At 40.0% G+C, this 288,358-nt stretch overlaps 4 protein-coding genes and 1 non-coding gene across 13 annotated transcripts; 4 read left to right on the forward strand and 1 right to left on the reverse strand.

The window, feature by feature from the left end:
• Nucleotides 1-11,969: 11,969 nt before the first annotated feature.
• Nucleotides 11,970-28,601, forward strand: POPDC3 (popeye domain cAMP effector 3). 3 transcript variants are annotated; one of them, XM_085056261.1, is made up of 4 exons: nt 11,970-12,105; nt 19,247-19,984; nt 21,732-21,840; nt 22,664-28,601. In XM_085056261.1, exons 2-4 carry the CDS (start codon nt 19,494-19,496, stop codon nt 22,991-22,993), a joined length of 930 nt encoding a protein of 309 aa, XP_084912387.1. In that variant the 5' UTR covers nt 11,970-12,105; nt 19,247-19,493; the 3' UTR covers nt 22,994-28,601. The 3 variants fall into 3 exon arrangements, with proteins under 3 accessions (XP_084912387.1, XP_084912389.1, XP_084912388.1); XM_085056263.1 differs by having other exon boundaries at nt 11,987-12,105; nt 19,252-19,984; XM_085056262.1 differs by lacking the exon at nt 11,970-12,105 and adding an exon at nt 12,240-12,776.
• A 4,911-nt stretch (nt 28,602-33,512) lies between these two features.
• On the forward strand, nt 33,513-58,957 carry POPDC1 (popeye domain cAMP effector 1). Of its 3 annotated transcripts, XM_085056258.1 has the most exons (9): nt 33,513-33,747; nt 38,346-38,579; nt 40,770-40,894; nt 45,895-46,082; nt 47,027-47,135; nt 49,081-49,248; nt 51,317-51,458; nt 56,528-56,630; nt 58,647-58,957. In XM_085056258.1, the coding sequence occupies exons 2-8, from the start codon at nt 38,357-38,359 to the stop codon at nt 56,593-56,595; spliced, it is 1,023 nt and encodes a 340-aa protein (XP_084912384.1). In that variant the 5' UTR covers nt 33,513-33,747; nt 38,346-38,356; the 3' UTR covers nt 56,596-56,630; nt 58,647-58,957. The 3 variants fall into 3 exon arrangements, with proteins under 3 accessions (XP_084912384.1, XP_084912385.1, XP_084912383.1); XM_085056259.1 differs by lacking the exons at nt 56,528-56,630; nt 58,647-58,957 and adding an exon at nt 54,844-55,007 and having other exon boundaries at nt 33,514-33,747; XM_085056257.1 differs by lacking the exon at nt 56,528-56,630 and having other exon boundaries at nt 33,518-33,747.
• On the forward strand, nt 56,705-56,768 carry LOC146439972 (small nucleolar RNA SNORD36). Its single transcript, XR_014851428.1, has one exon. It is a non-coding gene; the product is annotated as a small nucleolar RNA SNORD36 (small nucleolar RNA).
• A 15,812-nt stretch (nt 58,958-74,769) lies between the features above and the next one.
• On the reverse strand, nt 74,770-174,763 carry LIN28B (lin-28 RNA binding posttranscriptional regulator B). The gene is made up of 5 exons (XM_085056264.1): nt 174,641-174,763; nt 164,481-164,529; nt 157,474-157,658; nt 117,326-117,510; nt 74,770-79,853 (listed from the first exon to the last, which is right to left on the reverse strand). The coding sequence occupies exons 2-5, from the start codon at nt 164,512-164,514 to the stop codon at nt 79,484-79,486; spliced, it is 774 nt and encodes a 257-aa protein (XP_084912390.1). The 5' UTR covers nt 164,515-164,529; nt 174,641-174,763; the 3' UTR covers nt 74,770-79,483.
• Nucleotides 174,764-209,686: 34,923 nt separating this feature from the next.
• On the forward strand, nt 209,687-259,653 carry HACE1 (HECT domain and ankyrin repeat containing E3 ubiquitin protein ligase 1). Of its 5 annotated transcripts, none has more exons than XM_085056265.1 (24): nt 209,687-209,881; nt 214,003-214,057; nt 215,174-215,263; nt 217,069-217,173; nt 218,465-218,540; nt 218,841-218,972; nt 220,119-220,201; nt 222,456-222,552; nt 225,225-225,326; nt 226,956-227,062; nt 230,837-231,083; nt 236,062-236,399; nt 237,487-237,555; nt 238,227-238,314; nt 240,037-240,148; nt 240,231-240,328; nt 240,513-240,600; nt 241,677-241,826; nt 246,763-246,959; nt 251,542-251,673; nt 252,386-252,484; nt 252,777-252,847; nt 258,195-258,308; nt 258,751-259,653. In XM_085056265.1, the coding sequence occupies exons 1-24, from the start codon at nt 209,806-209,808 to the stop codon at nt 258,851-258,853; spliced, it is 2,829 nt and encodes a 942-aa protein (XP_084912391.1). In that variant the 5' UTR covers nt 209,687-209,805; the 3' UTR covers nt 258,854-259,653. The 5 variants fall into 5 exon arrangements, with proteins under 5 accessions (XP_084912391.1, XP_084912394.1, XP_084912392.1 ...); XM_085056266.1 differs by having other exon boundaries at nt 209,688-209,881; nt 230,837-230,987; XM_085056267.1 differs by lacking the exon at nt 209,687-209,881 and adding an exon at nt 212,648-212,792.
• Nucleotides 259,654-288,358: the final 28,705 nt, after the last annotated feature.

Below are 288,358 nucleotides of genomic sequence, written 5' to 3' on the forward strand. Positions count from 1 at the left end.
GGAGGAAGGCAAACAGCCCAGCAGTGCTCTCTGTACCCTGGGGATTCTTTCTAAAATCCCTCGCCCATCGTTAGCAGCAACAGAATTGATCTGACCGAAGCTCCTCCTCCACAAAGGAAATGTAGTGGGCTAACAAATGGCAGCTAAAACACGATGTTAAACACAGCCTCCCACTTAGTCTGACCAACTCCTGGTTAGCCTTAAGTTGCTTTTAGTTTTAAGTAAAAGCATGGCTTTACTCCAATTGATAGTATTATCTGTTTTCCTGCGCAGCTTGAAGTTATGTTCAGTTTTTAAACAACTGTGTTTTCTTTGATCATTTTTAAGGGATAGGTAGCACCGTGAGCTCAGCTGGGTAGGTGTGTTAAAAATGATCAGGACATTTTGATGGCTTCCCAAGCTGATTCAGTGCCATGTTTAATGTGGTTTTGGCCAAAGGAGACCTTCATTGAAAAACAGAATGCTTTTAATAACATTGCATTGTACTACAGTTGAGTGGTGGAAACAACTTCAGGGACCACAGTAGCCACAAACATGGCTTTTACTCAAACAAGGGGTTCCCCATGAGTGCTCTCAGCTGGTACAGACAAGGAAGGAAAGCAAGTTGGAAGGGTGCAACACCAGGCTCAAATGTAAAGGGTCAAACAGCATTTGTCTTTTCACTGTAGGTTTCTGTTTCCAAATTTCAGATCAGGAACCACTTTTCCTATGAAAAAAAAATCTGCTTTTTTTTAAACATTTAAAGCTGCTGATTACAATATAAGACCAGAACAGTTCTTAAGGTGGTGCCTTGTCTCCAGCAGTGACGGCAAGTGACTTGCAGCATCCTGTAATGCTCAGCTAAGCTCTTTTCCATGAGTTCGTCCTGTGCCCCTTGAGTGCATGCAAACTTTGGACATCCATGTCTGTGAGCAGGAGCTTGCAGCTCTGGGACAGCCTGAGGGTGGAACAAACTCAGGTGCTGTCAGCTGAACCTGTTTACTACTTCTTTCCTTTGCCAGTGCCTCATTCCTCTACCAAGAGTGTGCTGTTGATCCTCTCTTTCAATGCCTTTCATGACTTCATTGACTTCTGTGCTGACTCACTTCCCTGCCATTTCATTGACTCTTTTTCAGATTGTTTTGCTCCCTTCCTCTTGTTGTTCCTCATACAGAAGCAGTTGCATACTTTTGATCATCCTTGTTGCCCTTTTCTGAAACTTTTTCAGCATCTCTACGTCTTTTTGAGGAAGAAAGACCAGAATTTCATGCAGAATAGAAGGAATGAGAAATCATGGACATAGAAAATGGCATCACGGTGATGTCCAGTTTTCTCTTTCTTTCTTTACTGGCAATTGTTAATACTTGCCTTGCCTTAGACTGCATACTGATAACAAGCATGAATAGTTTTTACGGCACTATCTGTCATAGCCCAGAACTCTTGCTCTTGAAGGAAGCAATCAACCCGTCTTTTTATATATGAAAATAGGATTGGCTTTCCCCCACCTTCCTATTTGTCTACATCAAATCTCATCTGACATTTTATTGCCCACTCAATCTAGCAGGCTCCTTCTGCAAGTCTGCACAATCATCTTTGCTAGCCAGAATAAATTATTACCTTTGTATCATCAGCAAACCCTGCTCCTCACCTCGCTTCCATGTCCTATATGACAGTGTTGAAAAGCACAAGTTCCAGTTAGAATTTCTTTCAAGACTTCCCTTACAATCTCACTTCATCATGAAGAACGACCATTTTCTCCCACCCTTCGGTTTCTTTCTTTTAATAAATTATTTATCCACACATGAACTTTCCCTTTTGCCACACAGCTGCTTTGCTTCCTTAAAAGCTTCTGGTGAAGGACCTTGCTGAAAGCCTTTTGGAAGTTACAGTAGACAGCATAGCCAGCTTTTTCATACTCAGTTGTTGCTGACATTTTCAAAGAACTGAAGGTCTGAGAAGGTGATGTTCATCTATAAAAGCTATAACAATTATTCCCTAGCAAGAGGGATTGCTGTTATTCCAGCCAAGAAAATTTCCTTGGTGAAATGACAATGCAGGGAATCTATCACTGAGGAAATGGGTGATTTTCCACACTTCTTATTAGCCACTCATTTCCAGAGGAAATCAACCAGATCAAGAAGTCAGCAAGATTCAAAAGAAGGTTTGGCAACCACAACTAGAGTTTTTCTTATTGTTTTCCACTAGCATAGGAAGGGATACTGAAACTCATGAATCAGGCATCAAATTATTATCTCAGTATAAAAGATCAGGATGAAATGTAATGAAGTGTAGTAGATGATCTCGTTATTTCTGGATACTCCTTCATTTGAGCCTCATCTGACAAAAAGGAGCATAAAGCTTGCAGGGTGGGTTAGCAGGAAAATCAGCCCCTCTCCAGCATGGAGCTGCAGGCTATGGCGCTGGACAGAAGGACTGTTTCCTGCAAATCACCAGCCTGCAGCACTGCTGGCTTGGCATGCACATGAGGGTAAAGACTGAGACTGGATTATCTGCAAATGTTTTCAACCACTTATTGATCTGCATTTTAATGCTGATGCTTGGGTTATAATGTAAGCTAGCTGAGATCTCAAAATCTTAACTTAAATGACAAAATATCCCATTTAAAATGCTCGTAAAATAACTTGCAGCTCTCTAAATCCAGTTTAATGTTTTTGCTTTGCATGTTTTTCACATTAGCTTGCTCTTCTCTTCCTTTCTCTTCCCTTCCCAGCAATTTGCAGCAGGATGAGATTCTCACACTGTTCAAGTTGGATCTTGTGTTATTCAGTGTATTACAGCTAGTGCTACAGTATTGTTTAATGATAAACATGAGCTGAGCAGCACATTGGGAAATATTTTGGGGCTTTGCAGCCATATCACTCTCCTGAGGTTGTTTTTTTGTTTGTTGTTGCTTTACGCCAGAGACCATTTGGTAAAATGTAGTATGGTAGATTAGGTATTCACTTATTTTTTCCTGTGTAATGCTTTGTAAACAGTGCAAATAATAACAAAACCAAATAAAATATTAACCCCCTATATTCCATCCTGCTTTCTGAAAACTTCTGGACATGATTTCTAGTGCATCTATGTGCCTGCAGAACTAAGCAAGCACAGACAGCTCTGAGTTAGCTTTGCACTAAACCAGGTGTGCCTACTTTACAGCCGTTGCACAGAAATAACATAACACAGTAAATTAGCCTGTTCAGAGGGCTGTGATTTGAAAATTAACTTGGATAAATCTCTGATACGTATTTGTCCATGTGTTTACTTCAGAAAGTAAAGCACTGATGCAGGAAAAAAAGAATAGCACAGTATTTTTTACTTATTCCCCTTCGATTTCCATATGCAGACAATAATGTCATCCATGCTCAGATACTCTTACAGACATAATTTTCTGTGCATGTGATAAATGCAGAAACAGTGCAGTTTTTAGTAGCATTTATAAATTTTATGTGTGCAGTGATACACAGCCTGTTGGCATTATGGCAGGCAATCCGCATTAATAAGCAGATTGACCTTCCTAAATTTCCAGCCTTCAGGAACACAATTCAGTTGCCATTTTCTTAGATACTTCTGAACAGCTTCACTTTTGAGAGCAATCCCACTGAAGGTACATTTTAGCCTATACGTCTGCAATTAGATGTGTCTGTGTTGCTCTTTTGGCTGAAAGTGTTTAGCCAAAACATACACTGCAAATTGTAAAGATAATGCCAGAAAAGGCTAAAGAAAAAAATTTCAGCTACTATAAATAAGTGCAGGCAAACATGCCTGACAACAGATTATGAGAAGAGTAATTGACATCCTCTTTTAAAGTAATTAAGCAACAAGGAGAGCTAACTCAATTGAAAGACAATGTCCTTATTAAGGGAGAGCAAGATAAAGGAATATGTTGAAGTGGATGACACTTTCCAGGAAAAATAAGCCACTAAGTCCCTAAATTGAATTTCAGCTGTCATCCGTTTTCTTATCTAGGCTTGTGTGTGTGTGCCTGGTATGAGCACATGTTTTCTGAACTCCATCCTCCCTTAATATATTCATTTCCCCCCCACGGGGCTGTCTCAGTGATATATTTGTACAGCTGATACACAGACAGCAGAGGTGCTTCACTTACTTGCTGCTCAGTGAAAGCAGTAGCACGTTCTTGTTTGGGGAAAAGAAGTCCCCAAGCCCTACCAGTCCTCAATAATTTCCATATTGTGTTGCACTTGTACCTTCCTGCTGATTTCCACTGCACAGAAATCTGCTTCTGCAGTCAGAGCAGAATCATTAACCCAGTAATTGCTTCTTCTCTGTCTGTTTCCCGTGGTCAGTCTGGTCCTGCATATGGGCAGAGTCTGGGTGAGCATCTGGAAGTGAGGAGGAGGGAGGGATCTGTGGGAATGGTCCAGAAGCCAGATGCTCTCTGGTGCCATGGAAGCTCCATGTGAGTTTTTCTGAGGAAACAGCAGCTGTCCTGATGCCACCCCACACAGACAATGGACTGGCTTCCCAATGTTTGCATCTTTTTTCATCTGTACCTGACTGAAGGGGGAAGGCACAAGAGAATTTGTGTGTCAGGAAGCTGGTCACAGCTGCTCCTTCAGGCTAATGAGCCTGGCTAGCCAGGCGCTTCCTGGCAGTACCAGCAAAAAACAGATTTTGCCAAAAGTGGCTGAGTAGCTCTTGCAAGGGCTTCTCTGCCCAAACAAACTAGGGAGGTGGTGCCAAGCCAGGGGCTGGTACCAGGAGGAGACGGCTGCTCCCCCACATCCAGCACCTCTGCCTTCCCTCACACGGCTCAGGGAGGCACAGCTCTGCCCAGACAGGATGACCCCAGCAGACTGCAAGCAGGGAGCCTTTGGGTTTTCCCCCATCCTTCACTTCCTGCCCCACATCCTGAGGGATCTGCTCCCCAGCACTCACAGGCCTGGGAGGCACCCATCGTCCTGCCACCCATGGTGAGACCTGCCCTGTCCTGGCTGGCCAGGCTGCAGGACCTCACTGCTGAAAGGGACAAAGTCAGTGCAAACAGACAGCATGTGGGTTCTGCCCCAGGTGCTTTTCAACAGTAGGACTTAGCCCAAATCCTTCCTCATCCAGAGCTACCCCTAAACTCCCCTGAACTCAGGAAGAGTCTCCTTTTCTATAATGGTTTTGGAGAGGGGTCATCCAGAGGGCCACTGACTAAATTCAGTGAGATGCCTGTGCAAAAGCAAAGGCAGGATTGAACCAAGAAAGAGAAAAGTTAATAGGCATAGGAAATTGTGTTCTTCTTTGCTGTGTTTTTTGGTTTATTTTTTAACATCATTTTCCTTACATGTAATTGTTGCACTTTGAAGAAAAAGAGCACTATGAAATGCAGTCAGCTGTGGTTCAGGCACTCTCCTTTTCTTTGCCATCCAAAGCACTGACAAAATACATTTAAAAAACCTTTACTTTCTTCTTCTGTGAGTTACCGATTTTGTTTTGCTGCAGCCAACATACAATGTAACTCTGAGCATATTTTAACTAAAATTTCACTCATATTTTTAATACAGAGAGTACATAAAAGATGGATTCTTTTTTCTGGATATTCTTCATAATGGCTTAGTTGTATTTTGGTTTTTCCTTTAACTTTCATCGATTTTAGCTAAACCATATACCTTGAAAGTATTTCATCCCACAGCCACATGTGGTATATTCCTAGTTACTACCACCCTTCCTCATTTCCTGTCACTGTAAATTGGTCACTCTGCATTATGCAAGACAAATCATACTGAATTAATTCCCCAGTGCTCCTTTCTTTCCGTGTAAATGCAGACGTTGTCTTACTAGATTAAAGCAATCTGCTTACTGACATCTAAGCAATAGGGCATAAGAAACAACATTATTAATTATTACCTTCACTAACATGAAGCCCATCGATGCCAAGGACAGCTGGCAGTCAAGGTTTTGCATGTGTCTTGTGCTAGGAAGTCAAAAAGGAATACCTAAGCTCAGGACTGGCTTATTTCAATTCAGTACAAAAGCATTTTTCTCTGCCCGTGACCACTTTCATTAAATCAATCCTAATCTTTCAACAATGATGTGAATGTCATTATGCAAAAAAGCAACTGCTTTTCAGCCTTGCAGAACAATGTCACCTACACAGAGGTTTCTGAGGCTCTTTCATAGTGGCAGCCACTGAACTTCATAAATACCAATTTGTAAGGATTGCATTCGGTGATAATGACTTCTTCTGTGAGACTGGACACTTTTAAAGCTGAGAACTAATGAAATGTTTAATATTCCGGAATAATTCACCTCTCTGCATCAGAATGCTGTAAAAAGGCTCCCATCTGATGACGCCTGCAGCTGGCACAGTACGCTCTGTATTTATCACAGTGCTCCAGATAATATTAGTATTTAATGACTGTGCACTGATAAGCTGAAACAGGATGAATAGACTTTCTTTCATCTCATTCTGCTTAAGGTGACATGAACTTTCATTTATGACACAGCCACTTGCAGCTGTTCAGATGTACTCTAAAGATGCTGAAAGGAATACTCTATCAATCCACAACCAAATGAATGACCATAAGAATGAGTTTGTTGTCTTACTGTCATTGGATTGCTTTAATAAAAGCATTTGTATTCCAGGAAGGAGGCAAGAATATAATTAATCACTGACACAACTGAGTAGGCACATTGTGTAAGTGATTCATTAGGAAGCAATTTCAAGAATATTTATTTTGATGATATACATTTTATAATTCATTAGCAGCATAATAAAGTGAATGCTCACTTCCTATTTTTATACTTTTGAATTAAATATAACTGCATCCTTGCTATCCGTGGCTCTCTGCAAAGCTTTGTGTTTGAAGCAGAATGTAAGAACAGTGATCGTGATGGAGATAGTTAATAACACAGGGAACCTGTTTACAGGGTTGGAGTCCTTTTTGTATTGATGACCACAATTCATAGAATCACAGAAGCATTTAGGTCGGAAAAGATCCTTAAGATTTTCAAGTCCAACCATTCAGATCAGAAATATGGAATATCTGGTGGAGTTCAGCCCCATATCTCAGTATTACTGATAACCCCTTAGCAGATAAGTCTAGAACTAAACTAGTGCAACCACATGCAAAAACAGATATTTGCAATGATTTTTCCATACTTCAGCTGCACCTCAACAGATCCAGAATATGGAATCCAGAAATGGATCCAGACTTCTTCACGTGCCATGCCACTCTCCTCTACCTCCATGGAGCTAGGTATGCTACATGATATTTCTCTCTTTGAATACTTCAAGATCAAAGGTTTGATTTGAAGAGGAGACTCTTTTGATAAATACTGGAGTAGCATTTCTTAAACTTCATAAGCTTTCATGACAAGCCTGCCCACTAGGGCTCACCTTGATTCTGTTCACTGCTGGGGCTCAATGACTTATGTTACCCAGAGTTTCCACCTGCAATTAATCAAACACATTTTTGTAGATGCATCATCATAACACAGTGCTACAGTGGATGAAGCAAGAGGTAAAAGACATTGTATGTGTGTTCAACTGAAACTGGTGTGACTCTAAGCTAGTCCAAAGTTGGTTTTAACAAGAACACAGGATCCCCCAGGCAAACAGATCTCTTGCATTAGCACATTTGGTTATTTGGATCTTTCTAAGTAAAGATAATAATTTATTTAAAAGATCTTTATCTATTGTTAATGACAATGCTTGTGAAAGTAGCTTCACTGGTAAGGACTGAGGCAGAAAGCTTCTGGGAATAGATGAAGGGTGAGCTGGAAGAAGGTGAAAAAGCAAAATGAGCAGTGAGAGTGTAGAGTTAAAAACAGGAAGTGTAAATCTAAAAACTATTGAAAACTTTATGTAACTACTAAAATATTTGACATGAAAGCTTAGGCTGGGAATTAAAGGTTTCCTTCCTTTTTCCAGCAACATCTTGTAGGAGGTTGATGACAGCTCAGAACTTCAGCAAGAGAGACTATCAGATACTGCTAACAGAAATCATCTCCATTCCTGAAATCTTTAAACATTTGTGATGGAAAGTACCTGCTTTATTTGCCTGACTATAATATAACCTTTTAACTTTCACAGTTGAGATCTTCCACAGTTACATAATGTTTTGAACAGCTTTAGGTTTACACTCTGTATTTTTAACTTCACATTCTCACTCCTGAGCAAACACCTTACTCGAGGGATGAACCAAACCACAGCTCTGCAATGATGCCAACAAACATCAGCCCAGTGAAGCAGCTCGTCTCACAGAGCCATGATTCAGCCACATCCCCAACAGACTCGTGGTTAAAGCACCCATCCAAGCAGCTGGAAGTCTAGAACAATTCAAATTTAAATCCCTTTTTTGTCATACAAGCACTTACTGTGCTCTATTTGCCAGCTTCTGAACACCCTAACCCTAACCTGGACATACTCAGCATCTGTGGGATGTATCTGAATGAGGCAGAGATGCCACAGGGGAGTGTGTGCTAGCTTTAGTGCTAGCTTCCAGATTTATTTCCTGGCAATAAACCATACTAGCTGCAAAGCGGAGGCAATCTTGAGAAAATGCAGGTCTTTCCCTCACTGAGTGCCCTGAACACTGGACTTTCAACACATCTCTGGTTTTTGCAACACATCTTTTTGTCTCACAGAAATCTTAGAGCCTTCTCTGGAACCTACACTTGACGATAGATGAAATTTTTGCAGGGCTCCAATATTTGAGGGTGAGAGAAGCAGGCTCTGAGCCTGACCCTGGTTCTGCTGTGGTCCAGCCCAGCAAGGGCTGTGGAAAGTGCCCTGCACAGAGTGACTCTAGCCACATGCAAAAAACAGAGAGGGATCTTTACAAACCTAAACCCAGAAAAGCACTTACTAAGTGAATTTAAACATCTTCAGCAGCAGCCACTGACTGGGATTTGTGTATTTTTGTTACAGCTAAATCCCACACTGGGTACTACCTCCACCTCTTCTAGATGGTGGTGTTTGAAATGAGCTCAGGATGGGAAGAGCCAGTTTCCGGAAGGAGAAATCTTCTCCATGGTCAGGCTTCTTCAAGGTGTGAGGCCACTTGGTCAGGGAACTGTATCTCCCACACCCTTCCGTACGGAAACTTGGATGAAGAAGTAGCTAAGGCTCTCCAGCTTAACTGCAGCTGAGGGTATGGAGATGCTCAATTCCAAGTCTGTTACCTGAGAGCTTTTACATGTGGAAAGATAAAAACTTAAATGTACTATTTAGCATTTTATTTTCTGATGTGTAAAAAAAAAAAAAAAAGGAAAAAAGAAAAAAAAGGCCTTTTTCCTAAAATTAAACTATAAATTAAAACTATTTTATCTGTACCTGGCAGACAATGCTGTTAATTGAACGACATTTTAAAAAAGGTTTTCAATTGGAATTTTGCTCTGTTCTACAGGCCGGATATGATCTGAATTGCAGTATTATGTTGTGATATGACATTGCTTGGTTGATTTCTTGCTTGTAAGTGTTAGCAATAAAAACTAATTTACTACAGAAATGCAAACCTGATTCTTTTTACTTCACTACTCACAAATAAAGGGAGGAGGAGCTTCATTAGAACTCAACTATATATAAGTCTGCTAAAACCTTTTCAGAGTATATGAAGGGTTTAATTCTCTTTCCAAAATTACTAAGAGCTGCTACAGAAGAGCCCTCTTATGACTATCTGGGAAGAACATTACCTCCATAGTGGAAAAGAACATCGCTTCTTAAAGAGGTAATCCATCATGGCACCTGCTACCATGTCCCCCTGCTTCATAACTTATTTTTATTGACCAAGGACAATGCAGGAAAAGAAAAATGCAGTAGAGATGTATTAAGCTTTTTAAAAGTCTAAGAAAATATAAAAAAATCTTCCCATTAAACAGTTATTGATAACTTCTCCTCTTAGAGGACAGCATGATGTAGGGAACACCATCACTTTACTTCAGAGATAATGCAGAAGGCAGCCATCTGATGCTGTAAGTCAGTCCCTCCTTAAGCAGATGCTGAAGAAATAGACGGGGCTGCTTTCTGGACAGTGAAATCATACACTGAGCTTTCTTTTTCCTCTCTCTGTGGGAAATTGCTGGCACACCCAAGGGAAGTTCGGGCGCCAGCTCTAAGGGGGCACTTTTGGATGGCTGCTCCAGTAACCCTGCCTTGGCTGCAGCAACAGTACAAGAGGCATTTAGAGACAGGGCAGTGGAGGAGCCAACAGCAAGGCTATCTGCATGTTTTATAGAGCTGCCAGGCTTCTCACAGGATGAATCATGGCCAGGTGAAGGTGCGTCTAAGGTTCTCCCATAAATCCAATAGCATGTGTGAGCAGAGAGCTGCTTACACTCAGAAACTTCTTTTTTGATTATTAGGAGGAACATGTTTTAATTGATATGACAGTGGTTTAATGTAATAATGTATTTTCAGTAGATACATAGATCCAATAAAACACTTTGGATTCTTCTTTTCTGATGTATTTTCCCATCCCTTTGTTATTGTTCCAGGGAAGAGTAAATATAATGGGCAAATTTATGCCTAATGCAACTGGGGATAAATCTGAGTAAGTGCTTTCAACTCCATCCAAGTAAAAAGAACAAAAAGGAAAAAACATATGAATCAGTATTGCCTTAGTTTTGCCAGTACAGAAGTCTCTCAAGTTATACTGCTAAAATTAAACTATTTGTGAAATAGCATAAGCAAAGCATGCCTGAAAGGTAAGTGTTGGAGTTACACTGCAAACCCCTTTAAATGTTTCATTAACTACAAGAACCTTAATACATGCTTTAATAGATATATAAAAATACGTTCTCCCTGCAAAAATTATAAATATAAAAATAAGTACTGCAATCAGATAATGAATATTTGAATATATGTAACTCAGGATACCTTAAAGTGCTCTGGCACTTTGTTTTCTCAAGTTCTAACAGAATCAATTATTCCACAAAATGTATGCATCTTCTTCCCTGGCAAACATGGAGTTAAAAACTCTTAGGGAAAAAAAAAAAAACCCTCGGGAAAGCAAGTTCACAGAAGTGTTGATCCTTCTACCTAGAGCGGGACAGGTTGCTCGGTCCTTTAACTTCTGGAGCAGGTCCCGTCAGTGCCCTGCCCTGAATACCCTGCTGCACGACCAGCGAGCCAGCCTGCAGTGGGACCTGAGCTGGCCACCGGCACGCACACAAGCTTCTCCACACTTACTACTTAAAACATATCATTGCTTATGCTCCAGTTACTGCCAAATAGCTTCTGTAGTAACGGGAGTTGCACATTTAATACGCTGCGATTTTTTTTCTATCTTAACAACTTGTAAATCTGCCTCCTCCTCCTCCTCCGTCAATAAACCCTCTCTCCCCGAGACACAAAGTGATGCCCAGAACAAGTGCGTGGCTAGTACACCGAAAGGCTCATGCACTGACACCTCTGTGTTCTGGGGGAGGCATTTGCTTCTTCCGAAACGAAGCAACTGAAAGCCAGGTATGAATGGTGCGCCAGCCGTGTGAAGAAGGCAACCCTGAAGGCGTGCATCTCCCTGCGGAAGAAACACGTTGCTTGGGCGAGTAGGTGAAAGAGAAGAAAATTGTAACTTCATTTATTCCAAAGCAGCAGTTACAGCCAGTTTCACCCCAGACAGCCGTGCCAAAGGAGACTCCGCTCCCCGCCTGCCTCGGGAGCGTCAGGTTGTGCGCGCCCGTCCCAGCACGGCACCTGGGCTGCGCCCGCAGCGGGTTTTAGAGCACCCAAGTTCAGGGCTCTGCCGTCCCCGAGGGCTCCCCGCCGCCGGGGCAGGGCCTCCCCCGTGCCCCCTCGATGCCCACCGGCGGCGGGGAGCCCCGCGGGGCAGCGGAACGGGGGAGCGCGGCCGCCGGCGCAGGAGGGGCTCTGGGGCCGGACGGCAGCTCCCGCCGCCTCGGCTGCCCCGGCCCGGCCCTGCCCGGCCCTGCCCGCTCCCGGGGCTCCCCCGGGGCGATCCCGCGCCCTCAGCCCGGGGCTGCCGGAGGCGCCTGCGCGCTGCTGCCGCTCGGTGCTGGCGCCGCCCGCAGCTCCCGCCGCTCCTCTGCCTATTTTAGTCACAGCCGCGGCTCCGTGCCCGCCGCGGGACCTGGGGCTGGTGGCGGCGGCGAGCGGCAGCCCCGGGCCGTCCCGTCCGGGCGGCCGGGAAACTTTCCCGGGGCAGCGGGCAGGTAAGGGGCGCGGGCAGGGCGGGGGCCGAGCCGAACCGAGCCGGGGCGGGCTGAAGCCCCGGCGCTGCCTCCGCCCGCCCCCCGCCGGCGCTGTCCAGCCAGGCAGCGCTCGGAGCGCCGCCCGCTCTGCCCGGGCCGGGGGCAGCCGAGCCGGGGACGCCTCCGGCAGCGCCGCGCTCCGGGACAGCCGCGCCGGGGCAGGGCGGTGGTGAAAAGCGGCTATCCAGGAGGGCTGGCTGCCCGCCCCCAGGAGTCGGCGGCGTCCGGAGCGGGGTGACAGGGTCACTGCCCCGGGAGGGGAGCGCTCCTCCCCTGCGCGCCCGGCGGGGTAACCGGAGCTCCCGAGTCAGCCCTGCCGGGAAGTTGGAGAGCTCTGCCGTGTCCCTTTCAGAGAAGAGCGCGACACGCTGCCCAGCCCTTCCCGTCGCTAGGGCTCTGTCTGAAGTGCGACTCTTCGTTGTGTGTCTTGCGTTAGGGTTTGTCCCTTAGGACAGCGGGGTTTCTGGGTCTGCCCCGGTGCAGCTGCTGCCGCTCACTGACAGAAGAGCTGGCTCGCGGAGTATCGCTACTGTCACAAAATCACGGCGGGATCCGGGGATTTCTTCCTCCGGCTGGGGGTTTGCCTCGTAGGCTGGTGTTACTTGATTCTTCTCTCTCTCCATCAACAAATGGTAAGAGCAGATGAACCCAGAAATTGTAGTTGCAGTTGCTCCTTTCCAAAGATAGAACGAGCGACACAAAGCACATCTTTCCCCCAAACTGTATATTATTTCTGACAAACACATTTTTCCAAACTGTAATATTTTATCAGATTTTCTTCATCTGTTCTGTAAATCTTAATGTGCATTTAGGTTGTCAATCACTATACGGGCAAACAGTTTATATAGCAGTTCTCTTGTAATATTGAATCACGAACCACCCGATAGTGTTACACAGATGTCATTGATGATACCTGGGTTCCAGAACTAGGGCTTCTTGATACTTTGTTCCGTAATGGGAATATGACTGCCTACATACAAGTTTAAAGCTCTTCACTGACCACAGCAAAACAAGAGATGGTTTCCACTTCAGCAGAACTGGTCCTGGTCAGGCTTTCCACAAAGTTCTGTGTGGTGCCAAATAATAAAGTAGCTTAAAATGTCAAGTTTTAAAGAAATGCCTTACCTGCAAAATAGTAAGTGCACTGCAAGTCCTCTAGTGAAGAAAATAGATATTGAAACAGAAGAAAATGCTAATTGTGGTTCAGTTGTGGTTCCTGACACAAACTTTGACTTCATAGTGAAGGCAAGGTTTGTGTCAGGTGAAGCTTTTATGATGAAATCTGAGAACAGCAAGTTTATTAGAGATTTAAGAAAAGCATTGTTAGCTGAGGCTACATTTAATCTTTTTATTAAGTGTATGGGTTCTTCAGAGAGGAGATTTTATTTTGTCATTTTAGTGTGTTCCCCTACTCTGCGAAAAAAGACCTCTGGTCAGTGTCTCCAGATGATAGAGAACCTGTGTTTATGTGTTCAGACTCACAGCTCCTGGCACAACTCTGTAAGCCAGTTGTACGTGCAGGTATGGTGTGGTGAATCAAGCCTCTTTTTAGGGAAATTAAGTTCACGTCAGGTGGTTGGTTTCATGGGAATACATTCCCATTGAAAGGCACTGCTGCACCATACAAACTCATTTAAGCGGAATTCTGCAGAGTTCAGCTGTAGTTCATTAACCCAGTTTTAAAGCACTCGTGAAATGTGCATTGTGGCTGCTTTCTCCACTATTAATTTAAAAGATGAACTGGAGAGAAGCTTGAACTTGTGTTTCCTTTCAAGTTTTATTCTAAAACACAACAAAATAGATCCTCTGGATTGTTTTTTTGCCAATGCTGTTTAATATACAAGAGTCTTGCTAAAACTTACCCAAGTGTTTGTGATCTATAGTTAGTTTAAAAAAAGTCTGACTGCCATTCCATATTCATGTTTCTTTGGAGCAAAAGACCTTAAAAAATGAGAGAGGGGATTATATTTCTTAGTTTGGCAGAAATACCACATGTACTTATGGTTCATCAATTCTGATTCAAATTGAAAGATCTGTAATTTTTCTTTTCACTTCAGACACTGTCTAGATGATAAAATAGACAGCATCTTCACCATTGGCTTTGCAACCACAGAGGGTTGCATTGTATATTTTACAGTGATAAATGAGGAATTGTTGAAGTACTCTAAGTAGTGTTTAGTTAGCTGATCTCTAAATATTTCAAGGCTAAATAATACTAGATTCACTGTATGCTGTGCTTCTAATGAACCTTAAACTGTTCTTTCTGTGTTACTGTGTGTTTTCTCTTTCTCTCGAGGCCTCCCCCTGCCCAGATTTTTTCCACTTCTTAAAAGGCTAGTAGGGAATTCAAGCAAATTGTAGGCAGAATCAGGCTTTCCCAGCTGCACCTGAACAAGCTCAATGAGTGGAAAGTCCCATGAAATGTCTCTGGTTGAAGAGCTGTGCTTTGGAGACAGCTGCTCTGCATCTGCTGCAGCAGGGAGATGGGAGACAGGCCCAGTTTGGCGAGGAGGACAGCCAGTCACTGGCCCCGTGCCATTTGGTGGATCATTCCTGTGCACCATTGGGGTGTCTCCAGGGTTGGGCACCAGCTGAGTGAAGGGGCTGCTGGGTTGAACAATCTTGAGCATGGAAGACTAAATTCTGACTGACCAAGATGGGGCTTTGGCCCCAGAAAGTCCTGCTTGGCTGGTGGTTGTTTTTCAGAGGTGCCCTGAAGGCAGTGAAGCACCAGTGGTGGCTGGCCATGGCTCAGCTGCTCGTTTTGCAGCTCTGAGCATTCCCAGAAGGATTGCTCTCTGGGAAGGTATCACTTCACATAGATGATCTCACTGTGGGGTGAGCCCAGTTTGGGAATTGCAGCCCAAGAGTTACTGGAAGGACCAGGAAGAGTGTGGTTTGACTGCTTTTCCTAAGGGCTGAGACACTTTACTTTCCATGTGACAGCCTCTGCTCAGAGCTCTGATCCAGTGGGTGAGACAGCGATGAGACATGAGTGGGACATGGGATGTCTGCCCCAACCTGAGTGGGTGCAAATCCATCTTCCCTTCTCCCATGAGCGTGCCCCAAGGGACTCATTTTGGCTTGTGTTTGGGGGTCACTTGCTGCCCTTCTCATTGAATCTGTGATGTTGTGCAGAAGGGACACAGAACTGCTCTGCACATCCTCTTCATTCACCCACAGAGTGAATATTTTCCAGTATTATAATTTTCCAGTATTATATTTTGATATTTTCCAGTGTTATATTTATATTTACTGATATTTTCCAGTATTATAATTACAGCTTTCTCTAGGGTATAGTCTCAAGAAGTTTTAGGTAAGCTAGCTTGTGTTTTTAGTTACTGTCCTTATTGCTGCATGCATGTTTTCATCCAGCAGTGAGGATCCAGGGGCAGTTTATCACTGAAAATATCTCATTTACCTGCCCATACTTGCCTACAGGCACGTAGCCACAGCTCTCTGCAGGTGCACAGCTCCTCTGTGCCCTGAGTTAGACACTGCACTGCAACCCAGAGTTTGGTTGTCTCTGTGCCTTTGGGTATCTAACGCCATTGCTGAAGGAAAGTAACTTGGGGAAAGTTTGCAACACAAACAGGGAATGGGAGCAATAGGTGTCAATAGAGGCCACAGAGGGGATTCCAGGGATGTAGGGGCAATGGAAGGAAGAGCTATCTTAATTGACTGTGTTTACATTGCATGTGAAGCTACTTGATAAAATTAGGGAGCAGTTTCTTTTTATAATCTAAATGATTGCTAGACCAGATATAATTTGTGAGCCCAGAGGGGAAGCTTGGAGCTCATCCCACTGGAAGTGAGGGGTGTCAAGGCCAGGAGGACCCTCCTTGCCTTGCTCCTACTGGAGCTGCTGGGCTGTCGAGTGAGGCTATGACCCCTAGCTCCTGTATAAACACAGACACTGTAGTGGCTAAAACCAGTGAGACAAATACTGCTAAATCCAGCATAATCTCATTTTGTGCAAGAAAGTGTATATGCTGTAAAGGAAAATCTTTCCTTTTGCTTCCAAACCTGTAGCAAACAATCCACCCAGACTGGTTACATGATTAGCATGTACAGCTCTATAGCCTGTCAACATGTACAGTGTGAAAGTGCTGAGGGCTTTCTTTCTAAATACTTGGGATAAGGCAACTGAAGAATAGACTATTCAAACTCTGAATAGCTTTACTTCTGACTTAATTAAAAAGACCAAAGAGAGAACTGCTGGTGGCCTCAGGGCTTTCAGGGTTTCTTTTTTGCAGGAATTATTGTGATCCAGACACAGTAACTAACACTCAAAGCTTCTCAGAGTTGAATTTGAGTCATCAGTGACAAAAATGGGGTACACAGTGCTCGAGCAAATTAAAAATGTACGTAATTGGTAACACTGCCATGTGTGGGGGAAGTGCCCATTTGAGGAGGGGGAGGTTGTAATGTGCATTTATACAATTTAAATTCATTCTGTTTTGACTGGTTTAGTGTACTGCTTATATGAAGTTTTAAGTTGCCAGCAGGTATTTATTTGATAGAAGTGAAATGCTCCATTTTCTGCTTTGAAGCTCCAGCACTCATTGGTTTTATCACTTTCTGATGACAACTTAGTCCTTTCAGCAGTGCTGTTTGTTTTAAAGAAGTCCATGCCACTGTATATTGCTCACATCTCTAGCCTGGGATGATTTTTCACATCACTTCATCTACTCCTGCTGGAGAAGGTGGGATGTGTGGTGGGGCAAGACACTCTGAAGCATCTCAGTAATTCAGCCTGTGCTGGCAGGGCACATCTTCTTCCCAGGCTGGGAGGATGCATCTTGCATGAAGCTCTAGTTTTGGCAGTCTAGAGATGTCAGTGTGTGTCATTCTGAATATGTCAGTCCTATGGCAGGGACTATGCTGGGAATGGTGCTCCTTCTTCTCCACAGGCAGGGGTTGGAGTAGAAAGTACTCAACGTTTGCTAGGGAGGGTACAGTCTGAGTGGGCAGACTGAGAATGCAATAAGTGAATTAAAAATTGAACATACGTTTTGTGAAATTACTATAATGTTGTGTCAACTTATTGCAATGTATGGCCTTACATGATGAAAAGATATTGGTAAAGTAAATTACTGATCCAGAGTGGTTTTGTTTGTGGCATGCATAGAGTTTCCAGTGTAACTCTTCAGTTATGGTTCCCTTCAAAACAATGATTTTTATTTTTTTATTTTAGAAATTAGGGTCTTCAGTAGAACATAGAGCAAATTGTTGGCAGCAGAGTAGAAGTATTAACAATAATCCAAAATCACTGTTATCAGTGATTCTGTTTTAAACAAGCAATTAATCAGACAAAAAACTTCTGCTGCTGATTTTTGACCATGAGATGAAAATGTTGACTGGATTCAGAACACAAGGTCTGGGAACTGCATGTTCCACTTTTCTTTTGGTTCAAAAATCTTACCCCTTGACCACAGAAGTACCACCTAGAATTCCTTGTGCTTTTACCATGCCTAAATAACTTCTTCATAGCTGATGCAGTTTCCATCTCTGAGACTCCAGGGGATAAATCCTACATCTGAGGGAAATCCTGTACAAGAGGAGAGTATTTGGATTAAGAAACAAACTGAGTTATAAACTATCTTATTCTTGTAATGCAGGTTCTTCCAGTGCATGAGGAGATTGAGCACTGTAATTTGGGGAGGTTCTGTGCTCTTTAGCCGTGATATTTTTATGGGCCAATGACTTTCCTATCACCACTCCCAGAGAGGGAGAGTCTCCTCCTAACTTGTTCTTCTAAGCTCTGCTGCTCAGTTGTTTAGGATTTTATGTCTTTATTGAGCACTAGTGTTTTTCAGTCATGGAATTAATGTTGGGGTTTGAATGAACTTTAAAGAAGTAATGCTGTGGTGGCTAGGAAATGTGATACAAATTTTCTTTATTAATATCTTAGACCTGTCACTATAAAAGAAGAACCACTGAAAGCCCTGATGTATGATGTTGGATGCTTCACTGGAACAGCAGTGCTTTTCAAAATTGACTTCTGTGGCTCTTGTGAGGGGGGAAAAAAACCAAACTACTCTGATATTCTAGAGAATCTGATAATTTTGATAGCAAGATGGTTCTTAGTTTCCTTGCTGTTCTACCCGGAAATGAACCAGACAGTTGGGCTTTGAAAGGTTTCAATCCTGATTACACCACTAATAGATTCTGGCTTTGCAATTTCTACTGTGTGTAATCTCACACTGGAGTATGTATTTTTAGTTTAAAAGACAGATACAGGAAGCTGGTTTTGATTTTTTTTTTTTTTTTTTTTGGTGGGGGTTTTTCATGCTTGTTGGTTCTGTGTTTTCCTTTTGAAAGTCTTAGGAGTACATCACCATATGAAAATGAATAGCATGTTTCACATTTTAGTGTTGAACAATAAAACTATGTGATCCATGGCATGAAATTATACGAGATAGAACTTTGAATGCTATAAAATTGTTTTGTAAATGTCCCTTGAGTAGTATTTTGCAGGACTGCTTACTTCATGTTCTAATAACATAGTATGTATCAAGATGCCTTTAAGTTTTGTTGTCTTCCTTATACATGAGATGATTTTTCCTGTTACCCTTGGAGTAGAAAAGACCATCCCCTGTGACACTTGCATATCCCTTGTTGGGGTGTTTGGAGATGTAGTTTGTTGGCTCCAGGAACAGAGAAAGCCTTGCTCAACCTTTTATGAGAGTGATTTGATCAAAATCCAGAGTGAGATGGAGGAGGTGAACAAGGAAGAAGAGTTGACTCTCTTCTTGTTAAAGAGCTAGGTAGGATGTTAAAAAAGGCTCTCAGGGAGCAGGGTCAGAACCAACAAATCCAACTACCTGAGGCTGTGCAAAGGCTTATCACAGGATGCTGTGAATGCAACATACAGGTTTACATGGATTTAGTGGCAATTCAGTGGTGAAACAGGGATTGCAGGTACGTGAATCATGATTTTCATTTGAATGAATATTAAGGTTTGACCCTGGAATCACAGAGCTGCAAGGGGAATTGGAAGATTGTAATGCAGTCTGAGGTTTTAGGCAATAAAGCTTTGATAAAATTTATTTGTTGAAAATCATTTTACAAGTAATTCATCTTTTCTTCATTTGTCCAGATCAGATGAAGCTACAGATGACATGACCAAAATCAAAACAATGCATGAACTGATGAGAAATAGCACTGAGAACATTAGCTGCCTACTTGCTGGAAATCCTAAGTCCAACTTCACTACCAAAAGAGACCCTGAAGTTATGTGATCATTGAGCAGAATTTGCAAGAATGGAAAAGCAAAGGACCTCACTAGCTGCATTTCATCAATAAAAATTTCCAGGATTCAGCTAAACTGAAAAATTATTCCAGCCATGGGAGAAAATGCAAGTTTTTGGGAAAGTTTGATATATGCACATCCTACGTGTACCACGTGGAAGCAAGAGGCAGAGGGATCTATCTACCACCTTGCCAGTATTCTCTTTGTTGTGGGCTTCATGGGTGGAAGTGGATTCTTTGGGCTCCTCTATGTCTTCAGCTTGCTTGGACTGGGCTTCCTCTGCTCTTCTGTTTGGGCTTGGCTGGATGTCTGTGCTGCCGATATATTCTCCTGGAATTTTGTACTGTTTGCTATATGCTTCGTCCAGTTCATTTACGTTACCTACCAAGTTCGGAGTGTTGCCTTTGACAGAGAATTCCAGGAACTCTACAGTGCTCTCTTCCAGCCTCTGGGAATTTCCTTGACTGTGTACAGGAAGATCGTCTTGTGCTGCGATGCAGAAGTGATTACCCTGGAGAAGGAACATTGTTACGCCATGCAGGGCAAAACACCAATTGATAAACTGTCCTTGCTTGTGTCAGGCAGGTTAGTATTGCTTTGTTCAGGTTTAGTGCAATATCTTAACTTTTCCCTCCTTATTGAAAATCAAAGAAAGAAAAAAAAAAGCCTGATTTGTGTATTGTTTCTTTATTTTCCAGTACAATAGATTAAATATTAATGCAAGTAATATTAATAGGTTAAATACACTTGTCTAGGATAGCACTAGCATAAAAACACTAAGCACAGAATCTGTAATAGTGTAAAGAAAAGAATTTGAAGTCATTCTTTTCCAGGCTGCTGTATCATAGCCTTTAACAGGTTAGGCAGATAAAGGGAATAAATGTGGGTTTTCAGTCCTCAGATTATGGCTTGCTATCTTTCTACTGCTTAGCCGATGAGCACAGCATCTCTCCTATTTTTCTTTATTAGTGTAATCTGAAATGGGACTAAAAGTTATTTATAAAACTGAATGGACTGAGATAAACTCTTTTTAATAGAGATCTTGACTTTGACCCAGACTGTATTTGGTTGCTTTCAAGGGGGTGGGAGAAGGGTATCGGTAAGGAAGAGCAAAAGACTTAAAAGTGCCCTTTCATTACAAAGGGACACAGTTGAGCCTTATCAAGGTTTGCAGAACTGGGTCTACAGTTACTGTATACTGTGGCCCTGTGTTCGACCCTGAGGCAGTAAATCCACCTGCTTGTTCTTCCTGCTTACAGGAGAGCCTTCTGGCACCTTTGCTGATGCTTTTCTGGAGGGAAATACTAGCTTTTGTACTATATGCAGAGTAGGGTGCAGTACCAGGCCAGCATGAGAGTAGGTGGGACACCCAGAGGTGATGGACATGGACTGTCCTTGATGGGACACTTTGTGGGTGCTTCTTGATAGCTTGCTGCATGGATAGATGCAATTTGTAGGCAGCTTGACACTCATCTTATTTAGGACTACTTGCAATGAACAACATGGGTTGTAGGCAGTTTTCCTTAGTGACACCCTGGTTCAGAGCATTCTTGGGAACTGTCTAGGAAGTACCTCATGGAGGTTGCTTTTGTTCTTACCAAAGGAGAGGTATCCATCCTTCTACATGCCCAGCCAGTTAGTAATCAGGCAGGGAGTTCTTGCTGCCCTTTGTTGCGTAGTACAGGGCTGCTTGTGTGCCTTCACACTTAAATATTATTTTAGAAGTAGAAAGAAATTTTTCTTTGGCATCTTCAGAAGGCCAAAGCATTCACACACAGATCCCATACCTCCAGGCTGTTCTTCTGGCTGCAGATATAGTCCTGTGGCCATGCAATTCCTGTCAAACATGGAGGAAGCCCTACCTAACACATGCCATGGGGCACTCTTGCTTCCCATGACAAGCTTTTGCCACTTTTTTCCCTCTAAATTGCATATTAGCCAAAACTAGAAGTAAATCCCATGGTTTTCAGGGGAAGCAGGTAAATGCTGTTATGGGCATTGTTCTTCCAGCTCTCCAGTGCATGCTTGCCTTTTAATGGCAAAGCTTGTGCATCACTGCACAGACCTACCACAGAGAGAATAATGTGGTTTGAATAAGGCCTGCAAAGATTTCCATTTCAGTTGCATGATCTCTTTTGTATTCTCTTTCAACTGGCCTGAGCAAGCTGGGTTCAAAAATATAATTAGGATACTGTTGGCCATTGATTGCTTTTTCATGCAATTTTTCGAAGCTATATTTAAATTCCTCAGATAGTAGAAATAGCACATTCTTGTTGCAGTCATTGCTGGTGTACAGATAGTGCTAACAAATTACTACATCTTATCTCGGTAGGATCAGAGTGACAGTTGATGGGGAGTTTCTGCATTATATTTTTCCTCTTCAATTTCTGGACTCTCCTGAATGGGATTCACTGAGGCCCACAGAAGAGGGAATTTTCCAGGTAAAAGTTAAGGGATTTCTTGCTTGCTTTTTAGTACTACAGGAAACTGTTCAAGTACTGTTTGATTCAGAAATTAATTACTGTTGTGGGTTTTGTTTGTGCTACTCTACAAGCAAGTGGCATTCCATCAGTCTGGGGAGGGAAGTCCTCCTTGCTCGTTGGAATGGTCTTGTTGTTTGTATCTTGTTACAACAAACAGAGGTTTTCTTCAAGCTAATCTGGGAGGTAGGCTCTGTTTGCATTCTTTGGCTGTGCTGATATTCAGCCCTGAAAGCCAGGTTTCCTCGGGGTGGGTAGAAGCTGGTGCTGAAGAGGCTTCCCTATGGGAGATGAGCCAGGGGGAGACGTGCCTGTGACACAGCTTGGCACGGGTTAGGCATGGGACAGTGTCAGCCAGGGCTGCCGTGTGCTCTGCAAGCCCTCCCACTGCTGTCACTTGACCGACACACGCCGGCTGCTGTGCTGGATCTGATGTCTCCTGTCACAAGAACAAATGGCATCTGTCGAGAGCTTTCTTTAGATCTGTCGTTCCAGCTGAGGCTGCCAAGAGTGGAGCAGGGAGTGCAGGGCTGAGCCAGGGCATCCTGGCCATGTGGGCACAGGCTTATTGTCACGGAGGCTGGCCAGATGTGACCATTTAGTGCATATCCAGTCACTTTTCTCGCTTGTCTTTTGCACACAGTAAGCTCCCAGAGCTCTCTGGCTCGATTAAAAGGCTCTAATTGCAGCAGACAGGTTCTGCTGAGAGGGGAGTGCCTTCTGAGCAAGGGCAGCAGCAGCATCACCGCCTTGTCACCTGGCTCTTCCATTCTCTCTTCTCTAGGTGACACTTACAGCAGAGACAGATTGTCGCTACGTGGCCTGGAGGAGAAAGAAGCTCTACCTGCTGTTCGCTAAGCACCGCTTCATCTCCCGCCTGTTCTCCATTTTAATCGGGAGCGACATCGCAGAGAAACTGTACGCGCTGAACGACAGGGTGCACTTGGGGCAAGGCTTTCGGTACGACATTCGCCTGCCCAACTTCTACCACGTTGCCCTGCCGGAGACCCCGCCAGTGCAGCCCTCCCAGCGCTCCCACCACCTCCAGCGAGGCTCCCCACGGCGCAAGCCCGCCGGGGTTACAAACTGCGGCTCCTTCCTCACACCCTCCTAGGAGGCAAAATTCTGCTGCAGCCATCCTTCGGAGCGATGGAAGGGAACGCGAGGTGGCAAAGCACAAGAGCAGAGAGACAAAAGCAGATGAAGCCAAATTTGACTGACAAGTGCCATTGATGTTAATTGGAGTATGTTGAATTCTCTGTCTCAAGCCAGCAGGTTGGCTTCTGCATTTTGACTGTCTGTGCAATTATGTTTACTTTCTGTTCATTCTCCTGTTGATCTTCGTCTCTTTTCTTTTGGAGGAGAACAAATCATTACAGTCTGAGGTCTTATTGCAATTGTGGCAGCCTCTGTGATGGTGTGTTGTTGGTTTTTTTTAAAGCAAGCCCAAGATTTTTGTAATTATATTTTCCTCAAAAAAAATTGTCATAATGAAGTATAGTCAGAATAGTCAATGAAAACAAGTAAGTTGTCTTCAAAATATAGCAACTTGCTTATAACATTCATATTTATGCCATGTAAACATTCTCTTGAAATACATGAATAATGTTGGAGAAAAATACTAAGGACTGATTGTGTTGGGTTTGTTTCTTAAAGAAATGAAAGAATTTGAAATGCACAGCAAGATTGTTAAAAACCCAAACAAAACAAAACAACACAACAAATTCTATCCCATGAGTTATTGGTTTCTCTCTGACTGTCCTAAAGAGGTATTATATAAAAACAAACATAAGTGTTGTTGCTGGCATTAGAAAAATAAAACAGCTGTAACTGCTGCAAATACAGCTTAGGGAAGTGGTTGTGTAGAGTTTCTGATAGAATGTGATGCTATAAGACCTGGGCTTCTGCAGTGTGAGTGCCCTTTGTGACATGTACAATAAATAATCAGTCTACTGCCAAGCCATTGGAGTTTGTTGTATAATATTCTTTTTAGCTATGTTTGTCAGGAAGAGACTAAAACAGCTGCAGCAATAAATACAATGTTTAACTGACACATTTTCGTTTAGCTGCCAGCGTCACTTTTCTGTGCCTATGAAATTCTTGATTGAAAAGATATTCTCTTCCTAATTCTGCAGTGTTTTAATGACATAAGGGAGCCTCAGCTCGCACTTCAGTAGGAGAGAGCTGGTTTCAGCCCTTGGGGGTCACTGTGCCTTTGAAGAGAAATGTCTGAATGTCTTTGCTAACTCACCTTCTTGCTGCTATGCCTGATGCCTGCCAGTAATCAAAAAATAAGAAGCATTACTATTTTATGAGAATGGATTGCTGCTTGATACGTCTGGAAGTAGATAATATTTTTAATATTTTAAAATTGCTGGCCTGTTTGGTAGGACAACCCTTGTGTGCTTCTCTTTTTGTGGGTATACATATAAGTTTAGATCTTGTGAATTGTTTCTGGAGGATTTAAAAAGATGATACAATCTTATGCTTGAAAGATAATCATGCAGTATGTATAAAAAAGCAACTAGAAGTCATATGAAACACTACCTGTTTGAAGGACATTTAGCGTAGGGCAGATAACATTGTACAAGTTTTGCTTTGTGCCTCACGATCCCTCTCTGTGTCAGCCAGCTGAGCTGCTCCAAAAACCTTACACTGTTTTCTAACAAGCCATTTAAAAATAACTCCCCACCTCGTTCTGATAACAAGAATTTCTAAAATTTCTCATGCTATAATGTGTGTTGGACCAACATGAAGTTTATACTTAGTGTTTTATGTTTTAAAAAGTCTATAAACATAAAAATATTTTAATACATAACAGAGATCTTATTCTAGACTTAGGTATAATATAAATAATTGATTAATGCTCTCCTTGGTTTTCTTGAATATATGTGTTTGGCCCATTTATTCAAGAAAACTTGCCTTTACTAAATTCTGCCCCTACTAAAGTTAATTAATTTGATCATCTTCACCTTAAAATAAGACCAAGGATTCTTACTCACCCAGTTTTTATATCAAGCTTATATATTCTATTTAAACTGTAGCATACTGCTTAGAAAGATACCTGGGAATGATGGGTGCTTCATGGCATACTTTGATAATTATTTTTTTTTGTGACTGTTGCATGCCTTGGTTTCTGTCACACACTTTCCAAACACAGTCCTCTGTGATGCTTTTTTCTGCTGGAATTGGTTACTGCCAGAAGTCTCTATCAGAACATGTCTGAGTCAATATCTGAACATACTCTTAGCTAATCTTGTTTAGCTGTTGCTACTGTGCTTTTTGGGATTTGAGTCATTTTTAAAAAATTGTTTCTGGTTTTCCAGCATCTGTTTGAGACATGACTAGCAGAATATTTCAGCTGTAAAATATATATCTACAATAATATAAGTACACCCAAAAAAACCGGAAGCAATACAGAAGTTCTCTCTACCTCTGTTTTTATTTTAATCTGGACAGCACTTCCAAAACATACAGTGAAATACGCTCTAGTATGCATATTTCACTCATAAACCAGTGTTTTGGGAGGGCTGCATAATCTGCCTAAATTAAGACATACTCAGAATGATGTCCATGAAATTAGACTAGTTTTGTGAGATCATAAACACCCAGTCATTAGAGAATTGGGGTCGCTCAGCCTGGAGAAGAAAAGGCTCCAACCTTTCAGTTCTTAAAGGGGCCTGCAAGAAAGATGAGGACAGACTTTTTATAGAAGGGCCTCTTGTGCTAGGGATAATGGCTTTAAATTCAAGGATATATTTAGATATAAAGAGGAATTTTTATATTATGAGTGTTTGATGAAACATTGAAATAGGCTCTCCAGAGAGGTGGTGGATGCCTGGTCCCTAGAAACATTCAAATTCACATTGGATGGAGCTCTGAGCAACTTGGTGTGTTTGAAGATATCCCTGCTCATTCAAAGGTGTTGGGCTAGACCTTTAAAGGGCCCTTCCAACCCAGACAATTCCATCATTGTTTATAGGTTAATAAACATTTGGAGGTAGATGAAGTTCTGACTTGAGCATCATCCAATTTATGCCTATGTTGCTACTCAGAAATAACTATTTATGAGGTGATCAGACTCCTTCATAATTGTTTTAAACAAATGCATACTTGAGTCCATGCTGCTATCACCGAGTCCTTTCCTTGATCTGCAATGTGACAGTGGTCAAAGGAAACTCAGGGATGGAAAGAATTACAGCAAACCATGCATACAGAAATATGACTTCCACTAGGGTAAAACTGGGAAAGCTGAATACATGCTTGGATGATATGGCACAGATTTGCCATACCACAAAAAAGGCATACACTTGTAGTAAATAATATCTTGCTGCTACATTTTCAGAAAAAAAAAAGCTTTACAGATTTTGCTTAGATACATATAAGACATATTTGGTCTCAATGTACATGAAAAATTAAAACACGATATTGTGTTGCTCATATGAACAGATATTGCAAACCATGTATTAAAAGTGAAACAAATCCGCAGCTATTTCTATAGAAGAAAACTATTTGAAAAGGAAAGGAAAAGATTAATATTTGTTGATTTCAGACATGACCAAATTAATACTTTTCTTTCTAGTCCTGTAATAATTGAATGCATATTTTTCCTCCCTAGTGTGTCACTCTATAACAGATATTTTCCTATAAAACAAAATAAATACCATGTTAAGCTGATTTGTTAATCCCACTTGAAAATAATTACTTTTTTTACATTAATATGCATTAAAATGTAATAGGTTCAGGGTTTCCAAGGAAAAGCACCCTTTCTTTCTGTCTATTTCACATTAACTTTCCTTTCTTGTAGATTTTTTTTATCCATTCAGCTTCTACTTTCTGTAACTCTGCTTCTGTGGGAATCAAAAGATGTATTGAACTTGACATGTAAATCAAGCCACCTCATGCTGATGAATCAAACCATGTAGGTGGAGCTTCATCAGCAGGAGTGTGTAGGAGCAAGGCAGCTCAGCATGTCATCACTGAGCTCTGGATTTGGGGTCATGTCCCAAACCATGGCTAGCAATGCCCTCCTAGAGGGTCACTTTGCAGAGGGTTCTGCCAGCAGAGGGTTTGGACCCAAATCATCTCTCTGCAAGCTACAAATGTTGTTAAACCTTGCTCTGGAGTGAAAAAAAAGATGGGACATTCCCAAAAGCATTTGAGAGTAGAGGGCTTTTGTAGCAGTTATTCTTCTGCTGTGGATTCACAGGCAATATTTTTAAAGTTGTCAGTTGAACTGCTACTGAATCCTAAAATCCTAATTTGAGGGATTGGTGGTGTACTGTAGGGACAGGACTATTTCACTACCTGAGTGGGGTTTTGAAGACAAATGATGCTAAAAGATAGATGACCGAGAACTAAGATATCAAAATCAGATAGATAAACAATTGCAGTAAAGTAATTGTGGTAAATAACTATTTCAGCTGTGAATCCCATAGATTTCATTGTATCCACTAGTAACTCTCCACCTGCACTTGTCTAAATCTGGGGAATATAATAATTTCCTGAGAGTAAAGGAAAATAGTAAAGGCCAAGACAGACAATGAAGTCAAAATCCCATTAATGGATAAATGCTCCAACAATGTAATTGTATAGAAGTGGGCAGCACCATCCCCTCCTGCAGAAGCCTTAGGCAAGCATTAAAGGATCTCAGAGCTGTGCAATAAGGTGAGCAGGTTCCTGTCCCCAGGCAGGGATTCTGGTGGGATGATCCAAAGCAGTCTGCAGGAATCTGGGCTCGGTGGGGATGAAACACACTTATCTCTTTAATATTTCCCTTGTGTGGGTTTTAGGAACTCCTAAGAAGAGTACAGGAGAATCTAGATACCTGGGCTGGGCTTGGATTTCCAGTGCCCAGCTGCAGGACATGGCTACAAGGGTGGGATACTGACAAAAAATATTTGGTATGAGTTTAAAACACAGTAGTTATGACCCTGTATTATCCCATATGTGTTTTCTTACACTGGGTAAATAAAAAATAACTTATTCCATAACAAAAGTGAGGCAAACCAGTTCACATCTGCCAGGATACCCAAGGATGCATATCAGCAGTTCCTATAGAACAGATGTTGTGCTGGAATTCCTTGCTGTGCTTTGTTTGTCTAACTCTCACATTAAAATGTTTAAAGCTTTTATGGAATCCAGCTGTAGTAGCTATTCTATTTTACTAAGAGATAAAATATTTTGAATGCTTATTTTGAATATGAAGCAAAACTCTCCTGTTTTCATTTACAGAAAAGTTGAGTCCTCTCAAGTGATACTTTCAAACAGGTCTCGTTAGGGAGGGGAATGGAGTGCTTCTTAAAAACCAGTAAGATATACAGCATTATGCTCTGTTTATCACTGGGTTTCCATTTTCTTGTTCAGTTACAACTCTTCAAAAATACATTGTTCTCACAGAAAATATTGTTCATTATTTTAAGAATTAATGAGTAAGTATTAGTAGAAAAAATGCAAGAAATACTGATACATAAAACATTTTTACATTGTTTTTGATTTTACAAACTATTAGTATCTTTTTGTTTACTCTAGTGGTTGCCAGTTTAGCTCTGAAACTGCTTTATACAGTGGTATATGTACTTAAGCTACATGCAAAAGCAATAATCACATATATATGTATGTTTATTGTAGTCTGTACCCCTCTTTTTAACCCTATATAATAGGGTTTTGTTTGTTACTTTTTTCTTTACAGAACAAAGAAATATAATAAACATTACTCATAAGACTGGTCTTATTTATTCATTGAAATTAGAAGAAAATATAATTTTTAAAATTCTGTGTTTACCTTTACTCTTAAAGATCAGGGTAGCAAGAAGCAGTTGTGGCATGCTCTAAGTCAGTGTGCATATTGACAGTCCTTTACAATTTGCAGAGTTTATTAACTTAAAAAATGCTATCTTGTTCCATTTCAAGGTTCTTCTGAGCTAATCTATTTATCTTTTCTTTCCCCTCACTGTGCACTGTTTTCACTATCAAATCATGTGTGCTTTCAGTCACTTGTTTAAATAATTCCTTAGACTCATCTTCAGCCTTCCTCTACTTCTTTTTTGTCCTTGTTCCTCAAGTTTTTAAGTTAGGTTTTTTGATTTTATTTTCAGTTCTATCTGTCCTTCTGGAGATGATAAACACTTGTTATTTAGTTCCTTTTCATATCTTTAAATAAAATTCTATATCTTGATCAATAATTTTTAAAACTTCTAGAAAATGGTTGATAATGACACAAATATGCAACATCCTCAAGATTCAGTCCTAGCCTTTGCTTCTTGAAAATAGCCACTGGTAAATATTAAAATGCACAGCAGAACAGGACTAACACTGCAGCAAGATGTTAATTGCCACTGTACAAACACCCAAAAGCATGCATACATTTGTATCCTGACACTATCTGATTCCTTTGGTTTTTACAGTCAGTCACACAGACTCACACAAATTCGTAGGGATCTCTGCAGAGAGAACATTGCGAGCTGCAGCTGAAATGCATTTACTACAGGATTAGCACAGACATCTCTCCATGATCGTTTTGAACTTTATCTGTGCGTGGAAGTTGTCCAAAAAAGGAACAGAAAAATCACAGCCAGTTCAGCCAGAGCTGCCAAATCTGCTGTCATGGGGACCCCTAAAAATGGACTGTCACCAGTGAGGGGACAGATGAAATGCAAAAGCATGGCTCTGTTACTTGTCTTCCAATTTTGTGTGATGTAAGAGCTGCCTTATGTTAGCACAGAGCAATGTGTCAATAACTATTTGAGTTCCAGGCAAGCAATGTGGTCAGACTCCATCTCTGGTATTCCTCTATTTGCAGAAAGAAGCAAACCCCCTGGGACAGGTTCCCATTATTCCCCAATGCCATTAGCAAGCTGCCTGGCAGGGCACTGACAAGCGTGCCATGACTCTGCTTTAGGAAATCCAACCTGTTTTATATCAGCTCTCCTGTTTTTTGGGGGAATCATGTGATTTAGGTAGAGCTAGAGCAAGCATAGCAGGCCCTTCCATCAAGTCCCAGAAAAATCACTTGCAAGCAGTTCATAGAAATTGTTCACTGAGCAATTTCAAATAATGAACATACAAAATAAAGCGTCAGCAGGGAACTGCTCATGCATAATTTGGGAACAGTGATAATTGTTCAGTGTGATTGAATAAATTGTTTACTGCACACAGTTTAGATAACTTTAATAGCAAACAATTTTACTCTGTCCTTATACCTCAGGATCATGTACCCTTTGGATAAACATCTACATCAACCATCTGTTAAACTTTGAACACTTTGACTGATTATTTTAGAAGAAAGTTGTCTTCTGGCTCTAAGCTGGCAACCATCAGTTACTATTCTATCAGTCAGATACCTGAAAGCCCTGGGATGTGGTGTTTTATATCTTGGATTCACACAAAAAGATAGCCCTTCTTGTGTTAACAGGAGACACCCTCCCTGCAGGTGCTGCATGGGAAGAACTGCCTTGACTGTACATCAGAAAGTGTCTGTCAGAAGGCCTGAGGTAAAAATGCACTAGAATGCACATACTCCTGTTAAATAAGCCTCTAGAATACTAAAGAGTTGAGAGAGTATTTGTCGTTCATATCTGCCATACAAACTTCCTTTTAATAAAACATAATTCCGGAGGATGCTTTCAGGCAAAACCCATATAAATAAATTTTCTGCGGAAAATATGTGTAATTTTTCAGTTATACTGCATAAAATTTCAGCAAGTGGGATGGGATTTGCTAGTTATTCTGTCCCACTCCAGACAGTTGTCAAATACACACAGGATGAATTACTTTCTAAAGGAGCCCATTTACAGTGCCTATGGAGGGAATTTAAAAGATTAGTTTAGAGTAGATGCTGAGTACGCTTCCTGAAACTATAAATGGAAACATTTCATAGATCTTGCCATTGTCTGAAAATAGTCCTGTCAGCCTGGCACATCTGGGATCCTGAATACTAAGCATTTGTTCTCTTTAGTGAAAACTTTGCCTAAAAAAGGCTGTGGCATTGGGCTCTCATCTGGAAGAGGCAGAGCAATTGCAGTTTCACAAAAAGTTTCTTTCTCAACTGCTTAATAAAGTCTTCCAATGCCTGGCTAGCTAAACTGAGAGACAGAAGAGGGAGGTCCAGGTCTCAGCTGTGCTTCTGAACTCCTGCCTGACCTCTGCTGAGGTCCAACACCTCCCTGCATCATCAGCAGGATGATATTTTCCCTGGAATCCAGAAGAACAGGCTGGCACCAAGAGGTTAAGGTATGCTGTTGAGGATCACAAAGCTGGTTGCTGGAGATAAGGAACAAGACTGAGCAATTTGCAAGATCCATGTGACATTTTCTACTGTGGGCTATTACTGTGGAAAATAACTATATAATTGGAGAAAGTACTTAAGCTATCAAGAATTTAATAGCAGCAGAAAGAGACAGAGCAGAGAAGAAGCCTGCATCAATGAGCAGCTGTAATACCATTAAACCTGTCTCTGCTAACAAAACACATCAATTCAACACAAATCTCAAAAAATTGATCTGTCTGTCCAAAGCCAATTCCTCATTCTGTGTAAATGCAAACAGCTTTTATTTCTTGCTTCTCTCAAACTAATTTATATTAGCAGACTTCAAAGAACCTGTAGCTTATTGACAAAGATAGGAAGTTAAACCAGTCTTTATGGTGATTTAACAGTAGGACATTAAACTAATTTAATTAAACCAGCCCATTCTCCTATGGTACATGAGACCTTGTTTTAAGAGGATAAATTCTACTCAGTACTTTTTACTTAGAGAATGTTTGTTATCTGTATAAGTACAGATTATGTTATCTAACACTGTCTGTAAAACTAAAAGCTACTAATATCTGCCTTGGACTATGTGCTATTGTCATATATAAAATTAATGCCAGTGATTCTATTAGAGAAAGCTTTTCTTCTATGCACAGGTGCACAGCACAGCACAAGACTAGAGTCCATCAGAGCCATGACTGCATGCTCCACCTGCTTATGGTCCTCCTGGAGAGACAGGATATAGGCATATCTCTCAGGTCCTCTCATTTCCTTCTTTCTGCTGACAGCTGTACTGGTAGATACCACCATCTCCATTACCCATGTAGTCTTGGTTCTTACTGCCCTGCTGCAGAGAGGAAATGGCATTTAATCATGAATATACCAAAATATGAAGATCCCAAGAGATTAGCTGCAATCAGGACAAAGTTCTACACTGTCACATGGCTGCAAATATTATTAGTTCATTGCCGTGTTTTCCTAACTAACTTTTTTTTGCACTGACCTAAGCACATGCTGTTTAGCACCCAGGGCTTCCTCCAAACTCAGAAAAGACCTGGAGGGTAATGAGAGAGGTATAAAGACATTATAGAAGATACAACCAGTACAACAAACTGTGCTTCTCCAATGTGTAACATTCAGTAATGTGCTAGAAAATGCTTACACGTCAGTTTAGATTGGGATAGGAACTCTCTGACAGGCTGCTTTGTGCAGCTTTTGGAAGCTACTTGGCTTTGCTCCAGCAAGTATAGCTGAATACTATCAATCTCAAACACATGCTAGATGCTATCACTCATGGCCATTTCTGTAGCCTTGCTATCCTGACTCACTCTTCATACCCTTTTTCCAGCTCACTTACTCTTCATATATCAGGAAAGAGAAGGTTCATCCATAGAAATGGCTGGCCAGTCGGAGGAAACATAGTCCAAAGTTAAGTTCTTCATAATTATTTAATAATATATTTTTGAAAATCAGGTCGTATTTGAGGCAGCAGGATTCATAAAATCCCTGTTTACATGTCACACATTCCTGGAATGATCCTGATCTCTTCTCCAAGGTGCAAAGCCAAGAGCAACCACAACAAAGGTGAGGCCTCCAGGGCCATGTGTTGATGTGTATGTGTATAAAGAGTTAGTTCAAAAATTATTTGGGATCCTGTATGCTTTCCAGAAATACTTAAGAATAATGCTGACCATATGCTCTTGGCTGCTGCAAAAATAACCCTACTTTGTAGCTAGCTCATCAGAAGGTATTGAAAGGGTTTTTCTGCCTCTGCAGTCCTCATTTATCACTGGCACTCAGGTTTTGAGATGGGCTGGAATTCCTTTCATCACTGGATGCTACTTGCCAACCTCCTGGCGATGAGGGCGAGCTCGGTGACTACTTCGCCTGTCCCGCAAGGCTGGTGGTGCAGGCGGGGGCTGGCCAGGACATGGGCAGAGCCGATGCCGACACGCGGGGACACAAGCGTCCCGCTCTGGGAGCACGCCGTTCTTGGGAGCTGTCGAACTGCCACACGAGCAAACTTGGCGACATTTCTTAAACATCACGCTCGTGACCGAGCAACCACAGCAGGTGCCAAGTTGAGAAGAACAGTTTTAATAAAGGCTGTGGAGGCTCCTTGACACACCATGTAGGGGCAATGCAGCTTGCCACACGTTTAGGGGAGAATTCAGCTCTTCTAATTTTAACCACCCAAGAGCCGGGCGGGCTGCCCGAGCGCGGGGCTCTGGGGCGCGGCATGCCGCACCTCTGCGCGGTGCCTCTCCCCACCTGCTTCGGGCGCCTGGTTGGGCACCGCCCGGTACCCACAGCCCCCGGCTGGGCGGGGGTGCCCGGGGCGATGCTGCCGGGGGTCACAGGGGGCCGTGCGGAGCCGGGGCTGATTCCCGCCCCTCCCGCAGCCCCGGGGCTGGCGGAGGCGCCTGCGCGCTGCTGCCGCTCGGTGCTGGCCCCGCGCCGGCGCCGCCCGCAGCTCCCGCCGCTCCTCTGCCTATTTTAGTCACAGCCGCGGCTCTGTGCCCGCCGCGGGACGCGGGGCTGGTGGCGACGAGCGGCAGCCCCGGGCCCTCTCCGTCCTGTCCGGGCGGCCGGGAAACTTTTCCGCGGGTGCGGGGCAGGTGAGGGGCGCTGCTCCTGGCGGCACCGCGGGTGGGGGAAGGCGGCGGGCAGTGGCATCGGCGGGTCCCGCAGCCCCCGGGCCGGGGTCCCGCTCGGCCGGCGGCGGCAGGAGGGGTGGGCGCCAGGCTCCGCCGTGGCAGCGGGAAGAAGGCGCGGTCCCGTCCCTGCTCCCTCGTTCCCCTCGGGCGCTCCGTGCCTGGCTGCGGGCACAGCCGGGAGCGGGATCTCCGCCTGTGCCCTGCCCGCGGGAAGGAGGGACGGGCTGCAGCTTCGGAAGTGGCGCTTTGGGGGAAAAGGGACCAGTTGCTCGATTCTTTTCAGTTTTTTGAAATTATTTTCACGATTATTTGGTGTCAGCGGTGGGTTTGGTGTCCGCGCTGTGGGCTAAAATGAAGCTGCGGAGCGCAGAGAGGGGCTGCGGGGTGGCAGCTGCGGTCTCCCCCCTCGATTCGGGCGCTCGGAGCATCTGTGAGCGCTGGGAGCAGAGGGCAGAGCGAGCCCGGAGGTATTTACCCCTCGGGGCAGCTCTGCTTGGGAGCAGCGGGGCTGTGCTGCACAGGGGAAGCTTTTCTCGTGGTGTCGATACTTTGTTGACAATGCAGAATGAACGTGTTGTTAAATTTTATCTAGATTAAAGGGACTAAAATTTCTGTACTTACGGACACATTTAATTGAATTAGATTTGCTTCAAGGAGTATACTGAAATGTGTCTTTGCTTATAGCACTTTTCTGTTCATTTCTAGAGGAAATTGATAACTTAAACTGTAATTAACTCAGCTATGCTACCTCTAGTACTTTGTCTTCAGTTCACAAAAGAATTATTGACTGCCTAAGTTCTCTACGGAGCTTCTGTGCTACAAGACCGTACAAAAGTAGTTAAAGGTTCTGCAGATATAACTTTTAAAAAGCTGAGTTTGGTTTTTTTCTTAATTGCATTGACTGTAAAGCTATAGAAACATACTCAAGCATAAGAAGATCACTTGAATAATGTTGACCAGTAAATCTGTGGGATATGAATAATCTCAACAAAGTGGGGAATGATGTGACTGGGACACTCGGCACTGTCCCCTATCAGCTTGGCTGACTGGTTCTCATACTAGAGCTTTACAATTGCTTTACAATTTTCTGCTGTGTCTGTCTTCTGTGAATGTACTGTAGGTATCCATAACATTACTACTTTTTTCAAAGTCATCTTTGTGTCTGAATATTTGTGGGCCAAATCTTTTGGGAATGCCTTTCAGAAGTTTGGTCTTGTATAAAGCAGTTGTTGAGTATAGCAAAATCCTAGAGTAAGTTCACCTTGTTTATGTTCTGAGAATTTGTGTTTTCTGACCTAAAACCACCATGTATTACCTTTTCTATCAAGTTCATGCACAAAAAAAAATTAATAGGCTTTTTTGTTAACTATGCTAATTTGTCTTAGGTTCAGTATTAAAGAGTTAGTGGTTTTTTGTTGGTTTTTTTTTTTAATAGCCTCTTTTTTCCTTCCTGTTTGGCCAACAAATCAGCTTGAGTTCTCATCATCTGAATTTTCAAATTCCTGGTTTGGTAAATATAAATCCAAATGATGGATATATACTGGATATTAAAAATGCTCTTGTAACGATATGTCTTATACTTCATAAAGCTTTCATTTTGGTGTATACTACTTTACCCCAACTTTCCAAAATTATTTGATTATGTTGGTTGTTTTTTAAGTCCTGATATTAATACATGTCTTTGCATTGAAGACTTAAGCATATGACTAAATAGTGCTGTGCTAAATTAATCCTTAGTAGACATAAGCCTAAATCAAAGTTTTAAAGGCCTGAATCTGTACATACAAAACTAATTTTTGGCTTTCTGAGGTCACAAAAGGTAAAGAATGGTAAATGTTTGTTCATTTGTGGAACTGCAGCCTTTTTCATCATTCTTCAGTATTGCTTGGCAGCACTAATGCTAGGACTAAAGAATTGTTCTAAAAATTACAGTTGTGTTGTTTTTTGACATTTTGGATGCTTGTCTTTCTGGTGTTACCTGTAGACAAACACTTCAGGTTACAGCTTGTGGCTCTGACTGCCTTTTCTGTTGATTCTCAAGCAGGCTCCCTAGTTGAAATTCAGAGCCCATGTCAAAATCTGTCCTTGTGCCATTTCAGATAGCATCAAACATTTCCTGTCAGCTTTAAAATACCATCACAATGGAGAAGTTCTGCAGGTTTCTGCTGTTTTCCAGTGTGTTAGGGGAGCTGTAATCATTGTTTGTGAGCAGCAAGTTCAAATTCATATAAAGACTTTAAAGTATTAAAGACAAAGCTTATAAAAAACTGGAGATGGGTAGATTTAGATTCCTGGGTTCTAATTTAGGGCAACCAAGTAGGTAACCCTGACTTTCAAAAGCACTGAACATTCTCTTACGACTGCAGATGCTTTAAGTTGCTTGGCCAACACTTGTTGGAGAAGCTCCTTCCGTTATTTCAGTTTATGGCTGGTGGTTTGTTGCATCAGTGTATGTGAAGAGCAAGGGGAGCAGTGGTTTGGCTGGGCTATGAGGAGAATGAGATTGTCAGGTGCTGTATATTAAATTTGATTTACTAGATTTCCAGTCTTCTAATGTATGATGCTTTACAGCTGAGTCTTAAGAGTAAGGTATCCTCTATTCCCACAGTGGAGCAGTACAAAATTTTGCTATTAAAATTCAAGCATCTGGAAGGCTCCTTTGATTTGTGATCAGATGCATCTGAAACTACTTCTTGCAGCCTGTTTTGATGTTGAGTGGAAGGAGTCATGGCTGGTTCTGTATCTGTGTGGGAGTTTGGTTGTCTTTACTTGTTCTGCTGGCATTTCAAGTGGTGCCTTTACTGGCAGATGACTGGGCAATGGAAGGCTGAATATAGGTAGAAACTCAGCCAATGATTTTTTTTTTTTCAAAAAAGATCTAGAGATCTTGCTGTTCCTGTGTAGGGAGTTTATATTGTTTGAAAACAACAGGAGCACCATGATGAGATATGTGTAAGATGAGCACAGACATAGTTATCCAGTTAGCAATTGCCCTCTGTTTATGAGCACATTAAAATGCCAGTTCTGCAGCCTCACACGGGTTCAGGCTTTGGTTCCCTGTGTGAGTGGCTTTGTCAGGACAGTGGAACTGCTGTAATGACTCTCTTGATGAATTAATGTGAAAGAGCTGAAAGAAAGTAGGAGTGTATTTGGATAGGCCTGATGTTTGGTAAAAGTGTACAGTTTAGGACAAACCCCTACATTTTAACTAATCTTTGTGAATAACTAATGTAGGAATGAAAAGAGGAAAGTGATCTTTTAAGAAATAAGTGAATTGTGTAAAGGATTAGATAATATTTTTTTCTTGAAAATAATTTCAATCCCAATATGGCTATACAACGTCTGTGCTAGTGTTTGATCCTGCAAGATACCTCTGCTCATTCTGTAGCATACCTTAGCTATGACAGGCTCTGGGCATTGGAGATAAACTGTAAGAGAGGGCTGCAAATTTCTTCCTTCCCAGTGCTTTAAGAAGAGATCTAAAACACTGATTAGTTTTGAAAACAGTCCAGCTTGCTGACACCCTGTACACAGGTTTATCAGGAGAAAATAATAAAAGGAATGGATGAAGCAATTCAAAATTACTTCACAGCCCAAGAAGCACTCTCAATTAAGAGGTGCTTCAGAGTATACTCAAGTCTGCAGGAAATGAAGTGTATTAACTGTGATTCAAAATTGTCTGCTGAGCAGATGAATTACATGCCAGTTAGCAATGACACGCATCAGGGACATGCACTGTCTCTGCAGAATTTAATTGAATACAAATCCCACCATTTGTATGTTATGGGGCTTGTTTGTTCAGTGATGAAGTGCATATATTTAATTAATGAGACTCAAGCCCACTTCCATATAGTTTCTACTGCTGTGGCAGTGAGAAGCCATACATGCCTTGCTGGAAGCAAGGTTCTCCTGTGTCTGACAGCAGATGTGTCTAGGAGCAGTCGTGTTCCTTCAGATGGGACCTGCTCTGGGTTGAGAAGCCCTTCTGGAGAGCTCATAACACAGTCTGCAGTTACCTAGAGAGACTAGCTTTCAAGATTCAAAAGACAGTGTCTTGAAATCTTCCAGTTTCTCCCTGTAGTTTGTTTTTAGTAGTAATTTTTTATTTTGTATTCAGATTTGCCCACAGAATTTTTTTTCCATTTAATTAATGCAATAGGAATATATATTACATTGATTATTACAACAACAAAAAATACCAGCCTATGTATATTTAGATTAGAAGTAGTCTTTAGCTGTCTCATTTTCTCCAGGAGTTCCACACAGATAAGGGTCTTGCAAGTGTGTGTTTGAGCTAAGTAGACCAAGTAATTTCTCTAAGACTGGCAGCAGACTTAGCAACCTTTCTGGTTTGGTAGCTACAATTTAGGTGAAAGAGATAGCAAACCATTACTGAACTATAGATGTGCTTACCCTTTTAAAGCATTTTTAGATGTTTTTACATGAATGATAATGGAAAAATATATCTTGAGAAGAGACAAAATAACACTAAAATCCATGTGTGTGTCTACTATGTTTCAGTTTAATGTAGAGTGGATTTTTTTCCCCTCTTCTTGCAGGAGTCTCCAAGATGAATACTACAGCAGTGAACCCACTCACTGTTACTCCACTAGGTTTTGTTCCAGACTTAAAAAATGCCACCCTTGATCCTCTCAATGAGACTGCATGTGAGAACTGGAAGGAGATCCATCATCTTGTTTTCCACGTGGCAAATATTTGCTTTGCAGTTGGACTGGTTATTCCAACTACTTTGAATCTTCATATGATACTTCTGCGAGGCCTGCTTACCATAGGTGGGAGAATTATTCTGGAGTCAGAAATGTGACAGAAATAGATGGGTTTGACCATTATGGAGCTGGTCCCTGCAGCTTATGGTGAAATTACTGCCTCTATTAATGGCCGTTCTCTGATGAAGGTGGTTTTGGTCTAAGACAGGATCTGTTTTGACCCTGATATATCTTTTCTAGAAAGATTATATAACCCTTGGCTCTTAAAACTTCCCAGAACTGTGACTTGTAATTTCAAACCTATGAAGATGTCATCTTGAAAACAAGTGGACCCCATTTACATCAGATGTAACTGGATATTTAAAATTCACTGATTTCAAATCAGTTATGTCTGATCATTAAGACCTTTATTTTAGATTTCAATTAAGTACTGGGACTGTGTTCTTGGCAAGTGCACTGACTTAGTGTGTCCGAGGTAGGTGAGCTTTTCCTTGAGAAGCTTTCTGTGAGCCCATGTGTTCTTCTAATGGGGGTTCCAACATGTGGCACTTGGGGACCACCAGCATGTTTTTTCATTGCTGATTCAGAAGTGCAGCCTTTTGATGGGGAGTGTATTCTGTGTTCTGATATCAGTCATATTTCTTCTACCACTGTGGGAATCTTGTGACACCAGATTCTGACTTGAGAGGAAAACCTAAACTTGGCATGCTTGAGACTGAGAAAATGTGGTTTGATTTGTAACATTGCAGTCCCACAGCTATTTCAAAGCCACTATACCTTGTGTGGGACAAGATCCTTGTGATCAAAGAAGGAATAGTTTAGTCATTGCAGAGTAAGAAAGATAAATCCAGTCCAACAGAGCATGTTTAGGTATTTTTAAGTGAGTGATTATTGGTGTAACAGTGTGGGTCAATTTTATGATAGAACTGTTTTGAATTTACAATGAACTTGCATTTTCTATTTTCTGTTTGTTAAAGGGTAACAGCTTAAAACAGACTGCACGGGTGACCAGGGGTCTGAGCATTGCAACACCTTTTATCTTGGCTTTAAATGCAAAAGGAACTCAGCAGTTGCTGAGCCTGCTACTTTGATCTGTGGGTCTTGTAGTATTTCGAGCAGATACGGAATCCGAGTTTTGCAAGCTGAGGTGGCAGCAGGAGGCAGATTTACTCAGTGGGCAGAACAAGCAATGAGGCCTGGTTCCTAGGGACCTCTTCCCTTTGCTTTAACCCTGCCCTACGTCTGTACTGCTGTGCAATATTGCTGCTCTTCAATACTTCCAGACATCATATCCTCCTGTGCCTTGCAGTCTAATTAATAGGCAGATCAAGGGTCACTATATTTTGATTTTTCTGATCCCTATGTAAGTGCTGCCGCATCAGTTAACAACCCAGACAGACTAGATAGTACTGAGTTCATTAATTCAACATCATCTTCAGGGAGAAAGGGAATAAGAACACTCATTTACCACTGTCTCCTTTTTGTCTTTGCTTGAAACTTAAGGGAAAATATATCTGTGACCTCTCCACCCATCTCTGTTGGATGGTAGGCTCACAGTTATCTGGGAGAGACTCACTGATGCATAATCCATCATTTGATAAATATTGTCTTTGTAGGCTGAAAATGGAATCCCTAATCATTCAGGATGCCTTATCTTTTAAAGCTGTTGTCATTATTCAAAGTAAGGCAACTAAAAAAAAGAAGAGTAAGCATTTGGAAATTTTCTCTTTGGTGTTACACAGGAGAATTCAGGTTCCTGATGTGACCTTGTCACATCAAGAATGATAGTTTCTTTTAATTTTCAAAAATATCAGTATGACTTTAGGAAGTTTTATGCAGCTCTTGCTCACTAATTAGATGTGAAGGTTCATTTCTAGGCCTTTTTTTGTCTAATAAATGCAACACAAGAAATAAATTTTTGCGAGCTGCTTAATTGTCCCCCGTCCCTCTTCTACTAACAGATCATGATGGGCTGCACCCTTCTGCTTTCTCCATCCTGATCTGAATTACTGTCATTTCAGTATTGCAGTCCCATGTAACAGGGCTGCAGTCTGTCAACCTGCCCTCAGTGCCTAATTGCAGTGATTAGCTATTGTTGCAAAGTGTTCATCCAGAGAGCTTAACCGTAGTAAAGCTTGTAGCATATACTGCTTTTCAGTGTAATTATACTCAGTGGACATATTCTGGATTGTTTTCTAGGAATGTTTATTGTTTGGTGAAATTTAACTTCCTTTTTTTTCTTTTTGATTTTTACAGGATGTGCATTATTCATCATTTGGGCTACACTTTATCGTTGTGCCTTGGACATCATGATCTGGAATGCTGTGTTTTTGGTTGTCAACCTTTTACATTTCATATACCTAGTGTATAAAAGGAGACCGGTATGTATAACAGCTAAATTTCACAAACAGTCTAGTAAGATGCAATAAAAATAAGTTTTGCCCATGTTTGCTGGGCAAACCAGTGCATTGGTACCCGTTTTCAACAGAATACTTTTGCATTTGGCCCAAAATCAGACACACTCTGGAACAACTGATACCAAAAAAAAGAGAGAAAATCTGGGAGGATAGTGTACTGGATTGGGCTTGAGTAAAATATGAACCAAACAAAAAACCAAACAAACAAAAAAAAAATCATCTTGCAATGTGTAAATCAATACTGAATGAAGTAAGAAAAACATTCTTCTGTAATTGCAGTTGTCTACTAAAAGCTATGTTGGCATAGTTTGGGGTATTTTGTACATTATGGTATGGATTTCATTCTATTGAAGACACAGCTATTTTCCCTAAATCCCCTAGTAAACTTGTTAGCAGAATTATTTGTAGGAGTTGGGTTAAGTGGTAGAAGTGATTGAAGTACTCTGTAGGTGGATATAAAAAGAAGGAATTGTGTAAGAACATGAAACTTGACGGATAAAATCAGTCACCAAAGTCGGTAAAAAATTGCTTCTAAGAGAGGAAGGCCTGGAGGATGTGCCTTTAGCTTTGCTTTCTGTTTCTGTGGCCCTTGCCCCGTGGCAGTACAACCACGGCAGAGCCGAGGTGCTTGGCACTCCCATAAACCCTCACCATTCACACTCTGGCAGGCAACCACAGCGTATAAAAAGAGGCTAAAGGTTAAATTGCATCTGTCTACAACAAGTTGATAAATTGAGTACATGTGTTAAGAAAGGAAGAGGCTCTACCTACAGCAGTGTTCCTCCAGTGTGGAGCACAGATTCACCCAAAGGTTACCATCAACAGGGCTACGTGACCTGTGCAGCTTAAAAGCTTAGCTGAAAATTAGTTCTGATAGACTAGCCAGGTAGTGCTGGTTGCTTGTATGTTAAGACTTAATTTCAATAGCCTTCTTTCAGTTAAGAAATTAGAGTATTTATGAATATTGCATGAACAATATTATGCTATTTTAATTGCTGTAATACATAATACTTTCAGTAATTATTAAAAATATATGAATCTTTGTTACAAACTATGATTACCAGGCATCACTTCAAGTAAGCCTGTTAGTCACAAGTCTTTTTAGCTGTCTAACATATTTATTATGAACCCAAAGGCTTTTTTAATGTCTTTCCTATAGGAAGGTAAAGAATAGGGAGAAAAAAATTAAAATTCTTAGTAATTCATTTTTGAATGGGATTTTCTCTCTGCAGCTATTGTGTTGCCCATGTCAATAAGTTTTGGTCGTTCTCACAAAAGATCTTTCTAAGGAAAGAAAGGAATGGAAGAATAATTATAAGTTAGTCATATTACAAAATGAATAATTGATATGTTCAGTTGTTAAATATTTATTTTATTAAATGGAGCATGCAAAATCACAGTGAGTTTCTTTTCTTACCAAAAGATTATTTCTGTGGTTTTGACTCCTTGGAGCTTTACAAAGTTGGCTTTTTTAGTCAGAGTGAAAGCTGAGTCTAATCAGTGCCTGACTCGGAGTTCTGGCAGCATCCCAGAATATTTCAACCCCTGCTGAACAAAACATTACACCTACCCATATGGCTTGTTTGGAATATGACCCACCAGCATGACTGGAGGGGCAGTCAGCTGTGCTTGGGAAGGGTGAATAGTGTGTTACAAGAGAGCCCATCAAAAGCACAGCTACAGTCTGCAATCTGATCGCTCTTTAAGAAAGTGGCTACACCTGCTTTCTCCTCAAAGCATTACACACTAGAGGAAGATCATGAAACACGAACCATGTGCTACTTAAGGGACTGCATTAACACTCCAGGATCAAAACTTGCCCTCATGTCTCTGTGTGGTTTTGGATTCAGAAGTCTCGGGAGCTACTTAAATTCCTTTTTCAGATGAAAATATATTTCTTTAAGTTGCAGTGGTCATGTATGGAAAGATGTGCAAATTAAATTGGTACAGCTGTTAAAAATGAAAGAGTTCCTGGATAATATGTTGGCAAAAAAATAGTCATCTAGCTTTGTGGGTATATGGAACATATTTTGAAATCAAACAGCTCAAGTCAATCCTTAATGGAATACAATTTCTCTTGTGGATTTGCTTTTAATGCTTGTTTTGTCTGTGTAGATGTCCTCTGAGGTATTAAAGACTAGCATAAGGAACATACAGGAAATTCAAAACCTGGATTTCATATAAATGTAGTTGCTGGTGGAATATTTCACTAGTAATTGATTCAGTATGAAACCAGTGTAACTTTATGTCAGGTGATGCACTGGACATAGTGAGTCCATGAGCCCTGTTCTCACACACAGGAGCTGATGTCACTGTGAGGCCATTCTTGATAGTCTTGGAATTATGGTGGTGACCGAGAGAAGTGTGTGAGGAAGGGAGGAAAGCAAATGCCACTCCTTTGCTCAAAAAAGGCGAGAAGGAGAACCCAGCGACCTGCAGCCTGGTCAGCCCCAACTTAATCTCTGAAAAGAAGGAATAGATAGTCCTGGAAACCATTTCTATGCACATGAAGCACAAGAAGGTAATCAGGAGTGATCAGCAAAGATTTGCCAAGGGAAGGTTATGCTTAACCAACCTGATAATAGATGGATAAGAAACTGATTGAATGGTTGCATCCAGAGGGTAATGGTGAATGGTTCAGAGTCCTGAAAGATATCAGTGACAAGTGATGTCCATTTTGGATCTGTATTGGGACCAATGCTATTTACTATCTTCATTAATGGCATAGACAAAGGGTTCAAGTGCACCCTCAGCAAGTTTACAGATGTCACCAAGCTGAGTCATTTGACACACCTGAAGGATGGGATATCATCCAGAGGGACTTGGACAAGCTTGAAAAGCAGGCCAATAGAAATCTTGTTATGTGTAATGTGACCAAGTGGAAGGTGCTGCACCTGGGTCAGGGCAATCCCCAGTATCAACACAGGCTGGAAGATGGACAGATGGAGAGCAGCCCTGCCCAGAAGGACTTGAGGGTCCTGGTGGATGAAAGGCTGGAGATGAGCTGGCAATGTGAGCTTGCAGCCACAGAAATCCAATCGTATCCCAGGCTGCATCAAAAGCAGTGTGGCCAGCAGGGCAAGGGAGGGAATTCTGCTCCTTCATGCTGGGGAGACCCCACCTTGAGTGCTGTGTCCAGCTCTGGGATTCTCAGAACAGAGATAGAGCACCTCTCCTACAAGGAAAGGCTGGGAGAATTGGGATTGTTCAGCCTGGAAAAGAGGAGGCTTTGGGATGACCTGATTGCAGCCTTCCAGTGCCTGAAAGGAGCCTACAAGAGGGATGGAGAAAGACTTTTTATTAAGGGTGTGTTGTGACAGTGTAAGGGAGAATGGCTGCAAACTGAGAGTAGGTTTAAATTAGATATTAGGAAGAAATTTGTTACTGTGAAAGTGGTGAGGCACTGGAACAAGTAGCCTGGATATGTGGATGCACAATCCCTAGAAGTGTTTAAGGACAGGCTGGATGGGGCTCTGAGCTACCTGGTCTAGTGGAAGGTGTCCCTGCCCATGGGAGAGGGGTTGGAACTAGGTGATCTTTAAGGTCCCTTCCAACCCAAGCCATTCTGTGATAGTCATCAATGATTAAATGACTGACCAGGTAGATGAGAATGGTGAATATCCTCTGCCTTCATTTCAGTAGGGTTTTCAACACTATCTGCTGTAAAATCCAGATAGAGAATCTGTTGAAGTGTAGCCTGCATGTGGACACAGGGAGATGGGTTGATATTTGGCTGAATAGCTGGGCTGAGTGTGGTAATCAGAGGCAAGTCTAGTTGGAGGTGTGTACTATATATACACTAGTGTGTGGTGTGTAACCTCAGGGCCAGTGCTAGTCCCAGCACTGTTTGACGTCTTCATTTATGATCTGGGTGGTGGGGCAGATGTGTACCCTGATGGCATAAAACTGGGAGGGGTGGCTGATAGGCCAGAAGGCTGGGAAACCATCTGGAGGGGCCTCAGCAGGCTGGAGAAATGGGCCAGCAGGAGCCTCATGGCGTTGAACAAAACTTGGAGTCCTGCACCAGGAGAGGAATAACCACATGCATCAGCACTTGCCATGGACTGACCACCTCGAAAGCAGCTTTGTAGAAAAGGACCTGCAGGTCCTGGAGGAAGAGTTGAAGATGAGTCAGAAACTTGCCTCTTTCTCTTGTTTTCTGCCATTTTTTCTTGGTTGCCTTTCCTTATTCTCTGTTCTATGTATATTTTATTTTTTCCATTATCTGATGCTTATTGTTCTAATTTGTCTTCATCACAGAAAATATGCAGGCTTTATTCAGGCTGCTTCTGCTTTCAGGAAGGCTGTAATATTGTTTTGTCCCCTGCTGCTTTCATTCAGGGAAGACTTCCAGGCTTGGGATTTCAGCCAATATCCTTTCCCTCATTGCCGCTGCCTGAGTTTGGGTGGGCTCTTAGATGTGGAATGTTCAGCTGGCAATGTTTTTGGCTTTTTTTTCACTCCCTCATCACATGTGGTTTCAATGAAATTGGTTTGTTTTTCAGGACTTGCTTTTCTACTGCAAGTAAGCCAAGAAGCTCAGGGATGAGAGGAGCTCCCAGGAGAGCCTGAGAGATAGCCAGAGTGACGCGTGCATGCAGTGTGAAAGACAACCTCATTTTTTTCTCTGTATAATTCTTGCCCAAGTCCTATTCCCTATTACATCAACAGAAGACTCAGAAGGCTCCTTGTGTGTGATTTAATGCTTCACTTGCATGGAACAGCATTCTAAAGCACCAGTGTGCCAGCCCGGCTAATTTTAGAAAATTTAGACATTTCTATTTTTTTAGAAAAAAAACATCATAGGCAGTGTTTGTGTAAAGACATCACACATTTACCACCTCTTTCCTTGCTTAAGCATAATGAAGCCAAAGCTGTTCCTCAAGCTAAAGCATGTGTGCAGTCTTACCTGTTTTTAACTAATTCATTGGTGTTTATTGATGTCTCTTGTTTTTCCAATCTAGATCAAGATAGAGAAGGAGCTTAGCAGCCTCTACAAGAGAATGTTTGAACCTCTCCATGTGCCTCCAGAGCTCTTCCAAAGACTAACTGGGCAATTCTGCAACATTCAGACTTTAAAGACAGGTCAAGCCTATGCAGCAGAAGATAAAACATCAGTTGATGATAGGCTAAGCATCCTGCTGAAGGGGAAGTAGGTTCTGTAAAAGCTTGGAGACAGTCTTATGCTTTGTGTGATGGTTGAATAAATGAAAAAATTGAGGTTTTTTTTTAGCTTTTACAATGTTATTATTTGTAGCATGTTGTGGTCTGCAGCCAAATAGTCCATACTTTTAGACTATTTTATTATATGATTTTCAGGTGACGGTGACATCTCTTTTTGGGAGCATACTGTGTATCCACTTAGGGTGGAGCTGCATGGATTTTAGTGGGAATTATATTTGTGTAATACCAAAGGCAGTGTCTTGCAAAACAAGCAAGAGATTTCTTTGAGACTTAGATATTGAAGTCATCGTCTCAGTCCATTCTCAGGTTTTAAGTTAAAAAAAAATTGTACATGAGGGAAGGAAAAGTATCCTTCCAGTAGGCTTTAAAACAGCAGGCATTTGGAATGGATTCATTGCAGCTGTGCATGCAAGTAGAGAGGGGCAGGAGCACTGCCCAGAAGCAGACAGAACCCATGTGAGAAAGGGTGAAATATATGCCCATGGCCAAGCTGTAACCTTGAAACTCACACTAAATTCTGGCAACTATGTTAACCAGTTTCTGTTGACAGCAACAGTGATGTCAGGCTTCGTTGGTTTTTGTTTGTGTTTTTTTTTTTTTTTTTAACTTATCTAAGGGAAGCCTGATTCTGGTCTGGCTGTATAACATAACCTTCTCATATTGAATAACTATGTTTTGTGTGTACATGCCATGCTCTTCAATTTTCTATTGTCTGGCAGCCTGTTCTGCTTGGAATCAGTGGAGGTTTAGGCAGAAAACAGGGCAGCTCTGGGAGTGATATTTCAGATGTTGAACATATTTTTTTCCTGTTGCTTACTGCTTTACCGTTGTCAATAGCCCTACCCAAATTTAGATTAAATTAATCTTTCTCCATGATTTTTAAAATGTTGTTTCATACCTTTTTATTTCCAGAATGAAGGTGTCTTATCGAGGACATTTTCTGCATAATATTTACCCCTGTGCCTTTATAGATTCTCCTGAATTTCGATCAACGCAGATGAACCGGGGTGAGAAATTCCAGGTACACTTTCTTTTAAATGTCACTGGATATGAGCTGATAAGACCATTAAAAAATAGAGTGTAAATCTGATCAACAGTGAAATGTTTGACTCACATAATTTTGCTAACCTTCTAGTACAGGTGTTCGGAGACGGACCATATCAAGTGCTGCAAAACAGCATTACAATGGTTTTTACTGAACAGTCTGGATTTTGCTGTTCTGTTTTCTTTTACTATTCCTGAGATTATTTTCTGTTAAGAGATTGTTCAGGAGAAACAATTTAAGAGGCAGTTTTGATAGGAAAAAAGATTATATGAGCAGGCTCATCACTGGTTCAAAAAAAGAAAAGGGAAAATAATTATTTGTAATAATGAAAGTCTAGAAGTTCAGGCACTAGTGATTAGAAATTGGTATTTATAAAAGTGTATTCATACTTCTGTCATTTTGCAATTTGTTACAGCAATGTAAGCTTAAACTTATCTCAGTATTTTGAATAAAAATATTCATATGCGGAACAATTAGGGTATATGTCTCTACCAGTGTAATTATGCTAGTATATTAAATGTATTATAGTCTGGGGGGTGGAATGCTTTTAGAGAAGGGGGATTGTCACATAGAAATTACTATTTTGCTACCTCTTACTTGATGTTCTTTAGCAAGGTATGTGTAATAATGACTGGATTATGACTGACTGATACATCCACACTGGTGCCGTGGCAGAAGGGGAGGGAGGGAGAGCAGTGTAGACTCTAAAATCAGTGACTGATGTCGTATGTTCCAGTCAAACATTAGGCTTAGCGCCAGGGGGAGAGACTTGTCCAGATGCTTTCATTTCGCAGCAGTGAGGCATCCCACAGCCTGGCTGCCCTCTTGGCACAGCCTTTCTCTTGGAAGCAACTGGATACGAATCAGTCCCTCTCAAGGGAAAAGGTTCAGGCCTCAGCTTCTGCCCACCTTGAAAGTTACTGTAATCTGGAGCAGTGTCCATCCTTTACTCGTGAGTTCTGCTTGTTACTGCCACGTAAATACCGCACACATTCAGTCTTAAGGACCCCATCTGCTGGCAATGCTGACGAATTCTTCCTCAGCCTGTGGGCTTGCATTGCAGTCTGTGGGCTTAAAAATCCATGGATTTTTAAGTGGACAGTTTTCCATTACTTCTTGGACTTTATTTGTTTTTAATTTTCTTTTTTCGGGATGTAATGTTATCTTGTAAAAGCAGAGAGCTCCTGATTTATTCACAGATGCCTGTGAATAAGAATTCACAGATGCCTGCCCCTGGATATGACCAGTGCGGGTTTTGGTGTGTCATTGCCCTCTGCTGGCTTAGGAGGACAAACTTGGCTGGTTTGTCCTTCCATGAGAGGGAGCAAGCTCCCCTGTAACTACCCCTATCTGGATTATCAATAACTGGGCAAATGGAGCCTTGGCTCAGCTGCTACAGAGTGGTACTTGTGGGATCAGCAGGGCTGACAGTTATGAGAGGAAGATAGAAATTCTTATTTTTTTTAAATCACTAAAAACTTGTTGATGGAGACCTTTGGGTGATATTAGTTTTTTTTCTGTCTGGTGACAGTGATGTGAAATAAAACCAAGCTACATATAGGCCTTTTGCAAATACTGTCATCACTATAGGACTGACTTCATATATAAATTTCTTACATAAATGCTTTTACAGTTTGGGAACTCATGTGAGATTTTCCCCTGTTATTATCCCCCCAGGTTTTCAGAAAACAAATTGGCTACACATACGAGTTAAAAATATAACAATAATAAATACCTGAGAATTTTTTAGTTTGTAAATATCACATTATAGGGGAATCCAAAAGGTCTTATAGCAGCTTTAAGAGTTATTTTAACTGGAGACACAAATAAAATGGTATCATTTATTTTTAAACATGTTTAAATGTGCTCATCTTAAAACATTTTTATATGTGCTAATTCTTAGCATGTATTTTTTTTTCAGGTCACCATTATTGCAGATGATAACTGCAAGTTTCTGTGCTGGTCCAGGGAAAGGCTGACTTACTTTCTGGAGTCTGAGCCGTTTCTTTATGAGATCTTTAAGTACCTTATTGGCAAAGATATTACAAATAAACTTTATTCATTGAATGACCCAACCTTAAATGACAAGGTAAGCAACTTAAGTTTTGTTTGGGAATTTTCCTCCCACACACAAATGTGTTTTTACTTCAATTTTCAATGCGTATAAAGCACCTTAATTTAACCTGCTGCCATCAGCTGCTGAATGCACACTCGTGGCCTTTTAGTGGCAAGGTGTGACTCAGTGCAGCATTTCTCTCAGAAGCAACATTAGTTAAACTTAGCACAGTAATGTACAAGATGAGTAACTGAGATTCAGAACTAATTGGCTTGTGGAAATATTTCTAGCTAACTCTTAGACATGATGGCCAGTAGCTAAAAAGATGATTCTCCCTGGATATTGTTTCTCACTAACAAATGAGTGCCTTTGTACAAAGAAGTTTCAGAGGTTTTTTTCTTAAAAAGTTTTCTTACTGGGGGCAAATAATTAGGTAATACCGATTGCTCAGAAGAATAATTTCAACGTCTTTGAGAGTTGCAAATGAATAAAAAGAGCAAACATTATGTGGATATGATACAGTTAGTGGAAAGAATAATGAAATGCATATGAAATATAAATACATATGAAATATTAAGCTGTCTGAATATAACACATCCTTTGCCTGTAGAGGGGAGTGTGTTTTAGGTGTTCTGGTAAATGCTCTGGGTGTGGTCATGAATATATTAACTATCTGGGTTTAGTTTCATTTTGTCTCCTTACTTAGTTCTTATCTTACCTTCTAAATATTAAAAAATCCAACTAATTTTACCCCTCCTTTGACTCAACATTTGCACACTTAAACTTCAGTTATACTGAGTCTTTGTTTTTAGTTGCAATAGTGACATAAATTTAAGATTATTGTAGCTGGTTTATTATAGTAAGCTTTGAAAATGTATGTTGTAAAAATTCAGTGAGCATTTGGGAAATTTGTAGTATCTTTTTATTCTTCCTAAAATAAAAATCCTGTTGCACGAGCTCTTGCTACATAACTTAGGATGAGAACTGTGAATAAATTCTTCTTCATTTTCCCATTGCCAGCACTCTATGTACATGTCACCTCTCACAAGCTTCACTGTCAAATATAAATATTATTGGTGTCTTTAAGGCCTTTTACTGCTGTCAGTCTCACCAGAAAGAGTTGTGGTTGATTTCTGTACCTAGGGGACAACTGAAATAAATTGATTATTGATATATTCAGGATGGTAGTAAGAAGGTAATACTATCAAATAATTTTTTTTTGTTGGAAAACAGAAAAGTATTTATTTTGTACAGAAGCTTATGATTTTCTCCTACACAAGGCAACCTTCACTGGTGTTGGGAAAATAGTAATTCCTTTCTGCATGCAATAGGCTACTAGTTCCTGACTTTTAAAATTCAGTGATGTAGAGTTATCCATTATAGCCTTGTCATTGATTGCTACCTTTCACATATACCTAAAATAGCACTCTGACTTGCAGTAATACCTAGCGAGGTACAATGTATAGCTTCATATAAATGTTATAGTACAAAGGCTTCTCAGGAAGGCTACTCAAAGCAAAATGGAAGCTCCTCAGACCATTTGACAGGCAGAGGAAAATGTTCACATGATGCATTTAGTCTACCGTAGAATCAAGAGCCAAATGGCCATCTACTGGGAAGGAATGACATTCATCACCTTTCTGACATGATGAAATGAAAAGCCGGGAGACTGAACATGTTCCTGTTAAGTTATAAATTGCCTCTATGTATTGCATACTGTTTTGTTTAGCAAGGAGGACCAGGCCCATCATGAAGACTACATTTAATTGCAGAGCATCATACTTAAATAATGAATTACCAGATAATAAACCCCAAGCTTTCTGCAAGAAAATACAAGAAAATTCCAGTGCAAAAGCAATTTGAAATTGAATAATTAATGTGAAGTTTCATACCTGTCAATTTTCCAATTCCGGTATATTACTGGCATTTTCTATTGTCGTTTAAATTGATTTGCACTGCCTGGAATCTTCTCCTATAACAATTTCTTGCATAACTGTAGCTGAGACCAGAGCATCTATTACAAAGGAAATAGTAATTTTCTATTTTAATTTTATTTTGCTTGATATCTTTTTTTTAAAACAACAATTGCTTTCATTTTTAGGCTTCAAAGAAGATTGATCGTCAGCCTAGCCTTTGCTCTCAGCTCTCTGTGATGCAGATGAGGAACAGTATGGCCAGTACCAGTGACAGCGAGGATGGCTTGCAGATGTTTCTTCGTGGGACTTCCTCTGCATCCTCTCTTCGTGAGTGCTCAGAATAGTTTGTGCCAGTTTTGAGCACAGCTTGGGTTCACCATTAGAGACTGCTGCAGAGCTCCTGTTGCTCTTTGTGGGAGCAGGCTGTGGCTTTTTGGGTGCTGCTGTGCATCAGCTAAATGAAGGGACCTAACTACAGGGCAGTCATTAGATGCATGAGGTTTTGTGTGCTAAATATTGGGAAAAAAACCCCAGCATGTATGGTAATAATCTTTGGCATAATGTTTATGTTTAGACATAATAGGGAATGGTTATAGTAATGGGGCAAAACTGAATGTATAGTGCTGGTCACGGTAGTATGTCCTTTGATCTGTGACTGAGGCTTGTAGAAATTAAAAACCCAAACAAAACATTTCCCCTCAGCAACCTGGTGTTCTACTTTTCTCCCTGAGATAGTTTGTATTGGCAGGGTCTGGAGAAATGTGGTGTACAACAAATATTTTAATGTCACCTGGAAAATCTCCAAGTGTCCTGTCAGGCTCTCCTCTCTGGTGCTGTTTATGACAGGAGTAGTAGAGAACAGATGAAGTGAGAGAACAAACCATGTCCAACCTTTTTGCCTCTATTCTGGTAATTTATTCCTTTATGGAAATATTATAAATTTTTCTGTCTAAGCTTTTGCTATTGTTTATTTTTAGTTCATCTGAATCCAATCTTCAACATTACCCTGAATTCTGAAAGCAGCATTTGAACAAAAAAACTCCAGAGGATGGTCAATTTTCCGTTTGGCATAAGCTGTTAGTTTAACAGCATTTTAAAAGATCATATAAAATTATTTATTTTGGTTTGGGAATTTTTTTTTGTGATTAGAATTCAAGTATATGAGGGAAAAAACACTGCCAGTTATTTGTTATGGTTACAGTCTTTGCTAGGAAGAGGAAATGTCTTCAAATATTTGCATTTTTCTGTTTAATTATCTGTTTTCCATTGTGTTCCTCACAGTTGTCATCCAGGAACCTTCAGACTTGGAGGCCCTATCTGGTTTTACTCCTTAACTTTGGTGTAGTTTGCATGCCCAGACAGAGATGCAGGCAAAAGCCCTGCTAGTGCTTTACCCTACTAGAACATCAAGGGTGACACCTGGGGTAGAGTTTGATGAAAATTCCAGTTTTCTTTTTCTCCTCTGTTCCCTGCAAGGACATTTGGAATCACAGTACAGTTGAGGTAGTAAGGAACCTCTGGAGAGCATCAGGTCCAACCTCATGTCCGAAGCAAAACCAGCTAGAGCAGGGCCATGTCCAATCAAGCTTTGAATATTTCCAAGCCGGAAGATTTCACAGCCTCCCTGGGCAACCTGCTCCAGGCACTTACCACCCTCACAGTGAAAAGATTTCCCTTATTGCAACTCATGGTTGTTGTCCTTTGTTCTTCAGTGCATGCCTCTGAGAAGAGTCTGGCTCTCTCTTCTATGCTGCCTTCCATTATGTAGCCAAAGACAAGAGTCAGATTCCCTGGGAGCCTTCTGTTCCCAAGGCTGAACACACCAGCTCTTGCAGCCTCTCCATCACTGCTCCAGCCTCTGGCCATCTGCTCTCACTCCAGTATGTCCGTGTCTTTCTTGTACAGGGAGGCACAAAACTGTCCCAGCACTCCAGATCCTGTCTCACAAATGCCAAATAGAGGGGATTAATGTGTCCATTGACCTGCTGGCTATGCTCTTGCTTATATGGCTCAATATAGGCTGGTAATGTGGCTCAGTATGTGGATGGCACTCTTCACTGCAGGGGCACTCTGCTAACTCATTTTGTGTTCACCAGGACCCCCAGGTCTGTTCCTGCAAATCTGCTTTCCAACCAGCTGGAGCCTGGGCTGGAATACTGTGTAGGTGTGTCGTGTGCCAGGTGCAGGGATTTGCCTTTCTTGAACTTGCAGTTTCTGTCAGTTCTTTTCTCTTGTTTCTGATGGCCTGTCGAGACTCCCTGCCCTACCCTCTGACCTGTCAGCAGTTTCCCTCACTACTTGGCTCTTGTCTGTGAACTTGGCAGGAGTCCATTCCATCCCATCATCCAGGTCTTTCATTTCTTGGATATTATAGGCCTTGGCACTGGCCCTCAAGGGACACTGCTGGTGACTAACCACCTGACAGCTGGATTTTGTGCTGCTGTTCACCACTGTGAACTTGGCAGTACAAAAAAATTTTCACCCAAGCTGCAGTCCATGAATCCAGTCTGTTTCTTACCCAGTTGTCTGGATGGATTCTGTGGTAGACTGTGGAGAGCTGTGCAACCATCTGGGTAAACAACATCCGCTATGCTCCCTTCATCCACAGAGCTTGTCATCTCACCACCAAAGGTGGAAGGTGGTCAGAGTGTTTGGATGCAATCAGCATCTGTGATGGCTTTCCCAGTCACCTTCCCATCCCTCGTGTGCTTGGACACTGCTTCCAGGAAGACAAGCCCTATAATCTTCCTGGAAACTGAGTTGAGGCTGATAAGCTGGTAGTCCTCTGGGTGCTCCTCCTTGCCCTTCACTAACATGGCTGTGACGTTGGCCTTTTGTCTCCCCTGACTGCAGTCATCTTTCCAAGATGGTAGAGAGTGGCCTTGCAATTATGTCAGCCAACACTTGGCACCCTTGGAACCACCAGCCCACGTGGTTCCAGAGTCTTGCATGTGCCGTGTGGATTTACATGGTACCTAAGTCAGTCCAGCTTTCCTGTCAGTCAAGCATCACTCAGTCTCTACCACTGGATGCAGAGCCCTAGTAGGCCTCAGGGCAAACCTGTAAAGCAAAAAATCAACCAAACAAAAAACCAAAACTAAAAAAAAAAAAAAAACAACCCAAACACCTAAACCCCAAAAAAGGTATTGAATATCTCAGGATTTTTCATGTCCCTGGGTTTTGTGCATCACTGAGCTGTGGCCTTGCAGTTTCCCTGGTCTTTCTTTTGCTGCTAATTTATTTGTAGAGGCCTTTCTTGTTGCCCTTTGCTAGATCCAGGTCTAGCTGAGCTTTGGCTTCACTCGTTTCATCACTGCTTGCTTGGACCACGGTTCTGTATTCCCCCCAAGGAGCTCATCCCTGCTTCCACTTTGTGTGTGTGTGAGCTCTGACAAAACTTTCCTGTTCCTCTATGCCAGCCTTCTGCTGTGCTTGCTCAACTTCCTGTACACTGGAATGGACTGTCCTTGTGTTTTGAGGAAGGTGTCCTTGGAGATCAACCATCCATCCTTGGGTCCCTTAGCAGGCCACATCCTGTAGGTTCCTGCCAAGTAGAACCCTGAGCAGGCACAGTCCCCTGTCCTGTAGGGTTGTAATTCTACTATTTGTCTTGCACGCCTCTCAGTACCTTGATCTCCATCAATTCCTGGACACTGCAGCCAAGATTACCATCAGCCTTCAGCTCCCTGATGAGTTCTTCCTTGTTCATCAGTGACAGGTCCGGCAGAGCGCCTTCCCTAGTTGACTCATCGATCACTTGTGCGAAGAAATTGTCTGCTACACTCCAGAAATCTCCTGGACTGCCTGCTTCCAGCCCTGTTGGCTTTCCACCAGATCCTGGGGTGGTTAAAATTCCCCACAAGTACCAAGGCCTGTGATCCAGTTGTTGAAAGAACACTTCCTTCTACTTGCTCTTCTTGATCAGGCAGCCTGTAGCAGATTCCTGTCACAAAGTCTCCTATGTTGGTCTGTTCTCTGATCCTTACCTTTAAATCCTCAAGTGGCTTTTCACCTGTTCCATGCACAGCAAAGCTCTGTGAAATTGAAACCACTCCTTTGCATAGAGAGCCTTTGGGTGAATTTGTGCACTTAGAAAGGAATTGTAAAACTGTGTTTGTGCAATTTGTTAGAATTAAAATGTCTCTCTCAGGTTTAACAGCAGAAGTCTTACACCAGTATTTCAGCTTTGGGAGAAAGTAATTTAAATGCATGACAAGTTCAGTTGTAATTATGTAAATCCCCAAGATGCACTTATGCTTAGCACATACTTGATAAATACACTTTTCTCTGTTGTACTTTTCCTTGGTTTATGTACCCTTTTTTATACAGGATGTGCTTTCCCCAAGAGAGAGAGATTTGTGTGTCTTTTGTATTCTGAAATTCCTTAACCCAGCTGAGGCAGCAGCCTCCCAAGTCCAATACTTTCCCTTATTTTTGGGGAGGCAGAGGGATTGCCCCTACACAAATGCAACATACACCTTGGGAAATACTGTTATTTATTTGTCTTTGCATTTTGATTGTGCAATTTCTGGCTTCTATAAAAGGTTTATTTATATCCTCGAACTGTAGTGCTTCAATCTTTGTTTTTGCCAAGAGAGCTTGTTAGTTATTCCTGAATACTGTCATTGCCAATGATGGTGTTACTATCAAGGTGAGCTCTGCTTCAAGATTTGTATTCAATGTGGATTGTGGCCATGTATGCACTTTTTTTTCAGATCACAGGGAAAACTGAACAAAAAATCTGCTGTTTACTTTGCCACCACTATGTTTTCAAAAACCTTCTCCTGGTGCTCTCAGTGCAGCAGTCAGGGTGGTTTTTTTAAGATTTAGTATAAGACACATGCTGAGGCTTACAGTTCCAGTGCTGCTCCCTGGATCCTCCTTCTACAGGCATGCATTTATTTATTTGGAACAAACAAGCAAACACAATCCAAAATCCTCTGATTTTGTGAGAAACATATGGAAATAACAACCTTTTTTTTTTAAATTAGAATAAAAAATGGATGAAAGGAACTTACCTGTATGGGAACTCTACAGGAATACTGTTTTGTCATTGCTAGGCTATTGTTGTGTGGACAGAAGCCTCCCATTACAAATAAAATCTTTGACTACTACAATACAAATAACTTTTCTCCTAATTTCCATATTCTTGAAAAAATGAGCATTTATATTTTTGTATAATCACAGCTTTTGAAATTATGGTTTTATCAGTGCTAGAAATGATAAGCTTTGACTCATTTTCTCAAGAAATTAATATCAAGCCTTTTTTAAAGTGTTTAGTAATAAAAGGGTTAAAATTACTTATTAGTAGGTCCCAAACTACAATTACTAATAAAAATTATGTTTTGAGTTTAATTAACTAAGAAACCAAACTAACTGTTTGCTTTTATATTAAGGAAATAACCAACAAGAGTTCTATAATGCTTACGGAGTGAGTCGTTTGCAGCATGATGTTTTCTGTTGATAACATCACATTAACTCAGCAGGCATCTTCAAAAGGTATTAAAGTGGGGTTTGTTATGTGACACTTGTGCTTGGCATCCATGGTCCATCTGTGTGTAATTCATTAGTAAGTGAAATGATGTATCTCTTTTTCCAAAATTTCAGTGAAGCAAAAATAGTTTCAACCTGATCACAAGGGTAGTTTCACTTGACTTTCAGTCCTTTAAATAATAATTTGGTATAAGTTTCTATTCTGTAATTCTATTGTTTGACAGCCATTCACATATTTATTAGAGATACAGTCTATTTTTTTCTGTGGTACTTGGTTTAGATATCTCAGATCTGCTGGTCTATGCACCTGTATTTGTTACTTTCTAAGCTAAGCAGCAATGTCACAAGGTTTTGGTTTGGTAATGCTTTTTGTAGTATTACCGAATTATATGCTACCAGCTTGTGGTTTCCAAAGCAGGATTGGGTTTCACAGGAATTTTAACATGTATTTTGGTTTAGGCCCTCAAGAAAGGGCAACAAAATGTAGTGAAAGGAAGATCTGACTCAATCACTTGAACATCTGTCTAACACTGGATAATGGCATCAGTAGACAAAATTTTGTATTTGGAGCAAATAAGAGCATGTCTTTGAAACAAAGAGACTGAAAGAATTAGACCTTCTATTGGATCCTGTTGAACAAACTTAATGGCTGCTTATTTCTGATTTCTGGAGAGAATTAAGTACTTTTAAACAGAAGAAAAATAGCAATAAACTACACGAAAACAAAAATTAAAAAAAAAAAGCTGGTACTGTAACTCAGCATTTTCAGGCACTCTTTCACCTTTTAGTGCCTCCCAGCAAAGTCAACTTTATATCCAGATGTACCCACAGACTTTGGATGGGTTACATTAGCCAATTAATTGATCTAGGTATCCTTTGCTTAGGCCATAAAACACATCTGTGTGCAAAGAAATGTTTAACAACTCCAGTGTCTAAAAATGTGTTTGAGTAACCCTGTATCATGGCAGTTTAAGTAGTTTTTGAATGTTGAAAGAAAATACTAATACACTTTTAACATAAAAAGTTCTAAAATGTCAATTCCAAACAGTGTCATTGTGAAAGTAACTTAAAAATGCAGTAATACAACTTGCTGTCTTGCCTGAAACTGTGTTTTGTTCTCGGTGTGTAGTGCAAATGAGTGCTTCCTCATAAGCGGGCTTCCTTAACACAGCACTTTACTATATATCTGATAAACTTTTTAAAAAAATAAGAGTGTGTTATGGCTATCAGTATGTTTTTCAAGAATATTTGAATTTTTAGCTTGCATACAAACAGTCTGTTAGCAGGACCCGTATCTCTTGGTGTTTTCTTCTCAAATGGTATTTAAAAGATTTCCATAACCTTTTTGGCCAACACATACTAGCTGTTTACAACCTCATACTGTTGTGGTGGTCTAACTCTGAAAGAGGGTACTGAGAGAAAATCATGTTCACATGTAGATTCAATTTCAGAGTGACCGATGGAAAATACAACTGTTCAGCTGATGTCAAAGGAGCTCTCTGATTTGACCCTCATACCGAAAATTTAACTGCAATAGAGGTAGTTTGCAGTGGTAATTTGCACAAAAACTCCATTTAATGTTGTGCCAGTAATAGCTGTGCTGTGAGCTCTGCTCTGGCAGACAAGTTGCTGCTTTTCTAAAAGGTAGTTTTGTTGCAGTGAAGTTACTGTCAATCAAAAGTTATGTGGCCTTTGCCTGTTAATCTTGTTTTCTCTGTGGCTGTTTGTGGCGATATATGTCTTGTATAAGTTTTACATCATCATGCTGTGTAAAACTTATGAAGCTGTGTCAAGGGAGGTTTAGGTTTGCTGGTTCATAGCAGCATGGCTGTCTCATGTCTAGAATTTCCTGGTGCTCGTGGCAAGATAACAAAGAAACCTTCACTTAGAAAATCCTCTCACGAAGAAACTAGGGCAGGATTATCAGATTGTGTACACTTTGTCTCCACTTTGTCACAAACAAGAGTATGCATCAGGTGTATGTTGTTAAATTAATTGGTAATTTCTTTGTCACTGTGACAGGCCCAGGCCGGACATCTCCTTACCTGAGAACCTCAGCCAAGATGAAGCCGATAGAAGAAAGTGTTGAAGATGATGTCTTTGAAGCACCGTCTGCTGATAAGCTTGAACTCCAGAGGCTGCCTTAAACAGATGTGTCCTCAGGTGTACCAGAGCTTGCACAAAGCTCCAGTGCAAAATGAAGAAGTTACATTTGGGAGGAATCTGAAAGCTAAGCCCACCTCTCCGTGTTTGAATTTATGCAGCATATGCCAGTGGTTTCTAGATGGAAACATCATGTTTTATTTTACTTCTAAATAAAATAAATAAAAATTTGTGTGTGTTTTTTGTTTTCTGTACATGGGTGGTAGCTTTATTTCTACTTTGATTTTTGCCATTGTGAATTTAGTATAATGTTACTGACTAGCCTGAAATTTCTAGACTTATTTGGTAGAGAACATCTGCAGTTTTATTTACTTGAGTTTCTTTGAAGTCTGTATCTACGTGTTTTCTGTGGGAGATTTTGAAACTGTTTCCAAACCATGTTCTTGTTACCAATCATCATTGTTGTGACACCCTCATGTGAAAAGCCCACGGAGTCCTCCGCCTCTAATTAATTTTGGTAGGTATTTGCCTCTAGTGTTTCCCAACCTGACTGCTTGACTCTACAATTGTAACAATTACTTCAATTTTTGTTTTTCTTGGCCAAAGATTTAAATTCAATGCTGCCTTTTCAACCTTGACTTTCTCCTTTAGGCAACTGTACTACACTGAAGTCTGTGCTTTTCCTTAGCCTTACCTGTGGACTGATTGAGCTGTTCTGAATTAACCTTCCCCCACAGTGACACACAAATAATACTTGATGTAGGAAATTCTGTTCAAACCCCACAACTGGATAGCTGCAGGTACGGTAAAGCACAGTCTCATAAAAGGAGACATTGGGAAGCTTTTGTAAGAGGCACTTGTAGCAGTCCTGTCTGTGATAGGTGGAGACATGTAGATGGTAGCTGTACTACTTAGCTTTGGCAACTCTTGAAAATCATGGAACAAATTACGTTTTAACTAAATATAACAGAAAATAGCTACTATTCCATTTATTGAATTCCACAAAACTGATCTACAGAATAACAGACTTTTGGTGTCAACTCTCAATCAATCAGTAGTGTCATAGGCTGGGGTTTTTTGTTTGTGTCATTCCATATTTTATTTCTAAAATTTATCCTGACAGAACATCCTTGAATCAGCCTGCATCCAAGTTATATAAGCTGCTTCTTCCTTCCTTAAAAGCTCATACAATATCAAGACACACATTAAGCAATGGGAAGTTTGACCTGTGTTGTCAGCATTCCTGCTTCTGGGAATTTGAATCTAGTGTTTAATATTGCATCATTGTGTCTTCTGCTTCCGACAGTTTTGCATTATTAAAAATGGCACACAGAGCTGAGACATACTTGCTAAGTTGTGTAAATAGGTGCAAAATATCTTCAGACCACAGATGTGCAAAAGGCAGCACATTGACTTCTGGTGGAGGGGATGGAATAGTTTAAGATCATTGTTAGGTCGATGTCTCAGGGACAGTGGCCATATCTCTTAGGTTGCCCCTTGGCTACTGGGAGAGTAAGAGAGGAAATGGGAAATATTTTACTTTTGAGGAGCTACAGTGAGTCATGTCCTTGTCCTCATGTCATTTTCCCAAACTTCTGATAGTTTTCAAATTCCTTTAAAGAGGAAAACCAAAGTGGTGCAGTAGAGCTCATACAGTTTAGCAACAACTAGAAAGTGCAGAGTGCATGAAATAAAAATAGCAGTTCCTACATCTTCCTTCTCCACCAGAACAATTTCTCATGCATTGTTACCAATTCAAACAATATGCAATGCCTGGAGAGACTGCATCTCCTGAATTATTATAGAATTTGTCTTAATAATCAGGGAGGGCCTGCAGGAGCTGAGATCTGTGTACCCACTGTGCATCCCTGGCTCGGGACCGTGACCCCTTGTCTGGTGCCTGGGAGCATGAACCAAGTCATCACATAAGTTAAGGATGCTACAGCCGTAACACCACAGATAATAGTAAATAACTATGTTAGTTTACCAAAAGTGATATGTTTTATTACCTGAAAATGCCTAACTGAAAATTTTTAAATTCGTGATAAATGGTTAAAATTAATAGGAAATAAGACTACTTCATAAGCACAACTTCCAGAGTCTGTTTTCTTCTGTCCCTGTTGTTTCAAGCAGAGTTGTTCTCAGACAACAGAAGTTAAAACAGGCTGTAAACTGATTTTCTGCATTGAATGAGACACCCCTTTCCATTGCTGTTGCAGGAGGTTAAGGAAAAGCATCATGTAACCATTCAGATTTAAAGGAGAGTTTGTGTACAGCAGTAGAAGATGTGCTGTAAACACATGGTTTGCTAATTTCAAGGTAATATTAATTTAAATTAGTAAATCAAGCGTAAAACAACATATATTTTTAAAATCAGAACACCATGTTCTGTTGGTCATAACTGTAACCATGCAGCAGATGTGAACTACACTAGCAAATAATTGGTTTACTAACCAGAATGCCTGTGGGGGAAAAATGAGAGGTACTTCACTAAATTTTTTTTTTTTTGAGAATTCTGTGATTTCAATGATTTTGTATATATAAAAATGCATCTTGAGTACCATGTGTGTCAGGGAGACTGAACTAAAAGATATCAATTAGCTCTATCAAGAATTGTCTTAGAGATACACTTAAGGCTCTGTTCCATTCTCACAGCAAAGTACTGCTAGTCTCACTCTTAAATTGTGTGGAATTAACTTCATGTGGACCTGACTGAGCTATCAATCACACACACAGGAGCTTGTGTGCTCCTATCCCAGGAGGTAAATCTGCTTCAGTGAAACTGGCCAAAGCTGGGAAAAAAACTAATTTGGGCATTTAGAGAGGATTCAGAAAATCAGGTGTAGCCCAGCACTCAGGAAGTCAGGTGTGTTGTGGCAGAGCTGGTGAACCACTAGACCTCAATTAATGTAAAGAAACATGCTAGCCATGAGCCACATGTATTTCTACAGGCTGAAAAACACCTCTCTGGTTCTATTCCATGATGGACATTTCAGTAAATGGCAAGTGTAGAAAAGGTTAATTCAACAACCAAAACTCTTTCAATTTTATGAATGTATTTTAGATAACCCTTGTTTTGAAATAATGATTTTATGAATAAGCCCAATGTATTTAAATTCAAAAGATAAAATGTGTTGAGCTGATATGCAAATACTAAATGCCTTATTTTTCTTCCTGTACTGTTTCCCTTCAAGAAATGAGGACAACTGAATTATAATCTCCTTATGGAAAACAGGCTACTTCACTTGATATATGCATTAGTAAGCAAAAGAAAGATCTAACAAAAGAAGTGTTTAAGTAAAAAAAAAAAAAGAAAGAAATAATAGTGATACTGATACAATTAAAAGGCAAGGGCTTAATTCTTCAGTAAATTTTTGGCATCTAGGTAGAGCCTAATTGTAAAAATACAGACTTGGAAAGTATCTTTTGATGTGGAAGGCAGCAATTTCTAGAGCAACATCCTGCACAATAGGCAGTCACAAATGGCTTGGATGGAGTTTCGGGAAGTCAAAGTGTAATGACTCATTTTAACCTTATTACTGGAATTACAACAAGAGTTACTTTAATTATTCTCTCAGAAATGTTGTAGCAAGTGCTTCTGAATAAAATGCTGGCTTTGCATCTCTGATGCCATGTTGGTCACAGCTGCTCCTGCTTAAAGGGGAATGGGTTTTCAGTACTTAGGGGATTAATAAGGGAAGACAAACCATCCTAGTTAATTAGCCCTGACATGTAAACTTCCTGAGAGCATGCTGATGATAATATGAAAGTCATTAGAGAGTGCAGAGATGCAATACAGAGGCAAAAGTTGTGGGATCACTTGGGATTGATTGCAATATGATCTCTATACTCTTTTTTTAGTAAGGAGAGCATTTTGGAGTGGCTCAACAACACTGCAAAAGTTGATGGCTCTTTTTGGGCCATTTAACAAAGCAAAATACTTTTCCATTGCTAAAGTTATTATGACTACAGGCAGAACAAAGCATTTTCAGTGAGCTTAAATATTAGCTGGATTTTAATTCATGAAAATATTTACTTAGCATTTAATGCATATAAAATAAGTTACAAATCTAATACCTCTAGAAGCCTTGAGAGCTTTCCTTTCCAGAAAATTCTTTAAGACCCCTAAGTCAGAAGTAAAATAAATGTTAGGGCTTTGCACAGGGATGAGTGTTAGTATAACTACAACCTCCAGTATTACACCTACTGTAGTTGAATACTGCTCAGTCACTGCAATTTACCATGCTTGAATTGCTCCTTAGCTTTCTCCTGGGGCATTAATATCTGTTACAGCCACATCCTGATTTCCTGTGCAAAGTGCTTTTGGGATAACAACTCCCTGTCATCCTTCATAGCAAAGAACAGATCAAAGGCAGTGCCTCTTGACATGCATCCACTTGTATGCTATTCCATCAACACTCTTGTGTTCACTGTCACTCAGTGCTCTGTCCTGTTCCAGAAAACTAAGGAATTTAATAATAGTATAGACATTGTCTGGCGAAATACTGCTAAGAAATATGAATCTTCTAAGCTTTTAAATGCCTGTAGTCCTGCAGTTTTTTCAAAATAATTTCCCTGAACACACCACCCTCTGGAGTTTTACTTTGTACTTTTTTTTCTCATTCGGTGTACTTGGGTTTGTCTCCAAATCTTTATGAAAAGCTTTTTCTATAAAAACTTTTTTGTGGCCAAAAATTTCCAGGGTTTCATCACTCATGTCTGGAAGTACTTACTTAGGCTTTCAAAGGACACTTTATGAGGACTACGACTTAGAAAACCAAACAGCAACCTATGTTTTTTCTCTGCATTTTCTCCTTGTTTAATTTTTCAAAAGCTGTCATAGGTCCACAAAGAGACAAGGGAGGAGGGAATCCTTTTCAAAAGGCTGCAAATTTAATCTCCCAGTCTAGTGCACAACCTGGTGCCTTAGACTACTTCTCTGTGCAGGAGTACTCAGGAAATCTGGCCGTGGCACTGTTCTTTGGTTGGGCTGCTGGCTTAAGCCTTAGAAAGGGCAGGTAACATACACATTCCTGACTAAATTGGATTTGTCCTGATCTCTAAGGGCTTTGGAATGAGTGTGGAGGCATGAGGCATGCAGTCACTTTCAGGGGAGAGAGACAGAAACCTGCTCAGAGGCAGGACTTGAGAGGCATTTTTTTAAAATATTAGTAAAAGTTAGGATCACAGTATTATTTTTGGTGGGTATTTTCCCATCACACCTCCACCATTTCCCTTTCCTGGAGCACACTGGTTGATGCCAAAGCACAATCAAGACTGAGTTCTGAGCTGAGCTGGGGAAACAGGATTATATCTTGGCACTGGGATTGTACAAGGACCAGTGGCAATAGGGAAACCCAGGTGGAGACAGCTGGTTCATCTGGCTGGGTGTGAGGAAAGAGGAGGGTGAGTCAGCAGGATAAAATCAGCATACAGGTGTGTAAGAGATGATCTCTGTCTTCTTGGAGTTGAGTGAGATTGTCCTCTGTGCTTGGGAAAATCCACTGAAATGCATTTCTGGGATGCTCAGAAGCTGCTGCAGTGGTGCATGTTGTTGTGATCTATGGGCTGAGGTAAGTGGTCTTGAGTGCAGGGCAAAGAGTCTGCATGCTCCCTGAACCTTATACCTCCACAGGGGATTGTTCTTCTGTGAATTAAGGCAGGTTTAGTCATGTGTTCCAGCTGGTATTTCATTTTTGCAAGTGTACACTTTTGTCTAAAATCCAAAGGTGCTTGGTGGTGAGGATGCCAAAATGGAATTGCTCCTCTGGAAATCCCACAGAGAAATGAAGCTCATGCAAGCATTGTGGGGGTTATCTGGCTCCCTGTGTCTTTCCTGCTGCCTTCCCTGTTTCCTTCTTTGAACACATCTGGCAGTATGGACAGTTATCAAAGAAACTTTATTATGTTCATTTGTAGCCTTTTATGTGCTCACCACTAAACTGTATAATTAGCAACAGGAAAAAAAGACTTGTACTGACATAAACTATCATTATATTTGGAGGACTAAGTGCCTAGCAGATTACTGTTTCTTTGACTTAAAGTGGATTGAATAGAAGATGGTTTTTTATGTGCAGTGGCTATGTTATAAAACATCCTATGCAATGGGAAAGTTTAAATACAAATCCTTACTTAAATGTCAAAGAGGAAATTATATTACTTACATAGAAAAAATTAGTTTGTTAAAAAGTTGTGGGTTTGTTTTTGGCAAAAAAAAAAGGTGTGTTCTGGACATCCTTTAATTGCTTAAACCTAGTATTGTGAGCTCTATTTGAAGAGGGTGGGACAAGTAAAAGACCAAGAAAATACACTTTTAATGTGTGATTCCTGGAGAACTTGGGATTCTTAATACTGCAACAAATATCTGCTCCCTCTGGTGCCTTTTCCTAGTAAAGTGGACCTGAACGTTTGCAGGTGAAAAAGCAACAGATAAATAAAATCCCCTAAAATAACCTCTGAAAGCAAATCTGTAATAGGATGAGTGGGGTTTGTTTTTGTGTTTTGTTTTACTGAAACCCCTGGTTTTCTTTGCAGAACAAACAATGTTTTGGGTTCAGCATATTTAGCTTGTATCCTAACTGGTACATGAACACATAGGTGGTATATATCTGTGGGTTATTACCATGGAATTTTTCTGTGATATTAATTTAAATCAGGCAGTTGGATCTAATTAGAGTTTGTCCACAAGTTGTTTTCATTGCACTCAGCTCAAACCAGCTTCTTTCTACATTGACTGTCTTAATGAATGGAGACTGCTTTTAAATTGTATCTCCACTCATCACAAACCTCTCAGAAAAATAATTGCTTTCTGAATATTGCCTTAAAATGGGAAGCAGCAAAGAGAACTGAATTGGTACCTTTTCTTTGCTGCAGGTACCTTGTCAGGGTCAGGAAAGGTGAAGTTGGGAGGCTGTATTATGGCCAAGCCTGTCTCTAAACTGCTTCTAGAATGTATTCAGCCAGCACAAGTGTTTCTTCCAGAGCAGCCCGAGGGCATGAACCTAGACGAGCTCTGTTTGACTGTCTGTCACTGTAACAGCAATGAGCTGTGTGCAAGAGCACCCTGGAATTTGTGCTGTTTTGCTCATCAGAGCAGAAATCTTAAGAATTGCTCATGTTGGAAGACATGAATGCAGACAAACAGCAGCCTCTGCTGGGGAGAAGCTTTGTTTTTTGCAAATGCTGTCAATATCAGTGGGGAGGCCAAAAGAAAAAAAAAAAACCCACAAACAAAAAAACCCCAAATCCAGCCACACTTAATTGGAAAGACATGGATTTAGCAGAGACTGTGGAAGTGTGTGAAAGCTTCAGGCTTGGGGATGAGCCAGATGAGCTTAGAGTATGTCTTCTGGTGCCAAAGTAACCAATGGAGGCAACATTGCTCCAGGCTGAGGTGCTTAAGTATGGCTGTGATCACAGACTTTTGGGGAAAGATACTAAAGTGAACAGAATTGTGTTGATGTGTGGTTGATCTGTAAGCTGCATGACTTTCCCAGACAGATGTTCCCACTAAAGCAGCTCAGAGAGATACATCAGTGTACCACAGGCAACAATACAATTTAAACCTTACATCTCTCTTCCTGATTCTTGTCTTCCTCTTAGAGATGCTTTCTCTGCCTCTCTGAGAAACGTGCAGCAGAGCCTACTGAGGAAAGACAAGGAGAAAAAATCAATTGTGCAGTAACATAATCATGTCATGGAAAGAATGATCACTCAGCTATTTGTGTCTTGAAGCAGCTGATCTGAGTTCTGCTCTTGCCCAGCGCCATATTTGTCGTGCTATACAGTGCATTTAGAAGTACTAAAAAGTGCTGACTGCTGAAATTAATGGAAATCCCCAGCAGTCAATCTGAACAAAAGGGAGATGATGTATATAAATAGTAGGGGAAATATTTTAATAGCTCCTGCAGTGAGGAAAAAATTATTCTTCTTTTCCAAAGGGGAAAAGGTTTCTGGAGAATTTCCACTGTCATCTGGCACTTCCAAGCACTTCAGTTTGGAAAATCAAACCTTCTTATGCACAAACCCTCTTATGTGTTTTCTTACACTCCTTTTGTTCTGCTTACCAGCTCTGTTGACTGAATGCTATGTACATTAGCTGCAATGCACTAATATCCAAGCCCAGCTTTGGCTTGTACTGTGAAAAGCAAAAGATTACATCTACTGAGCTGTTATTAAAGAAATTTTGGCATCTGAAGTATGGCTCTTGCAGAGTGAGTGCTACCCTCATGGCCAGGTAAATGGGATATTTCTTATCAAAGCCTGCCTCATTCGGGTTTTGTACATTGTGCAGAATAGCAGGGAGGCAGCAGATTCTTTTTTGCAGCTGCTGCTGTGGCAGTCCTAAGGCATTCCAGATTCCAGCTAGCTCTTCTCTTCCCTGATGGCCCCTTCCCCTTCAGAATGAGACAGGGAAAGATAAAACCCCTTGTCCTGGGCTTGTCTAGCCCAACCCAGGGTTCCCCCGTTGTAAGGTCAGCAAAGTGGGTGTTCAGTACTTCAGTAGGTATGCTGCTGACCTGTTCAAAAGTGGTGTTAAAGTAAACTGGTTTTAGTATTTTGGGGTCTTTTCCCTCTCCATTGGGCTTGGAAAACAACTGTTTGTTAGTCCCTTTGAGCCAGCCTTCCCTGTAAAAGGAAACTGCTAAAAGAGAGACATGTTCTTCTTTCAGCCTACCCTCAGAGCTGTATTTTTTTGCATTCATTGCTTGTACCAGAAGTTGTCACCTTATGCTGTGGTACCTTCAACTAGAAAAGCTGCTCCAGCTGGATCCTTGGCACTGATGCCAGAACATAGCAAATTCTCTCAGGTTTCATTTTATGATGTTTTTATGTGTACCTTTTCAAACAAACTTCTTTCAGCAAAAATTCAAGTTGTAGATACACATGCAGTAGCTGACACATCACAATTTTCTTATTTCTTTCTATCCCAGTGCTGCCAAATAATCTGCAGGTATGCTGTGTCCTCTGGAAAGGCACTGCACCCTGACTGACATTGTTGAAATCTACCCTGCTAAATGTTCTCTGTCTAAAGTGCCTGCAGCCATCCCTATTAGCTTCATGCCATCTGAGGACACTTTCCATCCCCCCATCAGTACTGAGAGCAGGGAACAGGGCTGGACCCATGACAGGAACTTCAGACTCCCTTTCAGAGGAGGAAGGTCACTGATGTAGCTACCACAGATGAGACTCAGCCTCATTAGGGCATTTTCACTGCTGAATGTAGGTGCCACCCTGAGCTTCAATGGAAGTGGGGATCTATCTGGACATGGTTCAGGAGAGGAGCTATCTGGAAGAGTGATACAAAAATATATGGGTCTTTAATATTAGTAGTTACATGAAAACATGAGTGAAAATATCAGTTGTCCTCTTTCATCCATTGCCAATTTCCATCAGGGACAAAGCTGCTAGCATGGCACAAAGAAGTAAAAAATAGTACAGTGTTGGAACGTAAGTGAAGTGTGGGAATAAAAAGTAAGAGTTATCCTACAGGAACTTCTTTTCCTCCTGTGACTCTGTGATGCCTTGGGAAGCACAGGGCTGGAGAGCAGAAGAGCCCTGGCACTTGCTCTCGCCACAGAGTAACACAGTGCTCATGTCCCCCACCCCAAAGCCTTTCCATAGGGCTGTGCTTGTGTCACCTCTGTTATTTTTGGACCATTTGGTAGCCTGGTTTTGGTGTATCCAAACTTGTGGGCTACTGGCAATAGTTTGTTACAGATACTTGCTGTGGATAATCTGGTTTTCCTAGTTCTTCATAGTGAGTATCTAAACCCAGAGGTGGTGACTCAATGCAGGAACAATAAATCATGTTCCTGTTGGCCTTTTGAGTGTAATCTGGGGATTTGACTTCTGGTGCAGCTACTGCTATATGGGAACTCAAGAGCAAGTGTTATTATAATTGTTGAAGTTAGTTTTCTCAGGAAATTCTTTCTGTGTAAAAGACCTAGCATAGAAGAGCTTGTATCATAAGAAGTTAGAGGGGCTGTTAGAAATCTGGGTACATGTCAAGTACTGGCTCTAATATGAAATGTACAGCTATGGTCTTCTCCCAGGCCTTAGACAAAAAGTACAATTGCCCTGTGACTATTAATCACAAAAACAACAAAATAACACATTGAATTAAAAATAAAGATACAAACAAGGCAGCTGAATAGATCTGAAAATTCACAAGGCAAGTACATTGCTACATAATTTGGAGAAATAAAGCAATGCACTATGAAGAGACTTGGGGTGTATTAACTGAGCAAACCAAGTGGTTACCAGAGAATGAAGTGCAGGAGCAGTGATTTCCAGACCTGCAGTTTCCTTGCCATGTCACTGCAGGTGTGGCTCACCAAGCCCACTTTTTCAGAAGGAATTGGCACGTTCTGGAAGCTGCTGAAGCTGTGCTTAAGACATTTCAATCCTTTTCAGGGAAGCAGGGGCTTGTCCTCTGTGCTGACCTGTGACCTGGCTGCTGGGGCCTTGCTGAGAGCCTGTGAATAGCAGACAGGGATGAGACGGAGTAATTACGGTGGGTGAATGGGGAAAATAAAGATGGACCCCTTCCTTCTTTTATCTCAAATAGAGGAGCTAATTTAGGGAACCTTTCTAACAAAAGCTCACAGTGACCCAAATCCTTCCCCCTTTGACTCAGTGGGGACAAAGCCAGGCTCAGAAGCAATAGGTTAGATGGACACTTAAGAGGCGCCGGGCGATGAGTGTGGGTGGACCCTGGCAGTGCCGGCACGGGCCTGGGAAGCTCTACTGGGGGCTCCGGGTGACCCCAGGAGCCCCATGGCTCTTGGGACCTGCCAGAGTCTCTCTGTAGCGAGAGGAAACCAATTGAAAGAGACTCTTGACCTTCTTTATTCTTCTACCAGCCCTTTCTTCTTGTATCCTGTCACTTCACTTAGGCTTTGTGCTGGTAGTGTTCCAGGAAATGGATGATTTTGTTTTGATTTTGAGTGAGTATAGCATGTCCCTGTGTGACTCATGAGGGTGACGAGGTTTTTCTGGTAACTGCTTGTAGCTCTTAGCTGCAAGCTAATAAATGCCTTGTGCTACTTAAGGGCACAAGATCTGTGCTGATTGGTGTATTTTCTTCCATTACCTTCCTTGTTCCTGTTGTGCCTGTATCTCACTGTAGTGCTTCAAATCCATGTAAAAAGAGGCAAGTAGGCTGTTTTCTTTGAAAAGATTCACCTGGAAATTGGTCCTGATTCCTGCTGTGGAAAGCACTGTCAATGCTGTTGATTTGAAAAATTTCTTGTTTGTAAAGAAAAATAACTTTTAAACCTCCGAGATAGATCAGTGTATTGTCATTCCCAGTCCCAAAAACCTACCAGTTGCCAGGGTGCTCAGAAAATGTTCCTCTTGCAGAAAAATTGTGAAGAACCCTAGGCCTGCCTTTGCCACTTTGTCAAGCTGTACAGCAGGAAATCACGAGCAGATAAAATAAGGGAGGTTTTACACCACTACCTGTAGAGATTCTGCTGTCTGGTCAAACAGCTGGGACTTCAGGCCCTCCCTTGTTGTTTCCTGAAATCAATGTGAGGTTTTAAGCAACAAGTTTTTACCTTCCCTTTTGAAATTCATGGCCTTCATCCAGCACAACTGTGGCAACTCTTAGGCAGAGCATCCAGAGGAAGGATGCTTCTCAGCACTGGCTCAAGATGAAATATTCTCAGCTGCTCCTGACTTCGGGCACTGTGGTGTGTTGACCATGCTAGATACCAGGTGCCCTCCAAAGCTACTCTGTTACTCCCTGATCATCTGGACAGGGGAGAGAAAATGCTATGGAAGACTCATGGGTCGAGATAAGGACAGGGAGAGATCAATCTCCAGTCACCATCAAGGGCAAAACAGACTCAGCTGGGGGAAATCAGTGTAATTTATTACCAATCAAATCTGAGTAGTATAATGAGAAATAAAATCCAAAAATAACTTTCACACATCCCATCCCCTCTCCTTCTTTCTGGGCTTAATTTTATTCCCAAAATCTCTATCTCTTTCCTGCCAGCAGTGCAGGGGCATTGTGGACTGTGGAAGGTTCATCACAGGCTGTCTCTGCTCCTCCTTCCTCCTCAGAGAGAAGACTCCTCACACTGGTCCCCTGCTCCAGGGCAGTGTCCCTCCAAAGGAAGACAGTCCTCCATAAACTTCTCCAGTGAAGTGAGTCCTTCCCATGGGCTGCAGTTGTTCATGAACTGCTCCAGTGTGGATCCTTTCCACAGGGTGCAGACCTTCAGGAACAGAGTGCTCCAGTGTCACAGGTCCTCCATGGGGTCAAAAGTCCTGCCAGCAAATCTGCACCAGAGTGAGCTTCTCTCTTCATGGAGCCACAGGTCCTGCCAGAATCCTGCTCCAGTGTGGGCTTCTCACAGGGTCACAGCCTCCTCTGGGAATCCACCTGCTCCCCCATGGACTTTCATGGGCTGGAGGGGCACAGCTGCTTCACCAGGGTCTTCACTAAGGACTGCAGCAGAATCTCTGCTCCAGGCTGGCAGAACCTCCTCCTCCTTCTTCATTGACCCTGGTGTCTGCAGAGCTCTTTCTCTCACATGTTCTCACTCCTTTCTCCAACTGCAGTTGTGAAGAGTATTTTTCCCCTTCTTAAATGTTACCCCAGAGGTACCACCACCACTGCTGGGCTCAGCCCTGCCCAGTGGCAGGTCTGCCTTAGAGCTGGCTGGCATTGGCTCTGTCAGACATGGGGAAGCTTACAGCAGCTCCTCACAGAAGACACCCCTGTAACCCTCCCCCCCACACACTCCCCAAATCCTGCCAGCAAACCCAATCCAGGCAGGGGAGCAAGGCTGTAACTTTTAGTATTCAAGTCAATTCATGGCCATCACTTTCTCACAAGCCATCAGGAGAAACAACCCCAGTCCCTCATTTGAAAATGGAACATTACTGAAACAGATGGAATGGCACCTGAGCCTATTGCTGCTCTTTGAAACCCCCTGATAGGCTGTCCCCGAACTCCAGGAGCTTCCACTAATCCTATTTTTTCCAGATTCTTTGGTCAGAGGGGCTAGCAAACCTTGCCCTCTTTTTTTCCCTTTCTTTTCTTTACTTTTTTTTTTTTTTTTTAATCACCTGGTGCTGAAACCATATGTCTCTTCCTGGAGTTCTTTTGCTTTAATTCCCCTTGGCTTTTGCTGACAGAAAAATGGATCCTAGGGCTCAGGGACTGCTGGTGTGGTGCTTGTGCCTGTCCCCTTCACCCTCCCATGCTGCAGCAGCCGAGCAGAGGGTCTCTGTGGGGGCAGCCTCTGCTCCTCTCTGCGCAGCTTTGTGCAAGACAGCTGCTTTTCAGAAACTCTCAGGCTTGAAACTCCAGAGAAGTTACGGTTCAGCAGGCTTGACTGTGACTTTTTGTCACAGCTGTCAGTGTAGGTCAAAGAGAGATGAAAGAAACGGGGGCTGAATGGAAAGGAACTTGCTGCGCTTCAAGCCCCCACCCTTGCTGTGCTGCCTTGGGGGAGAAACGGCATTGCTGCTTTCTTTCATAGGCAGTTCCCAAAATACTTCCAAATTTAACTTAGTCTACATTATTCTAGTAACTTTCAGCCAGTATTTCCCAAAATGTCTGGTTAGCCTGATTGCCTCAAACATTTTGGGTGCTCCAACTGAAGTGGGTTTGGTAGTTTAGAGCTTTTTTATTATTATTATTTTGTTTGGTTTGGTTTTGATGGGGTATTTTTAACTAATTGCTTTAAATAGCCCCGTGCATGATAATCCAGCACATTTCTAAAAGGGAAAGAAGACAAAAAAACTACTTTTCTAGGACACTGAAGACCAACACTGGCAGTGCAACAAGGCTGATTTTAAAGCCAGAGCTGATACGCTATCCCAGCATAGAAATTAAAGGATTCTGAATGAGGCAAGTAGCAAGTTTCTCAAAATTATGATAAAGGAGGAGGGAACTCCACATTTAAAAAAAAAAAGATATTGGGTCTTGGGTCTTGTCTATCATTTTAAAAACAAACAAACAAAAGGTTTGAGTTTCCATATTGGTGCACATAAGACTTTTTATTATAGTGGACAAAGAGCTAGAAGTTGAAGCCAGTGAAACTAGAAACAAGGCACTACTTGTTAGCAGCAGCTGATTAAAGCTGTCACAGAGCAGAGCATCTCTTTTTTTTTTTCTCAAAAGCATTCAGGCCTGATTTGAAGCCCAATTAGAAAATATGCTTAAAGCACCCAAGCCAACATGGCTCCAGGTAAAGCCGAGTGCTAAAATTCAGTGCCGTAGTAACTGCCCTGAATTTAATAGCCTGTGCCATACAGTAGGTCAAACTTGATAAACAACTGGTACTTCCTGGCTTGGAATCCTGGATTATTTGGAAATAAACGGGTTGTAAGCATCTAAACCTGGATGGACACCTAAGGCTCATTATTCTTTCTGCCTAGTTCACCTTCTCCTGGCTGGCCCAACGTTACTAACACCACCAGTCCATCTTCGTTGGTTTATGAACTGTGTGGCAGCTCCAGCCCTGGATATCTAGGCTAAGAGCTGCGCAGCAAGTAACGCCCGGGGCTGAATATTGAACAGCCAGCAAACAAAAATTGACCAGCCGCATGTTAACTGAGCATCAGCAGCCTGAAAATGTGCCTGGGGCTTGGTGGCAACTACTCTGCAATCATGCAGTGGCCAATGATTGAAAAAATAGTAACCAGTGCAGAGTAACCTGCTCTTGAGGGGACTGGTCATTCTAGAGGTCAACAGCATTGCAGGCAGCAGATGACAGTGGAAACAGCGGAGCACTTTGCCAAAATGGTGTTTACATTAATTAATCCAGACATCACCTAAATTGTACTCGTATCAGTAAGAGTACATCCACAGAATTAATTCCCTCCTGTCCACCACAGCGTGTCTTCCTGTGCAAATATATGGGAAGTACAAGGGCTAATTGTACAAACTTGAAAAAATCTGAAATTATTTGTATCTGGGATATTTCTGTTATCAGGAAAAAGTCGAGTGGTATTCAGGGAATGAGATAGGTATGATGAGTCTTTCATACACTATAAGAAATTCTGAAATTAACTGTGTTCTTCACAGAGAACTCGTCAAATGTTTTTAAGAAAGCCTCACTCCTCATGACTGTCACAAGAAGTGGAACATATGGGGGGAACTTAGCCAAGAGAATTGAGAGTCACCTCTTCCACATTCCAGGAAAGTGATGAAACCATTTGGGTGCAGGTTAGGAGTGAGGTGGGGACATGACTGGGTGTGACCAGACATGTGATCTGGACACATCTTCGTAGCTCCCTGGTTTTTGAGGACATGTATTAGAGGGGTTAGGTGAGAGGGAAGTAATTGGAAGTTTTCTGTGACTAGAAGAGTAGTAGGTAGTTTTGTTTTTCATGTTTGTACAAATAGGAAAAAAAAAAATTTCCCCCCTTGTATCAGCAGAGATTGTTAAATTTTGCTATTAATCACCTGCATGTAGAGCCCTGTGTTGAAACAGAGGCACTGGAGCTGGCGTATACAAGTCCTCAAATATTTTAATACAGAATGATGAGCTAATGCTGTCCAAGTCACTAATAACACTTTATGTAATTTAGAGAAGGAATTTCCAGGTAATGAAAAATGACAGCACTTTCCTTTCTAAAAAGAAACCCCTCTTCAATTCAGTTTAAATTAGCATGAAATAGACATATACAAGCTTACTGATTATGGAAGAAGTAATAAAGATGGAATGATGCTTAAAATACCAAAAGCTTTTCATTCCAGAGAATAACCTAAATGTCTGATAGCTCTAGTGTCCAGTGTATTCTCACAGAGAGTAAGTACCAAAAGCTATAATCTTGCAGTTTAATTTCAACAGCTGAATAGGTTTTGGGGTACAATTTCTGCAGCACTGCAAGTATGATCCAGGTATGAATTAATCATATTCCTCCTTCCCTCCCCCCAACAACAGCTTATATTACTAAGATTATTTTTTCTGAAGGTAATATCCCAAAACTAAGTGAGCATAGGTGCAAATGGAAACTCGCCAGTGATGTGCAGTGCATTTTTACCAAGTAAATAAAGCAAATCTCAAAGGCTCACTGTAAATGCCAATGTTATATGTTTTATTTTTAATCAAGTAATTCCTTTAAACCTCACAATATCCATGACTGACAAGAAAAAAAAGACATTAGGCATGAAATGAGAATATAAAATACATGATATGTAGAAAGGCAATCAGTGCTTCAGTCCCTCAAGACAGTAAACAGGTGAAATGACCTTCAAAACTTCAACTCACGGCTTTTTTCTTACAACATAAAATTCAAGTGATTTTTCTTTTATTTCACCTTGTAAACAACATACAAGTCAAAATGGACAATGAGGTAATCTATACTACAGAAGATAATTTAAAAACACTAGATAAGACACAGTATTAAAGACATATAGAAATCAGTGTTCACTTTGGTCTCTAGTATGGTTATTGTTATTATTATCACAAGCAACACATACTAGTTTAAGCCAGTCTGGTGATGTCAGACAGCTGTTGCTTAACTTAGTAATCCAAGAGGTAGTCAAAAGCATTATCCTTTGTAAAGATGGTTGCTCATACATTTGGTTCAATGACAGTGGTAGCAAACACCTTGCTACTTTTAAACATTCTCAGAAAAATGCTGCCACAGCTGCTAATACACAGCTCTGGTTTATATAAAAAAAGAGAAGCATGTGTTCATAGATCAACCTCTTGTTATCAGTCAACAGTTTTAACAGGGGTAACACAACCACTGGATCTTAAAGAGGCTGTTGATAAACTAAGCAAAATAAGATCGACACATTTAACAAGGCTCTGCTTGTTTCTAAAACAGTACTCAAATCTCATTAAGACTTCTAGGAAATTAAAATCAGTGCATCTGCACATGTACATATCTTCCCAATCACTTTTATATCTAGCACAGGGGAATACATATATATTTTTTATGATAAACATTTCTTAACAGATAAATTAATTAAATTAAAGACTCGATGCGATTTCCCATGTTCTTTTATAATTCTTCTTACAAAGAATGGTACAAGATCTATAAGCACTTTTTTTATTAATGGGGTTCTATTAACAAAACTAAGTGTGACCAAGCAGGAACTCCAGGATAACACTGGTGCAGAGTAAAATGGCTGAAACAGGTGGCCTGCAACGGGAAGAGGTAGGATCCAAATGTGGTGTTTGGCACTCCCTGAAAGCTGGCTAAAGGCAAAATATTGCAAATTGTATTACAATGCCAGATTTACCATTAACTGCAGTAAAAAGTTATTTGGCTCTTCCTCCAAATACAAGCCTTCCTCATGGCCTAACTTTTGTAGCATGTAATTAAATATTGTGACCTCTCCTTGGGGAAGAGTAAAAAATACCTCACAATGTCCCTTACAATTAAATCACATTGAGTATTTTGAGGTGGGGGAAGGGGAAGCAGAGAGATTCTTGCTCCTGGTTTAACCTTATCTCCACTATTGTTAGGAGAAAAATACATCTGTCTGAGCAGATATTTGAACTATTTCTACTCAAATGAGTTTTATTGTTGAGCGTTCTGGCAAGGACAGGCTGATGAATAGAGGGAAATCTAGCCTGAGCAAACACCGCCGAATATTAATTTTGTCCTCAGACATGAAGGAAGAATCCCAAACTCAGTCTGTGCCTCCTCCTTTGAAAGGTTCTTTGCTTATTTGGAGCAGCCTATTGAAGGAATATAACTAGATTTTTTCCTACTGCAGCCCAGTGCTAAGTAGTTCCCTGCCACAGCTTATGCTGCTATATGTTTAACTTAGGCATGTACATTTTTGTCTCACTATTTATTTCCACGAACAGTGCCCATAATCCTTTAGACAGAAAAAGAAAAACTTTCAAAGAAATGTTTGAAAATATCTCAAAATTTCAAATGATGCTTCATCTTAAACAAGTATTCATCATGTCTGCAGTGGTGAACTAACAGTTATATATTCAGTACAGATAAAAAGAATGTACCATAGATCAACAGCCACCTTTAAGGCCAGAGCAGCACAAAGGTGTGTTCATGCAGTAGATATGAGGTAGCCTTTTGCTGTAAACAGAATAATAATTTTATTGTCATCTATGTAAACAAAGTGGGCTTGATGCTTTTGTGTTTTTTTTCTTCCCCCTCCACCCCCCATCCCCTATCCCTCCCCTTCTAGAAAACCTGAGCACCAGTAACTCCAACTGGAAACCAGTGGGAACTGTGGTTGCTCAGCATCTCAGAAAACTCAGACCCTGTGAATGTAAAGACACAAAGGCTCACATAAGCAACCAGTACAGAATACCACTTCATCATTTCACAGGAACTTACAATACAAAACGCTGAGATCTGATTATCAGAAACGTAGGTCTATGTCAACTCAGAGGTAGTTACTAATATCAGTACATAATACTTATACAGAGACAAAAAGGTCTAAGACTATTTGGTTTGTTCTGAGTAAGCAGGTCTGTAGACTATTCTGTAAAGAAAAAACATTACATGGTATATTCCCTGAGCAAAGTTCTTTGTCCTGAGTATGTTATGTAACAGTGATAACATTCTAATATATAAAAATAAAACCTTAAGCTTTCAACAATAAGATAGGGTTTGGTATGTGCTCTTAGCAGTTCAGTCTGACTTTGGTGCGCACAGTGATTTCAAACAGCACCAATAAAAATCTGCATGTTGTAAATATTTCCTCATCTCAGCTCTGAACTTCTTACATATAAACAGGGAATGACCAGTTTTCAAATCCACAATTGCCTATTTCTATAAGGAACTTTGGTTTAAATTTTCAAAGTGACCTAAGTTTTGCATCTTTGCCGTTTAACCTGGTTTTTACACCGACTAGAAGGTTAAGCAATGCCACTTTGATTTGTCTACATAATTTAAATAAGTTTAATATCCTTACATAAGGCAAGGAAGTTCTCTATAGATATATCACATTCAATATCGTCAAAGGTAAGCTTTGCATTAGCATACTGAGAACTTCAGTATAAACCTTGAGATTCTTGCAAACACTGGCAAGGAATTCACACATAAGAATTCTCTAGAAATTGTGCCCTTCACTGAGGAGTTTGATTATTACCTGTTTACTGAAGCAGCAGCAGCACCAGTAAAAGTCTCATCTGGCAGGACAATTGGGAAGGGGAAGGCCATGCAATGAGCCAGCTGCATACCTGTTGTAACTATTGGCTGCAGAGGAGTTACCACAGTAAGACTTTGGCTCGCTGTAGCCTTTCACGCAGGCTGTTTCTTTAGTTTGATTATCCGAGCTTAAACCTACCCGACACTTTCAAGCTTTAACAGCCTGTGTTTATTGCCAATGTTAAGGATTATACAGGTTTCTCTAATTAACTTACATCCACAATGGGATTTGTCAGAGTACGTTATCTTACGTATGACTTGGTAATACAAAAGTTACAAATGGAAAGCGACTTGAAGTTTTGATAGGCTCCAACTCTATTAACCCTGAGCAAGGCCTGCAGCCCAGGGAGTCTCACTCTGAGGCCACCAATCTTTCTCCTCTTTCACACAGAAGTGTGTGGTCCTAGTGCACTCTGGACCAAGGCTGGTCAGCAGCAGCTCCCAGTTCACAGGAAGGAGATGATGCCCAGGGCTTCTGGCAAATCTGCAGGTACCTTCACTCAGGCTGGTCTGCCCACATGCTGTATCATCAGCAAGGGAGGCTGGCTGAGCAACCCCAACTACCCATCAACTTTTATTCTTAAGAAACTATTTAGCCCAGGATCTCGTTAGCTTTGCATTTTGCTTTCTTTAAAACCCAAACAGACAACAACAATAAAAATCCCCAGGGAGTTCTCTCCATGGTATTTCCACAGAAAATAAGGGGGAAGACCCTTCAAACTGAGGGACACTACTTGGGACCAAGAGAAATTGCTGCTGCTGCTGCTACTACTGCCACCAAGGTCCCCTAAATGTTCACAGAATACAAATGGCTAACCAGGATGTTATCCTGACACCACTCAAAAGGGTCTGTTTGGTAACAACTTATACATTCTCCCCTACACAACAGACATCTAAATTACAATTACAATCATATTAATTTAACAAAACTTTTTGAGAAACCATCACAGAAACTACACATTCATTGTCTTTTCTGGAGCTTTAAACTCCTCACCCACAAAGGGTGGTGGCAATGAGAGTCATCTTGAATCATGTCACTGCCCTGCACTGGCATGGGGAGGGGGGCGGTTTTTGTTATTTCGTGGAGATGAAAAAGGAAATAATTCAAATTGATGGTACGGGGGATGTCTTAATATTTTTAGTACCATATGGCAGCTTTAAAATATGAAAGTATCCTTTGGTTCACAAGAGAAGTAACAGTCTTGCTCTCAGTTCTGTGTGTGGTTTATCAGGTTTGGTTTGTTTCTGAGTGAGATTTCTTGGGTTTTCTAGTTTGCTTTTTGAACATGTTTGGAAACAGGTTCTAGGAGTGAGTTCAGGAACACTGGATACTGTGACTATTGCTTCACAGTAATGTCTGGTGGGATCTGGAGAATGGGCTGATGGAAAAATATATATTTATAGATACGTACACATACACGCACGCGCATGCACACTCATACACACACACGGAAGGTAAAACGTAATGCACCCTGCTCAAATGTATTTTACTTGGAGTGATTTGTCTATTAAAGAAAAAAAAAATTCACAGTTCCTCAACAGTAGTTAAAATTCCAGGTCAGCTACTGATAATGAAATTATTTCCCCTGTACTTGCATGAGGTAGACATCCCAAGAGGGTAAAGGAAACGGAACATTATGACAAATGCATTAAGTTTTTTTCCTTTTCTGAACAGAAGGCCCCTTTCTGTTCGGTTCTTCAGGCGACGCAGACAACTTACTCGACGAAGCTTCCTGTGGTGACCTTCCCGAGCGCTCCGAGATCTCCGACCTGCCTTCCTGAGAGTACGATGGAGACGAGTAGCCGTGCGTTCCTCCCCCTTCTCTCAGGAAGGCAGAAGTGGAAGGCTGCGGTTCGGCTTCGTGTCTTCCCTGAGAACTAGCGGGCTGCTGCGAGACAGTTTTGTGGGGGCAGTTCGCCACCATGTGCATGATGCTCTGACAGTAATGGCACTTCTTTGGCTGCGGAGGTAGACTACATTCTTTAGCGTGGTGGTCGAGGCCGCCACAGTTGTAGCATCTGAAACCAAGCAGAGACAGAGCGAGTTATGCAATGCAACATCCGACGGCAAGGCTTCCTAGGGGCGCGGGGCGCAGCCCCACTAGAGGGCAGCAGATCTCCAGCCATCGCTGTCCATCCCGGTGTCCCTGCCCGTCCCGGTGTCCCTGCTCAGCCCAGTGTCCCTGCCCGTCCCGGTGTTCCTGCTCATCCCGGTGTCCCTGCTCAGTCCAGTGTCCCTGCCCGTCCCGGTGTCCCTGCCCGTCCCGGTGCCCCTGCCCGTCCCGGCGTTCCTGCCCGTCCCGGTGTCCCTGTCCATAGCAGTGTCCCTGCCCGTCCCGGTGTCCCTGACCAGTGTTGCTGCCCATCCCGGTGTCCCTGTCCATAGCAGTGTCCCTGCCCGTCCCGGTGTCCCTGCGCCTGCCGCCGCCGCGCCGAGCGGGGATGCTCCGGCTCGGCCGCTCCCGGAGCCCGGTCCCGCTGGACACGGCGCTTCCAGCCAGGGAAACCCAAAGCCGAGGAGGGACGCAGTGCCCTGCCACGAGCCAGGCGATGGCTCTGTCCCAGGGCCCGGCACCTCGGCTCCTCGGGCTCTGTGCCAAACCTCTACAGCGGGAGAGGAAGGTCTGCAATGGCATTGACGGGTTCGGTTCAAAGTAAAAGCTAAAAAGCCCCGGCAAGAGGCACGAACCAAGGGCGGTTTGTTTCCTCTCAAAACTCCCAAACCACGTGCACACGGCTGTGACCGGGGTGCCACCTTCCATGGGTGCCACCTTCCATGGGTGCCACCGGGAGCCGAGGAGTGCGGAAGCCTCCTCCAGCCTCCCAGGGCTTCTTCCCAGAAATGGCTGAAGCCCACAAAGACTCTTCTATTTAACCTTGTTAGGCAGGGGACTCCTGAAGAACTCTCCAGCAATTCCTTACTGAATCCTTTGTAAGACGCACCAGGAGCACCAGTTATTGGATTACATTATTCTAACACACGATACAAAGAAATAATTACACGCCTTTGGCATGGTGACCTTACGTGCACCACTGAGTTTTCTATTTTGGCTATTTTTGTATGGTTTCTGTTTCTTTGTTTTATAAAACTTGCACTGAATGCATAGACACTTGATTTATAATAATCTAACGTTACTGGAAAGAACTAAACCAGTATTTTGTTGTTGTTTTCCCTTAATCACCAACTAATTAAAAAAAAAAAAAAAAAGATTGCACAAATATATAGGTCTATGGAGTCAACTTAAAGATCAAAAAAATGAATGTAACTAACTAAATGCAAAATACTGCAATGTGTTCTGGATCAAGCCCACATAAAGATATTTTATGTTTCAGATTCCTGGAAAGTAACAAGGCACCGTTTGACTATTTCACCAAGTATTTAGTAGTCACTACTAGTTTATCCAATATCAAGAAGTTTAGCCATGCAAAGCTGTATGTACAGTCAGAGTCTCACCCACTGAATTTGCTTTACCTTGCAAAGAAATGCTATTGACAAAACCTATGTAATTAAAAAAAATGCAAAATGGCCGTTAACATTGGTAAATCCACTCCAAGATACAATTCCTGGCACCCCCCACTTCACATCTCTTCATCACCACTGGCGAGATACCAACCATATCTTCATTTCCACAGACAAATGAAAAAACAGCACAAGTTGCTCATGGCACACTGCATGCCATCATATCCTACATCATATCTTCTATAATTTAAAATGTTAAATGATGAACAGAAGTTCACTACCCTTTTTAGAAATCACAGTAATTTATTGTTGTATCTTCCCTAAAAATGAGTAAGAAGAAACCAGACCCAGTACAATGAGCTCTGCACTTCTACAACAACTGCAATAATGTATTTTAGATGAACTGCTTCCATTTTGATGTCACCACTGCACTGAAGTTTGATGTGATTTTTCCAGTGGAATTCTAAGACTATGCTTACACTACCCTGTCTGCATATACTACAGACTAACCCATGAAGAGACACATAGTCTAACAAAGCTTCCCCTGAATCACAAAAAAAAAAAACATGTACAAGCCCCATTATCACTTAGTATTGATTTTGCTAGCACAGGAGGGGAAATGACATACTAAGTACATTGTAAAATCCAAACATCCTGATCTAAGACCAAAACATCAAGCTTTTTTCTCTTATAGTTAAAAAAGTAATTTGCAAGCCATTAAACAGTATTCTTCTGACTACTTTCACCCGAATCATTGCAGATATTTTCAAATTAGTGACCCCCACTTAACAGCATGTTCAGCATTCAGTCTTCCTAACTGGCATTCAGATGTGTTTTCACCACAAGCTTTCTAAACACCTTCTGGATAAAACAATAAGGAAATAAGCCTTGCAATTACAGAAAGAGAAGAACTGCAACAAATAAAAATCTTTAAGTGTTTTATCTTCTCCCAATAAATGCATCTAAGAATTCACAAATATGGTATTGATTGTAATTTAGGTTATATTAGAGAATTGTGTTTCGCATTACCTTTATTATCGGTTTCTAGCAGCGTACTTGTTCCCGGGATAAGTGCATTGTAATAGAGTATAGCATAGGAGTGTGTAGACATTCTGGAAATTGTGTATTATATCTTAATTCGGAATATGGAATTTCATAGCTTGAATGCATTTGCACATTTCTGTTTTCCCTTAATACCACATCTATTTAGAATATTTAAAATAAACAAAAAGTTTGAAAATAGGGTAAAGGGCCTCAGTAGCAGGGTAGGCAGTAGCCATGGACAAATCAATTTAATCAGTCACTATGGCATGCACTATGTTATCCAATTCAGCGGCCCATCTCACCTCACCACTTGGCCAAGAACCTGCTGTCAGGGCCCCTGCTTCTACTCAAATGGCCTCTGTCACCCTTTGCATATATACTTATCAATACGTCCTACTTGCAAAATATTGTAATTCCTTGCATTTATTTAAATTGCCACTGGAATGTCACTGTAAAAGAAAAGCCTCAGTCAGAGGCAGCTGTGATTAAACTCTGATTTGGCTTTTTGGGGATGTTTTTTGTTACCAATCAACTCAAGCATCTGGGTGAAGTGTCACATTAGAATATATATGCCAGCAGGGATGTACCTGGACTTTCACAGGAGGGTGGTATTTATTCAGTTCTTTTGACTATTACTGCATTCTTTGTCAATCACTTACCAGGAGAACAGATCTCACCTCGCTCTGAAATGCCTTCCCTTTTCAAGGGATTTACACCAAAATGGAAGTGGTCAGCCACCTCAAAGAGCTCACAAACGACACACGGCATCACCCCCAGGCATTAAGGTATGGCATTAACCCTTTCGTGCTGAGCGCTTCAGCTCTTTGCTCCCCTTTGCTGTGTGTATTTATGTTACAACATCATGAAACCTGATAGCAAATTGTGCACGTGGGAGCTTACACATCCACATCTCTATGTGCATACATATACAGAACAACACACGAGCTGCCTCCTGCTATGAAAACTGACCAATTCTCACTTGACTCTGTTTGCAGAAACTCTAGATCAGTGCAACCATGGCAAGTATCTCTTCACTTCAGAAGCAGCGTAGAAAAAATGTATGTTAGCTTAAATACAAGATATGAGTTTATATGTAAATTACATCATGAGATGAATAAAGCACAAAAAGCCCTTAAAAGTGCAATGATAATAGAATCAGCACTTACAAAGAACAAAAGTAAGAAGGATTTGTTAAAATAGGATTGTCTTTCTCACAGTAGGCTTCCATGATTTGCTAGGTAGCTTCAGGCTCAAAAACATAAAGAGATGGCAATTATCCTAACGGGAAACCCTTTCTTCACTACAGCACTGACAGGGACGTGAATCAGGGTGATTTTTTATGTTAAAAGATGAACATCTTAATAGAGGAACACCTTGAGGAACTTGTTTAGCATTGTATTTCAATACTCTCAAAAAACCTATAATGTTAATACCTACTAATGAAGGAAGAAGAGAGCATTTAGCAAGGTTGAAAAAACCTCCTAAATTCTCCTTCACTATGGATTTGTGATTGCACAGAACTATACATACTAAATGAAACATGAAGAAGCTAAAGTGTACAGATTCCAACATAAACTATGCTGTATTAATTGCAAGAAGCTGATGACTGAAATTTATTAGAAGTACTCAATTTCACAACCAAATGATACTATCGAGTCTTTAGCTTTTTTCCCTTGTTTCAGCAATCAGATACTCCTGCTCAGGAAACACACCCCAGCCCTAGACTTTTTAAAACAATTCCCCTGCCTTGCAAACACATTTTCCACAGTAACAGCTCAGATGGGTTAAGCAGCACTAGGTAGTGTAAACACAACTGCCTACTTCTTTGGGCTGTTTTATAATATAATTTAGATGATAATCCAATACATATGAAAGCAGAGAATAATATGTGTAGCTCCAGACTGGAGAGAGAAAAAGCTGTAAAATTACCCCAGTGACTGGCTTGGGGGAGGGGGAACAGGGAATAAGGGGTTAACATCTAACAGCGATGGGAAAGGGAGGAAAGGGGGTACAGTCAGAGGAAGACTAAAATAATTCACCAGGATATACCCCACACCAATTCCTCTTTTGTTCTTCCTTTCTGAATGCTATCAGCCAACCAAAAAAAAAAATTATTCTTGGCTAACAATACTCCCTCTCATAATGTTAACACCTTGAAAAACGGCATGGAATTCTAAGAGCATGTGCATGTGAGATGCTGTTAAAACACACTGAATGCAGCTGTGTAGTTAAAGTATAAAGGAAATGTTTAAAATCATACTTAAATGTGCTGTCCTCTTCAGCCATTACTTTCATAATATACCTAAAGAAAGGCAGATGGAACTTGCAGCAGATCACTTCAACTACTCTATTTTGTAAAGGGCTGTAATGGGAGGTTAAGCTATCCATGATCTAACAGAAAAATGGCTCTTAGACATAACTAAGATTTTCAGTCTTTGAGGCTTCAGTGACTTGGAGATCAGGCCATGAAAGAGTACAAAGGGATGCTTTTCACTACTGGATGTGACATTTAGAAAAGCTCAGGGTGGAATGTGCTTGCTCAGGCAACACCTGGGATGAGTGAGAACACCAACACCTCAGCAGGGCTGAAAGCACCCTCTGGACTGTGGAGGATCTGCTAATTTCAAGCTGTCTTTGTTATGGCCTGAAAGGCCAGGTTGGATGGGGCTCTGAGCAACCTGGTCTAGTGGAAGGTGTTCCTGCCCATGGAGAGGGAGGTTGGAACTAGATGGCCATTAAGGTTCCTTCAAATCCAAACGATTCTGTGATAAATACAAGTATATTTTAATAGATTATTTAAGTATTCCAGTAACCATACCTTGGGTATCAAATTTGTCACAACAGCACCCAAAAGTTGACAGAATCACAGCTGATTACTGCTGAACTGGCACTTCTTGTATATTACTGTATTATAAAAAGACTAAGCACATTTACATAGTAATAGTTAATGATATTAAAATCCTCCTTGCTGAGAAGTCTGCACTTTAAAGTGAAAAAATCCAAAACTAGTTTGAGTATTTTTTAAAACAGGCCATTACCCTCATGTCTTAAAAACGTGCGCACAGACAACCTTTTGGAGCAAGAAATGCTGAAACTAAATACGAGGCTACAGTCACTGCAACCTAAAAACAGGCAACAACTGCCCCTGGAAAATAAAAAAGTTTGGTCATCTGGCAGGGTAATAAGCTGCAGGAGGAGCAGGAGTCCATGGCAGGGGAAGAATGGGGGAGATGTTGGGACCCTTGCACTGGACACTGCTGGCAGTTCACCTCCTTCATCCACCACTTTTACTGGGAGATCCCCTTGCAAGCATTGTTTTGGAAGATTCCCCCACCCCTGTAACCCACTTTTAAGCAGCATTAAACCTCAGGAAATGACACGGTCAGCCTGTCATTTCTAAAAAGTCGTGGGGCACAGAAAGGAGCCTTGCTGCTGTGTGTGGCGGTGCTCCCTCAGTGCCAAGCTGTGCCCTACAGCTGGACTGCTTTCTGCACCCAACAGGGAATTCACCCACAGAGAAGTGGCCCAGCTTTTTTGTTTTTAGAGGATGAAAACCACTGGGGTGCTAACAAGACACACAGAAGATGAGTGGAATGGACACACTCTACTCGTGCCCTCTGAGAGGGAAGTGGATAGAAAGTTTCTGCTCACATGAACATTGCTGCAGCTTGCACCATTCTGGTTATCAACCTTTAATTCTTAAGCTGTAGCTGAATGCAGGAGAGAATACAGGTAAACTTTGAAAACACTCTAATAAGGTATTAGAATTCAAAACAGCGAATACTGAAATACTACTGAAATAATAATTGAAGGTAAAATTAACTCGTTAAATAACCTAGAGAAAAGAATATTTACCATCTTCATCAGAGCATTTATGGTTTGTCCATCAAGCAGGCTTACAATGAGGCAGAAAACCTCACTAGCATCCTCCTTTACCAATCCATGGGGAAAAAAAAGAGTTTAATTGTAAAACTGTAAGTATTTTTAATCAAGAATGTTGTAAAACACCACATTATCAATTCAGAAAATGGCACACTGGTGCCACATTTAGGTTTGTGCTGGTCCTGTGAGTATTTGCTACCCTGAACTCCTCGTTCATGCAAAACACTGTGCAGAGGCGACATGCTGGGAAAGTTAATTGCAGGCTGGCATTCTTCAGTGAAATTCAGTTAGAAAATTTCCTGTGCTTTACTAGCTTTTTGAGATATGTAACAGAAATATAATTAAAAAAAAAAAGATAACCTCCTAAAGAAAAAAATACGAAATACAATAAAAATGTTCACCTATGTATTTGTCCTGTGAATCCTATAACTCATGATAATAAAGAGGTCCAAGACTTTCAATTTTGTAAGAAAAACGAGGTCCCTCCATTTTTTGAAGCTTGCCTTCTTTCATTTTACAGATAGCCGCAGCATGCTGACACAAACCCACTGTCTGCAAGGCTTCCAATAACACAGGGTGGAATATTGATGATGTTTACTCTTGTTACAAATAAATAAATAAAAATGCTCTGTTGTAAACTCATCAGATCGACTAGTTTTCTGTGGTTAGTTCTAAATCAATCTATTTTCCCCAGTGTATCACAGAAGTAATATCAATAGGTTACGGTCTTTTGTTGCTCGGCTTTCCCCTCCCCCTTCCCCCCAACAAAGAAGCTGACAAACAACGTGGGGCATTTGCCTGATAAATCAGGCCTGTCACGATACAATTTAGCTTAAGTTCATAAGGAAATAGAATTGTTTAAAATCTGCTAATACAATTTTACTGGAAGGTGGTGGTGTTTTTTTGTTTTGTTTTGTTTTTCAATCAAGAACAACAATGAAACAGAAAGGTGGTTCAAAATGCGCAAAATGCAGCCTTTTTCTCCACAAAAATAGAAAGGACTACAGAGGCAGCAGCTCTTAAAAAAGAACTTCAGTGATGTCGTTTCCATTCTTTCTTCTCTTTCCATGAAACCTTATCTCTACTATCCACTCAGCTCCCTTTACAGGCATGGAGGAAAACTATTTTTCACATAATCACAAAAAATCCTTAGGAAATGCAACCTCATGGAGGAATGATTTGGATGTATTTTCATTTATTGCAACGAAAGGGTTTTCTTTATACTAAGAGCTATAAACTCCTGAAATAGCAATTTACAAAGTGAAGTCTTTTTTCTAAATGACGTGAAAGACAGTTTTGCTCCAATAGTATCAATAGAGCATGGAAAGAATGTGTACGTTTTAATGGCTCTAACGCACCCAGAAAAAGCAGATACAAAATTAGTGATGGTTTAAGGAAGTTATGTTTTAAACAGTCATATATCACACATTTCAAACATGAAAGGTTATTCCACGATCTCAAGTAAGTCTACTACTCTTAATCTTTTTGCACTATGTGAAACCACACACACAAACATTCTCAACCACAAATATCCCTTGTAAACTTTAATTTCTGTGGGAACAATGAAATAAACCAGTTTTTCAATGAAAACAGCTCTGTGCGCAGTAATTTTTAAAGAGGTAAGTATTTCCCACAGTTGATGTTGGTGGGAAGGCTGCCTGGGGTTTGCTGCCGTGTTGTACCCACATTTGCAGCCCTGTGCCAGAGGTGGCTGGGGTGCTGGGCAGGGGTGGCCAGAGCTGAGCAGAGCTCGGCTGCCTGTGTCTGAAAGCTCTGCTCCGTGCCCCTGTTTACAGAAGCCTAGCTTGGTAACACTAGAAGCCTTTCACAGAGGTGGCTTGAGCCTCCTGGCCATGTGGATAAGGATGCACGCTGCATAAAACCGGCTCTACTCTTTCTGGGTCAGTGAGGTGCTGCTCATGAGCTAAGAGGCATGCCTGACCTTATCTGCCTCTCAGCAGAGCTGGTTCCAGGGTTTCCACATCCACTGATCAGTTAATCCACAGATGAGATAAAAGGGCAGTAGGTAACCGGGAATCAGTTGTTAAAAACTGCCTTTTCTGTTTTGTTACTTATTTTATCACTAATATTAGCAGCAAATACAAGGAACACCAACTCACAACAGCAGGGAACAGCAAATGGCATCCTGGCAGTAGGCTGGAGCACTGAAGCAAGCAGTGGTAGAGAAAGAGGAGGAAGAAGGTTGCTCTGCAAGTCCATAAGCTATTCTTCCTCCCCAAATACCAGTTTAGAGTTGTATGACTTTAGGTATCTCATCTAAATCATGCACAAAGTTTCAGAAATACCTGGTGACAAGAGTATGGACTGACTTACATCCCAGCCTTGAAATGGATTCTCCTATTACATACACCAAATTAGATTACTTGCATGAATAGAGGCTTCACGAGCATTAAGGATTGCAGGATTTCACCGGCAGCTCACATTTTCATTTCATTCTTCAGAAATAAACTGATGGTTACTGTCTGACACACTCTCTGTGAGACCATGCCAGCCACCCTTACAGTGGTTCTTCCCAGAGCCCATGGCATTGACAGTCACGTCCCATGAATCACATGGAGGGCTTCCTACCCCAACTGTGTGACAAAAGGGCATCAAACACAGTGCTTGGTTTTCCTTAAAACAGCACCTCTAAGTTCACACATTCATATACCCACAAGAACAATTAAATAATTCAGATGCTCTATAGCCACACTTTAATGGCAAAATCTGCATCACTCTGATTGCACTGACTGAGACAGGAAGCAGTCACCTCCTTATTCACTTTTCTGAACTTGCATCTTAAGATGTCTAAAATGGACTAGCTTCATATATTGACCCTATTACTAAATGGCTGGGCTGAGCATTTTCTGTAACACATTTTTGAGAATCTTTCAGTATCTTAAAGAAAAAAAATAATTTTGAAACTTTTCACGTCAAAATGCAGAAGCAACACTAAAGCCTGAAAAGAGGATTTTGGCTGCAATAGGATTAAGCCTTATATGTTAAAGCTTTTAATTCCCACCTGAGGCAGGTATTCTTGTTGTCTCTGCCTGATCCCTGAGAATTAAAAGAGAAATAATGCCATTTTCTACTATTCTGCCCTATATCACCACCAGATTTATCCTCATCATTAATTCTTACTATAATTGTGTATGTAAGAATAAAAAGCACATTTATGCGTATAAAAATTATTGTTAATTCACAATTTGGTGTTTCCTTTTTCCTTGTTTGGCCTCAGGATGGCAAATCTCATGCACATGTATAATACATATTTCTCGGAATTTTGTTAATTCTGTGTACAGTTAAAAATAATGGAACATAAATAGTTTCCTTACATGTGGTAAACTAGATCACTTTATCCCTCTTGGTTTGGATTATGTAGATTAAGTGATACAACTCCAGTAAAATTATAAGAATGAAGTTAATAAAAGTTTTCTTAAATATTTCTAGTTCCCAGAAACAGAGCATCTCAATGGTCTTAGTTCTGACCTCAATCACATGGGTGTAGAACCAGAGCAATTTTGATGACTTCACTGAGCTTATTTTCTGCTATCTTTAATAGTGGAACAGAGAAAAGAATTTCTGAATACTGAAAGTCACACTGCAGTAGCCAAGGCCGGTTGCAGAAGTCAGGCTGATACAAGCTGTGAGAGCATGGAGCAATGTAGGCTGAAGCTCCTTTGTTTCACCTGTAAATCTGTGTTTGCTGGTTGATGTAACATTTGAAAGCATAAATCATGAAGTTTAAAAAAGAAAACCAAATAATTATGGCTAGGGTAGAGGAGTGATGTGTCTTCCGCCCATTTATGCTCAGCCTTTCAGCTGAAGAAAGAAAGAATGAATGATTTCAAAAGCATGGGTGTTTTTAGGCCAAGTATCAATTTTTCTGGCAGGACTGATGAACTCTGAATTCAGAGTTTTGATAAAAAAGGAATACTGCACTTAAATAAAATGTTTGAAAGCAAAGAACAATTCCGATAAGAGCACCCCAGTTGTGATCAATGCAGGCAAAGAACAGACTACAAGCTGGACACCAAGTAAACTGGCCACAGGAAAACACAATGGATATGCTCACTGAACATAGCACTACCAACCTCCTGTAGTTTTGATCAGAAATTCCTACCCAAGCCACAACTTCAATAATGGAAGCCCTGAATTTATGATTTTGAAAGCAGTCACAAACCAGAGGAGTGATTAATGCCAGCATCATGTCTGTGTCTTAACAGTTTATCTATACTCTGAACCAAAGAGCCCTCCAGTTATCCAGCAGCATTTACTGTGAAAGGTAAGAACTCCATACATTAGGAGTGGAAGTGCATGGAGGCAGGAAGGGCAACTTACTTTAATGCAAAACCAGAAGTTGCCAGTGATAAATCAGACCACTGGTTGGGGTGGAAGAAGGCATATGTGTCTCTGCAGTCACTTAGTGAAGTGTACACAGGCCAGCAAGGTACTGAACTGGGGAATGGTTACAAGCTCTTCCAATTTGGAAGGAAAATCCTGACTTCCAGTAAAATAAAGGATTACTCAGTTAGGCTGACAGCCTGTCTGCTCTCCTCAGATCCCAGGCTCTGGGCACATTAGAAGACACAGAAAGGTGACTGAGACGTACTGCAGGGGCTAGGAATGGAACATGTAACATGTCAAATCCATAGGACTTCATTAGCCCTGACTGAAACTCAGTTTCTTCCTGCTTTAATGATTGTTTACCATACTGCTACAAGGTTATGGAGACAATTCTTATTATTCACTGAGCAGGTAATTATTCTAGTGACTTAACTTCCATAGGAAAAATTGAGAGTATCCTTCTGCCACAAGACCTTAAAATGTCACAGCTGAACCAGCTGGGGCAGCAGATTTGAACTCACAGCCAGACAGAGAACCAAATCTATTATTTTTTTTCATTCTGGATATACAGTCAATGCTAGAGGGAGGAGGGAGCTCACTGGCAAGCAGTGTGAGGGAGCACAGCTTCTCAGCATCAGGTTGGAGCAGGGCCCCTCTCATCCACTGAGTCTCCCCAGCTGGCAGGAACCCTTTCCCACAGCTGCTGCTGAGGGGTGGCACACGGGTGTCACAATCCTTAGTGTGCACCATAACAAACTGCCCTGGGTAACAGTGTTGAGTATCTGTATTACTGCACCATTGCAAAAACCAAACCACCAATCTTAGGAGTTGCCTTTTAGCTGAACTCTTCACCCTCTTCACCTGATGGAGGCCCAGAGCCTCCATCACTGCCTGTCCTCTGCAGGTACAGTCTCCCTCATATCTTGTGGTGCTGCTTCCATCACTGGGTACAATCCTCTTGCAACTGGTCATTGACTCCAATTCCCCAGAGAGTGAAGATGAGAAACCTGGGTGTCTTACCTGCAATCCAAAAATCTTCCTTCAAAAGGCTGAACAACCATTTTAAGATTACAGCTACCTCATGATGGAGGGAAGATTTGCATCCAAACCCATCTTTCAAACTGAGTGAGGTATGTGGCAAACTAGAGGACTTTTTGAGTAGGTTAAAAGTGTGCCCACTGGCTTGGGCCATACAAGTGAAGGGGAGAACTCAGAAGCCAACCTGGTAATTCCTGAGGGGCTCAACTGTAAAAGCTAGAGCACAGAGTTGCTGCTGTCCAGTAAAAATCCCACCTGACACAAGACACAGCCAGCAAGTAAAATTTGGGGTTTGAGGCTCTTGGCAGCACCTAAACATCAAATCTAGGAATCAAATGCCTTCTGTGAGGTTGGAAATAGTCACATCTGAAGAGTTTCAGCCATGGGAGACAAGGGACCAGACCTTTAGAAGTCTGTCACTTCCTACAATATTCCTGGATACTTCCAGAAGCAAATCAATTGTTTATTAAACCAATCTGACTCTTGAAAATGTAAAAGGACAGAAAGCTTTGCTCCTAAATCAAGATCTCTTTGACCCTCCTCTTTACAAACCTGTTCAAAATAGCCCAAATTAATGAAAGTATACAATTCCACATAACCACAAAGTGGGTGGAGGGAGACTTTGTCCACCACCCAGGACCCTGGATTTCAAGCACAGACGACAAACTTCCCTCACAAAAAGTCTCATCCCTCCCAGGTTCAGAAGCTGGTGGTACCAAGCATGGCATTAACTTCTGTCTTGTCATAGGCAGCCTTGTGTCACACTGTCAGGTATAATCAAACATTTACAGGTATTTAAATGCCTAACTCCCATTGACTTCAGAGGTAATCAAGGTCCTCATAGCTTTGAGGATCTGAGTCTGTGTACCAGATTATATCTGGTAAAATATATCTGGTAAGCTAAGAAAAAAAGCCAATTCTGGTACAACAGAGTACAACCACATGGTGATCAGGCCACAAATTAATTGCCATTCACTGAACTAGTTCAAGAATCTGGCACATCCTGGACAACGTATACCTGATTTTGAAACTGTTCTCTTTGTTACAGCTATTTCACCACTGCCCAACTATTAGCATTAAAAGTCATAGACAAGTTCTGAAAAGTAATTTCAGTTACATCAGAAACATTACACAGAAAATGAGGGCTATCGTAAGCTTAACTGGACTTCACATAAATGCTGAAACCCCTTCCACATCTTTTTCATTCCCTGTTGGCAGGAAGGAGATATGAGAATCAGATGAAGAAAGCACACACTTGCTAAATAATAAAAAAATCCGAACTGGAATGTCCTCAGCAAACTACCATGCTTAGCCTTCATTGCAGTTTTCTGCAAAGCTTTGCACAGCAAGCTGTCTTGGCAGCATCAGGCACAACTCCCAGGGTGCCCTTCTGTTTTCATACTCCGTACTGCTAAACAAGCCAGCAACAGTTGCCATGCCAGGCAGAATGCAGGGAAGTGTCAGGGATCCCGCTTGAATGCTGCAAACCACCCAGAACCACAAGCAGAGACCACAACTCCAGCCCAACTATTTTGCATTTCACTCAGAGCTTTTCCTTGGGTAATGTAAAAATAAATGGAAAGTGATTGCTGAGTAAACAGCCCCCTTTCCAAGAAGAATGCTTCCAAAGGCATATGATCTGCTTTCAAAAACTTCTGAAGATGATCCCTAAGATGATCCATGCAGTCACTAAAATGCTACCCAATTCTCAAAGGAAAAATTTTCAGTTAATTCACTTACTTTTTTTCAATTTGTAGCATTTGTTTAGCTTGGTTCATATCACACCTCCAGTTTTGAGACAAAATCATAAATCACTGCATTGGCACAACTGTGGGTGTGATAAACACTGTCAGGAGGTGGGAGGGAGTAGATTAAGCAATGAAATTCCCATTGTCCTCAAACACTCTTGCAGAGGAAGTACAATGTGGAACGGGCACAGTGTGTCTGGGATTTACCCCTGCAGGTCACAGCACACACATGGCTTTCACACAAATCTATACTGGATTCATGAATTTGTCAATATCATAATATTCCATCTAATCCCCACCAGTAGGTGTGTGCATGTGAAGAGTGGATAAAAGAATCACACATTCCAAGTCAAGGCACAAGATGCAGATGTTGAAGTTAGTTTTGTGTGGCTGTGGCTGAATTTCCTTTCAATTAGAGACTGACAAAAAGTAGTTGAGCTGTGTGCTTTGAATTAAATACACTCTAAATATAGAGCACAGAGATGCATAATATCCCTCCTCTAAGGAAATAGATTTTTACACCATTCCTTTACATATTCCCCATAAATATTGCCCACAAATAGGGCCCCAACTGCCCTATTTCAGGCTAACTAATGCTTTTTTTATTAACTGTCCCTCCACTCACACAGTGCGCAACTGGAGTGTTTCCCACTTCATGCTCATGCAAGTTGCAGCTGGACTGTTTTCCTTCTACCCCTTCACAGGTTCTGTCTTGCTGTGTTATTCTTTCTTCATATTCCTACCACTGCAACGCTTGGTGTGGAAGCACCGCTCAGCAGAAATAGTTCTCTATTTTCTTTCTGAGGCTATTGTTAAGGTAAGGTTTGAGTCAAAAGCTGCTGCTCATGGACAGACAGCAGCTAAAAAAGGAGAGGAGAAGGGAAGGTCAATGGTTTGTCACCAATTAGTCAGGAGATGACTTCTCAGCTCCATTTATTTAGCCTGTAGTTACCTCAAATGCAGTGGGCAGGAAGCCTTTGAGAGGAGTTGGCAACTTTGACATGCCTGTCAAATTTACAGTATTGTAAATTTGTTAAATTACTCCATTTTACAATAATCATGGCTACATTTACAGGACTGCTCACCTGTTGGAAAAGCCTGGAAGGCACAAAGCAACTGTTCAGCCCTGGTGAGGCTGATGCCAACCTTTGAGCAGCACACTCAAGAGGAAGTGTGTCCCATCACAGCAGTACTGCACAGCTCACCAAGCAGGAAGCTCAGCATGGCATGAGCTTGAAAGCCTTCCTTCCTAAGCGAGGCTACTGACATTGCCAGGATAGCTGCGAGTCAGCGGTGTTGGCTGGTTTTACGGGATGCAAGTTTAATTGTTTAGCTTTCAGAGCAGTACCAAGTCCTGCTCCACTACTGAACTCACAGTTCATGGTCAAAGACGGACAGGTTTCTTGTAGTGTGCTCCTCTGTCATCCTGGGCAACACTTGCTCCACCCTGCAGAATACCTTGAACACCTCTGCAGCAACAACAGATGTTTCCTCTCTCTGTAAATTACCTTAGATCTTTACAACATATATAACTGCTCAAATGCTTGTCTTACAGATCATAAAAAAGCTCTGAAATTGAATTACCAACTTTCATACTCATTCAATAACAATTCATTTTTATTCAAGAATGGGACACCATATAGGGTGCCTGGGTTCCCTTAAACATGTCAAAGCTGAGACAAAGAACCTGATTCCTGCAAAATGCTGTGATAATTCCCATGCCTTATTAGACTCAATGGCATAGAAGTTAACAGGCCAACATACCTGTTGACATACCACTGCCTCTCTAGAGCAAAAGTTTTTTAAAGGTCATTATTTGCAATGGTTAACTATGGTTAACTATGCTATATCTAAGTACTTTGGTGGCTCTGAAAGCAGAATGCTTTACAACAGAATACACTGACGTGTATCAATATCCCTTTTAGCTTTGAAGTGTACTGAAGTTTTGAGTTAATCATACCAGAAATGTTGGTGGCAACATTTCTGTGGCCACTAATAATTTCTACTGTCACTGAATCCAGCCTCTAGTATTATTGTTTCCTTAAATTATTTGGAGTAAACAATATTTGACTACAATTTTAGTTTGTCGACAGGATTTTAAAAAAAAAATATTTAGTAAAAAAATATGTGCACTTGGAAATACTATTTAAAAATTATCTAAATGCTGCTACTCTGCATCTTTGAAAGAGCAACAATACCAAATGTGCTTACCACACATCTCAGGCGACTCTTGTCGCGTGCGTTTAGAGTGGTGCTCCCTTCGGTCTGGCTCCAAAGTTAAAGCATCTGAAGTGTAAATTGTGTGTGACATAGCCAAGGAAACCCACTTTACTTTAACCTTGTTAATGGTGAGCCAGATGGAACCGCTGAGGCCACCCATTGTTCGGGTTTGCATTTTTGTGTAATGCCATGGTGTAGGTCCACAGGGCCTCATGAATTCCCCTCCTCTGAATATATACTGTGCTGTTAAAGGCACTGAAAGGATCAAGCTCTGCTCTGAGAGCAGCTGGCTTTGTATTTTTTTAATGGTTGTTAGCAGCAGCAGCAGGTCCATTCTACTCCCCTATTCTTCCTCTGCCCTTCTTAAAATCCTGATCTGTCGGTTCTTGAGGGAAACCAAACCCTAACTCTGACCTATTAGCACATCATACATTACCTCGGGGTCATTACCCCAAATATTCATCAAAAGTCTCAGATTCTCCCTCCCTTGCAGCCTCAGACCCTGCCCCAGCAGTTCTTAATCACACAAGCAATCATCACTGACTTAATCAACAGTCAGGTTGTAATTTCTTTCCTACCAAACCCAGGTAACCTGTGACTGCATAATTTTTGTTAATGACCATTCTGAAAATTTCATCAAATTTCCCTCTCTTGACCTCTTTTGTGCCTTCAAGATGAAAGTGGAAGTAAGAGGAGTTTGAGCAAAGACAGCCTGAGACATGACAGCATGACTCAGCCTGAGAAGTAAGAGGATGCTTGCAAATTGTTACACACCAAGAGCCATTTGTACAGCATCTGTGATGTAGAAGATGATACCTCGCAATGCCTGTGCAGTGATGCAGAATTGTCAAACATTTGCTGATGAAAAGCTGCAACACATGACTTAGCAGAGGTAATGGAAAACCCACAAGACTACAGCTGGCTGCCTAGCAGGTTTCCAGTTGCTGTGCAAGGTAACGTAATTTTGGGAGAGAAGAGTACTGTTCTCCCAATCTACTCCAGCAGTGGTGCATGCTGTTCTGCACAGGATGGAGAAAGCACAAAGACATCTCTCCAGCCCCTCCTCCCCAATGGGCCTGCACCTCAGGAAAAGGAGGCAGCAGCTAGGAACTACTGAATTGCAGCACTGAGCACCAGACAATGTGTCTCCCTCTTTGCAGAGGACTTCGACAGTGCAGTTAGCACAACCTGAGAATGGCACTAGAGGGATGCTGCAAACAATTATCTGTTCTTACAGAAACTATGCAGAGGCTTTGGCAACACTGAGGCTGATCAGGCTATTAAAAGAGCTGAGAACCTATAATCAATACTTGAGAGCAAATTCCCTGATCTGTTCAAAGTGGCTTGCTTTTGCACTACATTGGCAGAGTAAGGAGGGGAAGGAGATCTTACTGCCTGATTGCTGGGTCAGTGCCTCATCTGGTATAAGAGACATGCTACTCACTGAAATATATTATCTCTGCCATTCCCAGTTAGTCTGTGTGCCTTTAGGAAAGGGAGTCAGGAGGCACCTGGAGCTCAGCAGTGCTTAGCCTGCTCTAGCATGAACTGGAGTAAGGAATCAAGAATCTGATAGTTTATCTTCTCTCCCCAAACTGCTCTAGATACTGTCAAGAAGAGCAGCTTCCACTGTCCTACATGCTCCCCAAAACCAGAAAAATGCCAACCAAACTCTCCTAGGGTTCCAATAACCTGACACAAAAACTTTGTGGCAACCATGGCTGGCAGGCAAAGGGGAAGACCAACCCAATGTTCCCCAATGACCAAGGGCAACCACAGGAGACACACCAGCAGGAAAGGCAGGACATTGTAACTTCTGCTTCCCTCACAAATGTGATGTTCAAATTCTGTCCCTCACCCCTTTATCTTTTACATAAATAGAAGGGTGCCACTTAGGAAAGTTATTTTTAACTTGCATATTTCTTTAATGTGGTTCTCCTTAAAGGCTATCTACATGGTGGTGCTGGCATTGGTGGGGGATGCTCCACAGCACTTTTTATATTCATTGTCTTGTTAAAACCACATCTCATTCTAAATAATGGATTACAGGGGAGCATGGGAGGTTCAAAACCAAGCAGAGCTCAGTAAACTATTTTTCACCCATTTCAGAGTTCATGTATTGGACTTTCTTTAAACTAATAATTTTCCCTTGCACATTGTAACAGATCATTTTTGAAGGCCAGGCTACCTTTAGTACATTTTCACTGTCTAAGAAAATAATCCAGTTAACAAAATACAAACACTAGATAAAGCAAATAATAAAAATAAGACAAAATTTGGAACTGATAAACTAACATTGCACTTCATCCACTTTTTCTAATTTTCCCATGCCTTCCTTATTAGCAGGGTGCAAGGCTGTCATAAATATTTTGAGATTGGGCAGGATTGATTACCATTGCCTGCAGTTCTTATGTCCTTTTTTCATGACAATTCTTTAGTCCTAAGTCCATATCTCAAAGCAAAAGCTGTTAATAACCCTGGACTGATGTGATGCTCAGTACTTTAGCACCCTAGGATGGAGATTATATGCCCCCCTTGATTTCAGCATGTTAAGCTTCCTTGAAGCTTTGTTTCTTTCAGAGGCAGCTGTCTGCATTTCCATACCTTACCCTGCCTCTTGCCACCAGAGCTTAAATCACATGTGTATCAGCTAGAAAAAAATAGCTGCAAAATTATTTTTGCTATGAAGTCTTGTAGAATTAATTACTTCAGCTGGTAACTTTCCTCTGTTGATGGTGATAACAAGAAGAAAACCATAAGCTGTCTTATAGAAAGGGAAGTCATCAATAAATCAGGACTTTAGTTGCCAGTACCACACTCTTTGTACAAAAGGAACTCTGAATAACATTAATATCACTGTAGAGCTTTACCAGAAATTTGATGTTTAAAAAAATGAACTGATTGTTTGTTTGGGGTTTTTTTAAGACGCCTGTTTAACTTCCTTAGTAACTGAGGGTGATTGGAAGATTTGCAATAATGCTAGTTTACTGTCTCAACATCGCAAAATAGCATTTTATGACATACTTTTATACTTGAGCAGCATTTATGAATGCTTTGAAAACTCACCGATTCCTAGCACAGGCTAGGAAAATAGATATATCTGGAAATATCAGGGAATATATGTTTCCCTTTATTTAGAAGCCTGGAAAACACAACATTGAGTGAATTGTAGATAGAGTTTCACAGTTACTGACACTTAAATTTGCCTTTCAGCATTACAGTACTACTAACTTTTAAGTGCTGATTTTGTATAATACTTCCCATTTGGAGAGAAATTTCCTTTGAAGAACTGTTATTAAGAAACCTGAAACATTAACTACTTCTGTACGACATACAAACACAGAAAACTGATGCATGTGGTAAAATCAGATGAAAGGAATATAGTTTCTGTTAGTGTATGTGAAATTTACATTATTTTTTTTCCTTGTCATGAAGAAGGCTGACTATAATTTTAGTACATTCAAGTTCCCAAGTAAAACTCTGAAACTGTAACACACTTAAGATAGTATGATTGATGTGAAATAGCAGAACACTACAACAGGAAATGCTAGTTTTAGTACTTATCTCCAATTGTCTTCACATCATTCACAGCACTTAAAACTAACACAACAGAAGCAGAAAAAAAATTTAACAGATTGTTTAGAGGAAGCTGGCAGGGAAGGAAGAGCTGTGATGACACCACATGCTGACTCCTCCAAGCCTACTCTTGCGATTTGCAAGTTTTGAGGAGCAGCTGCTGAAAGGCAGGAAGGGAACTGAGAAATGACCACTGCATACATACTAAAATGCCAGAGTAGAAGTTTGACAGTGAATTGAGCCTGATCACTGCACCTTTTAAAGGCTGCTCTGCAGTCCCACAGGGATGTCACGCACAGAGCTGAGGAATGCCGCTTACCTTCCCAGTCAGCTGCCAACTTCCTGGTACTGTACAGTTTCAGAGACAAGTTAATGGTGTGGTGGCACCAAAGCATCTAAAATAGGTAGGATTGCTTTTTGCATCCTGTTTTGTTTCCCTGGCCAGGAAAACCACAAGCTGCAGCCCTGCTAAAAAGCACAGACCATCATTCTTGTGGGGAACTGTGTGCAGTGGGATCTAGTGGCAGTCCGACAGAGGAAGCTCAAACAGAAAAGACCTCGCCTGGGACACTCCCCAAACCCTCTGCGAGGTCTCGCTGATGCCTAATTATACCTCTGGCCTTTTGGAGGGCAAACCCAACTCCCTGCTGGGTTTTGTGTTCCTGACACTTTCCTCCCATGAACCCCGCTGGCTCTTAAATCACCACCTGCCACCAGTGAGGGCAGACTTCCTATCGCTCCTACCACAGAGGCCAAAAAGCTGCCGCCAGCAGGGAATGTCTGTGCCACGTTGAGCGGAGAGCACAACATGTCTCATGCCGAGCTGCTTTCTCACGCCAGAGAAACCCACCGAACATGGAGCTGTTACCCAGAGACCCCACTCCGTCACCTCTCCATCCGTTTGCTCCAAGGTACCTTTCATTTTTGCAGGATTAGTGTTTCCTCAGTTACGCTCCCTGAACTGGCTCTCCGAGGAATTAGATCGGCACCAGTGACCCTGAGGGGAGAGGACCACGAGGCTGTGGGTGCAGGGGGGCCACGGCAGCTGGCTCACCACGGTAATTTGAAACTGCACCCTGGCAGGCACCTGGCTTCAGAGTCAGGGACAGCATCCCTTTCTTTTAAAGTCACAGCTCCCCTACAGGAAAAAATAATAAATAGGGATTCAATCTGTTAACGGTGTCCAGAACCTTGGAGATGCCCATTACTTCAGCTTGTACAGCGCAGTGCAGAAAAATCAACAATAGCTAAAAAACCTCATATGTTTTATGCTTAAAATTAATGCAGTATTGCATTCTGAAATTTAAATTATTTTCAAATTAATGGTGCCTCTGGCTAAAGAATTTTGCTGCAGTTGTTGGGGAGAGCTTTGGCAAACTTAGATCAGACATAATCAAACACTAGCTGTGTGTCCCCAAGGAATGTCAACACGTGACAAGGGGAGTCCCAAAACCCAGCTACGTATTAATGGACACAGGCATGAGATGCAGAACCAGTGGATGAAAGTTTATGCTCTAGATGTTCCATAGAGATGATTTACAGATTTATATAAAGAGGGAAAAAAACCACAGGAAGTTCAGTGCCTAGATTGACAACAACCCAGATGTACTCAATTTACTGCATGTTTAAGAACACTTATTGATGCAAGAAATTTTAAGTTAACTCCCAAATCTGAAGGAATCTGTCTTGAATACCTCTGAGAAAGAGTATGGCCTAAGGCTGGGCCCAGGCCACCTGTGTTCTTTCCCATTTTTGTCTCTCTTTCAGAGAGGCTCTTCTCCCTTGTGGAAAGAGACTGCAGCATACGCAGAATTATCTTACTGGCACATTCTGCCAAACAGGTCTCTAGGGCTGTGGCTATTACAGCATCCTCAGGAGAACTCTCCAGGCCACACTGCTTGGCCATCTCAGCGGTCTCAGCCTGTATTTGGCAGTGTCGTGAGTGCAGTGTGTCTGAAAACCAAGAGGGGAACTTTTACAAGTGCCTGTCTTTTCACAGAGAGCGCAGTGCAGCCCATAGCCTCCCAGGAGGGAGCACCCTGGGACTCCAGCCACAGCACACCTACAGGGAGCCTGGCCCTCAGAACCAAGCCATTGCCTCACCAGATTTCATACCAGCCACAGCTGTGCCACACATCTGCATTTGTGCTTTCATAGACAGTGCACATCCCATGCACAGAGTGCCCGGGGCCCCTGGGCAGCTACAAAGGGGTGAACACCCAGGCTGCCCCAGCAAAGAGCTGTATCCCAGCCAAACAGTGCCCTGGCCAGCCATGCACCCTGGACCAGGAGTGCAAAGCACTCAGCTACAACCTCTGCTGTTCTCTCTCTTGATCAGCTTGCAGCTCACCCATGTTTGGTACTCCCCTTCCCCTGAATCACGTGAAATACGCATTTTAAAGAAGCTTCTCTAGCTTCTAACTTGCCTTCTCTAGGGGGAAAATGGGAGCAAAAGGAAAGTGAGTACTACAGACTGCCTGATTTGGGGCAAGAGTATGCTGAAGACCTGTCTACAAGCACTGGAAGTCATCAGTCCACAGAATGCATCAGATCAGAAGCAGCTCTGCCTCTATGTGTTGTGAAGAGGTGAACACTGCCCACCCACCACTTCTATTTATTAGGTCAGCCCCAGTCCCACAAACTACCTAGTTCATATGCAGTGATCCCTTTTATCGCATTTCCTTCCCATCTTCAATTCTTCACACCCCCAACCTTCACTTCCATCCTGATTCTGCTCCTAACAGGCACATTTAACCCTTAGGTACTGATTTAGCTTTTACATATTGATAGGAATGAACCATCTCAGAGGTCATAGCTGGCTACTTCAATGAAATAAGGATTTTTAAGCGGCCAAACTTGAACTATCATTTAATAAACAGATTTGTTAAACTATCATTTAATAAAAAGATTTAATCTTTTTAAAAAACAGATTTGTTTTAATTAATTAATAATAATAATATACATAAACCTGTCTCTGTGGCATCTCTTTATTTTCCTTCTTCAACTAAATGAGAATCTTCCTGAAGAAAATATTTCCAAGCTAAATGAAAATGGATTTATATACACAAACTGTGGTACTCTACAAGATAAGCAAATATGTAAGCTTAAGCAAATTTACCACCTGCTACCATGGAAAGGGAACATAGTGGTATCCTGTTCACAACACAGCATTATTGCAGCTGGATGTTTTGCTAGAGTAATTAGTACTCATACAGTGTCACAATTAATTTTTAGTACTAATACCACCTTAATATAGTTTTCCACTTACAACCTCAACCAAAATCTGTAATTCAATAAATTTTTGCAGGTATTTGGAAACTCTCAACTAACCTTGTTACATAGGCAAGACCGTAGATGGTAAAAGAGCATGTAGCATTGTTACTTCTGTTGCTACCTGGCCTAATGAGAACAAGCTAACACAGCTCCATTGTTGTAGATTCATTTTGTCTAATAACTCATAACTAACTAACTCATCTTTCTTTTGGCATCCACTTTCTTCAATGCAACTGAGGGAACCTTTCATAAATCTATTGCATATACTATATATGTGTGTGCAACACATGTATACAACATATTTAATTATTATTTTTTTCTTCTTGACAAAGTCAATCTTCTATAAAACACATCTTAACATGGCACTGTTGTAAAGACTTATTTTCTGACAAACTCAAAAGCTTTCAGATTTGACTCATTCATATTTTATGGAGAAACTAAGCAAGAAATGTGTGTCATGAAGGAAATTATATATAACAGCTTAGATTTACTACAAGATACTTCTAAAGATTTTATGGATAGATATCACCTAACGCATCTCATAGACATTCACGTTCACCTGGCAGTTGGAAACAACTAAAACCACTACCACAAAATGACTTTTTGCTAGCTTCTCATTCAAATTAGCAGCTAGAAACAGATGAGGAACACAAATGTCAATAGTCCCTTAAAAAAAAACAGGCCACCAATAATCCAGTTTTCTGGAACCCTCTGAACTCGACTGCATTTCTACAAAAGGTGTTTTCTGATGAGTTCTTATTTTGAAAAGGAGGGGGGCAGTGCAGGCTAAACCCTAGAAAGCAAAGCAGAAGTAATAATCTCTTTATGGCAGTTCATGGTAAGGAAGTGACTCAGCTGAGGCAAATTACAGAGTCCATTTGGAGACACTGATTCCAAGAGCACCGGGGGCTGCAGTCAGGAATCTGCATAGCTGCACAGCCAGAAATTTCAACCTTCACAAACAGATAAGCCTGAAAAATACTATTTCTAATTAGAATTTGTAATTCTAAACAGTTTTGTCTATCTCCACAGCATTTGTTTGTTGTTAAAAGAACTTGTGAGGGAACTGAGGATATATTCTCTAGGTATTTCTCACAAAGACCAAGCAAAAACAAAGCAGGGCTTCATCATAAGTCAGTCAAATTAATTTCTAAGTCATTCAAAAATTGCATTATAACTTCTCTGAGTTTTGAATTACGCCTCCACAAACTCAGCAAGCAGTCTGCCCCACAAAGCTATTGCATATAAAACTCAGAGGCAGTTCTTAGCACATTTAGAACTAATGCCACAATAACTAAGGGATGAAAAACCTCCAGCACCCTGAGAATGTCCAGTAGAGTGGTTTTCGATCTGCAGATCTAAGGTATCTACAGACTACTTTTAAAGGGTGAGCAAAAGCTATTAAGAAAAGCAGACTTGTAGACAGGGTGCTTGAATCATCAAAAAACAGCATGAAACAAGAGGATACACACATCCAGCAAAAATCCTGGGGAGCAGGTCTTCCAGATTAAAAATGTGTGTGTATCACTGCTCTCTTATAATTCAAATAGCTAAGAATCACAATTACTACTGTAATTAAAAACTACAGTGATCTTAAGTATTATATGGACTAAGAAGGATTGCTTTGAAGAGTTTACTGTTAAACATACAGAACAGAAGGAAGGTATAGAAATGGCTCAGGCAAACAAGAAAGTTATCTTAAGTCATGTCAGGCACACTATCTTTGTCGTTAACATTTTTTCTTTATTAATTAACACATCCTCTGTTCCCTCACAAGGATCACATGTTCTCCCAAGTGGGTAACCAAAACTGTTCTGTAAAACAGAATTAGCTCCCCAGCCACTGATTATTTAACCACCGAGTGTGCTGGCAAGCAAGACTCCCAAAATGGCTGATCAGAAGCTACCCCATTTTATCCCAAGAATTCAAACAGATCTCCAGGATACAATAACCCCCAGGGTTGGTTCTGCCCTTTCAAATGCTCTCTGTTTCCCTATGCCTGTGACACTGCTAGGGATGCACAGCTAGTTGTGCCAGCACCAGCAAGGATGCAGGATATATCCAGTAATGGCAGGGCCACTGGGATCACGGAGCACAGCCAGCCCTGGCCACCCCTGCAGCTGGCAGAGCTGCTCCAGCCAACCCAGTGAAACGGCAGGAAGGAAACAAAGCAGTGCCTGCATCCCTGGGAACAGTCCATGGGCTGCTGCAGTCCACACAGCTCCTCCTGCTTTCCCTTCTTTTCCTTCCATGAAACAAGAAGAAATTATGGTGATCATTTTTTTCCATTTCCACTCAGATGCAAATCAGGGCTAAAAGTTGCAAAAAGAAGGTTTTAACCTTTAGAGGAATAGTTTGGAAAGTTACAAGCTTGCAAAGGGGTTTAAATGTCAAATCCTTCACTATCCAAAGAACAACAAAAACATGTGGAGGTTACACTGAGGTTTATAGATGGCTGTCTGCTTGAGTTAAGGTGTATTGTAGTACTTCAATTTAATTAGCAGCCATACCTATAGGAAAAGTACCATAATCCATATGCTGTTAGTCAGAGCCTGAGCTGAGAGGTATCTGAAACTTCTTTTCTGCTAGGTGGGTTTGCATGCTGAAATATTAGTCTGGGTTTTGCCTATGATACTGAAACCACTTTCACTTCACTTTAAACAAGCAAGACAAAAATGTGATTGCTTACACAAATCCTTGAACTTGCATAATTATTCAGATGTGGGAAGGCGTCTTCTTCTAGATAATAACATTTTTGAAATCAATGTACAGATGAAAGATGAAGTTGTCAGTCTTCCAAAAACACACACTAATGAATTTTGAACTATGTCAGACAAGAACAAAGAGACAATGGTGTCTTTTCTTGTAAGTCAATTTATAATCTATAAAAGAACATTTCTTGGTCACAAAATTGTATTGGAAAGGAATTCACATTTAAAAAACTGAAACAAGGAGAGATGCTAACAACTTATTTTAATCACCAGAATTAGAAAATTTTAATATGGGAATAATTTTTTCCTTGTACTGAGAGCACCTTTATTCTCCAAAGACAGCAAGGAGTCTTCAGCAGACTACAAGCAAGATTCAAGTTCCACTATACTTACTATTGCTGTTTGTAAGCAATACAGCTAATTAAATGCACACAGACTGTATAAGCAGATCCTGAATGATCGAAAAATGTTGCACGAAAGCATTTTGTATACAAAATACACAGTGCATTTATACTGAAGAGACATTATGTTTCCTCAATTTAAAAAAATTCTTCAGTGTTAATGTTCTCAAATAATATAAATTGCTTGCATCAACAAACACAGTACAATTAGCTTGTTACCCTTAAACTGAGTTTAAAATAAGCAAATTGTTTGATGACTTTGATGTTTTCCACCCAAAATGTGCTGGCTAATTTTTCCATTCCAGTTCCCATTCCAATCTTTTAACTGCCTTAATCTCCTGCCCTCAGATGTTGACCTCCTAAGAACAGAGGTCATAGGTTAGCACAGACAGACCTCAAAAGATCTGGACTATCAATTCATGCCTGAGAGATTTCTCTTCGACAAAAGAACTACTAAAAAAGCAAATTCCAAAATCCAGCTCCACAGGCTGCATAAAATGTAAACTTGTTGATTAGTTGCATTCATAAATATTCTAAAACTACTGGATCTAAACAGTCTGAATTAATTTCTGTAGGATACGAAAATAAACTAATGGCATGGACATGGAATAATGACTGAACTTCAAAGATAAAAAAGGAAAGCTCTAGACAAGGGAGAATTAAGAGTCGGCATCTTTAACCACAGAGATATGTGTTTTAAATGTTCCTAATCTCTACATTTGAAAGTACCATTTTTCCACATTAGGCATTTTTAAACACAATTTGTTTGCTTGTAAGGGTGAAAGTCTGAGATTAGCTGACTCAGAAAATGAAACAGCACCAGTTAACACAAATTTTACTGATTATTAGTGAGACTACTACCTCATTTTCTTGCAATAATCAACCATACAACAGATTCCTTGCTGCTTGCTTGGTCAATGAGCATACAGCTCTCATTAAAAAAAAAGCCAGATGCTTCTTTTCTACATATAAATGAAATGTATAAAATTGTAAAGGAGAAAGATAACTTCAGGAGGCTCCAGGGAGTTAGAAATACAGAGATAACAAGAAAGAACCATTTGATAAAATTATTTCTGGGACCCAAGTAAAATTTGTATGTTACACAATGCACGTAATTTCTCATTAGTCAAGTGAGTAATGATATTCCCACATTTAATAACATAAAATCACATTGAACTATTGAACAAGTAAATTAAATCCACTTCGAAGATTCTTTTTTGACTTAGAAAATTGAAGTGTTTAACGCATTTTAAGTAATTATTAAAAGGAGCTGCAGGTATGTGTTTCTAGCAATTATTGTTTGACCAGCTAACCACGATCCTTAAAAAAAAACCATCGAAACAGAAGAACTTGAAAAAATTAGTGTGATCAACTGGAAATAAAAAAAAATTCATTTACATACTAGAAAGAAGTGATTTATAAAAACTAGGGTAAAAGAATGTAAATAAAATGAAACCATTATAAAGGCAAATTAATAGGCTTCCATCTGAACTACATAATATAACTTCTAATCCTATTGTAACTCTTGGTGATTCCTTCTCACTGATGGAAGAAGTAACACTGCACAATTCTGTAGTGCAGCTCATCTCATGCAGACACACACTGACATGCACTTTCTATTGTTTTGTTTTACAGTATTAGTTTAGCATAACAAAAAGGCAGAGATACTAATTTTAAACACTAAACTATTTCAGCTTTTTATACTGGTAAGAATATATTAATTTACCATTAAAAAAAATCAAAGCATTCTGGTTGAACTTTGATGCATAGGCTGTTGCAACATTAACTGAGCAGTCTGTAGTTTGCTCTTGTTTTCAGAGCCGTCTCAAGTAAATTAAATGCTTAGCATTTAACAGCTAAAAGGGTAAAACTCCAAGTGACTTCTAGAGTAGAGAAAACCATTCAGCGCAAGACCAGTGCAATTTAAATCAATTTCTGTACTTCCAGCTATTCATTGTAAAAGCTCTAGTGCCAGGAGACTCAACGCCAGCAAGACTGTAAATGAATGGAGATCAAAGAAAAGAAATTGTTTAGCTCACTCCCATATTTCATAGTGAACTTTCACAACTCCTTCCTCCTTAACAACTCCACTGTTCTGAGCAAATCCAGGTCCCTCCTCCCAATCAATATAGCCAAGCTCAGCTCACTATTCCTCCAGCTTGGTCACAGCCACCTTTGCTCTCTCTTGGACAGTGTTCAACTTCTTCCCTGAAAGTCTCTTCATCCTAGTCCTACGGTGCAAAGAAAAATTAGTCCAAATCCCCAGGCTAGTGAGAGGAGTGTGCAGGCTAATTTCTAAAATCCCATTATCTTCCAATCCAGTGCTCAAAAGAGAAGGAAACAATTTACAATGTAGTAGCAGCCTGTGAACCCACATGTGAGTTCTCCTATATGGACTTTCCTCATTTGCTGCATGAAATGTAAGTTATTGTATTCTTCTTCCTTGGCCTACTCACTTTAATGCTTGAACTCACCACTAAATCCAGCCAAATCTTGACCACAAAAATTAGTGATTTTGGGGCCCTCGCTAAGATCTCTTCACACATTACAAATATTAATTACTTTGCAACGTCTCTACAAAATTGTGCGGTTTTAACTGGTCTCAGAGAAATGCACAGGATTCTGGAGCACAAAAAAAAAGCCAAAATTATTTTCCAGGGGAGCCTTATTCTAAGTGCCCAATTTGAAACACCAGTGCCCATGGAGCGCTATTTTATAGCACCTGACAGATTGAAGGCAAAGCTCAAACTGAGCAACTGCGCTGCATTTGGTGGTTCTGCAAAGCAAACTTCAGATACTTTACATTTGTCACCTGAAAAATCAGGAACACACAATAAGCAGATCTTGAAGAAAGTCCAGTTTCAGATCAACCCTCCCAGATCCAGTGGAATCACCACAGTTGTTTCAAGGCTGCAGAGCAGGAGTTCACATATCACCTGTGCTTCAGCTCCCTGTGCTTTCGCTCTTGACATGCAGCAATCTTTCAAAATGGAGGAATATTCAGTTGAATCCCTGATTGTGCCTGTGGGGAGAGTCAGGTTTTTCTGCACTCCCTGAAGTGGCAGAACTACCAGCACTGAGGTAACCATTTGGAGCCTGGAAAAGGTGGGCTTCTCACATTGACGTTAGTTTCAATGGTCTGTCCTCCCTTCCCCAAGTCCTTTCTCATCCCCCTCCTTCCTCATCTTCCCCGTGTTTGTGTTTTCCCATTCCTGCTTCTTCCTGATTTCCACCCTACCTTTTGTCCTTGAAATATCTTCCTATGACCCTGCCTGAGGGACTGTGGACACCACAGGAGCATTTCTATTTGAGCTCCACCATCTCTCCACTGAACAGCTTGTCATAACCAGAAGAAGCAACTGCAAAGTCCCACTCAGTCCTGCTGCTTGTGGATGGAGGATGCCACATTGCTGTGCAGGGGTGGCTTCAACTGGTACTTTTTCCTGAAATAAGCCTCCCTTCCCTTGTGTAAACATGCCCTTCTAGGCTCATGACTTCTTTCAGGACACAGCCTATGTCTCATTACCTGCTCAACAAATGCTCTAGCACACTGCAGGTGCATTTTTGGGGGAGGGGGATGCACAGTGGGAAGAGCAGCACTGTGCCTGCAGCGCCAGTACGGAGATGACTATCTCCGTGACACATTCCTCTTATATAATGAGCTGCTGAGCTTCTTGGCAAAATAAGAGATTGAAGTAAATTCACATTTTAAATTATTCATATTTAAGTAGGTTTGATCTTTAAGTGTCAAGGACAGAAACATGAAGCCACAGCTAATAAAAGAAACAGCTGTAGAGATTTGGAATTACATTACTGCACAGACTTTATTAATTTGAAGTTAAAGGGCTCTAGAACTTTTATTCCTTCTGAAGAGCTTCAGATTCATCCACAGTAGTAAATCAAAGGCAATGTTTTGGGGATATCTGATTTAGCAGATATGCTATAATTCTTTTTTCTCCATCTTTCAACTTTTTGGCATCTTATTCAACAGGCCAAACTATATGGCAAATCTTTCCATCATTTGGAGTCATCATTACAATCTCTCCTCCATGCTGTGTATTTATTACATGCTTTGAGTATATTTGCTAGGTGATGCTGGAGTGCAACATATTAAAAAAAAAAGTGAGGAAATGCAATTGCTTTCCTGAAATAAAAGATTTTGTGTTCAGTTATTTAATTACACTGAATATTTTTGTCAAAAATACAGCACAGACAGTGTGCACCTTTGTAAAAGGCAGTTTATCATGTGAGCAGGTCTGTTCCTTGTTCATTGATTGCTATAGCATGTCACGTGAGCAGAAAGCAGCACAGTGTGTAGTCAGGATCAGTATCAAATTAAAACAGAAATTTTCACAATCAGGAAAATACTTTCAAATAATGCTCTGTTCCCTACTGTTTTCAGAGCACAGGATTAAGTGTTTACTGAACTGGCCCCTGAAAATGTGTGCACTTTTTTGTTTATTCTTGTCTACATGAAAATAGTACAGTAGTAAGAAATTGAATACTGAGAAAGAAATTTGAATTAAAGAAGATGCCAGTTATATTAGGAAGACTTTTTAGAAACAGAATGATGTTTTGAAAATTATGTACTGAAATACTTTTAACATATACTCGATTGGATTTATGCATAATGCCTGTTAAATTGGGCCAAGTTCTCAATTCTCTTGTGCCTCTGAGGTCCTTCTGGTATGTGTAATCATTAGCACAGGTAAGAATGCAGTGGGATCATTAGGTGTATCAGTGCAGGCAAAGGCCTGAATATATGCTGAGACTTTACTGAATGTGAGAGAGAGCTCATCCCTTGATGAAAGACAGTGGAATAATCAGAAAACATGAGGCCTAGAGAAGACATCCGATTAAAGAAAAATATTCTGCATTCCAAAAACAGTGTATGTACTTAAGAAACCCATCTGCTGTGCAGGGACAGCTTTACTCTACATGAGGCTGCATAAAAACGACACCTTCCTACTCACTTCATCTGTTCCTAGTACGTTTTCAGAATTGTATCTACTTACTTTAGCATCAAATTTGGATTTCTTATTATAAACACTATGAAAAATTTGGGGCCTCTCTCTTCTTAACTGTACATGCATACAAACAGATACCAAAGAACTTTTTTCAGGCTGTACTCTGTTCTTAATACAAGCTTGCAATGATGAAAATCACACTTGGATATTACTTAGTGGTATCACTGCTACCAGGTTCCAAGCTTTTCCTGTGGCACAGATATTTGCATTTACTTGAAGCGCATGAAAAGCCTCACCAGAAGACACATGATGGAAAGGCAGCATATATTTTTGCATGTTTTGATGATTTGTAGGTCTAAAGTGCAAAGCCCAGCTCCTGCTTTCACCTGAGTGAGCAGGCTGAAACACTGCATGGTCATGCAAGCCCACCAGCAATGGAGCATCTGAAAAGAGACCTTACTTTAAGTGGCCTTGTGTTAAATTGTGTGAAACAAAAAATGGCCTTTCAAATGAATGAGGAATTGCTTGTGTTACCACCCAGCACATTACAGTGTGGCAGGGTACCCCAAAATAACTAAGTGACCTTGGATCAAATTAAGCTTTGTAGCCTGCCTCTAACTATGGGCACTTGGCTTTGCAATTCTAACCATGTTCTCTTGATTTAAAATTTTTAATGAGATTTCTTCCATTTCTTCCAAAAGACAAAACTTTTTATTCAATTATTATACATGCTGTTATGCACAACTATAACCATTTCTACACTTTGCTCCAACATGCAATCACTGATCTTTCAGCTCTGCATGCTGGCTCCTGACTGTCTGAGCTACAGAATTATGGAACAGAAATCTTTTGAGGAAGGCATCTCCCAGTGCCATATGCTGGATCTGGGGGTAGAAACTAGCCTAGCTGAGGCTTGCTGTCTGCTGAGTGGTGAGGTTTTCCTACTTCTGCTGTCACTCTGGAACACTTTCCCATAGTTCTACACCAGGCATTTTGGGAAGACTGGTTTAGTTACACTCTGTGCTAGAGAAGAAATCATGACACGCAGCATGTGGTCCACAGGTATTGGGAGGTATACACACCAGGCAGTGGCAGTTGTTTTCTCTTTTCTCCCTTAAGCCACTTTCTTTTCATTTTTTCATGCCAAAAGTACTCGTTCTTGGAGATGTGATTCTGTTCTCATCAGACTGGATGGACCAAGTCCTGGAAGCACACTGTGTGTTTGTTATTATGCAGGAGGGCTGTGACTGCTGAGCTCCCTTTAAACACAGATGGACGATGTAGATTTTAACAAGAGCTATCTAACGAATATATGCAGTAACACTTTTCAGAGGCTTCTGACTTAAGACTTGCATGGGTCTGCACAAAGACGAGCAAAGATTAACCTCCTGCCCTAAAGATCCATCTCCAAGCCAGCTTTCAAGCCTCCAAACCACAGCACCAAGTGTCAGCTATTTTTAAAAGTTACCTACTTTTTAACCCTACCAACAAGGCCCTCTGGTTTTCTCTCACTCCTGGAAAAATTCAAAATGTTGCTAAACTTCCAAAATGTTGTCAGCCTGAAAAATAGAACATGGATGAAAAACTTTGTCCCTAATGTTTGTAGTCCTGAGAAGACATAACCTTTTTAAAGTACCGGAGTATTTTTTTGCAAAGGGCTGTTTTGTTGGATTTTTCTTTTTAATCTAGCATTCTGCAGTTCCTGTTACAAGCATTTCATACCACTTTAGTGGCTTATTATGGCACAGTCAGCAAGTATCAATCCTAAAATTAAGTAAGAGAGCATCTCTCAGAGTGCTGTTTATCCCCATTCTAGCCTATATTCTAAATGTGCAAATTTGTTACCTCTATAAAATTCTGCACAAATAGTATCAAGCTTTGCTTGAGGATCCAAAAGGAAATTGCATCCAGCAAATTCAGGTACTTAACACTTCATCTAATTGTCTATTGCAGATCAGTCATCAACACTGAAGGAATGCTTAAACCACTACTGCCAGAGATAGAAAGCTATACCTCCCTCTATTTTTTACAGGCTCTCTTTAAATATATGCCCTTGTTGGAAAGATGATCATAGGCCAGAGGGACCTCATTTCACATGGCAATTTTCACATAAGAGAACAAAACAATGGCTGTCTTTCCATTCTAAGTTTAAAAGATTGTCTCAGATATCACTGGAAAGAACAACTAAACACCCAACAAAGTCATTATGACACAGGGAAGAAACAGTCAAGAAAATGCCCTGTCCTTGAAACTGGGAAAAGTAAGAATGAAAATTGGAATGAAGAAATTCTTGCCATCTAATACCAGGTGAGAGTCAGGAGGAGATGTTTGTGTTCTAATTGCTGAAACACCACCCTCGAGTAAGGTCCTTTTGCAAGGCTTTATTTTTAAGAAATTGGTGTAAAAGCCATACAAAAGCTTGTGTGTCAGCTTCCTCTTTACAAAATGGAAGAACTGTGAATGTAATCTACACTGAAGGAATTTCACCCTTTGACAGTTAACATGCTGACACCATTTTGTGCCAAAGGCTACAACTCCCTGAACTTTACATCCATTTCCCTGGTTGGATGACTCAGTTTGCCTGCTCCCCATTTCACCCCGGTGCTGGTCAGGACCTGCCCAAAGAGGGTCCTTGGGGCTGGCCAAGTGGATGTATCCCCTTGGCTGTAGCTGTGCATTGGTGGCCTTGATTTCCCTCAGAAGGGACTGACAGGCTTTCCCCACCCATCTGCTAAGCACGGGTTTTATGTGCTTCTCCCACGTTGGCACTAGCTCAGGGCTGTCCTCCCCAGCCCATACCACTCCTGTTCACATCTCCTTCACAAAACTCAGCTCGGTTCAAGCTGTAGGAGGCTTTTCTGTGAAAGTCAGATTATACATTTGAGTGTGATTCAGTCAGTAGAGATGGAATTGATATAATATCAAGTTTGAAGTAACTTAGTATCATGTAACTTTGCTGTCCTAAACTAGCTCTCCTAGTCCTGTTAACTTTAATTCAAATGTCCTCCATGGCATGCCACCATGTGTCAACTCTTCCTGCATCATACCAGCTTAGTGGATGTTTGTGCAGATCATGAGCTTTTAAAGAAGATCTTTAAGATTTTCTTAATCTAGTCTGACTTCAGATCATCCACAGAATGTCTTCAGATATTAAAACCATTTTCTGTCTGACTCAGAGACAAACTAGTTTTAAGTGACAGTTCATCAGGGAAGAATTATTTAATTACAACCCCCTCTTTCCCAAGTGGCTGTATTTCCACCCAATTGCTGTTTTAGAACCATGTTTTTCTTCATTTGAAAATTATCATTTTGGTCACATTCAAGAGTTACTGGTGAACATAATTTATTACCTCTTAACAAAAACACTTATTTTCTAATTGTTCCTCCTTTGTAGGTATCTGCACCAGAAAAAGGTTTCCCATGCTGCAGTACTCGTTGCTGTTTAGCCAACTGAGCTAGAAATACATGGCTGTTTCACCAGCCATATCCCAGGGCATAATTCAGCATCACCATTTATCCAGTGGCCATGGTTCATTGAGCTCCATCATTTTAAGCAGCTCCCAAAATCCTCCCTTCACCATTTACTTGCAGGGCTGCATTGTAAACCAACCTGGTGAAATGTTTCATGTCAACCCTAAATTTCACAATGCACTGCTTATTTTTTACATGTTTAAATCTAAACCACATACTGACACAGGTCACCTGTGCTAGAAAGTTTCCCTGCCACAAGTGCGATGTTAACAGAGGGTAACAGAGGACTGAAATAAATTAGAACTCGGAGATGGAGCTGTACTCTTAATTATTTATTCCTTGTCCCTTCCTTCTTGCTTTATTTTATTGCTTCCATTTTGGTGTAAAGACTTCAAAACCAAAAAAGGGAAAAGAAAAAAGAAGCTGTCAACCTCCCCATCTCCCCCAAAACATTCCACACGAAGCAAGCGCCAAGCTAAGCAGATACAGTATTACAGACACTCTGCTGAAAATGTATCCAACTTTGAGCCCCTACTAGGAATATTTACAGATACTGAGTAATACCTCTAAGTCCCAAAGATTGCTCTAGCTTCTAGTCTTGTGAGTGTCATGCACCTTTATTAATATTGTGACAAGGTCTGTGGGTCAAATTTATTTAAATGTACACTGCACTAAAGAACATTCTCCCATCTATATAAATAATTACAACTCATATAATGGTCCTTTACCTGGCTTCATTTTTGATGAGAACGAATGGCCAAGTGGCCAGTACCACTGGTGACAATTACAAAGAATTCCCACTTGTGTTACAAAACTAACGTGGCCCACAGTAATGCCAGAGGGGAAATATTATCATAGGCAGATCCCCACAGCAAATTACAGAGACTCTGAGTTTATCACAGAAGCCTCACAAAATCTACCAGCACTGGTAGCCTCAGTGTCATGATTTTTTTTTTCCTCCCTGTCTGCACACATTGCTGCTTTTCCCTTTCCCCCCTCCCCCATCTTTGCTATCTCTTAAGTCCTCTCAGTAATTAGAGTACCAGAATCCATTCAAATGAGATGTGAACAAAACGATGCACTGAGGCTGGGGTCTCACACTTACATTGGTAACATAAGAACAGATGAACACAAGAAGTTAGAATTAGTTTTCATAAATGGAGGCAGTTGTCACAGTACAACAGCAGTCTTCAAGAAACTTTTCACTACACATGTTGGAGGTGTACCTTTTTATTGTCTAAGCATTCAAAACTAATTTTCCTTCAAGCAAAGACACTGCTTCTCACTGAGTGATAATGTCAATGCTACCTCAAACATTTCCAATTTTAGCTTTTTTTGGTGTCTTATGACTTAAGTGTAAGAATTCTGAGACAGAAGTGGGTAGATGTTTTTGCCCACATTTTCACATTCAAATTAATTCAAATTATTTTTGAATTTTCCCTTTTTTTAAAGGCAAGTGAACATTAGAGAGTACACTGTCTCATAGATCACCCCTCCGCACTGTTTTTCAGGGTATATCTGTACAATTTTTTCTATGTTTCAGCTGTGAAAAAACATGATTGAAAGCAGAATTTATCTCTCTTCACTTTAGAGACTTGCAAGGGAAGGATCTACAAGATTGGAGCTAGGATCCTTTTGTGGTCCCTGAAGAGGAACAGCAATAAAACAAGATTCAACCCCAGCATTTTAGATGCTTCCCCAAGATGAGATTAATTGCATTTGGAAAGTACTGCTTCCCCCTGCATTGACTACATTGTGCACTGCAGATATGTTCAAATCCCTGCCTCTTTCAACATGCCATCTTTCCTGACTACTTACAACCCGCCCATTTAAATTTCAAGGTTTTTGAAGCAAGGACCATCTTTCTTCGCATACATGTGTGACAAACAGATCAACAGGATCATGCCAGCATGACTACTGCAGCCTTTATTTGCTGCCAAAGTATGAAACATCAAGAACAGTGGTAATGCTAATACCCTAAACAGATTAGCAATTACAATCAATGGAAAAAACTGTGGTTTAAATAAGAATAATACTGAAAGCCTATTGCAAAATTAAAAAAAAAAATCCCAGCCATTGCGTGCAACATGATTCTAAAAGGCCAGATATGGAGAGCAATCAAAAAGAAAGATTTGTCCAACTTACAAAGTCTCTCCTTGTTGTGGTTATGGACTCTGATCTGTTACAGCTGCAATAAATTTTGTTTATGGCCTTTAGCTTTTACAAAGAAGGTGAAAGAGGGACAAATATGTTGTCTCCAGCCCTTAATTTAAAAAAAAAAGAAAAAAAAAAGAGAGGGACAGAAAAATAGGGCCTTCCAACAGACGTGAGGACAAGTGGAGTTCATCTGTAGCTAGTAAAGGTTTCTGATCCCAAATTTCTCAAACCTGGGCTACATCGCCTTTCCAGGTGACCCTATCTTTCCTAAGCTACTCTTTGCTATAGAATGTGCAATGGAAGAGAACCATCACCTCTCAGTCATGCCAGACGTTAAACAGTGCAGGCAAAACTTGGCTGTTTAGGTGTTCTTACCAGGATCCTCACAGAGCAAGTATTCCCCTTGGCCTCAGTCATTACAGCTACTGGGCTGGGCAACAGCATGAGGGAAAAAGGGTGAATTCACCAAAATAAATAATTAAATAAACAAATAAAAGAGCTTTTGGGCAGGAAGGCTGTCCTTGGTGAACTAGGTGCAGGTGGCTTTGTAGCAAAGAGGATTCAGAATTTCTTCAAGCCATCAGAAGTAAAAAGTAAAACGTTAACAGGTGCAAGTCAGACTACTGCACACGTGTACAAAGAAGTGCAGCAATCAAAATTAACCTGGAATTTGTAAAACATTATTACAATAGTCCCTCAGACCACCAGGAATTAAAACCTTGAGAAACACCTTATACTCTGTTCACTAAGTAAAAACATAATTAATCAAATTATATAGCTCTCAATCCTTACTGCAGCACCTACACTTTTTTTCTACATGAAACTACTGATGCACAGTTTAAAACCCCACTGCACATGACAGTCTCTTTCACATGCACAATTCTCACCTAAACATGACATTATTTCACCTGTATTCAGACTGATCTATCTTTTCAGTCTCATAGCAATATCTTCAAAATAGTATTATATTCCTTTGCAGGCTCCCTCTAATTTAATAAAACCTTCACGAGTAACACTAATCAGTGGGTGATTGATGTAGTTGTACAGATACAGCTTTAATCAAATTACGAAGCTACATGTAAAAGCCTAATTTGCATAGAACCGTTTCCTTTCACAAACAAATAAATGCTGAAAACATAATTTCAATAAAAACTTGCAAAGAAAAAAAGGGGGGAATAGCAAAGTAAGGTAATTACCTATCTCCCTTTGGTTTTCTTTTTTGTACTGTCTTCCCTTTGGGTCGTCTTTCACTTCCTAAACAGGGGCTCCCACCAGGGCCTGTTACCCGTATTGATTCAAGGCCTTTGGAAGATTTCTTAAAAGTAAATTCCACAGGTTCTCCTTCTTTTAGGCTTCTAAATCCTTCCATGTAAAGCTTGCTCTGTAAATAGGAAAAATACTCTTGGTTACCGTTGCCTTAAAAACATTTATAATCAACACGACAAATTACCCCATCTACCATCCTACAACACATACAAGTTGAGTAACAGTTTCCTCTGCATGAGCTGTAGTAGATAATACTACAAATTACAGTCCTGGATACACTGAAAACTCTATTCAACACAAAACAAGTAACAAAAACATATTTTCAGTATCAGCAAAACTGAAATAACATTTTCCTTTTCCGTGATGAATGCTATAGATGAAGCAGAAGAAATGCTCCATTCTTAAAACCCTTAAAAATTCTTAACAGGTCTCAGGAAGTGAAAAGGTCTGGGGAAAGAGCAAATGTTCACTTCAGAGCAAACTAATTTATGATAAAAAATTTAATAATTTGCATTCTTTGTATCTGAGACATGGGTCTGCTGCCCTGAAAATGAATCAAAGATATAGCAAGCATGAGAGCCACAAGGAAGGCACTCTAAACAAAGTCCACTGACACGGGCAATTCAAACATATCTAGTGAGCTGCTAAATCTCAGTTCACTACACCAAAAATCCTATCTACCTAGCATGATTTATGTATGGGTTTGTATTTTCATTCACAGAAAAGGAAATTTTCATCATCAGGGCAAGTGAAATAAATACTGATAAATATTTTAACGTTACACCGCAGTAGCAAAATCTTGGACAAGCTGAAGTCAATAGGAACTTACCACTGATTCTGATACATTGAAAACTTTCATCATGATTCCAAACCAATTACATACAATAGTTAAGTCTGCATTCCAAGACAAATCTGTTTAATCAAACTCTTAAATAAAATGATCATCAAGGTAAGCGACAGGGAGGCTTTTGGCGGGTGGTGGATATAATGTGGTTGCAGTGCACTTTTATTTTAGAAGTTACACAGTACAGAAATGAGCTTAGTTGGACTCACAGAGAGTACTACAAAATACCTAAATTTACACACATTTAAAGGTTTTCCAGAAGAGTTATTAACATATTTTCTTTTGTTGCTCATTAATTCCTCAGAGCAAAGTGAAAAAAAAAGTATACTGACTGATTCTTAATCCATTCTCTATCATTCACTTGGCTGAACCATGGAGTCAAGAAGGAAATCTTCACTGCAGGTACCATCCCAACTCAAGACATACATCAAAAAATACCCCAAGTGACACACGACTCTAAATTGCATCTGTTACCCAACAAATGCAACTAGGAATGTGTACAAATCAGATGGCAATCCCTGACATGAGCTCCCTGGAACCCTGGAGGTCTGCAGCACCAAGACACTGTTTTAGCAGAGCACAAAAACTGACACCTACACAGTTCATAGTTAGCACACAAAGCAGGAGCTGGTCTCTTCACAAGGATGCACAGAGAACAGGACTAAAAGCAAGAGCAGCTCCCCCTGAGCTGCTACCGAGCAAACTCATTTCAGACACAAGGAGAAATTGCTCACTATAAGAAGAATTAAACAGAGAAGCCCAAATTAATAGTTCCCTTTGCTGGAAATAGTTAAGACTCTTCTTACCAGGGCACTTAATAACCTAATCCAAGGCCCTGCTTTCAGTAAGAGATTGAAGCAGATGAAATCAAGAGGAGCCTTCCACCCTAGGCTTTTCTGTGATTCTGATATCCTAGCCTAGTGCTGAATCACATCTGGTGAGACTGGAGAACAGGATTCCAGTTCCTGGCTCTGCAGCAGAGCTACCTTGGGGGACCTGTGTCACTTAACCTCTCCTGGTCTTTCAGAAGAGAGGTGCCACTGCAAAGTCCATTTTTCACAGCACTAATAGACTAAATTATAAAATAATTGGGAATATTTATTTTAATGAAACCATGTGAAAGCACGCATGCCTCAGCCTCTTGAAACCCCAAGTTCTCAGTGTACCCAGCAGCAACCATTCATTGCACAATACACTACCAATGCTGGTCTGACTGAGTGGCTCAGGTGCTTATAATTTTTCCAGCAACCAAAAGTAGCCAAAACCACAGCTCCACTCACTGGGACAAAGGCTGGTTTTGCTTATCCAGCTGTGCAGTGGCTCTCCCACCAAATATTGTAACAGTGTGAAACATGAGACAAACCGCTGACTTTATAGGCTAGAGGTTGAGCACTATTTAAAAGGTGGGGGGACAGCATGGGAAGGCTGTGGGACACATGAAAGAAGAAATATATGATATCTGTTCCCTGAATAATTTTTTAAAAGTGTGGATTTTTTTTTTTTAATGAAAGTTTAAGGCATACGAAATTACATAGGCAAGTGTTCTTACTAATGCAACTGGAGGACAGTAACTGTACATAAACCAATGAAACAAACCAGCCAGGAAGGCAGTATTATTTCAAGTAAGCCCACCACTTTGAATGTCTGTATAGCAATAAGGGGATCTTTGTCACAATGCAGAAACACCCAAGTTCAGAATATGCTCAGAGAAGACACCACCACTCGTCAAGTGAAACAACAGATACTGCCTGTGGCATGAGTCCATCTCTAGATCCATCCACTCCTCTTCAGTCTTCAGTGCCCACCAGGGAAATCTTGTTGAAAGAACTGAAAAATGTGTATTCTGTCCCAAAATAAGCACATCGTTGAAAGTTCCAAAAACTCGACAATCATTACAACACAGATGGGTGCTAATCACAAAGGAACCTCAAAGGCATAAGCCCTTATTTTCCTGCAATACTGAACACAGCATGGATGCTCATCTACTTGTTTAATTACAACTTAATGAAGATACAGTTAAGTCTCAGTAAGAGTTATGCATTTTTTCTTTCTGAGTTTCACCATTTTTAAAAAACACCGAAAGGTTAACATCTGATACACGTAACATTGTCTTCTACTTTACTTCAAAATAAATACTTGCTTAAACCGCAACTTAAAATGGGGCATTATTAGTATTCTAGAATGTTTTCACTTTTCTCATTTCACTGTTAGCAGCAAAACTTGATTTCTAAACAAAGCACCCTATTTACAAGAGATTTTTAAACATATTTAAAAGCCTAAGTAAAACAGCAATTATGCTTTCATGATTCACATGTTATGCAGGTGTACATTTTTTTGCATGTTTGGTTTTTTTCAAGCACTTTTAACAACAAAAAATGTTGAAAAAAAGCCACTTCAAATGACTTGTACAGTTCTCTTCTTGAAACTACCTCAACAGCTTTTCAGTGTTAGAGATGGATTTGGTGCTCTCTGACTTACTGTGCAAATATACAGCTCATAGTGAGATTCTCTTACAGTGCAGGAACAATTCAAAGCCATTGTGAAAAAATGGCATTTGGAACCCAGCAAAACAAATCTAAAACCCGAATCCCTCTTAACTTGTCTGAAGAGCTGGACAAAAAATGTCTGCAAAGTTGATAATTTAATGTTGAGAGACCTAGCTCAGTATTTTCCTCACATTACTTAAACAAATAGAACTGACACAATTAAAAGCAGCCAGAGTTTCAAGTCAGTGAACCATTTCTAGAGCCCTGAATGGGGTGTATGGGCACACCACCAGCAAACAAAGGGAAAAACTTAAAAGCAACATGCTTTTCCTCGTTTCTCTCTTTCAGCTGTCAGAGACTTTACTGTTATTTTTACCAGCAGTCAGTACAGTGGTTTCAGACTAGAGCTTTTTCCCCCCACTTTTTTAATTTGACGAGACCATTTATGGTGGTTTTTTAGGGTTTTTTGTTTGTTTTGGTTGGGGTTTTATTTTTTTCCTTTCTTTTTAATAGACATCCTAATGTAAAATCTCACATATCTCTGTCACAAACAACAGCTTGGTCCAAAATGTTGGCAATCTTGTAGCAGTATTGGCCACAACAAATATGAATAGAAAAATCCATGATCACAAGTTTGTGGGAAGCATTTCCTACTACAAAACAAAAATCAAAACTTAACAAATATAAACAGTATTAGTAAGATGGTCTCCAAAGAAAAGCACCAATTCCTGGGTAGTGTCAGAGAGTGCTTACAACTCTCACCAGGCTCTACAAAAGAAAGGAAGTTTGGAATTAAGGATCATTACAGGGGCCCGATTGCCTCAGATACGTGTGCATTACTTTCAGTAAGTGTGGGAGTAAGTGCATCATCACAGCTTTGCCATTTCTAGTCAGGGCTGCGAACAACTGCATTGAGTCCTTTAGAGGAACGAGGGGGAAAAGTTATTTGGTGGTGTTCTGCTAAAACTTCGTTTATTTTCTTCATCTCTCATTTCTGCCCCTTTTTATCTAGTGATTGATTGATTGCTTAGTACAATGACCAGACGCCACCAGTATGCCGGGTTTCCCAAAGTAAGAAAACTGTTTTCTCTCCAAAATTATCTACAATTAAATCCAGACATGAAGGAAAGCATATCCTAAAGCCCAACCACAACAAAGATTGTAAGAAAATCTCTCCAAAACAACCTTGTACAGTTCCATCACAGGACAGCAACCTTTGAGTAAAGCAAGAGTACACAGTGAGAGGACCCAGAAGTAAAACAATTTACACCGGATGCATACTAGTGCTCTCCCTTGCATTAGGTCAAAACCTATGCAGAATAGAATCAGTTGCATGATACAAATCCTGCTACAAGGACTTTTGCTGTTGGCCAAAAGTTCATTATAGGAGGTCTGTGAAGACTATGTAATTTTGCAGGCAGAATGCTAGAGCAAACAAAAAATTCACTACCCTGAACAACTGCCCCTCCAAGGGCAATGTGCTGCACTAACACAGGATTTGAACACTGGGCACTCGCAAAACACCTCAACACTGCTCCTGCTGACCCTCAATGGCTTGTTCCTGCTCCTAGAGGCTTATCTTGCACCAAATCTGGCACTTCTTTTGGTCCTCCCCATAAGCCAATTTAACTCACTAATCTGACAGGAAACAAACTCAGTTTAAAAAGAAGAGGGGGAGGATAAGAGGAAGAGGAAACAGAGATAGATTTTTGTTTTTCCAGTGAGCTAAATCTATTCACAGAAAAGTTCAATGAGCTCCAGGGCATACACAGTGGAAACAGCAACTTTTGAGATGAGAATATGTTCCTTGATATTTTATGTAAAAAAGAAAACTCTACAGCATTACAGAGGTTTTTTTAAAAGCTCAACATAACACGAAATAACTTCAAAAATAAAGCTACAAAACACTAGTTCTCAAAGATTTGCACTTCACCTCTTAGACAGTGAAGAGCCATGTACACTGCATGTATAAAACATCTATGAGAAAGGGTGAGCTGCTGCAAGTAACTTTGCTGTAGAGAAAGAACTGGTACGTAGGCAATAACCACAATGCAGCTGGTACACTGCAATTTCACACCTTTATTTACTTGGAATTTGTTTCTGTCTTGAATATCCACCATGACCGTAGTCACGTCCATAACCTTGTTTCCATTCATCATCCTGTCGCTGTCCCCACACTGTTATTTTTCTTACTGAGAAGTGTGCAAAGGTATTTATTTAGCTTTTGAACAAAACGCTCTAATTCAACCCTCCCTATACAATCATTTTATGTATCTGAAAAAACTTCTATTAACTGCTTTAACTTTTAAAAAGTTTAAATGAATTCTAACTCAGCTTAATATTTTTACTTCTTGTTCCACCACACCTTCCAAGAAGTGACTTCCTTTGATAATCTATTCCTTTTTTCCATTATCTTTTCTCAACCAGTATCCCTCCCAGGAAAAGGTTTTCTGCTAGAAGAATTAGGTAATTTGCCACAATTCTCCTTTTCCTTTACCAGGGATTCAAGTTGAACCTTTTCTCTGTTTAAGTCTCCAGTACTTCAGCTCACCTACGCTCACTAACCAGTTCTCTTAGCACATGATCATCTTAAGAAAAACTGTTACCAACTTTTTGTCATCCCATTTCACCTGAATCAAATAAACACAGCTCATGTTTTATCTTCATTTTTTAAACCATCATGTTTTCTGCAGTGTCAGCAATTCCTTTCAAGTCCAAAATAACACAACTTCTATTCCAAATTACTCTTTTGGTAAGAAAACTACTGACAGTTGTGCATAGAAATATGACATAATTATATCACAGTATTAAATACGTTGTCTGTAGGTAAATCTAAGCTAGAGATCTACAACAGGTCTCTCATAATTTCTTCCCAATGTGACTTTAGCCAAATAGATTCTACTGTGTCCATGCTACTCTTTGTTTCTTCACACGGTACCAACTTCATTCACACTATCATACTAATTTTCTGTATGATGTTCTGTATTTCTGTTCAGGCCATGAATGCTATTTTGACCATGTTTTCTCTGTCTCTGTATCTGGTTACACATCCAGCAGCAGCTGTTCTTATTTTGTATACTAATAAAAAGAGCCTGGATAATAAACATACCTTTTGCTTTTCCTCCCTGACCCAACTCTCTTTTCTTCCTATAGTAAGCATATTTTTTGTTAGTGTAGCACCTACACAACTAGTGTTCTACTAGTAGTTTTCACCCTTTTCTCCTTTGCATAGACCATTTACATTACTGCATATTGCAATTCTCACTTACCCAGTTTTTCTTGTTCTGTGCTTTAACATCAGACAAGAAAATCAAACCAGTCTCTTCTCTCATTTCTTAGTTTAAATATTTTCTTATCAGTCACACTAGGCACAAGAGAGAATTGACTCACTTCAATCAGTTTCAAAAGGGCAGTTCCTCTTTTCCTACTGAACTCTCACATTGACTCAGGAAGAAAACCGTTTAGTGCTTCTTGGCAATGCCTGATTTCTGCTGTTTCTGCTCCCCTGAATCAGTCCTCTGCAGTCAAATAACCCATCAGCACACCTCAAAAGCAGCTTTGTGAGTGTGCAGCCATGGCAGGCAAGGCTGTCCTGTGCAGCACCTTGTCAGTTTCGCATTTACATTGCCTCAGTGATCTCCTGAAATCACATTATCAACCCCAGACAGGTTAGAATACCCTCAGAAGTTCCCTCAGTGAAAAGCATCTTCTCTTGATGGTCTCCCAATGCTCAAATACCTCCAAACTCCCTCCCCACAAGTGTTCCCTTGCTATCAGCTGACCACACTGCCTTTGAGAACCTCACAGATCCCCCAGGATTGGGGTCCTTTCCTTCCTTCGATCGCCAATGAGCTATTCCACCTTCAGGCAAGTGCAGCCACTTCGTGCAACTGAAACCACCTCATTCTCTGCTCCCAGTACTCATCTGCTGTAATGCAGCTCTGCAGAAACCCAAAGGCTCTTTCTGCAAAGATTAGGAACAAACAAACATGACCTTTTTTGCAATCAATAAACAGGGCCTCTTTCTATTTTCATTACGATGAGGCTCTTTCCACCCCCACCCCATTTTTTATTCTTCCAGGATATAAGGCCTGATGTCCACCTGACCAGACCCCAAGGCATCCTGATATTCAACCCATTTTAGTGATGCTTCCAAGTGGAAAACTTCCCAAGAGAGAAGAAAAACTCCATCATGATTGTTTGGTGTACCTCTTCCCCTGACAACATGCAATAAACTGAAAAAATAAAGATAACAGTAGGCTGCATACTTTTGTAGTGTCCACCTAGGCATAGCCATTTCTCATAGACATTTTTCAAACCTCTTCTCTGTTAAAAACACAAACTTCCAAGGCAGAGGTCAAAACAAGCCATTCCTGCAGCTCATCTATTTACATGAAGAAAGGAGATATCATATAGAATCCTAGACCTTTTCTTTTTCCCTTCTGGGAGAAAAAAAAAGAAAAAGAAAGAAAAACAGAGTGGGCCACCAGAAAAATCCATGTATACCACCAAGTCCAGTTCACTCATTTCTTCAGAAAGGATACAAACACAGCAAAACCTGCAAAATGGATTTGGCTAAGCAGTCTCCTGTCAGGCATCTCTCCTACAGGTTTAATGGTGAGGACAGAACACAGCATGGCTATGCTTGACTCATTTTAAAAAGCACACTGAATATACTGAAGCACAGTTCTCTTCTACCAGATCTAAAAATTCGCCAACTCAAATGTACATCATTCCATAGAGGTGGAAATCAAAAGCACAGGAAGGCGCAATGTGCAACCCACAGTCTGCTGCCTTTTTCAAGTACAGAAAATGTACTCTGGTGGAAAGTAGAGTCAATGGTAGAGTTATGTCACCTAAACCACAGTTTCCTCCAGATATACTACACCTTTCTGGTGTCGTTAACCACGCTTTCAGAAACAACTGCCCCACCTCTATTTTCCATGCCTGCCCTACTATGTCTGTGAGCTTCATTTCTGTGCTCCTCTATACACCCCCATGCACAAGAATGACAATCCCCCGTGTCAAGAGATGTTTAAGCTATATAAAGGTTTCTTATCCACCTCCCTCACTACCTCCCACCATCCCAAGACACTGCATATAATTAAAAATAAATTGGGCCCAGATTGCGATCTGCTAATTCAGATGTAGCAGGATCTCTCTCTGCACAGGCACCTTTCCCTTCCTCTGCAAAAAAGTGGCCTGAGAGTCATGTTTTCCTGCTATAGACCCTTAATATCCATCTCTGGGGAAGCTGTTCTTAACTTTTAAATTGTATACCAGCTGCAAAATAGTACCAGGAAAATACTGAGAAAGCAGTTCATCCACATTTCTACAACCCCTTACATGAGAAAATTAAGCAGTTCACATTCCACAGGTAAACAGAAGAATGGCTAACACTGTGGGCAGCTACAGGAGCCACAGGCTGACACTAAAAACCCCCACATTTCAAACAAATGATTCAGGAAATCAGTACATAGGGAGTTCCTGAACCTGTTCATCTCCCCCTGTTCTCATGGCAAAACATATCCCAATTATCCTGACCTGCCTCTTTCTTCCTGAAGCATAGTATAGCAGGTAGCCACCAAGAATTCTGCAGTCCAAAAGAGGAAAAGAAGGTTAGGGCAAGGGTAGCACAGTTGTGTTTGTAGATACAGGCTAATACATAACCAGGACAAAAAGAATCTTACTTGTGAGCTGTAAGTTGAGGTAGGACTCTGGGGTGGGAAGGATGGAGGTAAGAGAGAGGATGGTTGCTGGATCCTGATGGAACTCAGCAAGTGGACTTTCTCAACAGGCAGGAGACAGGGTGGTGGAAGGGCTGGGTAATGCCAAAAGACCAGGGCTGGTACCTTACAATGAATGGGCTAGGACAATGGCCTGGTCGAGGACTGAGGCTAAAACAACTCTGTGAAAAAGAAATGGCTGATAGTTACAGCATCTACAGGTTCTCAGAGCCCCAGACTCCCAACTCAACCCTCTTCCCAGTCAAGTAGTGGGAGCAGAATGAAGATTTACAGGCCAGTCCTGACTTGGGCCACATTAGCAGTCTGCTGCTGCCCCTACCTCCTTTTCTTCCTCCTCCTCTCAGCTACCTCTAGGCTGGAGTCTGAAAAACTGTCCTCATATCACTTCCACCCTCTCCTAAGCCCTGGGCTGAGGACTGGAGCCTGCCAGCCCAGCACAGCACGGTGACTGCAACTTCACCTCAGAAACCCGAGATCATGCTGCAGAGAATGCTTTCTGAAAACTACCATCAGCTGCTTTAGTGCAAAGCCCCTCCATGCTTCAATGACCTCTTCTAATTCTTCAGAGAAAAACTCTCTCTGCCTGAAAGCTCCTGTGAGCCAGGCAGTGAGGGAGTAAGTGAACATGAAGGGTACTTTATCCAACTGAGAGCAGCCATGCCCTGAGCAATTCCAAGATAAAAATCCACTATCTTGTAAACAGACACCTCTCTTGAACTATTTGCCAGCTTTTGGACAAATATAGTTTTTACTTCTATGGTACACCTTCCCACCGAGCCCTCATGCTGCACTGTGCAAGGTCCTAAACAAATGACAGAAGAAGCCACCAACAGGCAATGCATCAATGCTGCTAAATAATCTGGAGGCCAGAACCTGTATTTGCCATCTATTTCTAATTCCATTTGCTTAATATGCTGATATATAAGCAAAACACAAAAATAAAATACTGCTTAGAACACTTGCTTACTAAAATCAAAGTCACCATGTACACAGGAGTAAAACAAGAATATCTGGCAAAATTGGTGGGGTTCAAATGTTGTTGCTTATAAAACAAAGAAGAAATAAATAAGCTGAAATTTTTACTGGGGATGGTTAGTTCTTTTCACAACATTATCTATACTGTAAAATCACAACACTTTTCCTTTTACCATAAAAGTAAAATTTACAGCAAGATTTATACTACATTAACAATTCCCAACTTATGATAAAATGTCTTCAGTATTTCTATGTTTTTTTAATTATTGCTAATCTTCCTTAGCTATTCTTGTAGAGGAGATTATACACATTTACTCAATTTTTAGTTTTTATTTTGTTTTCATACTAGATAATCTAATATGACATCAGTTCTACCAACTTGTAGGCAGCTATATTTTCATTTGATATAATTTTATCAGAATTAAAAATATCTATTAAGTATTCAGATATCTGAACAAAAGAATGTATTTGGTTTCGATGAAAAATGAGTACAAGGTTATTTTATACTGCAAACCTTAATCACTTTTTTTTGAGGGAAGGGAGTGGCAGATGATCTAAGTACAAGACAGTCAAGGTACTAGACAGCAGTGAAACTAGTAATAAATGTCTAACTGGATGTAACAGTAAATGAGTGGGTGACTTCAAATTAAACTATTTTTTAGAAATACATAGCAGTAGGAGGATAGGACTGAGGACTCAAAAAGTAACGTGGAACCTAGCAGCACCTTTAACTTAGTATTTGGGAGAATATTTGTTTTTTAACTTTACCATGAACTAGTTCTGTAAACAGCTGTATTTCAAAAACTTACAGAAATTGTTGGCTTGGAGCCACTTCTGTTATCAAACCCATATTCTGTTACAAAAGACACAATCTGTGTTTCAATGAAACACCTCTGAATTCACAGATATAAAAATGAGAAAACAGCATTTAAGGCAAAACCCTTCTCAGGTACATGGATGGCAGATTAAAGTGATTTTTATGGAAGAGGGCAAAGGATTTTAATTATAAAAGAAAGACTTTAAAATTAGCATAGGTATCAGAGAGGTACTAAGAAATGCTTGAAAAACTTTACTTTTAAAATACTGTTTTATTACTATGGTGATGATTATATCTATTTAGGAAGTAATTGTGAAATTGGAATGCAATTGATTGATGCATAAAACTGCATCAATCAAATGATAGTAATGTTGGCTTCTGCTCAGACTGCAGAAAATACAAGACTACTTAAATATTATTTAAATCTCCATTATTTAATCTGTCATTTTTATGTCCTAATTTTAGCATGCTCCAGCAAAGAATGTTAATGTTTTTGAGGCCTCCTGAAAGAGGGTCAGACCAGCTGCAGCAGGAAGACACAAAGGGGTTCCTTAAGGACAAGTCCTTCTTCTTGCAGTGTGCTGACACAGCTCCCATCCTCACTCATGGAGGAGAGCAGACCCAGAAGCATGAGCCTGCTAATTCTGAATGTGTTTGCTTTGTGGGTTGATTACACCTCAGACACGCCAGACACATCTCATTATGAAACCCAGGCAGATGACTAGCTCTGATGTGGTTGTAAGGCAAACAATCCATAGGAGAAATCCTTCCAAACATACATTCATGGTTTATTTGCCTCACCTAGCAACATCCTTCCAATATCTGTCCTTCTTTCAATACTAGAAGCCTGCTGTTTCACAGGGCACTGGTGGCATGCATGGCACACTCAGGTTCCCCCTGCCTGTCAGGGGCACAGATCCTGGCTTACAGAGGGAGCACAAACAATGATTGAGTGTATACTCTTCCAGGTACCCTTTCCAGGACAAGGGATCACAATACCAGGCTTTGCAGTAGTTATGTTTTCTTAATTTCCAAAAAGTTTATTTCTATTGTGCCCATCTGTAATAAGATTAAATCAGTCATAATTATATTATTTGTCTCAGTTCTGGCTGAAGACTTTTCTTCCTCATAACATTACACTTGATATGGGAGAAAAAACGAGAACTATATAAAATTGCATTTTTTTCAGCACAACATATTCATGTTTCCATTCAGTCTTTTTGCTGCATTAGTGTAATGGTCTGTTCTCACATACAGCCATACCATCAGTGAAAGCTTCCAGCCCTCCCCTTCCCTCCCCACACCAACAGCTCAGTACCCCCAAAAACCTGAAATCCCTGATAAACTAAATACAGCCTGAAATCTCTACCACCTATATTACTCCTTTACAGGTCCAATAAAAGTGGCCTGCTCCCTGAGCTGTTTGCTTTTAATACGAGAAGTAAACAAATGCCAGGCTTCATTTTTATTGGACTGTTTGAAAGAAAAATCTCCAAAGACTAAAAATCAGAGCTACATCATGTAGCAACTATAATGCAAGAAACACAGCTGAGTTGCGGGAAACAATAAATTCTGTATATTATTTCTTTTTCTACACTCCTTTCAGAGACATATGACCGTACTCACATTTATTTTCTGGCTGCTATGTAAGATGCAGCCATTTGTAGCTGAAAGCACAACACATTATGGAATGGAAGGGGGGCAGGTAGCAGGTGATCATAAAAATCAAGTGAGTACAAATTAAAGTGAGAGAAATAAAAATGGGTTAGACTCACTAGGTGTGTGACTTCAGCTTCATTATTGTCAATGTATTCCTCCTTGACTGTACAAACTCAGCATTCCCCCATCACAGTTTATATACATGTGCTCGAGCATGTGAAAACACACATGTAATTTAAGGCCAACTCCATAACCTAGCTTCACCAAGTCGATAAATCAAACAGCAGCCAAATTAAACATTAGGCCACACAAAGTGTCCAAAGTATAACCAAATATTAGCTAGAAAGCTTCTGCTGGCAGAAAACACGACTTGTCAGTAACTTGAGTTCTGCAAATGTCCCTTGTACATACCGTGCTATGACAGAACAGGCATGTTGCACTATTTAACCACTAAGACTTTTTAAAATCCAGACAGTACCTATACTGGATGGATGTGCCCAGCAGTTCTTGCAGAAGCAGCTCCCACAGAGGTATATATTGGAAGAGGAAGTGAGCAGGATCAGAACAAAAGACACAAGAGAAGACTTCTGAGCAAGTGCTCAAGCACTGGTTAAATTAACTCTGATGATTATCAGTAGATTCACCTGAGCATGGGCCAACATCCATTTGTGGAGTCTTTGACTCTCAGCTATAGCTACAAATGGCTGTGGAGATGCAGGGAAGTAAACGCATCAGGAAAAATCATCTGTGTGTGAGAATGACTCAGGTAAAAAAGATGGTAGATGAAATTGTTACGTGAAATAACCTGGAGACACTGGGAAGATCTTATACTATTGCACCCTACAATCTCAAAAATAAACACATCACTTCCCAAAAATACAGTAGTAGCAAGCAGACTACCATGAACATTAGTGATGGTTTTCCCTGAAAGGCTGTTCATGTTCCACCTCAATTAGATCCCTGAAAGTACAATAACAGAGAAGATAAAAGTACCAATGGTGAGAACACAGAGTAAATGCTGCATTCTATTTCCATCAGGCTTGGACAGCTGGAGAACATGCCCACTTTTTAATCCAAGTCAGATTTTGCACATTCACTCAAAAACTACCTCCACCTTCAGGCAGGCACTCAAAACTGGTACAGAAAAGAAAGGGGATAGTCAGGATCCAACAGCTGTGGATCCAACAGGGTCCATGCAATAAGAGGGAGGAAATACAGATTTGACTGTGCAAAAGGAAGCCCAAGAGCCACGGGTTTGTCCAGGGGGTGCACAGGGATGAGCTGGTGAGCAGACTTACCTGCCTTAGCCACACAGGAACATGAACAATGGAGAGTCTCATTTTCTCTTACAGAACACATACAGGATAAAAGGCATAAATAGATGAGCAGGTAAGAATTCTACTGGCCAAATGTTCCAGCAATTTCGGATAACACAATAAATATGTCTAATTAGACAGGCACAGTCTAGAGAAATATTCTGTGGTAGAGCTCTTGCATTTCTGTTCACTCTGCTGAGAAATTTAACCTGATAAATCTGCTTTTGGGGTGTTTTAAAGGCTAAAAAAATACATTACTGATGTCTGTATCCACAAAGAAGCAGTGAAATAATTCCAGAAGCTGATAACCACCTTACATAGCAGGAAGAAGCTGACAAAGCTTTGTACTAACTCTTCAGTGTCAGAGAACACAATGATTATCCAAGAGCAGATACGAAGCTGCATGAAGAGCTGGCAGGCTGTGCAGCAATGCAGCCACAGGCACTGTGACACCTGGTCAGGAGACTGGACACCACGGGCATGGAGTGTACTCAGAATACATTTCCACACCCTGGGGAAAAACTAGCACAGAAAAATAACCACAGACAGCCAACTACCTCTTCCAAGAATAGTATTATGGGCTACAGGACTGTGTATGCTCAGCAAACACTCTGCTTACGAGCAAAATGTGCTTGTGGACAGAGACATAGGAGAAAAAACCCAAACCAAACAAACAAAACCACACAAAACTTAGGATAGTGAATAATTTTGAGACTAATCTGACATAATCTATTTCACTTTCTCAAACAATTAAATTCAATAGATCTTAAGGACAAATTAGCAAACTAGCTTTTTTCTTTATAGCTACACAAATACTTTTGCACATCCCAGATCACTTAGGTGTGACCACTATTTCATGTGAATAGTTATTTTAAGAAACCAAGGAAATTGTTAGATTATGGTCATGATTAGTCATCCGTCAAGTTTCTTAAGTTCATATAGCACGTGGGATTTCTTATGGCTGGCTTTGTTCAGTAAACATGGGAATATTCTTCAGAGCATCCAGGTGCATAAACATCTGTTATATAGCCAGGCAAGATATTTTTGAGATAAGAAATAGAAAAAAAATGTTGACGAGAAGATAGAAAGTCAAGACTCAGAAAAATTAAAGCCTTTACTGTTTTGTTTTTTTTTTTTTCAAGTTAACAGATATTAACTTGATTAATCACACTCAAGTGTTCTCGGAGAAATAAGCCCCTGAAACCAACAACAAACTTGGAAAACTTAAAAGTAAGAGAGGCAACAGCTCCTGGCAGTTAAGACATTTAAATACATAGAGAAGAGACACTATAAAAACATATGCCAAGCTGGAAGATACATGGTTTCTACAGACTCAATATCTCAGGTTTCCCTCCTGTAAGCAACTAAAACTAGGAATACCTGAAGATGTAAGAATTGGTCCCATATCAGTAAAATGTTTGTGTTTTCAACTCAGCTGTTGATTTAGAGAAGAGTTAAAGAAGTAAACATCATTAAAGCGACAGCACGGAAGAGCTTTAAGATCTGGTATTTTTTCTCAAATGACATAACCTATTGTGAATGAAAAGCTTTCTTAGAGAATAAAGATGGGGATTGACTCCTTTCCATTGATGCAGCTCTTAAAAAATAAAAATCTTTCTGTCCTGTCTTCTGAAGGGCGCAGAAGAAAAATGGGCATCTAGAAACTTTGCTTTCTTGTCAAAGAAAATACATCGTCAATGTACTCACATATAATTAAGTCACAAGTATCTCTCTTGGGAAATAACACTCTTATCCAATCCATTTTTCATTGCCTGATATGGTAGAGAATGAAGGCCCATCACATATAAAATCAAAACCAGCAGCAGAGCCATTTGTTGTCTGGTGAAAAGGACACAGAACTGGCTATGTACGATCAGTCAAGTTGGCACACCACCAGGAGAGTGACAGAGAGCTCTCCAGCAGTGCTCTCAGAACAGCCCAGCAAACCAACATGCAACAACTGGGACAAATGCTAGGATCCAGAATAAAGTAATCATGGACATTCTACTTGGAAAAAGTAGAAACTAACACTGAACAGAGAAAGTCGAGACCTTGAGAAAGGTTGTTCTCAAAGGAAAGGGCAGGGTCACTGCTCAGAAACTGGAAAGATGGACAGGCCCAAAGAGATGACTGCAGACATCTAGGGAAAATGGGTGTTACTCAGCCCAGGGAATTACACAGCATTGCCCTTCAGTCGCATGCTCTCTGGTTTGTGGATTTTAAGATGCTTTTCTCTCCACTGCTTTTAGTTCTATAAAAATTATACTTCTGTTTCAAGATCATTTCTGGTCACTGATTAACACATCACTGCCCTCAAGGGAATAAAATGGCAGCTTATGAGCCCGGTTGCATTTGCAAGGATTCACACTGAGCAGAAACATCGCAGGATCCTTTTCCAAGAGACAGGATGACTCAGGGTTGGGAGGCAGCTGGGTCATGGATTCAGCCTGGGAGAGGCTGCCCAGGTTACCAAGGCAGCCTGCCTCAGTGATTGCTAACACATGATGCTTCCCTGTTTAGGGGGCAAAAATTTAGGGACAGGCTTTTAAGTATTGTTAAAATACTTAAGAGCCCAGAGCTTGCCTGCTGAAGGTCTCGAATACTTGCACTTCAGATGTCACTAGTTTATTTCAACACACAGAGTCCCTTTCCTTGCACTGGTGCCTTTGGTTTTCCACCTTCCTGCCCCAGTAAGACATAAAGGCAGAAATAGCGGCTTTGTTTATACAAAGATTCACACAAGGCTTGGTCTCAATTACAGTTGGTGATGTTTGAACAACTATCTGAGCCCTTCACTTCACAGAAAAAGGTATCTTTTCTGGCAGGACAAAATGGCTGAGTTTCACTCACCAAATCTCAAAGTTTAAACTATTACCAGTAGATAGATGGCCATCAGTGGTGTTCTTCTGAAATCTGAAAAACTCTAAACCCACCAGAATGCATTATTAATCACCTGATATATATAAAAACACTTGCTGCACCTGTTTTGTGTTCCTTTTTCTACATCTAATAGTACCACTGCCTCATTTCTGATACAGCCTACTCCCAGATCCTGGAAACCTTCTGACTCAATCAGCTAAACACCAAGACTATTTTTAGCTTCCTTAACGTGCTTCAACTTCAGGGCTTAACTGGTATGTCTAATAAAGAAATGGTAATAATGTGCTTAGATTTATAAGATATACCAACTGTATTTTATGCTGTAACAACCTGTAATCACAACTGTATGGAATATTGTGGGTTTGTCCCTGATATTTTCTGCTCCATTTCAGTTAATATGAGAAGCTATTCAGGCAAGTTTTTTGGCCAAACATGACATTTTGGTTTTTAAAAACAAACTGAACCAACCAATCCACTGCAAATGGACTGTTCATGAAACAAAAATAAGTGGCTCTTTAAACAGCAGCCTGAATCTACGAAATATCTTACGAAATTCCTATCAATATGTGTAGACAAAGACAGGGATGTGGATATCTATGTGTAGATACATACAGAGTATCCTATTTTCAGAAAAACCTGTTTTCAGAAACCAAGTATTTCTGAAATGACAACACAACCAAAATGATATTAACATGTTAATTTTTAATTTAAACAATGGCCTTGTCAGGAAAAAGGAGAGGCTCCCTTCTGCTCCTCCCTGTGGGAGATGCAGATTATTTTCTTCACCCAGTGTAGCAGGTTTGGCACTCATCTGAGTCATCACAAGTTTAGGTAGCAATGTCCACACAAATTTAATAAAAAGAAAAAAAAAAGGTGGGGTTGTGTGTGTTTTGTTTTTGGAACAGGTTTAACTTGCTGAACTGCTGGATGCTGGAGCCTTGGCCAGCACAGAAAGAACAAAGAAGGTAAGGCTGCTCCTTCTGATGCAGCGAATCTAAACTAAACTATCATGAACATCTAAGCTAAACATGTCAAATCAGACCCTAAGAGTATCAGTTAATTTCTGAAAGATTAATAAAGTTTATTAATTAAAAGCAATTTCAGAATATTTTTCTTTGTGGGATTTTTAAGTATTCATACACTGTGGTCAGAACTCAAGAGGGACACAGATGAACTCTTCATAGACACTTTGGAATTTGTCACAAAGCTTTTCTATCAATAACTACCAAGACCAGTATAGATCTCAAAAAAAAAAAATTAGAAGTTTACTTTGCACTTCACTGGCAAGTAAATTTGTTTGTATTAACATAATATACCAAATATATACAACTAATATCTGGTAAGCTTAATAACTGATGAGTCAATCAAGACACTAATTTTTTCAACCCCCTTCTCATGTCATCTTCACATGTCTATTGCTTCCAAAATCATGGATTAGTAAGCGCTAACATACTGAATTAGAGATGGCAAGTACTCTGGGATTAAGTCTAAGTAAATAGCTGAGCTTCTTAGTAGCTAGGAACTAATATAAAGCAGGAATGAAAAACATTTCTGAGAAAAGATCAGGCTTGAGGAGCAGTGAACCACAGGGCTTTAAAAATTATTGCCATGAGGTCCCCCCAAAAAGCAATGAAGTGTCAAGAAAAGATATTTCTACCTCAGTATCAGAACTCAGCCTACAGAACAGCTGATAAATAAAATGGTGCTGTGCACATTGTGCTGATTCCTCCTGCTCTACAAAAGGTGTATTATCAATAGCTCACACAGTATTTGGAAAATATATGCAAGAAAACAAAAACTACCGTCCTGAGTTCCACTCAGACTGTGGATGGGGCTAAAGTTAAGCACATTCTTCATTCACTGTACTATGAAGAAAAAATTTCAGCCTCCTGCAAGAAACACTAAACCTGACAATCAAATATGTACTCACATTTTAGACTGTAACTGTGGGCTCATCTTCACTACTGTTAAATCAATTGTACTTAACTCAATTACAGTGAGGTAATTACATTAACATGAGTCAGTGCATCCACACATGGCATTTGCACGTGTGCTGAGTGAATTGCTGTTACCTCCCACATGGCACAAGTGCTTTGCTCAATCACATTAAACAGGACACACCTCAGGACACTTTCACCGGCAGTTCAGGCCACCACACTGCTGTCAAATGCCTCTATTCCACTTGCACAGGGGAGATCTATTACAAGGCTGCCCTTAACCAGGTACAAACCAACCCCTGTGCAGGTTCACCTACCAACTGTAGTGCCTGTCATCCTCTAAAATTTACTGTGTCCTAATCCTTCTGGAAAGGGAAAGAAAATACCCATCTTTGCAATCTGTTATTGTTAAACTTAAAGGTGAGGAGAATGTTAACATTAATACATAAACTTTAACAAATCAACAAACCTGTGTGAGTTACAAAGATTTTACCATTGCCACAAAGATGGTGATTCACTGGCTCTTGACTGCATCTGCTGGCACACACATGTGCACCCATTTCAAGCCTCTGTAGTCTCAGGCTACATACACGCCTCTAAATAACAGCTTGGGCATCATTCCCTGGCTCTGAAGCAAGGTGCTGCAGCACAATTTAACATTCATCTGGCAACGTTCTTTCCTTCTCCACTTCTGCCCCATTCCCAAAAGACAGGGTGGCTGCGCTCTAACTGCTGACCAGAGAAATACCCTCTGTGTGCCAAACGCAGTAGCAGTCACTGTGGGGAAAGGAAAAAACCAGCATAGGGAACAACATGCAACCTCTCACATGATGGAGGATGACACTCCACTGCCTCAGCCTGCTCCTGACCCAGGGTTATTTATCACTAGACACAGTCTAGAGCAACACTGGTTTCTTGACTGGAAGAGCTTCTGTTACTGGTCAGGCAGGCGTTTGCAGAAATTACGTAGAGCTGCCCCATGCCTTAATTTAAGCAAGAACCTGTACCCTGCTATCTGTGCGCACAGCTAAGCAGTGCTCTTCACTCATCTCTGGATCCAGAGAGAAATCTCTGCGCTGCTTTTTAATATAACCAACAATCAGTTGCCAAGAAACTGAATCCATAGTAAGGCATGTAAAAATCAGATCACAGGTACAGCAAAGTACAGCAATGTGTACCTTCACTTGAAAGACTTGCCCAAAGCCACTGAACACAGTATTAAGGAGATTCTGTTATCAGATACTGTACCTCATTCACAGAATTTGTGAATGCATCTCCTCACTGTTCACAGAGAGCCGTGACTGATAAACATAGAAATGAAATACCGACTGCAGAACATATTTCCTGGTGCTCAGGTGTATGACAAGGTTAACAAATGGTAGTGCTAAAATCCTGTCGAAAGAAAGATGAAAATCAAACTAAAGATGGGTATGACTTTGGAGACATAAGGACAAGAGGAATGTAGGTTTCCTATGCTTGTTTCAAGAAGCACTTTCTAAAGCACTTTTGAAGAGCTTCATCATGTACTCACTAGGCAGGAATAAGCATAATTTATCACAAAAGTACAAGTATTTTCTGCTTACATTCTGTGTTAGAATACACTATTCTACAGAACATGGAACCTAGAATACTAATGCCAAGAAATAGGTGAAATATATTAATATAAGGTTCTAAACACTAAGTTAAGATCAACTTCTGAATAACAAAATATATTTGTACACAGATCAGAGATGTAATTTCTTAGGAATATAAAAGGCAATTATTTGCAAGGACAAATGAATATTTAAATTGTATCACATGTTTTTCAAAGGTTTATCTTGAGGGAACTTGTCAGAAACACCAAAAAAATATAAAGAAAATAATCCTTCTATTTGGCATTTGCTTGTTTTTTTAGACTGAGAGTGCTTATTAATTTCTCTACTCTTATTTTTTCTGCATTGTAATAACAAATCACAAGACAAAAAACAGATCTTAACGAAATCTATTTAGGGATTTTTCACAAATAGCTATGCTGTCTTTCAAAATTAAATGTCAAACGATCTGTACAAACCTCAAGCCCTGTTTTAAGACTACTGCATTATTTTACAGAAAAAATCTGCAGACCTCCACTTTCCTTTTGCTGCCTTTGCAGGCTCCTTCCTGACTTGTGCACTCTTGTTTTAATCCAGTGGTAGTATTTTCTGATCTTGCCAGTGTCCTGTGTGGCTACAAGCTCACGCAGTGAGGTCAAGAGAGAGCACAACCAGAAAACTTGTGAAAAAGGAAAACAAAATGGAGGAGGGGCACCCGCAGGAGATGAAGGAAAGCCAGCAGAAATGCCTACAGTGTAGAAATGCATTTTTCTCAGCTCTCTTGGAACAGCATGTCCTTATCACTACCTGAGAATATATTAAAAAAAAAAAAAGGTATTAAAGAAAAACTCTTCCTTGGCCAACCTCCACAAATTTCCAGTGACGGAAATAATTCGGAAATTATTTATTTATTGTGTGTTATATCCTATTTGTGAAGACATCTAATGTTTATTGTAAAATGCTGACTCACAAATGCTAAGCTGATGGGACAGAAAATAAGTTTATACAGTTTCCTCTTGAAATAAGTGATTTATATATTTTTGTTCAGAAAAAAAGACAGTTTCATTTTGCTAAATTAAAAAAAACCCTGTGCTATGCAAGTACCTTCAAATGGAAATTAAATTTACATTTCATATTAGTTTTTCAAACATTACTTTCACAACTGATACTCCCTTTAAAAAATGTTTTCTCACATGCAGGTTATTCTCCTACATTAAATTTTCCATTTGTTTTTAACATACCCTAAAAAAAACCAAGCAAGCCCTGAAAAAAAAGCCAAATTGCTTACTGTTCATGTCACTGATGTAACTTATTATAACTATCTGAAATTTGGAAATCAATAATCATTCGAAGAACAACCTCCAAATAAAGATAAATGGTATTTTGTTCACTTAACTCAGTCTTTGCTACAACGATCTGCCAAATAATTTAATTTGTTACAATATGCCCAATATTGATATTCTCCTTATTCTTATCTGTGTGCCAGAAACATCCATACCTAATTTGGTCAGCCTTTTATTAAGGCAACAGGCTTAGACTGCACATGTAATATCAGTGCACAAGGCACACGGATTATTGTCTCCAATACAAAGTGCCAAATTACTTTAATCAACCATTAATCCATGCAATAAATGAAGGTTACTGAAAAGTGTAATGATCTTCTCAGCTACATGATACACTTGAACAGAATTTTTTTAGTTTTGCAATTTTTCTTTCTAAAATAAATACCTAGGTACATTTGTAAGAAAAGTAGCTAAAAATTCAAGCCATCTGAAATTTTACATATGAAAGACAACCTCATTGTGAGGATCCTGATCAAATGCTATTAAACACAGAAAGTTGCTACCAGACAGGCTCCATTCATCAGTGGCAATCTCTCTGTATAACAGAAATAGTTCCCAAAATGTCAGAACACACGTTTTACTCAATTAAAAACAGCACTCCAACTCTGCCCATCCCAGCTGCCTGAGGCCACTCATTTTGACAGAAATGACATTATATGTGTAACATACACAGAGAATATAGATATATAAATAAAGGTTCCTTCAATTTATTTACATCTGTATTACACCCTCACTGATCTCCTGGGGATGGGGTGAATGGTAACATGTAGTAAGCAGAACGAGCTGTATCTATTACGTAGTGCACCTTAGCCAGCCACAGCATGACTTGTGTCAATAAACAACCTCAAGATAACCATTCTTGCCTTTTACTAAATACATCCTGACTTCAAGTTAAAATAGCAGCAACCAGAACTCAGTGTTTTAATGTATCTACTAAATTTGCCCACTTTATGCATATGCAGCACCCAGCATAATTTCACTGTCCCTGCACAGACAGAACTCAGTCCCATTTGCTCTCAGACAAACTGAGGACCCATCTGGCAACTTGCCACGAAAGGGAGTCCTGCACAGATCTCAGTCCCAGACTTCACTCATCAGCAGCCAAATCCAATGAAATCCAAGTGACTTTGTAGGTGTGGCACAAGTAACCACTGCTTTGCAGCACTGAACTCATATCATGACTGACAAACGTGTGCAGTAACATGAGAAATATTTCTTTAAAAACATTTTAAAGTTCATTCAGGACAATTCAGGGGTTTATTTCAATGAAAATATTTTTCAAATGTCCTTAGAAGAAAAATGGCAATTACTGCTACAGCTTGCTTTGAAGCAGTTTGGACATCAGGAGAGAAGCTGTTTATGGCTGAGCCTTAGTTGAAGTAGTCACTGAGATCAGCTAATAAATACTACATTGAGTCTACTAAGAAAGGTCAAATCATGGATATTCTTCCGGGACTTTAACTTGATCCTCCTGTATTATTAAGGAAAACGTGTGCCCAGTAAAGCAGACAGCTCAATTATACCTGCTACTTACACACCAGAAGGGCAGTCACAAATTAAACGTTGCCAGCAGGAAACTCAGTCTATATTTTAAAAAGTTACAGAAATAGACACATCACTATCCGCAGGACTGGACTCTTAACATCTTTCTGAGGAAATGAATGCCAGACCAAACCCGGTGCTGACAGAAGGTGCAGTCACAGTGAGCACATGCCAACAGAGAAGGGAGCTCCTTGAGGTGCAGTGGTGTGAAGTCTTGCTCTGCCACTTTCTTCCTAGCTAGCAAGTTAAATCAGTGAGAGCATCAAGAAGTTTGGAGAACAAGACCTCCCATTTTATTTTGGCTCAGTTCCTCAAAAATTACAGTCCACTACTGCACCAACATCAAATGGAATGGTGTATTCTGCATTTCCTCAGCCTGCATGCCTCTACTGCTTTCCTCAAGGTAGCTCAGTTTTTCCATGCAGCAAAGTCAAAGTCCTGTGAGTTTCCTGATACAAATCAAACCCAAACATGAAAAATAAATTACTAGTTTTCAGCTTAAAGAGCAAAGTATTGTAACTCTTGCAGCTACAAAGCAGTGGAATTGACACAGGAGTCCAGGTGGAAACATGACGCCAGGGTGGAGGAAAGGTTGGGAAGGATTGCCTCTTCTACCAGAAGTCTACAGTTACGTGGCTTAGGGCAATAATGAAACTGCAGGGTTGTAACAAGCACGGATTTCATGCAGGAGAAGAAAAAACAAAACCCAAGCCAAACAAACCAGCACAAAAAACAACAGCAAAAAAAGAAACTAAACCAAACCAAACAACCCCAAAAGCCTAGCATGGATCACATCTTCAGCAAACAATTTTTTCTTCAAGATTAATTGAGATGCTTGCTTAATTTAAAAATAACCATGCAGAATAATTCTGGGGCTCACAACAACAGCAATGGAAAGTTTAACATGTATCAACCAAATGTAATTATGGACTGGTGTATGGAATGACAGGCACTGGGCCCTGCAAGACTTGAGATTTATGAAAAGCATTTCTCCCATTTGGGATTGTAAAAGCAACACTTAACATTAACCTTAAAAACAGATAAAGGATTTTACATAGAGAGGTTAAAATAAGTAGCCAGCTTAAAAAAAAAAAAATCATTTAAATGTTCCAATTATCTAACATGTATATTATAAAACCTCTACATTTTGTAAAACAATGCCATGTTTAGTCAAAAATATGTAAATACAAGGCACACGTGGATTAATTAAAACTACAGAAAACCAACATACTTTGTACTTGAAACATAAAATACTTCTGCTTGAAAAACGCTTCCAAAAAGCACGTGCCACCTATTTGAAAGCAGCAATAAAAGTAAAGCAGCCTTTAATCCCTGTACTATTTTGAAACAACCCAAAGCAACCTTAGGGTTCTGTCTGTAAAAATTCCTTTCATAACATATGCATCTAAAAAAATCGTTTGCAAGTAAAAATGCTTTCAGAAAAAAACATGAGATTCCAGCAAGCTGGATGCTGATGGGGGAGGAACGAGCAACTGACACGAATGTATCATAGTCAATAGCATTACACCAAACTCATCCCAAAGGAGAGACTGTCCCAGAGGGGTGAATCATTAAACACTACTGACAGCCTAGAAGTACATTTTATATTTAGGAATGTAAAAAACACTGGTTTTAATTATGCTGTTATAAAATACAGCCAGAAAACTTGTAAAAGCTTTACACAACTCACCCACAGAGATGGAAAAACCAACATATTGTGACCTGAGTTGGGAAAGATTGCTTGATATTATTTCCATTAGAGCGAAACCATTGCTATCAGGAAATATATATATTTTTCATTTATAGTATATGAAGTATGTATATGCACTACTTTTTGTGTTTTTATAAAGAAAAAATTCAATAGACTATCAATCCTTTTTCCAAAAAAGTTAAGTAGTAAAACTACACTATAATTTCTAATACAAGAAAAGAAAAATCTCATTAAGTCCATGTGGAACTTCACCCAAGAACAGACAAAAGCAGAAGATTTAGTTATAAAAGCATATTTAAGGTCCTAATCTTGAAACCTTTATTTACATGAACAAGTCTTACTTTAAAGAACAAGTGTTTGCAAGACTGGAATCCAGCAATCATTAATCTTGTTGAAAGACTTTTTAGCATGAAGGACTATGCTGTCCTTCCAAATAAACAAAAGCAGATAATTCTGCTGAGTATTTTTCAAAAGTTCAGTGTTGTCACGTCACAACACTCAGAAGTTAAAAAGAAATTTTAAGATGTGAGGTAAAACACCACTGAAAAGTACTAAGAAGTTCAAGAAGAATAATTTGTTATTAAAAATTTTTTCCCATTTAAGTATTTCCGTAAATACGACTGCTTCACGGTGGTGTGTTATTTAGTAGTATGATTTGCTTGATCATTAAGAGGGCAAGCCTGAGAGGTCAGGGAAAATCGCAATGTGCCCAATTTTTTATCATCTTAGCTCAGTTGGTCAGAGCTGGGTGCTGATAATGCCAAGGTTGTGGGTTTCATCCCTGCATGGGTCACTCACTGAAGAGGTGGGCTCGATGACCCTTGTGGGTCCCTTCCAACTCAGAACATTCTGTGGTTCTGCGACTACCCAGGTTTAATTCTTCCCCCAGCATCAATGTGGCCAACAAATGGCTCCTGAAAGGAAGGCGGCATTTCCCTTCAAAGCTGTTCCTGATGTCACCCCTGCCGCCATCCTTGTGTGCAGCATCTCCTGTGGGCCGGGGAGAGGAGCGCAGGGCGCGGCGAACCCCAGCTCGGCCTCTCTGACACCCCAGTAGGGACAGCACTGCCATAAGCGGTGCCAAAGCTCCGGGGAAAGTGCTTGCCTCATAGTTTATAATTGGCATTGCCTGTGTGTCAGTGTGCCCTGCAGCTGATGGCAGACTGGCCCTGTCTGATGTTATATCCACCTCCGGTCCAGAGATCAGTGCCTGCCGTCTGCGGCTGACGGCACACACTGATCTGCGGTGACCAGTGACAGGGCCACAGGGAATGGCCTGAAGCTGTGTCAGGGGAGGTGTAGGTTGGATATTAGAAAAAGGTTTTATATGCAGACGGTGTTGAGCACTGGAACACTCTCCCCAGGGAAGTGGTCACAGCACCAGGCTGACAGAGCTCCAGGAGTGTTTGAACAATGCTCTCAGGCACATTGTGTGACCCTTGGGGATGCCTTGTGCACGGCTAAAAGTTGGACTCGGTGATCCTTGTGGGGGCCCTTCCAACTCAGCATATTCTGTGATTCTGCTCCTCCAGCACAGGGGCTGTGACTGTCCCCACTGCCCCCCACGCCAGCACCCCAGCGGAGGGCAAGGATGTGTGTGACTGCCGGGGAGATGGGGCACACAGCACGAAACCTGCTAGTTCCAGCAGTGCTGCCCTTCACACAGTTTGGATCAATCATTATAGTGATCCTCAAAGATATTAATCAGCATTGCCAGCTCCGCACCGTGTGCCAAATCGGCTTTTTTTTTTTTAATAAACAAAGCAAAAGAAACAAACAGAACACTTAAACCGTATTTAGAGAGCAATAAAATCTTTGAATCTCTCATCTCGATCACTTCCTTGGACCACAGTCAGCTGCCCGGGGAGGAGCAGGTTATAAATGGCCCGAGGAAGCGATAGGCAATGAATAGCCCTGACCCTGGCTTCCCCGGCTCGGCCGGGGCTTGCAACCTGAGCCGGGAGGGGGCAAATTCCTGCGGCCGGGCAGCGAGGGGAGCGGAGGGCGCCGGAAAAGAGGCCCCAGCCCCTCCCCGGCGCCGCCGCGGCACCCGCGCCCCCGACACCCCCTGCCCACCCAAATCCTCAGCCCTTCCATCGCCAGGGCAGCCCCAGAGCGCTCTGCAGCACCAGCAACCTGCCCCGCCTGCAGCATGACCGGCTGAGCACACAATACGTGCATCACCCATGCGAGACAAAAAGCGTAGCTCAGCCCTGCCAGACCGGAGGTTTTCTCCGCCCGCGCCAGCCACAGCACGGCGGAGAAGCCAACAGCTGACTGGCAAATCTTGCCAACAAGCAGGAAAATTAAGGCCCGGAATCTTTTCACTTGGCCCCTTCTAAATGCGAGTTATACGGCTTGGATTCCACAGCACTGATCCAGAAGGGAACTGGCAAATACAAAACCACAGTTCCAGTCTGCATCCCTCCCTGCCATTCCCCCGCGCAGCACAGTCCAAACTGACCTACATTGTTAAACCTGTTTCCTGAAACAGGCATGAATGCTGTAGAAGATGAAAACAAGGCTTGTAGGCAGATATCTACGAGATCTTGTATTTCCTATATTAGCATGTATTCATAATGAATATTTCGCTGTGGGTTTTTTGCCTAATACCTAAAGTAATTTTTCTAATTTGATTTCTTAATGCTTGAATGTATCTTTTCAATGGTAACATTTTAATAGCAACGTTGCTACCAGGAAGCTCTCCATAAAATTTGTCAGATTAGTGGAAACCTGACATTTCAAAATTTGAGTATCTGCTTTTGACACAAAAGTATTTAGTTTAGTAAATGTGTAAAAATTACGTTACAATAATGTAACCAGTAATTTTCAACAAACCAATTATTAAAGGAAGCAAGGATTAATGTTTTTCTTCTGTATTTAGCCCGTCTCTTATTGTTTGATAATTTACTTCCATACCGATTTAATAAAAGGAAGCAATTTGCTCGTTTGTCCATCGTCTTCAAAAATTTCACAGTGAAATGTTAGTGTACCCAGAACAATGTGCTTATAAGACATACAAACTCAGATTAACTTTGTTAAACCACTGGAATTAAACAGTAACAAAAAAACCCTGTACTAAATTTTCTACATGTTTACTTAAGTGAAGAAAATAGCAGATTAGTACACATTTTTATTTTCTTACATATTATCCATAAATAATTATCTGCCAAGTCCCCTTTTAGACCTGAAATGCCAGGAATTTAAAACTTATCCACAAAATGGCACAGCTTAAACTAATGAAGACCCTGCTTAAAGCACTGCAAGAAATTCATGTGAACATTCGTGTATGATAAATTCGTACAAATGATACTGTTATGTCATTAGTTTTGGGGGAATTTTAAAGATTGCAAAGCTCTCACAAAGACAGTAAAAACAAGTACACTGAATTACAGTTTATACACACAAAACCCCCTTTCATTTATTTAATCAAGCTTTTCTGATTGAAGTATCTAAGCTCCCAAATTAAACAATCAGAAAAAAAAATCCTTGAGAGAAACTGTGCATATGCACTGAAACTCCATGACAACTATTTCACTGACTTCACCTGGCTCAACACTTCATCTCTTAGTAACATTTGGTCCTTGAAATGTAGGTAAAACATACTGTACTTTGAAAATACACATCAGATGGAGGGAGAAAACAAACTAAGCTAAGGTTTACAAGCTTTTAAAAATTTAACAAATAGATTATATACATCATCCTAAAACCAGAAATACTGCAACAAAATCAATCATTTTATGCCATTACTTCACACAGGAGAATAATATAATATAGGTGCATTTCATGACACCTATTGTGGTCAGTGCTGGCTTAGATCTCTTAGACATACAGATAAAAGGAAATCAAATTATAACTATAAAAACATAGTAGTGTTTTATATATAATTTTAATATACTGATTCCCATTAAAAATATATTAATATGTAGATCACAGAAAATCTTAAACATTGGTTATACTCTCTAATAATGAACACTAAAAATAATTAATCTTTCACCAAATGCTCCAACTGTAGCCACTTCAACAGTCTAATCTTAGTCCATTTACAGCTGTCACCAGTTAAAGAATGACCATCCAAAGAAGTAGTACTATCTGAGGATTAACAATAAACCCACATGAGCATGGAATGGGCTATCATTTCCCAATGAACTGCTGATGATTATTGTCAGTAACAAAGAAACAGTATTATAAAAATAAATTAATCTGCCATTTAAAAAATATATAATTGCTCAATTAAAATAAATTAATGAAGATTAATGTGAAAACTCTTTGGGGAATCTGAATCTACCAATTACATTATTAAACATAAACAGATGTTGTTGCTCAAAACAGACTGCAGATTAATTTTAAAAGCATCTATGTTCTTGAAAAATGCTATGTAGTCACTAAATGTAAATACATATTAAATAGAATATACATTTTTATTTTTCATGAAAGTCTTTAATAACTTCTCCTGAAGACAATGTAGGCACAGCTCAAATTTAAAGGAATGTTCTTAATCAGTGTCTAGAATATATATAATTTTAAATGTTTTCAAATCCAGCATCGATATTGGAATGTTGTAAACCATTTTTTTTTAATTCTTGAGGAAGAGAAGGCATTGCTGAGAGGAGAATCTAATAACCTACTTTCTTAGTGTAGATAATAGACTATAGTCCAGGAGAATTAAGCACTCCTTAGTGAAAGATGTGATAATTACCGCTCCATTAAGTGCTCAAAAAAGCATGAGTTAACACTAACAAAATCCTATTCTTGCAAGTCTAAGCAAAAATTTTATCTTCAGATGTACTATATTCCTGCCTAAAAATCTTGAATTTTGTTTTCATCTTAACAATGCACCTTTAAAATCTTTTGCTCTCTTGTCCTCTACAGTCCAACCCCACAGCCTCTCTTTGTGACTAGTCCTGCAAAGTCAATGGCAACAAGCAAAGTTCTCTACAACATCAGAAATACAGAGTTTCTTTGTTTATTAATGCATCTGCTTCACATCCAGATCAATCCACCCTCAAGTAATGTCTGTCTTTAACAATTATCACTAACTCCTGAAGCCAATTAAACACACTTGTAAAAATTATTTTATCTTTTTTTTTTCCAGGTTGCAGTAGTTTCTAAATCAGAATCACACACAACAAACAGGATGCCCTGTTAGATGCCCTAAGATCAGCCTGCATGCTAGAGCCTCACAAGAAACCAGGCATCCCTTACAGGGTTAACTTCTACCCTACATTTCCCACCCATTAAACAGTTTCTGCAAAACAGCCTACATGAAAACATTGAACAAATGTGATTTTGACTCATATAAAACAGCCAATACAAATGTAATGTGCTTTCTTTAATTAACACACACACACGGGCACACAAACCTCCAAAACCAAAAGACGAAGCAGGCAAACACAGCAGATTTGGCACAGCCAAATGAGAATTTATTCACTGTAGTGGAGACCTGTTAAAGCACTATGGTGAAATGAAAACTTTTTTACTAACTGCATTTACAAGTATTGGAGGACTACACTATGCCTCCAAATCTGTGAGCTGTCCACCTGCTCCTGTCTGAGCAGAAGGTTCAGCTGCTTCCTCCTCCCCACTGGCCAGTGCTCTCCCTTGCCTCTGAGTAGTAATCCCTAACATTAGGGCCTGGGAAGAAGACAGATCCTAAGGATCCAGCCAGCAGGACTCCCATCCCCCTCCCCTTGCCAACACAGATATGCAATACTAAAAGTTACAGGGTTTTTAAAAAAATTTCCTGATACCTACTGCATCCCATCAGCCCTGCCAGAAATCAAAGGCTCTGCACAGGGCTCAGTAGCTGTTCAAGGCGCCAAGGCACTTTGACTGCAAGGGTGAACTTTACTCACTTCCAAAAGAACCTGCTTGTGCCCACACTGAGGGGTCTTTACCACACCAGGAGCATTGCACATACTTCTTCTACCACTTTTTCCTACTGTGAAGAACTTATTTGCAACTGAGTAATTTTTCAACAGGAAGATGGAATACCCCACATTATCAGCCTGAGGCCTTAGCATCAAAGCACATGAATGGCCAGGTGAATTTAGGTAAGACATGAAATATTATACATCCACAGTACAAAAAAAGTTACATATGTAACATCATATGTATGCATGAACTTGACAAGTGGTACCACTTTTTGTCAATTTCAATTAAGTAACAGTGACCCAAACTCTGTTTGCTATTTTACATTTTAGGCACTGTACAGGGAACAGCTCAGATCACAATATGGCACTCACATTTTTGAGCACAAAATGCACACTTATAGCCTTATGAAACCAAAAAGCTGTAAATCACATACTTTCAGTAAAAACATTCATGTTTTTACTGAAAGTGGACTTAACATCCACTTCTCGTGCTGTTCATTTTATTGAACAAGTTTCACAGGCCAGTAGGACCACTTCACATGAGAATACTGAGCAGAATTCGCCCCATCGGGTCTGTAATACCAACAAGACGAGAAAGGATGTTGTAGTTTCATTACATTAAGGAAGAAATTTTGTTCACTGTTGAAACAATTCTCAAATTTCCATTCACCTGATGCACTATTGCATTTAATATTTGGGGAAGTGGGCAGCAAACAAGTTAGTGAATAATTCTTGGATCTTATTCCACTTTAGTGTCACAAATGGCTGGTTCTCAGGATGTGCAATCTGCATATCTTAGACCAGGTAATTAAACTGGGTGAGATAACAATATATCTGTTAAATACAGGAGGCAGTTGGGGGTCCAATCCAAAGTCTACAGAAGTCAAGTTGGGTCTATTAGGTACATTCTATACTACTAGTTTTATGTATTTCTTGTATTTCCAGTGCAACAAGTCTAAGAATATTCAGAAATTACTACACATGGTCAGCAGAGGCTTTTTAAATCCCCTTATTTCCCCTAAGATTGTATTATTACAAATAGCTCATAAAACCAACCAAGATTTTGATTACTACCTTGCAAAACACAGCTGTAAAATGAAATAAAACATTTTTTAAATTATAGCACATGTGCACAATTAAGAGATTTCAAAGACACCTGTACTTTGAAAAAACCCCAAATTAATGCTTATTCTAGTCTCCTTAGAGTACACAATTACTATCACTTTTACTCTCAGTTTCAGCCCAGGGTTTATTTTGGTGCATATATTTATATGACCATAAACAGAAAGTTATAACACAAATGTTAAAGTCGCCTCATGTGGCACTATAATAAAAATAATCAGGAAAAAAAAAATTCTCCCAACACTGCATACCTGTAAATTACCATGACTAATTAAAAGAAGGCCTCTCTGGGAACAGATTATCTTTGATGGAGAAGGCCACTGTCAGCTAAGTTTATGAGAATTACACATTTATGAATGTAATAACTGGTGTTTTCTGACAGTGCACAAGATCTGTTATAGTAATGAAATATTACTTTGATTTTGTAGATAAATTCATACGCCCCAAATATTGATTATATATGCTTTTACTTAGATTTTACCTGCAGAACAGTTTTAACTAGTGAAAATACTAACCTCTGATGCTAAAAAAATGAACCCTAACTTTTCAGCCTTCCTCCTTCCAAAAAATGCAATTCTAGCACCAGATCTGCACTTTGGAATAGAAACTATCTGTGTGATTTTCTTGGCTCCTGCACTGGTAACAGAATAAGAATATTCTACAAACTTTCGGACAAATAACCTCTAATTTTTTGATGCATTTAATTTTCAAAGTTGAAAATCCATGTATCTGGAGTAATTAAGGAGCTGTACTTTTCAGATTACCGACTAGTTTCACTAAGCTCTCACCTATCTGCTAAAAAAATCCATCTAAATTATTATGAACATGCACTGTAGGTGTGCTTATTTCTGTTCTGTAGAAGAAAAACCCCACATATTATTTACAGGAATCAAAAAATCCTTGGGTTTTTTGGTTTTTTGGGGTTTTTTTGTTTGACTTATAAATAGTGCTCTTTGAAACTGCAAACAATATATTTCAGTGCCACAACTGAACTGTAATCACTAAACAAGAAAAAGAGAAACTTAAAGACTGAAGTGTGACACAAAGACTTCTGGAACATTTCACTTCCAAGAAGAGCTCAGATGCTTGGACTCATTCCAATACCCTCAAGTGCCCTCTTTCTTGAAAAGTCATTATCACTTTCGTTGTCTCTCCATCCCCAGCTGAAGATGGCAACAGGAGAACTTTGCTCTTTTGCACCAGGAAGATTGTAATTTCATTCACATTTCTGTGACAGCAGCTTCCAGCTCTTTCCTGCAATACCTTCACTTCACCCTGGCAGCAGCTCACTTGCATCCTTGGCCACCCTTCCACGGTGCCAATACTGCCTACCCTTATTTGTGGGGATCGTGGGGATTCTCTGATATGAAAAATGATACAAAAATCAGATACAAACCCAAACATTTCCCCAGCTGAGTATGCAATGCAGCCCCACGAGAACTTATCCTAGTCCAACAGGAAGAGTGATATAAAAGCTCTTGAAGCTTACTGAGGCAGCAGCACTGCTGCCAAATGTAAAAGTCAAGTCATGGCCATAGGATTCCCACCAAGAAGGGTGGCTGTAGGAGTTTAAGCCTCCACCTATTCACCCCACACTGCTACTGCAAAGCCTTATTTGGCTGCTTGCAGAGCAGCTGCTGACTTGCTGCATGTTACAGATTTTCATGTTAGGAACAAATCACATTCAGTGCCAGTTTTCCATAATACAGCAGACTGTGAAGCTTGCAGCAAGGTCCACAGCTGCTCCACAAGCAGCCAAGCCATCTCTGGAGTGAGGATCTGGAATTCCCTTTAGCCATCTCCCAAGCAGTTAACCCCCCCTCCATTTTAAGTCAGGAACAGCCAGACTAATCTGAGGAAAAGCCTGGACACCAGTTTCTCCAACCAAATAGGCTTAAGCAATCAGAAGCACTTCCCCACCTCCCATGCAGAGGTGTTTAGTGATACTCTGCTGATGTAAAAGCAATTTAAGGATTCACTGCTTTCACCAGTGATATCCATCAGGCAAAAGCCAGTCCAAATCTGTACTGAAGAACTGGCCTTTAAAAAGAGCCAAACATCACATAATACCTCTCTAACAGTCCTTGTTACTTTCAGCTAGTATAACAAAAGGCAAAAAACCCCACCCCTTCATATAGGGAATTAAAAATCTAAATAAGTATGTCCTTATTTATTTGTGTTGGTTTTAATAAACATCATAAATGGTCTTTACCCTCTAGTTTTTAGTTCCTAGGATCTTAAATGACACCTTTAAAGTCACTCTTATACACCTTAGAAGAAACTGGTGGGCCTAATTTTGCTTCTGTTAATAATTAGTGGGGAAATATAGCAGGCCTTTTACTGCAATGGGTTACTTAAGGAAGACAAATTAAACAATATTTACATGGGAATATACTTTGTAAAGAGTGTGAAACAAAACTCTGGATAGCTCTAAATATACTTACTACCTCAGTAATGTAGCTGCAAACCAGAACTAGCCACAATAACAACATTTTTCCCAATCTGACAATTCATTTCCTTTTAGCTTCGGTTCATATATCTGCTTTGATATCTTATGTTTGTGCCCCAGACAAAATATCCTCTTCCTTCCAGTATCCCAACCCCTGTGCACAACTTCCTCAGTCTTGGAGAAAGGGAGGATAGCATGCTCTGGAAAGGGTGCACTTACTGCTCTGCAAAAAAGGGAAATACCTCTTAAGAAAACGTTGTCCTACTGCAGCCCTCTGCTTTTGGGCCACTTGTGATTTTTGCTTGTCAACAAGGTTTAAAACTCTTCAGCAAAATCTGATCAGATTCAACACCACGCAGGTTTAATGGTGTTGCCATCCACTTAAATAGTACATAGGTTTACTAATAAAAATTTACTACAGTGTTTGGGTTAGATGTAAATAGATGATATCTGGAAGGTTCAGAAGATGGCAGCTCCATAACTCAAACAACCAAACCACAAGTTTCTTCAGACAACCATCATTAACCAACAAGCTGTCAGTAAAGTATTTTACCATCTGTCTATGTGTCCATACACTATACTAACTAGTAGCCAAAATAAATTTTAAAAACCCAAAATCCAATGCTGTACTGCTCCCCACCACAAACCAGTGGTCCCCACCATTTCTCTGCATGCTGCAACACAGCTGGTGAGAGCCAAAGCTTGGCTCCAGGTCCGCAGCAGCTCCATCCCATCACAGATGCTACACGCGCTGCGGCTGCTGAGCAGACTTTGACACCCGCGTCTGATCCCTGCCGGATCTCCCCTACACATGCTCACTGCAGACACACGTTTGCTCCCCGTTCGCTTCCTTCCTCAGCTTCCCTCCCTAAATCCTGCTAGCCACTTTTGTTTTGATTAGGACTGGGCTTGCCTGGTCCCCAGCAGAAGTCAAAGACGACAGTAGAAGTAGTGTCTGTAGTAGTGTACTCTGCATGGAGACTTCTGTATACTCTGAATTGGTATTCCCATATCACATTAAACATAAGGAGCAAGGATCCCACTCGCTTGCCCAGGACTTCCAGTTATCCTGAGCAATTAAATAGTCTTTAAAGGCTCCCAATAAAACAAAAATGAAGAATGTATGCTATGATAGATGAAGGAATGAATGCATCCTTGAAAAAGCATGGGATCACATGTGCTCACAATATAAGAAAATCAGCACTGAGTGTATCATGCCATGCCCGACTCAGTCCTAGAAAAAGGAGTTCAACTGTGCCTAAAAACTTGTAATTCAAAGAACAGGCATCTGATTCATCATTGAAAAGGATAGTTGGTCACATTAAGGGAAAAGACTGTTCAGATGCTGCTTTTATGTCTCATTTTCCATTTATTCTTCTGTTTACAGTCAAAATAGTCTCAGTAATTTTTCTTCCTTCTTTTGTTATAAGCACTTGAAACAATAAGAGCAGTATTTATAATACACGAATGATAATGCAGTGCAGAAGTACTGAGTAAAAGAAAAAAGGATGTTTTCCATTTTTATCAACTATGGTAGTAACAGTAACTTGTAGTGAGAGTAAGAAAGTTCAGAGGAAAGTGAAAAATTTCAAGCCAACTATGTTCCTTTTAATGAGAAAACAAAATACACCAGCTCCTACATGCTGCTCCTCCCTTCCTTCCTCTCCCCATCTCATAAAAGAGGATCCCAAAGAAGGATCATGTTTAAGGTCCCAGTTCAGAAATCCTGTACCAATCCCTTATTGCAGGAAGAATTCTGGACTACAGATCCAGGTCCCAAAAAACTTCATCTAAGCTGAACAATCCATCCCATCTTGAAAAACCACATTATTGAGAAACAGACATAAATTTATAGTCCTTGATACTCACAAACACGTATTTAATTGCATCTGTTTACATTCAGCACCCTACAGTTCATTATCATCTTTAACATCTGGGCTTCACACTAAGCAAAGGAAAAGAGACATGTTTCTAACTTAGTCTGCACAAAATGTGTGCAAAAAAGAACGTGCAGCATTTTTGCCTTACTGCCAGCATCCAAAAGAAGCAGTACATATTAAAGTTGTGTAAAATTTTGAACGTGCAAAAAAATTTTAAGAAATATCATCCTTTTCTGATTCTATGAGAACTTCAGCTCTTCTTAGTTCTTTCCATTTTAAGACCTTTTTTTGTGTGCACCACAAGAAGTTTCCCTCACTTCACCTCTCCAGTCTGCTTTACGCTTTGACAAATAGATCTTTTTCTGAAAGTTATTAAGAGCCATTCACACATAACTAGGTCCAGAATTCACAAAGTAAAAGAGAAACAAGCTGTATTATTCACTTAATGGTAATCTATTAAGACCTCAAATGACAATATTGAGCCAAATTCAGTAAGGTGCACATTCCTCGGATTTCACAATGTTACAGAGGACTAACATTGCTACTCTTCGTTTTTTTTTACAAAAGAAACAGAGTGGACTTGGTACATTGTTGCATTGATCATGGTTTGTGTTCAAAAAATTACGTAGTTGTAAGGACTCGTAATTTTTATATGACCCTGAATGACTCAAACACATGACTTAAAGATATAACCTGTATCAGAATAAAGCTAAAAAGGAAAAGAGTGTGGCTGTGTGTAAGTGTACCGAATTACACTGTAGACACACAGATGCACATATATTATGGCTGACGTGTTTCTACCTTAAATAATGCATCCAGCTCTAGGTACCTCATTACCAGAAGGGTAACACCAGTCGGAAGGTAGTTCAGAGAAGATCAATCAAAATGATCAACACCAAAGGAGGGACTTAAAAGGCAGGGTTAAAAACTCAATACTGCAGCTGTTTCATGAACAGTACTTTCATTGGGTGAAGGGGAAGAGAAGTCCAAACAAAAGCACGGTCCTCTAAAAATATATCAATATATACAATTAGCAAAGCACTGACTTGGGAAAAATGTCGCTATAATCCACACACAGCTAAGGGGGAACTCCAAGAAGAAAGCAAAATTATTTATCATAAGCTCAAAAGTCTAGGTATAATGAGCTTAAACTATTACAGGAATTTTGACTTGACATACAGTAAGTTTTTGCTTGTGGCAAGATCTCATAAACTGGGCATAAACTCACCAAAAAAAGGTAATATAAGAAAGGAAAAATACTGTTGTGCAGGGTTCAAGCTAGCTTTGACAGGACTTCGACTAAGTAAACTAGAATCTTCTCTCCCCTGCTCAGACTGACTAATTCTATAAAATTATACCAGTAGCTACAAACACTGCAGAATGAGTGAATGAATGCATGCAAGACTATGCGCACACACTTAAATGATGAAGTGTTTTCAAAGCACTTTTGAACAGTAGTATTTTGTTTCAACAGATTAATGAACTAGTATCTTTGCCTTGAAAAGGACCCTTCACATGACAAAATTTTTCAAATTAATGAAACTGATAGAAATAGGGTCCAACCACTGCTCAGGCAACAGACCCTGTTGTACAAGCAGCACTGTTAAATAACATTACAGATTTAAAGACATTTTTGTGCTCTGGCTGCTACTGCTAGAACTGGTCAGCTAGTTAGCTAATACAAAGCATTTTATGTAGCAATATCCATTATCTAAAATGTACTCTGAAACACAATAGACAGTCATTCTCCCCATTATTTTACACAGAAAACTGATGGAAAGAAGATATATGTCACCATGAAGTTTACATATCTACCTTAGATTTCATCAGAAGGAAAATTATGAGAAACATTATTTTCTTTGCTGTAACAGCAATTCATTGCAGAATACTAATAACTGCACTCAGTAAGATGTATCTCTAAGTAAACTCAAAATGACTGAGGCAAACAGTTTACATGCAATGAAACATGGTATTTTTCACTGCATTTTACACTGTGGTATGTCTTAAAAACCCAAGAGTACGGATAAATTGTAGATTATTAAACTGCAATAAACAAACTTGTCTAACATTTCCTTCTTGTCCTCCTCCTTTAGGGAACACAACTCAATAGAGCCTTCCAAATTTACTACTATTTTATTATTTTCTAGGACTACTTTCCATTATGAAATCAAAAACCTTGTCTAGTATTACTTAAATGTATCAGGTTATCATGCAGTTCAATACTTCTCTATTTCCACAGCTCTAAGAATATCTTTGTTTCCAAATGTGTTTTTTATTAACAGCACTGCTATGTTTCAAATATTTGTCTTCCACTATTCAAGAAGCAAAAAAATTACATTAACACAAAATTACATGAAGAAAAAGGAGGTTTTATCTTTAAAGTAAATTTATAAAACTGTAAAGACCATCTTCACGACTCAAAAAGATACAAAGAAGAAACGAAAAGGGGGAAAAGGAGGAAGACTGCTCCTTCTTTGATAAGTGTTTCATTCATTCAGTTTTGAAGAGAAAAAGCAGCAGCAAAGAGGGGGCAGCTTATATGCCAGTACAAAGCAGGAAGTGTAGGAATTTAGTGAGTTCACTACTGGATTCTACGCTTTGTACATAATTCCAAATGCAAGCAGCTATATCGAAGTGCAGACCCTAAAGTGCAAGGGCTCACACGTAGGGCAGCAAGACCAGAAATCCACCCCACCATGCACTGCAAGGCAACATGCCACAGCAGCAGTTTCTTCAGAAGTTTCAAACACCTTTTTACTGATCTAATCAAAGGTGTATACTTTAAAAAAGCCTGATGAAAGTTGCTGCGGAATAAAGCCAGGCTACCAAATGCAATATTAAAAGGGAGTCACTGTATAATCGTGGAACACCCCCTTCCCCGTCATTGCAAACGTCATAGGAAATGGACAACCACGTAAGAAGATGCCTTTTGCCTCCCTAACATGGCCCTGGCCAACCCCAAAATGGTCTCTTTACCTGATACTTCTATTCTGTTTTCTGATCACAGGGAAAATGGGTGAAATTCAAAATAGCATTGTAGCAACAGGAGACTTACAGAAGGACTAGGGAAGGTCTACGCACACTCCTTCACAAACCACAGTACAGATCTTAATGAAGTTCCCTTAGCATTTTCTACCTATTTTGCAACTAAAACTGCTTTGCCTTCGTACCAGGTGCCATGTTCAAAGCACAAAACCATCCATAATGCTGTGCTTAAAAAGAAAACCATGGACCATACACCCCTTGTGTCCCCAAAAGCCTCACAGAGACACTGCTTTGGTCTGAATACTTAATCATTACTTCTTTTTTTTTTCCCCTAGAAAGGAATAATTAAAAATCAACCAACCAAACCACATACACGCTTCAGAGTATCACCACGGGGACACTCTCAGGTCTGAATTACTGCAAAATAACACTATAATTATGTCTCAATTTCACTAACTAATCTCAGATGAGCTTTTAAAAAGTAATTCGAGGTTTACAACTAAACAGTTTAAAACTGTACTCAAATGTTATCTGAATGAAACCCGACATTTATTTATCTTTTCCCCAGCTTAATTTTAAACAGTTTCCAAGGAAAGGCATATCTGCTCCTGATCAGTCTGGTGACAAATGATAAACCTTGTTAAAAAGTGTGACATTTGAAAATAAATAAAAACCACAGGAGACTTTTCTAACCAAGGAGGAAGATACGAAGAAACATTATCCCCTTGCACAAATCACCAGCCACAGAGACTAAGCACAATCTAACGACCTTATTTACTCAAATTGTACACTGCCAACAAAACCACTACCTAAGGCAACTCTTTAAGTACAGATGTACTTAAATACCTAGAAAAAATACAGGTTACTTCTCATAAAACCGGAGTCGCACTGAGCTCAACCAAATGTGGCAGGCTGAGATGGAAGACAAAAACGGGTCTTACTTGGTGTACAAAGACATCAACTGGAGACTCCAAGGGGCTTCCCTCTCGGTTGCTCATGGAGATGAACCCGAATCCCATTCTCACATTGAACCATTTGCAATGGCCGGTTCCGTGCAAAACCTGGGATTCCTCCTCTTCTTCCTGCTCCGGCAACTTCCCGGGTTCGTCTCCACCTTTACTCGCCCCTGCTGAGGAAGAGGGAAAGGCGGGGGTGTTGGGGTGTGGGGGGGGGAAGGGGGGAGAAAAAGAAGGAAGAGAGGGACAAGATGCAAAGCAAAGAGTTAAATTCTGGTAACATCCTTTTGCCGCTGTATAAAGGAGTTACTACGAACGGAACGGGGGGGAAAAAAAAAGGGCGAACAAAACAAAATCAAAAAGCAAACGGCGAAAAGTGCGTATTTTTTCCTAAATCCTAAAATAAACAACCTTCTCCCCAAAATACGTAAAAAAATAAAATCACCGGAGGTTACAGAGAGGAAACACTGCGCACGGAGGCTCTCCCTCTCTTTGAGCCCAGGGCAGCCCACGTTTCTGTACATACGTGTATTTTTCCATTTAACTCCATCTTTCAGCCACATTACAGCACGGAACGCGATACTTTACTTGAATATTGCTGGTTTAAGACCGATCCCATTTCTCAACAGGAATTCTCAACCCAATTAGTCTCTCCTCGCAAGGCGCAGGACCGGGGGGGCGAGGGGGGAGGCCGGCCGAGGAGGGGTGGAGGAGAGAGAATAAGCAAAATTGGGTAGATTGCACAACTGGTTATTGCACATGCAGCGCCGAAACCACTATTTTCCAGCGTGTATCCATCCCTCCTTGGAATAAACTTTCGATTAAAGTTGGGACAGGTGTACGGCCGTTTTCTCATCCCACCACTGCAACTGTGCTTAATCAAACAGGAACAATTCAAACAATAGCCCCCTGAAAGCTTTTCAAGTTGTGAATCGGTGTGGGCGGTACGGAACAGTTTCTGAGCTGGGTAACAATGGGTTTGGAGAAAGCCCCCTTGCGCGAGCTGCTAAAAAAGGGTAATGCATAGTTGGGTTAAAAAGGGGTGGGGGGAGGGGGGAGGGGGGGAGAGAGCGAGCGAGCGAGCGAAAATCATAGTAAAACAATAGAAAAAGAAAATTAACCTTCGGCCATGTTGCCCCACGGGCCCTCTGCTCCAAACTCGTGAGATGAAAACTTTCCCTGTGGATCGAAGTGGTCTTCTGCATTAATCTAACATCCTGATTTTGAACGATCGCAAATTTAGCTCGCATGGTCTAATGTGCTTTCCCTCTTTTGATTTTTCCCCGTCTCTCTCGCTCCGTTTCTGGCCCCCTGCGCACACGTGACTCGGTCAATTACATGCTTTCTTGCTACTAATTTCGCATCGGATCCTTAAGGGGTTGGCAGGAGGCAGGAGCAGCCAATCGCCATTTCAAGTAGCCTGACACACCAAAATAATTTATGAATGAACAAGAAATTTCCAACTCGGCGCTTTTTTTTTTTTCCCCTTCCTTTTCGGACAGCTAATCTGCACGCTTCTTTACGGGAAATCGAGATGACGTATTATTCTGGGGTTTCTGCCCTCCCGTGCATGCACAGATCCGTAGGAAGACCCGTGTGTTTCTAGCTACAGCCCAGTGAACAACAGCTGCATGCAGGGCGGCCGTGCAGAGGAGATTACGGGGTATCTGTGCCCACGGCAGGCGGGCTCCGCGTCCGCACACGAAGGCGGGATGCTCACGGACGAGGGACACGCGTGTGTGCAACACGCACGGGGAGCGCCGGCAGGCGTCTGGGCAACCCTGGGCGCACAACGCGGGCAGAAGCACAACTGGATCGTTACAAATTTCGCATTCAAATTAAAAGCGCGCCGGAAACGCGGTATCACCTTAATATGGCCCAGAATGTGCGGAGGTCTAGCGTTTCACAACATTTCTGGAGGGGGGATGGGGCGAGGAACTGTACTTCACAGGTTTCTCCGCCATCTCTTTCCGGGGGAGGGGATGTGATTAATGACTTCCTAAATAAGAGCCCAGTTTTCAAGCCGAGAATTGGAGTGAACCTCAATCAGCAGCTGGGAGAGGACTGACAGAGAAAGGGATTTACTGGAGGAGGGCGAAAAAAAAAAAAAAAAAGCCTAGGGGGAAGAAGACAAAGAGGGGAGAAATAACGCTGACCGGGGACTGCTGTTTTAAGTCTTCACTGCCAGCGGGAGGGGGGATCCAATTCGGAAAAGCCATGTGGGATGTGTAACGGGCTCGGTAACTGCCCCTTTGCAAAGGCACTCCCCTTCCGCGCTCACAGGTACACAGCCATGGCCCTGCCCTCCAGCTCTTCCCGTTGATGTACTCACGGCCAAACGCTTTTAAAATAATATTTTAGAAACGTGAAAAACGATTAGGGGACGATTAGTTTTGTTTTCTATCTGTTCATCTCCTTTAGTGTAAAGGTACAGATGAAAGTATTCTATCCTCATCACCACCTACTCGCATTAACCTCGCTTTCCATTCGGTATTTTATATATATAAATGTCCTTTAAACGTTGCCCATACCTTGTTAAAACCCGGACTTTGACTTTCTTATTAACCCCCTCTCTCCTCCCCCCAGCATCCTCTCTTATCCCAAGGACACACAAACAAAAGGCAAGGCAACAAACTGATCCGTGCAGAACCTGAATGCAAGGGGCTTACGCATTTGCAAAGCACTTGCTGTTGTTTGGGAAGTGGCGTCGATCAGTCTGCCCAATTAAGGGGAACGCCTTTGCCCCCATGGGCCTGTTTACTCCTTTTGTTGCCTTTCAGGAAAGCGTCAATTCCCCCGCTAGCGCCTCATTTCTGTGTGAAACACCAAGGTGGAGGCTCCGTGTGATCGTTTGCAAGAAAGAAGCGAGGGTGGGCAAGAGCGTACAAATACAAGCACCCTGGCAAGTGGAGCAGAAGCTTTAAATCCTGAAATTCCTTTGCAGTCTTCAACCGTAAATTTCCTATAGGTTATTTCAACAGTGAGGTCGACTTCCTACACTGACCTGCCTTACGCATTCGTGCAACATACTGCTTTTGGCTCATAACCTCCCTTCCCCCCTTACAATAGCGATTCTTTTACAATATTAAATCACCAGTAATTTTATATGCTCGGATCTCATAACCGGGACGATATCTAATATATAATAAATGTACGAGATTTTAACACACGTAAAACCTCAGTTATGAACAAGAAATTAAGGTTACCGGGAGAAAACAATGCTTACACCACTTACTTGAAGTGCCCAAGACTACATTTCTTGTGGCAGAATGGCACATTTATAAAATAAAAGATCTCCCTGCCCTTTCCTTCGAAAAGACAGAAAATACCCATTTAATAAAGTTTTCATTTTTAAAGACTGATTTACAGACATTTGGTATAAAAAAAATCCTTAGAGGCTAGAATATTGGTCGAACAGTCACAACCGTGTTGACTGAGTTCATTAAATGGACAAAATGTCTTGTTAGCAAATTTCAGTGAAAAGAAAATTCAGCATAATATGCTCTTCGATGAATAAATGAAAGACTACAAAACTACGTAAATAAATGAATGTAAATGTGTTGGTTGCAAAGTTTTTCTTATGTTGCAAAATAATTGCAAATTTTGTAAAATGGAGGGGAGTGGGATTTGCAATGGCTCTTTACCGAGATTTTCAGGCCTCCAGTATTAGTGGAATTAAGGTTGGGGTCACTGGACTGGTCACTGGTGTCAGATGTTATCGACTCATTCATTTCCTGCAAGGGACATCAGCCTTTCAAGTTTTGTGGAAGGTAGAGAGCTGTTGCCAGCTGGGAACTCTCCGGGAAAAAGGAAAAAAAAAAATACCCCAACCAACACCCTTCCAAAATTCATTCTCAAAGAAGGGGGAGGGGGGAAGAGGCGGAAAAAAAAACCCACAAAAAAAAAACCTACGGAACAAGCCACTTCGTGGAAAAAATTAGTTTAATGGTAATAATTTACTTTTTAAAAAATCTATTTCTATCCTTGCATTTCGCTAAAGAGATGCTAATTTTGGTAAAGACAATTATAGGAAGCTGGAATCATTGTCTTTCTACATGCACAGCACGAGCTCCCTTGAAACTATGTAACCAAAACCAGTGGTGTTGGATTTCCCATTTGTCACCTTCCTAAAACTTTCAAAGTCCTAACTTCGGTTTCTTCTATTCCCCTAAACAAAACCAAAACAACACAAAAACCCCACAACACCCCCAAAAACACTACTCGCCCCCTCAAAAAATACCCCCACCTCAAAAAAAACCCACCAAAAAACCCCAAAAACAACAAAGCCAACAAAAACAAAACTAGACAAAACACAAACCCAATAGAAAACTGGGAAAAAACCCCAAACTACAAAAATCCAAACAAACGAAGGAGCCGCGTGCATTTGAAACAAAACGCGTGTTTTACACTTGAAAGCAGAGCTCGGGGTGCTGCCACCACTTCCCATTTCAAAGCACAGCCAGCGCTCCTCGCCGACGGGCAGGCAGGAGGGGCAGGGACGGCGCCGGGCCGCCCCCCTCTCTCCGCTGCCCGGGCTTGGCTGCTCGGCGCCGCCCCGCCGATGTTGGACCGAATCAGATGCCCGTCGTGTTTCCTACGCGGCTGCTACCCAAACCGGCTTTTCCTAGATGTGGGGTCGGAAGGGGGCCTTTCCCGCTGCTCCTACGGCCGGGAGGCTGTGCCGGTGCGGAGCCGTTCCCGCCAAAATCCTCTCACCTACATTTTGGGCGCCAAAGCCGCCTTCCCTTTCCGCCGGCGCGCAGCGCTCGGGCCGAGGGCGGGGGTTGCCAGCAGCCCGGCGGGCCCCGCTCCCGGTGTGGCCGTGCCGCCCGGGGGGAGGAGAGGCCGCTTCCCACCGCTCTGCTCTGCTCCGATCCGCTCTGCTCCGCGCCCGCCGGGCAGGGCGACAGTCGGGCGCGGAGGCTCGGGCGTGCAGCGGCCGCGCTCCGTCAGGGCCCGGGAGGCGGCGGGTCTGTCCCCGCGACCCTACCCTAGAGCCGGGCTTTGCCCCCGGGCTTTTGTTTAACACTTCCAGAACATGCGGCCCCTTCCCAGCGGGGCCGTGGCAGCGTGCCTTCCCGCGCCTTTGGGAGAGCAAGGTCGGACGCGCGCAGGACGCCGCCAACTCCCCTGGTCGGGTTTATCACCCTCGCTTTAAACTGCGCACATTAATAGAAAAAATAAAAGCATTTTTAATTTTTTTTCTTTTTTAAACAAAGCACAGCGCCGGTCCAATTGCGCGCTGCCACAGCTCGGATGGAGCAGCGACGGGATTTGCCCGACGTGCGACTAGGGGTATGAAGTTGCAGGCTTTAGAGAGGCGCCTTCGCACGGCGCTCGTCCTGAGCCGCGGCTCTTTTCGGGAAATGCAGTTTCAGAGCGCAGAAAGTGCCTCTCTCCCCTCACTCCCGCTCGCCGCTGGAGCTCAGTTTTTTAGCTTCCCCGACGCTCCTCAGCCGTCACACCCGAGGCGGGCACTCCCGGGTTCCCGGAGCCTGCCTCTGCTCCCTCCCGGGGACGGGGCGCCCCTCGCCGAGGTTCGCAGGCTCCGCTGCTCGAACCGGCGGCCGGAGCGCCGTTTCAAACAGGAGCTTTACGGACACTTTCTGTTGAAACGAAAAGCGGCAGCCGTGGGTGCGGCGAGAGTCCGCCCTGCCGTCCGTGCATTTCTGCTGGCAGTGCCGGCGGCTTGCGGGGCACTCCTAAAATACTGGCAACTACTGCGATCCCGCGCGTGATCCGCGGGCAGGAGGACGCGGGAGGCACTCACTCGGAGAGCTCGGATGGAGGATGTGGTCTCACGTACATGAACCGTCTCTCAGCTGCGGATTTGCAACTGATACCGGCCGCTTCCCCGGGGGATTTAAGGAGGCTCTGGAAGTCGTCGCGGGCGACCGTCTAACAGGGCTGACGCCCCGCGGGGAAGACCGGCCCTCGCGGAGAGACCGGCCGCACGGCCCGGTGTCACCGCTTCGCCTCCCGCTCGGCAGGCGCAGAGGGGGATGGGTCTGCGCCTCGGGCGCTTTCGCTTCAGCCCGTCTCCTCAGGCGGGACAGCCGCACCGGGGCTTGGTGTGAGTGTCCCAGCGGGGAGCGCATCCTCCCCGACGGGCAACTAACTGCCCAGGCGGTCCCTCCTGCGCCAGCCCGGCGGTGACAAGGACAGCTCCTCCCGCCCCAGCACACAGCAACACCCGGCCCCTGCCACCGCCCTCCCCAGGCTGGCCACCGCTGCGGGCAGCACGTCCCGCGGTGCGGGCGGCTCCGGGTGTCCCACGGACGCGCGTCCCTCCCTCGGGTGCGCAGCGCCGCTCCGCGGGGAGCTCCGCGCTCCGGGCCGCACATGCGCGGGCACAGCGCCCGCCCGGGCAGGAGCGCTGGACAGGCGGGCAGGGGGCTGGACGGGCGGGCAGGGGGCTGGACGGGCGGGCAGGGGGCTGGACGGGCGGACAGGGGGCTGGACGGGCGGGCAGGGGGCTGGACGGGCGGACAGGGGCATGTCTGGACGGGCGGGTAGAGGGGCTGGGCAAGAGGACAGGACAGGCGGGCACAGGGGCTGGACAGACGGCACTGCTGAGGCGTCGCGATCGGAGGGGATGCGTGGCGGTAATGTGACAGCGGCACGCAAGTAACTCCAGGAGTATAAATTGTAGTCAGCGATTGAGGTGTGTGCGCCCACCGGCGCGTCTGCCGGGGTAGTGCTCCCGCAGCGCTCATACAAACCCGTGAGCTCCCTCAACTTGCGACAGGTATGTGACATGGGGTTACTGTAAATAAGCTTTCCTTATGTAATTGTTTATTTTTCTTACAGAAGCAGAGCACTCAGACTGCATCACACAAGAACTCTGAATCCTGTGCACTAAATTAAGGATTCTTCCCCCTCCCACCCAATAATTACTGTCATCAGTCAGCGGGACTGATGCAGAAGTGCTGCAGTACCTCAGTTTTACAGATACACAGTCAGCCACGTAAGACGCTGTAGAGAAGACTGACCTGAGCCTGAGGAGACCTTCTTGAATGACCTCATCGTCTTCTGAGGAACCTAAAATCAGAGAGCTGGAGTCAGTACCGCGTACATTGTGCCAGAGTACCGCATTTAATTACCTCATCTCCAGTTTAACGGCTCATTAGGAGGCCATAAAATGCCAGGGCATTGACTCTATGAAGTGACCTGTAAACCTACTGTTTGAGACTTACCTAGCTCGTCAGAGACACAATGAGACAACCAAGGCACAAGACAAAAAATCAGCTGCTGCTTTTTCCCCCCTAGCACCAGCAAAGGCATTGCCACTTTCATTGGTCTCTTATGAAATCTACACAGGTGATGGCAAGAGAGGAAAAAGACACAGATTTGCAGAATATTGAGAGGTGGCTTTTTCCTTTATCAATATTTAATTGCAATAGGTAACCTAAGAACTAGTGAGTTGTCTTTATTATGCTTAAATTGTACATATCAGGCAATCAAGTAATACCTTGTATATGATTTAAGAAAAGCCAATTAAAATAATTCTTCAGGATTCTTTCTTGGTCAAAATTGTAACTCAATGCCAACTTATGAATATCAACAGAAAAATGCTCTTAGTTATGTTAGTGATAAAACTGCAGAGCATAGTATCTAATGATATTAAATTCTAGGTCCCTATCTAAACAAAATCAATCAGTCATACAAATACAGATGTGTGACTTGGCTGAGACTTCATGAAAGGTGTCCTTTTGTTCTAGTTGAAAAAGGCCTGGCTTATTTAGTATGTCAACAAAAATATTACATAGAAAAAAACCCTGCAGATGGCAGGAAGCATGAAGGAAAATACCTCGGTTTTGGAGTAAACTTGTTACTTAGATTATCCAGTTTGTTTAACAAACGAAGGATAGATAGGAGCATGCACCAATACACCTGCCACAAGCCTGTCATCTTGTCACCCTCTACAGTCTTTTTGAATAATCTATATTAACTAAAACCCATCAAAAAGAAACAAAGAATTGCAGTATCAACCTGTTTCGATATAAGCCCAGTTCTTTTCTGTTTTAGAGAAATCTGAGTTATGTCTTTTTTCCAAGTTAATATATGGACAGCTATCCTGCTCTCTAACTTAAAAAAATCTGATATCCTACTGGGAGTAAGCAAAGTCAGAAGAAGATTGAACAAAGACAAATGAGAACAAAATTTCTCTAACTTCTTTCCCCTTACAGTCAAATATCCTGAATCCAGCACCAGAAAGTGGAAAAGGGACTGGTACAATCTTTCTTTCCAGTGCAACAACACTGCTAGGTTGATTCAGTTCCTCTTCTTTTGTAGTAACCACGTTTTCCACTGGATTTGTGTGGACTTTTGTCTTGTACTAAACCTATCTCAGCTTTTACACCTTCAAGCACTGAAGCCCAGTCTCTTTTATCTGCTTCTTTGTTCTGCCAACCTGTGGCTATGTGGCTTTTGTGTCTTTCAGATTTACTTGCATTATTTATGCAACATAATGAAATATGCAAGCATAGAGTAAAGGATCCGTTCTTGACTTTGGAACACAGCCCGCTTCAGTTTATGAAGGGATTGAAAATAAGCATTTGGGGGAGTGGTGTTGGGATTCAAAGCAGAAAAGTACAGTTCTTAAAAACTGTAGCAGAAAACAGCACAATTTCAAGTTATTCTTGTTTCCAATATGGTCATTTCATAACACATTTTTAAGCATCACACATTCTAGAGAGTCACATAAATAGATCATTAAGCAGAAAAACAGATATCTAATGTTTTTATAGTTATTGCAAAAAGCTTCCTTATACGATACCCAAAGCTTGGCATAAGGGATGTTGTAGAAAAGCCTGGGCATTTCAATTCTATGAACTCATTTAAATAGATAGTTTAAATGAGAAACTATTCTGGCATGTATTTTACTGTATCTTACTCAAAGACATACAAAATCAGCCCCTGATTTAATGGAAGCAGTTTTGGGCTCTGAACTGTCTCATGGTGAACTCTCCTGTGCCTACTTATGTTGTATAAACAAAAAAAAGTATTCTAGCATTTTAGTTCTGAAACTACCTTGGCTTTTACATGAACTTTGCAACTGCAAGTAAGTAAATAAATGCTGTTTAGGAATTGTATACTAGATAGCAAGATGTTTTCCGAGAAAAAGCCACTTGCTTTGAAACCAATCCTTATTTTAACTAGGCATTCACAGCATGTGGAAGGACACTGTAACAGCACAAAGAATAATGTAAGAGAACACCATGTGGAATTATTTCTGGATAAGAAATACAATGAAAAGTGCAGTATCAGTTAAAGGCACTCTGACAGACACCCAACCAAGGTAATCCACTTTCCCTTACAAGTAGCACAATCTGTAATTCAACTTACTTAACAGTTTATGTAGTCTATTTTTTGACAACTTACTGGTCAGTAAAAATAATAGCAAGTTTAAATCTATTTAAAAAGAATTCTCTTGGATGTGTATTATTTTTAATTCATTACTTTAAGCAAGTTTGCTGCCAAATGATTTAGAAACGTATTTTGGAAGTAAGTAAAGCAGACAAAAATAGTTACTCCATTTAAGTAAGATATATGCTTTCGTCCAAAAGTAAGTTAAAAAGAAAAAGTAGTATGTTAAACTTGTTTCTTTCACAATGGTAGCCAGGTCACAGTTTTCATCCAGAGTAAAGCTAGCAGTATATTTTTAAAGAATGCTTTATGGGTACTATAAATGCTAAATGGGCACTATATGTATGCTTGCAGCGTAGAAGAACTAGAAAACAAAACCCACCAATACTTTATTTTATAACAAATAAGGAAGACAGTGATGCAAAGGAGTAAACATCCCAATGCTGAAAGGATCTTCTTTTAGTTAACTCATCAGGAGTGAAGACTTAAATGGATGAATGCTGCAAAGTATACACAAAATTTTAAAACTCTGTGTACAGAGCCCAAGCACAGAAAGAGCATAAAACACCAGCTTTTAAAATATATCAATATACAGATACACACACACCAGCCAGATGTATTAACAAACTTTGCTGTCTATCATTTGAACCAGTCAGTGAAAATTAACCTTATTCTCATACACTGTACTTGACTGCTGGTAGAAGCATTATGCACACAGTATTTTGATTTTAAACACCACAAAATGTGTGTTATTTGACACTCTGAATTTACTGGTTTTACACAGATTCCTCAATGTGCAATTCTGAATAACAGATTTCCCCTTGAGATGTTTCCATTGTTTAAGCTCTTTTTTCCCCATTTGATTTGATTTAATTTCATTTCATTCCGTTCCATATAGTTACTTTGAAATGCCTAAATAAGAAAAACTAAGATTTCCTGAAAATGTACACTGAAGTGCTAATGTCCTTATGTGATTACAGGGTGGGTACAGTTGAAAGCTCTCACAACTTAATTCTTAGTTTACCCACAATTTTCTTTGCTTTTCTTCCATACTTTTGTTTTTACACCATTACAGTATTTTTCTAGCATGTGAAGATGAAAGCAAGCATGTGTGAGATATTTAAAATATTTTTACAATGCTGATTTAAGATAATTAACTGAACAATTAGCAAACTAAAACTTAGTCTTTCTTTGCTAATTTCAACCATTTTTGTCACAGATCTGAATGAAGGTAATGTCAGCTTCAAGTAAATAACACAGCTAGGCAATAGCCAGGTATGCTTTTTCCCTGATATAAAAGAGGCTAAGCACATCTCAGCCTTTAGGAAAACGAAGTTTTTGAAGATCAAGCATCCAGTTATGCACCTCTTAATTATGTGTAAGAACGTCATTCGTCTACAGTGAGAACAGGAACAAAGGAAGGTAAAGTGTGCTTCCCTATTGTTATGAATGTGATTCTTTTGGGCAATAAAAAGGAGTAATAAAGTCCACAATATTAGAATGGAAGCCAGTGAAAGTCTGACAACTCTAGGATCAGAGTTTCTCCTCAAAATTAAATGCTACTGCTACACTGACACTTGTTTTAGCAAAAAAAACTATTTAGCATTTATTTAGTTTAAAACATAATTAATATGTACAACAGGAGTATGCTGAACGAAATTATTTTTAAGGATTGAAATTACTTATATACAATTGTCCTATTTAGTGTATTTGATTTAGTAAAATATGCAATTTTTTATGGTCTGCATTTGAATATACATATACCAAACAACTATCAAAATTATTTAATTAAAAAGCAATGTAAACCAGGTCTGTTTAACAATATTTTGTAATTCAAAGATGAATTTTTTTACACACACAATTTAAAAATGGAACACTACCGTTCTACTTCCTACATATTTAAAGTATTTTGTTCCCAGTTTACTGTTGGCAAGGGCATTTGAAATTGCCACACACGGATTTGCTATACAGCAAATGAAACAATGAGAAAACTACCTTGTGATCTTCTTACATGTTTTCAGATGGATTTTACTTCATACTTTATTTATTTCACATCAGTACTTTGTAAGGAAAAGAACTTTAAATGCCTTAATTCTCAAATCATAGATAGCTAACATTTTTCCGAGATTGATCACTGATTTATTTTGTTATTTATTTCTGTGAGAAACTCCATATAAAGAGTAAGATTTTATTCCCTACTTGATAACTATTTGCGAACAAAACAATGCCAACTGAAGTACTGGAAAAAAATACCTGCAAAAGGTCACATTAAGAACGAGTATTATGACAAGCTGAATTCAATATTTAAGTCTTTAGTTTAAAGAACTTTTTTTTTTTCATTCTCCCTGATTACACAAAATCGAATGTGTATTGTTCACATTTAATACAGAGATGTTATATTTTTAATCCAGAATTATACATGCTTTGTCTTCAATGCAAACCCCTTATTAAACTGAGATTAAAGGTATAACTTACAACTTTCACTTAGGTTATACAAATACTGCAACCACTTAGGATTTTAGTATCATCCCCTCAAGAGCGATGGCACTACAAGTTTTATTTTTTAAAATTAATAATTTTTATTTACTTTTATGGCAATTTTATTATGGTTTGTTCAGACCTCCTTTCTGAGATGTTTTATATTAATACTTGTTTTGATGGAATATACACACTATTCACATATCTTTTCCTTTACACAGAACTTTTGTCTTATTTGCATGTGCTATTTACCTGTAAAACACAAAATCTTCTTTCTTCATTTTTGCTGGTTTTATTTAATCACTGAATTTTTACTTAAGGGCATTACAAAAGATGGATTTTATAATAATTTGTATTTTATAATATCCTTATCAAGTACTGATATGGATATTGCCTGCTAAAATAATCAAATCAAACACTGTAGAAGTCAAAGAGCAGATGAGTGTCTCTATTTTAAACACCAATATTCATTTTCCTAGAAGAGTGGATAGTACAGGGCACATCTTTCTCATTTCAGCTGGAGTGGACATCAGTCCTGTATGTCAATGCCTTCTGACTGAGTCACTGTTTAAAACAACTGAACAAATAAAGTAATGCAATGGTCACTTTCTATAAACTTTAGCGGAGATAGGTCATTAATTCAAACCAGAAAAAAAGTAAACAAAAACATCCGTGATATATAACTAAAAATTCACAATCTCTAAAAGACAAAAACCTTTAAAAACAATGTACACATCAGTAGCTGAAGTAAGTACAGTATCTGAAAGCAAAATACAGTATCTGAAAGAAAAGCAAAACCTAATATGTGATATAAAATTATTAGTGAGTGAGTGTACAAATTTTAACACTTGAATTTCTAGTAGTTATCCTTAGGTGTTGCATTACTGCATGTGGTCTACCTATTGAATATTTGTTAAATACCTTCAGAATATTTATGAAAACTTGGTTTAGTCTAAATGTGATATTGATATCAACACTGAACTAATACCTTCAAATTGGTAAAACATTGAATCTTAAACACTGCATACAATAAAATAATAAACATATACATATACTAGTTGAAAAGTCAGGTTTTAGGTCTGTCTAATTACTGCACATTGACATATAGAATTCTGCAGACTAGAAGCAGGATTTTGGGGAAGTGGTTTGCTAGAAATAATAAGTATGTGCTAGAATGCCAAAATGAATGGACCTGTAATTTAACTTTATTGAAACAACAGCATGTATGAACAGGATTTTTTTCTTTTGCTAAAATCACTGAAAATGCAGAAAATGGCTACACAACCCTCTCACGTCTTAAGCAGTAATATTAAAATGCAGATGTTAACATTTATTAAATGTTAAGAAATGTATTTAAATATTTTCAGACAGACCAATTTTTGCATCAGTAACAGCACAAATGACTCCCTAATAGAGCTACATTCAAGAAACCAGGGAATTGTGTAAAATTACCTCTATTTCTCTGTTAGAATTGACTAGTTAAATATTACAGTCCTCACTCTTCTGTATAATTAAGCTTTTGTTCAACTATGAAAAAACTAGAAACTGATTGCTTGAAAATGAGCTGCATGACCTTTGTCCTGGTTTGTCACCTCTGACCTTTAATTTGAAGGTCAATTCATTCTGCATATCAATTCATTCTATTTTTGGAAGCAGAATGTGTATTTTTAAAATTGTTATCCTTCCATATGAAACACATCATGCTGGTTTTATCTTTTTTTTCAGCCCCTACACATCACACCAGAGGAACATATTTGTTTTTTATTGAGCAACTGTATTTGAAACAGCGGGTGTGCAATTACAGAAAATGAACGCTTGTCTGCGATGAAAAAAAGCTTTCTAATTTTTTTCACGTATTAGAGATGTTGCAGCACGTTAAAGGGAATTTGGAAAAAAGGACCTACTGGACAGTGCACCTTTCTAAATTTGTCTTTATTAAATACAGGAAGAAAGGAGAAAACTTCACGCCTGCATTTGCATTGCTGCTAATGGATACCTGCTTTTTTCCTGAACCTTCCCCCTGCCACCAGCGGTTATTTCGTTCCCACTGATGACACACTGTTTTGATATTCACTTTCAGAACGTCCTTTGATAAACCGAACCTGTGGTTAAAAATAGCGAATGCCAAGTTCCTGTCTAGTTGCTGCTTTCATCCGCACTTCCTTTTCTCATGGGTAACGTTAAGCTTCCCAAGGTGGCCACAAAAACCTGCGCTGCTGGGAGGGCTCGTGCTCTGAAGGAGAGCGCGCTGTAGTATTTGTCATCGATTTTGCCGTCAGCATTCGATAGCGGAGCGATGCTGTGCATTACATAAAAGCTGGGGGTGAGAGCAGTCCCCTGCCGTGACCCCCGCGCTGGAGCAGCCAGAGCCGGCAGCCCAGCTCACAGGACACTGCGGCCGGGCCGGGCGGCGGGCAGGCTGCGCGGCAGTAACATGGCCGCGGGTTCAGCACCGCGGACAGCGCCGCGCCCACGGAGGAGGGGCCGCGCCCGCCGCCGGCCCTGGCGAGCCCGCGGGTCAGCGCGCCGCCCGCCCGGGACCCCGCGGGCCGCACGGCCACCGCGCCGCGCTCCGCTCCCCGCCGAGGGGAGCGCGGTTCCTCTGGAAACCGCCTGCCGGCCCAGCGCCACGCGTGGTGCCTCGCCTCTCCGCCCGGGCATCGTGCTGCGCGCCCCGGGCTTCGGCCGCCGCTCGAACAAAACGCTGCCACGGGGTTACGAGGCAGAAAATGAGGAGGAACAAATGGTTTAACTGCTTGGGCTTTAAAATTCGCTTCTGTGCTCGGCGATGCAATATGAAACACTGCGTGTGACCTACCACTGCATCCTGCGAATGGCCTAGAGCTCAGCTGTTCAGGCCTAGGAGGGAGAGCATGCGGGGTTTCCTTCCTCATTTATGTATCACCATCTTCCCTCTCACGAAATTCTCAACGCATGCCAGCTAATACATTTTCAGATTATCAAAACTTTTTTTTTTTTTTTTAAAGTGGGACAGCAGCACATGCCCTTTACAAAATGCATTTTAAAATTGACAGAGTAGAAGACAGTCATTTTTGTCAAGCACACACAGGCAGAGTTTTTAGTACAGCTGCATTTTTTTAACTACTGCAAGGGACAAACATCACATATAATCACTACTTTTAACATTACATACATGATTCATTTGACTACAGTACAGGAAACTTGACTTCCCGGTGTATTAATAATTTAGGTCATAATTTAATTCAATATTGATTCTTACCACTCTTATACCAAAGGGGGAAAAAAAAATCACCATCCTTTGAAGAACTATAGCTTAGTTGCTTATCTTATAAATAATTTTCCAAACATTTGTTAGTATTATCTCCTCTAAAGGTTTAAGGAGGTTTTTTTTTAATGGTGTGTTTTAAAAAATAAATGACTTGTAGTTTTGTAAAGCAAACAGGTATCAATCCAAGAGTAAACATGCATTACTGCACTTCAGGACAATGTTATATCCAGAGACCACTAAAAGTATACACAACTACATTTAAATGAACTACGACCAAATTTAGCTTATATTTTCTTAGTGTCTGATGACTTCTTCATGACAGGACACTTCTCCATACTTGCAATTTCCATGCAAGAAGGGAAATGCCAAAACAGGTGGGGAAAAAAACCAGAGCCCTGTGAATGGCCTATTTAAAATGAACTGCAAGACCAGTTACATAAGGAAAAAGAGTCAAGTCCGTAAACAAATCGGTGTAGTGTGCACTACTGTTTTGCCCCATCACTGCAAGACCATCGTACATCATTTACTCACAATCACTAACAAGCTAATGACTGGTAAGAGAGAAACAAGTAAACGAGTCAAATCTCTTTAGGTAATATGTTTATCAGATTATAATGGATAATTCCCTCATGTTAAAGCTAAAAGATACTTAAAATTAACCTACAGTTTCCAAATTTATTTAGATACGCCAATTACATATTTTATAATAGCTTGAGCAAAATACTTGCGTGCATTGCTGCTGTTTACTTTTTTCTACATTAATGTTCTCATTATCTGACCCGCTGTACGGTTTACTACAGTAACACAACAGCCGAGCGGAGCTGCCGGCGCTCAGACACGGAGTGAGCGGAGCCCGGAGATGCCGCGGCCGTACCCGCACCGCGGCGGCGAGCGGCAGCGGCCACGCGGACCCGCCGCCGCTGTCCGCGGGCGCGCAACCAGACAAGGAGGAGCAAGGCGTGTTGGAGGCATTTCGGCACTTTATTTGTTCTCCCCCGCACGGCGTCCCGCACCGCGCGCGGCCGGCACCGCAGAGCCAGCCGCAGGGCTCCGTGTCACAGTACCCCGGGAAGCCCGCCCGCCCCCTGGCCGGCGGAGCCGCGCCCCCGGAGCTGTCCCCGCAGCCCCGCCGGGGGCGGGCAGCGAGCGCCCGGCCGCGACCCCGCGCCGCGGCGGGAGCCATCCAAGATGGCGGCCCCGCCGCCACTCGCTTAAACCCCCGGCTCCGCGCACACGGCGCCGCGCGTGACACGCGGCCCCCGCCCGCCCCGCCGGTGGTTACCGCAGGGCGGCCGAGCCCCGCACCCTTCGGGGCGCGCCGCCTCCGCCCCATCCTCCGCTCCCCGGCCGCCGCGAGGCGGACGCGTCGCCCGGCGGGTCCCGTCCCGCCGTCCGTCCGCTCTTCTCCCCCGGCCTTCCCTTCCGCCGGGCCGCGGGCGCCCCGCGCCGGTCCTCGCCCGCCCCGCCCGGCCGCGGCTGCTCGCCGGGCGGTCACCGCCATCCGGTGGCGGCTGTCGGCGGGGCGCGGGCCGCCCCCTGGCGTCGGGCTGCCGCACCGTCCCCGCGGCCGGTCCCTCGGCCCCGGTCGACACCGGCTCTCGGCGAGGCGTTGCGCCCCGCTCGGCGCCAGGGGCGGCTTCGTCCCTTCACCCTTTCCTCTACCGCGGCTGCCGTCGTCGTTCGCGTTTGACGGGCGGCGCGGCCCGGCGCCCCCTTCCCTCGTGCCGGCGGCTCAGGCGCGGACAGCCGGGGCCAGAGCGGGCGGGCTCGGGGGCAGCGGCGGCCGGCGGAGGAGGGGGCGCGGCGGCGGCGGCGAAGGGAGAAAGGTGCGAACCCGGAAGTACACCCGCCCCGCCGCCGCCCGCAGGGAACACCCGCGCCCGCACACACAACAATGCGGCGCCGCTCCGCCTCCGCCCAGCGCAACTTTTCCTCCGGCACTGGAGAAACCCGCCGGCCGTCCCCTCCCCGCGGCCGCCCACCGGCGCCCCTGCAGGTGCGGCGCCGGCGGGAGGGCGAGACCCGCGAAGGGATGGGTGAAGGGAGCTCGCTTACCTCCCGCACGCCATGGTGGCCGGGCTGAGCGGGGCTGCGCCGGCGGCTGCCGCGGTGGGGAGGCGAGCGCGGGGGTTGGGGGGCACGCACCCACCGACGGGCGCCCCCGGCGGGGGGCTTTGCCTTCCCGAGCACTGGGAGGACGGAACGGAGGAGGAGGAGGAGAAAGCGAGCTGCGGCGGCAGAGGGAACCGGTGCTCCCAGCGGGAAGGCGGCGGCGGCAGCAGCAGCCAGCGAGGAGGGGCGGCGGCGGCGGGCGGACACGGCCCCGGCGCTGGCTCACGCCGCCGCAGCCGCCGCGCACCTGCCCCGCCGCCCTCCCCGCGGGCGGGCGGGCGGCACCGGCGGCTGCGCGCGGGGGCGCTCCAGGGCAGCGGGAGCCGGCGGGCGGGGCGGGGCGGGGCCGGCCGCGCCCCCGGGAGCCGCCCGACGGCCCCGCCGCAGCCGGCACTCGCCGTGGGCGCCTTGCTCTTGGGGCGGCCCGGAGGGCACCGCTCACCACATCCAGCCGACCACCTCCTCACCCAGGCGCCTCCTTGGCTGCACATCATGGAGGCCATTTGGCACCTGTGGTTGCGTCCTGCTCCGCCGCCCCGAGGACTGGACTCCCCAGCTGAGGTGTATTCGCTTGAGCTGCTGCTCGCCCCCAAACGTGCCGCTGACAGGTGGGGCATCGCTCCTGTATGGACGATCTCTCACGTCTTAACAGCACCTTAACCAGGTGCAGCCACTACCTCCGGGTGATGGGTCTCGTGGTGTGCAGTCCACGTCCAGAAAGTAGGCAGGATTCTAGCTGTACAGCTGGCTTGTCCAGAGCTTATCTGTTCCCAGTGGTCTTGCACCGTGATTGCTTTCCTTTCCCAGCATGTGAGACTTTATTAACCACAAAGTTTTGTTTTTCTAGCTCATCCTGACATACCCACGGAATACCCCAATGGTAGTTCACATATACTGTCATACAGCCAGCATCAACTTTACGCAAGTGTCTATTGTTCATTGTTCTAAAAATAGGATTAACAAGTTTTGGCTACCTATGGACCAGTGTTCCACATCCTTTTCCTACCAATCCATTCTACATAGGCTCCAGTAGTCAACACTTTCCACATGCACTGGCAAAATGGTGATGGCTCCCAGCAGTGTGGCTCTTCACCAGGCACATGTGCTGAGGGTTAGCCAGCTGGTGAGTCAAACCGTAGGTAAGTGATAAAGTCACATCATCTTCCATCTGGAGAGGACACTGATTAGCAGTCTCATTTTCCTAACTGCAGGTTTTTGTCATGACACATAGTGTTTTGCGGTCCTTTATATTGAATTTGGCTGAAACTGTGAAAAGGGTTCAAAATTTGCCTGAGAACAAAGAGATGGATAGCAAATGCAATACCCTTTCCTTAAGAGAACATGAGAAAAGTGTGGTCTGTAGTGAGCCCAGTTCGCACATATTTTCTATCATTAGGTATTAGTATGCTTGCCTTGAACTTCCCACTCTTGGGCTTTCCTTTGTAGATTTAATTTTTACAGTAAGGCTTTCAAGAATTTATTAGCACTTTTCAGTGTAACTAAGTGCAAAGCCAGCACCAAAATACTTATTGTACATAGCTTTCTAACTTCCTTTTAACAGGAGAAACTTTACACAGAATTTTGCTATGTGATCTTAGCCTGTGATTAAAGCCGCTGTGGAACTTCTCAAGCCTTCAAATACTGTGCCTTACTCAACTCAGAAAGGTTTTGTGTTGAACAGAGAGATATTTCCAAGGCTCAGGAGAGAGTCTTCCAATCACCAAATGATACTGTTTCACTTAGATTTATGTAGGCACAGCTATAGAAATCTACTTCATGTTTCACAGATTAAGTACCCACGTTTACCTAGAGTCCTAATATTTGACTCTATTACCCAAAATTTAGTGCATACTCTGTGTGTATATATATAAATCTAGCCCAACATAGAGCTCTGTTACCTTAACAGAGCTCCTGCTGTGTTTTGCTAATAGTTTGAGACTGGATGAACTTTTCTGACAACAAACAAAGCCAAATCATGGTCAAAACTTGATTTCTCACTTAATTTGTATTTATTTCTAATAGATGGGGAAGAATTCTTTCCTGGTACCCGCTATTTCTGCTAAGGTATTTTTTTTTGCAGAAAAAGAAACTTCTGCAAAACACCTGCTTTGTTTTTGTGCCCTCAGAATATGACATAACCTAATTTTATATCAAGTTAATATAAAACAAATTATATATGGAACATAAACAGAGTTGAACTCTTTCGATAAATCACTGAACTTCAAACAGACTGTGAAAACACTGGACTTTTTTTCCTATTACTTTCTTTTTCTTAGCATTTTTCCACTGGTCTTGCTCACTGGTCTTGCTCCCCTGAGAACTTGCTGAAAATTTTGTTTCTTCCTATGCATATTAAACAGTCCTAGGCATTTCCATGAGGCATGGCATTTTTTCCCAAGGTGACCTGTTAAAGTGGCCTGCTATCCTAATCCACATTTTTCAGACATGCTTCTAAATAGTTTTTCCTTCTCCACTGCATTCCCAGACCCTTTTCCTCTTCCTTCTTTTAGCCTATCTTAGTCACCCACTAACTTCCCATGTTTTCCTCATGGTTTTCTAATCAGTCCCCCCTGTCCTTGCCCCTCACAACTAATAGGAGAGATGCTGCTGTTTCCCGAAGATATGTGTGACAGCTCTTCCAGCCAACGGTAACACTAATCTTCATTCTCATATTCACATATTTTGGACTAAGCTATGCTGGCAAATAGACCCACAGATATGAGTGAGATGCTCTTGGCAGTGAGTCTCTGCCTCTGCTCTCCATTTTCTAGACTTAGCTTTTTGTCCATTGAACAGCTCTGATCTCAGAAGGCTCTTAATCTACTTTTTTTTCCTCATTCTGGTCTTGCATTTGTCTATTTTCCATTTGACTCACAGACTTATTTTTTTAAAAGCACATCAAATCTACTATAAAACTCAAACAAAAGAAATTACTGCAGTTTTAAAGCTAAGTGTTCCCTGCATGCTGGCAGCAGCACTGATATGAAATAGAATAGTGCTATAGAGGGACCCTGGTGAGGGTCTTGTTTTCCTTCCTGCAGAAATGCTCGTGATCCACAGTGCTTTTTAGTTGTCAATGGCTGTGTGCAGTAACAGAACTATCTCTGTCCTCCTTTTAGCCATTAGTCTCCTACTTTGCCTTTGGGTTTGCTTTAATTTTTTTAATGACCCAATGAAAATGTTAGTAACAGGGTTTCCTATTTTCCGTGTGTCTTCCTCCTATTTTATTTGCATTTGCCAGTGGAGCCAAAGAAAGAAAGTGATTTCTTTAGAAGTTTATTTGAAAAAGCTGTGCCAAAATATGCTGTTCTGCTTTATTTTGTGGCCTTGTGAAAATTATGCAGCATTTTATGAAGTTTTAAATTTTAATGTAAGATTCTCAAGACTGTTCCATTTGCAAACCTAGGCAGATATCTAAGCACATGAACATTCAATATGGTAATCAGAGAAAATTATTTTATAAAAAAATGGCTTTTTAGGCATTTATTTAGTTGCAGCAAAGTCAATTTATTATACAAGCACATTCAGAGTGCTCTGCCAAGCCAAACCTTAACTGTTACTTCTCCACACCTTTTCTAAGCCAGTATTTACTACCTTTACAAGACTGCACTTAATTCCAAGCCAGTAGATATTTCTTTCTCGTCAAATGCTCGATCATTTCTGTCCTTGTTCAGGGGCTCAGACACACAAATATGAAAGTTGAGGTTATGCTTCTTGTTTAAACTTGTGCAGAAACTCAGCTGTGTCCATCCAGAAACTCGCCATGACATCAACTGGAGAGGGGTTCATCAGGAAAACTAAAAGAAAGAGGAAGCTGTGAACACCCCCAGTGGATGCAGAATTCTGCTTTCTGCTTTTTAGACCAAGGCCACCCATGCAACTTCAGAAAAAGTGTTGGCTTGAGCTTCCTGTTAATGGGAATGAGCATGCTATGTATGTGTCACATAGGCATTGGTTTTACATCAAGGAAGAAAACAAATATTTTCCTCCTGCCAAAACAGAGTGTAAGGGACTTCTGTTCTCAGTTTATCTGTTTCCCTCATCATGTTTTCTTTCATGGATGGAAAATCCTGTGCCCAGGTCCTCACTGCTGGTTTGCTTGCTCAGGGACGTGGAGACTCCCTGGCCACATCTAAATTAGCAAAATGAACAGGGCCAGGAAGAATGCCAGAGCACTGGTTGTGCACAGTCCATGAAGTGCTTTAGTGCCAACCAGGCTTCACCAAAACAATAGGTGCCAGGCTGTGGCTGAGGAACTAGCATAGGAGAAATCCAAGCCCTAATGTGCAGATTCCTATTGGCCTGGTTTCAGGAATAACTGGTTAAAACCCTTGTGTGGCTGTGAGATGTGCCAGGCTGGTTAACCACAGGGCAGCACAAAATGAGCCCTGGACTGTTTTATTCACTGGTAGAGACATGGCCTTGACCCCAAAATGAATTTGGTGGGAGGAGGGGAAGCTGAGAAGGGGGGGGAGCAGGGGAGTGTCTACTATGAGGGCCCCTTTTTTAAGAGCCAGCTTTTACAAGGAGACTCATGACTGAGTGCCTGCAGGTTTGAGTTTCTTCTCTATTTTACATTTTACCACTGTTAAAGAAAAAGGTTAGTAGAGAGGAAATAAGGACTCAGATCTCCTTGTGTCCAGCTGATTACACAAAGTGGTAGTTTGTGGCCAAGTTTTTAAATGTTTGCTCTATTTCTGATCCCAGGATTCAGGTTCAGTTCAAATAGAAAGGTTTCAGCATACTCATCTTCAGAATAATTAACAGAATGGTGGTTATGGCACTTCTTAAAAAGACAAAGTAATACCGAGCTTTTCACATAATGCTCATCAACAGCAACAGCAGAGTCTGATGCAGGATGAGGGATTTATGGTGAAGCTGAATTAGTGCACAAGATCTTCACACTTAAACAATTACTTCAAAACTATGACAGTCGTGTTCAAATACTGTTTTAGGAATTCAGGGACATACACTTGGTTAACCATTAATATTTAATGCTTTTCAAATCAATATGTGTAGCCTTTAAAAGTAATGACCATAAGAAAATGTTAACTTAACATTAGGAATAAATTTTATGTTATGACCGAGACTGGTCTGTGGGTTTTATTGCATTACACTGGATGTGGTTTTCATCAGCTAAAACTGTCTGGCTCCTTATAGCAGCTTGATTTAAGGAGTTTGAACTAGTTTCCTTGGGGAACTGCAGGCTCAAAAATTGAATTGTTAGCTGTTAGAAAAAAATTACAGAACATTTTCAAAGTGTACAGTGGTGAAGAAAGGAAATGATTACTTGGAGTTGGGGGCGTAGAGTGAGAAAGTGCCTGCCTCATGTATCTGTGGGTGGAAAGCCACAGTTGGCTTATACATTTACTTTGTTTCTTCATCTACCATTGCTCCAATCACAAGAACTAATTACAGTCAATTAGGTCAGCATTTTCCTATTCTATTGAATATTGAAAAACCAAGTAGAGAAATTAACATGATTTAGAAAGAGCTTCTCTGCATTTCCAGTGGACTAGAATAATATGCAGCTAGAGTAATAATTTCCAAGCATTCATTTGCAGCATCACTTTTATTGTTACTCATGAATTTTAAGAATGAAGCATTAATTGATAAACAAGGCTTAAACTACTCAAAATATTGTCTCAAATGATTCTGTTTCACTCCTGGCTTACCTCTGCCACTTCAGTTTGAGTCAATCAGAATTCACTCACAGGTTAATTGCAGAAATAAACCACATTGCTAAAGGGTGAACTGATTGAAAGTGACACTGATTCAAATGGAGACTGCTTTGATACAGGAGAGTCTTCCTTCGTATTTCCCATACCCTTTAAAATACACAAATAAAAAAAGGCAATGGAAATAGAAGCATGGCTTTTTAATAAATTTTGAAGTTGTTTCTGACTAAAAGTCAGTATAGTTTAAGTCCCATTTTACTTACTATCAGAAGAAATTTGGAAAATTTCAGTTAGGCAGACAGAGTCCAAGTAAAAATGTGAGGGGGGAAGGAAGCATTGAAAGGAGGGCTTCACAAGTCTTATTTATCTTTGTAGATGCGCAAAAAAAAGAGTGACAGATAACAGAAATAAAAAACCACAGAATGAAGGGAGAAAAAGAGGTGCTCCTTGGCCAAAGTTAAAGCTGAGCTAGGAAGTGGAGAATTGTGGAAAGAGAAAGGTCTCACAACTTTTTCCAACGGATTCTGCAGTATAAATAACACAGACATGTCTGAGGTTCAAAATAAAGGGAGCAAATTGGTTAGCTACAGAATGGCGACAGAGGCAAAGATTCTCCATGCAATCAAGGAAGAAATTCTGAAGATGAAAAGGAGGGCAGAGAAACTGGAGCGTCAAAAATTTGACAGTCACTGAAGGACCAACTATGTGAGTAGCAGTAATATTTGGCTGGTTAATGAAGCCACTGAAGACTCCATGCCAGAGCCACATGGACATGGGGGAAGAAGGAAGGCAGGACTGACACTCAGCAGCTGAAAAGCTCAGTGATGAACCGTGAATACATAAAAAACATCTAGGTGTCTGATATTTTTGTCTCTCAGGAACAGAACGCTGGTATAAGCTGACTGAGACTCTGAAGTTATTAGACTTAGTGGTATACAATAAATCTGTTGGTAGAAAGGCTCCACTGCAGGCACTGGGAATATCAAAGAAATTATTCTGGACTTCCAGTGCTACAATTTATATAGACCAAAATGTAATTACATAGCCAAGCACGTACCTTCTAGTTTTAAACATTGTCCTGAAGCAGTTTATCTGTACTTCAGCAACATATCCTTAATATAGGGAGCTAAAAGTTGCCATTTTTGTGTGTTTAAGTACCATGCTTCAGTTTTCATGTGATAAAGTGTCCCTTCCTAATACTAGCTCTATTTTACTTTTTCAAAATACATGGACCCAAGTGTACCGTTCCTCTCTTACTACCAAGAGATGAAAATGGAAGTGATGAAAAATCAGTGGGGAGAATTTTCCTCCCTTACACATAACATTGATTTTTCATACTGGGAAATTTTACCCAATGAATAAATGTGGAAGAATCAAAATGATTGTGAGTCATTTTGAAGAAAGCACATTCATATATAATTTTCAGATTATTTTTCAGCAGTGTCTTCTTGTGACCCTAATTAAAGTAATAGTTGCAGGTGACCCAACAGAAACAGAAGAATGGTCATTTCCTGTGGCCCAGTTTAATGAATGCACTATCTTCCTTTAAACCTAGACTTCTGCGTTGGGAACAATAACATACCGATGCTGTCTAATGAAATCAGCCTCAATTGTCATGACCTTTCGTTTACTTAACCTTTTGCTTCCATCGTTAATTATATGTGTTTTATAGTTAGTGTAGAGGGCATGATCATTAGCAAAACCTATCAAGATTGCTTTCTTCAGAAGAAAGACAAAAATCTAACAAACAAGCCAGGAAGAAGTAAAGGGATAAAGCATTCATGAGAGAGATGAAAACTGATTTCTCTTGAGCCTTGAACAGTGGTGATATACAAAGCAAGTAGTGGGTAAGACATTCTTGGAAAAAGCAGAAGATATTTGCTGGTGTATGCATGGTCTGTACTAGTTTTGTTTTTTCCCTTGCATAATCAAGGGTTACACCAATAAAAGACTATAAACTGACAATCCTCTGAAATTAAGAACCAGTTACATGGTAGATACAACATGGGAAGTAGCTGGCTTCTTTCAAGATGCAAACATCTTTTTGGTTCGAACTTAGAGAATCTGTTTTCACAAACAAGAGTACAATTTGGAAGAGGGTGTAGTCTAGATGACATGATGCCTGTCTGAGAGGTGTTTGGTTTTCTTCCAGGTCTGGTCTCTTTTCACAGTCACAGCTTCTATGCATCAAAATTGGAGCCATTCAGTAAACTGGAAGGGTCACCGAAAAAGTATTCTGCCTCAAACTGATTCTGGCATAAATGGTGCCTTCCTTTGCTGGGAACTGGCCTGGGAAATGGGCATGGCTGGAGTAAATTTTTTTTTAACTAGTACTTTTTACAGGGAACTGGGGTTTCTTTCAACTAGAGAAGTTGTGTTTCACTGTGCAAATGAATGAGAATGAGTTGGGTGGGAAGAAGGGGAAAACAACCTCACCTGTCATGTCTGATTTAGTCACTGACTTTCTGTGTCGAAGGCTGCTGTAGATGTAGCAGACTCTGAGCTGTGACAATGGCATGATGAGACAAAGAGTTGGGTGAGAGAGTGTCAAAAATCTCTTACTTCATTCTGTCATGATGCAGCTGCTACTCAGATTCCCTGTCAAGTCAGAGAGTGCAGCTGAGTTGCTTAAGGAGAAGAGTATTTAGTACACTTTAAAATTGTTTTTCAGTACTCCTTCAACAAAGAAGTCCCCAAAGAGATTCACAGAATGGTTGAGTTTGGAAGTGACCTCTGGAGATCCCCTAATTCAGCTTCTCTGCTCAAAGCAGTGTCACTTACAGCAGGGTGCTGAGGCCTGTGTCCAGTCAGGTTTTGATAACTCCACGAATGAAAACTCTGCAAACTCACCAGGCAACCTATGTCAGCATTCAATTACCCTCACGGTACAATAATTTTTATGTTTAAATGTAATTTGCTATATTTCAATCTGTGCTCATTGCTTCTTGTCCTGCCACTGGGTAGTAGTGAGAAGGGCTTTCTCCAAGCTAAACAATCTCACCTGTCAGCCTCTCTCTGTATAGGTGCTGCAATCCCTTAATCATCTTTGTGACCCTTTGCTGGACATGACCAACTTATTCTATAGGTATGCAGGACTGTAACTTCATGGCGAATAGTCACAACTGACAAGTACTTTTTAGAAACACATGCCTTTCCCAAGTGACACTCATCTGGTCTAACTGCATATTTCAAATATATGACCTGGTTTAGAGTCCAAAGTGCCCTTCTTATCCTTTCAAACATACTGATATCCTTCATTGCTTCAGAACCTGCCATATATAGAAGTTAAGGATGTTGTCTTTTCCAGCTTCTCTTCAAATGTCAATTTTTTCTAGAAAAAAATTAAAAACACAGCAAATACCTCTTCCAAAATCTTGGTCTCTACCAAGTTCCTTTGAACCTGTAGAACTTTCAATAAAGATTCAGATTTACTTTTAAAAGGGGATTTACCAAGACAGAAGATTTTATTTCCTTGCATCAGTTAGCTCTCCTGGGCAATGAAAGACCCTTGAAGGCATGTTTATAGCTTGCAACAATCTTGTCTGAAGAACAGTTGATTCTAGGAGTGTATCCCAGGATTGGCAGGAATTGTAAAATTGAGTTGAATTCTACAAAAAGGGGAATTTCATAGATGAGTTACAAAAGCAGTTTCTTTGCTCAAGGGCAAAACTGCGAGGAGTGATTGATAGATCAGACAGTTACGCTGCCATTCAGTGGGACCTGGATGGGCAGGAGCAATGGGTTGAGAGGCATCCTCTAAGTTCAGCCAGGAGAAGTGACAAGTTCTGCACCTAGGAAAGAAAAATGGCATTCACCAGCAAATGTTGGGGGCTGCCTAGCTGGAAAACATCATGGCAGTAAATGAGATGAAGGTCCTGGCAGACCTCTAACTGAACAGGAAAGACATGCTGGAGTGAGTCCTGCAATGGGCTACATAGATGATTAAGGGATTAGAGCATCTACCATATGAGAGAGCTGAAACTGTTCAGCCTGGAGAGCAGAAGGCTCAGGGGGAACCTGACCAATCAGGGTTTGGGAGAAGGAGAGAAGACAGGGCCAGGTTCTTGTAAGTGGTGCTCAGTGAGAACACAAGAGGAAATGAACACAAGCAGAAATATTGGAAATTCCATTTAAACATACTTTGAAGATGATCAAATGCTGACATAGGCTGCCCAGAGAGGTTGTGGAATCTCCATCCTTAAAAATAATCAAATTTTGTCTGGACCAAGCCTTGAACACCTTGCTGTAGGCAACCTTATTTTGAGCAGAGGAGGACTGGATGATCTCCAGAGGTTTCTTCCTCAGTGACTCTCTGATTCTGTGATCTGTGAAGTAAGGCAAGCCATGTAAAAGACATCACAGTAGTTATGGTAAAAAATGCTAACCTAGGTGAAACCTATATCTGCAGTTTAGCTGGAGCTGTACAGAGCTGCATGGGCTCACTTGGGTGGAACAGCTTGCAAGATCAGTGCTCGGGTAAGGCCATGTCAAAATTAAAGAAATTGAAAAAACTCTAGATCTTCTTAACTTAGGACATGAACTCATCTGGCCAAGTACTTGGGGAATTCCATGCTGTCCAAGTAGATTTTTTTTTATGGTGGAATATGATACAGAGTTAGTGCAATTAAAGTGCATTGTGCAAATTGGAGCCAATCAACTAAGAAATAAATTGCCTGCTTAATCCAGACAATGGTTTTAGACAGATCTCTTAAACATATTTTTGGGAGCAGAGGCAACCAGTATGGCCTCTTTTTCTGTGTTTTTTACTTAAAAAATAAAGGAAAATTGGAAAGTCCTTCGTTTTCTGTGCATCCACACAGTGCAGACCAGAGAGCTTTCCAAAAAATGATTGTTATGGAATGGGAAATGTTTCCTTCCCCAAATCTGCTCACATAAACCAGTGGTGCACTGTATATTGTGGTATGCAGGTCTGTTTTTATCACCAGAAAATGTACTCCTAAGCTAAGTCCTATGAAAATAGTGCATCTCAGGACTAATTGGCTCCATGTCTTTCTCTGCATCTTGGCCAGTTGACTTGGCATGGCCAAGATCTGTATTATTAAACTCTCTAAATTCCAAATAGTGGCCAGGTACAGCCTCATAATTGGAAATGATCCTTCTTCTTTCTAACTTGTGAGTTGTGCCCTCCGTTGCTGAGAAAAAGACTAATTGGTTCAGTGTTAATGTAGATGAGTAAGCTCCTGTGTTCAGCTCCATCTTCTGTCACTGTTTAGTTTACTACTGTATGTGCATCCGTATGTTTCTCATCCCAGTATCTGAAAGCCTCACAGCCATTAATGAATTTTATTTCTTATGACAGCCATGAAAGAAATAGAAGTGTTCTTCTAATTTTGCAGATTGGCAACATAGACTAAAATAATGCATTTTCTTATTGCTGATGGCTATATGATTGAGTTGAAAAGCGAGCTGCTATCATGTAATTTTAGCTTAGTAGCCTATTCATTAGACTATTTTTCTTACAAAGAAAAACCTTCAAAATTTAAGTAAATCAAATTTGATTATAGAAATATAGAGGTTAATTAGACCATTAGCAAAGCTGAAACAACTGAACTTTTAAAGATTTACTACAGATTGTAGAGATATGAGCAAATGAAACATCAACTTTGAATGCTTCCTGAGAAAACATCTGAGCACCTCATGTGTAGAATTTTGTATTAAAGGAAGTGTTCAGCTTTGCATTAAGTCAAAGCGAATCACAGATCTGACCTGATAAAATAAGCACAAATTTCTGCAGCTTTCACCACCTTTTGGTTAAAAAAAAATGTGTGTACATATGTTTACATATTTTGTTGTAAATTCTATGCCACTGATTTATTAAGTCAACATACAGTAGCTGTTTGAGATTCTCTATAATGATATTGTAACATCAGATTATGATCTGTTTTGAGGTAAATCGCCCTAACAATATGATATAAATGTTAAAAAAAAATTGTAAAAGGTACAATGCATTAAATACAAATTTACTGAACACAAGATGTCTTACTAGAACAGGAGTGAATACCACTGTAATTACATGAAATAAATATCCTACATTAAGGAAATCTGGGCAAAAATTCAACCAGTTTTGAAATAAAATGTCAATTTGAAAAATGAGAGAATTTCAAAGTTATAGATTAGGTATAATATATTAGATAGATATAAATATACTTACTAAAAGTAAGTAAATTCACTACCCTATGTTGATCTCAAATAAGTGTTGTAGTGTTTCACAACAGTAATTCAAGAGTCTTTGAATGACTGCAGAATTTTTTGATGGCTTACAAAGTTGTTTTCTATTTACTTGTTACTGGTTTAAGATTATAATCAGGTAAGATCAGTGTTCTCCTAAATATATGTGTTACACAATGTATCAGTGCTACTTGTCACTTAGCATCCTTCCAATGAGTTATTTTTGGTTCTTACAAAAATTTTAACCTCACTCTAAGGATACAGAAATTAAGAATAAATTGTACAGTGGAATTTGGGGAATCTATTCTGCCTGTTGAAATTCTTTCTCTGATGGGAATAAGATTGCTTCACTTTCTGTTTTTAGTGCACAAGAATGAAAACATCTCTTAACGAAAGACTTTAGAGAAAAGAAATTTCCACAGTTTGTTAACTACAATTCTCACTGCCTTTCTCAAAGAGTAACTATAATCTGAGGAAGAGTCAGGAAGCCTAGAGCACTGTCTCCCTCAGTATGCCATTTTCTTAGTATAGATGGGAAATTCTGGGATTCACACACTTCAGCTTCATGACATGCTGTATATGTTACTTAACAGTTAATAGTGGAAATCTCAGAGGAAAATTAAGTGAAAACCAAACCACAACAAGAATTTTCTGTAACTCCTTATAATAGATATATATAGATATATAGATATGTAGATATATAGATATATAGATATATAGATATATAGATATATAGATATATAGATATATAGATATATAGATATATAAATGTAGATGTAGGTATAGATATAGATATAGATGATATAGATGTAGATAGAGATAGAGATAGAGATAGATATAGATGATATAGATATAGATATAGATATAGATATAGATGATATAGATATAGATATAGATAGATATAGATCTAGATTAGATATACATATACATATAGATACAGGACACTTCCTACCCTTCATTATAGCCTTCTCTGGGTTTGGATAACTAATTCTCCTTAAAAATTCCTCTGCCATTCAACCATAAACTGACACTTAATTAGGAGAGACAAGCCTCATCCAGCTCTGTGGAGCCATCCTATTGTGCTTAGCCAGACCTGGGAACATGTAAATAAACAGATATGCTAACACAGCTGGGAGTCTGAAGTAAAAATGATTCCCTTTTTTCTCTTCTTTTGTGTAAATGAACCGTCAGCAACTATGAGGGGTTAAAGAGCAAAAATAAGGAAAGGGGGACATAAGGCACTTACCCCTTCATTATCTCCATGGTCAGAAAAAAAAAAAAGAGTCTATGAAAAGCAGATGGGAATTTCAACTGAACCTGCATCCTCCTGCACTGATTCATCCTTCAGCCTGGATCTGTGAAAGCTAAATTGTAGCCATGCAAGTCTCCAACTTTCCTTTATTGAAAGGGACCTAGAGCTTAAAAAGTGAGCGGAGTAAGCAGAGAATAGGTGAATTAGATTATGTGGGGCGAGTCCCTTTTCTTGATTGCCCTTTCCTTACTTGACATATATTTGTGTAAGGGTTTATGCAAATAGAGAGAAAAAAACCCTTAAGTGAAGAGCTTGCAGTTCAAAATAAGAATGAATATTGATAAGAATGCATCAGAAGTCAACAAGTTAACAGTGGTTACAGCATAGCAGTAACCTAACTGTTGTCATATTTTCTGCAGGCATTATGGAAGAAATATAAAGAACCTATCTGAAAAAGGGTAATGAAATACCTTAGCAGCTGAGAGCTTTTAACAAGTGCAAGGAACAGCACAGGAAGAATCACAGAGTTGGGGTTTTGTTTTATTTTAAGGATTTTAACAAATAGGCAATGTGGAGACTGATTGGAGACAGGAACTGCCATCTTGCTAACAAATGACTTCATCACCACAAATTGGGTTCAGTGGGAAGCGGTATGTGGAATGTTGGTTGGAGATGTGGCAGCACTGCCCCCTCCCAGAGCTGCCTGTCCTGTCACCTGCTCTCTCCTGCATGAATGCTCCTGCTGAATCCCTCTTGACACAGAAGAAAGTAGACTGGGAGCAAATAAAAATCCTGGAAATGAAGCTGCTCTCTCATTTCGCTTTGCTTCCCCATTCCAAGGCACTCCTAATGTCGTCCAAATTTTGTATAAAGCTCATTGTCCTTTCTTTCCAGGGATTCCATTGAACAATGCTGCTATTCTCTCTGCCTTGCAACATGTCTACCCCAGGACTCAGCAAGGCAAGTGAAGAGCCATCCTTCAATATACTTTGAAGAAATTAAATAATCCTTTATCCCTTTCTTACTTATATTTTGTGTTAAGGGAAATTGGACACTCCTTCTACCAAATTTCACTGGTACTAACCATGTCTGTTCTTTGAAAAACCAGCAGGCCACTATGTAAGTGATGTGCAAACTACATAGGGGCTGTTAATAAATTCATTTTTGTCAAAGAAATTCTACCTAACAAGGAGAGATCTAGCACCAGACCAATTCTTCTACCCTTTTGGAACCTCAAACACAATCAGAATAGATCATGAAGTAAATGAAACTTGGGACACGCATATTTGCTATGTGTATGAAAGACAACAAAGTAGTTAGGGGCAAACTTTCATGGAGCAAAGTGCCATTGCTCTGCTGACTTCATGTGTCAAATGTGACCTACATTGCAGATTATGTCCTGACCTTTGGAGTATCACCACAGCTGCACTCTTGGACAATTCAGAGCTCTGGCTGAAGTAAGGCAGGGCTGGGGACTGTACTTTCTCTGTCAAAGAAAGATAGAGATAGAGCAAACTTCCAGAGAAGAGGATGATCTGGAGTAAAAAATACCATCAGCCTTTCTCTCTAATGACAGTATTCCATTTATGATACTGATCAATGTGAACTTCAATTATTTTTTCCTTCAAAGAGAGTGTTAAAGAATTTTTTTTTGTTCTGCTGTTGCCTAATAACTGCTTCACCTCTCCATAAAATACTACAGGGATTTGGTTTTCCAGCTACAAAATTGTCAATTTCAACAGGAAAGGAACTGGTGACCAGTAATCTGTTTCATAACTGTGAAATTGCTATCTTGTCCTTTCTATAGCATTACATTTTTGCATATTCTTGAAATTGGTCATCAGCTCTCCTTCATAAAAAACAAATAAAACCCTCCTCAAAATTTTTTAAAACCTTAGAAGAGAAGGTTGGAGATTTGGTGAAATTTACTGGGTTTTTTTTCATTTGGTGAGGAAGGTCACTTTGAAATTCACACCATCAAAACTTCCAAGTTTTCTGCTTGCATCTTTCCCTGAGTTTAGGGAAAGATGTTTAAACCAGAGTTTAGGCTTGTGCAGTTGGTCAGTGAAATGTTCATTAATAGAACTGGTTGCAAAGTAAATTAAAAAAGATCAGAAAAGTAAAAAAAAAAAAAAAAGGTCAACATGTATTATTATCTCTGCACTTAAATGTATCAATTACCCAGACTTATGTGAGAAAGTGTTGAAAAACGTGTCTTATATACCAAGTATAGGATGAGGTTTTTCTTCCTCAGCTGAATTGTGTCTCACCTCAATCCCCCTCCAAGAAACTCATATATCTACAAGGCACCACTTGGAAGGCTTCTTGCTTTAGTCTTTGAGGTACAAAAAGGACATGAAAACTATTCACAGACAACTCTTTCCTGACCATGTGTTTGGGATGATTCAGCTATGCTATTGAGCTCATCATAAGCCTGTAGCAATGGCTACTGATATATGCATCATGGACCATAAATGGAGAAGGAAACAGCATGTGCTCAAGGGACATGCAAAGGAATTGAAAGCTTAAGGCCTTTAGGATGTCAAGGCAATATGCTCACAAGTCTGCACATTTACAAGACAGTGCTCATCTTGCTGCCCTCTTTAACTCTGTAGTCCTCTCAGGCAATGATGCCAGTTGCACTGTTTTCCACTGATCTCTAAATCAGCCAGCATTTCCACCTAACCAATGGTAAATTGCATTGTCCTCAGCACCACTGGGCACATAATTTGGCAGACACATACTTTTCTAATAGGATTATTTAAGGTATTAATATATAAATGAGCTCAAGGATGGAATAAGCTCCAGGACTAGCTTCCAGCATTCTAAGGACAAGTTTAGAGCCATATTTGGAAATCAAAATTTCATATGACTACATTTAAGATACTCTTTTTCCCTTTAACAAGATTACTTTTTGTATCGAAGTATCTTCCACTAGCATACATTGTAATACAGTATTCCAGGATGTGGGCTGAGGGATCAATTGCACGTATTTATTCAAAAGAAAGTTGAGGCCATAAATCCTAGCTGGCCAAGAGCTGCTGTAGACCTTTAATTAAGTCTAAGGTTGTGCTGACAGCAATATTTATTTAAAATTATATCCTATAGAGACAAAAATATGAAAAAAATATAGATCTGCACAAGTTCACTCACCAAATTCTCTGGAGGTTAAGAAGCTAAAATCCAAGCCTTTCACTTGTGTAGCTTTGCACAGTGCAGTGTTTTTCTTGTCAGGCTCAAAACCACATATATTTTGCCAGAGTTTGAAGGAATGAAGGAAAATATGAAGAAAAGAAGATGGTGAGCAGATGGAAAGAAATGGCAGTTTTTTTCTCACAGCTAAGCTCAAAGATCTGTCAGGATATTAAGCAAACTTTGTGTGACTTCATGTACCCAGAACTTGCTATATTGATGCCCATTCTTCCATAATTCTCTAATTCAGGGTCTCATTTAGCAGAAATTTGGTCTAGAGCTACATGATGTCAACCTTTTTCAGTGTTGTTACTGAAGAGAATCATGATCTTAGTCAGCCTGACTTCATTAATTCCTGAGACATGGTTGTGAGTAGAGACTTTGTTAGAGTATCTCTTCTTCCTGTGAGACACTAATCTCCAGAGTCAAAACTCACCTAGCACAGCTGCTGAAGCTATTTTTGTATATCCAAAGTTAATCCAGCTCTGAGCTACAGTAATGATAATATATCCATTTAACAACAGGCATGGAAACTTTGTTCTTTCAAAACTATTCCTAGCATGTGTTCAATTGCACATATTGGATATCTGGCAGGCCAGTATCTGATGAGTTGCTATCATTCTTCCTCAAAGTTATTTCACTTTAAATAAGGAAAAGATCTAAACCAAAGAGATTTTTTTTAATATAAGGCCAATTTGGGTTTTCATTAATGCTTAATCTCTAGTTAATGAACATCATTTGACTAGGATGATTGTATTATAGACTGGACAAAAATAAGGAAGATTTTAGTAATTTGAATGCAAAGCCCAACATCCTAGTCTCATCAATGATCAACATGTTCACTAAAGCATATAAAACATACGGTGATGCTTGGTATATTCTCCTGGTCTACTGGCATTTTAGAGACAGAGTTGTATCCAGGAGCTGGTGTTTAACAGCCTTTGATGAAGTTTTTTTTCTAGGAACTTGTCTAGCTGGTCTTCTAACTCATCTATACTTTGGGCTACTGCAGTGTCCTGTGTCAATGAGTTCCAGTTTCTTATGTGCTGTCTGCAATAATCCTTCCTTTTGTTCATATTGAAAATGCTGCCTGGAAATCTCACTGATTCTCCGTAATCAGTTGGTGTGCACTTTTTCTGTGCTATTCCTGACCTTACAGAGATCTATTATACTTTCCTCCTCACCCCCAGCACTGTATTTGGGTGTTTAGAAACTCCTCAAATAGGAGCAGTTTAATAACTTTGACTGTCCCTGACATATTTTTTCACTCCCTCTGAGAGCTAGGTGAGGAGGCAGAACTGCCTATAGTGTTCAGTGGTGCAATGGCATTTTCTATTTGTTCTTTCTTTTCCATTGATTTACCAAGGAAAATGGACCATTCTTCCATGTGAATGCCATGGAGGAGATGATGACTGCATGGAGGTAGCATCCTGTGGAAGGCTTGACATTCCTTCTACTTTACCTAGTGTGGGAAATCTGCTAGGAGCCATCATCAGCTCTTCAAAATAAAATGAGCTCACATTTAATTCATGAAGGAATGGGCTTACAAGTCAATTAATTAACAAACTAGTAGTTCTCTGGGGCTGACACAACTGCCAGTAATGGCCCTTATTTCTAAATGAGGGTGGCTGTATGCATGCCCTATTGGAAATGGTTCCTGGCCTTGGACAGTTCCTTAGCTATGACTGGGAATTGCTTGGGAGAGGTGTGCCTGGGCAAGACTTTTCCAAGGACTCCTTTAACAATTTAGCAGTACAGACACTTCAGTTCCAATGGCCAGCAACAGTCCTAGGCACAGATTTACTTGTAGAGAGAGAAGCGCAGGGGTGGATAAGATCGGCACTGCGGTGTACGTGCTGAGTGGGTGCAAGTCCTCTCAAAGCTCTGACGTTGCCTCCCTGTGTATTTGCACTGTATTTGGAGCAGAAGAAAAGTGTTCAAAAATTAGATGAGTCCAGCTCTTTTCTTCTACAGTATACCTAGAATACCGAGGAGACATAATAACATAAGAGTGCAATGCTTAGGAGTGAGCAGTGCTGAGGTCCTATTTATGTAAAATACATATTTTAAAAAGATGGTTCATGTTAATAAGCAATTAAGTATTTATAAGGTAATCCAGGAATCAAGATCAGGTGTTGCAGAGTAGAGGATTTTCTCTGATTTAAGATTAGGAATAATCAGGATTAGATACAGACATTAAAACTTTGGAGCACACAAGTTCTGCAGAGCTAGCATATCCAGAAATCAGATTTGCTTAATAGTAGGTTAAATAATTTTAATATATATACCCATATATGTCCATACATAAATCTGGCCTTGCATGGGGATAAATACCTCCCCAAAGCTTTATTTAAATATTACATAAGGATATAATTTGTATGTAGGTAGATCAATATTAATTGCTTTATGGTTGGATTTTGATTCTCTTATTCACAGGGAATCTGCTGCCCTTGCTACAAATACAAAACTGACCAAAAATATTATTCAACCCCTGTTCCAGACTTATTGAGGGGATTTTTTTGAAAGACAGAGACAAAACCATGGTATTTCTCTTGTATATATATAGCTGCATGTAATTTTGTAGATGAACATGTTTAGATAATAATTGTTGTTCCTTGATTAATTATTTAGGTGCAGTACAAAAATCAAAGTTTCAGGTTAAAATAGCAATTGTCTGCTTTTATGAATAGTCAGAAACTAGGTCATTACAAAAACTGGAAACATCCCAGTGGTCTGTCATATTCTATATTTTTATGTGTAGGTAATACAGTATATCGTTAATGTGAGATCTGGCATGTCTTATTCTAGAACACTCTAATTTAAGTTGTGTCAGCTGTGAAACTTGCCAAGGGAGGTAGAAGCCAAGCACAGACTGTGAGTGCTAGGCTGTCTTAGCAACTTTTATGTGACAGCTCAGAATTCTCTTGACCTCATGCCCTAAACATCCTTGCACAAGAACATGGAAGTTTTAAAACTCTAGGTTTCTGCTTTGTACATCTGGGTGAGCTCCACAGAGCATGGTCATAGTGCATCATGCAGCCCTGCAATTCGTGCAGGACGTGTGGCCTGAGGATGGGGCTCTGCTAGTAGAGTCTTGTTCATGGGAAACTCATTCCAGCCCCTGGAAGACAGTGGTAGGCAATTAATTAAACTCCCCTGTAGTGCTTATCTCCCTGTAGCCTTCTGCTGCTGCTGTTTCCTGTGCGTTCCTGTCTGCTTGTCCCACACAGCCACCAACACCATGGGTATGGTACCCGTGCTCTGTGCTGCCAGGTGTCCTCTCTGGCACCCCATGCATGTTACAGGCAGCAGGGCCATGGAGGGTGTCACTTTCCCTCGTTTCTGTAACTCAAGTTACAAAGAACCAACGTACAATAAACATCGCTGAACAGTCAGTGGCTGTGTGCCACTCTTTGGCTATGGCTATGTTTTCTAGCACTTTGTAATAGCTGTTTTTATCATGGCTTCATTTTCCATAAGTTAATCTTTTTATACATACATTGTCTTCAAGAAAAGCCGAGCTATAATTAAGGCGGGTTTGTCCAAAGAATACAAAATAGACAATTCATCTCTCTGATTTCTCTGAGGTGGCCTCAAAGAGCTCAGAGAGGGAAGTGAGTAACAGCCTAAGATAATAGCTCAGAGTGATGTAAACCATTCTGTTTCTTGTCCTGCACATCCCATCCTTTCTTCCCAGGCTTCACACCCCCTTCTTGCCCCGAGGAAGTTATGGAAATGATGATATAAGCAAGTGTGACAAGACTGGGTGTTCTATGCCGTTATTTTTCCCTACTGTATATATGCTTTAGATGCTTAACTCTTCATTTACCAAGTTGCTCTCAATCATAGAGCTGAATTCTTTGGCAACAGGCACAACCCAATGACAAACTTCTCCGAAAAATAATAGATATTATGAGAAAGAAAAAATAGTATAATAAGAAAAAGTAAAAGTGTTGCAATTTATTATCATTATATACTTGTATGCTAGTGTGCTCAAAGTTTGTCAGGTGTTTTGAAAGCAACAGAGCAGGAATGACCTTTCCTCTCAAACGTAGGTACATCAAATCATCCTTTAAAACTGGCATTTGTTTAACTATCCCCTGGCCCATGTTCCCAAGCCATGGTACCAAACAAACAGCTATGACAGGATATATCCCCAAACTAACCTGCATCTGTTTTCTGGATCAAGAATCCCTCAGGCCAGGTGCAGCTGCAAACCCAAGCTATCAGCTGCATGCAGCAGGGAGGACAAGGGAGGCCACAAGTTTCAGGAGCACCCAGAAGAGCATGCTGTAAAACAGACTTCCCAGCGACAGTTTTGTCCTTGTTGCACAGGAACCTTGCCATATGTCTAAATTCAGGGAGAAAAAGGTGGGTGACGAAGATATCCAGAGGTCTGAAAATTTCAAAATCCAAATCTGGGTTTCATGCAGTACAGGAAAACACATGCACAAAAAAAAAGAAATCTGGACAATCAGCTTTTTGAATTTTTTTTGGAAGCAAAAATCAAGATAACAACCAGAATCCCATCCTTCCATGGCCTTGCCATGAGCTTTTAATAAGACACCTTGTCTTAAGATACACAACATCCCCATTTGCCTGGCTAGCTCTTCAGGCACACTCCTTAGCCATGTGCTGCCCTCTGGAAAATGATCTAGTGTAAGGAGAAAAATGAGACAGAAGACTGGTAACACTACATAGCTCATCAGGTTTGGGCGGGTTTGTTTTCTGCCTGTGTGTATTTGGAAGTCCCATGAGACACTGGAAGCTGATGCAGAGTAGGAGGATGACGGTAGTGGTTATGGGCAGGCAAGTTTTTAAAACAAAAGCAGCAGAATAGAAGATAAGGGATGAGATGGGCAATCTTAGGAATGCAGGGCAGGAAATGCATTGTGAATTAGTGTCTTGCCATGGGGGAAGGTATACATCATCTATCATCATCACTGCCAATGGTTAAAACTGATGTTGAAAGGAACATCAATCTATGACTGTCGTGGTTTAACCCCAGCCAGCAATCAAGCCCCACACAGCTGCTTGCTCACTCCCCCACCAGTGAGACTGGGGAAAGAATTGGAAGGGTGAAAGCCAGAGACTTGTGGGTTGAGATAAAGCCAGAGACTCATGGGTTGGAAAAAGTCAAGCACACAAGCAAAGAAAAGCAAGGAATTAATTCATTGCTACTCATGGGCAGGAAGGTGTTCAGCCATCTCCAGAAGAATAGGGCCCCATCGTGTGTAATGGCGACCTACGAAAATAAAAATGCCACTACTCCAAATGTCCTGCCCCACTTCCCCTTTCTTCCTTCCACTTTATATACTAAGCATGATGTCATAGGGTCTGGAATATCCCTTTGGTCAGCCGGGCTCACCTATCCTGGCTGTGTCTACTCCCATTCTCCCATGCACCCCAACTTCCTCACCAGTGTGGCAGTATGGAAAGCAGAAAAGGCCTTGGATCTGTCCAAATCCTGCTTAGCAATAACAAAAACATCTCTATATTATCAACCCTGTGTTCAGCACTAATCCAAACCACAGCTCCATACCAGCCACTGTGAAGAAAATTAACTCTACCCGTGCTGAAACCAGCATATTCCATACCATTTACACCATGCTCAGGTCCCATACTATTCAATATAACCCCATTAACCACCACCCTCTTTCCAATTCTCTGATATAGCACACAGATATCATACCCTTAGCAAAATGTCCACACAATGTCTGTTGAATTTATGTAGTCCATGACTTTGGGCTCCATCTGTTATGGTCACTCGGGATAGGAGAGGTGGTGTGTGTGAGGAGTTACTGGGCACCAAAGCCAGCTCAGGTCACTGCTGAGCTGCAACTGCCTCTTGTAAGGCTTCTCCTCCACTGGGTTACATGGTTCCTGTTACAGTAATTCCTGAAAGGTACAACTCAAATCATAGCTTACAACAGTTTAAAGGCACATCCATTACAATCTCCACTCCTGGTCCCCTGTGGGGTCACAAGTCCTGCCAGCAAACCTGCTCCAGCAGAGGCTTCTCACAGGGTCATGTAACATCCTCTTTCAGGCATGCACCTGCTCCAGCACAGAGTCCTCCATGGACTGCAGGTGTATCTCTACTCTCTTGTGGACTCACTCACCTGTCACAGTCTCCTCAACTCAAGTTCACACTGGTAGTTCCAGCCTGTCCAGTACAGCACAGAAAACATCAGCAATGCCTGGCCACTTGCCAGCCTAGGCACACCACCGTGGCTGTTATCAAAATGTTCCCAGGCACAACACAGTGAGGTGATAAACAGTACAGCAGCAGCGAAAGTGAAAAGCACAAGCAGTAATGAGCACAAGGCTCTAATATACATTCAGGCAGCCAAGCCCCAAGGAAGCAAAGAAGCTTACCCATTACTACCTTAACAGTGCTAAGTAACTAACAGATGTAAATTCAGTCTAGCACATCCCAATCAAACCTGTCATTATCTCTAAGTCTTTGAATCCTACACTGAGCATCAAAAAAGGACTGTCATGGTTAAACCCCAGCCAGCAGCCAGGTCCCATGCAGCCACTCGCTCTCTCCCCCACCAGAGAGATCAGGGACAGAATCAGAAGGGTAAAAGCCAGAGAACCTGGGGGTTGAGATAAAGGCAGTTTAATAGGGAAAGCAAAAGTCAAGCACACAAGCAAAGAAAAGCAAGGAATTAATTCACTACTTCCCATGGGCAGGAAGGCGTTCAGCCATTTCCAGGAGAGCAGGGCCCTATTTCACCTAACAGTAACTTGGGAAGACAAAGGTCATCTCTTCAAACATCCCCCTTCCTCCCTCTTCCTTCCACTTTATATACTGAGAACAATGTCATAGCATCTGGAACATCCCTTTGGTCAGTCAGGCTCACCTGTCCCAGCTGTGTCTCCTCCCAATGTACCCCCAACTTCCCAGCAGCAATATGGAGAGCAGAAAAGCTCTTGACTTTGTGGACGCCCTGCTCAGCAATAGAAAAAAAATCTGCATATTATCAATCCTTTGTTCAGCACAAATCCAAAACACAGCCCCATACCTGCCACTGTGAAGAAAATTAACACTGCCCCAACTGGAACCAGCACAATAGCTTTGTCTTAAAATGATAAAAGTAGAAAAGCACATACTGAGAACAGGTGAGCAAGAATAACATTTAAGGAGCCTATTAAGCATCATGCAAGGAATGAAAACTCTCTTTTAATGGAAGTCAGTAACTCCATTAGCTGTGTTCATTGAAACTCGAGCTTGGGTTGTACTGGCTAAATTAGACATCCATGAAACCAAGTGCTTCAGGAGCTTCTAGTGCAAGAACCGGGGTGTTACACTGCTCAGTTTTGTGACACAAACAAGCTCTTTAAATGGCAAATTCTAATACAGCGTGTTTATAGATGTTGAAAAATATAAATATTGTTATCTGGCTGATCTGAAAATCAATTTTTTATGTGGGAAGCATTGGACTTTCTGCAGAAATTATCTATGTCAGTTATATTTTTAGATAAGTTCTGGTATTTCATTGTCTTGCTGACATTTTGCATTGCTCCAGTGGTACTCATTATAAAATAATTGATGAGCACTAAATCAATGTAAGTTAACTCCTGAGTCTATGTTTCTACATCCCTCGTGACTGTGTTAGTGGCCAATATGCCTAGCTGCTTTTCAGAACAGAAAGTACACAGGAATGCACTGATTATGTACCAAAAAGCAGACAAGATCACAGGCAAATTACAAGACAGAAGTTGAGAGAAACAAGAAAAAAACAGCTTTTCATCTTTCACCTTTTTACTTTTAATATTTGCAAAGGATTATTGCAAGTAAAGGATACTGTTATAATAAATTATGTATAAGGAAAAAGCTTTAACATCCCAAAACATTTTCCCTCCTAAATTTTGAAACATCCTACCACAACCCATTCATTTTACAAAGCACAGAACACATCTCAGCAGAACATGAGTCATCTTTCAAAAAGGCACACAAATAACCTACATTTGCAGCCATGCTTGTCCCAGATGGCAGGTGACTTTCAGCCATGGGATGCAGATTCAGACTACTGAAGGCTCCAATGAGTGCATCTCCCTTCTTGCCCTGTTTGAGTGCATTTTGTGTGTCCCTGTTTTGGGATTCATATTAGGCAGTTGCAGAGTGTTGTCTCTGCTCTCTGTGATCATATCACTGAGAAGACCAGAGCCAAGCCCCACAGCACCTTTAATCTGCATATTAGGATGCTTGCTCTCATCAGAAAGCAGAAGAAAATGCCCCAAGGGAGACTTGCAACCATCAAACAGTGCATTATGAAATCTGAAGATACAGAAAGTGAATTAAATTTTAATCAAGTAACTTTAGTAAAATTGCTTTCAGTTAATAGCTGAAAGCTAAGAGTCAGTCAACTCCAGTTAAGTTGTTTGTAAGGCTGGAGGTGTGAGGGGCAGGGGAGGCTGACAGCCGGTGTGAGAATCCTGTAAGATGACCTGTCTGCAGCAAGCCAGTGAAGGAAACAAAGATTCAGAGTTTAATTTCCTGATAAGTGTTATGGTGCCTTGGGATATTGCACCGACAAGATGATTTTTAAGGGTTTTAATTGTGTTATGGGCAACCTATCTGTCATAGCTGAGGAAGCAAATGCTGCAGCTTGTCATTGGATCTCACAGCAAAGGAACTGAAAGCAAATCTGGGTCAAAGCATCTTTTGGTGTTTTGACTGTATTTTTCAGAATCTGGGTAAGATCCTGCTGGAAAATTGCCTATTTTCACAAGGTCTCTTTACAAATCCTGGATATCACTTCAAGTTTTTAAGCACAACTGAAAGATTGTGTGATAGGCTGCAGAAATGACGGGATGAGCAGAGGCACAGAAGTGGACAGAAGTTTTGCTGCACATCAGAGCAGACCAGAGCAAAGCAGCACAGTGTGAACAACCAGCAGAAACAACAACAGAGGTTGTGACTGCTGTCAGTAGCTAATGGTAAACCTGGGGAGCAAACTGGTAACAAATACAAGAACAGTGCTGGTGTGAGTAGCAAGAGGTAAATAGAGTGTCCCTCAAAAAAAGCAATACAGAGCATAGCTCCTTTGTCAGGGCTCAAATGGTGAACAAGGAGGGAATGGATTGCATAGTATTCCAGGAACAATGATCAATACCTGTCATTTGGATGTCTCCAAACCTGGACTGGAAATGGAAATTGGACTTTCTTCTTACATTACAAGCATTCAGAACTGTAGGATTAGAACATGGTCAAGACTATTAGGAAAACAAAAATAGCTTTACAGAAAAAAGCCTCTCGTATTCAGAAGAGTTAAATCTTCTAGCAGAAACTAATATGCACAGGGGCTATATTTGGATCTGATTGTTAACTTTTCTGAATACGTTTAGGACTAGTAATATTAATCCTAGATTTCTTTCTCCGCAAATATTTCAACATGATGAATAGTTTTTCTCTACCTAGTTACTTATCAGAGAGGAGCCAATCAGAATAATCGACTGTAATTCATTAAGACTGACATCTTGTGGTTGCTTTTTGCATGACGCCTTCTGCCCGAATTTCTTAGGAAAGACAACGTATCCTTCGGCTTAAACAGCTAGCATATATCCTCTCTATGTTACTGAGGATGTGTTGGCTACACGATTCTGAAAATCATTCAGTAAGCCCACCAGGGAGCTGAGAAAAGAATTAATGCTGTATCAAAATTTAATTATCTTGTTTTCTTTTCCCCTCGCAGAGCTTTATGGTTTTGAATTGCTAATGCACAAAAGCATTTTTACCACTGCAATCACAGCCTCTTTAGTCGTGTCTCTGTTTACACGATAATATTTATCAGCTTAAATATTTTTAACACTGTTAGTAATGCTATCCTAGAACACTAAACAAACTTCAAAGCATTGGCCAGAGCAGCAAGGGAGTCTTCTTTGGTTTGGAATTCTCTCTAATGGTGTTCTGTCTTTTGTGAGTTAAAAGTTATTGTGTCCAGCAGAATGTGTGTAGTGAGACCTGCATGTATTTAATCAAGATAGCTACTGGGACTCAGCTGTGCTCTCCAAGGTTTCATCATGTTTTTAGTGTGGTGCAAGTGTAAAAGATGTACCTCCTATGTCTGCAAAATAGGATAAATTTCAGAGAATACTATTATTGCCAGTCCAAAGAGTATAAAAACTGCCACACTACTTTTTTAATTTCAGGGATTGTGTTATGAAGTTATATATTCACATTCTTCCAAATTTTAAAGTAGAACTTTCTTTCTTAGGCAGCCATTTGCAACTGGCAAAGTGTTGATACAGAAGTAGAAAGTAATTGGGATTTTTATCTGAAACTCTGCAATCTTCTGTTGGTATTTGATTAGCTTGTTCATAGGCATCAACAACTTCTGCAGGAATGCTTTACCTGAGGTCTGCAATACCAAGGGGTGTCCACTTGTGTGGCATCAACAGCAAGTAACAGAGAAACAGCAGAACAAATATCTCCAGTTATTTTATCAGGTATGGATAGATCAACCTTGTGTATATAATTAATTCACTTATTTATTTGCTGGAGAAAAGAAAGGAGATTACCTTCCTTTGAACTTTTCTGACTGACAGAATGTTTCCTTGTCTTCCAACAACTAAAAATAGCACTGTTTTAATATACTCTTTAGACAAAAAAGAGTTGATCAGGACCAAATTAATAAATTTCCCTTGTCTTTCAAAACAGACTCAGTTCTAGAATGATAGCAAATAGTGTCAGCCTGAATGCAATTTTTACAGAGTTAACAAGCACCTGAAACAGGGAGAGACAGTGAAAATCTCAGTATATAATAAACTCAGAATTTGCAGCAAATGCAACAAAATAATTGGTTGCACTGTTCATTCAACATTTTTAGATTGCTGTTCAGGATGTAACATGGTATTTCAGCATTTTTCACATTGCAGGGCTCCTTACTCTGGTCTCTGCTTGGGTATAGTGATGATGAATTACAGCACCTTAAGTCATGATTACTGTTGCAGAATTATAAATATGCATGTTCTAGAAACATGAGAGGCTGTAAAGAAAAGGCCATAATTATCTGGAGAAAAAAACTCCACTAAGATCTGTAGAGAGCTACTGCTGCACAGAATAAAGTTGCAAACACAACTAACCAGAGAAGCGGTAGGAAAAACATGACAGCCAGAAATAATTTTGCAAGAACAAAATCACCAGCATTAGAGAGACAAGGACAGAATGCTTATTGATTTCTTCTTGGCCAAGCAGGTGTTTAAATAGTTGCCTCTTCCCTGATTCCACCTAGAGTAATACTGAGAGAAGCATAATGATTAGCAGAACAAAGCCTCATGTTTATATTTTACTTGCCCTTCGGTATTTTTTTCTTAAAAATTCTTTGTGCAGAAGATGGGTTTCACTCAAAGAAGAGCGATAACGTTTTTTAAATATGAGACATAGTTGAAGGCTTTTCAAGCTCAGTAAAGACAATGCAAACTTAAGGGCTATGACATTATGAAAATAGTTCAAAGTACCTTCACTCTAATACTGGAGAACTGTGGATTTGCTTTGAGACACATTAAAGCTTCCTTTTGAAAAATTAATGCAAGGGAAATGTAGCACAAATATAGCAGAAATATAACAGAACTGGCAAGAGCTGCCTCAGACCAGGAGCATGGATGAATTAGACAAAGAGGAAGTTAAAAAATATATCTTCAAGCCTGGCCATATTATTTTTGAGAAATTTCAGCAACTCAGCTTTAAGGAAATGTAAGTAGGCGTCAAGTAGCATTAACTGCTCCACAGAGAATAGAAAACGGATGCTGCACAAGCTGTAATTGATGGTCCTTTAGTTTAGGAATTTTGATAGCCAGTGTAAATCATGTGGGTCATAAAAATAGACAATAACATTTTAAACCTTATGTGAAAAAAAAATGTACCTCTTTTGCAGCAGTGCCACAACCTCAGAAAGAGAATCCAGGACTTAGTATAGTTCACGCAGCAAAGCAGCAAAGAAATAAAAGGCAGATAGTTCAACAAGGCAGATAAAATAAAACCAGAAAAAGTGGTGGGGAGTTTTTCTTGTGTCCTGACCCATAGCTGCTGACCTATCAGTTGGCAGAATCAAAGCAGCTGCAGTGCTTTCAGGGCCCTCTCTGAGCAAATTTCTCTCCTTCATGAAATTTCTTCATCGTAAAATGAAACGAAACCCAGTCAAACCACACAGTTTGTACTTTTCTAGAACATGGTTTTCAATGATCTTTAGGGAACTAAGTTTGTTCATTAAAAGACTATATCAAAATGGTTTTAAGAAATCCCATTAAGTAATTATAAAGCCAGTATATTTTTACATAGGATCATATTACCCAAAAATAAGACAAGGCATAGAAACAATAGATCTTAATTTGGAAGTTTTATTATTATTATTAGAATTCATAATAATAATAACCACAGTTAAATAATAATGATAATAATAATGATAATAATAATAATAATAATAGCCTCTATTAGTTTTGCTTTGGCATCTATAGCACAAAAACGGAGGATCAGAAATCAAATCTGAAATCAGCCAAGTTCACATTTCATTTGGCAGCAGAAATAAATGTAGAGATAATCCATATTATTATTGATTTATAAACCCCATTGACAAAAAAGTGGGGTTGCATTGATTATTTTTAAGATAGATATGCAAATTAAAAATTATCTTCCAGTCCAAATAACACATGAAAGCAAAATAGCTTAATGCCACATTTTCTTACCCTCCATACCATTGATAACAAGGTGAAAGGTAGATTTTAGAATCCAAAAAGCATCTGGAAGTGCAAGGACTCATGTATATATGAAGCTTATCTATCCAGTGATGGAAAATGTTGGTCGAAGGTTCACTGTGGTAGCATTTTACATGGCCAGATATACTAAAACACAGCTGTATGAATTAGTGTATAGGACTGACATGCAGCTATGTTAGCACTGACATTCCCGGAGACGCACATAGATATTCTACTATTGTTTTCACTGGGATTATACACAGTTCTCTGACTGCAGTGCCTTGATCTAATTTCCTCAGTCCCAAAGAGCATACATGCAGCAGTAAGAATGAATCATTTATGGGATCACTGAATGGATCGCAGGGCTGGAACACCTCTCCTATGAAGACAGCCTGAGAGAGTTAGGGCTGCTTGTCCTGGAGAAGGCTTGAGGGAAATCTTCTGTGGCCTTGCAGCACTTAAAGGGTGCTTGCAAGAAGGCTGGAGAGGGACTTCTAGCAAGGCTATGTAGTGATAGGACAAGGGGAAATGGCCTTAAGCTGAAAGAGGGCAGATTTAGATTAGATACAGGAAAAAATTCTTACTGTGAGGGTGGTGAGGCACTGGAACAGACTGCCGGAGAAGTTATGGATGTCCCATCCCTGGGGGTATTCAAAAGCAGGCTAGATGGGGCTTTAAGAAGACACTTGGTCTAGTGGAAGGTGTCCCCATGACAAGGGGGTTGGAGCTAGATGACCTTTATGGTCTCATCTAATCAAAAGCACTCTTTGATTCCATGAAGAAAAGCCCCCTCAAAAGCAGAAGGAAAGCACCATGCACGTGTTGCCTGTGAATGTCTTATATTCTTTCATGGTAACATGGGGAAGAGGAAGGTAGTTGAAGAAGATCTCTGCGAATTAAGTTGATCCCTGCTACCATATACCTTCCTCTTCATCACAGGCAAGTCCCAGCTCAGGATATGCAGGCAGTTTTCAACCTTAGTCTGCTGGCATGTCCACAAGAAGCTGACTCAGCCCACAAGGAGCACATGGCTGTTGGAAAAAATGGCTCCAAGCCACACATTACAAAGATGTGCTGACTCCTAACACTGCAATGCAGTGGAGAAGAAAATCTCTGCTGGCAGAGCTGCTTCCAGGAAGAACTCAAATTGCACTTAGAGTCCACGGCTAGAGAAGGGAATCAAGGCAAATGGAATTGCAGGAGGAGGCACATTGGATCATGCCTGCCTATGTGGAGTATCCCATAAAAATATCATACTCTTTTCAGATTTTTAGTTCATTCCTTGATGAACTGATACCATGCTATCTTGGTTTGTATCGGAAACAGTGTGGCCAGCAGGACCAGGGCAATGACAATCCCCTTGTACTTGGTGAGGCCACACCTCGAAACCTGTGCTCTGTTTTGGGCCCCTCACTACAAGAAGGACATTGAGGTGCTGGAGTGAGTCCAGAGCAGAACAACAAAGCTGGTGAAGGGTCTGGAGCACATGGGAAAATCAATATCAATTCCTCATTTCCATGCTGTAGGCTAACTAGTGTAAAGTTTTTCTAATTTTGTGTGCCTTTGTGAAGAATGTACAAAGGAAAAAACAGAGTGAAAGAGCTGAATGTTTTTAGTTTTGCATAGTACTGCATTTAATTTCTGACAACAATCTCTATGCCTCCCAGTCCTGAAGACAAAATCATTTTTATCTCTGAAGAAAACCTTTTTTGTAGAAAAATAAATGTCATGAGCACCAGAGTTTTAACTGCTAAGGATGGCATTATCTTTTTTTAAAAGAAACGGTCTACCTCTGGTCTCCCCTGAGACTGCTCAAAGCAATGAACTTCCTGTACGAGTCAAGGACAGCTTTTCTTTCACAGGACTGATAACTGGTTTGATTTAATTCCCTGTGAAAGCAAGTTTGACCAATTGTTCGTAAGCAGTTGAACATGACATCTTTAGATATGTAAGTGCAGAGGACAAATATACTGAGGTCTCCCTATCTCAGTATTGAAGGGAACTCTGCTGACTGCATTCAATGAGCAAATTACTTAAAGCTTAAGTGGTAAATTGGGAATCTTAATCTTAATCTTTCCTTGAGATGACAATTTTTCCTTGACATCAAGAAAATTAATAAAATTTGAAAGTATTGATTTCCCTGTCATAGTGTAAAAATTTTAGCTAATTTTACCACTTTCAGCTAATTTTACTCACTTAAAAGTTTTCTGTTTAAGACCTACTCTTACTACAGGTGTCTTACAAAAACCTCTGAAGGTGTTTAATTCTAGTGCAATACCCATTTCTAAACTAGACAGAATTAATTACCACGCAGGGGTGCCTAATTCTCCATAGCAGTCAATATAGGCATGGACGACAGCAATACCACTGGAAAAGCTCACTGTTCAAATAGGAATTTCCCAGGACATACTAAATGCTCAAAGGGTCAAGTTGAGATTTTTTTGGAATGATGAAATCTATTACAAAGAAGTCTACTAAAAAGAGAAACCATGGTCATTTATAGCTTAGTCATAGCTCAAAACAGCTGTGTGGATCTGGAATTTAAATCAGCCTCTGAAAGTGGCACTGAACTTTGTGACCAGTGACACTGACCACTGAGATCAGTTACGCCTACCTGGATTGCTTTCTGACCTCCACTGGATTTTCCTACCTTGAAATTTCATACAGTCATCAATTAAAGCAGTTGTTGAACATCAAGAGATGTTTTTCCTTGTAGACTTCTTCATGCTCCCGTGGAAAGAATAAGGCTACAAAGCTGTAAATGCATGTCCTATCTGTTTGGGAATGTCTTGGCAAGTAGAATGAGTTTGTGCAAGAAAACCTGAAATAGGGTCAAAAATGGAGAGAGAGAAGGTGGAAATGTTTGGAGTGATTGCATTTGTCTTCCCAAGTCATCACTATGCGTGGTGGAGCCCTGCTTTCCTTGGCATGGCTGAACACTTGATGGGAAACGGTGAACGAATTCCTTGTTTTACTTTGCTTTTGTTTTACGTGTTAAATTGTCTTTGCCTCAACCCATGAGCTTTCTCACTTTTACCCTTCCAATTCTCCTCCCCATTCTGCTAGGAGGGGGTAAATGAGCAGCTGTGAGGGGCTGAGTTGCTGAATGTGGCTAAACTACAACAAAGACCTCATGAGACAGAGAGTCTATAGAAGAACCTGTATTTAGGTCAAGGAAGACCTTGTGTTTAGGGTTGGGAGACTCTAGCTTATTGCTATGGAAATGAGCCAGTTAGTACATATGCTCCTCCCCTTCATTCCCAAGTAGTTTGTGACAGCATGGAAGGTAATAACCACCAAGATTTTATACACTCTGCATCCCAAGAAAAACTAATAAGAATTTAAGCCACAATGCAATCAAGAAACACTGGCTAAGTAAGAGTTAGAACTTACATTATGTCTTCATTGTCTACCTGCTCCCTAATAGTATTTCTGCCCTGCTGATTGCAGATCACATTAAACATTCTTTTTTAAAACACAATTTACTAAGGATTTTATATCACTGCTGTATCAATCCTTTAACTTTTGAGGATGCATCCCTGAATATGTTTTGTGTTTAGCACTGAATTAGAAGCTAAATACACACAAAAATAGAACATTTTGTGATTGATTGCATACCCCTAATGTTTTTGTTTCAGCCCATTATTTTGCTGCTTTTAAAGACGCCAAATATGTCTTGTGGCAGTGTTGTACCAAAGGAATATCACTGCAATTATAGAGGGTATTAAAAGAGAGATAACCCACAGATTCTTCAGCTGCTGGGCTTTTCTCTTCTTTGATACCTATGAACAGTTGTTCACACATATTGTGGCTCTAATATTAGGTGTGTCCAGAATCATTCTCACAGAAAAGGAAAGGGACCTCAAGAGGTCATTTAATTCATCCTCGGCACTAGTGAGGTTATTTAGAAATTGGAATAAGCTCTAACCTCAGCCCCTAGAAACTAGGAATAGAAGGAAATAGCTCTCTGAGACCCTGTGGAGAGAGGAGCCTGTGCTGCAGCAGATGTGCTGGCAGGAGTTGTGGCTCCACGTGGACCCACTCTGGAGCAGCGTGTTCCTGAAGGTCTGCACTCCATGGAAGAGACTCATGCTGGAGCACTTCATGAAGAACTGCAGCCTGTGGAAAGGACTAATGTTGGAGATGTTTGTGGAGGACTGACTCCTGTGGGAGTGACTCCACACTGGAACAGAGGAAGAGTGTAAGGAGTCCTCCCTCTGGGGAAGAAGGAACAGCATGGGAAGCATGTGATGAACTTACCACAGCCCCCATTTCCTGTCCCCCTATGCTGCTGGTGGGGAGAAGGTGGAGAATTTAGGCATGAAGTTGAGGAAGAAGGGAGTGGTGAGGGGAAGGTGTTTTCTAAAATTTTGTTTTTGTTTCTTATTAACCTACTCTGATTTGTTTGGTAATAAATTAAATTAATTTCTCCCCCCAGGTCGTATCTTCAGGACATTAATTATTTTTCCACTTCTACTTTGTCCTGTGCAGTGTTTCTTTTCCAGACAGCAGAGTTCCAACTCAGTTCCCACTCACATGGAAGCCAATTCACAGGGCCTTTTGCAATACGACATGGGATCACAGTTTTAAACTGAAGGAGGGTTGATTTGGATTAGATATAAGAAAGAAGTTTTTTACAATGAGTATAGTGAAACACTGAAACAGGCTGCCCAGAGAGGTGGATGCCCCAAACCTACAAACATGCAAGGTCAGGTTGAGCAGGGCTTTGAGGAAACTGATCTAATTGAAGATACCCCTCTTATTGCAGGGGTTTGGAATGGGTGACCTTTAAAAGTCTATTCCAATTTAAACTACTCCATGATTCTAGGATTCTTGATTCTCCTTGTTGTAATTTCTGAACCTTTTTCAAATCTTAGATAGCTTCTCTTAATTTTTTCCAAGCGAGAGTAATTGGAGCATTTTACAGAACGAAACAAAGAAAGCATCATGCAGAACCAGATCACAACAGATCCCCACAGATTCCCACAGACTTCCTTGCATTTGGAAGCTGATCATTAATAAAATCTTGTTGGATTATGATTTCTTCACATGCAATTTTTACACCATTTTTACATTCTCACTTCAAAGCATTGTCACGAAGCGCACACTCCCCTGGCTTGCCAAGATTGCATCAACACCTGAAGCATCATTAAAGGCAAAATACCCAACACTGAATGCTCCTTCACGCTTGACAACATGTGTTATCCTGCCAGGGGAAGAAATGAATTGACAGGCTCGTGCTGGCAGCCGTTTCCTTGCACAGTTCCAAGGGTCTGTAGTGTTTGTGCTGGCACTAGAAGGGCAATGCAGCAGGCGAAGGGTCTGGAGCACAAGTCCTGTGAGGAGCTGCTGAAGGAGCTGTGGTTGTTCAGCCTGGAGAAAAGGAGGTTCAGGGGTGACCTTATCGCTCTGTACAACCACCTGAAAGGAGATTGTAGCCAGGTGGGGTCGGTCTCCTCTCCCAACCAGCGATAGGACGAGAGGCCACAGTGTTAAGCTGCACCAGAGGAGGTCTTGGCTGGACATTTGGAAGATTTTCTTCACAGAACGAATGATCAGACACTGGAACGGGCTGCCCAAGGAGGTGGTGGAGTCAGTATCCCTAGAGGTGTTTAAGAAACGACTGGGTGTGGCACTTGGTGCTATGGTCTAGTTGACACGGTGGTGTTCAGTCATAGGTTGGACTAAATGATTTCAGAGGTCTTTTCCAAGCTGATGGATTCTGTGATTCTGTCCCGCTCAGGTGCGTTTGCAGCCATTCCCTCCCGCGGCTCCGGGGAGATCCGCGCGGGCAGGCTCACTCGGCAGGGACGGCTTCAGAAGGCAGCACTTTTTAACTTTTATTTGTAACAAGCAGACGCTTAAAGACCCCTTTTCCACTGGTTTTGAAAATCCATCCCCCTGAACCTTTCTACTTTCCTTCCTCCGGGAAAAAAGCAAACTGAGAGAAACCGCCACCGCCCCCGGCCCCGCCCCGCGCATGCGCGCGGCTCCCGGGGTGGCGGGCCTGGGCGGCCTCGGCGCCGCCAGCGCCGCGATGGGCTGAGGGCAGGGGCGGTGTGGGGTGTCCGCGGCTCGGGCTGGGTGCTCCGAGGATGGAGAGAGCCATGGAGCAGCTCAACCGCCTGACGAGGTCCCTGCGCCGCGCCCGCACCGTGGAGCTGCCGGACGGTAGGAGCGGGGCCCTGACGGGTCGGTCCCGGCGGCCTCCGCGCCCGGGCCGGCGGGGATGAGTTGAGGCGACTGGGAAGAATGGGCAGGGGCTGCCTCTCTGCGCCTCTGACGGGCTGTTTACTTGTCGTGGTGACAGCAACAGTGGCGTCCCCTTCCTTCCCTCGGTGCTTCGCCCCTCCGTCACCGGGCGTGGGGATCCTTGCCGGCTGCTGCCGCCCGAGCCCGGGGGAGCGGGGCTGGCTGTGCCGGACACCGTCTGGGTTCGCCTTTAAACCCCTCCTTAGCCGCTTCGTCGATGACGGAGTAACGATGACAAATCTTTGTGGGTTTTTTTTTTTTTTTTAATAGTGCTGATTTTTTTTTTTTGAAAAGGTATTGTAAGTGGCTGTCACCCGTCACAGCCTAATTTTTTGGCTCTAAAGGATTTCACATGGGTGCTGGTACCCCGTATCAGGATGGATTTGAAAATAGAGCTTTAGGCTCTTATGGCTAGTGGTTTGGTGTTCCAGCCAGGTCCAGTTTTTGGGAGGACTAACTGTAAAACTTTTGGATATGCAGAATTTCTGTTCTTGTGAGTCGTGTGCTGTCATTCCTCAGGGTTTACTTTTGGCTGCCTGTCTGGCAGCTTTCATCTCCAGTGATGGAGGAGGGAGAGTAATATTTTGTTTCTCCGTGCATTCCCTGTTTGGACTTCCTGGTGTCCTTCTGAACTGAGCTACACCCTTCACTTATTGTCACTTGTCACAGTTCTGATGTCTTCCAGTGCAGTTGCTCATAAATTTCACTTGACAGGCAAGTTTCAGGAAGATTTTGCTGCTGCTTGTAAGCTGTTGAATGGCAGCAGTGAATTATTAATTTAAGCTTAGACTTAAACAATGGAGTAGCACCAGTTTAACTAATTGAAGATGCTAAAATGAATAACGCTTTCCACAACCCGTGTTGGACCTGCTTTAAATTTACTCCAGTACTAATGCAGGCAAATTGATTCTGAATTTCATCTCTTTTCTTCGTGTCTTGGGCATTTTTATCTTACACTTCAGAGGTAGTTAAGTCTATGAAATGGCAGTGCAAGTGAAAGCCCTGAGACCTTTGGAGCAAGTATTCTATCACCCTGTAGTGCAGCAGCAGCAATGTGAGTTCTATGCATTCCCATGGAATTGCAGGAAACAAATCAGTGGGCCTGATATAAGGAGACAAATGGGCTTAAGATACTGAAATCTCAAATTGCATTCCAAGAAGGTCTCTGTTCAATGGCCATCAAACTTTGGGTCTGTCTTAGCTCATTATGCATCTTCTTTCTTGACCTTGGTGTTCCTTAGGTTCATGCAGGTCTGCCCAGACTCTTCTTGAGAAGCAGGTTTGGGTTGTAATGTATTGCTCCAAACATGTACTGACAGGATCAGCTTGGAATATTCCAGACTGGTCTAGTATATGTAGTTTGGTGGCTTCCTGTGTGCCTTGTCTGGCCTCTTGAATTATGTTTCCCGTCCACCACTGCATTTCAATAGCTTTAATTTAAAAGATACATAGTTTACCCCTCCATCCTTAAAGTGAGAGTCATAGTATTTTCTTAGGAAATGGAGATGAATGGTTGAATTTACTTATGCTGAAGAAGGCATTAAATCCAGGTATTGAACTTCCATTGCATGTGCCGTAGCCATTAGGGTGTTGTATTGGCAGTACTGACACTCCTTTAAGATTGTGATCTCTGCCAAATTCATGATGATATCTCTGAGGAAATAAAGTAATAAGTGTATCTTGCCAGGGCAGGATTCTAGATCATGAATTTTAAGTGATTTTATTTAAAGCGAGCCTTAAAATCTGAGTCCAGTGCCAGCGAATACCCTGAACTTGCAAATAGGAGTAGGTTTTTTTTAAATTACTCTTCCAATCTATCCTTCAGCAGTTGTTTTCTGGACACTTGAGAGCTTGACACAAATTTCTGGATTCTACTATTAAGGCTTAGTGCCTGAAAAGTAGGTCTTGCAGCCCAAAGCTCCGACAATGTATTTTGTGTGCCTTTTAAAAATCTTTATATAGTCAAGACTTGAAATGCAAGTAAGATAAAAAATAAATTCTGTGTATTAATGAGACATGTAATGTTTTTTTTCTACCTACTGTCTTGTAGTTTATGCCAGTTGGAGTTTTTTTATGACTAGAGAAAATAACCACCAAAGATAGGCATAAAAGCTTCTTAGTCCCACACCCTTTTAATTACTCCTCTACAGAAAATCTCTGGGAAAATCTGCATGTGCTCCACAGTGTAATTTCTGTTAATAGAACAGCAAAAGGCTTTGTTTTGTAACTGTACCATAAATACCTTTTATGGCCCAGCTACACTTGAATTTAACTATCATCTTTTTCTAGATCACTGTACTTGCAATATAGTTGAATTTAATTGGGCTCAATATTAAGCATTTCAGTTAAGTGTGCTGATATATTTAAAAGTTTTTTTTCACCTTTTTTGACCTCTTTAATAGGGCCTGATTGTGGAAGTATATAAGGATGTCATTTTTAAATTCAGTAAATGTTCTTAAATTCTGGGTTTTTTTGTTTTATTTGGAAAGCTTTAATTTTCTGCCAAGAGCTCCATGAAACAGCTCAATCAAGTTTTTTTTTTTTTTTTTAAATTTTTTAATTTGTGTAAACTGGGAGCTAATCACTGATAGATTTTTAAAAAGTGCTCAAATATTTTTCACAATTGATATCTTTATTTAGCATCTATTTAATTTTATTTCAGGGCTCTTTCTCTCTGTGTTCCCTCCCTCCCGGCTTGTTCTTCCCCCAGGAGCCAAATTCTAGGAGTGCGTGTTGGAGATGGAGTTATCTGATGCTCACAGAACTCTGCCATAAGCAACAATTTGTAGAGAGTTCAAACAGTAATAACAAATAGCATAGCTGCAGCATGGTAACAGTTTCTTGGTTCCACTTGATAACTGAAGAATCTTTATTTAATATTCAGTTAATGTCACCTTGCCTATCTAGTGGAAGTAGTGAATGTGTAGAGTATGGTCTACATGGTATGTAAAAGACATGAGATATGATACTTGTTTGGGACTGTTTTAATTCTTCCTGTTCTGATTGCTTTGCAACTTTGGATCAATGAGGGTGATGAGGAAAAACTTGAAAATTAAAGTTTTGTGAGAACAGTCCTGTATTTCCATATTCTGAAACTGTATACCTGTGTTCTCAGAGAGCATGGCCCCTCTGGTCATAAGTTGGCATCTACATGAACAATCTGTGGAGATTGTACTCTCAAAAATGGGTAGCTTGTTGAAGGGAAAAATTATAATAATTGTCTGTAATAAAAAAATATTGCACATTAATATTATTTATAATTATTATTTGTTAAAACCTTTTAAGTTTTGTCAAAATAATCTTCTAAAAATAGCATTTTACTTCAGGAAGTCTGTAAGTGACCAAACAGGCTCATCACACCCATGCAGTGTGCTGACATGTGCAGCAGTAATGACTGAGACTTTATAGCTGCATGTCAGTCTGTTCCCACCACTGACGTGGATCTTTGTGGTCTGGCATTTTTTTGTTGCCTTCAAGTGTGAAATATGAATTTGATTAGAGATTAAATATTAAAATGAAACTTATTGCACTCAGGTATTCAAGTATAGATAAAAATGGAATGATTACGAAGTAATTTAAAGAAGTCACTACTACAAAATCATAGTCTCAGGACTATGGAAGTCACCTTGGAAGACAGGAAATTTCCTTCTTTTTTGAAAATTAAATAATTAAGTATTTTTGTTGTGTTTGGGTTTTTTAAATGCGCATTTCTTAAAAACTCTGATCTAATTAACAGAATTGTCAAGTCAAAGAAATTGATGCTCCCTTGAAAATTCTGTAATTGTTCCTCTGTAAAGGGAAAAAAAGCCACATTGAAATTTCATGTTTTGCGATTCTGTTAATTATCTCTTTTATGTAAGTATGATGACTTTTTCTTTATAATGTGTGTATAATCTGTGTAAATCTTCGTGTGTATAATCTATGTCAAAAGAGTGATCTACTGAACAGTGGACACTTGAAAAGGTAAATGTGTTGCTAGATACATTTATTTTATGTAAAAGATACCTGCAAGATAACAGAGCAATTTAATGTCTTCCTAGATAATGAAACTGCTGTCTATACACTGATGCCGATGGTTATGGCTGACCAGCACAGGTGAGTGCTTCTTTAAATTTACCTTTTTTATCTTTTTAAGGTCTGAAAAACCCAGCATATTTGCTAAAGCTGTAGCTCCTGAAACTCTCTCAGAAGTTCTGCTGCTGAATTGTTATTTTCTAATTTGAAGTTAGTCACTGCCTGTGTGAATCCCAGCACACTTTTACCTGAGAAACCTGTTTTGGTTTATGTCGCAGACTGGAACTGGAATTTGTTCTGCTGATGCACATAGGGAAATTTGTCTAAGGATAAGAACAAAAGTGTTATTTTGTGACAGTGTCTTAGCTCTCTGAATGTGTATTTATGGATGACGTAGAAGCTCTTAGTCTCATTAGACATCTCAGAAAGACATGGACTAAGAGGTGGACAGTGAGATTGGTACTTCTGGGATTCCTCAGATGAGCAGCTGTTTCCTATACTCAGTTGTCCTCAAAGTGCTTGGGACATGGAGGCTATATAATACCAGGTAAATGGTGCCTCCTTCCCATGACTTTTGTAGGGAAGCAGGTAGTAACTCTTACTGAAACAGTAAGTTGTTTTTCCAGTCAGGGTAAACATTTGTTGTGCTATGTGATATTTTGTTTATTGCGTGCAAGGGTTTTAAATTATGTGATCAGCCCATTGCTGGAAGTTGAAGGGTCCTATTGAAATTTTTTATCCTTATCATGTGTCCTTCTACTTCATCAGTAAGATTTCACATACCAGTCTTCCCTCTGAACTTTGTCTGTGTTTGGGAAAACTGTTGGATATGTGGTTGGGGTGTCTGTAGTGAGATAAGGACGGAAAAGGGACTTTATATTTTGTTCAAACCAAAGCTATTAAAATGCTTTTTTTCCATGTTTGTAATGAAGTGATTTGGTTGTCTGGTCTAATTCTTACTAGTTTAAATTTGAAACAGTTGCCCAGTGTCACAGTTAATTTTTTACGTGCAGTAAGAAGTGAAAAGGTATTGTTAATCAGCAAATGCTTAAAAACTATTCAGTCAGTAATTAGTTGGGGGGAAAAGAAGTAGTGATTAAGTAAGAAATAGAGTACTTGTGTACAACTTATGGTATCAACTTTACTTGGATACTGTGAGCTATTTTTAAAATGAAAAAATTATCTTCCTGTTTGAAGGTCTGTCTCAGAGCTGCTGTCAAATTCAAAATTTGATGTGAATTATGCCTTTGGACGTGTGAAGAGAAGTTTGCTTCATATTGCAGCAAAGTAAGACTTACTTGAGTCCAGTCCAGAAGTTAACAATGAAAATGTTACCACAAATCTAAGGCACCAATGTAAGCTGGAAAACTCTGTAGTATCAGTTAACATTTTGTTTTCACATTTCCTTTTTTTATCTTGTTTGTTCTTCCTAGTAATGTGCCTGCCTCATTAGGAGGACAGATTTTACATATGATATCAAATGGCTTTCCAAATTCCAGTCAAGGAAATCTGGCTAGATACTTTTTTGCCTTTCTGTGAAATCTCAAGTCTCAGAAAAATGCAGCCATGATTTGCATCTCATATAGCTGGGTTACTCTTGCCTCTGTAGAGGTAGAGAACTCTCATCTGCGAGTGTTGATTGTTTTTGAGGTATTCTAAAGCAGTGGAAAGCATTTGGTGTTTGTTGGGAAGCAGCTCCAAAGTTCCAAAGTACTCCATGTGACCATAACTGAAGGGAATATAACTTGGGCACTCATTTCTAATACGTTTTGTATCCTGGATAGAGGGCTTAAGTGCAAATTTTATATCCTTGTTCTACATTATTTATTGTTTGTATAGCTCTTCAATGGGGATAACTCTATATTATATATAACTCTGCCAAGAAACAGACAGGTTAACACAACATAAATAGAAATTAACCACATAGTTTTTGACACGACTTTTCAGGAAACTAAACTTTAAACTAATGAATAAATGCTCTATATTTGGTCCCCCTTTTAAATATCCTGACAGTTCTTACATTTAAACAGTTAAAAAAAAGGCAAAAATAAAATCAATAGTAGTAGTGTTGCATATAGATAGCAGGTATTTGCTCGCAATCAAGGGGGAAATTCCAGCTTCTTAAACAGAGTGTTTTAGAAGTACCTGTTTCCCAACTATTTAATCTCAGAATTACGTACTGCTTTTATAAAATTTACTTAAGGAAGTACTTAAAAAATGCAAGCAAATTTTTATCATACACCTTAGAAGTATATTTGAAAATATGCTGTACTTATTGACTTTAAAACATGAGAAATTGTGTTACACTTAGTTTCTGGATGATCTTTTAATTTAGTTATTGGGTCATCAAGCTGCTGGTTTTGCAACATATTGTACAATTAGTCTTCACTTTCTTTGGGTTGTTGTGTAGCCGTTTTGATATTGGGAAGATATTTAAAAATGGGTTAGCTGGTCTCATCAGATACAAAAATACTTTTTTTATCTTTTCAATCAGCTCTTCATTAAGAGTTTTAGGAGCAAGATAAATGTATAATGCAGAGTCTCAGTCTCCTTGCTGACATTGGTTATCCTGAGGAGCTTCTATATTATGTAAAGAGAGTTACAGGTTCAAAATCAATAGCAAAGAAATATTTGTACAAATTTTAGAATTTTTCTGATATTCAAACTCTTAAACATAACTTCCAGCCAATGAAGCGTAACAAAACCTCATATACTTACTGGAAAATTTAGTCCTCTTAATAGATCAAGGATGAGGGAGGTGAGAGGAAATTGAAAGCAAAACTTTCTAAACAGTTTATAGTTTAAAGAATTACCAGTCTTAAAAGATTCACTGTTGGGTTTAAGTCATTAAAATCACAGAGAAGGCTGGCATCTATTCGTTGCTACAAGTTATATTTGGTTACTTCTTGCTGTATTAAGTGGCTTTGCTTTACCGTTGTGTAGCTTGACCTATGAGGGTGTAAAACAATTTTATGTAAAGATGTTCTAGTGAGTGTAATCTGTACATAATACTGCTGTTGTCTTTATGCCAATACAGATTTGGTTTGTAAATAACCGTGTTACAGTTTTTCCTTTTCTTATTTTCTTCTTAGCTGTGGCTCAGTTGAATGCCTTGTTCTATTATTAAAAAAAGGAGCAAATCCAAACTATCAGGACATTTCAGGATGTACTCCTCTCCATTTAGCAGCAAGGAATGGGTAAGTTTTTAAAATACTTAAACTCTTAAAAAATTTTGTGCATAATACTCTTGAGCTGGCACATTCTGTAATACTTTTGCATTGTTCAGAAAAATCCCTTTGGTGTTCACTTTTGAAAACAGAGATCATGGAACTTAAAATCCATGCTTTGACTATTCATAGAAGAATTTTTTATAAGTAGTAAATCATGTCTGAAATATCAATTCCAGTGCCAGTCATTTTAGTGTTTTCTGTTAATCAGGGGCATAGTGACTCTTACAACAGTGATTGGACAATGGATGCATTCACCTTCCAGTTAGCTGAGTGAGAAAAGATTTTGGAATGCTTGGAGGGGTTCAGAGACTTCAGATTTTTCTCAGATAGTGTCTCCAAGAAAATTTTTACTGCAAGGAAAGGAATACAGAGTTGGCCTTCACAAAGTTAGGAGAGGGAAAAAAAAACCCAAACCAGTGAGCAAGTACCCTTTTAAGACCTTACTTCTGGAATTGTAGTATGTGGAAACATGCAGCTGTAAAGGTAATGCTATTTTTTGATTTTTAGAACGTGTATGTGTTACAATAACTGAGTTGTGTCACAGCTGGTACATCACATGAGCAGGAGATAGTCTTTAGTGGCTTCTGGGTACCTGTGAGGACTATTTGTAGGAGAGGAAAGAAGCAGCCAAGTGGTGCATGATGAAATGCAGAAATACACACAGGAGACAGTTATGTAGAAATGAGGTACATGAAAGATGTGATAGGTCCCAAATAAAAAGGAAAAGCAAAATAAATTTGTAAAGGTAAAGCAGTTAGAGGATTAAAGAATGTTTAAAGACCAAATAAAACATGAATTAGGAAAAAATTCCTCTACTTTTATTAAAACAGTAATTGTACTTATCAAAGATTTGTATAGTGTTACCAAGACTGTCTCATTAAGTAGTGATTTAGTGGTGTACTGTAAACATGTTCACTGAAGTGTACAGGTGATCATGGACTTCTGAACTCTGGCTTTTTGTCTTGAAAGGATACATCATGCTGAGCTGCAACTGTTAGAGTAGTAGTTAAGTGTTTCTGCGCTTTCCACAAAAATAGCTATGGTTTTAGCTCTGTGTTGTTGTTGGCTACTCTTGCACTGTCTGAGTCTCTGTGAAGATCACTTCTCTTTTTCATCTGCTCAGTACTGTACTCCTTATAAATTGGAACTACCTACTATGCTTTGAACAATAATTACTTAGAGTATGTGGAGCTTTAAGAAGATAGTCTTTACTAGCGATTTTCCTTGACTGCATTTTAATGTACTCTTTTGTTTATAGCCAGAAGAAATGTATGAGCAAGCTGCTGGAATACAGTGCAGATGTCAACATTTGTAATAATGAAGGCTTGACTGCAGTAAGTGCTATTGATTATTATGGTGGTCTTAAATGAATCAAGAATTTGGAGATGCTTGGTTTTTAAGCTTTTGCCATCTTACATGTAAAGCAAAACTGCTGTGTGTCCAGTGCCATCAAGAATCAAAAGATGTGATCAAAATACCTAAGCATATTATAGTATTTTTCAAAGTTTCTCTTCATATTATTCAGAGCTTCTGTTTGTGAAAGTGTTCACAATATTAGCCAGGTTTAAAATAATTTTTATGAAATGTGTATATTATTGCTAAAGGAAACATGTATGTCATCATTTTGTACTTAGATTCATTGGTTGGCTGTCAATGGACGAACAGAACTGCTTCATGATCTTGTTCAGCATGTCACTAATGTAGATGTTGAAGATGCTATGGGACAGACAGCCCTTCATGTAGCTTGTCAAAATGGACACAAGACAGTGAGTTTCTAAATTGTATGAACACAATGGATTTGTGAAGAACTTGGTAATGCCTGCAGGTTGTTGTGGTTTTTTATAAACTTTAGACATGCACATGATAATGGCTAAAGTGTGAAGAATGCTGGTGTGTCTTAGTATTGACTGCATATATGTCCATGGGAACAACTTACTTATTCTTGTGGAGGGGATTGATCTTAGTGCTTATGGGAGTTTAGGTGACTTACTGTATTGTGTTCAGCTGTTCTGCAGTACTATTATTGCCTTGTTAAGATGAAGTTTTTATATAATGTTAAATGTTTGAAAATGTTTTCCCTTACTTTTCAGAATATGTTTAATTTATAATTGTGCCAGCTATTATATGATTTTGAAATCTGAAATATTAATTTTCTGTCAGTAAAAAATGAACACAAAGTTGGGTCAGTTATATTTTTAACACTAGAAGTAAACAAGTTCAAATAAACTCTTCTGTTATTGATCTGTGTGAATAATTTTTATGCCTGGCCTTGCATTAGGGCTGGCTGCTTTAAAGGTCTGGATGCTTTAGCTGAACTGCATTAGAGCCCTACAGGGTTATACAGATTGCCTCCAGAACTATTTACTGCTTAAAAAAAAAAAAAAAAATTCTACCCAGATCCTTTCTGTTGTCTTGCCAGTGCTGCATTTTGGAAGACCAAATTCAAATTCTGAAAAACTGTTACCTATAAATGTAGCAAATTTACGTGACTGAAATGTAACAAAAGTTGTTTGAGAGTCTTCTCAGTGTTTTTGTATTTTAGAATTTGCTTATCTAGTTCTTCTAGTCTAGTTTGAGTTTGAAACTTCAGCTTGTGATAAGGCTGTATATGGCTGTCACTAACTTCAAGTTATTTTGTAATTTTTTTTGTTTGTAAATGGCTTGTAGCTTAAGGAATCTCTAGGATTAGCCGAAGTTCAGTAAAAGATGCTGTTATTAAAGTGGGAAGTTCGAAGGAAGCTTTATGAGCTCTGATAGCCATGGTTTTCCATTCAATATTTAGGAATTTTGATCTTGAGGTTCGTTATTGAAAAGGAAATTCTTCAGTGTGATTAGACATGCATGGCACTAAATAGTTGCAATAGGGTTTTCCACTGTTCTCTTTCTAATGCTGGTGTTTCCTTCTCTTGTAGACGGTGCAGTGTTTGCTGGACAGCGGCGCAGATATAAACAGGCCGAATGTTTCTGGGGCAACTCCGCTTTATTTTGCTTGCAGGTTATATATTCTTAACTTTGGAATACTGGCCTAAAAGTGATTTTTTTCCCCCCCTTTTGTAGTAACTGATCAGAAATTGAAAAATTTAGGAAATACAAAAGCTGACTGGTATTTCATCTTGTCTCATTTTTGAGTGTCTTATCTAAATACTTAGGTTAGTACTGCAGGCTTATGTACCTCTTTCTAACAGACATGTTAAACACATACCTGTGCATGTTCTAGCATGGGTCATAAATTGTTGACTGCTGAACTCTTTTCTGAAAAAATAAATTCTGCCAACTTAGATTATTTTGAGTACACTAAAACCAGAGCCTTTTATAAGGCAAGTTTGACTATACCTTAATGTCCATTATGGTACTACGGTATACATGAAATGTGCATGTGTGTCTTAAAGTTACCATCTTGAATTAAAATTACAATGTTGTTTTGGTCAGTTCTGTTTTCTTCAAAGTTTAATTATATTTCAAAATTAGTCACATATTATGAATGACCTTTTGCTTTAATTAGAGCATTTCTGTGATTTGTTAGAGCACTTAAAATTTCAGCAATCCATGTGCTTTGGTTACATAGTTCAGATAAGATTGTTACTATAAACAAAAGGAGAAATGGACTGGCCTGCTAAGAATTGTGGTCTCTGGACATAGTGTATGTTGACTCTTGGCAGTTAAGAAGAAAGGAAGTGGAGAATAAATAGCTGCTAGCCTTGGTCGTTGATTTAGGGACTGATATTTGCACAAACTTTCAAATAAGTAAACAGCTTGTCTCGGCTTGGAGGCTTTTCGTAAGAAGGGAATGTTGCAAATACAGCAGTGATAACCTTTGGAAATTAACATCTGGAGCAGCTGGCAGGGTAGAATGAACAGGGTGTGTACTACAGTGAACCTTGGAAGAAAGGTTGTAGGTCCCTGATGACAGGGAGGTCAGGATGTGGTAGCAGTGATGGGTGATAAGCTGCAGAAATGGCGTCAGTATTCAAAGTCTGAAAAAGTATGAAACATCTGTTTTGTCAATGTGTTAGGTTGTGCATTTAGTCTAGAGAATTACAGTGAAGATGCTGCAAGTAGGCTATTAGTCTTAGCTCCTTTCTGACCCTCAGTGTTTGCACTGGGGCAAAGTCTGGTACATTAGATTAACCTGTTGGTTTCCTGGGCTGGAAGGACAGGAATGAGAATTCATCTGGGAGCTACTGAGAGGTCAATGAAGCTATTTCTTGCCCCTCAGCTGTTAGTTGCAACTTTTCTTGTGCCCTTTCTGAACTGGTAGGCTGAACCTATTGGGCTGAGGATGCAGGCAGCCTTGGTATGTTCCAGTATGACAAATACTCATATACCTTTGTATAAAGGGTCTACTGCAAACTAGCTTGAGAAATAAAACTTCATGGAAAAAGCTTGTATCTGTAAGCTTAATTGCTATGGCTTTTGTACCAGTCTTTAATTTCACCCTTTAGATGCTTCTCTGTTGTGTTTGGCAGTATATGCACTGAATGCTGGTGAAGGCAATAGTCAAGTAGTCTTTCCATGTGTTTTTAATGAAGTAAACCTCTGACCACTGGTACCCAATTTCTCATGTTTTTTTTCAGAAGAAAGGGTTTGGGAAACTGTTGAGATGTATAAATAATCATTGGTCTTACTGTTTTCTAGGCAATGCTGGCACATGTTGGAATAGTTGTTTGTGAAATGTTTGACTCAAGGGAGCTAAATATCCTATACAGTCTATAAGTAGATTAGTGAATAGACTGTGAAATAGGCTTTAAATGCAAAAGTAAAATTTGTCTCTCTTAAAGGCTAAGCAAGATATTTATATTATACTAGTGAAAAGAAAATAGAACCATTTGAGTGATGTATTGATCTCTTGTGCAAAAAAAAAAGTTATCAATAAAAAAATCTTACTAATGTTTTATTGATGGTTAAAACACAATTAGATTATTTTTCCCCCAAATATGGTAGAAATGAGCAAAGAACTTGGTTAAGAGTACTTCCTCTGTGAAGTAAATTAGGGTGTAAATTGAGAAAGAGCTCTCTTTTTGCAGGAAATACAGCTCATAGATATTTATGGGGCGAGGCTAAGATGAATAATTTCTGAATGATGAGGGTGACTCTGACTTGATAAATGGGCCTTACATAATTTTGCGCTGTTCTTTTGCAGTAGCGGTTTTCTTGTAGCTTATGTTGGTTTTGTTTGTTAGATGCAATACAGACAGATCCATGACTCAGAGCATAAATACTGTATTAACTGTCTCTCTTCTTTTGAATAGCCATGGTCAGAGAGACACTGCACAAATTCTTTTGATGAGAGGAGCCAAATATTTACCAGACAAGAACGGTGTTACTCCGCTGGATCTCTGTGTACAGGTATTAAGTTAGCAACACTTTTTCTCTGAATTTCTGTGCCTTAGTACAGTGTCACCTGATCATTATTACCTTTTTTATCCTTAAGGCCTCTGAAAGATGGTAGTCCTTTGGCAAAACAAATGCAAAAAAAAAAAAATTTATAATTAAGTTGATCCTACAGGCAGGTTCATAATTTCTGCCCTTTGCATAAGTCTAATGCAAGAATTAACCTTACGAGAAAGAGTTTGCAGAGCTCCATTTGAATAGAAAGTTTGGGAATCCTTGGTTTGATGGTAATAGGCAATTTAGGTGCTTACTGGTTAACAAGTAAGAAGTAAAGGCATGCAGAAAGGAGAGATATTTTTTTTTTACCTCAAATAATAGATTTTCTTTTCTCTTGAAGAGATATTGCTATTGAAAACAAACAAAACTTACATGATGCTGACTCTTAGTTTTCAAATCTGTTTCTATATCTGGATGAGGAACAAAAGTCTTACATGTTTTCAACTAATGCAGCATTTTCAACTGCAAAAGTCTTTCTTGTTTGATACCAGTGCTGCTTGTACTGCTTGCTAAAGTGACTTTTCTTGATTTGTGAAGACTTACACTTTTTCCTGTAGGATCAATTGAAGGTCAGTGTGTAGATAAAGTGGACTAATGGAAGCTTTTGAACCTTTGCTAGTAATCAGACTAGAAAACTGAACTGAAAGCTGAAGAAACCTAATCACTGGACTGAGTGGACATCACTGCCTTGGTGCATGTCATTAGTTTGTCAGGATAAAGTTGAAATTTTCTATTTTTTTTCTGTATTTTCAGATTATTACAACCTGAAGTTATTTAATTTCTGAGGCTTCCTCATGTGCCTAAGACTTGCAATTGAAATAGTTGTGTGTGTGTGCAACAGTGTTGTCTCCAGCACTGGTGGAATATTTTTGGAGTGTTTAACTCTGAAAGCTTTATTTCACAGTCTGTCTGTGGAAGACCTTGGTCAAGTTAGGTTACTTACAGTATTTCTTTTTGGATATAAGAAACCTAGTAAGTCCTCGGCTCTGTCCACTGAGAAGTGCCAGGTCACTATACTATCTCACTCCTGACTTGACTGTGAAACTCAAGAGTTGATTTGTTTCTTTTTTTCCTTTGTAATGGCAAAATGACTTATCATTACATAAAACTACATGGAATCTGGTCAGTTTTGAGGTTTTCTGCAGCGACAGACCTGTAAGACAGTATATGGCAGAGAGGTTTAGATTAGATATTAGGAAAAATTTTTTGATGGAAAGGGTTGTAAAACATTGAGGAAGACTGCTCAGGAAGTGGTGTAGTCTACATCCTTGAAAGTGTTAAAAAAATTGTGGCTATGGCACTTGAGGATATGGTTTAATAACATATATAGGGGTGGTGCTAGGTTGATGTTTGGACTTGATGATCTTAAAAGTATTTTCCAACCTAAATAGTTCTGTGATTTTATACCTCTGTATACTTAATGGTACAGTTCTTATTTTTTATGATTAGCATTTTGATTTCTGCTTTAGTCTCCAGTTTTGCAATTTCTAGGGCAATCTCTAATTTTGCAATCTCTACCTCTGTATACATAAAACTTCTGTTAACTTCTTTTAGGTGTGAGTAGTGACACCTGGTGTTTGTTTTGTAGTGATGATTTTACTGTGTTCAGGATCATGCAGTGTACATGTTCAGGATGCCAAGTAACAAAGGAGAAAACAATATGTTTTCTTTTGTTTTACATTGAGGGTTTTATTCTATGCTTACAGGTTTGTTTTTTCAAAGTCAATACATGTTTTTAGAAGACTGAGATTATAGATTCTCATACTTCTTGCACCATTGCTTTGGTCTTGAAGTTTTGACTTTCATTAATTCTTACAGATTCTGGGTGGGTTAATTTTTAATACTTGATTTTTTGGTACCTGAATTAATTAAATTAATATTTTTAATGTATGGTTATCACTGAGGTAATGTCAGCTGTCGTTCAAAGAGGTGTCCTTGGAGTTTTGGTATTTAATACATTCTATGGTCATCTTTCTAGACTAGAAGTTGATGCATATTCAGGTGTTAGGTGTCTTCTTAAAAATGCAGCTGTGTTAAAGAAGATTTGATACAAATAAACCACAAAATCAAGTTCTGTTCTTTCCGGAAAACATTTTTTCTTGGAAGCATGTAAAGTTAGTCTAAGGCACAAGTGGAATCATACTTGGGTATTGATTTTAAAGTTAAATAACCCTTTTGTGGCCTTATCCTATTTCTTCCTGTAACAAGTCAGATATGTGTTTTATGAACCTTTAGAAAATCTTTGTTTTGAAGGATTAGATTCTGAGTGTAATTAAGTAGATGTCAGCAACAGGAAGAGAAGTGAAATATTGCACTGTTTTCATTCTCTGGTGGTTGTTGGCTGAAGTGTTGTTCATCTGTAACTTTAGTTTGTAAGTAGAAGAATGATTGAAAAAAAACAGAAAAAAGGGAGTGGATGTATGTGAGCCAGAATACTGAAAAAATTTGATTCTGTCTCCTCCCAAAAGTTCTGGGATACTTAACTTTGCTACATTATTGAGTTTCAATTTATTTTAGAATAGGATTTCTCTGTTCAGCATTAAAAAAAAAGTAAACCTCAATAAATGTTATTGTCTATAATAGTCTAACTCTCAATTCTAAAGTTTCTTTTAATTAAAATGTTTTTTTAGGGTGGTTATGGAGAGACTTGTGAAGTCCTAATACAGTACCATCCTCGACTTTTCCAGACAATAATTCAAATGACACAGAATGAAGATCTACGGGAAAACATGGTAATGCAGTATTACATGTTTTAAAGCCAGAGATTTGTCTGTGTGTGGTGCAGAGCTGAGTGCTTAATCTTGGAAGACCCTACCAGCAAGTGACTGTCAGTGCCGCAGTAGTTGACTACTAGGTATCTTTCTTTCCTCGTGGAAAAGCGCAGTCTTCACAGAATTTTAAATACAAGAATTTGGAATTAAATGTAGGATCTGTTTTAATTTAGTGTTCTAACTTTGCATATTTGGCAAAGTGATCTAGACAGTTGAAAGAGCAGAAACTGCAAGTTTCAATACAAAGGTGCTGGTAAGAGCATTCTTGGAGGCCTATTTGTGTAACAGGGCCTATTTTCCTTCATTTAGTCATTATCTGCAGATGTCCATTCTAAGATGTGTCTTGAAGCTGAATCATCCAGAATTAACTTGAAAGTTTGTAGTGTGAGCACTCATCTGTATGAACTTGCCTTGTACAATTAGAGTGTAAAAGACTGCAGCCAGAATTTAATTTGATGATTATTTCTGTAGGTGAAACTACCCTGTTTCTTTTTTGATGGTTCTCTTATACCTTGTTTCTTTTATTATTGTGGGGTAGTTCAATATAAAGCAAAGAAAAAGCAAGGAAAAAAGTTCTGTTTCTTGATTATGTAGGGGAAAGGAAGCATGGGGTGCCTTTTTCCTCTTCCAAATCTGGCTAGCTGTGGGTTTTTAATAGATTATTTGTTTTAAATGACTGCAAACCATCTTACAGACTGTAAAAAAACCCAATTTAGTAAGGTGTTGGCTGCCAGTTCACTTAATTTGGTTTGCTAGATTCTTGATGTTTCCATTTTCTCTGTAACTCCATTACTTCCACTATAACAGTGAGGATTTCTAAGTCTGTATAAAAACAGTGTTTAAATTTCTGAGACAGGGTTGAGGTTTACAGAGTGCAGTGACAGAAGTGAGAATTCTCAAAATGTATGTTAGATTCAAGGGGAGATGCTATAGATGATATAAATTAAAAGAGAAGGAAAAAGAACTGAAACAATGGAACAAAAAGACGTTTTGTATATTGTAGAAGTGAAGACAGTAAATGGGAAAAATAAATTTTTCATTGGTCTGAGTAATGGTGGAGGTGTGTGCATAAACAAGATCTTAATGAGGGGCTATGCAAAATATATTAGATAATATGTGGTATAGTTCTGCTTCATTGCTGAAATGTAATACTATTTTGAAAATTATTTTCTGTGACCAAGTCTGAGTTGTTCTGCTCAGTTTTGGGTAATGACCAGTTCATATTATCTGGAAGTGATGACATGGGGGAACTGGGTATATGTTACAAGTCAGGATTCATATTTTAAATGTCATAAGTTATTGTTATGAATTAATAATATAGGGTTAAGCATTCAGCATTTGCAGCATTCTGTAATGTTAAATACCGTGTAGTACAAGCATCAATATTAGAATGTGTACCTTAGCTGTAGTCTTTGTAAATCATAATGAAACATTGACTGAGGTAAGATTAGGGGTTGTACAATATAGATGTACATTATTACTGCTAGATATTAATGCTTGGGTGATAGTGCTATACATAATGTATAAATTACTGTTGATCTGATGCTCCTTGACACGATGCAATTGCTTTTTTTTTTTTCAATCCTTCAGTTGCGGCAAGTTCTGGAACACTTGTCTCAGCAGAGTGAAAGCCAATATCTTAAAATCCTAACAAGTCTTGCTGAAGTTGCTACAACAAATGGTCACAAACTGCTTAGGTAAGTGTGAGATCACAAGTTGATAAACTACCTAGTAGTTAATGTCACTTAATAGTTTTAATAGTCCAAGCTGTCTGATGCTCAGCACGTCCTGGAGTAGATGGATCTCAAGTCTGATTTATATGAAAATTTCTGTTTAGATCACTGTCTTCACAAAGACTTCAAGAGAAGAAGTTGGTGTCCTTGTATAGCCACTGGTATCTAGAAGCTTGAGTTGCAGAGAAGTGTATTTTTTGGTTGATTAGTTTGGCTATGTCAGCCTTCAGGAAGGGAAGCTTTTTTAGACAGCTATCAGCTTTTATTTTTTTCTTCACCCTTTTTACTTTTTCTTTCCTTCCACATTTTTACCTTTCGACATGCTTCCTTAGTATGCTGGAGGAGAGTTTTGTTGCTTCAGACACTTGTCTTATGTTTGCTGGCTCTGGTTGCTTTCCATGGCTACTAATATATATGAGATAAAAAATTTCTTCTACCAGTGTGCTGTCTCAGCAGCACAAGGAGCAGTTACTTGAGGAGATGCATAAAATAGGCAAGCATATTTACCTGGTATGCTTCCCTAGTTTTTGTGCCATCTGTTTGAGGGAGTTTGTGCCAAAACAATTTGTCTGCAATTTGTTGGAAGAGTGGTAATATTTTGCTGTTTTCAATAGCTAACAGGTTTTTATGTAACCTTTATTCTTTAATATAAGCTAAGAAAATATTTACTGAAAGAGTCAAGAGCCTGAAAATATGAAGGAAGTTCCTTACCAACATATTTGGACAAGAGAGGTTTAAGAGTGTTCTGTAATCAGAGAAACCTGTCAGCATAGGTTGTAGAGGAATATGATTTGGGAAGATTCTTTTTAACTGGGACTGGGGTGTGAGGAGCCCATCAGTTAGAAGGAAAATAAATAGTATAGTCTTACTTCTAGGTGCCTTTTTTTTTCCTTCCCCATTAGACATGTTACATTTGAATGGAGCTTATAGATACCAGGTCAGAACGCCTGGATGATGGTAGGAAATTCATTACACAGTTAATAAGTCTTACTCTGATGAGTGTTCACTTTGATGAATTAGTATAAAAGTCTGAAACCCTTTAAATGTTTGGGGTTAAAGTGTGTAGACATTAATGAAATTTTGTTGCTGCAAAGATAACCTTTTGGAGAATTTCATCTGTTGCGGAGTTTCAGTGTGTATCAGCCTGTCACATTTCTTTTTGTCTCCAGACTTCCTTAAGAGAACCAATAGATCTCCCACAAATAAATTGTGATAAAGTGTAAAACAATTGTGCAGGAAAGGGTTTCAAATTTGCTCTGAATAGGGACGTTATTGAAAGTTGTGGTAGCTGCTTTATATCATATGAGGTAGTACTTGTTTCTCTTCCAGTATCTTCAGAAGTAAATTAAACTGATTGTTTAGATTTGATTTATTACTGTTGTTGCTCGTCTGAATTTATCAATGCTTCCTCAGTATGGCTGTAGAAACAGTACCCACGTGCCTGTACTGTCTATGAGTTTGGGCTGCTGTGTGCTCCTGTATTGCTGCATATGGGTGGGCTAGTGGAGGCTGAAGGCAAGATGGAAGTGTTGCATAGTGTTGCATTGGATGAGGACTCATTTCTAGAGATAGCAGTACCTGGAGTGTCCTGTGGACTCTTACTGGCCCACTTGTCTTTGGTACTTTGTAGTATGTCACTACAGAAATGTGATGGAAAAAGAAAACAATTCCAAGAGAGTTTCACAGACACAGTTTTGCAAAAACTGTGTCTCTTTTCTCTCCAGCTCTGTTTCTTGTCAGAAGCAGTGAATTTCTACTTCAGGAAATATTTCTCAGTTGCTTTGTTATAAACAGAATGAGGATTAAGGTAGTACTTGGTGAATACTCTGAGCTTGCGCCTCTTTTTCTCTCTCTCCTTCCTCCAGCGATAGCATGTAAAATGTACTCTCTACGTGGAAACCTCCAAAAATTTTCTTGCATGGCTGAACTAATATAATCTCTATTAGTTTCCTGGGTACTCACCCACAACCTGTTGTTTTTGGGTTTGTCTGTTGTTCAGTTCAAAAGTATCTAAAATTGTTTTTTATAGTGCTTCTAGCAAGTATCCAGGAGTGCCACTAAGCTTCTGCTTTGAGTACAAGCAAGGACCCTATTTCAGTTAGAATTATCTTCGTCATGTATTTCTTTTTTCCAAAAAATAATGGAAATGTGACATGTTTGGTCTTGCTAGTGCAGGTTAGGCCTAGCTGAATGTTTGCAGACATGCCAGTATAAGTTTCAGTAAACTATTAAAAGGCCTTTAAGGTTTCATCAGGAAAACACTGCTGCTGAGATGTGATAAACCTCAGTTGAAATGTTAGTAATTTTTTTCTTTTCTTTTTTGAATAGTTAAGTTAACTTCTTGAGTTAGCTGCTTGTATTCATAGATTCTTTTTGGTATTCTTTAGGTATATAAGCAAAGATTTTATAAATGCTAATTTTTAGCTGTGACCAGAGCTTCTGGTAATAAAATTGCACGTTGCCAGTCAGGGGATTTTCTTTACCTGGTTAAAAACTTAACATTCCTATTGTAGCTCTGTTTACACTTTCTGTTCCTTTCTTATATTGATTTACTGAAAATTTATCTGGTTAACGTATAAATTGTGACAAGAAAGTCACACTTTGTGTGTTAGTTTGGTAAAATTCTTAGTACATTGCTTTTTAAAGTTAACAACTCACTGACAGCCATTAAAATGTGCTGAAAACAAATAGGTCTTTTGCTGATGACATAGGCTGAATGAGATCATAATAAAGCTACTCTAGCTGTTACAACTAACTGTGTTTCAGGTTTGTGAATTAACAGATTATTAATTGCAACAAAGGTTTACAGCACCCTATGAGATACCAGTTTTCTGATGCTTACTGATCTGGCTAGGATGCATGCTTTTAAGTTGCAAGTACTTTAAGGATAGAATTGAGTATGTGCTTGCTTCTATAATATTTATAAGTTAGTAGGTTTAGATAGAAAAAGAATTTCATGCAGATTGTTATGCATTCAAGACAGAAGAATTCTTACTAATTGGGGTTTAAGGAAGAAAACCAAGTTGAATTTGGCGGAGAATGTTCTGCTTGTGCGTAAAGTAATTAATATCTCATATTTTGCACTGTTATGGTACTGAGTTCAGTGTTGGCCAGTTCAATTAAGGAGACATTAAACTTTAAGTAGATTTATTGGATAAATAAAAAAAACCAGTGGTGGTTTTGTTTAGTATCTTTTAGATTTTGTTTTTCTTGAGTAGAAACAGTGGCATCCTTATCACCTTGATCCCTTGTTTGGTTGAGGCAGTTAGTGGACATCTAGAATAATAGCTGGTGAGGATAAGCTGTGGCAGCATATCAGAGCAGTCAGTATGCTTTTACCATTGGATGCTGTTGTTTCTGGGTTAAAAAACATTTTCATCTGGACATCCCAGTTTGTTTCCTACACTGAGATTCTTACTCTAGTAAGTTGAATTTCCTCCCAGCAGTTCATAAGAAGAGTTTGTGTCTGTAAAAACAAATGAAGTATTTTGGAAGATCTGGAATTTGCTGCTCTTGCTTCTAGTTAAAATTACATGTACATGTTAGTAAAATCATAATGCTTATATTTGACTTCTGGGGCTGGTGCAGGAAATGAAAGTTAAAATTCACTAGAGTTTGAAGCTTAGGGGTTTGTTTCAGCATGTGTATCAGACTCTACCATTAGGTTGCTTACTCCTTAATATACTAAATTGTTTCATCTAGGTAAAGAAACTTAAACATTCCATTTTTTTCCCCCAGCTTGTCAAGTAATTATGAAGCTCAAATGAAGAGTCTCTTAAGGATCGTGAGGATATTTTGCCATGTCTTTCGCATTGGCCCATCCTCTCCCAGTAATGGAAATGACATGGGCTACAATGGAAATAAAACTCCAAGAAGTCAGGTGTTCAAGGTCAGAAAAGTATATGATGTTGTTAGGAAGATAGACGTTAAAGAGATGAATTTCACAAAGCATGCATTCATTAATCAGACATCTCATGAACAGGAAGTAAGTTTGGTTAATGTCCCTATCCCTTCTTAAGTTAAACCTTCCTCTCTCCTTCTCTTATTTTTTCCCACTGAATTCATTTAATCACTGATGCACATCTCATGATTTCTGTTTATTTCTTATTTAATAGATTGTTTATTAGATGTTGAAGGTTTAGTTACCCAGGTGACATAGGTAAATTTTGTTTTTATTTCTGTTATTTAAGAGTGTAGTAATCTTCAAAGATGGTATTATTAATATAATATATTAATGCAATTTCAGAATGGTAGTCAGAGATTCACTGGGAGTTCTGATCAGTACACTTTATCCAGCTTTACAAGACAAATGGAAACAATTGAATTCTTGATCTGTTTGTTGTTTTCACTGTGATCATGAAGTCTTTTCCCAAGTTGTTGTTGGATTTTATTGTTATGTGCTTTGAAATGTATCAGCTCACTACTACCCTTGCAAGGTTATTGATTTATAGCTGCTTTCAAACATAGTCTTTAGGTGGCTTGCTGGTTAGAGGTTCAATTCCTGAAGGTGTTTGGGTTTTTTATGTTTGTTTGTTATGGAATCCCTCTGTAGAAAGCCGTAAATTGCCTTTTTGTAAAGAAGTCCTGATTTCCTGTGTTCCACTCAGTCTTCATTGGATGTAAAACTTCCATACTCTTCAGAGCACCTGAAAAATAAGTACTGCAGGATAATCTTTATTCTCCCATCTTACTCCATACTCTTTCACAGCACAGCTCATATCAAGAAATTTAGATGTAATTACTTGAGGATTTTTCTTTACCTTTACATTTTTTCGACTGTGTTATGAAAACAGTATTTTGAAATTACTGCAATTATTTGATGATATATGTTCATGAGGTTACTTCCAAGGGCTCTTAAGACAGCTGTATTGATAAGATCATGAAAGATGATACTCTTGATTCCAGGTTATTTAGTAAAGTATCTCAGTTTTTGTTTAAATTTCTTCTTTTGGAAAGAAGAAAAGCATTAGACTGTTAAAAAAATCCTTGCGAGCACAAATAATTGTTCTTCTGGTAGCAAAATAGTTTTAAGAACAAGTTGATTTATATAATGAATATGAAACTAGTGCTTGAGTCTGAAAAATACTGTGTACCAAATGTAATGCATTGTACAGTGTGCAATGTAATAATTGTCCTTTGGAGTTGTTCACCAAAATAGGGCAGGATTGGCATACTGTGGGTTTAGCCAGAATTCTGTTTTTAAAAAACAAAGCCCTACCAAATCACAAGAATTATTTTGTGAAAGGCAACACTTTCTCACAGTTATAATGAAAATTGCTCTAAGTGTACCAGATTAAATAACAAGCACACGTTATATACACTCCTTACAAGAGCTATCTTCAGAGCTATTCTGCTACCAAGCCCAAAAAAGAAAAAAAGGATGGTTTCCTGCTTTTCAACTCTACATAATTTCAGAACTCAGTATAAAATAAGCAAAAACATTCAATTGCAATTTGCAAAGGAAATGGTATTTCACTAGAATCACTTATCTGTGTGCCCAAACTACTTTGTATGATGAAAGAATTGTTTCTTATTTTACTGTGGATTTATGTCTTGTGCAGTAGACTTATATTAAACAGCTGCCACAGCTGTCCCAGAAAACAGCAGTAATTCTTACTTGTGTGAAAACAGCATGCATGTTTTTAATAAATATGCAAAATATGTGTTGCTATTGCATTACCTAACAAAACAAAAATTTCAGGATGATTTAAAAATATTAATGAAATTATTGAAATTTATTAAGATGTTTTATGAATGAGGCAGCTCTGCAGCAATGCCACTGTTGTGTCTATGGTGTTTTAAAGATTGATTGAAATTTCAAACTCAAAAATATAAAATTGCTGATGAGAACTTATTGTTGTTTGGGAATGGGCACACAGGTCTGGCAATGCTAAATTAATCTACAATTGTGGTTAGTTTGGTCTGTTCTTCCCTGAATTTACAGTGGCTGGGTAGTGGGAGATTAGATATAGGGCTGAGTGTATTGTGTGACTTCCAGTTCTCTCTTATTCATACCTTTCATTCTGCTTTTTGTTCTTTGAAAATGTGCTTGTGGTGGTCTCTTTCACCTTTTGGGAGGAGGTAAAAAAGACTTGACTTTTCTTAGTGCTTAGTTAAGTTTTTCTGTATCAGTGTACCGATTGAACATATTTTGAGGACTTGTCACTGTAATGTGGCTGGGAAGGGATTAAAAATGTGAGTATTCTTGATCTGAGTTTGCTGAGGAATGTTACTGCCTGACGTGGTCAAGAAAACCACAGAGCTATCTGTGCTTTAGTGAAATTCACTGTACGTGATTCAGGCCTACCCAGATGTTTTAAAGAGGAAGCACTAGCTAATGATACATAGTATTGCAAGTGATTCTGTAAGATACAAAAGAATCATTGTATTTTGTCTCCTGAGCCTGAAAAAAGCTGCTAACTTAAATGAGATCTTAGCAGTGAGAAACTTTGAGTAGTAATTTTGACCAGTTTTACATTAATTATTTTTTAATATATTACTCTTCCAATTGCTGTTCAGTGTGATCACATATTAGGGAAACGTGCTGCATAATTTGTCACCAGTTGAACAAGGTCAGGAAGTGCTTAATGTTTTTTCCTTGTTTCAGATACTGTTCTTTTCTAGAATTGAGGTAACTTCTCTGCTGTGACAAAGTCACTTCATGGATTAGTGATCTCCTGCACCCTCTGTCTTAAAAAGCTATCTGACACCTGGCAAAAGATTTTGCTCCAGTGTTGCAGTTTGAATATGGATTTGGTTACTGGTCTTGCTTTCTAGATGAGTAAAGAGGAAGGCATTGCATAGGTAAATTATTGCATTTGGGAGGTAAGGTGTGCAGTTGTAAAAGCTTGGTACTCAATCAGACTCAGTTGTGTAATTCCAGAGAAACTTTTCCGCACTGTGAAATATGACAACTGAAGTTTAAGTGAAGGTCTATGTTTGATACGAGGTTCATGGTAAGAATTGACTGAAGAATGCTGAGCAGTAATTTGAAAAAAAACATTGCTAGTGGTTTGATTGAAAATGTCCATATGCCACTTGAAAAGGTCTGGTCATGGATGCCAGCATAAAATGCTGACAGACATGGATATGGAGGTGATGGGCAATATTTAGAAGTGTTTTATATCCTGAAGCAGAACTAGAAAATGAAATGTTGAAGCTGTTGTGCTTGATTAGACTTTTAAATGAGTTTATGATGAGAAGCTGTGAAGAACTGGCTTTAGGAAAACAAATTTGGTGGAAAAGTTCTGAAAGGTATGCTAAATCTGAGAGAAATAAACGATAAAACACAAGATATCGAGGGGAAATGGTGTCTGGCAAGCTAAACATTGAAAAGTCTGGGGTGAGGAAAACTAGATTTTAGTATTCTAGTAAGTAAGTACTTAGTTTCTTGTGAGTTATACTTTAAGAGTACAGCTGCATTTTAATTTTCTGTGTATTCATTTAATCCTATTTTCCATTAGAAAGTTTTCTTACATTATATTTTGTGGTAAAAGTCTGCCAGGTGGGTCTTGGAAGGAGGATAACTTGATCCAGTATGGCAGACATTTCTGTAGAAAATGCTGCCTCTGATGGAGGTGTTCAGATCACCATCTAGAGAAATGTGCGGTCACTAGAAGCACAAGGATTAAGTGAGTGACATACAAAATACTGAGCAAAGCTTACCAGTATTAGAGATCAGGCTGGCTTTCCCCCATGGTCTTATTGGGAAAAAATGGAAGTATAACGGTAAATTTTTAAATGGTGAATTTGAGCAGAGTTTTTTAATACACAGCTCTTAGGAGAAGTAAGTTATTGTGTATTGAGAGCATGTCAACTCTAAGGTGCACTGACTGTGCTCCAGATAGTGCAGACTTCTGGTACAGCATGCTCTGAGCAGCTCTTTATTTTCAAAAGCAAACTGAGAATATGAGAACATAACTTTCAGTATTTGCTATGTCTTTAAATGTTTTCATCAGTGAAAAATACTGATGCAACAGTACTATATGGGAAAAGGAATGCATTTAGAAGTTCACTCTTACTTTTTGAATGCTGTGAAGTACTTGAGTCAATTACCTCCCTGGAGGATTCATATCCCTATGCTCACTAGACTGAAGGCTTGTGAAACAAGCCCTTAAATACCATTAAGTGACAACACAGTTAGCCCTTCTGGGATTTTTTTATGCTCATGAAAAAGCCAAAGTTCTGATCTTTTTCTCCTCCGTAGTAGGCCTGCACCTCAGAGCAAATGTGTAATGATGGAATTGTACCAGGTTTCAATTATATTGATTTTGAGCAGGTAGTGGATAAAGAGTGTCTTTGTTAAAGTAAAATAAAATGTATGGCTTTAAAATTTGATATGTGATTCTGCTGCTACTTGTTTCTATTTCATAAAGCCAGATGTTAGGGACTCTTACTCTGACACATCTGAGGTCCTATCAAAATGTGCAGTATGAGCTCACATTATGCGTAAAAGCACATTCTCACTAGATATGTGCATGAACTTGAATCTCAGTGGTGTTGTCTGGGGTTTCCTCCATCTCCTTGGTAGAGGAAGCTTCTTTAACCAGATGCTTAAAAATGAGCTGACACTCTCTTACACTAGAAACTCAACCTGTGTATTATTGTTTCCCTGCTTGGCTGCAGTGGTCAGGCAGTAGTGTGCTGTGTGACAGCTGTGAAGCCAAACTGTTACATAGTTCAGTTCTATAGTTCTGTAGTTCTTTTGAAATTAGTTTATCTCTCTTCCATCTACTGCTTGATTATTTTCCTTCTATATAAAATTTTCTCTTTGTGCTGTTTGGCTGCAAGTGCAGAATTTTTTATGACTTTTGACTCTTCTCTCTAACATTACCTCTAAAGGATCATTTAAAGCTTTAAAATGTGCATGATATTTATTTGCCTTAAGAGGATTATCACATTATGTATATAATCTAATCTGAACATGTTCCTTTTTTGTCTGTTTTTTCATGTGTTTATTGCAGCCGCTGGAACTGCTTTGGCATTCTCTGGATGAATGGCTTGTTCTGATAGCCACAGAGCTGATGAAAAACAAAAGGGACTCTGCCAACATCACTTCTATTTTACTGAAGCAAAAAGGACCAGATCACCAGGATGCTTCTCCTGCACCTTCTTTTGCTGCTGCAGAAACTGAGGGAAGAAAAGAGCTGTCCACTGGTGCTGTTGAGCTAAAAACATATGATGTTGCTGGGAAGCAGGAAGCTTGTGCTGATTGTCAGGATGTTATCTCCATGACAGCAAACAGGCTAAGTGCTGTCATTCAAGCCTTCTATATGTGCTGCTCCTGTCAGATGCCTCAGGGGTAAGGAGAGGATTCATTTTTCTTACCCAGACTATTTCCGTTTTAAAATCATACATATTTTCTTGGAAGCATGTTGGTGCTGACCACCTTGTATTAGTGACAGTCAAGGCTATGCTGTTTAATACTTTCACTAGTTCAGTTATTTGAATTCTTTTTTTTTTTCCTGATTCTAAAGGCACCAAACAGCACTGCAAATTTTCCATAATGCTGCTGCATATCAATGTAGCTGCACTGGGGCAGATTTTATATTGAATATCTAATGGCTCTTGGTAATAATGTTGTATACTTGCAGGTAGTAGGCTTTTAATATTTTGAAACTTACCTTTATTTGCTGTTGGTTCTTAATGTGAAATTAACCCTGTGTGTGGTTTAGTGTGATTATCCAACAAGAAGAGCTATAAACTCAGAAAAAAAAAGTTAATTATCTTTGTGTATGAAAATGATGACTTATTTGACTATTTTATATAAAACAAGGAGAGTTCAAAGTAACACTCACTTGGAATCCTGACCCCGATTGGCAGATTTAGTTTTGTGTGGAACCCGCAGTACAACTTAGGCAAACTTAATATTATTGATGTCTGGTTTAAAAAGGAAACAACAAGTGTGACCACTGAGGTCTTAGTCTGTCCAGGATGGTTATGGATTATATTTGTGAACGTGCAAGGAAAGGGTCTTTTGGTCCTTGTGAGTGGAGGATTAGGCAAGTATGATGGTATTACAAACGTCCTGAGGAATCTAGAAGCAAGGGTCCTACTATACGACAACTCTTGGGTATTCCTAGTCACCATAAGGGTCTTTTAATTGTGAAACTGAGTGGAATAAAAGCTTTCAAGTTGGCCAGTAATGATTGTCTGGTGCATATTTCTCTGTGAACCTTCTGGAATATCATTAGTTATTGACATTTTTGTCTTCTCTACTAGTTTGTTAGGAGATCTTGATGCTGTTGAATATTTAGTTTCATGATGACTAGTTAAACAACATCAGTTTCTATTTGTGTAGTATTCTATTTAAAAAAACACAACAATTTATGTAATTCAATTTTTTTTTGATTGCACTAACCGAAAACGTCTTGTGATTTTTTTAACAGGATGACGTCACCTCGTTTTATAGAATTTGTTTGTAAACATGATGATGTCCTTAAGTGTTTTGTTAACCGGTAAGCTTCAACAAATACTGACTTTGTAATCCACCCCTCTGCACCACCCCACTCCCCGCCCCCCCAGCAATAATTCATTTTTTCTTCTTATTGAGTTGTATTTTAGGTTGTTGCTGTGATTTATATATATATATATGATGAGCACTTAATGGTCTTGCTGAACTCAAGGGAGTGTAGATTAATGATTCAGACCCCAGACTTCAATGAACTCTTCTGCATATTTAAGTGATCTATTTGTAAGATTTGTGACCAAAATCTATTTCACAGAGTAACAGAATGTTGAATAATTTGTTGAATGGGTTCTTTCCTTATATTTGTTCCAAATAAAGCCTTCCCTTTTAAGGCAGATGAAAGCTTTCATTCTTCCTCAAATGTGTGATGACTTAAAGGAACCTTAACCATCTTTGTACAGTTGGCTGTTTGCAGAGTTTCTCTGGGACTGCCAGGTTTATAACCTGGCTTCTGTGTGGGGGAGCTGCTTCTAATCCCCCTGTGTTTAACAGATGACATAGTATAAGTTGTTTGGAAACAAGAGTTAGGGAAAAAGGATAAAATAGAATAATCTGTTGAAACGTTTCTTAATGATTAATTGTATTTCTTTCTGTAGACTTCTTGCATCATGAAGCATTATTATTAAATTCCTAACGGGCTTCTAACCATTTTTCTTTCAGAAACCCCAAAATAATTTTTGATCACTTTCATTTTCTTCTGGAGTGTCCTGAACTAATGTCCAGATTTATGCACATCATAAAAGCTCAGGTAAATGTCAGGAAGTGCTTAGTTACAACTTCTGTGAATACAGAAAGGGTGTTTTGTTTAAAAATAATCTTTAAAGAAAATCCATCTGGGGACGATGAAAGAACTAAACATGGCTTCTAGTGCTTTCTGAATCTGTGATGTTGAAAGATCATGTTAAACAGACATGGCAGCCAGATTTCTGTACTCATAATTCTTTAAAATACATGGGTGAGTCTGTTTGAGATAACCAATGTTTGATACATCTTACAAGTCCAACTTTCAGTTAAAGAGTGAAATTTCTATTTTTAAGTCTATTTGTGCACATCTAATAGATTGAGTTTTAAAATGCTTTACTTTTCCCCTAATTGACTAATATTTTGAGACAAATCAAAAGATAAATACATCGCTATTATTTGATTTGGTGATAGTCAATTAGTGGCAGCTCCTTTAGGGAAACATCATTGTGTTGCCCTGTGCTCTGTTTCCTACCATTTCTTTTTGTTTCTTTGTTTTGTTTCTCTTTCTGTTAGAGTGAAATCATAAACTTTTTTGAGCTTGACATGGAACGTGAATTTGAGATCAGAGATTTACTGTAAAGAACACTAGTGTAGTTACGTGAATAAATTAGCCAACCCCTGGGTGGAGGTCCGTGCTTTACATAACACTGTAGTCTTAAGCATCTGCTGTATTTTCATTACCTACCTTTAAAAGGTTATGATTGTCTATTCGTAGCTCAGGGCCAGAGCAGTATATTTGTTCCCTTACAAGTGAAGATGGTATTTGGATGATAATAACCTATCTGGAACTGCTTCACTGAACACACGCTGGTTTACTTTTGCTTTGCTCACTATTAGAAAGATTCCTTACATTAAAGGAATTTTGCTCAACTATTTTGGTCAAATACAGAATTTGCTGAAAAGAAAGGTAAAAGTCCTCTGCCCAACAAGAACACCTCCCTCACCCGATAATTGTGGAAGGTCTATTTCTAAAACTTTATTTCCTTGTGAACAATGCAGTGCTTTTATTTTTAAAGATAAATTGTTTTTATTCATCCAGTGTCATTTTTGGGACATGGTGTAGGTGTATTGTTTATTCCTTCTTCTGTTGAAATGTGTGTTTTTGAAACTCATTACCTATGAATAATGAGGAGATGCCAAGAACTGATACCCTGTTTGTTAGATCAACTCATGTACATGCTGTGAATTGCAGTGGATGAAAATGACCATACTTGTGTCATATCTGTCTTGAAAGAGCTCCAAAATGTCAATCCAAACACCGAGTCAAACAAGTTAGAACCTTCTCACCTCGGAATTGCTTTGTAAGGTTTCTGGTTCCTTACTACACATAGGGCTTGTTCATGTCACTTGTGTTTCTGTGCTCAGTTGTGTTTGATTATCAGTGGTTTTACAGAAGTCAGTGACTTTTTCCTTATCTAGGTTCTTTCATGCCTTCACCTGACCTTTAAGGAGTTTTGTGCTGTTTTTCTCTTCTGTGGAAAACTTTAATAGCTATTTCTGGGTAGCTGGTGGTCCAGTCTTTCTGTGTACCTGACTTGAGCCTTTAGGAAGCACTCAAGGGCATGTCTAGTCCTTTCCTCTTCTCAAAATATTGTATAGCATATTGGGGTTACTGCACATCTCAAAAATTAATTGAGAACATTAATTATGCATAACCATTTGCCTATGAGAGAGGAATTATTCGGGGGAATTCATGTGTATAATATGGTTTACACCTTTTTTTTAGCCATTTAAAGATCGCTGCGAATGGTTCTATGAACATCTGCACGCTGGGCAGCCAGATTCGGACATGGTGCACAGGCCTGTCAATGAAAATGACATACTTTTGGTCCACAGAGGTATTGTGTTATAAATAGAGTTAGTGTATCTTTGGAAGATAATGAAATTAAGATGAAAAAATTAATTGGTGTTTGTATTTAGATTCTATTTTTAGGAGTAGCTGTGAAGTTGTGTCTAAAGCAAACTGTGCAAAACTAAAGCAAGGGATTGCTGTGAGATTTCATGGAGAAGAAGGCATGGTGGGTAAAACTGAATGGTTTTCTTTTACAGCATTTTCACATGGAACTATTAATTCTCATTCACAAGTGTGGTTTTGAACTAAACACTACTTTAAAATTACTTTACAAGAAATGTGTGGTTACTCAGCATAACAGTGCAGTGAAAGTTCTGTGTACTAATACGATTTATTCTTTTGACATGCAGGGACAGGGTGTGGTGCGTGAATGGTTTGATATCTTATCCAGTGAAATAGTTAACCCAGATTATGCCTTATTTACCCAATCAGCTGATGGTATGTCTCTGCCTTTTTTTTTCCTAAATTTAGGGTGTCATTTTTTTATAAAAGCATTTTTATAATCCAAAAAACAAAGGTCACTTACCTGGGTTTGGAATATAAGATTGTTACTTCTTAAAAATAACACTGACAGAATTGATCTCATATATAGAGAAATGATCTATTCATTGTACATTTTTATAACAACAGGTGAAATATTTTTCTTACTTTGAAGTTTGCTGCTCTTCTGTAAGAGGAGAGTGAGTTGTTGGTTTTAATGAGACCATGCTATTTCTGCCTGGTAGTAGCAGGAGATAACACTTTGAGAGAAGTATATAAAGTGCTGTCCTTTCTTCTGCATCTGCAAGGGAACTGTGGAGGTATTCCTTTATCTCCTTTTAGAAATCCATAAATTGAATCAGCTAATTTTTGTTCTACCCAAATGTTGATCTCCATAAGTCTCCCTTGTATTTGACTTTTTGTCTTTAGGGTTCTTCATATAAATCAAGTCTGTAAATAAAAGATTTCACATTATCGTCAGTGAAAAATGTTTTGTTTTGTACCTTACAAAGTCTTGGATGTGGAGGCACAGATTATTTCATGAAAACAAAAAGGAGAAGTTCAGGTCTATCAGTTTGAAGTAGTGTTCTCCAAGGAGACCAGGACTGGACTGTCTCCTGCCTGTATCTGGCTGGAGACAGATGAAAGGAAGGAGATACATTCTCATCCTTCCTTTGAGCATGTTCACAAGTTGATAGAAGCAAAGCCCATTAGAGTGAGTAAAACATGTATATAACAATATAGTAAGATGGAGGACCAAATTTAGCAGTTCATAATTGCCGTTTTGTTGATGATAATTATTTCAGAACAGTGCCTTGGAGACTGGCTAGGCAGTATCATTCTAATAATAGGATGTCATCACATTATAATACATTTCTTTCTGACATATTTTTTGTGTAAACAAAAACCCCCAGTGTTCCAAAACCCCAACATACAACGCTTGCAGTCTTTTTAGATGCTTAGTGTGTTTGGTTAATAAAAACTTAATTAAAAAGAAAAACATAATGGAACATGATAATCTTTTTGTTTTACAGGAACAACTTTCCAGCCAAACAGCAACTCTTCTGTAAATCCAGATCATTTGAACTACTTCCGTTTTGCGGGCCAGATTCTGGGGCTTGCTCTGAATCACAGGCAGCTGGTGAACATCTACTTCACAAGGTCATTCTACAAACATATTCTTGGTATGGTTTTATTAAAATCCTGTTTATTAGTTGTCTGAGTAGTATACCTTTTCCTTTTTTTACTTTTGTGTATGTGTTAAAAGTGAAAAAGCCTTGGAAACTAACGCCTTGCTAGTCATTCATGTACATCAGAGTCACAACAATTCTTTGCATCACAGTTGTGAAATTCATCTGTTCTTCTGTGTAGTGTTATTCTTGAGAAATGAAAATAATTGTTCCCTAGTTGACTTAAGATAGACAAAATTGAGAATGTTTGTGAACTCTGGCAAAAATCTGTGAGGTATTCTTGATTATGTCTGAAGTTCTTAACTTGTGCAATGGTTTTTGAAAAGGTGAAGCCCTACTGTTGAAAACCTTTTGTCTACCCACTTCAACAAATACTACTTATATCCTGAAGCAGGGTTTCAGAACTAATGCAGGTTTATCATGTCTCCTTAATGAGAGAAGTTAATTCATATGCTTTTATTGTAGCATTCAAGAGGATTGGACAGATATTTTTATAAAAATGTGGATTTTTTAGTAGAGGAGAACCTCTGTTAGCTGGTGGTATCTGTGGTCTAGGGCTTTTCTCTGCTCTTTAAGAACCTTCTTGCCTCTTAATTGTTGAACAAGATGCCCTTCTTCTGCACTGTCATGAAAAACTTCACTTGAATGAAGAGGTGATTCCCTGTGCATTCTTGTTACTCCTTCAAGTACATAAATTTACTTGCTGTTGCATGCAGAATTTCCTTTGTGTTCAATCACTTATCTTCTTCGGAATTATGAGATAGTTTGATGGTTTTCAGTAATCATTTTGTCTGCCTACAGTCTTCCTGTGATGTTTGCTGAGTCCAGGATAGATAAACTCTTAACTTCAAGTTTACTGTTTATCTTTCCTGAGAGTGTTCAGAGAACACTGTTGCAGTTTGTTGAAGGTGCAGGCCCAGTCATCTTTGTCAAGATCTTCTTCACAGAGGAGTGTATTTTACTGCTCTCCCTCAGTATGTCTTTCTGCAGCAGGAGAGTGACAGTGCTGGGCAAGAGCCAGCAGAGGACAGCCAGTCTGCAGCAGCACCATGTTGGCAATGCTTCATCAGTCTTTCCTAGTCATTGATCTTCACACAGGAAAGCAGTTCTAAAGTACAAGTATCATTGCGTGGCAGAGTTTAGTGCTGACTTAAGGCTTGGCCTCTGACATCAAGAGTGAGTAGAATTGTGAATTATTTGGGTTTGAAGGGATCTTAGATACCTTGGGCAGGGACACCTGCCACTAGACCAGGTTGCTAAAAGCCCTATACAGCTTGGTCTTGGAACACTTCCAGGGATGGGGCATCCAGAACTTCTCTGGGCAACCTGTTCCAGTGCCTCACCACCCTCACAGTAAAGGATATCTTCCTGATACCTAATCTAAACCTATTCTCTTTCAGATTAAAGCCATTCCCCCTTGTCCTGTCACTACTTGCCTGTGTAAAAAGTCCCTCTCCAACTCTTTTGTAGGCCTTCATCTGGTACTGGAAGCTTGCTCGCTGGAGCTTTCTCTTCTCTCAGTTCTCAGGCTGAAACTAACTCCAATTGTCTTAGCCTTCAGTCTTCATAGGAGAAGTGCTCTAGCCCTCTGATCATCATTGTGGCCTCTGCTGGACTTGCTCCCACAGGTCTTTGTCCTTCTTATATTGAGTCCCCAGAGCTGGGTGCAGTATTCCAGATGGCATCTCATGAGTATGAGGTAGAGAGGCAGAATCATCTCCTTTGATCTGCTGACTATGCTGCATTCATTGTTGTGAATAACACAGGCTAATTTCCTTGTGATGTATTCACAAAAAACAAAACCTTATTTTTCTGCTGTTCAGTAACACCTTGAGAATTGTGAAATGTTCTTCTTCTCACCTCTTTTGCATATGACTACTAATGATTTTGGGTTCCTTACTAGTTTGACTTGTGATGATATGCTTGGTTTCTGAATTGACAAGATGACCTATTACTTACCTTTTTTTTCACCTCACTAAAATAACTATTGCAAACCAAGCAGCAGACATTAGTCTGTTTAATACGGTCTAACTGGTCTTAGTGAGGTCTTCTCATTCTGTTTTACAGGTATTCTGGACCTTTACAGAGTTTTATACATATTTAACCTGTTTAAGGTCAAAAGGTTCACAATTCTTTATCACTTCTTGTTACTTATCAGACACAAAGAACTGGAAAAATTACACCTCCACTTCCCAAAGTAGTTGCATTTTCTGCCTCAATCTGTGTGATATATTTAAACCTTTCCAAGCGTTTTCTATCAGCTTTGGGCATCTCTTGTCTTCTTGCGTAAGGAATCAGAATTGTGCAGCAGCAGGTGCTCCTGAGTGGATTTGTTTTATTTTTGCTAACCGTTGTTCATGCCAAATACAAGTTATCTGGTTACAGGCATAGAAGTTCCCTTCAGCTACTTGTCAGGCCTTAAATAAAGGAGTATGAAATGTTTTTCAGTCTGAAACTTCGGTTCAGTCCATTCCTTTGGTTTCTCACCTTGCACTGAGATACTTGTTTTCTGTAGCGAAAGTATATCCATCTGTTGATGGCACTGAAACCACCAGTTGTGTGCTAAGACCTTCTGTATCTGAGGAACAGTGTGAATCTCTTTCAAAGGAACTCCTCTTTTTAGTCAACAGACATGATGTGCAAGTGCCTTAATTAGAAGCTGAAACCTGTATGAACAAATGTTCATACATTTCCTTGAGACTCAGGTGGGTGCATTACCATTTTCCACTGTGGTGGATTGAGATCTTTCTGCAGCAATATCTGGTAGGCAAGGAATGATCGCCAAATTAAGTGATGACCTAGCTAACACCCAACTAATGTGCTTTATAAGGTGTTAGATATGTGATTTCCATGATTGTTTTTGTGTCTGCTGTGAAATCAAACATTGTACCATAGGTCTGCATGTTAAGGCTGCACTCTATTTCAGATGTAGCACAGGGAGAAATAGAGTCAGAAATTAATAAGGACCCTTAGGCTTGTTTTTCTGACACTTCTTATCTGTTGGCCTACTGGTTAAACAGAGGAAGAGAAGATAGTTTCTCTAGTGCTGTTTTCCAGTAACTTTGTATTCAAGGATATGATTACTTTTCTGTTTGTAAAAGGAAACTTCTACCTCCAGCTTACAAAGACAGATAGCAGATAAATTCTTAACTGTTCTATCTGCTCTTACATTCCATTCTGTAATAGAAAATACTCCTTTAAAAGACATAAACAAAAGTCAAAATTAATTTCTGGGTCAGTGCATTTTGAACTGGACACCATAAAATCTTGAATAATTAATAAGCTTGTGTCAGAACTCACCTGTAGTATCTCTTCGAAGTTCTGTGTTGCGCAGAAATACCCGCTTCTCACATTATGCTAAGATAGATTTATCTTCCTTTTCATACTACAGGTGCCTTAAGGGTGTAGAAGAGAAAGATATGTAGTATTTTGTGGGATTCAAATTTTGTCCTGATAAATCTGATGGAGTTTCTTTATAACTGTCTATTGATTGGTAAAATGTCTGTCAAACAAATGGCTGAGTTTAGTGCTTTGGTCTCACAACATGCTGACTATGAGTGTACTTCCATCATAACACTCCAGTTGAGTTTCTTTTCTAAAGAAGTCTCTGATTCCTACTTTTCAGTCTTCTTTTCCCACATTTTGCTCATATCCCTCAGAGACATCATTATTTCCACATTTCATATGTCAAATGCACATATGTTTGCTAGTTGGCAAAAGTGAAAGTCTTCTGGAAACTACCAGACAGCTGTTAGATTTTTTGTTTTGAGAGAGATGACAGTGATTTAATTACTAAGTTACCTCTCTCTCTTTCAAACTGCAGTGTTGCTTGATTTTATTTGAAAAACAATGCCTTACAGCTTGTGTGCACACCATTTCAGCATTAGTCAGCCATTCCAGGGAAATACTATAACATTTTTTACACTTGGATGTTTTGGAGTGGCTGCTAACCTTTGAATTTTGTGTTACTCTGGGTTACTGCATCCACAATCCATGCTAAGGCTTCTAATGGGCACCCTTATTACTCTGCGCAATGCACAGAAGATGGTGAAGCAAAGACAGTACTTCCCAATAACTTGCTTTTCTCTTAAACCTACTGCTACCCTCACCCTCACCCCCTGCCCCTTTTCCCAGGTACTGTATCTGTCATGGTAAAGTATCTATCCTGACAGAGTCAAAGTAATTGAGGTTTGCAATTTTGGGTAGTGAAGAGGGCAGCTCTCTTGCAAACACTCCCAGTTCCCTTGTTCTGGGCCCATTTATTCAAATGTGTTTGAGTGCCATGTCTGTGAAGCGGTTTGTAAATAGGCAGTTTCTGTACCAGGATAAAAGTTAGACTTCTAGCAACTCTGCTTTTAATGCTTCTAAATGACTTGCAAGTTCAGTTTGAAATGTAAAATTCCTATAGTAATTGTTTTTAACTGTATAATAGTCTCATTTCAAATATGATTAAGAAGAAGAATGCTGAAGAGCAGTAGAGATTTCTGGGTACAGGACGGTGGTCTCCCTCCCAAGTAACATTCTGGGGGAAAAGATACTGTTGTAGAGAAATGTGGTATTTCAGTTTCTAACAGTTATGTAGAGAACTTTCAGACTTTGTAGGAAACATTTAATGTGTTGTGTTCAGAATGGGTAGATACTTTTACTGAAATCCGTTAGTGAACTTAAACTGTGCAAATTTTTTTTGCCTGTGTGGTGTTATTTGCTTCACTAGGAAAAAAGAACATACAGAGAAAACTTGATTCTGTAATATTTTAAAAATACATTGGGTGCAGTTCTGCTGTAGTTAGTGCATCCCTTTTCTCTTTTTCTATTACTGCATTATTCTGGTTTCTCTCTAGAGGGCAATCTTCTACCATGTATTAAGTTAGAACCCTTTTTGCTTAATCCTATTTATTTGAGCAGTTTTGTCTCTTTTTTTTTTTCCTAGGCATACCTGTAAATTATCAGGATGTAGCATCTATTGATCCAGAGTATGCAAAGAACTTGCAGTGGATTTTAGATAATGATATCAGTGATCTGGGTTTAGAGCTGACCTTCTCTGTTGAGACTGATGTGTTTGGAGCAATGGAAGAAGTGCCATTGAAGCCAGGGGGTGCAAGTATACTTGTTACACAGGAAAACAAGGTGAGTATACAGGTTTACTCAGAAGATGGTAGAATAGGAAAAGCCACTAGGCTGACTTTCTGAATAACTGGAGGGATAAATGGTATACCTGTTTTGAAGAAAATACAATAAAATTACAGTTGCCAACATTCTTTCCCCTTTTTCTAGCTTAGCATGTTACAGAAATAGTACTAAAAATCTTTTAAACCATTCAGATTTGAGGCTCTTTCTGACAGAACTGTGGAAGGGAAATAGGATCAACTTCAAATGAAGGATTTATTTTAAAAGTTACATCTATTCCTTAAGTTATGTCTTAGGTACATATATACCAAGAAAGTAGAACAGTAGCAATTGCTAAACATAAAATTATAGGTAATGTTGCGAAGTGTGCTGCCTGCTAGACCAGTCTATAGCGCTGGATTGCTCTAATTAACATGTAGATAATGGACAGAGTAGAAGTTTTCAGGAAGCTTTTTCAGCCATTTTCAAGTCACTTGGTGTCTGGAAATAACCTACCTTTTAAACTTACTTAAATAGTAACAGGATGAAAAGCCCCCGATTTCTCTGCAGCATTAGGTAAAAAAAAAAGAAATATGGGAAAACACAGCCAGATTTTGAAAATAGTCTAGAAATTAAGATAAACACAAGTCTAACTGAATCCTGCAGTTACTGACTAAAGAGTCTTGAGTAACAGGCGTGTCATGAGTAGACCTGCATTTTTTTGTAACATTGAATCTTGGTCCTGATGTCAGCTTTGTGTTTTGATTTTTATTTGTATGGGGCTGTCATTGCCCATTCTCTGTCCTCAGTAAGCATTTGGCCTCAGCAGCAGTGTCGGCAGCTGCTACACTGTGGAATGGCCGCTTGGTGTCAGCCTTTGTTGCAAGGATGTTGCAGTTCATGTCGGAGCGACTGGCACTGGATTCTTGTGGCATTAATCCTTATTTTCATTAAGGCTGAGTGTCATTCCAATATCAGGAATACATATTATTAGCCTGATTCTGCACTGATTCCTGCAATAGAGTCATTCGTGAAAGAATACAGATGGTAAAACAAGACTAATTGTGAAGGTAGTGGATGTTTAATTTATTATCTGTTGGAGAAAACAGGGATGTTGATTCTTGTATCTGGCCAGTCTTAGCTTCTCAGTATATAAAAAAGATGCATTTAACATAAATTGTAGTTTCATAACAACAATTTAAAACCTGTTATCAATTAGCATGAAATTAGAAGTTTGCCCACATGAAGGTACTACCCATTAGTAGCTTAATTTGTTCGGTTAGCTTTAGAGTTGGGGCACAGACTAAAAAGGGTGATTGAAAATGTGTAGAGGAGATGCCTCCATTCTATCTCAACAAGCCTTCCTCAGCAGGGTAGGAGAGGATGAGACTGTGTAGCTTTAATTTGAAAGGTGGTAAGAAACAGGCAACTCTGGTGATAGCTTTAAAACTGTTACTATTAATGCATGTTTTTGGATTTGAAGGTGCAAAATGTGAAGTCAAAAACATCTGCAGGATGGCACTGTCTCTTTGTCACTGGCAAAGTTGTTGACAGAGGCTAAGTTGTTGAAAATTGTAGATGTGTGTTTTAGTGGTTTTTGGGGATTTTTTCCAGTTTCTTTAATGTGACATAGTTTTGCAGTATGTTTTAGTTTAGCTGTTCTATCAGTTTAAATATGAATGTGTCTACTTCTAAAAATTTTTTTCCTGCAAGAAATATATTTCTTTTTTTTTCTGGCTTTACCCAAGAAATAATAGATCACTGTTTAAAACTCAAATTCAGCTTCTAAAAGAATTTGCTGTGTATGCACACTAGCAGATTACCTGTTAAAATTAAATTATGAATGAATCTTTATCCCTTAAAAAAGTTTAAACAACAGACACACAAGAAAATATCCCCCATGCCAAAACCAATATAAAATATGTCCTTGCCCCTCTCTGCGCAGAAACCACCCAAGCAGTCCCTTTCCCTCATCAAAAACTGAAACAGTAAATGCACCAGTAGTAAGAGCTATTTGTACAATGTTATTTTCTTTAAACGGGGGAATTTTCTTTTTTTACATCAACTGTGTAATAGGTGAGTGGTTGTGGGACAATTTGATAATGCAAATATTCATGTCTTGCAATTGCTGTGTCCATGTAGCCCAGCTGAAATACAGTTATAGCTGTGGTTCAACTGCCTTTTGTCGTGGTAATGGAGAGACTTCAAAGGGAAAGTCAGGCTTTGTCCTGAATTTGTCTTTGTTCTTTGCTGTATATCTTTTTGCAGCTTTCTACTTTTTAGGAAAAAGAAAAAAATAGGGCTAGTCAAAGTCTGACTGTATGTTATATTATAGAATGGTGCATAATCCTATGGCTTTCTCTGTCCTCCCAGAGCCTGTCTGTGAGCTGGCCATTCTGTTTGGCAGTAAAATGTTAGGTATTTTTTTTTTCCAGGCAGCTTTAAAATGGAGCTGCTCTGTGAATCTGAAAATCATCATAAGCATTGATCCTTGTCTCACAGTATATGGGATTGTGAAATCGAGGAAGCATGATCTCTGCTTTATTTACCTCAAAAGAAAATACAGAACAAGCCCTTACCCAAACTAGACTTTGTCATCATATTTGTGATGTGCATCTAATGTGTGTTCAATAAAATCTCCCTTCCTTAAACAAGGCTGAATTGTACCCTTTATGTACTATGTAGGAATGCATATGTAGATATGAAATGATGTAGGTATTTCTGTTTTGTAATGGGCTCCTAGGGCTTCAGAGGGGAATAAAATGTAAATGAAGTGCACAGAAAGCAAAACAAATTGACCAGGTTTTTTACTGGCATATATTATGTAAATTCTGGGCTACAGGTCTTTCATCATGTGCCAGTGCTGATAGCCAGGATGCTCGACTATCCAGGCTATTTTAAACTTTTCTTGTTACACCTAAAGTACAGCAACTGCTTTCTGTCATAATTAAAGTGTTCAGTGTAGTATTTTTGTCATGCAGAAAATAAGGAATATTTTTTTTTAAGGATTTTTCAAAATAAGGTTGTGATTTTTTCCTTTTACAACCCTGTTTTTCTTGGTAGCCTAATTTACATAAAAGCCATTTCAGAGACATAAAACACGCATTTCTGATCATTGAAGACAACCAGAGTCAACATTATTTCAAATCCTGATATTGCAAAAATTTCTGATTTCTTCTGTATTCGTAGAGACTGACCTGTGTCTAGTGCAGTTAATCTCCTTTAGCTCCTCCTCAGTCCTCAGTGAAGGAAGGTGTCTTCAGCTCCACTGCTAGTAGAAGCAACCTGGGGAGATTACTAGACTGGAACTAGATTTTTGGGAGCAGTACTGCAGTTGAAGATAATATTAGGTCATGTTCTTCTTCCTCAGAGCACTTCACAAATTAATTGTTCTAAAATTAAGTCTAATAAAATAGTGATAATGCATTTAAAAGTATCTTTCAACTGCAAAGCAAATGACAACCCCTCTGTACATCTGTGAATATAAGGAGCTGCCTTTGAAAAATGTCCTTCTGTTTTTAAACGTTTCATACTTCATGCTGTTTTTCTGAAAGGGAGGACAGAAAAAATGCTTGATTGCTTTTGTGCAGGTTTAGAACCTAACACTTTAGGTTGAAATCAGAGTAGTATTTTTGTAAGCTTATTTTCTTGAAGGAAGCTGAGAATTGAGGTGGTTTAATTGGGAAATACATTTCATGATTTTCTTATTAAAAGTTATGGCTAGGAAATCAAAGCATTTCTTTAAACTGAGTACCTTAAATAATCTAGGAAAAAGTTATGTTTTCAAGTTGAAAACTATTTTCTTGAGTAAAAGAACTTTATTAAACTTGTGTAATTTTGTTAGGGTAGATGAGACATGTTTATAGAGTTTTAATGTAGGCACTTTTCCCGTCTAAAATGCATTTGTCTCCTTCTAAAAGCCTTCTTCCATTAACGCCTCCTAGGCTTTTCTGTTCCCAACAAAAGCAAAGTTCTGGTGGATTCCTTTTCTGGCTGGCATCTTTTAAAGGGAACAGAGCCCCCAGATCTCTAAAGCATGATACAGACTATTCCTTGGCTATGGTAGAAATTGTTTTTTGGTGTTTTTCTTTTTTAAAACTAAGGAGATTTTTCAAGACTTTCTTAAAAAATTTGAAATTCTTATTAATAAGACTACTTACCTCTGCAAGCTTTGTTACCTATTATTTTAGACTTCCAGAGACAGGGGGAAAGCAAGGGAGCTTTTTGACTCACAAGTATGCTTTCAGAAGTTAACCCTTTCTCCTGAGTAATGTCAGTTTGCTTAGAGTATTTTTGCTTACAAACATTGGTGTATTTTTGTCCTTAGTTGAGCTTAATGGCAGTTAGATTACTGGATGTGAGCATGACAAAATCAGTTTTATTTACTTCTTTATCTTGGTCTGAGTCACTTTGTTTTGGAAGGCGGAAGAGCAGAAGGAGCTTATTTTGGGTTGCTTCCATGTGGAAGGTGCACAGGGACTCTTATTACCTTTCAGTGGAAGAGATTTGTAATGCATTGAGGACTGCATTTGTGTGTGTGAATTTGTTTGAGCACTGCTTGGTTTTGCTGGGGTCTATCTTAATATTGTTTTCCACATTGCAGGCTGAGTACGTCCAGCTTGTGACAGAGCTCAGAATGACAAGAGCCATTCAGCCTCAGATAAATGCCTTTTTACAAGGCTTCCATATGTTCATTCCACCATCTTTGATCCAGCTTTTTGATGAATATGAACTGGTAAGCAAAAATGCCTATGTATTTTAAAACGCTTTGTTCAGCATACTTCATTAGCAGTGTAATGATGTAGAAGTAAAGCTCAGTAACCACAAAATAAACATTTTGTAGCTTTCACATTGGTTTTGCTTCCTGGGCATCTATCAGTGAGGATCTCATTATGTGTATTCTTACTTTTCTAATTACTCAGAATTACCGTCTTCCTGAAACATTATATGGCATTGATAAATGCCCTAAATTGTAGTTTCAGTATGGGTTCGGCTTGTGGTGGCCTTTAAGCCTTTGCATATTTTCCTTGAGGTGGACTGAAATCCTTTAAAACTAAGGAGATGCTCTTTATTGTCTTTACTTTTTCTGAGTCACAGAATCAAATTCCAGTAGGTTTTTGTTGGTGGTCTGATCTTCTGTAACTAACACATCTCAAATTTTCTCTGAAGTCATGGCAAGACTCAAGAGTTTTTTCTTTTATGTTCTTTGGCAATAATTTTTCTCTCATGATACTGCATATTTAAATTAAACAGATCATGTGAAATTACCTGAATTCAAGAATCTTCACGTATTAAATTTTAGTCATAGGTTCTATTAGGTTGCAACTAAACTGAAAAAGCACTGTAAGCTTTCTACTTCTCAAAGCATTACTTTTTAAAGTAACATAAACTCTTGAAAAAGTGTTTAGTCAGGAGGACTAATCACAATCTATGTGCTTCTCCTGAAGGAACTTTTATTGTCTGGTATGCCAGAAATTGATGTGAATGACTGGTTAAAAAATACAGAATACACCAGTGGCTATGAGAGAGGAGACCAAGTTATTCAGGTAATTTTTTTTCTTTAATAATGTAGACGGTTTTGAATAAAAAAAAATGTGGTTTTATTCTTATTGTCATTACCTGTGTGTGTTCATGAAAACTTATTTTGGCTGAAATTTATGGAGGATTTTTACACTATATTTCTACATTAAGTAACTTAATTATGTATGAATTTGATAAATAAAATTTCCATAATTTAAGTAGCAAACTCATAAATATTTCATTTATTGTTTTACTAGTATATTTTCAAATACCACAAATATTTAATGGAAAATACAAACTAACTTTTTTGTCCTTTAGTGGTTCTGGGACGTGGTGGAAGAACTAACTCAGGAAGAGAGAGTGTTACTATTACAGTTTGTTACTGGCAGGTGAGAGAGTCTTCTGTAAGAATAAATGTGTTTTCTAGATACTCTGAACTAAGACAAGAGGCTGGAGAGTACCATAAAAGATCATCTAGAAACTGTTTTGCATACTTGGGTGTTCTATACATTGATCAAAGTACACAAAGTGTGTGTTAATACTTCTGCTGTCTGTGTTGGCAGCAAAATGATTGATTACATATTTATTATACCTGATCACTTTGCAAGAGGCTTTTGTTGCTGTCCAGGCAGTTCTTGACAAGGCCATAGTGAATTTAACTGAGCTTTATATTCTTATTCCTGTTACACATTTATGTGACTCTTGGCTTCTCCAGTAATCAGCTGAGGCTGTAATATATGAGATAACTAGGTATCACTTCAGTCAGTGTAGACAGAATATTCTTCTCCACAAGCTGAGTTGAATTTAACATTAGTGCAGAGTGTCAGGACAAGTAAAGATGTAGTCTTATGCAAGACTGTTTGCTTTATATAGGTTTTCTGTCCTAAATTCTATTTGTTCTCTAGGGAAAGCCACTTTTATTTCCTTTATGGTTTGGGGGCAGTGAGGGAAGGTTTTAGCAATAAATGCCTCTGTGAGTTGGGTGAGCTGCTGAGCTTCTGGGTACAAACATTTCACGAAGTGGATCCATTGACAAAAATGACACCTGAGCTGTGCAATCAGATCTTTTTCTGGTAGCAGGAAGAGATCACACCATCTTCTTAGTTTGATGTTCCTTTAATATTCTAGGATTAATAAAGTAGTTGACCTTTTGTGTATAAGTTTTGTGGTTAAGCAATGATAAAATACAAATTAAGATCATCAAAACTACGTTTTACATTAAGGAATTTCACAGTCACGGATGTATCATAAAATGTCCTGGTCTTCAAATTCTATTAGTTTCACATGATTTATTATGAATTTCCTTAGTTTTAGAGATCACGGACGATTTAAGAAGCTAGTTCTGTGCACATTGATCTTTCTGTCCTCTGAAGAAATGATTCCTGCAGTTGTAACTGCACATGTGTAGCATGCCAACTGCTGGTTTTCAGTTTTAGTGGACTAGTCCATTGCTATATCTAGACAGCAAATAAGGATCTTCAAGCTGTAAGGTCATGTTTCAAATACTTCTTAAAACATTCCAAACGATACTGAAGTGGTATTCACTAGTTTCATGGATTTGGGATAATCTATTGGATTCTAAGGGACATTTTCTATCAAGTAAACAATTACACTGTCTGATTAATACATGCGTCTTATTAATACATATGTCTAATAATTCCTTTGTAGCAGGAAAGAAAATTTTTGAAATGGCTTTTAAGAACTCTGGGCTAGAATTTAAAAAACAACATGCTTAGGATTTTTTTTTTCTGTATCAGCTAGTAGGAACCTTTTGTTTTTTCTTCTGTGTTTGAAATGCAATAGATATATCTTTCCATAAATATTTAACTTTTGAAAGTTACCTCTAATAGTGATATGCAGATAGCATTTTTGCACATAAATCCCTAGACAGTCCTACTTTCTTTTAAATGGAAGATTTAGATGCTGACTTTTCTGTGAGCTAAAACACAGTTAGCCTAATACAGTAGTTAGGCTGGTATCTTAAGTAAAATTTTACATTAAAAGTATACCTGATTTCAAACTATGATCTTTTTTTCTGGCCTTAGTGGAACTGTTCTTTCTTTTCAAGCAAAGATTATGAAATTAACTAGTGAATTAAATAAAACAGATTTATGATCATGTGTTCAGTGTTTCTCTGACATCTCTAAATATTTTTTAAACTTTGCCTTTTGTTCCCCCATTTTTACATATCTTTCTCTTTTTCTCTTATGAAGTTGTGCTTTGGTAGTTTCAGTAGAGATAACATTGCATTTGTCATTAATACCAATTTTGAGACATCTTTTAACAATAAAGTAACTGTCGTGAGCAAAGTTGAAACATATTTGGAGGTCTTAGTACACTAAAGAAAAAGTCTAAATGTTTTTGTGCCTCATGTTGGGGATCTGAAAGTTCACTTATGTGCCAGTTACTCTTTCTCAGCTGACAGCTGCTTGAGATGATATTGCCAATTCTACAAGCTTTTACTTATTTTCCCCCTCTTGATCTGTTTGGTATTTATAATGGTATTTGGCTAAATTATTTTAATTATAATTTTAATTATATTGTTATAATTATTGGCAACTTCTGATGAGATTTTTAGTGAACAGTTGGAAGGAAGTGTTGGCAGCTTCATTGATTCTATATGACAAATTCTACTTTATTTGTATTCTACAGCTATAAAGATTGTTTAAAATTTCTTTGGGGACTGTAGGTTTTGTTGAGCAGTAAGCAATATGCTTATGCTCTTTTAAGGTAAATTCAGCATAGTTGTTAAATGTGAAAGATATATGTGACTACTGTTATAGAAGCATAACAAAACATAAGGAAACCAGCTTAAAATACCTCTCCTACAGTGTTTTCATTCCAAGTAAATTTATGCAAAACCTGTTAATGGAAAAATAGGTAGAAATATCACGATTCAGATGTAAACTTAAACATTTTAATAGCATTGAAATTTCCAAAGCTATGAAATGTATTGTTGCTCTTGCTCACAGCTCTTTGTACATGTAGTAGGAGAAGTAAAAATTGTGATATTTTTATGCATCTATTTGGAAGGTTTTCTTTACTATATTGGTAGTGTTTAAATGGTTGAAGCCTTGACCATACTTTACAGTTTTGACCTGTTGTATGGAAAGTATTATAATGAGTTAAATTGAAAAAGCTTTTAGGTAATAGTGGATTGAATGAGAAGTTTTCAGCAGTTAGATGTCTGTTTTATTGCTGATTTAAATGTGGGATACTTATCAGGGTGCAGAAAAAAAGTCACTGCAGGGGAGGCAGCACTATATTGGAATGTGAGCCAAAACCATGGTATAAGAGTACTGATGTAAAATCTTTACAGCTGTTCTGAATTGTTGCTGTAAGCACAATTCCATTTGTGTCATAAATTATATGCTGCAAATAACACTTCTCTCCATGGTGGTTACTTTGTATAGCCATGTTAGAAACTATATGCTCAACATCGTTGTTGTTAAGGCAGGTAATACAGATTTATGTGTTGGTGTTTAGCTAGTTCTAAAAGGTGTGTTTAAAAGTTACTGTGAGTTGTGTCCCAGCTCCTTGACATTCAGCAGTAGAAACTCTTTTGCATTTTTGCTGAGTAGTTTTACTGTGAGTGGAAACATTACTTCTGTTCCACTTTTGCTCCTGGTTTTACAGTCACTTGATTTGGTGAATATGGGAGCATTGTTTTTAGTCCAGGTACCTGTAATCCAGAATTCTAACAGCTGTTACATATTTTTGGAAGGTTTATTTTATTTTATCAGATTATTTCTCTTCTAGCTACAAAATCACAGAAGAGCTGAGTTTGAAAGGGACCTCTGGAGATTAAGACTTTCACAGAATATTCTGAGTTGGAAGGGATGCACAAGGATCATTTAGTCCAGCTCTTAAGTGAATGGCCTGTACAGGGATCAGCCTTGGCATTGTTAGTACCATGCTCTAACCAACTGATCTAATCTCAGATTGTCTAGTCCAACATGGTATTCAGAGCCGGGTCACCTATAGCTGGGTGTTCAAGGTCTTGTTTTGAGCAGGTTTTTACTGGCTTCTGAAATGCTGAACTCTCAGCTGCTCTGGGCAACTTGTACCAGTGTTTGACCACCTCACAGTAAAAAAGTGTTATGTTTAAATGAAAATTTCCTGAACTTCAATTTGTGCCCATTGCCCCCTGTCCTGTAACTGGGGACCACTGCTTCCTGTTTGTCCCTTTCTTCAGGTATTTATACACATTGATCAGGTTACTCTGAGCTTACCCTGCTGCAGGCTGAACAGTCCCATCTCACATCCATCTTGTGTCAGGTGATCCAATCTCTTACAGGCTTTTTGGCCCTTTACTCAACTTGCTGCATTGTGTTCCTGTCCCTCCTGCAATGGGGAGCTTGGAGATGGATATTTCTCCCCAAACACAGAGAAAGGATCATCACCTTCTCCCTGCTGGTGGCATTGTCCCTAATGCATTTGACTTGTTCAGTCTTTATCCTTTCATTATAGTGGGATTTTGGGAGGGGTTGAGGTTTTTTTGGGTGCAAGGCTGTGCTAGCAGCATGTTACCTTGTAGTGCATGTAAGCCTGTGTTGATGCTACGAAAATACCTGAATTTTATTTTATTTGTTACTTTAGAATTATAGACAGGGAGTCTGAACAATGGGCTGTTGCCCAGTTACATCTGGACTACTCTTTAAATAATATGTTGGTAATGGAAAAAAATGAATAATGTGATTAAGTGAGATTGCATTCCTGAAGAAGCTAGTGTTTTTTTAGTGTGTTCTGGTTTTGCCACAGTTTGTCACTAGGTGACAGCGTGACTGATGTAATGTTTTTATTAGTTACTTGAGATATTTGGTCTGAAGTAGTAAAGGAACAGACATGTCAAGGACACTTTGGTAATTTGTCCCACAGATAGTGATAAGAGAATAAACTGTTTTGTAATGTAGTGTTTCTTAAACTGTAAACATAGACATGTTTGTCTTAACTGAGGTAGTGCCACAATATAAGAAGGATATAAATCTGTTAGCATGTAAAGGAGGCCTTGAAGATGGTGAAGGGTCTAGAGGGGAAGCCATATGAGGAGTGGCTGGGGACTCTTGGTCTGGTTAGTCTGCAGAAGAGGAGACTGAGGGGGGACCTTGGACACCACATTGCAGTCTACAGTAATCCTCAGGAGGGGAAGAGGAGGGGCAGCACTGATCTCTTCTCTCTGGTGACCAGAGACAGGACCTGAGGGAATGGCCTGAAGTTGTGTCAGGGGAGGTTTAGGTTGGATATCAGGAAAAGGTTCTTCACCCAGAGGGTGGTTGGGCACTGCAACAGGCTCCCCAGGGAAGTGGTCACAGCAGTAAGCGTGACAGAGCTCATAAAGGATTTGGACAACGCTCTCAGGCACGTGGTGTGATCCCTGCAGAGTCAGGAGCTGGATTTCGATCCTTGTGGGTTCTTTCCAACTCAGAATATTCTGTGGTTTTATGAATATTTTGCTACAAAAACTGGTAATAGAAATAAGTCCTTCTTGCAAGCCGAATTAGCTTAAATGTCAAACAATATGATGCGTAATGTAAGTGGACTAATGTGTTAGTCAGTCTTGTAATTAAAAACTTTTAAACAATGAGAATTTTGATATCATTAAGAAAATGGGAAATTTAGTTAAAGTATTAGTAGCTGTCAAATTATTTTAAGTAGGAGATATTGTCAGTGTAAAGATTACATTTTTTTTGCCTTATAACATTATTGCACTGCTCTAATTTCTGTATGTTTTCTCAGTTCCAGGGTGCCTCATGGTGGCTTTGCCCATATAATGGGTGGCAGCGGATTGCAAAATTTTACTATTGCTGCTGTACCATATACTGCAAATCTTTTACCAACATCAAGCACATGGTAAGTTAACTATTCTGATTAAAATATCTTAAAGCTGGGGCTTTTTCATGTCAGTCACAGTCAAAAGTACAGTTCTTTTGAATATTAAAAGGTCTGAAAAAACTTAAATAGTTTCTGCAGTATTCACTCTCCAACATGAAAGTGATGGGTTTTATCCCAAATGATGTTACATTATGTTTGCTCATTGTTTGCAACTTGAATTTGTCTAAGTAGAGGGATTGAAATTAATAAAGGAATGTGGAAGTTAAATTATTGTATTACAACTTACTGAAGTGAAAAAACAACTTAATTTCCTGCAATATAAATGCACAGTGGTACTGTAAGTCAGCACAGGCTTGTTTTCTTCCATAAATGCCATATATTCAGGAGTTTTAATTGGAAATCTTTACTGTTGATTATTTTGCTGAACTGTGGTGTGGCTTTTTTTTTTTTCCCTTTTCAGTATCAACATGCTCAAGTTACCTGAATACCCAAGTAAAGAAATCCTGAAAGACAGGCTTCTTGTGGCATTGCACTGTGGAAGCTATGGTTACACAATGGCATAATGAAGTCTAGAAAACTCATCTGACTGTTAATGTGCAATTTTGAGTGGCAGAAGTAATTTTGGAAACTGTCAAGAGAAAAGCATCTTAGATGCTGCAGCCCATTGGCAGGGCTGGGCTTCAGAATTGGCACAGGATCATCAGCTTTCCCTCCATTATTTTGTTGTCAAGGTAGCTTTGATACCGTCACAACAAACTTCCCAGTATGCTGTATTTTCATTTTTTTAAATTACAGGTCTGTATGGAAATCAGTTTACATGCTTTTTATTATTACTTTGATCTGAGAAAGTTTGTCAGAATCTCTTTCCAGTTTACTTTTGATTTCCAAGTGTGTGGTTGAATGACATTTGCATTGCAGTTTACTTTGCACTCAGATAGAATACTGCAAATGAAAAGAGTTGTACTTTATGCGTTGTTGCATGTGAAAGTGCCATTTATTTTTGCAGACCACTACAGAAAGTTCAATTGGAATATTGTACAGTAAGACAGAGCTGATGTATTTTCCATTTCTGTGCATAGTAACAGAAAGAAAATTATATAACTTTTTAGTACTTTAATGTATATAGTATGTAAAGATTAGACTGTTACGACTGGAAAAAACAACAGATGGAGTTTATCTAGTTTATATTAGAATTTACACTATATTCTACTAAATATTTAAAATATTTGTGACTTTATAGTCAACTTGCAGAATTTGTAAATATTGTTCAAGATCTATATCCATTGTTTGAATGCCTTTACTTTTTCCTTGACATAATTGTATGTTCAAAAGGTATTATTAAATTTTAATATTTTAACCAGAATTGGAATTTGACAAGTTTGTGTGTCTCTGTGGGCAAATTATTCTTTTTTCTATCAGGATTTTATTAATCTTTCTATAATTTAAATTGTCATGGAAGCAGTATTTGAGGAGTCATTGTCAAAGTGTATGGATGGACATAAACAGATGCACAAGGAAGTAAATTGAGCTTATGAAGTTAACAGACAAAACTATGATAGCTAGAATCTCATGTCAAATTTTACATAGAATTAGAATATGTTGCACAGCATACAAAAATGCATAGCAAGAGCTCAGCAGCATTTGTTAAGTAGCTGTACATTTTGGGGTCATTGATGCTTTTACATAACTGCTTTTCTAGGGACCCTGGGGTAGACCTACATTATTGTTTTGATTCAGGCTAGAAATGTTTATTTGGTTATTGGTGTGGTTTTTTTCAGTTGAGGATGTGCTTTTTCTTTGTAAATTCATCTTGTCATCCCTGCTTGTCATGCTTTTGCTTCAGAGAATGCAGACTGGATTCTGTCCAGCTGAAACTAAATAGAAAAAAATTGATCCAAAAATGTACCAAAATGCCAGTGGATGAACCTCAAATTTATGTCTGTAAGGCTTAAATGATATGAAGAGGTGATCTGAAAAGATCACACATTAATGTGGTCATAGGAAACCCACCAAACATGCAAATTTTAAGGTTCAGGTCCACAGCAGAAACTGCTTTCTACTGGTCCCTTTACATTTTCCTGCACTAAGGGCTAATGCATGCATAGCCGAAGTTCACTAGCTGATTTGTCTAGGCTGCTTATTTAGTGCCGGGTTTCTCAGATTTTTTTTTTTTTTTTTAAATCTTAAGCATATATAACCTCTCTGGGGGAGTGAGAGAAATCTATGGACCATCTGATTCAGTCTTTCCACAGTAATTTTCCTCTGGACTAAGCTTTATACATGAACTTATTAGCTTTATTTCCTTTTTGATTCTGTTTGTGCACATGTTGTATAAATGTTGGTTTAAATTCTGAGGCAGAGTCTGTGGCTGCAACATAAGGAGAATACCAGTTTTAGTTAGTGGAAAGAGCAGACTTTTCAGCAGGACAGTCCAGTGAAAGCTGCTTGGCTATTGCTTCAGTCAGTGGGGAGGTGCTGTTCTTCTCTAGCATGTTTGAGGAAGCTTAGGTTACTTGTATAGCTTAGATGTTTGAGACTGTGGGGGTTTTAACATTAAATCTCAGTTACCTTGGGTCCTTCAGAGTAGCAAAAGTACTTAGCTTTCCTGCACAGCTGGGCTGTTCTTGGTTCCCTGGTTCTGTTGCTCATTTTATTATGTGCTTTTGCAAGGTAGATGGATAGGAGGACAGTGTTTTGAGCAGTACGAGGTATTTGTCAGGCATTGGGTATTTGTTTTCTTTATGTAAACTGGGAATTTTGTCTTTATCTAAGGTTTTACTGTAAATAATGTTGTTTGTTAACTGCTATGCAATCTGAGATTTTTTTTTGCATTTCACATGTTTTATTTACAGTAATATACAGCAGTTTCCAGGAAGCCAAAATCTTGCATACTCCTGCAATGTTCAGAATAAGTCATACTGCAAGGCTGAATGAAGACAAAAAAGAATTAGGGGGTTTTTCCCAATTCTATATTTTACTATAGGTGATAACAAACTGAATTTGGTTGCAAACAGTTCACTTAAAATGCTTGGCAGCTGTTTTTGAAATGCAAAGGAGAGCAGAGTTTTAATGTTCTCAACAGTTTCCTATAACAGATCTCCGTGTTACAGCCTCACAAGTGGTAAAGCAGGATATTCCTTGTGCCTCCATGCTGGTGTTAGTCATGTCCCCTATGATGTGTCTTGTAGGATTTCTTATTATGTTTGCATTATTACCCCATAACGGTTGAGAATGAAATTCCTTGAAAATCCTCCTGTAATAAGAAAGCATTATGTAAATACGTAAATAATGGGAAGAGAGTTCTTGATACTGGACTCTTGATATAACATCAACCTTGTTATTGCTTATTTTGAACAGGGTTTTTTTCTGCCAAGATGGAACAGTGCTGTTTCCTGCAGCTGACCATGTGAAGTTAGCAGGATTTAATTACTGCATTGAAAGACTGTTTTTAGGACACCTGTGCCCTATTAGCATCAGGGTATGAAAAGCCTGTTGAGAAACTATAACTTAATATAGCTTATAGTTTAGAATGATTAATTGGTTTATATTCCTTCTCTCCCACTGTGCCTGAACAAGGCAGAGTGAGTGTTTTATCTCAGAAAGAACAGAACAGATGTCTTGTCAGATCATAGATCATGAGTGCTCATTAGCTTTTATTATCTTTATGAAATGTTAGATAGCAAAGCCTAGTTTTTGATGCTTGAAAATGTGTTGTGCATCTAATGTTGCAAAACCATTAAAACCATAAACTGTGAAATGCAGCTTAATGACTTCTACTGTATGTTCCATAGTCAAATAAGATTGAAAGTGGAATGAGAGGAAGAAGGTGGTTGGCCTGAATTTTCCAGAGACTTGGAGAGTTTCATGTATAGAGTAGAAAAAAATATTAGGATCACCCCTGCTTTAGAAATTATGGACAAATCAGTAGTTTGTATATACGGGTGTTACTACTGAGAATTTTTAGCATGTCCACAGAAAAGCGTTTGTCTAGTTAAGAAGTAAAATCAGCCAACTACTAAACTGATGCTAAGAACCAAAGCCTTAAATCAACTAGATTAAACCTCCTCGGGGATTCTTGAGTTGTAAAGATAAGTGCTTTTCAAGTCAGAACATCTGTTTTTATCCAGCCTTACTATAGATAGTCATACAGCTGATAGAGTAGAGACTGTGATATATGTTTTATAGACACACTTGTCAATTCATCAACATTTTTACACTCTTAAGGACGGTAGCAGTTAATGTACTTCTGTGGGACTAGCTGCTGTTTAGAGGCAGGAGGAATCACACCACATAAGGAAGCCTAATATAAGATTACTGACTTAGTCTTAGGTTAATTCTGAGATTAACCTAAGGTTACTGGCTAGTTTCATCTGAAAATAGCTCCATGCAATTAGGTAGATGGAAATATTTCTGATTTTGTGTGTAAAGCAATATTTCTAGTTTCAGTTTTAAAACTGCATGTAATTCAAACTAATAGAATATGTTAATAAAAACAGAATTAAGATAGAATGCACCTTCAGTTTGGGTTTAAAAGTGGCATCATTATTATTGCAGGTCTTTCCATACATGGCATATAATTTAGTTGGAGAAAATTATTTTTGAAATGCTCACTTAATGTGTTTGAAATGCTACAGATTAGGCTCAAAACACCACTAAGAAGGGCTGCAGTGGTCCATTGAAATATTTCCTCTGTAATCAGTGTTATTTTTGTGTCAATCAGTGTTAAAAAGTCTCTCATCAGAAACACTTTGGTCTCCTTATTTTATTAACTACTTTATATCGATAGATTTTCTCTTATGTCAGAGCCCTCCCAGTTTCATACCCAGATTTTTCCTGATGTTTTTTTCTGAATGTATTTTAACTATATATATATGTATATCCTACCAACATATAACCATTGGTAGGAATAGCAAATAACATCCCTAAATGTGCATCACTTTTTTCCATGGGAAATTGTTTTAAAGAAATAAAATATTCCAATATAATTGGGAACGGGTTAATGCCAAAAGGTGCAGAAGTTAAGCAGGAGTGCAAACACTATGGCAAGGGCAGTGTCCCTGAGCTCACTGTTTGCAGCTGTATATACTTGCTGCATTAAGTGCTTGTGACATTCTGTGCCAAGAGTTCAACTATTCTGTTTCATACAATGCCAAGTGATTCATCGGGGTTATTAGGATACTCCTGGGATAGCTTCGCTGTACTGATTGCCTCTGACATACCAGTTTGCTTAGATTAAAAAGCAATTGTTGCTGTCTAGTCAAATTTATAACCCCTGGTAAAAGGAAACTGAGCCCTAGTGCTGTCCAGTATATAAAAACACCTTTGGTCTACAAATTACATGGATTGGAAAGAAAACTGAATACTTAGAGTATACTTAATACTAGTTAACATGCACAGGGCAAAGATTTCACAGGTATCTAATAGACAACTTGTCTGTGCAGGTAAGTTTATTCTGACGTATTTAGGTGAATGTATAAGCACTATTTTAGATTAATTCTTCTAATTGCTATCTTTATTTCTACAAAGTGATGCAGTTATTGATTGGGATTTGGATGTCTGTGGATGTAATGACAGTATGGCTTTTTGGTGTATGTCAGCTAAAAGATGGGATTATACTATGGGGAATCTAAATTTTGTATTAGGTTGGGTCTGGTGTGGTGGCCTGGAGACAACTACTGTGCTTTTTACCTGATTTGTGGGACATATTAGTGATGCTCTTAGGTGTAGGACCATAAGCAAGAGAAAAGAGAAAATAAATGGTAGAGGCACCCTTCTGAAAGTGAAGAGTATCTTCAGGAAAGAGGTGAGTCGTGTCCTGAGTATAAATGTGGAGTAACAGGGGTGTTTTGAGAACAGATATGTCTTTTGGCTGGCAGATGGGAAAAGTGCCTGGGCCTCCTAGAGATGTGACCCTTTTTTCTTCCCTGCCTGGTCTGAAGGCTGCAGCCTGTTCTCACTGAGACTGGAAAGACTGGTTGGTCTCAGCCAGAAGGGTTGCTAGAGAACAGTGAATTTTCTTTTTCATATTTGGTGCTAGCTCAGAATAAGCCTACTGCTTGACTCGTCATTTTGATATATCACCCCCTACCCCACACTTTAAGGTAGATTTTTTTGGCAGTTTTTGCTAAAGGAAATTAGGCTTCTGCTGAAAGGGTGCCACTTCAAATTGTATGGGAGAGTGAGCTCCCTTCTGTGCAGGCTAGGTGCTCCTTGTTAAGCACTGTGGCATGAATAACTGCTGAAATATGTCTCCAGTTTAGGAAAAGTCCAAATGTAAAAGCCATGGGCAGGACATGGTGGGGGTTAATAGTCATATCTGTGCTTTTGGTCCTTAGCACCTTGACATCATTTGAAATTCACCTCATTTATGTTGCGTGTTTGTTTTGGAAATAATCTCTGTATTTCTTTGTTTAGGCTGTGGTTCTTTGTGTTTTTATTTTAGCATATGTCAAATCTCCATCTTCAGTATTGACTGGATTGTGGCAATTTAAGAGCTGTCTGAGACCAGGCAAACTTAGAGTCTTTGCTATGCATTGCAGTTTTAATGTATTGTGACACCATGTCCTGTAACTTCACTGTTAATGCTACCAGAAAAATAGACTGATAATAGAAATCTATGAGTGACTAACTGTGACAAACTCTAATGTAAAGCTCTGCTTTCTATAGGGTACATTAATACTTTGGTGAAAAGTGTCTAAAAGTCCAGCAATGTGTAATTACAGCTCATAGCAATGTGCACCTTGTGTGTGTGTGGAAGTGCCTGAAGAAAAGGTTTTTCTTACTGTCTTTTGCAGAGGAAAAAAAAAACCTTTGGCCGTGTCTCACCCTACTGGCCTGTAGGTTTTGTTTCTGCTTCTTTATCTGTCTTGTTTCCAGTACCAAGTTTCTTGGTTACTCAGTCTTGACTGTTTTGATGTGAGTTCACCAGAGGCTTTTGCTCTGTCATGTATCTTTGTAGTTAACAGACAGCAAAGTTCAATGGACAGGCAGATGACACAGAGACTGCCACGGCTCATGTTTGATGTCTGCGTCTGCCACTGACCCCCTTTGTAACCTTAGTGACTATCTCCGTGTCTCTGTACATCGGCTGTGCTATTGTAGTTACACTGTAAACTTCTGAGGGAAGGAGACAGCCTTTGTGTGTCTGTGACGCCTTGCAGAGCACATGAGTTTGGCAGGGATATGTGGAAGTATCCAGACGTAGTGTCTGTATTTTTACCCAGGGTTTAGTTCTGTTCCTTGGAGACCATCCTTGAGTGGGGTCTCAGGAGTGTACTTGCTCTTCTGTCTCACCCATCCTGCTGAGCCCTTCTGGCGGCTGGAGCAGATGGCTGTCATAAACTTGTGCTTAGGAAAGCTCGGTATCTTGAAAATGCTGTTTAGTGCTCACCAGTCACAAGTTTTGAAAATGGTAACAGAAGGGCTCAGGATCAACCAGACTTTCTTCTGCTTCAGTGTCTTGTCCTCCCCCGTCACCTTGACCATATGCTTGGGAATATGTTCATTCCTGCAGCCTGCCTGGAAGGCAGTCATGTCAATAACCAGTGAACTGGTGGGGATGTTCCATACAAGTGTGAATCAGGTGCTTGAACTTGCCGTAGAAGCACCATCTGAGCCTTTGTAGCCTTGATGTTGGGAGCTTTTACATCCAGGCACTGATGGTCTGAATAGAGAGGTGTTTTTGGTACAAGTGGGAAATTCCCATGGTTTAATGCTGATTCCTTAACTTTCAGATAAATAAGGATCGATGTGTTGCTTTCCAATTTCTGACAAAGTTGGAAAGTTGCTTTTAAGCTGTAGGAGTTATCCTATGGCAAATCTAACTTTCTCCTTGAAGCAGAAGTGAATTTAATTTGCAGAAGCCTTGATGATGAGTGCCATGCTTCTCTTATTTTGGTCTTTTTTTGTATCTATTCAACATCACCTGGCAACTTCTGTCCCGAGACTAACCACCCAAAGCTGAACCCATCCCAAAAGTCTGTCTTGTGTTGATCCTACCTTTTTTCTATATGTACAAGCTTTCACTAGTACAATCTATACTTGGAATCTGCTTTTTTTTTCTGTTATGTAGAGACTCTGACTCTAAATCTCATCTGGACCTTCAATATGTATTTGCTATGACTCTAATTTTTGTTTAATAAAATAAAGCCCAGTGCACTTGTGTCTTTGTAAGATGAACAGTTACATACATGAAAAGTCTTTACGTCTGTGTTTGAAATAGGTGGCACTTAAAGAAAAACCCAACAATTTGAGGAACAAGGGTGGGGAGTTCCTTGATTATCCAGAAATGTGCTTGTCTCTACATCCAGGGTGCTATCCTCCAGCTCTACAGAGATGCTGCTTTTTAAAAACACCTTATTTTTCCTGTGGCTGTGGAGTATTAGATCTTTAAATTTCATGCGATCACCCTTCCCTTCAGACAAATCAAACTTCACAGCATCAGGAAGTCTTCTGAGCAGGATAGAGGGCAGGATAGAAAGCAGTAAACCAGCAAAGAATCTGCAGGGTCTGCAAGTCTCTAATTTTGAAGGTGACAGATAGTTGTGTGGTGATTTACACCAAACATCAACTCCTACCATCCCTAAAAAAAGGAGTGCCAAGTATCTAAAATATTTCCATTGATTTTGCTGACTTAGGATAGCTATTTACTCTGGTCCTGGAACATAAAGCTGTACTAGTTCAGTATGTCTGAACCTGCATAAGTGAGGGAACTTAATTATTTTGACATTTTTATCTGATTTCTATCTTTGTAGGACACCAGGTCTTCCAGCTGCCAAAGGCCAAACTAAATGTGGGATATCCTGTTTATCAGACTCATATAACTTGGTGGGCAAGGGGAGGTCTCTATTCAGAAACGTTTTCTGAGATTGCAAAGGCTTTTAACTTCGGGGCAAAATCAAAATTTTTATCAACGACTTGTTTAAGAAAATGGTCTTTGGCTTGTAAATCGGTGTAAATTGCTGGAATGGGAGGATCATACAATATGCCTCTAATGAATGGTATTTAATACTGAGTTAATTAGTCTAATTCCTCTTTCCTCTAATGAATTAAGTGTTTGTACGTTAGCCTTTTTCATAGACAACTGTCTATGGGAGGTGCGAGTTTGACCTTTGAATAGTGCGCTTTGTCATTTCCTCCCATTTTTGGTTTCTTTTGATTGCCAAACTGCTATATTTATGTTCTGAGCAGTGATTTAGAGAAATCTTTACTGAATTCGGGTAATACAAATGAGGACACTTACCTTTAAGGAGCCTTTTACTCTCTTTAGATTCTCTTTCATGTATAAGACCACCTTGAAATATGAAAGTTAATATCTGCCCTACACTACATATTTTCATATGTGGTCTTGAGTAGTTCTTAAAGTTCTGAATTTTAGAAGAGCATGTGTTTCTGCTTATGTTGTCCTAAGACTATATTTCCTCTTTATTGCTTGATCTCAGTTGTGGAAAAGACTCTGATCAGCAGTCCAGAGAAAACATCAGTGTTTTGGATATTTCTTCTGCTACTTATCACAGGGTACCCAGGGCAAACTGGGGAAGAAGTTTTCACAGAAATGTGTTGTGCACAGGCTGCTGAATGCATAATCTCTTTGTTTCAGAGCTGGGGCTGCAAACATCACTCAAATGTGTCAGTAAAACAGCTTTACTTAGAAGAGGATAAAATTAATGTCTTGAGGGAGTAGCCTGATGGGCAAACAAAGGGACTATAAAAACTGTTGAGGCCCCTTTGGATGCATCAACAAGAACAGGCTCTAATTTCTAATTGTTTGCAGAAACTGCAGGAGGGCTGCTGCAATGCTCACCTGACGCTTGGCAGCTCTCAGATGTGCTCCCCCTTTCTCCCCAGCCTCAGTGGCTGCTGCTGCCCTTCTCTCTCTGTTGCTTTTTCTTTTCTCTCCCTCTTCCCCTCTCTCTCTCATATTTCCATGTTTTTCTATGGATTGGAAGAGTTATCCTATTTGTCGCAAAGAAAGCGATCAAAAAGAAAGAGTTCTGTTTTGGGGAGACATTTTAATTACATTTTTTTTCTCTGCATCAAATCTTATTTAGTTTGTGCCACCAGAAAGAACCAGTAGTCTGAGATGTGCTCCACCATAGCCCCCTCAGCTGGCTCCTATTGCTTGTTTTGTGTGTGTGTGATTGCTCTCCTTGCACATACATCAAGCACATGCCTGTATCAGCCTTGAAAAATGTTTACAATAAACATTCCTTTAGCTTTCACAGCTACTTTCAGTTTTCATGAGCAGCTCTCAGTATGAGGACAGATGCTTTAAAGATTGGCACATATTAGAAAATGCAGTGAGGAAGACCGTGGTGATGTAGGAGGAGGCTCTGACACCCTTGTCATAGAAGTGAAAGCAGGAAAGCTTAATAGAAGTCAACTCTGAGCTGTTAATGAAGGTCAGCTAAAATTAAACTTGAGGCAGCAGTCACTTAAAAGTGCGTCTTGCTCCAATCTTGCTGTGCTCTTGGTAGTATTCAGTCATTACACCATATTTCCCAGCTGAACTTAAAAGGTAACACCATCTTTCCCATCTCACAGGCTCTCCCAAAGAAAAGGCTTTGGATAAGTGTTCTGACTTCCATTTTGTGAGAAAAATATAATTGCTACACAGAGAGAATAAATCCGTAGGAAACCCAGGTGGAATTTTTTTTTGTGTTCTTGTGTTTATTTTTTTAAATGTAAATTGCACCTGAGTGAAAATGAATCCATCATACTCACCTCAAACCTGGTAAGTCAAGGTGACTCCTTGTACTACCTGGATTTGGGTTTGACTGCAAAGCTGATCTGAACTGAATCTGAACTGGTACCCTGGCGAAATGGCTTTGAACACTCTGCCCAATGCAAATCCTAATGTGTTGATGTGTAACAGTTCTCTGTATTTACTGCTGTGTGACCCTGCAGGCAGTATTCCTGATCTAAGCAATGACCAGTGTTGTTTGTTGCACTCGGTGAGATGGTAATGGTCAGCAGTAGATAAGATTCAAATAAGCCTATGGGACAAGTCTATCTAAACATTACTGAGACTGTGAGATTCTTCTTGGAAGGCAAAGGCCATAAAATTTATTGATGCTGCAGTTACATTTTGCTGCCTCCTACCACTACCCACCCTGCAGCTCTATTGCTGGCCATAAAATTAAGTTATTTTGTCACATGTGGTTATTAATTTTAACTTAAGCATAGTAAATTTAATGCAAAGATATTTGCTTACTGTAAATTTGTCTCCCATGAAACAAAGGGGCACTAACTTTGCAGACTTATGTAAAGAGTATCTGTTTCTGTTAAAAATAATGGAGACTGCAGGTTAGGACATCTTGTAGAGTAAGTGTATATACTAAGAATCAATAAGTGTTTTATTAGTGCCTGGAGATTGTTTGACTATAAAGGATTTAAAAAAAAATCCAATTGCTATAAAAAGATAAAAAAGTTTACCATCTGCTTCACTTTCATTTAAAATCTTGTGTTTAATTTCTTCTTTGTAGGTAACCGATTTCTGTTATTTTCCTGTAATGTTGGGGCTTGGAAGAAAGTGGCTTTAAATTATGGCTTACATTTATTCAAACGTATTGTTGGCATCATAGTTTTACAGTTCCTATTAGAAGTTTGAAAAATATTTCTTGCTACACTGAAAGAGAACAAAATTCAATTTAGAAATATAATTTCGTACCACTAAGACACTCGATAACTTGGGAGAGATTAATAGAGCCTTATGACAGAGACTTGATTTAAAGCAGGAGATTAACGCTGCTTTATCGGCCCATACCACAAGTGAATTAGCTCAAGAAATCTGTTTGAAGTTGCTGAGTTGTCTGTTAGAAAAAGGTCTCTGGATATTTATTTGATCACTGCTGAGTACTTGCTATAGGTTCGTCTATCTGACAACACAGGAAAAACTTCACACCAGCCGTGCTTACTTTACAGTAGCATATTTTATATCATTCCTTGTTATCCCACAGGAAGTTGGAATGCTTTAGAGGTCAGCTATTGGCTCAGGGGGATAATTTCTAATAAACTAAGCTAAAATTATCAAACAGAATCACACTGATGTTCTGATTTCAGTGATATTGAGGACAAAAAAGTGCTTAAGCAGTGTTTTAATTGGAAAGGTTCTTTCCCTACACTTGTTGTAAATCTTATTTTTATCAGCAAAAGAAACCTCATTTCCTGTCCTACATATAGAAGTGTTTATCTTTGGAGCACATTAAAGGTGTTCAGAAGCTGGGCCTGACAGGTTGATAGATATACAGATGTACACAACTAACAGAGGGAACCGGGAGTTAATGTGCCAGGGCTGCAGCTGACTGCTGGTCCAGGCTGGCATTCCAACTCTGCTTCTGATATAAATTATATCAGCATCGAATGAGGAAATAAAAAAAAAGTCTGTGGCAATTGATCCATTTCTGTAATTTGGCAGCTGTGCTCTCTATCTGAAGATACAGACACCAAATTAGCTGGTACTCCTTAGGATCCTGTATACTTTATTTGGAGTAAAGGAGAAATTGCATCAGGTGCATAAATAAATATAACGTATGTGCTTGTGTATAGGCACAAGTTTTGCATGTGTGCACACAAATGCTTTTTCCTCCAGTATCTTTCAATTCTCTCGGAAATATGCCTGAAGCAGCTGTACTTGTAAGTTCAGCTAGTCCAAAATCAGGTCTGCATGATTTTATGGAGCTTTCAGTTTTTTATTTATCCTAGATTTGCAGCATCCATGGTTTTATTTCTAAAGGTCTTTCTTCTAATAATTTCTCCTATGCTGCCTATGCAAATGTGTCTGCAGAATTGTCCTAACATATAGACTGAATGATTGTCACAATGATATGAGTTTAACACCAAGCTTGTGTTTGTTGCCCACAATAAAGTAATGTGTAAAGGTACATTCCCAAATGCTGCACTGCAGAGGTAAATGCAAATAGTAGCATTTTGTATGCACTAGGTAGGCAATGACAAACGCTTAAAAAGTGCCTTCCCTGGGTATCTCAAATGGCATCCTGTTTCTTTGGTGTGGATAAGAATTAACAAGGCTGGTAAGGTGTGTACATTTTGCTGGTGTGAATATCTGCATTTCATAAAGCCAAAAGAGTGTATCTGTGGTGTGTAGACATAAATGTGGATGGGAGAGCAGCATTTATGTGCAAACAGCTTAAAGCCTGTTTGTGGGAATTGTCTTAGAGAAGAGGGAAGGGGGGAAGTCCTCTCTGCTTCCAGGCAGGAGCAGCAGGCTTTGCCCCATACCTGCGGCATGGGCATGAAGTTCTGCTTATCACAGTGAGGTACCAAACCAGGGTCATAACCTGCAGCCTGGGAGTCAGGACAGCAAGCTGGTTAAAAGGGGCTGGCTCAGGTAGCAACAGAAGAAAGCTAAAAAAATATTGCTGAGTGTGAGCAAATGATCAGAGACCCAAACATTAATGGACACATACCTGAGTAAATATTGTCCTTATTTGTTTTTGCCTTAGGATTTCTCCAGACTTTTTGATTCACTTCAACAGAGGCTTGAACTCTCTTCATAGGCTCAGTTGAAGCAGGCCAGTCTCTGAATGTTGCAAGGAGCAGGTGACAGCTATGTCCATCTTGACAAAGTTTCCACATCTGTTTCTCTTGAGCTCACATGCAGCCAGGTTTACCCCCATGTAAAGGCAAAGAGAAAAAGCCCTATTACCTCGGGAAGTTACAGTCAGTGGAGGAGTTACCTTGTGAACTCTGAGGTTTTCTCCTCTCAGTTTTGAGGGGCTTCCCTTCCCCTGTGTGCCATCAAGGAGACAGGTTGCCATCTGGTCCAAAGTGTTTGTAAAGTTCATCGTTGCAATAAATGTCATTCTACCAGAATATAAACAGGCTGTTGCTCCACTGCATTACTGGAGTATTCACACCAGTACACCAAAAACTTGGAATTTATTGATGTGAGTAAAATTAAAATGAGTATTTTCCAACAGAAATCACCTTGGCAGAACACTGGCTGTGATGCTGTTGGAAACACCTCTGACTTGCTGTGGTGCCCACTGAGTCATTTGTTTGCTTGTAGGTGGAATCAAGAAACTGCCTGCTTTATCCTAGTTTCAGTCTGAATACATGGGTCTGTGGGTATGTTCTCTTCTGGCCTTTTGTATGGGAGGCCACAATATACATGGGGTTTTTTTCAGGAGTTAACTAGTTCTGACCTATTAAAATTCATTTTCCAGAAAGATGCTGGATGCAACAAGGGAAATTCCAAGTAGATATGAGAAGTATTTTTCCACTGTGAAGGTGGTCAAACACTGCAGCTGCCTGCCTAGAAAGGTTTTGGTGTCTATGTTCTTGCAGACATTCAGAGCTAGAACATGGCTATGAACAACCTGATCTAGTTGATCTACTTTGAAAAGGAGGTCAAACTACTTGACATTTTGAGGTCCTTTCCATGCATACCTGGGATTTGAGAAAGACTTAAGTCTCTGCTTTGCCTAGCTGATGAAAACATCTCAAATGTGGATCTCCCACTTTCCAGGTAACTGTCCTTATTAGTGGAAATTATGACATTTTCTTAATGAGAAATGTTGGAAAAATCTAGCTTTGTTTTCATGCTAGCAAGTTCTGGAGGAGGTGGAAATAACAGTTCTTGGGAGTTACCTTTTCCTATGCCCTGTTTCATCTAAAACCAGTTTACTCTTGAACAGATAAAACAGATAAAACCAGTTAACAGCATTACATAATTTGTTCTTTGTTAATATTTTTTTGTACTATAGTGGAAAAAATCTTTTTTGGGAGATCTTCTTTTACAGCCTTTTGTTTCAGACATATTTGACATTAGCCAGAAAAGCAATTTTCACAACAGAAAACAAGAAACAAAAAGGACTTGCTTCGTGATTAAAGAGTCTGTGATTTTGCTATTCATATTGTAAACTACATGAAACCACCTCCGATAGAATGAGAAAATCTTCAAGGTTAAGTGTCATAAGAAGGCATCATTTTGTTTAAGCCATTCTGTTTTCATTTGCCTTGGAGAATATGTTTTCAGTAAGAGGCTGAGGTCTGCTGGTTCTTGCAGTCATGCTGGCATGTTACTGTGGTTATCTGAGAAAGAAAGACTTTCCCCCCCAGCCATTTGAAAATGTACTCCCATCAGAGGAACAAGGTGTGGTGACAGTCACTACCCTCTTCCTTCTGTGTCCCTCCTACCCAAAGACAAGCTATCCCTCTGGCAGGAATGATCTCTTCCACTGCAAAGGACTAAGAGAAGCTCTTAGAGCAGGAGTGAGTGGCTGACTGCATTGCTCCCTCTTTCATGCCCCTGGTCTGGCAGCAAGGAAAACCATCACTTTGTTGCTCCTCCTGCTGCAATACACTTTGTTCTTTAAATCCTAGAGAGATGTGACAAACTCCAGGTTGTTGAAATTTTGCTCAGGGAGTATTTTGCAGGTGATTTTAGCTGTGTTTCTGAAGCCTATCTTCCAATGTTCATCTGGGATTTGGAAAAGGCATGCAACACCTCAAGAAATGAAGGGAAAACCACCTTCTCCTGACTTCCTGGACAGCAGAATATGCTTGTTTGACTGGGGACCAGAGACACCGTCCCTGCACACCCAACCAGTTGTCAGAGACTTCATGCTGCTCACAGCCAAAATTTTTATATGGTGCCAAAAATTAAAAACAACAACAAAAAAAAAGTGGAAGATCTTCAGAACTAGGTAAAGGAGTCTCATATTTTGAGATACTGACTTAAACAGTTGAGATAGGGGTGAGATTTTTGTCATATCACTTTTATTTAATGTGAAAACCAAATGGCAGGTGCCAAGGTTTGTTTGTGAGGTCCCCTGGAACAGGGGCTGCCTACATGAAGCCAAGTGCTTGAGGTATTCAGAGGACTCTGAAATAGGATGCTTCAATATGGAGTTGTTCACTCAAATGGGGACATTGAAAATTGGAAGTGAAACTTAATTAATTTCCTTAGGGGTCATGAAACTGATTTGTGCCTTCAGGCAAAAGTTCAGGGATCAAAAACTGCATCTTCCCATTGTAAAAAAGGGGCTGTTGTTCAGTACAAGAAGAAGGTTTATGTGAGTCATATTTCAACTATTTTTTTGTCATTTTGTACTTAGATCTCTGAGCCGTCTATAAGAGTAAAAAAGTTATTGCTAGAGAAATTGGAAACTGGTAGTTGATAAATAGCGCTACATCACTCTGCAAAGAACAGTTGATGAATGTTACCATTGTATGTGAAATATTTCTTTTTTTCCTCTCTTTAATAGCAACATTTTAAACTACATTGTCCCACACAGGGGACTGCTAAGTAAACCAGAACTGACATATGATAAATGTAAAGCTGTGGTTACAGCTCCAGAAATCGATGAATTGCATGTTTCACATGTGGAAGGGCAGTCATGCTGTTGCTGCTTCTAGAGTGATAAATGTAATTCAATCTATGAGAAGTAAAACATGAGTGTAACTTGCTAATGCAAGTGCTTGCCTCCAAGAGAAAAGAAAAGTTTGTGAGAAACTGTACTGCTCTGCTGTGAAACCTCCTGCAAAATAATCAATTCTAAACTTTGCAAGGAATGTAAGAGAGAACCATGTTGGAGTATAAGTCAGTAACCCAGAGAATGTTTCTCTAACAAATGTGGTTTAATACCTGTGAGTATTGTTAATCCATCTCAGGCACGGGAGGACCAAACAAAATGTCACTTTGAGAGAGACTGGAACAGGAAAGATAATAATTCTGTAGATGAAGACTATTACTTATGGCACCATGAATGCAAAGATGGACCTCTAGGAATGACCCCCTACAACTCAGCAAGTTGGAAATCATGTTTTAAAAGCTGTTTGGTAGCAAGTGATTTAATAAATTCTAGAATAAAGAGAAAAATACTGGTTGAAATAGATTTCAGGGACTAGAAATGAAGGTGACATGCTCCAGTTCTTGCTGGGGACCCTGATTTTGACATGAGTCCAGTGGGCTGCTAATCATGATTGGTTTCTGATAAAGAACATAAAGCAGCTTCCAGCCAAAGCTGCTTCATTTTTGTTTTAATTCCATTTTGAATTCATACTTAATAAAGGATTTTTTTTTCCAGAGCAATTCAAGGAAATTCAGGCAGTGACACAGTTCGCTGAGCTTGTGCCAGGACACCGCAATGTTTCTGTAAAATTCAAAGAGATAATTTCTCATGTTAATATGCTGTTAAACAAGCCAACCCTAGCTGTCAGGTCTGCCACAGCAAGACCTTATTGTAAGGTTGTTGTCAATAGGCCAGCAGACCACTATTGAATGGGCATGCAGGAGCTGATAAATTCCTTATGTGGTTCTGACATACGGAAGGTTTAATAACAACAAATGTCTTAAAGGAATTGGAAGTACTCTAGGAAAAGTCTAGCCCTCCTATCCCATGAGAAGGAGCTTGGGAAAACAATGGCTTTTCTCACAAGCTGGGATAACTATATGAGATCTATCAATTTTGAACAGAAGGAAGTCAGAGGTGTTTAATTTGGAAACGCAGCATTTCTGGCTTTTGCTTTTTAACTGAAATGCCTTCCTATCCACTGAGCATTTTCCTAGACCCTAGTTTTACACAGGGCAGGTGCACAGACAAATGTCTGCTTGGCATCACGTGGGCTTCTCTTTACGTTTCTAGAATTTACTCCAAATTTAACATCGTTTTCATAGACTGAGAAGCAAATGTAAGATAAAACAGACCATGCAACTGAACAGAAAAAGTGCTGCAGAATTGCTGGGGTTTTATTTAAAGTGGCGTGAACACATTCCACTTCAGTGCTTTGTATGGAAAATCTTCCACTGCCCTTTGGCACAGGACTCCATACCCTACTGGTCTCAACAGAATGCAATGCTGCTTTCACGCTGCTCATCAAGACATGCTGTCTATGCAAATAAGATACAGATGATTATTGCAAAGACTAGTACCACAGACGTGTTTGGAGATCCAGAGGGAGCAGGTCAGTGGAGACCAAAAGAAAGTGCTGCCCAATGTTACTAATTGCTAATGGTGTAAAGCCAGAGCATTATCTGTGTAGCTCCAAATGCATAGGAACTTTCAGGTAACCATTAAATACAGGGCACCTAGCTGGCAGTGTATTTTTAAGGTTATTGAAAGGGAGATGGTATTGGATGCAAATGAACAAGCAAAGGCTCATCTGGTTACTGTCATGGAATGGAAAAATTAGAAATGAAAGATGCATTCGTAATAAACAAGATTGAAATTCCTTGGGAGCGTGCATGTGTATTTAATATCTTAACATGGATGTATTTGTTTTTTGTCAGAATAAATTGCTAAAACTAGTCATGAGATACTGAAGCAAGGAAATATGAGGAAAATCTCTGGATTGTGATGCAAGTAAATTCACAACCCCCAAAACTCTCTCTGAAAATTTTGATCAGAAGTAAATATCATCAAACTATGGTGTCACTTAATCATGGGTGAGAGATTCCAAACAGATATTCTAACCAAGAAACGAACTATGAATATGTCCCCAGCTTCGAATAGATTGTTTTAAGAGGTGTTTTATTTAGAAGTTGATGTTTTTTATATCTGCTTGGTTTTTTTAATGTTTTATAACAGCATGGAACACTTCAGGTTTTAATATCCAGGTTTCCTCACAACAAATGTCTTCTCTACACTTGCTATTTTCACAGATGCTTATATATTTTTCTGTCAGTATGACCTGTCTCTGGGGGATGACAGTGATACCCCCACACACTTTGCTGGCATCCCAGTTTCTGCTTGTATCACCTCTCAGAAAACTTCACAGCAGACACAGGGTATGCCTGGTGCCTCTGTAACCCTGGTGTGGTTTAAAGGTAGTTATGCTATCTTAAAAAACTAAACCACAATCCAGATGAGTGTTGTGCTGATAGTAGTGAGAAACCAAATTCTTCATTACGTTAAGTTCCATGCTCTTTTTTTTAAAGTCCTGACCCCGAGCCCTTATCAACTCAGTGAAAGAAATCAGTAACAGTTCCCTCAAACTAGGAGAACTTCAAATCTTTTTTCTCTGCAGTTTCTTTTCAGAATGACTGAACAGTTGCTCATGCACTGTGCCAGGTGCCTTCCCTTCCTTCCTTCCTTCCTCCCTCTCTCCCTCCCCAAGGCAAGTTGAGGTGAGCACACTGGATGAAAAAAGCACCTGTGTAGTTATTCCTCCTTTTTCTTCTGCTGCTACTAGACCCCTTGCTTGCAGTCTTCTTCCTCTAGCACAGCAGTAACTAGACTTCAAGACCCTAAACTTACAGTTTTTTTTTATAGTCTCTATCTCTTTACAGACATGCTGTCAAGTTTTTGAAAAATGCTGGTTGGCTATAGAGAGCTTAAAGCAAAATGTGGGGGAGCACTTCATGTGGCATTGCCTTCTGAACACCACTGGATATGCTGTTTGAAAACAGGTATTCAGGTGAAGTGTCCAGGTCTCTGTTTATCCCTCAACCATATTTTTCTGTTCAGACTAGAGAAAATATTCAATGAATCTGAAAACCCAGTTTGCAGGATTTCAAAAGAAGAAAATGGAAAGTCTTGTTGAAAGATCCTGGGTCAAATGATGCCTTATCAGCTGGTAAAAATATGAAGCAGACACAGCAGTAAAGGGAAAAAGGGTATTACCTTGGTTTTAATAGGATCCTAGGTGCACACTCATCAAAGGTGAAAACATGTTGAGAAGCACACACCGTACAACTCGTATAGCATTTTTATGGACCTCAAAAATTAACACATCTACCTAAAATCTCCCAATAACAAACTTAACAAATGAAGTAATTGCTCCCCTATTCTAATTCCTGCCCCCCCCCCCCCCCCAAATGAGACTACAGCCTAGTTTACAAAAACATGTTCCAGAGAGGAGGCTCTGTCCAAGGTTGGAGCCTCTAATTCTGAGACAGTAGGAATGTCTGATCTCTTTGCTTTGCAAGATCCCAAACTAAGCTAAATATCAGACAACAAGAATTATAAACATGTGGGGCTAAGGTACAAGGAGTGTTTGTGAAGGGTACAAGGCGAGTGAAAGGGTATAAAAACATATAAAAAGAATATAAAAAGAAAAGACAAAAATCACCAGGCATCACTAAGAGCCTCTTGCACTTTACCCAGTAAGACATTATCAATGGGACTTTTTGAAATCTACCTTCTTCCTCCCTGCACCTTCCAGAACCTGTGGCACAGGAGTCATTGTTCTGCCAAGCAGTGGACTACTGAGATTTTCTGGTAGAAAGAGCATGATTGTCCTGATTGACTGAGCTGCAAGTAGTTCTGTTGTTTGATTGGTTTTTTTTGGTTTTTTGTTTGTCAAAATTCACTTGAGAAGGTTTTGCTCTGAGGTGTTTTATTTTGTCAGATAAGTGAAATGAAGTCTTGCTGGAGTGTGAAAACTGCTGTGCTCTAATTGTGCCAAGATAACAGTAGGGGCACAAAGTTCCCTCCTAGCATCCTGGACAGACCCGTGAGTACCAGCCACTAGGGATGCGTTTGATAGTGGTATCCATGAATTGCATGTGCCCAGTCTTTGACTCCTGAGCCATGTGCAGCATGTCCCTACCAGATCCCATCACTAGATGATACTTGGCTGAGTGCTGCTGGGGTGCCCTTGGATCTGGCTGCATCCCATCCTGCCCTGGAGCTCTGGGGTCTGAGAAGCTGTTATCCCATACCCTTTCTTGTGACTTTCCTGCTTCTCTCTCCTTGCCTTTCTGACATAAAAAAGTGTTTTTAATGGCTCTTTGTCATAAGGGCTTTGTACACTGCTTACAGGGTCAGTAAGGCTGGTTGTCTAATTGGACAGGGAGAAAAAGCAATAATGTTCGTATAAGATTCCATCATGAAGCAGCTGGTGTCTACATAAAGGGTTATGCTGATAATTAATCAAAAGCCACCTCTGTATTTGGCACAGTTCTATTTTTACATCAGAGTCTGCCCTGGGACTGTAGAAGAGCTCTGAGAAACTGTTGGAAGAGATGAAAGAGCTGAAAATTCCCAAATGGCACCTAAATAATAAGCTGCAGGGGCAAAGAGGTGGGAATGGAGGTTCCTCTGTTCATGTTTGAGGCAAAATGTTCAGCATATCAGCTTTGCAGCATCAGTGAAGTGATGGGGATCTGTTTCTTTGACCTCTTTCAAGACAGCATTTTGCTTTCTGTATCTGAAATCATTCCTGGCTCACCTTCTGAGGACCTTTCTAGTTCGATCTACAAAGCCTTTTGCAACTCACTGCTCCTCAGTGAAAAGCTATTTGGAAAGGCAATGAATTGTGAAGTGGTCTGATAAATAGTTGGCAGAGGAAAGATGATCCAGTGCTTGGGAGACTAGCTTGGGATTTGGATGATCATGTTGGCTTTTATCTTTTTTTCCATTTTTTTTTTTCTCTACAGTAGACTTCCTAAAGAAGCTTGGGCATGTCATTTAGCCTCACTCTGCAGCTCATGAAAGTGTTGTGGTTATGACTTCCGAGGGGATTGCTCATCACAGCAGGATGGTATCAAAAGAAAGACTGGAGCCTGCTCTATTTTTCTCCTATTTTTTTGCTAAATACACTGCCAAGTTCACCTCTTTTCATACCTTGTCCTGAAATATACTAAAACAGGCTCAACTTTTATGGGACAAGGCCTCCTCTTGTACTTGTCTTTTGACACCCAGAGGATGCAGCTGTAGATTGGATCTGGAAGAGTCCTTTGGACATCTTCCTTACTTCTGCATTCATGTTACCTTCATGTGGCAGGGTTTCACCAGGGACATGATTGTGTTAATCTTTGCAGAGTGATGGAACAGACCAATTATTTCTATTTATTCATCTCCAATGTCTTCAAAGAGCATTTGAATCTATGGAAATTGCTAATAGTAAAGACATGGTGCTTGATAACTGACTCCCCTCAGTGCTATAGGTGGTGAATGGTACAGTCAGGTATCAGGCATGACAATTTGAAGAGGTCAGTTGTTGACAGAGAGCTTTCAGTGCATAACATGTAATTGCAGAAGTACTGTTTGTCTTCCTGCTGATTCATAACTATCATTTTCTGTGCCATTTCAATGTCACTTGTCTCATCCTGATTTCACTTCATGATCCAGGAAGGCATTTGCTATTAGCACAGGTGAGAGGATTTTTCATAGCACTTATCTGCTGAAAGTCACCCTGAGCAAACACACACCTGAAAGCAAACATGCTTTCAGACTGCATTTAGCACAGGCAACCAGGTTCCCTTGGGGTGAAGAGCAGAATCTGCAGCAGATTCATGCAATCCAAATTAAGGGATCTCCTTCCCTCTTAGTTTCTGAAGGGGATCTCCCTTTGCTTCTCTCAGGAAGCAAATGCTTCTTCCAAGAGACACTTCTCAGCAGAACTGAGAGCTCCATAACAGCATCTGACAAGCAGCCATTTGTTGAAGTCCTGAGGTTCCTCTGTCTTGGTCTGTTTCTGCTGGATTCAGGAAGACTGTCAGAGAGTTGTCATCTCATTGCTGTTACTCTTTTCCCTCTTTAGCTGAAGTTCTTTTTTTTTTTACTGCACTCCTGAACAATAGTGAAACTTGAAGACAACTGGCCAAGTTATCTGGGGGCAAGTAACGTGTTTGTACAAACTGTCTTGTAGCATCATGTGGTAGAGATCTGGAGGATATGATCATCAAAACAAGATGTTTGTGATATAAGAAACCAGCAGTGTAGGCTGTGCATAATACCAGCTGAGCTTATGGAAGAGCCTACCTTCCCTTGTTAGGCTATGGGGAATTGTGTTCAAGCTTTTGGCTTTTCAGGAACAAACCATCTTTGGTGTTATGTGAGCTAACTCACATGGCATGGCTTGGAGCATGATGAGAGTGTTTGGACAGGTTTCTCCACTTACAGACTCGCAGGGACAGTGGCCTCCAGTGAGAGAGAAGGGTGATCAGCAGATATGCTGGTAGCCTTTTTTTCTGGCATAGCTGAATCTGGAAGAAGATAACTGTTTGAGGCTAGTCAGAATTAACTCAGTCTGTATTTTTGAACATAATGCTGCAGCTAGAGAACAATTCAGGGCATGAACAGCAGTGGAGCATTGCCACTGTTCCACAGTGTGTGATCACATTGAGTCAGGAGCCATCCTTGCTCTGTCTCAGCCTCACACCCACTTGTCTCTGGCCCTGACAGGCAGGCAGCTCTGCACTCCTGTCCTTGCCATGCAGCAAAGCCAGAAGGTGGCCCTCAGGGCAGACAGCTTTAGAACAACTTTAGAACTTTTAGAACTTTAGACACTTGACAACCATGAGCCAAACTGAGGCTGATGACAGACCTGACCCTCAAAAAGAGACAACACAGAACTGACGGGTTCACAGCAGAACTGCTCAGTGCTTTTTTTGGTGCTGCTGATGGGTTATCCCCTTTTTGTCCTGAGTGATTTTAGCACTAACATCTCTAAATCTGCCCCTCACCCTAAAAGAAAACTGGTCACCCTGTCCTTATGGACACAGGTGGGCACATTCTGGGCCTTTTGCTCAATCTTGTTCTCAGTGTGGAAGGCAGAGCACCAAACCAAGGATCCTGGATGTTTGTTTCATTAAGGCAGCAGTCTTGGGCTTTCTTGAAAAACCCATTTGCTATCTAGAAAATTCAATCCTTCTTAATATGTGCTAGAATAACTTTTTGGTTTAGATGATGCAGCTTCACACAGGTGATATACCTAAAGCTGGTTTTCCTCTACCCTTCTGGGCTCCCAACAAACTCCACTTTCTAGGGTGGAAATGACTCAACACATTAATGGCTTTAACTGTTGGATGGGAGAACTGTTCACCTGTGAGATTCATCCACCTCTGGTCACTGAAGCACAGTAACTCCAAATATAAATAAGAGGAAAAAACCCCGAGTTTGTAGCTTACCGAAGTTAATTAAAAGAAAGCTATAATTAATTGTGTATCCTTTTCTGTAACTTGGCCAGCTCTTGAAAAGCTGCCTTGCGAAGACATGATTTTTACCACTTTACTTGTCTGATGAAGATGGCCATTTTCACGAAAGCATTCAGAGAAACAGATTAGTACCTAACAGCACCATTGCGCTTGAAATCTTCTGGTTCAGATGTCAGTCTTATTAGTGCCTGAGCCTTTTCAAGTAGCACAAAAGCTATTTATTTATGGACTGACACATAATAGCGTGCTTTATTCATTCCCTCCCCTAGAGAGAGATACTGTTTACTCAAAATCAGCTCTCTTCTTTGGTATAAATACTAAAGAACACTTTCTATCTTCAAAGAACTATAGGCATTCTTTTAAGCATTGACTGCTGTTATTAGCTATTACTCTAGGCTTAAATGGTATTGAATTAAAATAATTTCTTAATGATAATCTCCTTCTCACAGGACTTAATGGTTTTTAAATTGGGTTTTGGCAAATATGAGAATAGGCAAGGATGCAAGCCTGGATCTTTTCCAAAGGCCTTTTAAATCAATGAAGTCATCAGGTTCTATAAATGCATCATGCCACAGCACGACAATTAACATTTACTGGAATGTTTGCAGAATATTACAAAGTCTATCAAATATGGATTAAATGTACCAGAGACACAGCCAGTTTCCTGACAAATAGAAGATGAAAGCATTTTTTTCTTTTAGATTGACTCTACTGATCTTTGCTGCAAACTGTAGAAAATGCCAGCAGGCAGTTCAACAAGTCTCTTTAAAATGAACTTTTCTATACAGATGGATTTTGTTAGATAAATGCTAGAAACTGTAAAGAACCCCAGTGGCTTTCATGCCCCTCTCCTCTGTGTGAGTGGTGATGGTACTCACCCTTCTATTCATACTACTGTCCACCCCTGAGTGGTGTGTAAGTTGTTACATCTTGTCAAGGAGTGTTTTTTATGCATTTTATCAGTTTTTTCATTTCTAATGACTTCATATTTCTTTTGACATTTCTCAAGATTTCGCAATTCAAATGAATAAGGTTCCTTCAGATGTCTAGGGCTCAAACCAAAGTGTGGTCTCAACTACCAGCAGCTGGTGTTCATTTCTCCTGCAGATCTATGACTGTTGGATAAATGGGTACATGCCTTACTTGTGCAAAGATGAAGTGTTTTAGATAATATTAAAAGCAGACGATACCAACCCAATCCTCTCCTCCAAGTCTCCTGTCCATTGTTTTTAAATTCTGAGTAAATGAAAATAATTCAGCACATTACTGGAAAAGCAACCTTAAGGGTTGTTTGATGGCAGGGTGGGAAGACATCAGAAAGGACAGGAAGATTTGAGGTTATAAAGAGAAGGGAGTTGCTCTCAAAGACAGAGTCTTGAGCTCACTAGTTTTACAGGCAAATTTTAGATCCACCCTTACTCTTCTCTTTCACTGTATGCACCAGGCAGTTCTTGATACAGAAAACTGTAATTTTGCACGAGTTACATATGATTTCAGAAAATGATGATGTTTATATGGAGGGTGAGACTTGCTGCTCCCCTTCTCCTTAGTGCTCTGAAGCAGCCGTATTTTGAGGGAACACGTGAAAAACTTGTTCCAGAAGAAAGTAACTGCCCCCTTTAGGAGCTGATAATTAGACACAACAAAGCTGTACTGCAGAATCTGAGCAGGAAATACCTGAGTATACCATGCTTGGTTTTTTTGTGGACCCTTGAGCTATGGAGCGAGAGTCTCTAGGACTTGTTTTTGGTTCCTTTATCTTGAAACAAAATGCACACTCTGAAATGCCAGTCACAGTGGCAGGAGATGTATTGTTTAGTTGTTCCTGGGATGCATTATTGTTCTGTAAGCAAAGCCAAGGCTCTCATTGGATCCGGAGAAGGAGGGAGGACTGCCACCCAAAAAGGCTGTATGTAGGCTAATTCCCCACAGGTGTTGTGAAGAAGACTGTTTTGGAAAGATTCCTTTTTTATCTTCCTTTCTCACTCTGTTTTTTCAGACCACGTTAATTATATTTGCATACAAAATCACTGTTTACTCCTGTGACAAGACCATAGGGAGCCATGGTTTTGGCTGGAAAGGATGTTGTATTTGTGGGGGAAGGAGGGTGGGATAATTAGGTGGAGCTGAGGTTCCCTTTTCCCTTGCTCCCTGATGCTGTATTAAACCTTGCTGTTGAGTGCCCCTGTGTCCTCTGTGACTTCTCATGGAGACTTCTTGGCTGCTTCAAGGCTAACTTTGTTCATGCTTTGTAAATGCTCATGGCTACTGCCATTTTGTAACCTTCCTCTACCTCAGCTAATTACATTCTGTCTATTGAAGATTCCTATTTCTGGATCAATAGAAGAAGTTTATTCTTCATTTCCTTTATAATAGCTATTGTGGAGTGCTGCAAAATGGCTGTTGTAGCCAGCTGTAATTCGTCAGTGAATGAGCAATCCCGCAGTCTGAAAAGCATCCAAAGATTTTACGGGATGAAAAGTGATATAATCATTATTGGTAGCTCAATTGCTCCTTTGACACCTCCTATAAGTATTAGTTGAGGACTGGAGGGTTATCTGGGCCCAAATGTTGTTCCAATCAATTATCTGTGCATTTTCCCCATCCCGTCTGATGATTGCTTCTGTTGCTAACCACTGGTATCCTACAGTGTCCCTTGATTGAACTTCAGTCTGCAGAATTTTGTATCTAGTTCCCTGCTGCTTCCCAGTCCTCTAGTGCCCCTGTGCAGAACTGGGCACTTGAGGTTAGGATTGCTGCTTTCCTTTCTCTCTCAAACAGCTGCTGTGTCATTGCAGTAGTATCTTGACATAGAGCAAGCTGGCCTCCAACAAGCCTGCAGCATTTGATGTGCATAGTTATGTGCCTGGTGACAAAGAAACTGTTGAAGCAATCTAATAATTCAGGCCTGATGATATCAGTTTCTGCCTTTTGTCCCTGAAATAAGAGACCTTCTCAGGATCTTGGGTTATGGATCACTGAGTGTTTTGTAGATAAGAATGCTTGGGTCAAATAACAGAAAAAAAAAAGCTTTTATTGTTGCATGGCTTTGTGAAGCCAAGTATGTTCTTGATTTTCTAGTAGCATGCTGCATTGAGCTGGCATCTGTAATGGTTCTGTCTCCTTAAAGGGTTTGGCAGTCTGAGAAAGAGAGTAATCACATCTTGAGCAGAGAATGATGCCTGAGCCACTACAAAAAGCAGGTGGAAATATTGCTGGGCTGTAACACTGGTGTTTAACTTATAATGTTTGAAAAGCCTGCTCATGTTTTGGGTAGTGATGGTAGATGGGTCCTGTGATTTTCATGTTTTTTACCAGCACCTCAAAATTGCACATCCCATGATGGAACCCAATGTGATGCTACTGAGCAATCTAGCTAACAGAAAATGAGAACTGACATGACAGGTAGCTTGCAATGATGATTTTCCAGAGAAAACCATAAAAGGATATGTTGTTTTGGTACTAGTTTTGTGGGGGATGTGAAATAAATCAACCTTTACTTAGGAAATAGACAAGTGTTATATTGTGAGGAGAGGTAAGAAAAGAGTAGAACCAAAATTTGGAAGCCTGAGTGAGGCATGTTCTCCACAGTCATTAAAAAACCTGAATTTGTCTTGTACATTTTTGTGATAATGAAAAAAGAATCTTCCAGTCTTTAAATGAGCTACTGCACGGAAAGCATATTTACAAAGTAATCTTCTTACTGCATCTGCATCACCATAAAACCTTTGGGCATAGCCTTTTTATAAGTCCTGTCTACATATGCATCTCCAGCAAACTATTTGCTTTTGAGTATGATAGTGAAGTCTATTGAAAATATTAAATAATAAATTATGCAACTTTCTCATTCCCTTTCAGTGAAATGCTTAATAGACAAATTTCAAACACAGAGTTAATTCACCTGTAAAGTACTTGGGCATCTGAATTATGCTTTTAATCTGCAGCAGTAGAGTTATGTCCCATTCCTATCATATATCCAGAGGGAAGTCTGGACAGGTAGAATCTACTTCTTTTACGGATTGTAGGGATAACTTATGCAGACAGCTAACAGCCTGTTCTTACTAGGTGGAGGGAATTTATTGGATGTGCTCAGGATCTTGCTCTTCCTGTCACTCGTGGGTTATTAGCTTGTTCTTTCCCCTCCTGAGCTGATCCATTTGAGTTCAGCTCTGAGCTGACTACAAGTGCTGCCTTCTGGAGAAATGGGCTTGCAGTGTGAGGGGAAGGGTTGTGCCTACATGTGCTCCTGACCAGGAGGGATGCTCAAGTGAGTTAGCTTGTTTTTCATTTCTGCTGTTGGCTAACATATGAAGGGAGTTGGCAGAATATGTTCCAATTTATATAAGGATGAAGACTGCCGTGGTCAGATGTTTATAAGGCTTGAACCTGCAAACTTTTCTCTGAATGCTCAAGAAGGTACTCAGCTGGAACATAAGCTGGCAACTCAGCCTCCTGAGGACAACAGGTATCTGCCCAAACTGTTGGATATTCTGATCTAAATAACCATGAACTGAGTGCCAGTTAAGCATATAGTTAATCTCACAGGGTGAATAACAGTACTTCTCTCTTCCTTGGGGCAGCCAGAGAGATAAAAAGGTTGCTGCTTGGTCAGATTCCCACATCAGCTACCATGACTCTCAGGGTCAGAGATGTCTCCCTTGACCTGTGCCAACCACTTGCTCTCTGGCAGACAGAAATCAGAGGCTTGAGATTTAACCAACTCCCACGTACTTTTGTCTGTGAATTTTCTCTATCCCCTCCAAGCTCCTGAGAAAAAGTACCAGGGGTGGAAATAATAAAGGGATTCACTCTGTAAATATCAACACACCATGAAGGTCATTATTTCTGTTAGCAGCTTGAAGCTAGTTAGAGGAAAACTCCTCTGAACAGACTTCAGTAAAACCCCCCATGTCTGGATTCCAGGCACACAGGGAACAGAAACTCCAATGGATTAAGATCAGAGAAAAACCCCCTCATTTAATAGCATGTTAACAATTTTTAAAAATACCTTTATTACTGAAAAGTCACTTGAGACAGTTAGATGAAAGACAATATGGAAAAAAAGCATTAATGCACATTCTGTAGTGTGTAAGAGAGTTATACATTTAAATCTTACTCAGAAAAATGGCTTCACTGAAACTTCTGCATTTTACAGCATCAGCTGGTGGAATGGAAGATGCAGCATCCAGGTTTTATGCTGGATGCTTGCAATTCTCTGTGGTATTTGCCTTCACTTATATTTACTAAAGATGCTCTACATAATTACCAGTTGCTTTCCTAGTTAAACTTAACCTCAGACTGGTCTGGGTGATTTTGATAAGACAAATTACAACTTGTCACTAGGACAAGCGAACGAGATATTAACAGAGAAATATAAAGCTGGAAATAAATAAAATAATTGTACCTAATGGACTAGCGTAAAAGGGGTACTTTTTATGGGCTTTGAGAAACATTTTCAGCTTGCAATAATTTATTTCCACAGCTCACAGAAGCTACATGAATAACTAATATTCCCTGATAAAGGCTCTTTTCTATTAAGGAGTCAACTTTGCAGTAAAGGCAAAGAAGAATAAAAAATGTTGCAAAGACAAGGTAAAGCTATTAGCAAATCTCCATTCCAAAGCTGTTTCCTACTTGTTGTAAACCATTTCTATCAAGGGAGCAATTTCCTGTGTGCTGCCATTAGTGGATAATATTTTCCTTCAAATAATGGGCTATGGATGGTGACTAACCACAAATGGTAATATTCTCTCTTTTAAAAGCCTGCATAGTACACTTTAGTGTTCTGCCATGGCGCATTAGAACATAGACTATTTCCAATGTGAAAACTCATTTGTTTAGAAAAATCTCTCTTCCTCTCTCATTACCTCTCTCAAAACAGCTGAATGAGAGTTGAGGTTCTCATAAAGTTCCAGTTGTCCTGGATTTCAAATGTACATTCTGTAGTTAGCAAACCTTTCAAGAACACTTTACACGCATCTTCAAAAACAAGACAATAAAATGTGATGAAGAAGGCAACAGGATATGTGCATATGCCATGAGATTTGTTACTGCTCACGTTGCTGGGCTGTGCAGACACGCACACAAGATAAACTGGGCTAGGATTAACCAGGTGCAGGATAACAGCATTCTGTTATCTGTCCCTGACAAATTACAGGCTGCTAGCTGGAATTGCCACTTGCAGATAGTAGTCATTTAGTAGTAAACTGTGCTTTTTTCCCCC

This window comes from Lichenostomus cassidix, chromosome 3 (assembly GCF_008360975.1).
Source record: "Lichenostomus cassidix isolate B80296 chromosome 3, HeHo_3.0, whole genome shotgun sequence".
Lineage (NCBI taxonomy): Eukaryota > Metazoa > Chordata > Aves > Passeriformes > Meliphagidae > Lichenostomus > Lichenostomus cassidix.

What these genes read in the sequence shown, in the direction of transcription:
- POPDC3 (XM_085056261.1), top strand. Translation starts at nt 19,494, where the DNA reads ATGGGAGAAAATGCAAGTTTTTGGGAAAGTTTGATATATGCACATCCT. An exon ending in TCCTTGCTTGTGTCAGGCAG is followed by an intron (nt 19,985 to 21,731) that starts GTTAGTATTGCT and finishes TTATCTCGGTAG; the next exon opens with GATCAGAGTGACAGTTGATG. An exon ending in CAGAAGAGGGAATTTTCCAG is followed by an intron (nt 21,841 to 22,663) that starts GTAAAAGTTAAG and finishes TCTCTTCTCTAG; the next exon opens with GTGACACTTACAGCAGAGAC.
- POPDC1 (XM_085056257.1), top strand. Translation starts at nt 38,357, where the DNA reads ATGAATACTACAGCAGTGAACCCACTCACTGTTACTCCACTAGGTTTT. An exon ending in ACCGGGGTGAGAAATTCCAG is followed by an intron (nt 47,136 to 49,080) that starts GTACACTTTCTT and finishes TTTTTTTTTCAG; the next exon opens with GTCACCATTATTGCAGATGA. An exon ending in TTCCTCTGCATCCTCTCTTC is followed by an intron (nt 51,459 to 58,646) that starts GTGAGTGCTCAG and finishes TCACTGTGACAG; the next exon opens with GCCCAGGCCGGACATCTCCT.
- LIN28B (XM_085056264.1), bottom strand. Translation starts at nt 164,514, where the DNA reads ATGAGGTCATTCAAGAAGGTCTCCTCAGGCTCAG. An exon ending in GAAGGTCTCCTCAGGCTCAG is followed by an intron (nt 157,659 to 164,480) that starts GTCAGTCTTCTC and finishes CTTCCTCAGCAG; the next exon opens with GGGCGAGTAAAGGTGGAGAC. An exon ending in AGAAAACCAAAGGGAGATAG is followed by an intron (nt 79,854 to 117,325) that starts GTAATTACCTTA and finishes GCTTGGTTTCAG; the next exon opens with ATGCTACAACTGTGGCGGCC.
- HACE1 (XM_085056265.1), top strand. Translation starts at nt 209,806, where the DNA reads ATGGAGAGAGCCATGGAGCAGCTCAACCGCCTGACGAGGTCCCTGCGC. An exon ending in CACCGTGGAGCTGCCGGACG is followed by an intron (nt 209,882 to 214,002) that starts GTAGGAGCGGGG and finishes ATGTCTTCCTAG; the next exon opens with ATAATGAAACTGCTGTCTAT. An exon ending in TTCATGGAGAAGAAGGCATG is followed by an intron (nt 240,329 to 240,512) that starts GTGGGTAAAACT and finishes TTTGACATGCAG; the next exon opens with GGACAGGGTGTGGTGCGTGA.